The sequence below is a fragment of the Gossypium arboreum genome, chromosome 5 (assembly GCF_025698485.1).
Source record: "Gossypium arboreum isolate Shixiya-1 chromosome 5, ASM2569848v2, whole genome shotgun sequence".
In the NCBI taxonomy this organism is placed as follows: domain Eukaryota; kingdom Viridiplantae; phylum Streptophyta; class Magnoliopsida; order Malvales; family Malvaceae; genus Gossypium; species Gossypium arboreum.
The window spans coordinates 1,224,419-1,504,069 of record NC_069074.1 but is presented as its reverse complement, the minus strand read 5'-3'; the positions used below and the strand labels follow the sequence as shown (position 1 = coordinate 1,504,069).

Sequence of the window (279,651 nt, the reverse complement as noted above, 5' to 3'; positions counted from 1 at the left end):
TCAAATCACTCATAGTGTTTAAGGTTCAAGATTAAGCACTCGATTATCTAACATGAAAAGTTATTACCATAGGCTTGCATGAAAATCAAATCTCCACCACTTGTAAATGATATGATACACTAATCAAAAGGTCTTTGCATGGTTGTAACAGGGTTTAGGTTACAGGTATGGATACAACCTGAAGAGACAAAGGTTAAAATCGAGATAATTTTAATATATTACCCCACTATCAAAAACTTAATTACTGAACCACAAACAAATATCTAGAACTATTTTACATGAGTTCATGACAACTTTAGCTTGCTGAGAAATATAATACTGAGTTTTTTTTTTTAATTAAGAACAAATCAAGCCGACACAATATAGAAATCATACTTTATGATTCAGTAAAAAAAATGGTGAACATAGCGATGTAACAATATTAAATTCAATCTCGATAAAAAGGGTCAAATTAAATAGGAGGATTTCAACAATAATGGGTTAATGGGTTAATGATGAGGGTTAATCAATGAAGAAGGGTTGTAGGCTCAAGGGGTTTCACTAAGGGTTTAATTATGTGGGAAGGCTTTTTATGGAGTAAATGGGTTAAATCCTAAGTGTCTTTATCATCTCAGTATATCAAATCATACGTGTGATCTTGACATGTATAATCGAAGCAAGTTCTAGAATAACAATTCAATGTTGACACACTCAAACCACAAAAGAAGTGAGCAAGAAAGAAAGCTATATGCTCAAAAGGCTCAAAAATCTCACCAAAAATTTGGGTTTTTGATGTCATTCCTGTATACTTAAGATTTCAAGATAATACCTCAATTTAGGAAAATAATCTAAAAAATTTTAGTTCTCAAAATATCAACTTGTCATGCTCGATTCTTTAAGGTCCTATAATAAAATAATCATGCATAATTCCCTTGGTCTAATTCACAACATATCAACAATAATTATAGATCAATTAGAATTTATTCTATTAATATTATGAGAAAATCACTTAAGCATAAGACCAAATTCAGGGATTTGAGAATAATGCGAAAAGTTAGGTTTCATGTTCACCCCCTGCACTTAAGATGTACATTACCCTCAATGTACAAAGATAGATTATTCAGAATAAAGAAAATCATAAGAGGAAGGGAGGTGAAACTCCCTGTTATATAGATGTGGAGCTTGATTCTGAGGATGGAGTGTTCGGGGAAAGTGGTAGTTGCCATTGTTCTTGGCTAGACAAAAAAATTGGGTCATTGAACATGATACTCGTGAGGTATTGTTTCTCGTTTGTTTTCTTATTCCGTAAAATATTCCTAGTAGCTTTGCTTGGAAGTCTGTAGAATCATGAAGAGCTTATTAAGAGTTGGTGTGGAAGAGAGCGTAGTGGAATTACTTGTTAGAAATACCAGAAAATGGAAAAAGTAAAATTTACTAATATAGATATGTCTTTCAAAATAAAATAATAAAATTGAAATGAAAATAAAAATCAAAATCAAAAGAAAATAAAATAAATAAAATAAAAATAAGAATAAATAAAAAAATAGGAAGATTCAATGATCATTGTCGGTGGGGCCCTCAGGTGGTGGTGCTGGAGTGGCGATGTGAAAGTGTTGGCACAACAACTGCATCATGGCCTACATATCGTCCATCTGTCGGTCCCGTCGTCGATCTCGCTCGTGAATCATCTCAAACTGCGTAGTGCAATACTGCTCGAAATGGGCGAGTCGGTCGGAAAGATGTGCCAATGAAACAGCCGCATGAACTGGTCGTTCCTAGGTGGCGCAGTGGAAGGCTTTTCATGCTGTGGGGGAACATCATCAGGGATGTCCTCAAGATCCTCCTCGTCAATGGCATGAGAGAGACGGTACTGAGGAGGATCAGTCCCACGTTGACGCTCGATCATCCTCATGTGTAACATAGTCGTGATGCCCTATGGTGACATCTGACCTATCAGGGTAAGCGCTGATGACTGGGCCGCGATGTTGAGGAGGCTGAAGTGTCTGGCAAAGCACGTCACGTAAGGGCCGATAGAGATCACTCCCTTCCTATGTCGCTCGATCTGATGGTGAATGGTGAAAGCAATAAAGTATACTAAGTCGGTCACGTGTGCATTCGCCATGCACCATAAATAGTAAGCGTCGTGGGTAGTGACGACGCCGGTGCTCTCTCCTCCTGGTTAAGGTGTGTGCCAATATGGCATGGAGATATCGTAGGGAAGGGGGGAGAGTTGAGGCCTTCGAGTGGTTGGGGTCGTAGGTGGGAGAGAGTGGTACCAAAGCCTTCCAGCACAAGGAGGGAGAGATGTAGATATTGCGTGGTAGTGCATTCATGTCCTCCTCTTCCATAAACTCATCGGTGTAAAGTCCTAGAGCAACTCCAAACTCTGGGGCACTCATCACACGAACTAGACCGCCTAATCAGAAGTGAATGGTGCCTGGGTCGTCATTGTTCGTCATCACCACCATTCCTATAGGTCTGTGGATAGGAGGGCGCGGATGGCATCAGCGAGCTGGGCTTACTCTACGGCAGCCCAGTTGATGCAGCGACCTGTGTTAATAGGTCGTGCGCGTAGTATTTAAAATAGCTCATCCGGCGAAGCTTGCGAAAATTCAAGGAACGGGTGCTGAACTTCGGCTGTAGCACGCACCGAAGAAGAACTCGGTCCCCTACGTCTCTTTGAGGGTGGGACTGCGGCCTTCTTTCCTCTTGATGATGACATAATGTACCTGAAAATATATGAGAATTGATAGAATCCAAGATACATCAGTAGTTAAGCAAGAGGCCTAAAACTAGTATATGCTATTTAGTGGCTTAAATAATTCAAATATAGAAAATTCTAAAGCAAATTCCTAACTTGTCTAAAGAAAAATAGTACAATATCTATGTAAAACATGTAGAATACTAATGTAGCAACATAAATTGAAAAAAAAATAAAGTTGAGAAAGTGAACCAAAGGCTGCTGTATGGCGGCGCACGGGCGTGTGACGCGGAGAGAAAGTCGTGTGGTGGGAAAAATAGAGGGTATAGAGAGGGGGAAGTGGGGATTAATGCAAGGGGAATGGATTTCAGGATGGTTTGAGGGTTGGGGAAGTGAGAATCTTGGGAATAGTAGCCGGAATAAGGATTAGAGAGTGGGGAAGAGGAGTTTTCGACTAGGGTTTTTAAAGGGGAGAGAAGATGAACAGTGGTTTGTTTATATAGAGAAAGTGCACACGGCCTAGGGCCACGCCCGGGTACTTTGAGGGTGGGTCCGTGTTTTTCAAATTTTTTTCAATTTAGGTCGTGCTCGACTACTGTCCCACGTCCGTGTGTCTTGGGCGTGTGTCAAACACGGTCATATCGTACGGCCGTGCCTAGCTTTGTTCACTTCTCCCACGCCCGTGTTTAATGGTAGCACACCCGTGTATTGTTGTACACGGCTGAATGGCACGGGCATGTCGGACGCTCGTATCGAAGAAACAGAATCGAGCCTTGTTCCTGGTACGCCCGTGGGTTTTCATTCCCATGCCTGTGGTCTCCTATCAAGTTCACCCACGGCCATGTCGCACGGCCGTGGGGATTTATCGCACCCCGTATTTTGGGGAAATCATGTCTTGCTTCAACACAGCCGTATAGACGGTCGTATAGCACGGCCGTGTTTCTTCCCCTGTTTGGCCACGGCTTTAGGCACGCCCGTGTTCCTGGCCGTATGTGCTGAAAAATTTACAATTCAAATACTAAGTTAATTGATTCAAAGTGTAAGAAGTTAAAAATAAAGAAATCAAAATATGTTAGTGCTCGGGTTGCCTCCCGAGAAGCGTTTATTTATAGTTTAAGCTCGACTTAACTCTCCGTTGAATGATCATGGTGGTTCGAGGAGTTCATACTCCTCATTTCTGTTGTCAATTTTAAAATAAGATTTTAAACAGGTGTTGTTTATCTTAAAAGTGCAGAACTTGGGATGACTCACCTCAACTGTACCGAATGGAAAAACACTGAGTACCGTAAGAGGGATTTCCTCATTTGGTGTTGTAGTGACAATGTGAGGATCAACGGCATCTAGTAAGACTGTATCGCCAACCTTAAGTTGATTAGGAGAGGTATCGGGCTTATTTTTACGTAGTTTCAGTTTATCATGTGTTATCAGTTTGTGTTCTCGCCATTCATCTAGCTTCTCTATCCATAGTCTTCATTCTTCATGGACGTCTTTGTTCGCTTTGTGATAGTAGTGCATTGTCTCTATTGTCTTGGTTCGAAGAAGTTCCTGCAAGGACGATTGAATATTAATGTTATCATTGACAGGTTTTATAGCATTAGCTTGAGTCTTAGAGGTTTTGACTGAGTCGCGTGCTTAGAGTGTTACTGCATCGTCACCTGCACGAAGTGTTAGCTCTCCTGTGCCTACATTAATAATGGTTCTGGCAGTTGCTAAAAATGGTCGTCCTAAAATTAAAGGTACCTCGTTATCCTTATCCATATCCAAGACAACGAAGTCTACTGGGTAAATAAATTTATCAATTTTAACGAGAATGTCTTCAATAATACCCTTAGGAAATCTAATTGTTTTGTCAGCCAATTTTATGCTCATCCTAGTCTGTTTGGGTTTACCGAGACCTAGTCGTTTAAACATTTTATACGGCATAACATTTATACTTGCTCCTAGATCAGCTAAAGCATTATTCACAGATAGACTACTAATTAAATAAAGAATTGTAAAACTCCCTAGATCTTTTAATTTGTTAGGTAGCTCATTCTTTAGAATAGCTGAGCTGACTGCATTGAGTTCCACATGCGATATAGCATCTAATTTCCTTTTATTGCTTAGAAGTTCCTTTAAGAATTTTGCTAAGTTGGGCATCTGCGAAAGAACTTCAATAAATGGTAAGTTAATATGTAATTTCTTTAAGAGTTTGACAAACTTACCGAATTGTTCTTCTGTTCTGTCTTTCGTCATCGCTTTAGGATATGGTACACGAGGTTCATGATTTGTACTTACCTGTTTGGGATCATTATTGTTTACCTCTTCTCGTCCTTTGTTCATCTCATTGTCTTGCTGTAATTCTGGCTCAGATGTAATGAATCATTCCTTATCTTAGGCACTAATTGCATTGAGGTGTTCCCTCAGATTAGATTCAGTATTACTTGGTAGGCTACCTTGTGGTCGTTCGGAGATTAGTTTGGACAGCTGGCCTATCTGAGTTTCGAGTCCTTGAATCGATGCTTGTTGATTCTTAAGTGCTGTCTCGGTATTTTAGAAATGGGTTTCTAACACCGAGATGAATTTAGAAAGCATCTCTTCAAGGTTTGGTTTTTTCTCCTGTTGATAAGGTGGCTGTTGAAAACCCTGAGGATTTTGTGGCTTTGGATTTTCTTGACTTCCCCAGGAAAAATTGAGATGGTTCCTCCAACTTGCATTATAAGTATTACTGTTGTAATGGGCCAAATCTGCCCGGGCCCGTGTAAACACAAAACAAACAAAAACAAAACAAAAAAAAACAAAAAATATATAAAGCCCAATACATGACCCAAAAACCAAACTTAATATCCTAGCCCAATAAGCCCAATCCTGAAAAGCCCAAAAAGCCCAAAAATTTGAACCAAATCAGAAACCCTAGGTCACCCCCATTTGTTTATTGCGCCGCAACAACAACCACTAAGGCCTCTCCAGACCTCAGACGCAAAGACCAAGACGCCACCGGCCTTCACTGCACTGCAAAATGGACATCAAAAGCAACAGAAATGGACAAATATTGTATTTTTTTTTCTTTTCTTTTGTTTTCCCTTATTAGGCTATAAGAGAGCCAAAAGGAATCATCTTGTTGTACACACGCACAATACGCAATACACAAATATATTATGCACACTGACTATCAAAAGAAATCAAGTCGAAAGTTATTGGAAGGTGATTTCCAAATCTGTTTTTTTTCTTTCTTTTTTTGTTTCTTGCGATTGGCTTGCAACTTAGGCATGGATACATGAATTGGATACCCGAATCGACGCCGATGAGAGCCCAAACATCTCAAAATATATAGATGTGGGCGAGGGTCGAATGGTACCAGGATACTGTTTAAATCTTCCAAGATTGTTTCATTTTTCGAAGAATACCATAGGATTCGAATTTTTTTTTAAAAAAAGAAAAAAAGGAAGCAAAGTTACCAGATCTCCGTGGTCACGGCCTCGGTTGGCGAAATCTGGTCGTTGTTCACGCCGTCAGCCATCGAATGGATGTTGGTTCGGCGGTTGCATGCTAAACTGACTTTAACAGAGCAGATTAAGGGTTCTTCTTTTTTAAAATAAAAAAAAAAAGGGGGAGAACTGTAACAGTCCGATTTTGGGCCTAGTCGGAACAGTGGTTTAGGGACCACTATTTCGAGGCCAGAGAAAATTATTTTAGTATTATTTTATGTGTTATAATATAATTTTATAAGTGCATGTAAATTTTGGTAAGTTAATTTTAGCAATTTCTAGTCCAATTTCGAAAAATGACTAAATCGTGTAAAAGGTAAAAGTTGTGTTTTAATACCTAAAGGTGTTAAATTGCCTTGTATCTTAAATTGGGGGTATTTAAAGTGAAATTAGGCCATTGAAAGTGTGATGGCCAGCCATGGGAGACAAAATTGTTGAAAAGTCAAAATTAGGTGAAATTTGGTCACCAATTTTGACTAGTTTTATTATTAACAAATCAAAAAGAAAAAGCTATCATTTTTCGCTTCTCCTTCACCGAAATATGCAGCAAAGAAAGGGCTTTGAAGCTGGAAAATTTCAGCAACATATTTCCCTTGCTTGTAAGTGATTTTAATGTCTTTGCTCGATGATTTTTACATTTTTGGAACCCCTAAAGCATGAGCTTTCATATGAGGGGTCTATTTTGCAAAATGATGAAAAGTCTAGGGTTTTTCCATGAGAGTAAATGTGTTGTTTTCTGTGTTTTTATGGAAGATTATGAGTCCTAGTTGTCTAATAAACAACTTTTGTGAAAGAAATTGCATGAAAACACCTTAAAAAGGGCTAGATTGCTAAGTTGTAAAATGAGTTGTAAATGTGTGAAATAGTTGAAATTATGAGTTGCTATAGTTATGAAAATGGTTCATCTAGACTCAAGGAGTAAATAAATGTGATAAAAATTATTTTACGAGCCTAGGGGTAATTTGGTAATTTTGGCAAAATATAGGGGCAAAATTGTAAAAATTTCCCAAGTGTGTCAATGGACTAATTTGATCAGTACATTGTTTTAATAAGTTGAATATGATATTTTAGATGATGAAAATCGAGATTTAGATCTAGAACGGAAAGAAATCGATTAAGGGATAATTACGTCTCTTTTTTTTCACCTTTGTGGTATCGAGGTAAGTTCATGTGTAAATAAAGTAGCATAATTGTTATTTTTAAGTTATTGATGTTAAATATATGATATGCTGGTTTCTATCATGAAATATATGCTTTGTGGTTATTTTCGAATAAAATGCAAGTTATGTGTATTATCTGTTAAATATAAAGTGCTACCGAGTATTGGTTTCGGTATTTTACGTAAGATGGCAATGAGATGTGTTCGAGGAAAATCCCGTTTGAACCTTAGGAATAGATTAGGATACAAGTGACATGTCACTAGGATGGTTGAGCATCCGAACTCGTTAAGTTGAGTCCGAGTTCACTTATGGATGCGAATGTTCGAACTCGTTGAGTTGAGTCCGAGTTCGTGAGATGTAACTAGGCATCCGAGCTCGTTGAGTTGAGTCCGAGTTCACTTATGGATGCGAATGCCTGAGCTCGTTGAGTTGAGTCCGAGTTCACTTATGGGCGGGTTACATAGTAGCTTGGCTACATATGTGGCACTTATGTGCAAACTTTCCATGTATCCAAATTATATTCTGATGTGTTCAACGGGTAAAATTCTACTCAAATGGAGGAATACTCGAGATGAAAGGGACGTATTGGTAAATGTTGTGAAATGGATACTTTGAACAGGTATGTACTTAACCCTCGGGTTGAAAACTCGACATAACAACAATATGGTAAGATGATAAATGAAAACGTGATATGAATGTCTCGGTGATGATTATACAAACGATGTTGTATTAATTTTGTGAACAATGATCATGAATGAGTAATTTAGCCTTGACAGATTTGAGTTACTGCAGTAGTGTAACTTTAAAAATACACTAAAAACAGTGGAAAATGAGTTAGAGGCAGAATAAAATATGGGATTAAAGCTTAATGAGTCTATTTTCACATGAAAGAAACAGGGGAAGAAAAAGAATTCCATATTGTGTGATATTTGAATTCTTGTGAAACAGGGTCTGAATGAATTAGAGATCCCCTGTTCTGACTTTAGAAATTCACCAAAAATTGTACAAATATTATTAAAAGTCATACCTTATATACAAAAATTATTAAGAGTCATACCTGACATGCATGGATTCCTTATTGAGTCTATTTTTAGGGGAAATAAACTCCATGGTCGTTGGAATTTTGTACAGGGAGAAATTCAGTTTGTAGTGCACAAGGGTAAGAGTGGTCATACCCTGAAACAGGGGAGACTTTAACTAATAAACTGTACTAATTGGCCCAACCAAAAATTCTAGAAAAAAATTAGTAAGTAGAAATATGAGTCTAGTTTCAATAGAAATATACAAGAACATTATTCGAGTCTTGTACTATGAGATAATTGAACTTTAGTACGTAAGGGTCGGAAGTGTCGAAGTGAATCGGGGTAACTTTGAGGAATAAATTGTACTATTTGGCTTAACCAAAATTCTGAAAATTTTATGGAAGAAATGAAAATAAGTCTAGTTTTGAGGAAAATTAACGGAACTTAATTCGAGTTTCAGAGCTCAGATATAAATAATTTAGTGACCGTTGCTCGTAAAGACAACTTGTAGTGAACTTGAGAATATGTTGTAAACATTGATAAAACAAGTTAATGGGTGCTTATTGTTTTCATATGAACTTACTAAGCGAAAGCTTACCCCCCTCTTCTTTCCCATGTTTTCTAGAGTTTCCAGGTTAGCTCGGGTTGGAGGCCGTCAGAGATATTATCACACTGTCAAGCTAACGATATTGGTGTAGTGATTTCAAGTACTTTGAGCCTATGGCATGTATAGGAGTTTAAATATTAAAGTATGTGATATGGCTTTAACCATATGTGTTGGCCTATTTTGATTATGGGGTTGTAAATCTATTTTAATTATGCATGCATGTGCTATGGTATTATGTGATGAGTTTATAATGATTATAGTATGAATGTGGTAAAGATGTGAGTAAAATCTATGATATCTATTGCATGTGAAATTGCCATAATCATGACATGTTAGGAATGTTTAAGTACCTAATTTTGCCACGTTGTATGTTATTGTATAAGTATGCGTGTATCTATTGTGAGTGTGACAAAATGGCTTGGAAAATAGCCTTGTATTTGTCCAGGTTTTTGGACACGGGCATGTCCCTAGCACACGGGCGTGTGCTCTATACCCACACGGGCATATGAAGTCTTGATGCAAGAGATTTTCTAAGTTTTTCATGAGTTCTCGGTTGGGTCCCGAACCACTCCGGATGTATGTTTTGGGCCTCGTAAGCCCGTATATGGGACAGATTGTATGTGAAAATAAAGTTTTTAATTATTTGAGATTTCATGGCCCTGTTTAGTATGAAAGTGTTAGTAAAAGTCAGGTACCACCTCGAACCCCGTCCCGGCGTCGGATTCGGGCGAGGGGTGTTACAAGAACAGAGCAGATTAAGAGTTCTTCTTTTTTAAAAAGAAAAAAAGAAAAAAAAAGGGAGCTTAAAGGTTATTGGCGTTTTGAAAGGCAAATAAATGAAAATGGGGGTTTTTAATATCAAGTTTAGAGAATTGTGCCATTCCAAAGGGTAAAGGCCTGCATGTTGACCGTTTAGCAGGCCAAATTCATGTGTGTTTGCTTAAATTGGGAGATTTGCACGCTGACCCCTCTCATTCACTCTGATGTTGGATTAGGCCCTATTTGTACTTTAGTTGTTTTTTTTAAATGGCATTTGGATTAAGAAATCATATCAATTTAGCCCACGCTTCTATGCAGTATTTTAGGATTTGGAATATTTCCAAATTTGGTCCCTGAGCATTCGCGTTAGTGGCGTGTTAGTCTTTTTTTTTATTTTAATGCTCTATTTTATTTACAAATTATCCCTTTAAATTTTATTCAGTTATAATTGAGTTTTTATTGATATAAATTACTACTTTAAATCTGTTTAATATTTTTAGGTGTTAATTTATTTTAATAATTTTGCTTTGTTTCTAATTGGATAATTATTTTGGAGTTCTTTTATTATATTATTTATGCATTTAGTATAACATCTCATTTAAATATTTTATGTATATTTGTACATGCACCATTTTAATAGCTAAGTCATTATTTTAGAAACTTCATTTTTTTGTAATTATAAAATTATTATTTTTTGAGTATATCTATATATATTATATTGTTTTGGTGTTTGTATAGTTTATTATTTTAAATGTTTTGATATAAGGATATGTATGATTTTAGACCAACTTAAAATTTATATATTATTATTAACCTCATTCTTTTTATAAATCTATATGTACATATTTTTTTATAAATCTATTTTGGGCCTCATGTTTTTGTCGTGTATTTTTGTATCATATATTTTTACTATCATATATTTTGTTAACTTTTAAATAAATTCATGTTTAAAACATTTTACATGCAATTTGATTCAAATTTTCATTCTATAATATATGTTCCAAAAATCATATAGCTATCTATGGCTTTCATGCAAATTTGTCAACATAAATATAGGTCCATTTATTCGTTATTATTTTAGAATCATTTTATAGCGCATTGGTTTCTAATTGCTATATTATTTTTATATCTTGTATTGGTTATTCTATATCATATGTTGTATATTATTGTGGCATGTTATCGTATGTATTGTTTTGCTTGAATGGTTGTTATATTATCATCTTTGTCCTGGTATGATAATTATTCTCCACACATTATTGCAATCGGATTACGCTTTAGGTTAGCTATTTTTAATTATTAGTTTGTTAGTTGATCGTATCTCACATATGTCAATTATCCCATCTCATCGTTTTCATTTGATTTTCGAAATGTGGTTTTATAAAATCCAAATTTTATGATTAATTTCATCTTATTTCAAATCGAATTAATACGTCTTAAGCTAGCTCCATAATCATTCATTCAAAAATTCTTTAAAAACGAAGACGCGATTCGATGTTTGGCAATTCGTGGAATCGTGCCCTAACGTGTTGGGTTGCAATTTCGCGTTTGCTCAAAATAATCGAATATCACTTCGAAATTTCACTCACGCCTTTTAAAATTCTTCAAAACGAAGACGAGGTTCGATATTTAACAATTCGCGGAATCGTGCCCTAACGTGTTGGGTTACAATTTTGCGTTTGCTCAAAATAATTGGGCTTCCCTTCAAAATTCCATTCATATCTTTTAATTTTTTTAAACGAAGGCAATATTCGGCATTTGACAATTCGAGAATCATGCTCTATCGTGCTGGGTTATGGTTCCTGGTTTGCTCAAAATGATCGAACATCCCTTTACATTCTCACTCATGTATATAAAAAATATACCTAAAAACGAATACGATGTTCAATATTTCGTGATTTGAGAATCGTGCCCTATCGTGCTGGGTTGTGTTTTTTCATTGGTTCGAAACAATTGAACATCCCTTCGGAATTTCACTCACATTTCCTAAAATCCTTCAAAATGAAGGCGATGTTTGATGTTTGGCAATTTAAGAATCGAGCCCTATCGTGTTGGGTTGTGCTTTCTTATTTGTCCAAAATAATCGAATATCTCCTTGGAATTTCACTTATATTCTCTAAGGTGAGGCAATGTTCGATGTTTGGAAATTCGAGGGATCGTGCCCCTCTTGTCTTTGGGTTTCAGTTTTCGTTGGACCAAATAGTTGAGCATCCTCTTGTTAATTTCAAATTATAAATTTTTTGGACGTCGAAACAAAAAGATTTTTGACAATCAACTCGGGTTATTCAACTTTTATTAAAAGGAGCCACATTCAAAAACATTTTTAGACATAAGGACAGATTTAATTGATTTGGTACCAATTTTGGGCGATCGAGGGTGCTAATCCTTCCTCATGCGTAATCGACTCCGAGCCCATTTTTCTAAAATTTTTGTAGACCAGAGTCATTGTTTTAGTAAATCGCAAATCTTTTATTAAAATAACCAAATTTTTAGGTGATCCGATCACACCCAAAACAAAAAGATCGATGGCGACTCCATATGTTTTGTTTTTCAAAAGTCGATTTCCCCCCTTTTTTTTTAAAAAAAATATAAAATTTTTAATTCGAAGGATGGTTTCGATAGCTTGGCGACTCCACTAAGGACTTGAGAGTCGAGCCATGAAAATCAATTATTTACTGTCCTTTTGTCAAAAACCGAAAATGAATTTTAAAAATCATGTATCTTTCGATTGCATTCGATTGTATGATTGTTTTGGTGCGGGTCTTGTATAATAGTACTGCATTTCATTACATGACCACCGTGGTCACACCTTCTAAGTGGGAGTAAGAAACTACACTTTCGTGAGGTTTTCACCTCCGCATGGGCTAGTGGATTGCTTCCGGGGTACATCCGTACCTATGATTCCGTGAGATTTTCATCTCCGCATAGTCATAGGGAAATGTATCCCCCCGAACCGAACTCGATCTACATGAGCCTATAATGGGTGAGGATCGAGAATCTGCTGGTTCGGGTACCCTTACTCTAGAACCAAGCAACTATAGAGAGACCTAGGAGTTTACCCTAGGTAGAGCCACTCTGAACCCCTAGTGATCACCCGATTAGGTACTTTGTTGGTTGTTTATTTCTGTACTAACGTGTTTTGTTTGTTCATGATTGCATTGCATTACATCATCATAGAAATGAGGTGTTGATTCATATTCAATTGCTAAATAGAACAATTTGTCATAAGAAAACAAATTTCTTAATAACGCGGATTACAATACGGTTGTCCGAATTTGGTCCAAGTGAACACGACAGAAGAAGGCTAACAGTTCGTGGAGGAAAACAAAACTTTACCTAAGGATTCAAGCTGATAAAGATTATCCAAAAGCCATCGCATCCCGACTTTCTTAAAGGAGCTAATTAACATTGCGATGATAGTAATTCGTGGCCTGGATCAAGCAAAATGAGCCAGTAGAGGCATGCATTGGAAGCTTGCGAGATTTGACTTTCACGAAGAAAGGGGATCAGTGCCTTCGCCTCGAATATGAAAGCAAGGCCGTATACGTATGTAACACCCCGTACCCGAGACCGTTTCCGGAGTCGAACACGAGGTGTTAACGGACTTAATTCATTAATTAAACAGCTCATACAATTCATTTTAAAAATTTCCAGACAAGCTGGCTAACTGCATCATAGTCGCTTCAAAAATTATATCTCGAGTTACGAAGCTCGAAATCCAATTCCGTAAATTTTTCCTGAAACTAGACTCATATATATATCTACTAATTTTTTTCTAGAATTTTTGGTTGGGCCAATTAGTACAGTTTATTAGTTAAAGTCTCCCCTGTTTCAGGGTTCAACTACTCTGACCTCTGTGTATTACGAATCAGATATCTCCCTGTACAGAGCTTCAATGACTATGCCGTTTATCTCTAATAAAACTAGACTCAATAAGGAATCTGTACATATAAAGAATGACTTCTAATTATCTTTGTAAAATTTATAGTGAATTTCCAAATTCAGAACAGGGGATCCAGAAATCGCTCTGGCCCTGTTTCACAAAAATTTAAACATCTCATAAAATATAGCTCATATACCTGTTTCTCTTATTCCATATGAAAATAGACTCATCAAACTTCGATTCCATAACTTATTCATTATTTAATTCCATTTCTACTATTTTTAGTGATTTTTTAAACTCACGTCACTGCTGCTGTCTGAATCTATTTTATGGTAAATTTTACCTATTTCATGGTTTCCATGGATTAGCTAGCAATTTGACATACATAATACCAAATATGATCATGATTAGCCATTCCAATGGCTAATCATTACCAAGCATTTCTATTTCCATACCACTCAATAACCATATCATAAGACCATATATACAAAATGATTATAATGCTATACATGCCATACTCAAAATATACAAGCCATTATGCCAAGATGGTATACGGATAGTGTGAGCGTGCCTCCGACCGCTTCCGATTTCCGAGCTGGCTTGTCAACACTACAAGGAATGAAAAGGAGGAGTAAGCATAAATGCTTAGTAAGCTCACATGCAAATAGCAAGTAACATAACCATATAAGCAAACATAAAACATCATTTGCATAATCATCACCAAGACATTCATATCAACTTTTCATTTATCATCTTACCATATTGTTGTTATATCGAGTTTTCAACCCGAGGGTTAAGTACATACCTGTTCAAAGTATCCATTTCACAACACTTACCAATACGTCCCTTTCATCTTGAGTATTCCTCCATTTGAGTAGAACTTTACCCGTTGAACACATCGGAATATAATTCGGATACATGGATAACTTGCACATAAGTGCCACATATTCAATCAAGCAATCATGTAACCCGCCCATAAGCGAACTCGGACTCAACTCAACGAGCTCGGGCGTTCACATCCATAAGTGAACTCGGACTCAACTCAACGAGTTTGGACATTCGCATCCATAAGTGAACTCGGACTCAACTCAACGAGTTCGGATGCCCAAATATTCCAGTGACATGTCACTTGTATCCTAATCCATTCCCGAGGTTCAACGGACCTTTTTCCCAATCATGTGTCTCAACCATCTTCTACGGAATGCCGATACCGATACTCGATAGTATTTCACATTTTCCAAGTATATCACATAATTTGACATATTATCAAACAATTATCACAAGTATAATATTTCATAATAATTATCATATCATTTAAAAACATTAAAACATTTAAAATAATAACTATGTTACCAACATTTACATATGAACTTACCTCGTATATGAAAATGGCTATTTTTACCATTTCGTCCACAACTTGGTATTTTCCCATTTTAGCCCGAATTTCGGTTTTCCTTGCTAATCGAGCTTGGAAGCTTGAAAACCCTAGCCATGGTTTCTCCTTGCTATATTCGCCATGGGGTTGAAGATGAGCAAAATTGGCTTTTAATTTTGTATTTTAATTCATTTTACCCTAAATGACCAAAATGCCCTTACTACTAAACTTTCCAAAATTCCATCCATGTCCAATTTTTGTCCATAGACTTAGAAATTGGTAAAATTACTCTTTAAGGACCTCTAATTAATAATATAATTCAATTTTATGCAAAATACTTCTAGAACACAAGTTTTGCAATTTATTCAATTTAGTCCCAAATTTCAAATTAAGCACTTTATGCATAAAATTTCTTCATGAAATTTTCACACAATCATGCAATCATATCATAGACCTTAAAATAATCATAAAATAATTATTTATATCTCGGATTTTGTGGTCACGAAACCACTATTCCGACTAGGCCCAAAATCAGGATATTACAACGTAATTCGTTTTATGAAAAAGAATTTGTTTTATAGAAAAGTTGTTCTAGGGGAATTGAATTCAAAATCAACATCTTCCTTTCCTTTGCATTCATCCCATGCATTTATATTGCATTGCATCATTTGCATTGCATTGTATTGCATCATTTGCATTAAATTTCCCAAAAGGACCCTAATTAGGTAAAGTTATTTTAGAACCGACAAAAGATATGGACCAAAGGTTGGAGAGAATGGAGCAAAGGCAAATACAGATGCAAGAGCAATTGATCGAAATTCAACAAGATATGCGAGAAATGCTAGAACTCCAAAGAAATATGATGGGCCAGGTAACCCATTTACTGGCCGGAGAATTCAAAAAAGGAGTGGCCCAGTGGTCAATGGTGGGGATGATGTTGAAGAGATCATTTACTCCCCAGGCTTTACTCCAATAAGCGTCCCGACCCAGCCAGACATGCAAGGGGTACCCGCTGTTATCGGACACCAATATCAGATGGATACATCAACACTGATGAGTTTCTCGATGGGTTCAGGTTTTAACTCGAAAGATGATCAAGCCAAGCCAGTTGCTCTGGCAGAAACAAAAGCAAGGGGAGAGCGGACTTTAACGGCCCCGAAAAAGAAAGAAAAGAAGGCAAATAGTACAAGTAGGTATAACAAGGGTCGTTCGGAGCCAATTATAGCAGGCCGGCCAAGGTTAGTAGCTACCAGCCATCAGGCCTCCTCAAGGCAAGAACTCAATCGAAAATCGAACTCAGAAAAACCCCAATACACGCCCATTCCAATCACATACGGAGAGTTGTACCGCGTTCTGTTCGACACACGTATTGTATCCCTTTTTTACATAAAACCAATACAACCTCCGTACCCTAAATGGTATGACGCAAGCAGCCGATGTGAATACCATGCGGGAATCACGGGGTATTCTATCGAAAACTGTATCGCTTTTAAGAAGCTAATCGAAAGATTTATTAAATTGGGTATTGTGGAATTTGATGGTCCCTCTGGAGCGGGAAATCAGTTATCTAACCTTTCTGTTAAAGAGGCGAATGTTATGAGTTCCATGCTGGATTGGGGCACGAGATTTAAGGGTGCATTGAGCTCGGGACTCTAATGCAAGACCTGGTATTGGGGAACCCGACCATCAACGATGTATCAGAAGAGGGAACCCTGAAGTAGACTTTTCCAAGCTTCTGTCTTTACGTACTTAGGGTGTTTTGAACAGTAGGACTGTGAAAAGGATCTTTGTATTTTTTAGAGCTAATCTAGAGTAATATTCAAAACACACTTGTTGTTTTAAGCCTAGAAGCAACAAGAATCCTTTTGTGAAATAGGCTTATATCCAAAATCTTTATTTCAATGAAATACATGTTTGAGTAAATATTCTTTTATTCTTTCTATTTTATATGTCTATTCTTAGATTCTTTCATTCATGATCATACCATACAAATAATCATTTATAGAATCATTTATTCTTTGAAATATGCCTTCGTACCTCTAACAGGTCTCCAGATATCAATGACGTGAGCGACGCTGTCATTAATTCCGAGTCTTTTTTTAGTAAGATATGTGTCTAGAGGGATCTCAGGACCTTGAAGATGACAGAGATTGTGACTTATTTCCTGATTTGTTAAGGACGGTAGAACAAGATGAAAAAACTGATCCTACTTTACAAAGGGTTAATGGACATTGTGAACAAAGGGCAAAGATTCAAACCAGAGTCACCACAGGGACAAAATGAATTGTCTTTGAGTTACTTCAAGAAATTCAAAGATGTTTTCACATGATCATGTCGAGATATATTTGAGATATTAAGATCCGTGGATGATACAAAATGTCTATACAGTGCCAAAAGGACACATGTTAAAGGTTTCATGGTAGCTACGCTAATTATAAGGTTTAGATATTGTTGATCCACCATGGAAGAGGATTACATTGGTTAAAGCCACATTCATTTCTTCACAAATTTTCCCTATACGAGGCAAGGATGTTATCAGCCCATTCTCATCAATTCATCTTGGCAGTCACGAAGGGGGTGAGGGTCACTTCATGTGTCAATAATTACAAGATTAATAGTCGTCAAATTTCAAATTTCAAAAAAAAAAAAGAAAAAGAAAAAAGAGAAGAAAGAAAAAGAGAAGCGGTTGCTGACAAGTAATGTCAAAAAGGATTATCTTCAAATACATTTGCACAATGTCAAAAGTTTGCAATTTGTTCAAGGATCAGGCACCATATTATAGAGCAGTAAAGGCATCCAAAAAGAAAGACAAAAAGTTCAAAAATATATAAAAAAAAAGAAAAGAAAAGGGAAAAGCAAACAATAGAACAAAAAGCCATAGTGAAAAATGACCGAGTCTTGTAAATATTGGCATAAAAAAGTTATCATTTACCCTCTATATTTGTCAAACGTCGGCCAGAACCTTCGCCGGGGCAATACATTGTTCGATGGATTTTGAAAGAAAGATTTTTTTTGGTCAAGTCTTAGCTGAAGTTGGATTAGGCAGAATAGATTTAACCCCGATATGATCAGTTGAATTTGAAGAAAGGAGATTGAAAGCCATATGACATGGCCTAATGTACCAGAAATGAATGATGCAAGCTTACATCGGAAAGGTTCTTCCTAGAGGATTCCATAAGGGAGACCTGGCATTGAAAAGTTCCTCCAAGGAAAGTGAAAGGCCACAGCGAAAACCCTCAAATGATACTCTGAGATCTTCAAAAAATAATAAAATAAAAAATAAAAAAAAGAGAAAGAAAGAAAGAAAGAAAAGGAAAGGCCACAGCGAAAACCCTCAAATGATACTCTGAGATCTTCAAAAAATAATAAAATAAAAAATAAAAAAAAAGAGAAAGAAAGAAAGAAAGAAAAGGAGAGGCCAAAGTGAAAACCCGCAAAGGGCGCCTTGAGACCAAGGGGGATTTGAGTTGAAAACCCGAAAAGGCGGCTCAAATTTGGATCAAAGTGAGGCATACAATAGTCCTGCTATATCTGAATTAACAATAAAGAAGTATGCTACATCTTGGGGCATCGACAAAGTGCCGCGGATCCCCTAAACACATATTGAGATCAGAAAGGTCCTCAAGAAGTTAGTACAGAGAAGCTCAAGCTGCGATATCTGGGGCACCTAGTTTCTATTTTGCTCATTTTGAATTTGTTATCTTTGATTGCCTTATTCTTTTCAAGATACATCCCAATAAATTTCCTTCTTATTGCATCGTTATCTTTGATTAACCCATTCATGTTGAGTTAATTGCCTTCTTGTTGCATTTGCAATCTTTGATTAACTTATTTGCTTCGAGCTGTGCTCTTACCCAATTTCCTTCTTGTCCATTGTTTTGATATTTTTCGAGCATGTTGCATTGAAGTAAAGATTAATGGACCAATAATACTTTCATAAAAGAAGTCTTGTATATTACTCGAGAGGCTTCTAAATAGTACAAGAACCTGAAACAAGACTGTTGTTGAGAACCCACCAAGCCTAAGGGTTGGAAATGTTTGAGAATGAGGAGTCTAAATTATGGCTATCTCTTCGGATTTTTTATCAAAGGTATCGGTTGAATGAAGAGGCAAGATATTTCATCGGTGATACAACCTTGACAAATGACGAGCAATGTCAACCCAAGTGTAAAAGGGGGATCGTTATCAGGAAAAGAAAAATGATATTCCGCATTCACATGAATATCAGACATGCACACAGGGTCATTACACCCGAAGGATGATCAAATTGATCCTATACCCTGAGTTGTAGTGGGTTGGATAAGCAAAAATTCAATAAAATTTCAGTACGGCAAGCTTGCTGAGCAAATTGAGAGTGTTTCTTTGGGTTTTCTATCAAGAATACCAGCTGAACAAGGTGGCCGCGTAATACGTCAGTGATAATGTCCTGATGAACGAGCAATAATACCTAGGTCTTTTTTATTTCCATATCATTCATAACACATCTAGTTAGAAGCATTCGATTCATTTCAATCATAGCATTCCAATTATTTGACACAAACATCACATCTAGTTAGGAACAACTGATTCATGTTGATCATAGCATCCTAATTATTCGGCATAAGCATGGGCCTATGAGGCTAAAATTTTAGATCTTGTTTCCCTGAAATTGAAGTGAAGCAGATCGAAGACGGCGAATCTGAGCTTCCTAAAGTTGCAGTGAAACAGATTTAAGCCACCAACCTAGCTCCCTAAAGTTGTAGTGGAGTAGGCTAAAATTTCAGATCTTGTTTTCCTGAAGTTGCAGTGAAACAGATCGAAGACGGCGAATCTGAGCTTCCTGAAGTTGCAGTGAAGCAAATTTAAGCCACCATCCTAGCTTCCTAAGGTTGTAGTGGAGTAGGCTAAAATTTCAGATCTTGTTTTCCTGAAGTTGCAGTGAAAAAGATCGAAGACGGCGAATCTGAGCTTCCTGAAGTTGCAGTGAAGCAAATTTAAGCCACCATCCTAGCTTCCTAAGGTTGTAGTGGAGTAAGCTAAAATTTTAGATCTTGTTTTCCTGAAGTTGCAGTGAAACAAATCGAAGACGGCAAATCTGAGCTTCCTGAAGTTGCAGTGAAGCAGATTTAAGCCACCATCCTAGCTTCCTAAGGTTGTAGTGGAGTAGGCTGAAAATTATAGATCTTGTTTCCCTGAGATTGCAGTGGGGCAGATCGAAGACGGCGAATCTAGGCTTCCTGATGATGCAGCGAAGCAAATTTAAGCATCCTAGCTCCCTAAGGTTGTAGTAGAGTAGGCTGAAGATTATAGATCTTGTTTCCCTGAGATTGCAGTGGGGCAGATCGAAGACGGCGAATCTAGGCTTCCTGATGTTGCAGTGAAGCAGATTTAAGCAAGTCCTAGCTCTCTAAAGTTGTAGTGGAGTAGGCTGAGGATTGTAGACCTCGTCTTCCTGAAGTTGCAGTGAGGCAAATCAAAGACGATAAATCTTGGCTTCCTGAAGATGCAGTGAAGCATATTTAAGCAAGTCCTAGCTCTATAAAGTTGTAGTGAAGTGGGCTGAAGATTGTAGGTCTTATCTTCTCGAAGTCACGATAGAACAGATCAAGCTAATTACAGAAGAATAGATTAAAGTAACTAGCCTCAAGTAGCCGCAGTGGAGTAGATCAAAGCAACAGTTCTTACACCTTTAGAAATGCAATGAGGCCACTTGAAGAAGAGAAGCACTAAAGAGGTAAAGATCCTGGAAGACCAGACAGATTTGGCGTCTCTGTAGTAGCGGAGAGCAAATCGAAGTTAGCAGATTTGGCGTATCTGTAGTGGCGGAGAGCAAATCGAAGATAGCAGATTTGGCGTCTCTGTATTGGCGGAGAGTAGATCGAAGATAGCAGATTTGGCATCTCTGTATCGTCGGAGGGCAGATCGAAGATAGCAGATTTGGCGTCTCTGTATTGTCAGAGGGCAGATCGAAGATAACAGATTTGGCATATCTGTAGTGGCGGAGAGCAGATCGAATATAATAGATTTGGCGTCTCTGTATTGGCGGAGAGCAGATCAAAGATAGCAGATTTGGCGTCTCTGTATTGGCGGAGAGCAGATCGAAGATAGTAGATTTGGCGTCTCTGTAGTGGCAGAGAGCAGATCGAATATAATAGATTTGGCGTCTCTGTATCATCGGAGGGCAGATCGAAGATAGCAGATTTGGCGCGTCTCAGACATGGAGAGTAGATCAAGATAGCGATTTGGCGTCATTGTGTTGGCGGAGAGCAGATCGAAGATAGCAGATTTGGCGTCTCTGTGTTGGCGGAGAGCAGATCGAAGATAGCAGATTTGGCGTCTCTGTGTTGGCGGAGAGCAGATCGAAGATAGCAGATTTGGCCTCTCTATATTGGCGGAGAGCAGATAGAAGATAGTAGATTTGGCATCTCTCAGATCGTCCGAGGCGATCAAGATAGCAGATTGGCATCTCAGATTATCGAGGCGGATCGAAGATAGCAGATTTGGCGTCTCTGTATTGGCGGAGAGCAGATCGAAGATAGTAGATTTGGCGTCTCTGTATCGTCAGAGAGCAGATCGAAGATAATAGATTTGGTGTCTCTGTATTGTCGGAGAGCAGATCGAAGATGACAGATATTGCGTCTCTGTATTGGCAGCCGGCAGATCGAAGATGGCAAATTTGGCGTCTCTGTGTTGACAGAGAGCAGATTGAAGATGACAGATTTGGCATCTCTGTATTGGCAGAGAACAGATCGAAAATAACAGATTGGTGTTCCTGAGTTTTCATGAAGCAAGTTGAAGATAGCCAATTTGACCCTCCTGAAGACATCAGAATACTTTTGGAGAAGATGAGGATCAAGATTTTGAGACTTAGCCAGACCGGGCAAATTTGGTCCTTTTTATAGTCTTTGCTCCATTCTCGTTACACGACAATGAGCAAAGAGGGGCAGCTGTAATGGCCCAAATCTGCCCGGGCCCGTGTAAACACAAAACAAACAAAAACAAAACAAAAAATACAAAAAATATATAAAGCCCAATACATGACCCAAAAGCCAAACTTAATATCCTAGCCCAATAAGCCCAATCCCGAACAGCCCAAAAAGCCCAAAAATTTGAACCAAATCAGAAACCCTAGGTCACCCCCATTTGTTTTTTGCGCCGCAACAACAACCACTAAGGCCTCTCCGTACCTCTGTACGCAGCACCGCACGCCAACTGGCCTTCACCGTACCTGCAAAAATGGACATCAAAAGTAACAGAAATGGACAAATATTGTATTTTTTTTTTTGTTTTCCCTTATTCGGCTATAAGAGAGCCAAAAGGAATCATCTTGTTGTACACACGCACAATACGCAATACACAAACATGTTATGCACACTGACTATCAAAAGAAATCAAGTCGAAAGTTATTGGAAGGTGATTTCCAAATCTGTTTTTTTTCTTTCTTTTTTTGTTTCTTGCGATTGGCTTGCAACTTAGGCATGGATACATGAAGTGGATACCCGAATCGACGCCGATGAGAGCCCAAACATCTTAAAATATATAGATGTGGCGAGGGTCGAATGGTACCAGGATACTATTTAAATCTTCCAAGATTGTTTCATTTTTCGAAGAATACCATAGGATTCAAAATTTTTTTTAAAAAAGAAAAAAAAGGAAGCAAAGTTACCAGATCTCTGTGGTCACGGCCTCGGTTGGCGAAATCTGGTCGTTGTTTATGTCGTCGGCCATCGAATAGATGTTGGTTCGGCGGTTGCATGCTGAACTGACCCTAACAGAGCAGATTAAGGGTTCTTCTTTTTTAAAATAAAAAAAAAGAAAAGAAAAAGGGGGAGAACAGAGCAGATTAAGGGTTCTTCTTTTTTTTTTAAAAAAAAAAAGAAAAAAAATGGAGCTTAAAGGTTATTGGCATTTTGAAAGGCAAATAAATGAAAATGGGGGGTTTTAATATCAAGTTTAGAAAATTGTGCCATTCCAAAGGGTAAAGGCCTGCATGTTGACCGTTTAGCAGGCCAAATTCATGTGTGTTTGTTTAAATTGGGAGATTTGCACGCTGACCCCTCTCATTCACTCTAATGTTGGATTAGGCCCTATTTATACTTTAGTTGTTTTTTTTAAATGGCATCTGGATTAAGAAATCATATCAATTTAGCCCACGCTTCTATGCAGTATTTTGGGATTTGGAATATTTCCAGATTTGGTCCCTGAGCATTCGCTTTAGTGGCGTGTTAGTCTTTTTTTTTATTTTAATGCTCTATTTTATTTACAAATTATCCCTTTAAATTTTATTCAGTTATAATTGAGTTTTATTGATATAAATTACTACTTTAAATCTGTTTAATATTTTTAGGTGTTAATTTATTTTAATAATTTTGCTTTGTTTCTAATTGGATAATTATTTTGGAGTTCTTTTATTATATTATTTATGCATTTAGTATAACATCTCATTTAAATATTTTGCATATATTTGTACATGCACCATTTTAATAGCTAAACTGTTATTTTAGAAACTTCATTTTTTTGTAATTATAAAATTATTATTTTTTGAGTATATCTATATATATTATATTGTTTTGGTGTTTGTATAGTTTATTATTTTAAATGTTTTGATATAAGGATATGTATGATTTTTAGACCAACTTAAAATTTATATATTATTATTAACCTCATTCTTTTTATAAATCTATATGTACATATTTTTTTATAAATCTATTTTGGGCCTCATGTTTTTGTCGTATTTTTGTATCATATATTTTTACTATCATATATTTTGTTAACTTTTAAATAAATTCATGTTTAAAACATTTTACATGCAATTTGATTCAAATTTTCATTCTATAATATATGTTCCAAAAATCATATAGCTATCTATGGCTTTCATGCAAATTTGTCAACATAAATATAGGTCCATTTATTCGTTATTATTTTAGAATCATTTTATAGCGCATTGGTTTCTAATTGCTATATTATTTTTATATCTTGTATTGGTTATTCTATATCATATGTTGTATATTATTGTGGCATGTTATCGTATGTATTGTTTTGCTTGAATGGTTGTTATATTATCATCTTTGTCCTGGTATGATTATTATTCTCCACACATTATTGCAATCGGATTACGCTTTAGGTTAGCTATTTTTAATTATTAGTTTGTTAGTTGATCGTATCTCAAATATGTCAATTATCCCATCTCATCGTTTTCATTTGATTTTCGAAATGTGGTTTTATAAAACCCAAATTTTATGATTAATTTCGTCTTATTTCAAATCGAATTAATACATCTTAAGCTAGCTCCATAATCATTCATTCAAAAATTCTTTAAAAACGAAGACGAGATTCGATATTTGGCAATTCATGGAATCGTGCCCTAATGTGTTGGGTTGCAATTTCGCGTTTGCTCAAAATAATCGAATATCATTTCGAAATTTCACTCACGCCTTTTAAAATTCTTCAAAACAAAGACGAGGTTCGATATTTAGCAATTCGCAGAATCGTGCCCTAACGTGTTGGGTTACAATTTTGCGTTTGCTCAAAATAATTGGGCTTCCCTTCAAAATTCCATTCATATCTTCTAATTTTTTTTAAACGAAGGCAATATTCGGCGTTTGACAATTCGAGAATCATGCTCTATCGTGCTGGGTTATGGTTCCTGGTTTGCTCAAAATGATTGAACATCTCTTTACATTCTCACTCATGTATATAAAAAATATACCTAAAAACGAATACGATGTTCAATATTTCACGATTTGAGAATCGTGCCCTATCGTGCTGGGTTGTGTCTTTTTCATTGGTTCGAAACAATTGAACATCCCTTCGGAATTTCACTCACATTTCCTAAAATCCTTCAAAATGAAGGCGATGTTTGATGTTTGGCAATTTAAGAATCGAGCCCTATCGTGTTGGGTTGTGCTTTCTTATTTGTCCAAAATAATCGAATATCTTCTTGGAATTTCACTTATATTCTCTAAGGTGAGGCAATGTTCGATGTTTGGAAATTCGAGGGATCGTGCCCTACTGTGCTGGGTTTCAATTTTTCGTTGGACCAAATAGTTGAGCATCCTCTTGTTAATTTCAAATTATAAATTTTTCGGACGTCGAAACAAAAAGATTTTTGACAATCAACTCGGGTTATTCAACTTTTATTAAAAGGAGCCACATTTTGAAAAACATTTTTTTAGACATAAGGACAATATTTAATTGATTTGGTACCAATTTTGGGCGTAGTGAGGGTGCTAATCCTTCCTCATGCGTAACCGACTCCCGAGCCCATTTTTCTAAAATTTTCGTAGACCAGAGTCATTGTTTTAGTAAATCGCAAATCTTTTATTAAAATAACCAAATTTTTAGGTGATCCGATCACACCCAAAACAAAAAGATCGGTGGCGACTCCATATGTTTTGTTTTTCAAAAGTCGATTTCCCCCTTTTTTTAAAAAAAAATATAAAATTTTTAATTCGAAGGATGGTTTCGACAACTGTATGGGTTATTTTGAGATCTAAAGTTATTATTACCCATATAGTTGACTTGTTCTTCTTCAGTTGTAGGATTGAAGGATTGGTATTCTGTATGCACACCTCCTCCGCTTGAGTCATACTCATTACTGGATGTACCTGCGTAGAACTAAATAAACTGTCAATCTTTTTATTGAGAAGTTCTACATGATTAGAGAGCATGATGACTGAATCGATGTTATAAACACCGGCTGTTTATTTGTTGGCTTTGTCCTCATAACTTGCCGTTGATAGTTATTCAGTGACATCTCATCTATAAATTCATAGGCATCTTCCGGTGTTTTATTGTTGATGGTTCCGCCAGTAGTTGCGTCAATCATTTGTCTTGTCGAGGGATTCACACCATTGTAGAACGTTTGAACTTGCAGCCAAAGCGGTAACCCATGGTGAGGGCACCTTCTCAGTAAGTCCTTGTATCTCTCCCATGCATCGTAAAGTGTTTCTAAATCCATCTACACAAAAGAAGAGATATCATTACGTAATTTAACCGTTTTGTTGGTGGAAAATATTTTAGTAAAAATTTCTCGGTCATTTGTTCTCAAGTAGTGATAGACCCTCGTGGTAACGAGTTTAACCACTGTTTAGCTTTGTTTCTCAGTGAAAAGGGAAATAACCGAAGACGAATGGCATAATCAGAAACGCCATTAATTTTGAATGTATCGCAAAATTTAAGAAATTCGCCAAGTGCGTGTTGGGATTCTCATCCTACAAACCATCAAACTGAACAAACTGCTGTATCATCTGAATTGTGTTAGGTTTTAGTTCAAAATTATTCACAGCAATAGCAGGTCTAACTATACTAGACTCAGTTCCTGTTAAAGAAGGTTTAGCATAGTCATACATAGTACGTGGAGCAGGATTTTGATTAGCTGCAATTGCAAGAGGTAGCTGATCGCCTGGATTTTTGGCCATCTCTTTGGTTGAGGTTTGAGTATCGTCTTCTCGCTCGTTCTCTGTGTAGTGTAAACTACGCCTTATTTCTCTTACATTTCTACGAACTGTGCGATCGATTTCTTCGTCAAAAAGTAATGGTCTTGATGGGTTTCTTCTAGTTATAAACTATAAAAACCTGCCAAGAGAGAGAAAAAGTAAATTAATAAATAATAAGCTAAAATAAAATTGTAAGAAAAATAAATGGCTAAAGTAATAAAAATTTAGTGTTCCTAATATTTCAGTTCCCAGACAACGGCACCAAAAACTTGATCGCGTGATTCATAACAAGTAATAAATATTTATAATGAAGATAAAACCTAGACTAACTATTATCACGATGAAAAAGCAAGCGCACCTATCGAACAATAGTATAGTAACGACAAGACCGGGTGTAACGCCCCCACGCCCGAAACCATCACCGGAGTCAAGCTTGAGGTGTTACTAAACTTATCTTACCTTTTAAACAACTCTAAATCACTTATTTTAATTTTCAGAATAAATTGTTTTTCTGCATCATGGTTACTTAAAAATTCATTTCTTGAGTTTCAAAACTCGAAATTAAGATCCGTAAATTTTTCATGAAACTAGACTCATATATATATCTACTAATTTTTTCTAGAATTTTGACTTAGCCAATTAGTACAGTTTATTAGTTAAAGTTTCCCTGTTTCAAAACTCGATCGCACTAACCTCTTGTTACTACGAACCATGTTTCTTCTGTACAAAATTCATATCACTAAGCCGTTTGTTTCTCTTAAAACTAGACTCAACAAGGATTATAACCATATAAAGTATACCTTCTAATTAGTTTTGTAAAATATGGTGAATTTTCAAAGTTGAAACAGGGTTCTAGAAATCGCTTCGACCTTGTTTCACTAAAACTCAGATATATCATGAAATATAATACCTTTACCTATTTTTCTTATTCCATAAGAAAATAGACATAATAATCTTTAATTTCATATATTATTCATCTTCAAACTATATTTATACAATTTTTAGTGATTTTTCAAAGTTATGTCATTCTTTGTTACTTGAATCTGTTTTTAGGTTACTTTCACATTTTTCATAATTTTCATGTGATAATCACCATTCAATCATACATATTAATAAACATGCATATCATCGGCCATTTTATTAGCTAATCACTAGCAAGTATTTACACATCATTCATTGTTCATATTATACCAAAAGTGGCTAAGTTTCTATACATGCCATACACAAAACAAAACGCCTAATTATACCGAGTTATTTCTTTGATAGTGTGATCGGCCTCCGACATTTCCTTCGATCCCCGAGTGACTAGATAAGTACTATAAGAAGAAGAAAATAAAGATATTAAGCACTAGGCTTAGTAAGCTTACAAGCAAATAAATCACAACATTCAACATAATGGATAATTTTGCATAATATCATCTAACATCATAAATTTCTTTACTTCTCAATTTCTATCTTCTTCTTTATTCCCTTACCTTCTTTCTTACCGACCTTTCCTTTTCATAAGTATAATCTACTTTTCCTTTGCTGTTAATTCACTGTAATTTAACTCGTATCCTGACCCGTTGAACCACTCGGAATACTAAGGATACTAGGGTCGCTCTCGCTCTATCAATATCTCGCCAATGCCATGTCTTTGACATGGACTTACATGAATTATTCCTCGCTCCAATGCCATATATAATATGGACTTACATGGCTCAATCCTGTCTCCAAAGCCATATTTCTAATATGGACTTACATGGCTCATTTCATTACGTCTGTCAACCCTAATATCCTAACATTCCTAGGGTTCAACCGGGGCTTTCTAACACTTTTCCTCTGTCACTTCACCTTAAATTCGACTTTAAATATTTTCATAACATAATATATAAATGCTGGAAATTGACAATAATAATGTAAAATAAAAGAATATTGCATTTATTTACTGTAAACTTACCTCGATACAAAATGTGACTAAACTTTACAATTTAGTCCTTTACTTTTTCTTTTCCCCGATCTACTCTCGAATTTCGCTCTTCTTGATCTATAATAGCAAATTTAGCTTATTTAATATCAACATTTATCAAAACAACCCTTTACTCAAACTTTGGAAAAATTACATTTTTGCCCCTAAACTTTCACATATTTGCACTTTTGCCCCAAGGCTCGTAAATTAAACTTCATCCTATTTTCTTATGTTTTATGACATGCTGATCATTTTTCCCTTCTATGGAAACATCAAATTCACACACTAACATGTACTTATGACTATTAGGTATTTTTACCGATTAAGCCTTTTACTGCTTTCACTTAAAACCAAGTAGCACAAGTTGTCTAACATAATTTAAAACCTCATATTCCATCATAAAAATCAAAATACACAAATTTCACCTATGGGTATTTTTCCAAATTTGATTCCTAACTTAAATTATTGCTAGCATAAGCTTTATCGAGCTAGGGACTTCAAAACGTAAAAATCATTAAAAGCGGGCTTGGAATCACTTACTATGAAGCTTGAAAGTTGAAGAAACCCCAGCTATGGAGAGAGGTAAGGTTCTGCTGGTAACTTGAAGAAGATGATACAATTTTATCATCTTTTTACCTTTTATTAATGTTAATAACCAAATGACCAAAATGCCCTCCTTACTAAACTTTCAAAAATTCCTTCCATGTCCTAATTTTGTCCATGAACTTAAAATTGGTCAAATTACCATTTAAGATCTCCTAATTAATATTCCAAAATAATTTCATACTAAAACTTCTAGAATGCAAGTTTTACAAATTATTCGATTTAGTCCCTAACCTCAATTTAAGCACTTTATGCATAGAATTTTATCACGAAATTTTCACACAATCATGTAATCATACCATGAACCTCAAAATAATAATAAAATATATTTTTTTTTTACCCTGAATTTGTGGTTTCGCAACCACTGTTCCGTTTAGGCCCTATTTGGGGATGTTACACCGGGATATCGTACCTAAGGGAACCAAAAGTACTAGCAATAACTATCTTTTTATTATCTAACCTAGAAATAAAAGGGTTTGTTTATTAAACTAATTATCTAAACTAATTAACTAATTTAATTAAAGCAAAGAGAAAATTTGGAAAAAGACTTGAAGAGAAGCAATTGAGAAAGACGACACCTAAAGGAGGAATCCTCTTAGATTTCACTTGTTATCTGACTCTGAACCGGACGATTTATTCACTTGACTTGATCTGTGAGACTCCCTAACCTATGTTATTTTCCCTTTCGAGACTAATAACGTCTAACCCTCAGTTGAATTAATCGAAATCTCTTTCTTAATTAAAACCCCTAGGGAAGCAGTAAATCACTCTATGGACTCCCATATTAGGTTTCACCCTAATCCGGCAAAATCTCGTAACCCTATTTCTAGGCGTTCGATTAACTCCGCTTAATTATGCCAAATCTACTCTTAGGCAAAGTCTATTCCTCCTCTGCATAAGCACATCAAATCATGAATTAATACCCGGAATATTAACTCAAGCATTAAGAACACATAATTAAAAACAAATCAAGTATTTATCATACGTTAGAGATAATAATAACAAGATCCATCATAGTTTTATCCCCTTAGGTATCTAAGGGGTTTAGTTCATAATAAAATAAGAGTACATCTCAAAAGTATGAAAATAACAAATCATAAAGAAAACTCTAAAACCCCTGAAGGAATTCTGAGAGAGATCTTCAGTCTTGGTGTAGCTCCGGCTTTTGAGATGGATCATCTGACTTCCTTCAAGTAATTCCCGGCGTGTGGTTCTGTATTCCAGAAAAGTTCTGGAAAGAGCGGCCTCCTTCTAGGTCACACTTAGGGTGTTTATATAGGCTTTGGGTTGGCTTTCTTCCTCCCTAAGTACCCTTTTCCGTGTAAAATACAACTCTTTGAAAAAGGGACACGCCCGTGTGCCACGGCCGTGTGACGTATTTACTAGGCCGTGTTCGATCTGTTAAATTGCACACGGCCATGTGGGCTCAATGGCCAGGCCGTGTGAATCGTGAAAACCTTGGTCGACACCCCCGAAGGCCACGGGCGTGTGAGATGCCCGTGTGTCATCTTCTCGATTTGGTCCGTTTTGTCCCTTTTTAGCTCGTTTTACTCTTGGTGCTCTCCTGAGTACAAAACATGAAATAACTGGATTAAGAGTACCAAAATCCACAAATCTAGTAATAAACATCCATAAATATGCTACGTATTTGGGGTATAGATATGTATAATTTGGCGTTTATCAGCATCTTTTAATAGAAAGGAAGAAAAAAAAAATTACAAGGATGCAAAAAGGAGGGTACACTCTGAATTAGTTGTTAAAATGAACAGAGTAAACGGGCCAACCTTGACAATTTTAATCTTTTGGCTTTGCAACTTGATCCTTCTACCATAACATGCTGGATTAATTTCAAGAATCTGAATAAAATTCATTAAAGTTTGCGATCAAATCAAAGTTCTCAACAAGTAAATCAAAGAAGTGTACCTCAGAATCATCTGGCCCTTACTGAAGTAACCATGCAAACCATTTGCAAATTGCAAGTCACGAGTTTCAGCCAAATCCTGCGATTTTTAAACATGATAATTGAGGATGCCAATACATAAATAACATATAGCACCGTGAGACAGTCTAAGTAATTAAACATACACCAAGAAGACAAACCCGAGATTTTGACATGAAGTGAAGCAGACATTTGAAATATTATAATGCATGGAAAATGACTAAAATTAGGATATTGGTCTTGGGTTCCAAGCTGAAGGCCTTGGGTAGGACCATTTGTAACAGTGTGTTCAAGCCTAAAATCTACAGTTATAGAGAAGAAATTATAGGGAAGTTAATTCTCAACATGGATGAGACAAAATTCTCGGACTTTTTATATCACGCAAGTTGAGAATGATAAATACCATATCAAATGTAAGCTTCAAACTGCAGTGGATGAACATTACAGAACATGAGCCTTTACAGCTAAGCTTTCAACACTGTCCTCGCGATCATGCCTTGCCTTTCAAATAAAGAAAAAAGATAAAGAAATGCAGATATTTGCTCTTGGAAAAATAATTCTAAACGACAATGTAAATGCATGGTGATGTTTACAGCCAAGATAAGAACGGGGTGTTCTGGATTTACTTCCCTGGTAATGCCAGGTTTATCAGAATGTGGCCGATGGCATTCTAGCATACAATCTCAGATGCTAGTATCCAAGAGAACAATTTCACCTGCAAACATTTTAGACTTCTGTACTTAGAGAGAGAGCAAGAGGTTGGAGGGAAAGAATGAAATGCAAAATTAATTACAAATAGTGAATTAAAGCATAACCTCCTAGTATCACAAATCAGTAAAAACCCAGTACCTTAGAAACACAGTAAAAGGAAGCTTAAATTTGACGCCACAACCTTTTTAGTATGAGGTTAATAAGTAGATAAAGATCTAACCATAGTTCCTGGGATATTTAAGTGAAACTCTGCTACTTCAAGTAATAAAACAAGAAAAGTACAGAGCTAAGAGTCCCATTCAGTACCAAAAGCATTTATTCCTGATTGAAGAAACGCATTCAATTATTGAATTAAGATCTGGATTAAACCTCTCTAATTCATGAATAAACCTGGGGAAAACTGATACATATGATATAGCAACTTGTAACTGCGGTTGCAGTTGGCAAAGTGAAATAAAGATCCATAAACCAAATATATGATTATGTTTGCATGGTATAATTAAACTGGACAAAAAGCTAATTTTATTAGGAATATAAATGTATGTACAAGAAGAGCATTGCTCTCTGGTTTGTAAAAGCTACAGCCAGGATACAGGGTTTGCTACTATGTAATTGCTAAGACATAACTAACTGGTAGGAACAAAAGATCTTTACACTCAAAATCACCAACTTGAGAAAAATTCAAGACATCCAAATGGTTCGCTCAAAAATAAACTGTGGAGAAGTCTACAAAGAATCTATGTAACCTAACTGTGGACCAGAGAGTCAAACATCTATCCATGTAATGGTCATTTCTTGATGACAGTGACTATGAATTTGCTTGTCAACAGTATAATGAAACAAGAATATACAAAGAAAGCAACTCAAACCATCATATTCAAGTCAGAAAGATCATCCATGGGAATTTCAAGGCCCATGAAGTCATGATCCTGTAACCCGTCATCATCAATGTTCAACCATGAACCCAGATCTTGTCCTGGTAGCTGCAAGTCATCCAATACATCCAGGCTAAACTCATCTTTTTCTCCGGCATTATTGTTGGCAGTTATCTCAGTTAACTTTGATACAGAAGTTGATGTTTTGGGTTGCTCAGGCATCTTCTCAAGAAGGCCATTTACAGAAACAGATAGTTGAGTAGTTTTCTGCTTAGGCTTTGCTTTTGATTTCCTTCCCCCCTTAACATTGGACACTGGTCGGCCAATCTTATTAGTCCCATTTCTAGATGAAACCTCTCTACCATGTCCCTTTCCTTCTCTGTCTCTCTCACTCCTCTTACCTTTTGCATTGCCTGACAAAGAAGTACCACCAACTACATCCTCCAACAATAACTCTCTCTTTTTCACCCTGTTAGACCATGAGTCATCTTTAACAGCAGTTTGACCAGATAACCGATTTGTGGGTGGAAGCAGATCAGGCGAATTAACAGCATAGCTATCCCCATTTTGACCTGCCAGATAAGTAGTTGAGTGTGAGAAACAACAGAAGCTGCATAAAAGACCAAAGTACCAATATGCAGCTGAAATATCTCATAGGACAAAAAATGGAGAAAGAAGAAAGAGAAGACAGCTCTGCAGACTGCAAAAGTACCATAAGGTCCATCTTGCAGATGATTATATATACATAGAATGAAGAGCAAATACGAAGACACAATAAAGTGTGTATTCTTTCCATATAAATCAAGCAAATACCTGAAACTCTAGAACGGATAGAGCTATTTGAACAGGGCTTCCCAGATTCACCATCATTCAGGAAAAACCCAGAAAGAAACATGTCTCTAAGCATGGGCTCATCGAAGCAGCTCTTGCCTGTATCTTCAAATTTATGATATCGATCTAATGTCCGTTTAACAAATGCCAAGGCAGCTAGCTTGATCGTTTTGTTACTGGAACTCTTCCCACCAGCATTACGACCCCAACAACTCTATTACAAGATTATTGATAAGTTATCAAAAGCTGAATACCAACATCATTTCATTATATGTCAGCATCTAGCATAATAACTAATGGGTAAATAAACAGTCCCAACTTTTAGATAATAATTCTCAATGGAAATAGAATGCAATAACACAGAGAATCAAGCAGATCTATCCACCTTGTTAGGAAAACACTTGAGAGGAGAAAAATTAGAAGCAAATTCAAATTTTGAGAAAATATCCTATCTATAATATAATTTTTAAACAAAAATCTCTAACTGCTATCCAGTTCTTAGTATTTTAATTATCTTCACCATGTATGCAGCTAAATAGAAGGAAAAGAATGTAAGAGTTAATAGATAAACTTCTGCTGGCCAACATCTTCATAAAACTTCAAAAAAAATTTCCATTATCTAAACCTCAGAGACACAAAAGATGAGAAAACAGTTGATTCCTGAGAAAGACAAATAGAACACCCAAGCATAAATACGAGGAAGTGGAAGGACAGAGTACCCAGCCTCAAAGGACAAAGCACTCAACCACACTATAGTCATGGTTAAAACATGTTCAAAATATCTACTTGGAACTTAGAAACCAAAAGATTTTTCAGGAACTATGTTGTCTCTTCAGTATCTGAATACCATGAGAAGTTTGAATACCTAATTGGAGGTAGTTGTTTCCTGTGACATAGAATATCTTCACCAAATTTATTTATAAATATGTATTTTATATTTGGTTCAATTGGTTAAATAAAGTCAACAATATTTCCATTCTACCCATTTGCATCAATTTTTTCTACTTATTCTCTTTCTTTGTTAGTTTTAGCCACCCACACAACTATTTCCTTGAAATCTTGGCTTTTCTTATTACCAAGCTTAGTTTCCATATTCTCAAGTTAAAGGACTAAATAATTTTGGAACAACAGACTTGATTCTGGCAGCCAAGACATTAAGCATTATGTCTGACCTATCCTACTAGGACTCATCATGGGTATGTATCCGACATAGGTATGGTCAGATTTTCAAAGTTTTTCCATGTATTTGGAGGATTCTCAGAGGTCATATCCACATACCATGTGTCGGGCATAGGTACTTCAAGAGAAACAAAGAGTAAAAGCAATATAGTACATGGCTGTGTGTAAATAAGAACCAAAATAAGTGGGAGACAGAACATTAAGATAATTACCATGTACTTCCCATAAGCCATCATGACAAGTTTGTCAAGAGCAAACTGTTCGAGTCCCCTGAAAAAAAAGATATGTTAAAGAATACACTAGATAAATAGGCAAATGCACAAACTATATGAAGAGAAGGGATAAAACAATACTTCTCCTGAGTTCTTCTTGTTTCTGTGGCAGTTTCCAACAGCTTTTCAAGCAGGCCTTTCTTCTTTGAAACCTATTGCATTCACAATGAAATTACAAAATGAACTTGGAACAAGTTTTGAACTTTATGACAGAAAATCCAATAATAAGTAGCAGGGCATAGCAGAAAGAACCTGTTCTATATCTAATGGCAGCTATCATAAAAGGAAGGGTGAAGACAGTAATGTAAATAAAAAGAAATTATATGATTCCATAAAAGAGCTTCAATAATTCAATTGAGAAACTACCTGTTCATTGAGCTTCTCCTCTAGCTTACTAATGTCTGCACAAATTTCATCATCCTCCATCTGTGCTACATCAGGCTGAAAAACAATGAAATACATCAAAGTTAAATACATTAACAAACATCTAGAGTAAATGAAAAGAAAAAGACAAAAACATCCAGTGTAAACCATCACAGTGTCCAAAATATCACCCTTGAAGATGATGAGAAGCTGCAGTGTGCATACGTCCACCATTTAACAAACAACCATTATTCAGATAACGATAGAAAAACACAGACTACATTGCTAGATCATGATATTTATTGATTTGGAAACAACAAAAAAGAGAAAGGGTAAGAGCTGGATGAAACAATATTATGCAACAAAAGGCTAATGCAGCATTTAAAGTAAATATTCAAGTAGAAGCAGACCAACCAGTGGTTCTAAGAAAATTCCAACACTTTGGGCCTCCAAAAGGAGTTTCTCATTTATATTCATACTCTCATACTGGAATTCTGAACAAACCGAGCCAAGCATCGGTTGGTTTCCAAAAGTGCCATTCAAGGATGGGCTAAAATTTGAGTGAATTTCTGCGTTTCTCAACATATCAATTTCAGAATCATCATGTTCTGGCTTCCCAGTTATCCTATAACCATTAAACGAAGTATGCCCAGTAGACTGGAAGTTAACAATATGACTCAAACCATTGGATCCCAATTCTCCATCCATCTCAAATCCAGTTCCATAAGCATCGCATGGAAGGTCTTCATTTCCACAGTCACTTACTTCTTCTGGAATTAGAGCTGCTATAAATCTCTGACAGAGAGAAATCACATTTTTGTCTCCAGTATCCAGTACCAATTGTGGTGAAACGACTTCACCATCTGGTATTACAGCAGCAATTCTGCCATCTCTTTCTTGTTCAAGCAACCCACATCCATTGGGGATGGTATGACAACCGTTTGTAATAGAAGGAACTGGTGTTGATCCCAATTTGGCGAGTTCGTAATTTCCCTATAAGAAGTCTTAAACTTCAATCACAGTGAAACCATAAACATTTTATGCAATTCAATAAGAACACGAAGTTGTAAGTAAATCTGTGACTATGCTACTCCTACCCATTTCACTGGAAATAGTGTATGCAGAAAAGGTTTAGGCATTCTATTTTCATCCCCCCCCCCCCCCTTTTGTAGCAATATTTCAAAGATATGTGGCTGCAGAGAAATCTCATAACTTTATGAGGTAAATAAATAAATTTCACATGGTAAACTTTAAGATTACATGCTATTCTTACCAAAATCAAATAAGAACTCTTGAAAAGTAGCCACCAATACCTAATATATATCAGCAGGTCAATAGAAATATATTTATTTATTTATTTATCTCATGGCTTTCTTCAAAATTTGATGAAGACATTAATAATGGCAATGTCTGTACTAGAGGCAATGGAGGGACAAGGTCTAGGTTCAATTCCTCCTTTCCCCTATAAAAAAGAAATCACCCCACCCTGGCCGAAAAGGGACATAAACTGCAGCCAGTAATTCATATGTAAATCACTTCAGTAAAAGATATAATCCAAATGGTTTTCCTAATGAGCCTTTTTTTTTTTTCTTTTGATAAAAAGGGTAATATATTAAATGAGATCCAAACAAGATATTTTAAGGAAAAATATGCTTTCTAAGGTGTTATAATAGCAGTAAAAACCAATCTTAATTGGGGGGACAAGGAACAATACCTGCTGCTGCAAATAGGCAATATCTGCATCAGATATGAAACCAAAAAAAGGCTCCATCTGCCTCCAAAAGGAGTTTGGAAAGGCATGGGCTGCAATGGAAGTAAAATCAATCAATGAATTTTGCACCACAGAAATTAACAAAAAATTGACACAAAAGAAACTACCAGAATTAATAAGATTGTTTACAGCAGCTACCAACTCTTCATGTCCATCCTCCAAACCAACTAAGGAAATTGCACCAAGAGTGATTAGAAGCCACAAACATGTGGTAGAAGACTTAGAATTCAAAAATTTTTGTAAGCATCGTATATTTAAGAATTCAAGGAAGTTTCTTAGTTAGTTTGAAGCATAACTACCAAGGAAATCTGCAGCTGCACTGATAGCTACATGCCTCTGGCGTGCATAGGCCTTGCGGTCAGTTAGCTTCCTAGTTGGAGGACGACCAGCCTTGCTGAAGAAAAAATTCATCAAACTGAGATTTCAATCTGAAAAAATGATGGCTCTAGACCGCAATAAAAGAAATATTATTGGAGAAAAAGGAAGGTGGATGGGTAGGAAGAAATATTTAACCTTTCAGCCTTATCCAAGCCAAGCCTGGCACTTCTGAGCTGTTTTGCTGTTCCCACATTGCCAAACTTCTCAACCATCATTGGCATAAGAGATCTTGAAGAAGTAATACCCCGTCCAGTCCTCCCTTGTTGACGTACAGCATCTCCCTTATCTTCTCCAGTCATCAGCTTATTCTTTCTTGATGGCAAGACCAAAGGGGATACCTTTTGAACATTCCGTCCAGCTTTCTCATCTATTTCATCCGAAATTTTCACCTTTTCTTTAGATTTAATTTCTGCAGCCCCGGACTCCTCACTCTCAGAAAGAGTAGCTGAAGATAAGGCATCACCTTTTAGTTTAACTTGTCGGGGAGAATTGCTTGACAAGCGTCTAGCAAATCCTGACCCAGTTTCATCACTTGCCATATCAGACATAGCATCCAGCGACGGTGTTTCATCATTACTTGAAACAATAGGAACAATATTTGTTCGTCTTGCACTACGAGAGCTCTTCAGTGGTCTCTGGCTGGCCCAGTGGGTGACAGGTAGTGATGAAGACCTAGCTGATGTCGTGCGTTTTCGGTTATTAGCTCCACCAGCAGTAGGTGGTTTATTTGTACAGTGAGAAAGCTCCCAGTCATTTGATGCCACCCTATGAACAATTGGCGACAACTTTGGACTAACCCCAGACCCTGATCGAGGACCACGAACAGATGCATTCATTTTTGAGCTTGAAGTAGGACTACCTGAACTAAATTCATCACGGACATTCATCCTGCATTTTAGCAGAAAAAAGGGCATAGAAATAAGTATGCATATTGCAGTAAGGCCAGAAAAGGAAAAGTACTCCACGAGCCAGAAATAGAGTTGCACCAAATGACAAAAACAAAGGCTTTATAAAATAGAAATGGACCAGAAAAATCTATGCAAATGTGGAAAACGAATTATGTATGACGAAGGCTATGCATACTTGTTAACAGCTCTGATATTCACTCTCTCTTTATCAGAAGCAACAGGACGATCTCTCCGATCACTGAGAGGGGAGCTGTTGTCTGGATCAGACCTAGGGTTAGACGAGCGTGGACCCAAGCCAGTCGGCAGCGAGATACCTTCCAATTTTCCTACTCCAACAGATCCATTAGCAATTCCCGACCTGCAAGGTATACATTTATTAATATAAAGGAATAAGATTCATCAAAAGCTTAGAAAATTAAAATAAAAGGAAGGCTCAATTCACTGAATGCTCCAAATAGAAGATTTGAAGAAATAGCACACAAGAAAGCCACGTTATGATAATCTATTAAGGAAATTGCATCCCTCTATAGTGTGAGGCGGCGGACCCAATAAAAGTTCTTGCTCTATCTGTCTGAAAATTATGCGCTTAGATCTTAATGAGAAGGTTAGGTCAAATCATGACAAAAGTAATCTACCTCTCAAAACATTATATGCAAGATAGATTACAACAAAGGGTTTGGATGTTTTATATTGAGAAAACACAGATAGTAAAAATTAGTAAATCTACCATCTTATACTTCTCTGGCAAATCTTTCAAGTGTAAACGTACCTTTAGGGCATTTGTTGGATGTCCTACACACTAAAGCCATAAGTAACCTCACCTAATATAGAACTCTATATCATGGACTGAGATTTTAAATCTCAACAGACCAGCATGCCAAATAAGGAAAAGACAGCGCAGTGATAAAACGTGGCAAAAGCAAATTAATGAATATGAAATAATAAACAAAGAGTTACCATTATTATATTGTTACTCACCCTGACATTATCATTAACAGCACGCTCAATAGGATAAGAAACTTGAAAAACAAATATGCAAATGGAATCAGATTAAAAAAGAACCTTAGAAGCATAAAATATAAGCTCAATATCTGTCATTCAGTACATCTTCCCCGAAGATAAGCAATTAAAAAGTAAGAGGATGAAAGAAAGCAATTCCAGCATGATAAATTAGGTTAGAAGAGAATATTGACAAAAGCTACTACTGCCATCATTATTATGATTGAAGCCCTCCCAACAAATCTCTTGGCAGTTGGCAGAAGATTTCGATCATAATATATTGGGTATTAAACCAATGTTTTTAAAACAGGACTGGACGTTGACCTGGTGGCGTTCCCAGTCCTACCCGTTCAACTGGCAGATTTAATTAAATAGGGTTGTTATTGTTAGAAACATGATCTTGACGTTAAACAAGTATCAAGTATAGTGAATAATTAAGAAAAACAGGCATTTGGCTTAATGGTTTAGGCATTAATGAAAAGGTAAGTTGTCAAGGGTTCAAACCACATAATTTATAAGAAAAGATTAAATAATAAAACAAATACCTAAAACCAGTTCAATACTGACTCCGGTCCAGTTTAACTGAGTGATTCTTGACCAGTCTGACAGGCCAGTCCAACATGGCTATGGCAACACTGAATTGCATTGATAATTCTTATGTTATTAAGATTGTAATGATAAAAGCTTACAATGATAATAGGGGTTACTAGTATTCAAGGGTGGTTGTCCTGCTACTCCTATGCATGCCCTTAATAGATATTATCAAGGCAAGCATTCAATAAAGGCCATGGCATATGCACAACAGAAGCACTTTCAGCAGCCCTACCTGAAGCCATGGGATTCATTATTTAACCTTGATCGAGCATCAGAAACAGCCCTTTGCTGTATTCCCTGTTTAGATTCCCGGTACCCTTCCACAGGTTTAGCTGATACCATACTAGGAGATACATCAATTTTTATCCCAGAACGCTTTTTCTTCATCTTTGCCTTTTCCCATCCATCGATGCCACCTGATACAGTTCGATCCTCACCCTGAACTGCACCGCTATTTGACACCCTGAGCAGTTCCCTTTCCCTATCTGCATTACCAGGCTGCTTAACTAAAGCATTGTTCCGCATATCCATCTAGATTCATTGAACAAATGTTAAGTTGTCTCTTCAAGAAACAATGATGCAAAAATGGCATACCAAATGCACATTGGGCACCAAGCCACCGAGATGAGACCAAAGATTGCAACTATGCAGAAGAGTAAGAAAAGAAATGTAAAACCATATTCATATTAGTGCGTGTAAAACAGAATATCATGTGGATTCTTGTACAGGAAAAGGGTTTCATATCACTCACATACATAAGTACTAACACAATGATCAAAGTAAACAAGGAAATCTAATAACAAGGAAGACTAAACAGAACAAATCACCCACCACCACCTAGTAACATAGAAACGCGAATGGTACACCAGACAGAAGGAATAAAATAAGTAATATTGATACTGAAAACTACATTGGGACATGGCAATCTTTGATCCCAACCATACTTGGCACATGTAAAGCAACCACCGTACAAGCTTAGTGAATAAGCTATATATGGCTCAATAACAGCATGGAATTATGAGACTACCATGATAGAAAATGCATAGAGATGGAAGGTATAAAAAATACAAACCCTGAGATCCACCAGAGAAGTTCGAGTTCGTTTACTTGGAACAACATTTTTTGGCCTTTCTTCTGACTGCTGCTGATCAAATTCAAAATCTCCAGCAACAGAAAGATTATGCATTCCCATCTTGCCAATGGTAGGCCCCAAGATGGACCGATCACTAGATAACAAGGCATTAGATCGGTCACCAGAAAAGCTATCTGATCGAGATCTCTTCTTAGATGGTATGCTTGGAAAAAACTTGTTGAATACTGATAAGGCTTCATTGAAAGTTTTCATACGCTCCCTGTTAACTAATTCATATTAACAACTAATGAAAACTTCAATACAAAATACAAAATCTACAAAGAACTACCTCGCTTTGACAGAAGAATCACGTAGACCAGCCTTAAGTCGTTTGATTTCCTCAGGTATGGGAGAAGTCAGCAACTTGCCTTTTGACAACACAGTAGGAGATTCATCAGCAGAAATGCCAAGAGCAACATTAATGTGCCGTTTAAAGTCTCCTTGGCGACTAGACTTATGATCAGCAACAACCACCTTTGGATCGAAACGCAGGCATTGGAAGAAGTTGGATACATCTTCTTGGGCTACTACAGAACTGCTCCTTGACATACCAGAAAGAGAAGGTAGAATTTGGTTCTCCATGGTCTCGTGAAAGCTACCTGATCTGTCAAGCTGAGCAGCTAAGTAGGCTCCACGCTGCCCACTGGTGTACAGTGGCCTATCCGGGCTACCAGAAGACAGATCAAACTTGCTAGACATTGTCATTGCATCAGATTTTGCAAACCCACAATTTTAGAAAGCCAATAAATACAGCAGTGCATGACAAAATTGTAGTACAACAGCACATGAAGTTGATTTAAACTCTTAAGGACAATGACAACTTATCTGCAAAAGAGGAAAAACCAATTATATAAAAGTAGTATTAGATTCCAAATCCACTCAGTAGTTCCTCAAACTTCTGTTTTATGCAGAATGCACATATAGCAAAGTACAACTAGTAGTAGATTAAAATTAAGCCATAAAATAATCACTAGTAGTTATAAAGAAAAATCAAATGCCAATGAAATAAGATGAGATTAATCACCTTGCACTATGTGTGCCATAAATTTTTTACCCTCTTCACCCCAAATAAATACAACAAATGAAATCAGTGAATAAATGTAACAGCAACAACAAAAAGGAAACCTTCAGAAAATAAAGTTGCCAACGAATCTGGTAGAAATGGCTGTCATAATTCATAGAAAAGACAACAATCAATTAAACAATGAGACTCAACAGACAACAAACAGGTCATCCAAAAATATATTTCCCATCTAGATTCATATACTATACGGCATTTTAGGCAATCATTCATCAAACTCAACCTCTACCACTGCCATTGTTTTATTTTTTTCTTGTCCCATAAATGGCCACATGTAGAATCAAATAATTCCAATTCTATCATTGAGCTCAAAGATGCTCATGGGGCATGGTTAGATTCTATTTAAAACATAGAATTGTCAATATTTAGATTGTCGAACCTCTAAATTTCAACAAATATCCTTGTTCACAGATATTTTATTAAAGCAACTTTTTGCTCCTTAACTACAGAATTACTGTATGCAACAATTTGGATTTGAATTTCATTCTTCTCTTCCTTCCATATATGAGGGTTAAATGATACCATTTCTCATCAAATGCAGCTTAAATGACTTTCAATCCTCACTTTAAGGTGACCCTAACCTCATAAAAACAGTCAGCAAAGTGCCACAGATGCACAATCAGCTTCAAATTCTAAGTAACACTCAATGCTCTAATTCACACAATAATCTCAATATCCAGAAGCTACCAAGAACTGAGCTCAAATAAATATTTAGGGTATTCCATAAGCCTCATAATTGGTAAATAATTAAACAAAAAGGAATTGCCTTGAATAATATGGTTTTGCTAACAAGTGCCTAAAGAGCACTCTTTTAAGGTTATCATATCAAGTAATGTTTTCTACCAATGCAATGGAATTTCTTGCATTAAAAGTCCAGTACTGCATTTAATACAAAGAATTTTACTATAAATAGTATCTTAACAAACCTTAAAAAGTTCCCTTAGAGCACTCACCAGCAAAACCCACATAAGTATAAAATTACAAATGAACAACCCAAGAAACTGTGAATATTTTTTATGTGATTAAACTTCTAAACTGCTTAACTCCACCTAGATCACCCTCAATTGCATTAAATGACCTATTAGAAGATTGATGTTAAGGCTGTCTGCCCATCTTTGTAGCGTACATGTAGCAAAACAAGAATATTGTTGGGTTCAGTAATGTGTATCCAGACCCATAATTACATCCACATAGGCATTATCTAACCCCTAATATGAGGTGAGTTAGAATGCTATTTTTAATAGAGTTTAACATAAGTGCTATAAAAGGCCTATTCCTAATAGGATTGAGATATATGCTATATAGATACAAACATATACTTGTGGAAATTAACAAGAAATGTTTAGAAGGTTCTCTTTTGAACTCCTCAGATAATCCTTGGGTATCCACCAAGAACCTACGATTTGAAGTGTGAAAATTGATGAACGACTTTAGCAGTTGCTCCATAGTCGAGAAATATGAAGAAGCTGTATGAGAAGTAGATCCTAGGCGGTTCATAAAGGAAGATTCAGAAATTGTTCTTAGGAATCCAAAATAGCATTGGAGTCAGTAATTCTAAAACGATTAATTTTCCTACACATATCATTACCTGTATACTTATAGCTAAATTATATAGGCATTTGCTATTTCTCTCTCTCTTTAGGAAATCTCTCTTCCTTCTCTCTTAAGTCTTAGGATTCCAAAATAGCATTGGAGTCGGTAATTCTAAACGTACTAGTTTTCCTACACATACATTACCAGTATCATGAATCATAGATGGATAAAAAGACAATCAGGGTATATGTGCAGCAATGCCTTTTACAAACATACCATTAACACATTACAACTTATCAAAGAAATGTGAAATGGAAAATAAATGAATGCAAACATGACAAGCCAGCATCTTGACTCATAAGATAGTGCCGTTGAGAGTACCCCTAGAACCGTTAACTATCTTACCGAAGAGGGTGGATGCCTACAATCTTAGGAAAAAGAATATTAAATCGTTAATCTAAGTTTATATGATAGGGTCAAAGTTCAAAAGATTAGCCCAATAAATCTATTGCTGCACATTAATTACACTCAAACAGAACAATACTGTCTTTATTTAACTAACTGCTACAGCTAACAATATTCTATACTTTATATTGTATCAACAGAATATATGTTTATATTTAAAATGTACGAGGACCAACACTTTTACTCATAAAACTAACCGGAATTTCAACCAGCAAAGACTTCTAGAACATCGCAACAGTAAGAGATTCATTTCCATTTTAAGTATTGCCTAATCAAGATTGCTCGTCAGTTGAAATTACAAATAATTGGCTCAACTAAACTTTCCGCACTTCAAATCAATCAAGCTAGAATTGAATCACAGGATAGGAACAAAACATTATCAAAGTCAAATTCCTCCATATTTCTTCTTTTTTGACTAATCACAGTAAAGTGAGTCTAAATTCAAACTTTACCATTTTATCCTCTAATTCCTCGATTGTACATCTTAATCATGCTTCATTCATCAAAAGAAAAAAAATGAATAATACTCAAAATTTGCAGGAAAAAAACCTAAAGATTAAATTAAAAAATTATTAGAAAACAAAACTGAAATAAAAACTCAATCAAAGAAGTAAAACAAAAAATTTTAAGATTTTATCAAAAATAAAACCCTAGAGTTCGCATTCAAGAATGTGAGTAGAAATCTACCTCCGATAAATCGCAAGAAGAGGTGACGGCGGAGGCTGCAAAATCAAGCAAGGTAATTAAATTCCTTAAATTACGGATACGAATTCGGCTTACGTAATTGATTGGAAGCTCAAAATCGAAATTGGAAAGTTTGTAGACGGCCATGGAGGTCGAAAAGCGCCCGTGTTTTGATCGGCAATGGAATTGGGTTAAATTAAATGGCGATTATGCCCATGAACCGTAGTACCTCGGATGCGAGGGCGTGGGGTTTCTGAACGGGGTTTTTTGGTAATTAAAAATATATATTGAGCCGGCTCCTAAGACAGCTCGTGGGTTGTATGCAATGCAATGCGAGGAGTTGGGGATATGTTTCTCCTAGTGAAAATTTAACGGTAAAATGTATCATTTCGGTTAAACCAAAAAAAAAAAAAAAAAAAGACTTCGATTTGTTTTTTCTTTTAGTTGGCAAATGGAAATACGAGAATTTCTAAATTTAGATCAAATAAAATGAAATGAAAACATTTGGAGTGAACTTGTAAGAATTTAATTATGTAAAATTGATTAAGTTAAATATGAAATAAAGATGATTAATTAATAGTTTTTTTATGAATCATATTTGATCATAAATATTAAAAATCATCTTAATTTTGAAAAAGAGTTAATAAATAATTTTTATACAAGTTTATTATATCCCTATCTCAATTTAAAGTCTTCTATCAGATTCTCATCCTCCTATAAATATTTAAAGATATCAATATTATAGGGGATTACTTTCAATAGATTATAATTTTTAAAGGTATATTTTTGATAAATACATCCAATCTTAGTAGATCATAATGTCTTTTTTCTCAAGTGCCTTAGCTTAATGGAGGTTAAAATAAAATTGTTGGTCTGTGATTCTTTTCTATATACATAATGTAGCTATTAATAGTGTTAGGTTATTATTAATTAGCGAAACTAATTTTAATCGAGTTTCTACATTGTTATTATTTGCATCATCAATTTTTTCTAATCTTACATTAATGTGTGAGTATTTTTTTCTAAAGCTTTTCTATGAATTAATTTGAATTGTGATACCATCTTTAAAGTTGCCAAAACCATGGGATTAACATTGGCATTTCTACTCATGGTCAATGATTTTTTTTCTTTGGATGAGTAGGTCATTGTTAATGAGTTATGTTTTATTATCATACTAATATTGGTCGTATTGGTTAATTTTATTTTTTGGTATGCTAACATTTGAGGGGAGCATTAATATAGTTGGATTGATTAACTCTAAGTTATGCCATCAATGGCATTGTTTCTATTTAGGGTTTTGGTATTAGAAAAAGGTGTGTTTTTGTAACAAATACATCCAATCTTCTTAAAATTTTACTTATGCTTGGAGGGCCATAGGCAAGCAAAAAATCTTTGAGGTTCCCAGCATAGGCGGGCTAAGAAAAAGAAAAGTTATAACTTTACTTGCATAGTTAAGGGTTAATATTACACATTTATATTATTGCATCATCTCAATTCTAAAAATTAGATTATTTATCTGTTAATTAATATGGCTCTATAACCAATTTGTGCAAACGAATACAACACGATTGTACAATAGGATTTGCTATATTTTTAATGTAGCTATAATATATATGTATACATATGGTACTACAAAATTCCAATAGTTCCCAAGCCTAATTGAATTATTATTATTTTATATTTTAATTAATTTGTGCTTGAACTCGAATAATTATATTTGGAATTAAACATAATTATTATTATGTGACATGACTTCTTAATCTTTTCGAATACATGAAAACTTAATTATATATGTTGTATGCTTAACGTTATGCTCACATAAATTTCTCTGTAGTTATAGGAGTTTGGGATTATAGTGTTCTCACCTCTAAGGAATTTTACTTGTATCAAGTGGAATTAGCAGTCTAGTTTGCCTATTCATATTTACTGATATTAATGGTCTATACTTCTTTCAAACAATAAAAGTACCATCTGTGTGTATATATATATATATATTTATAAACTTGAAAAGGTGTCCTTACGGGGACATTTATATTGAAAAAATAATGAACATTTGATGAGGGAACCACAAAGGGTTCTTAATGAAGGTGTAACCCCCTCTCGAATATATATGTACAAAAAAAAATAACAAATTGAAGGAGGACCCCTGCAAGGTTCCACATAAATAACTTCAAGGAGGGTGTGTACATATATATAAATGAAATAGCAGTTGTTTTCTTTTTAGCTCTCAATCAACTTTACTGCATTTTCAAAGGTTGTCAGATTTACGCCTCACGAGCGGCTACCATCTGACGTCTCAGTTCTCGCATCCCTGGATGGTTACACTTCACGGATGGTTAACACTCCCTTGCATATATGTATGTTCATATAACAATATTGTTAGAAAGGGAAATGTTCATATAACAATATTGTTAGAAAGGGAACTCGCGAGGGACTCTTGTGAACAGTTACATCTACTACTTATATTTTACGCCGTATTTATAAATTCTACATGTTATATGTCGAAACTATTTTTTAAAAAAACGGGAATCGACTTGATTTTGAAAACGAAAAATGGGAGTCGCCACCGATCTTTATTAGGTGTGATCGGATTACCTTTGTTTTAATAAAATATTTTAGTTTACTAAAACAATGTTTATGGTCTATGAAACTCGAAAGAATGGGTTCGGGAGTCGGTGTCATGCGAGGAAGGATTAGCACCCTTGTCACGCCCAAAATTGGTACCAAATTGATTAGTTAATTCCTGAAGTCGAAAGTTAAAAATCGAGAACGAATTTAAAATGTGATCCTTTTTTATTAATGTCGATTTTAAAAAATGCTTGAGTTAGCTCAAAACGATTATTAAAGATTTCCTCGTTTCGAGATATCAGAGTATCACATCCCGTAAGTTAGGACACAATACCATGAACTCCCGAGCGCAAGTTTATCTTTAATTTTAATTGGAATTCCTTGTATTTTAAAACTCAAAAGGATATTTGGCTATTTAGAACGAACGAGAGAATCGAAACTCCGTAAGTTAGGGCACAACTCCTCAATGTTCCAAAACGCGAAACATTGTCTTATTTTGAAATCTCGTTTTTGAATAGTAGCAAATACGACATTTAAACGACGTATGTTATTTTGTTTGAAATAAAATAAAACGATCTAAGTTGGGTAAATTTGTTGGGGTTTAATTCACGAGTCAATAATATGAGATACAATATAATAATGAGTGTAGACAATAATACATGACCAACATCACACAAATATACAACAATAATGTGAAAATACAAATGAACAATTTATGATACATACAATGACAATAATGGCTCACATACATTATTTACATGCTAACATTAGCACTCAATGAACAATAAAACGAATATAACAATCTAAAAAAATAATATAAGGCAAGTTAAAATGAATAAAATGTAAAAAAACAATTTAAAAGATAATAAACAAGTTTAAAGAAATAAAGTAACAAATGAATTTTTAAAATCAGTAATTATAAAATAATTTAAAAAGATGATATATATATATTTTAGAACAAATAACATGCATATATGTACATAAAAGTATAAAATGAGTAATACAAAGACTTATAATAAATAATAAATAGAATATTTAAAATAAATAGATAGAATTTTGAAACGTATGTAAAACAATTTAAATCATTGAAATAGTTTTAAATAAATAATACATAAAACAATTTTAAAATAGAAGATGGAGCTTTAAAGCAAGAATGTAACAATTTATAATGATCAATATGAATGACGTTTTAACCATAAGATAAACTAGTATAAAGTATTCAAAATAGACTTATAAAAAAAAATTGAACATCATGTGAAAGACTTAAAATAAGCATCGAAATGAAGAAATATGAATGGAACAAACAATTTACAAAGGAGAAAATAAAATAAATGATATGTATATACTTAAAATAATTAATATCTAAAAAATCTTGGGATAAGCAAAAACAAAATAATTTAAAATAAACAAATTTACAAATGACATATAAAGATTAAAACTAAATAAAATATAACATTTAAATAGATAGTAAATAAACATATAATAAAATATGATAAAACAATTTGAAATAAAAAGGCAATGATCAAATTTAAATCAAAGTAAACAAAAGGGTAAAAATCGCAAATAACAGAAAGCTGCTAAGGACCAAGATGAAACACGTGCGGAGAAGCGGGGGCTAACTGGGCAATTACCCCGACCCCCTATACGCAGCGTTTCAGTGCAGGACCTAAATGCAACAAGGGACAAATTATGCGGGAAAAATTAAAAGAAAAGGAACAGGGCTGAATTAAAGGGCATGAGGACGTGAGGGACCAAAACAGAAAATATCCCATTTGGGATAAAACACGCGAATCCCCCCATCAATTGGGTCGGGTCGCGGGTAATCCCCCCCTAAACGACGCCGTTTTGAGACGTGTAAGGGGGTGCAAAACGATGACGTTTTGCTGGGCCATTTAAACCAAAAATTTTTATTTTTCTTTCCATTTCAGCTTCATTTTCTTCAAAAAAAAAAGGCAGAGAGCCTTTCTCGCTCTCTCTCCCTCTTCTAATTTCCCCATTTGGCTAGGGTAATATACCCATCATCGCCTCATCGCTGGATCGCCATTCTTCCACCATAGGCGGTGGTCAGGGAGATGCAAAACGGTCCCTTAGCCTTGTTTTGACCAGATCTAGAGGTCTAGCCTCTTATTTGCGACAAAAGAACGAATAAAAGAGGACTTTTGGTCTTTTTACCTAGCCGACGCAGTCGTCAAAGCCAAGGCCAAACCTTGAAAGGTTTTGAGACCCTCAGCGCCGGTGAAACACCCACGATGACGGAGGATGTGAGGCTACTCAAGTAAGTTATGAAAGATTTTAGTTATGAAGTAAAATAAAAATAAAAGAAGCAAAAAAAAAAGGAAAATAGATAGTAAAAAAAATCCACCTTTCGAAACTTCTGTTCTATTTTTTGATTAATGGTGTGCATAAAAAAACATTACAGAGAGATCCCAATGGCTCTTATAGCCGAAATCAAAACCCATTTGTTTCTGTGTTTTGTTTTTTGCTATTTATTTCTCTGTTTCTCGCATGCTTTCTTTGCTGCTATTTTTGATTTGGTTGCAGGTGTTGCGACACGTGGAAGAGGCGATGGTCAGGGGCGTGGTGCTGCACGAGGTGGCCCATGGTGAGGAGCGGCGGCTGAAGAGGGGGTTAGGGTTTACTTGTTAAAAATTTTGATAGCTGGTGGGCTAGGATTTGGGCTGGTTTGGTTTGTATTTTGGGTCTGAAATGGGTTTTAAATTGTTGGGTCACACATATATTGTAAATGGACTAAAAAATTGGACTTTTAGTTTAGTTTTTTTTTGTTTGTTTTTTCATTTGCCTGGGCCAAAATTGACTATTACATTATACTTATGATTATGCATTAATCACATAAATCTAAGCCGAGTGTGTAACAGCCAAATTTTTTAGTGGTGTCGGAAACAGTGATTCGAGATCACTAAATCTAACGATTAAGTTTAGAAATTTTAACAAATAATAATTATAGGCCAAGTGCGAACTTAAAAGAATTATTTTTAATTAGTGAATTTTACGATTTTAAAAGAATTAATCAGGTAAATTGGGTTGAAAACGAGGTATCGAGACCTCAGATTCATAAACCGAGCCATAAATATTTTTATAAATATTTATGGAGTGTTATTAAGTTAGTATTAAAGTTTCGTTAGAAAATTTTAACGTTTGGTTAGTCAATTAATTAAAAAGGACTAAATTGAAAATAGTGCAAAATTTATTAAATTGTGATTAAATAGTTAAGTGATTAAAAAGGAGGGATTTAAAAGGCAATCAGACCCAAATTGTATGGGCTGGACGGTTGGGCAAGAAAATAAGCAAAAAAGACAAGGAGAAACAAGGACAAAATGGGAAATTTTGCAAATTAAACATATAAAACAAGACAAAATTGAAAAATCTAGAGATATCATCATTTTTCTTCAGCAAAAACGCCATGGGAGGTCTGAAAGCTGCTGGTTTTTCATACTTTGACATATGTGAGTTCAATTCTTACCCTTTTCTTTGAGATTTTCATGTTTTTGTGACTTTTACAATTAGGTCCAAGTGTTTAATTCATTAGTTTTTGAATTTATGGACAAAATTAAAAGCTATCATTGATAAGTGTTGGCTTTTTATGATGAAATAAAATGAATTTTAAGCTTTGATTTTGTTGTTTGATGATTTTATCAAGTAAATTCAATAGAAATTGATTTTAGGACCTAATTATGAAAAAGTTGTGAATTAAGGTTTAGTGTTAAAATTATGATTTTCAAAGGTTGTGTAATAGTTTACAATGATGGAATAAATTTTTAATTGAGAAAAATTAGCTTAATAGATGGGCTAATTGAGCAAGGACTGAATTGTATGACCTGTGAAATTTAGAGGAAAAATGGTAATAAACATCTTGAACTAAAACAGCTTTGGACAGCAGCAGTAGGTTAACTTTGAAAAATCACCATAAATTATAAAAATTGAATTAGAGGATGAATAATATATGAAATTAAAGCTTATTAAGTCTAGTTTCTCATAGAAGAAATGGTGTAAGCAATTGAATTGTAAATTATGAGATATAATGAATTTTGTGAAACAAGATTAGAATAAATTTGGGTTCCCATGTTTTGACTTTGGAAAATCACCTAAAATTGGATAATTATAGACTCAAATTTATATGCTTAGAATCCTTAATGAGTCTATTTTCAATAGAAATCAACGAGAACATTATCCGAGTTTGGTACTGTGATATAATTAATTTTTAGTGAAGAGAGGTTAGAACTTTCTGATAGTGAAACAGGGGAAACTTAAATGAATAAACTGTACTAATTGGCTAAACCAAAAAATTTGAAAATTTTATGGTGGAATGATATGTGAGTCTAGTTTCAGGAAAAAAATTACGGATCTTAATTTGGAGCTCTGTAGCTCGAATTATAAATAATTGAGTGACTATGACTCGTGTGAATAGCTTGATGTGAGCATTAATAAGTAAATTGTGAAATCGTACTTACAAGAATGTTATATACATTAAGGATGTAGAATGGAGAGGAGGAGGAGGAAAATAAATGATATATGTTTATAAGAAAACAGTATTGGAACGATACATATCATGACATGTATATATATGACTAGTTTCAATATGATGCTTGTTGGGTATGAAGTTGGATTGAAATGTCTAAGGCAAGTATTTTATTCTGCGCATCTGAAATATGGTATTTTATAAAGATAAGATCTAACTTTAAATATGAATGCTTGATGATTAAGCTGAAAATATTTGGTAAAATGATAATCATGGTATAAAAGTATAAGTGGTACCATAATCGACAAGGTAAAATGAGTATGAGAGACACATGTATGATGACATATACAAATGCTATATTTGTAGTTTAATTGAGAATGTTTAATCATTAAATGAATACTATGTTATATGCTTTTGATTTTGTATAAGTGTGTAAGAGATTAAGGTTGACCAAGGCTTGGAAAATAGCTTAGATATTGACCACAGAGGTAGAGACACGGCCGTGTGTCTCAGCCGTATATGGAACACGACTTTAGGACATAGGCATGCGATGTGGCCGTGTGCCCCTAAATTGATGATGATGTCATAAACAAAAAGCTCCACGACAAGGGACACGGGCATGTGGAATCCACACGGCCTAATCACACGGGCGTGTGGGTACTGTTCACAAGTAAAATTAAAAAAAAAATTTAAGTGAAAAATTTTATGAGAAATCAGTTGAGTTCTGACTTGATTTTAATGTTCATGTTGGGCTTCTCGAGGGCCCAAATAAAAGTTGTTATATATATATATATGATCTCAGAAAGTGAATAGTAATATTTTGATAAATCTGTAAATGTTCTGTATGTACTGGTGACTTGTAACACTCTGTAACCCTGTTTCGATGACGGATACGGGTTAGGAGTGTTACATTTAGTGGTATCAGAGCCAGGTTTAGTCGGTTCTCGGATCAAACGTAGTATATGTGAAGTCTAAAAACACATGTCATTAAAATATGTGATAGTGTGATATCCCTCAACTCTAATGAAATTTGTTTTACTTATAGAAAGAGATGTTTTTCAACCAAGCTAATTCTGATAATGCTAAAAGCGATACTCAAGTATACAAGTAGAAAGTTGATTATGATGAATCGGTAAGAAAAAAAAGCATAAATAAATGTTTTATAATACATGTCGATGATGAATATTATGTTATATGTATTATTAAAAGCAAATTATATTACTACATGAAATATAGTCTTGATGACTAAATTATAAAATATATAAATGTAATATATGAAGTACATGATAAGGATTATTAGAGAATTATGAATGAATAGTGAATTTTGTAATATATTACATGTATTGAAGATACAGAAGATATAAGTATATGAATTATTGGTACAAGGATTAAATTGTAAAGCATGTAAAAATATTATGCGAAAGGTGCAAAAGTGATATGCATATATGAAATAATTTGCCCAAGTAGACAAGATTAGAACTACTAGGATGTTAAGGGACCTCAGCATGTTCTCTGATTATTAGCACGCTAGTGTTCTCTGAATATTAGCACGCCAGTGATCTCTGATTATTAGCACGCCAGTGCTCTCTGATATTTAGTACGTCAGTGCTCTCTGATTAGCACATTTATGTTCTCTGTATAGCACTGAAGTGCTCTCTGTTCATTAGTGCATAACAATGCACCTCTGTATAAGTCCTGTATATCCGAAGTGTTCTAACTAGTCTACTGGGCCTCTGCTAAGTAAAAAGTAAACAATTTTTGTTACGAGGTAAATAATTATCTCTGAGTAAAAATGTTAGTTATGATGAAGCAGAACTAGTAAAAGTACGGATAAATTTTTTATAATACTTGAGAATAATAAATGTTATATGAGAAAATATATGAAAATTAAATTATGAGACTTTACGATCTATACCCCTTTACTAGTACAGTTATATACAATGGAATTCATGAGATTTATATTGATTTCAAAAGTGGAAAGTGAAAAAGTTCAATGATTGAACAATTGATAATACAGTCGGAACTAAGAATGAGTTAATAGGTAAAGATGGGTTCTGAATAGAAACATCAAATTTTTCTAAAAACTAGCTGGGATATACAGTACCACTGTTAAATAAAGAAGTTATTCATAGGAAAATCGATTTGTTCAAATATGAAATTTATAGAACGATTAACTGAAAATTTCTTCCGAATTAATTTCTTGAGTGAACTGAATGATGTGAAATTATTGATGACTATACCTGTCAATGAGTTGGTAAATAAATTGCAAAAATATTTAAATATAGTTATTATAAATAGGTATATTACAGTAAAAATTTGTGTTGGGGATTTTATATGGGTGTCTTATATGTACTGATATTTTCAGAAGTATATGCAACTGTTCATGTTTGGATGCTATAATCATTATATGGAAAAGGTTAGATAAATATGCTAACATACAGAAATTGTCGCAAGTCTGATTGATTCACAAGTGGTATTACTCTATCTTTCTTTGGTTATCCAAGTTAATATATGTGATAGAATATTTTATACTAAGATTCACATGATATTATCTTTTGTTACTGTTGGTGGAAACTCTGAATGGTGAATGTGCAATGTTATTCTTCTGGACTCTCTCTGAGATGTTATCAATTTTTATATTATTCAATATAGACCATATCTGGGATATGGCATCAGTGTGATATGTGATCTATGTAAGACCATGGCTGGGCTATGGCTTCAGTGTGTGATATATGACTATGTGCAAGACCATAGTTTTACTATGGCATGGTGAAAACGAAGTACTCAATTCCGAAATTGTTCCCTAAATTGATTAAGAAAGGTAAGTGATAAATGGACTTAAGAGATTGAAATTTATTAAATGTTGATATTAAGCTGAACTAAGTGAATTCATCGTTTGAAATTGTAGATGCCAGAAAATATTGATAGACTATATAAGTGTATTAATTTTGCTTGAAGTGAATTATGTGAAAACGATGATGTTATGTTAATGATGAATGTCAAGTCATATGTGTGTAATTATGAGAGTTAAGTTAGAGGCTTTACGACCTCACCCCCTTACCAGAGTTGTAATTATGACAAAATTTCATGAGAATTATGTTAATAAAGTCACATGTGTAGAATTGGAGAGTATAGTGGTGAAGTGATTAATAAGACATACAGAGACGATAATAGTTTGAAAAGTAAATACAGTTCTGGAAAAAGGTATTAGAATGTTTTAAAAATCATTCGAGATATGCAATGTCATGGTTAGAGAAGAAGCTAATTTCGGTAAATTGACCTATTCAGATATGATGTCTAAAGAGTGTACTTACCGAAAAAAAATTTTGAATTGATTTTTGTTAATGAATGAAATATTATGGGATTAAGGATGACAGAATTAGTCAGATGAATATGTGGCTGTTCATTTTCTGATGAAATTTTTATTGTATAAGAATGTTAGTTAACTAAAATGTTTGATAAGAGCAACGTTGGTCTGATTAAATTATGATTGGGACTTCTTCATTTTTCTTTGTTATACTATTTTGTTATGTTTGAGATAAAAGTAAATGGTGAGATTCATGTGAAGCTATTATTCTGTTTTTACGGGTTGTTACTCTGCATTATATACGTATTGGAAAATCTTGATTTTTTTGTGAATGTTGATTACATGATTGGCTTTATTTGATGATGATTTTATTCCAACCCAATTAAATGCCAAAGTAGGGTTTTCTTTGTGAAACTGAGAAGCTCAGAAATGTGATAATGGGTGGTAATCTAAATAAGTTTAGAGCGAATTTATTTCTGATGTTGAATTTCAGGTCGAACATGATTTTTGTTATTATTGTTATCTCGAGGTAGAATGTATGTATAGATGAATCCGAAGTTTATATAGAAGTTTTTGCACAACGCTCAATAGTAGTTAGTCTGCTCATCCAAGAGAGATAAGATGTGCAGTTATGTGAGTTAGTTGTGCTAGTGATTGTATGTGTTTAATGATATTTTGGATTCGTATTCAGACATTGATTTGTTAACAGGTAAAAGACGAGAAACCAAGTGTATTTAGTACTAATACAGTCAGTGATGAGACGAGTAAGTTGTGAGATAGAATTGCCATAGATTTTGTATCGGGATTGTCATTTTCTCTGAAAAATAAGATGTTATTTGATGGTGGTTGATCATTTGACAAAGAAATATTCGTATGATCATTTCAGTATGTACAAAATTTTTATTGAACAAATCAATTGAGTATAAGTAATTATGAGAGAATAAGTGAGATCTTGATGATATGCTCCGACATTGTATGTGTAACGACCCAAAATCCGTGGGCACCAGAAAAGTGTGTTATCGGGCCTCCGTCTTAGTGAAATAAGTTCGAAAATAATTATTAAAAATATTTATGAGTCTAGTAGTGTGTTTAATTAGGTTTTAATTAAGTAAATTTAGCTTAATTTAGAGTAATTAGTAAAAAGGATTAAATTGAATAAGGGTAAAAGTTTAATTATAGATTAAAGAAAAATTAGAAGGACTTAAGAGGAAATTAAACCATTTCCTATAGTGAGGCGGTTTAACGTGGAAAATATCAAAGATTTTATTGATTAAAAAATATATATTTATTTAATAATTAAGTATATTATATTATATTATATTATATTATTATTATATATAAAAGAGACAAATAAGTTAAAAGAAAAGGAAATGAAAACGAAAACAGAGAAGAAACAGGGGAGAAAGAAGAAAGAAAATGGGAAATAGGGTTTATGAAGCTTGGAGTTAATTGGTAAGCTCAATCAAGTCCTTTTCTCATAATTTTGATATTTTAGAAGTCTTAAAACAAGTTTTTGATAAAATTAAGTTGTTAGTTTGGAAGTTCTTAGGTTTTTAGACAAAGTTCATGTTGAATAAAATGATGAAATAGGGGTTTAATTGAATGAAATTCAAGTTAGAATAGATATAAGGATTGAATTGCAAAGTAAGCTATAAGTTTTGTGTTTTAAGGACTAAATTGAGGAAAATTCGGAATTAAGAAAATATGTTGAAAATTTAATAGTTAAATTTGAGTTTAAATGAAATTTGAATAGGAATAAGGTGTGAATTGGTGTTATAAATTTGGTTATTAACATTTTACATCAAAACAGTTTTGGGAAGTAGCAATGGTCTGACTTTGAAAATTCACTAAAAATTTTATAAATTGAACTAGAGGATGAACAAAATATGGAATTAAAGCTTATTGAGTCTAGTTTCTTATAGTAGAAACAGTGTAAGCAATTAATTGATGAATCAAGAGATATTTGAAATTTTGTAATACTGGTTCGGGGTGATTTCGAGATGCCCTGTTTTAACTTTGGAAAATCATTAAAAATTGTAAAAAATTATTATGGAGTGTAATTTATATATGTGAACTCCTTAATGAATTTAGTTTCAAAATAAATAAACAAGAACCTTATTCGAGTCCTATACAATGAGATAATTTATTTTTAGTAGAGAGAGGTCAGAACTGTCAAATGAAATAACAGGGGAGTATTTAACGAATAAACTGTACTAAATGGCTAGACCAAAAATTCTGAAAATTTTATGGTTAGAAGATATATGAGTCTAGTTTTAAGGAAAATTTACGGATATTAATTTGGAGTTTCGTAGCTTAAGATATAAATAATTTAGTAACAATGACTCAAGTAGACAGCTTAATGGTGAAATTATATATATACATTAAAAATGGTTAAATTTGCATGTTTAGGCTCATGAATTAAATTGAATCATGTTGTATTGATGATTATAAATTATTATTTTCGTAGCCAACAAAGAACCTGAAGCATCAGCATCGAAAGGAAAGGAGAAAGTCATCGAGGACTAAAACGGGAGAATTACGGTGTGTATTACTATAATTCGAATTTTAATTATTATTGATTGCTGAAATTTTAATTGTTATGTATGGTAAATAAGACTTGAGGTAAGTATGTGAAATTGAAATTAGAAAAAGTAAAATAATACCCTATCAACTCGTCGGACTAGATTCGATACAAATGGCATGCCATTGGATTTGTGATGTGATGAAGAGATTGTAGTTGGTAGAAGATGTTTCATTATTATATACTTGGTTTATCCGAATAGGCATTTAATGCCTTATTGGTGTGTTTGGGAGGATATATTATACCGGTGTGTTATGGAGGACTTACAATATTCCGGGTGTGTTTGGGTTGGATATTCTGGTGTGTTTGGGTGGAAATCCGCGTATCTGTCATAGTCCGAGCTTTGTTAATAGGGTAAATAATTGAAATGAAATTTTGAAAATGAGATTATTTGTTAATAGGGTAAATAATTGATGTTTGTAATTTATTAATGTTAAATAGTCTTGGATTATAGTAATACCACTGAGTATATCCATACTCGTGTCTGAGTTGTTTTCGTCTTGAGTTAGTAGAAGTCAAGTGTCCCAGCTCAGCATCCAGAACAATCCCGACTCCAACACAAACTTGGTGATGTATATTTTTCTTTTGGGTAAAGGTGGCATGTACATAGGTGTTATTTAGTCACTTGAATATGTATATTACTTTGGGTAGTGAAGGATGAATTATAAAATTTAGATGGTTAAATGAAATGGTAAGGAAAGTACATGATATTTTGATACATGAACATCAAGTTGTTAAATGAATGAAGTTTTTAATCAATTTTGAATGATGCTATAATAGTTATTAAATTAAAATTTTGTTAATAATATAAATATTAGTATATGAATGTGAAATATTGGTGTTGGTTGTTTTGGTTTGAATTTGCGGGAGGTTTAGGTAAAAATAAGCGAAATCTTTAAAATTTTATAAAAAATTTGGAATACTCGAACAAGTCCGTTCTACTTTTAATACGTGTTTGAACTTCGAGAGTTTAAGATAGGGACTTAATTATTATATTATACTATGAAAGTTACATTAATTGTAAATTATTTGTAAGTTGTCTGATATGTCCGGTAATGCCTCATAACCTCGTTCCGGTAACGGTTTGGGGTTAGGGGGTGTTACAGTATGCTACAGTCTAAAGGTTATTGGGAAGAGATGTTTGAGATTAATTCGGTTGTGATTCTGAGAAATTCTGTGGAAGTTTTTCATGAGAGTTGAAAGTAACTTTTTCCGGTAAGATTTTCGGGGAGTGGACTTAGCCCATGGGAGGTCTGAAAGCTACTGGTTTTTCATACTTTGATTGAGTAGACTTAGCCCATGGTTATGATTCGATGCGACAAGACTTCATTCTTTTATCCACGTAATTTCGTGTTGCGAGGGCTTACGATAGTTCGATTGAACAATGATTTTTTACCGTAAGCCTTCACCCACAAGTCTGAGATCAGGATCTATCATAAGCCTTCTTCCACCTGCAGACGTAACATCACCATCTTTCCTTAAGCCTCCTCTATGAATTTGGGAGCAGGGTCACTTTATTACCTTCTATAAGCCTTCTTACATGTATGGGAGCATGGCCTTTATTATCACTTTTCATAAGTCTCGCCTCATGCATCTAGGAGTAGGGTCATTATTACCACTTTTCGTAAGCCTCCCCCCATGCGTTTGAGTGTAGGATCATTGTTACCATATTTTGTAACCTTCCTCTGATGCGTCTGGGAACATGGCCTTTTTTACCTTCCGTAAGCCTCCCCCCCCATACATTTCGGAGCAAGGCCATTATTACCATTTTCTGTTAGTCTCTGCCCATGTGTGGGAACAAGACCTTTATTACCTTCTATAAGCCTTCCCCCATATGTTTGGGAGTAGGGTCATTATTATCACTTCTCATAAGCCTTCCCCCATGTATAGGAGTAGGACCTCCCATAAGCCTCCTCCCATGTATGGGAGCAGGACCTCACGTAAGCCTTTCCCCATATATAGGACCAAAATCTCTTGGAAGCCTCTCCACATGTGTGAGAGTAAGACATTTGTTATTCTCTATATAATTCCAATTTGTGAGAGCCAACGATAGTGTGACTGATATATGATACCTCCTGTAAGCCTCCCCATGTGTAAGAGTAGAACTTCCGTAAGTCTCCCTTCATGTGCGGGAACAGGGCCTCTTATAAGCCTTCCCCATGCATGGGAGTAGCTATCGACCTCCAAATTGAGTTAACGAATAAAATTTATAACTATGAGTACCGCACTCAACACTTATTCAATTTTTACTTGTAAAAAACTATAGCCAAAGGCTACATTTTCTGTCATTATTAATAAAAATAAATAATCTTCTTGCTCACATTTTAACAAGCATTACACATTTCTTACACCAACGGATAGTATGCGTTACTAGCAATTGGGTTATACTTCTTACATCTTATATTGTCAATGGATGGCTCGAGCCTCTTCTATTTTATATGTCGAAATTCACATCCATGATATACATATGGCATGTCTCAATTGTATAAATCCATATATTCTTATTGATAAATTGAACCACTCGAACATTTTCGATTGTCGAGCCAATAGCTATACCACCTACTAAGTCATAAATTAAAATTTATACAAGTCAACTACGAACAAGAATACCATTCACAAACACATTGTTAAAAGGGGTAGGCATGAATCGCAAGGTATCTTAGAGTCCCGGGTCATTCGGATAGTAAATTGTACCCTTTACCCTCCGCTACTTTATCTGCAAACAGCTACCACTCGTAAGGGAAACACACTTTAGATAGTCTGGAGACAAGGTCACTTTATAACCTACTCTCAATTGGGGGGATTATTGTTATACCTTTATCCTAATTATGGCACGCAATAACACGAGAATCGACTGGAGAGACAGCTGCAAGTGACCATCCGCTTTTTACTGTTCAAATGGTCACTCAATGACTGACTATGCACATACCTTTTATTACCCACTAGGACCCTCTATTAAGCCATTCGCTATTAACAGAAACACTTTCCTTGAGAAAGAGACCACCCAAGAATCACTATGCCTCCTATTGAACAACAAATCGAAGTTTTTGGGAATTTCAAAATGGAAGCACTTCCTAATACTTTCCCAGGGATCAATCTTTTCCTTATAAAGGTGAATTGTTCCAAATGACCACCCCTTGTTTTATTTGTAACAAGCTACTAGACAAGAAACACTTTACAGATGGTCTCAAGGCACAATCTATTTATAACCTACCTCTTGACTAGGGGACTATTGTAAACCCGATTGGGGCCCTCTATTGGGCCCTCATCCCTCCTATAAATACCTAAATGTATCAACATTGTAGAGGGACTCCTTTCTACACACACAAAACCTTAAATACACTAGACATTCATCTTAAGTCCCTCTACCTATCCCACTCTTGGCCTTAGAATGGGTGAATCGGTCTTCCTCTCAACTTCCGCTCTCGTCTTTCATCATCTCCATTGATACCGTGTATCATCAAAGTTAATCATATAAATAATTAATGATTTGGTTTGGTTAGTAACATACATGACATGTTGTATGATTGATTGGTTGTTTTGGACGTTAACTATTTTAGTAAGAGGGGGAGTCAACGAGAATCGAAAAAAATTTGTAAATTTATTAGCGAATTTTTTGTATAGAAAGCATGAATTATCGATTTATTATATGGTTATTTTTTACACTGCAATTTCATAGTGAATGTAATTTTCTAAAATATATTTACTATAACAAAACATTTCATTAAGTTGGTGATTCAATTTAATCCAATATCAATGTGATTGGAAAAAATAAAAAATTCAAAATTTTAAAAGTTAACATAGTAGTATACGGTACCTTAAAAAATACATAGTAGTATAAGGTCTTTTGTTGTCCAAATGAATATATTCATTAATTAGAAAATGCCAGCACAAGTATCACAGCCAAAAACCCAGAGAATACAACAGATCAGGCCCAAGGTTTGGGCCCAAAGGTTGAGCCCAAAATACATAACACAACACAACCCTTTGTTACTAACAGCACCGCCATCATACACAGAGGAAATCGGGAGGGAGCACTGGGAAACAGCCGGGAGGATGCCGCACTAATCGTAGACAACAAACTCACCGCCAGTGGAGGCCGAGTGAATGTGAAGCCCAAGATGAAAAAGACGTCGAAATCACTATTAGCGCCAATAAGGACCGGATGGTGGGGGAGCTTAGGTCGAAAAGACCTAATAATCAATCATAACAGTCACCAGGGTAAACCTTGGTGCGATGACACCATCAACCGTCAGGAAATAGAACCGATGGAGACCTCGCGGAGACGCCGACATTGCAACAATCAAGGCACGAACTTCACAAAGCGCAGGGAAGCATAAAGGAAAGTGAAACAACTTAGAGAGGAGTCTCACCAGACGTCGCATTGACGGATTGTAGTGAAATGGGTGAATCCATGTCCCAAGGCTCGGTCTCTCACCGGCGAACTGGTCAACAACGGAAGAAAACAGTTGGGCTTAGAGTTATTATGTCACAAAAAAACTGGCATAGAAAACAACCTACAAAGTAGATGTGAGCAGTGCTGCCTGACGGTCGAGATTAATACTAATACATAAAAAGATTTTGTAGTATTAGCATGTGTAAGTACTTAAACTGAAAAGCCAACTATTAACAAAAAGCTTTATTTTTTTTAAGATTTAATCTCGTATTATGTAATATGTGCTATCATTATATCCCATTGTAATGAATTGTTTTATTTTTTTACAAAATTATAGCAAATTAAATTTTAATTCAAATCAAGTAAAAGGTTTAAAAGTTTTGGAACCATACTTTACTCCTGCTTTAATCTATCAAATAACTTCAATTTTATTTTATTTTTTCATTTTTACTCACATCTTTTACCCTTTCACTTGTTGATCAAATCAAGCACACCATTAAAATCATTGTTAAAAAAACACATATTAACCAATATTTAAAAAAGAACAAATATTTATATTACTGAGACTGTACTGTATTTTTTTATATTTTCTATGAAAAAAAATTTAACTCATAAAATAAAACTCATCCATAGGTGGCTTTAATTTGTCACCAAGATGCCCAAAACCAATTTCTTGCATATTTTTTACACCGTTTTTTCCAATCTAGTATTGTTATAAATTTGCTGTTCAACATTATTTAAACTAATTCAAAGCACCTGGTTCTCTGATAAAACTAAAGAAAGATGATTTCATATAATTTGCAATTCATTACCGAAGAACAATGCTTTCATATAACACCAACCAGTATCTTGACTGCTGAGCCTTTGACTTTGAATTAAGACATTTTAACTCAAAGACTAAATGGACATAAAGACTTCCCTTATGGCTACTACCAACCAACCCCATCAAAAATCTCTACTCCTTTCTAACTCATAAATACTGTACACTTATTAGTTTGGCGAAATAAGAAGCTCATGGTAGAACCTGACTGAAATAAGCAGGCAGACCCATCAATCAGAATATAACAAGAGTTTGTTTATCCATTGTGCATGGTGTTTGTACATGTAAAAGATTGAGCCACTCCACAAAGTGACATGTATGCCATCTCTTCTGATAGTCAGAGCATCCTTGTTTCCTTATCACTATTAGAGTAGTCCACACCAGAATCACCTAAAACCGAAACCCCCATTTGTGAGAAAAGTTTTGACCCTATCAGATAAAAACCAGACCTGAAAATGCTAGTTTAGGAATGGTATCTTACTGTGGAACGAGTCGGTTGATGCCTGCCTTACGGGTCCAAACTCCTTTACATCCGCTGGAGTTGAATGAACGATAAGAAAATTATTTGTTTGGCAACAAAATGAATTTAAACACAATTTGAAACAACACATGCATGTGCACTTGAGATGCTACACAACATTTGAGTTGAACGGTGGTGTTCTTTCCTTCTCTTGTTAAGCTAAAAAGACCTATCATCTAACAGTCAACACTATGCAGCATGAAATGAGCACTACATTACTTAGATGTGGTATGAATCATATTGATCCATACTATTGTAGCAGCTCAGATTAATGCAATATTTAGAAAAAGCAGTTAAAGGAAGACTAACAATTCTAGACAAGAATGAGTTTAGTATTAGTCGGTTTGACAGCGGAAGGGCAACCGTAATTTGACTCCAAAACCATGCATGGGACTGGCTCAACGATAAATAAATATGTGACCTTATTGATGGAGGTTCAGCAAATAAGAAGAAATATACGACGGTGTCTTCCCATATGAACGTTTATAATTAGTTACTGAGGTCACTGCTTTAAGGAAATTCTAAGTTTTGATCAAAGGAATCAAGAAAGGAAAAAAAATCAAATAAATATGATTTTAAATCATGAAATCAAAGATTTGACAAAAAAGAACTAGTCGAAATATAAGCAAAAGGTAACACTAGAGGAACAAAGAATCTCATACCAAAAGAATGGCGCAACCCTTTGACAGCCTCAAAATTCTTGTATGTATAGCCCACAAAATTAAGATCTTTAGGAGCTAAAAACTTCTGGCATGAAGGTAAGAACACAATGGTAAGTTATGCAAGACATGTTAAGTTTGAATAACTTGACATACAAATGCTCAATGTAAGTTTAACAATAGTGGAGGTGACTCTGAAGCCAGAGATGAAACTTTCATCATTATATTGGTCTAAAATATAGAATGGTCACAGGAGAAGAATAGTTAGTATTCAAAGAATGGTAATAATCCTTGCAAAAAGGTAAGTACCTTCTTTAATGGCCCAGATCCTGTTCTTGGACAGTCCACCTGTGAAACAGTCAGAATTTATCACCAATAGGCTCCATAGAGATGAAGGCAGAAAATGCCTTTTATAGAGCATAAAAAAAACACCTCAAAATGAAAATGTAAAATATTGAGAAAGCATAAATGTACTCATAATAACAAACCTCATCAAATTTCATAAAATTTTGAGTATCAAACTCTCCCTCAACGTGCGGTTTAAATGCTGCTTCCATTTCATAGAGTTTGTCCCAACGAGTATCTTTGAACCAAGGATGGGCCTAATTATGCTCATCGTTAGTATGTGGAAAACACAATGTAAGGGAAAATGGGAAACAACTATTTTGATATTCTCATAAATTACTTTAATTTGGTCCGCTCCTTGTGTACCAAGCCTATGGTCAACATCACAAAGCAATTTACAAATCAAATCCTTTGCTTCTGGTGTCAACCTTGCTTCTTCTGGAAATTTCAAATGATTTCTCCAGTGCACAATCTGGAAATTTCAATGGAAGTATTTAATCTTTTATAAGAGGTCAGAGAGCTAAAGATCTAATATCGCACGTAACATCACACCACATCATTGTATAAATCTACAAAATGAATTGAATTAGCCAAATACTAATTTTTCCTTAAATTTATCGTTAAGATCGTAAAAGAACAGAAAGAAGATGACAATAAGGCAGACTATACATAATGAGGATATGAAGAAGGGCACGTGAAAGTTTAAAATAGGATAATGAAAGTTAAAAGTTAATTCTCCATGGATCAACTTAAAACTGCTGAAAGTTTTGAAAGAGAGAAAAACCTTTCTGCATGTAGTCACTGGATCATCAGAGTAGAATGGAGGATAACCAACAAGCATTTCATACATGATAGCACCAAGTGACCACCTGCAACAGGTAAACTGATGAGAATTTATTAAAGAAAATAGCAGATGAAGAATGACTAAATGACAGAAACAGGATCCAAATTTTACAAATCTTATCACTAAGTATCATTCATCCTAAGTCATACCAGTCACACTCCATGCCATATCCTTTCTTGAGCAATACTTCAGGGGCAATATAATCTGGCGTTCCAACTGTTGAGAATGCCTGCCATTGAAACCAGAGGAAAACAACCCAAGAATAATTGACAGAACAAATGATTCGATGTATTACTTGATTCCCTCCCAAAATTCACTAACAAGAATGCAGACTCAAACAAGACGTACAAGCAACAAAAGAAAAGGAAAATGAATAATAAAACAGTTTAATCCTAAAGTTCAGTTCATTCAATATCTTAAATATCAAGCAAATGGAGAAGGGATTGTATAAAACTGTGATTCCTTATCATTCCTATCCCTTTCTAATAGGGGAATGACAAATTGGATTTTTTCTCCTGCTTTTTAGCATTTTTAGTTGGATTTGATTTTTTTCAGGAGGAAAAATCCGATTTGTCATTCCCCTATTAGAAAGGGATAGGAATGACATGGAATCACAGTTTCATACAATCCTTTCTCCAAGCAAATGGGACTAGAATTCGTAAAAATGCTTCCTGTGACTGTACATATGCATGCACACGTTAGAATTATAACATGCAACTTAACAAGAAGAAAGTATCGTAATACCAATTTCCTCCTATTATGTTGCCAGTGCTTCAACTGTTCAAGGGGATTTTTCCAGCGCCTTCCTCTACCAGATTCAGGGAAGTGTCCATCAACATCCATTGATTCATTCAAATTCTCATCATCAAGGGTTTCATTTTCGTTTATAGAAGATAAATTTCTACAGTCTAGAGGCTTGCAAAGACCAAAGTCTGAAAGCTTCAAATGACCATTTTTGTCCAACAGAAGATTATCAGGTTTAATGTCTCTGGTAGAAGGAAAAAGAAACAAACACAAGTTTGTCAGATATTGATAATAATTCACAAGAGCTACAGAAGGAAAGAAGTTACACAGCCTTGAACAAGATTCCACGTTTACACTACCCGATATTCTGTTGGTACCAACAAAAGGCTACTAACCTGTGAATGTAATTATGCCTATGAATAGATTCAATGGCCAGAACACTTTGAGCAATGTAAAATCTAGCCACAGTCTCAGTTAGAGTGTCTTCTCTCATTAGCAAAGTCATCATGTCACCACCAGGCAGATACTCCATGATTAGATATAGATACTCAGCATCTTGAAAAGAATAATAGAGTTTCACAATGAAGTGACTGGCAACTTCTGCCAGCAAATTCCTCTCAGCTCTTACATGTTCAACCTATATTATATGCACAATCTGTGAGTGTAAAGAAATGAAACAAGTAGCAATATAACACAAGAGATAGAGAGAGAGAGAGGTTTTCCAGCATCATGGAAATAGTAGAAAGAAAAATGGAGATGGAATTTCTAAAACATGCTATGAACGAGAAAATTGAGCTTTAGCGACTAATGATTTCAGATCTCACCTGTCCTCTGCTAAGCATTTCTGACTTCTTCAACTTTTTCATGGCAAAAATATCACCTGATTTTTTCTCTTGACACAATCTTACCTGTAAACTAACAACACCATATGAACAAGACCTCCAACATCATAACAGAACAGTTAAAAGAAAACATAACAATGAATTATGCTAGTCGTAGGAGTTGCACTCAAGCTGGAAAATAAATGCACAGCCCACAATACACATGCAATAGTTATAAGTGTAGGAAACAATGTGTAAAACAAGAAGATTGTTTCAAAAGATTTCTTATCTCAGAAATGCCTAGCAGTTAAAATTGAACTCTATTGAAAAATTTATACTGTAATAGCATACAGAGTCCTATTCTACTTTAAAATGGAGGACTTTTACTTCTCCGAAAATTCAAGGCCTACCACCTAATACCTCAGTGCATAAAAGACTTCAAATTTTCAAGTAATCTCTTTAAAAAATGGATTGTATGTCTCAATCAATACTACAAAGCTGAAGCATCCAAATTATGTTTGTTTGGAACATCTTTACTCAGTTCTTCTAGCTGACAGTGATCCTACCGCAAGACTAGCACTGTTGCAACATGTTAAAAAATTCACATAAAGCACCAAAAACTCTACCATCGCCAATCTTGTAATCACTATCTCTAACTTTATATGCACCTCAGTTGATGAATGCTATTGCTAGCTGTTAATTGCTTAACATTTACAAATCTGATTTCAAGTGGCATAGGTTTTGTAATAATTATCTTTCTTTCCATTTTAATAGAATGTTTCATGCTGTAATTATGGCAATCATTTTGCAAATGTCAGGCAAGTTTCTACAACAGCATGATGGTTCCTTGCAGTAAATGAAGGAAAAAGAAAGAAGGGGACATGATAATTGTCAAAAAGATGTCCTATGAATACTCTCAAAAGTGTTTGTAGTTCTAACCTCTCCAAAAGCTCCTCTTCCAATAATTGTCAAAAGATGAAAATCATCGACGAAGATCTTGTGCCTTTTAAGCCTCATATAATCTGACTCTTTGCGCTCCAACTCCTTGAGCAGATTGATTTGTTCTTCTTCTGGAAAATCAGAAGATGCCAACTGCTTTTCCAAAACCAAACGCCTGCATTTTGCCAAGACACACCAAAATCAAACTATTAGATTTATTCTCTTCTCAATAACTGTATCCTTCTATAAAACTACAATCATCGAAGATAAATATACAAATAGTTACAAGGATACAAAAATGAATAACTGCAACCCACATATGAGAGTCTCTTCTTGTGTACACAGAGGCTATAACAAAAATGCTTCTTCCAACATAGGTTCCAGACTCCAGAGTCTTGGAAGACTGAAAGAGATGGAAAAAACAATAGATGCAAAAGGTAATGCAGCTTTCTCTGACATAGCTAACTCAAACAAAAGGGGTTGGCAGATATAAAAACTTTGGACCATGGCCTTAGTTGGTCCTTTGAACGATGGATAAGCCCTTGTTGGCAGTTTCACTCCTTTAGAGCTCCTTTTCCTGCTGTGATGTTCATAGAACAATGGACTTGCGTAGCAATATAAATATGTAATTTTCATCGAGAAAAAATTGAAATTTCTATCCATTTCTTCACCAACAAGTTCATTGGGGGAAAAAGTAAACATATATATACTCATCATATGAAAGCACTTTTGTATGTGTACGTTCCGAGAACTCTAGAGCATTGTTGCCATGTACATAGAGGATAGAAAAGGTTATGGGAAAAAAAAAAAAAAAGAACCTCGAAATTTGTTTATTTGATCTAGATTCACTTTTCTCTTTATTTCATTGCAAAGCTCCCACTGCCATCCAAATCCTACAATAACTTGCTATCAGCTTGATGTTCCTATAATCTTTTGAACACTTTTTAATTCGTGTTGGACGAAATGATAAAAGAATACCCGGAAACACATCAATCTATTGGATGTCTGTATAACAGCACCCGGTTACCCCAGGACGGAAAAAGACACTGATTCATTAATTAAGCATAGCTTTTAAAACACATTTCCCTTCATCAACAACCCCCAAGTTTATAACTTTTCAGTTGATTTTCAATTCAAAGTGCAAAAACAAAAGAATAAAAATTTCCCAATACCAATACCAAATCCAATGCCATGCAATATTAAAAGCCAAACACGTTATACATTCAAGCTTGAAAAATCAAATGACTCTGAAAATACCCAAAACAAGATCTTCTCGAAAGAAACATCCAAGGCCATGCAAAAAAAAAAATCAAAAAATGAATAATATAGATATAATCAACATGCAATATACATATATTATTATATACATAAAAAACTCCGATATACCTTTCTTTACGATCTTGGATATGTTTCATATGAGCTTTATAGTGGCTTTCAATGAACTGCTTAGCCGCAGCCACCCTTTCAAGCGTCAAGCTGGTCACATCATCCCCTTCCTCCTGCTCTTCCTCCGCCCCCTCCTCCTCCGTCATCTCTCTTTCTTTCACTTCCTCCTCATGATTCTCCATTACTATACCTCACGATCCCTTTCTATCGCTCTCTTCTTTCCCCCTTGTAAACGAAATAAGGTATTTTCTTGTTCTCTCCTTTTATGGTTTTTGGTGATTCTGACAACGAAGCAGGGGCCAAGAGGGGGGGCTCAGGTTATTACATGTAGAGACAATAAAACCTGGGGAAAAAGTAATTAAAATATAAAAAATTAAATAAAATAAACAAGGCTTTTCCTCTGCCTCCCTTCATTTCAATTCAACAACCCGGATTCATTCGTGACACGTGGTGAAATGCTGTTTGTTGTGGTCCCATAATCTCATAGGTTCTGACACGTAGGATTCTATTAACGTGGACCATTGTTTAGTGGTCAGACTTGAGAAATTAACGGTCTTCAATTGTGGATGCTTCCAATAGATATTGAGAGTTAGATGGAATCCGGGCTAAATTTGATAAGTAAGTCAGTTTTTTAAAAAATTAAAGTTTTTTTTTTTTGTAGATTTTTTTGAATATTTAGATAAATAGGTTTATTTTTAGAATATTTAGAAAAAAAAAGAAATTATTTCCTGCTAAACGCATTTTTCTACTAACTTAGTTAAAAACAAATTCTATTTCGTCTGACTAGGCAGGAAAATATGTCCTGCTAGACACATTTTCAGGCAATGACTAAAAACGGCTAGTTTATTTGCCATACAAACTCAAGTCATTTTTTTTTTATTTTCCATTCAAATATCATTTTCTCAATTCTCTCAATTGATCTATTCTCTCAAGTTTTTATCAATTTTTCATTAAATTTCTCTCAATTTCTTGTTGTTTTAATTTTCTATTTTGTAATTTATTCGTTTTAATTGATTTTTATAATAACAATTCCTCTTATTTGTTTCGATGAAAACCACATTTTCAGCGTCCAATTGCAAATGATAAAGAAAACATTTTAAAATTTTTTTATTTTCAATTAAGTTCATTATTAAGTTTTAACATTGTTAAATTTATAATTTTTTTATGTTTATATAATCATGTCGAAGATTAGATTTTGAAGACATACATGCACGATCTATCTGCATGGCAATCGTGTGTAATTGAACAACACTTGTAAGAGGCGAGATTTTTGCACGTGTCTCATATGCTCGGGGGTGTAAATTGGATCCCACACTTATCAACGCCTTGGTGGAAACACACACATTCCATATTTCATGCGGTGAATGTACAGTCACACTCAAGAATGTAGCTTTACAACTTAGTTTACCGATAAATAGGTTAATTGTTACGGGATCAATGATTGTTAGCAATTGGAACGGCATTTACGAGTAACTATTAATCAAAGTACCGAACAACTATTAATCATTGTTTCAATTAGATTCGAGTGACATATATATATCCCACTTTATTATTTTTAACTTACTAATTAATTTTGTATCTCATTCGATGTTTAAACTAAATTCAAGTTAGATCATCTATACAAACTGTAAGAGTATGCCCAAAGATCAATCATGAGATGGTTGTAATAACATACTTGATTTACCATGTTTATTAATATAAGGCGTTGCCATTATTATTTCAGTTTCTTTTCTGTGTGTATAAATAAACTGTTTTATAATAATGTCCTGAGAATAATATGATTATTCTTAAAAAGTCCTTAGTCAAGTATTACTGTTGACTAGGACAACAATAATGCATTAAGACTAACATGTAGTTGATTGATGATAAAGAGTTGCCATTGATATGGAGTGTAGAATCAATGCATGAATATGTGTGTTAGAGAACAACATATTGGACTGACCCGCTATGAGTATGTTTCTTGGATTATTATGTAATTGTCACAACATTACTCATAGTGATTAATATGTATATGATCCTTAGACTTGAGATCATCATTATCCGAACATCGTGAGTTGTATATTTTGATACAGTCAAACGTACACCATAACTGGTTGATTTATAAAGGCTGATGTTGGTTATACCACAATCTATGTAGAGGGATATGGTTGATCAATATAGGATAAGTCCATCCTACATAATAGGAGTAATATCTTAGGCCACTTGATTGAGTGAGACTAGAAATGCATGGCCATGCTCAAATAAGTTGATATGAGATGTCATACTTATTTGTGTATCATAGTCTACTCAAGGTATCAAGAAACATGGGATGGACTATGCAAGTGTGACTATTCCATGACTTGTGTCCATTCCAGAGATAAAGGACTTAAGGATTAATGCATAAAAGATTAATCACAAAAGGTTATGTCGAATCATGACTTCTTGTAACTTAGGTAGTAACGATGCATTGCTAGATGCCATTCATTGTTTGTAACATTAGAATCGTTCTAGTATTACTACTAACGTTACAAGAACCTACAGGGTCACACCTTATGGTTGAAATGAATGGAATAAACATAGTTGGTATTGTGTTTGGTTGTCACATGAATTAAATTAATTATAGAATTAATTTAATTGGGCAATCAAATATCGAACATATTATATGTACAAGGATGTTGAACACATAAGGAGAACATAATTCTATTAATATATGAATTTGGTTCGTATATAAATTTAAATAAATATAGTTTACCGAAATCTTTATTATATAATTAATGTAATTATAATTTTCAGTTAAAACATTATTATATTTATTTATTTTAATTATGATTATTATGTTCAGATTAAAATTTAATTCGATATATACATACCAATTATAAAGGGAGTTATATTTAGAAAGGGAGAAAAACCCTAAAAAGTGAATATATATATATATATAAAAACCCGAAGCTTTGCTATTAGGTCTAGTTGCCGTCAAGCAAAATATCTCAGAAAATAGTTTTTGGGGATTTCTTCCATTCTTTGTCAACTGGGTGGATTGCGTAAAGGTCAGGATCATAAGGATTGCAGCTTGAATTCGAAATCAAAATAGTATTCTCATTGCCAAGGCTTCACTGTCTACTCAGATCGAAATTTTGGTAATTTCGAAACTTTTTCACCCCGATTCGTTCCTCGCACATGGATCCATGGTTTGGATCGCCGGAATGTATATATATATATATATTTTTTCTATTGTGCCATAGGGGTACCGGCGTTTCAACACAAACAAGTATGGTTTACACTGTATTCCTTCTTTTAACATAATAGATAAATAATTTTCACTTTTAATCTGCATTTTAACTAATCTACTTTCGTAGGAAGTTCTGATTAATCACCACCAATGGTGACTACATATATAAGTGATTACAAAGAACATGGATGTTTTTTTTTTTTTTTAATTCCAATCTTTTTGCAAGGCTACGAATTTCCCAAAATATTTTTGACAAAATGAAAATGAGAATCTCAAATGTTGTAATCCACAATTGGTTTTGGTGCTATAAGACTAATATAGACAATGGAAAGGCAAACTTCAGAAATGTTAAAGAACCACAATTAAGAGAATGATTTGATTGGAACATACTTTGTTTTCAACATCATATCATCCTTGTCTTGTCTGAAAAGTAACAAGCTGTAACATTCAAACCCTGCATCTTGCATCACACTTCTTTTGACTTCTTTATGACGTCCATTGTCCAATGATTGAATCGTGTCGCTATGTGAACCAAAGTCCATTGCATGATCCAATATTAAAGTATGTTTGGGCAATGTAATTATATAAAATATAATCTAACCATTATTAGATTAATAAGTACAATTTTAATTATTTAAAAATGTTTGATTGATAAAATCTAAATTGTCTTGTTTAATTCTTTTTCATTCAAGAATAGTAATAAAAGAATTGGAAATGACTTAAAAATTAAATATTATATTTGATAGACTTGATTATATTTAAGTTGTGTTTGTTTTACTGAATATAACTTTCAAAAATTATTTTTAAAAATATATTGATTTTTTAAAAGTTGATTTTTTTTGTGTTTGAAGACTTCGCTGTAAAATAGTTTTCATTCTTTGACAAATTTTCTTGAAATCATTTTATAAAAGTTGTTTTTAGAGAAATAAACTCAACATAAATATATTTATTACAAGAAAAATTATAGTATCATTTCAAATTATAGTATCATTTCTTTTTCATAATCATAAATTATTTTATAATAAGATAATATTTTATAATTATTAATATCATATATAAACTTAATAATAAAATACCTAATTAAAACTTTATTTAAATTACAATATTTGTTTAAGCTGATTTAAACAAATACTCATATTTATATAATTAATTTATTTATATTTTACTATAAAATAATTAAAATTTTAATAAATATATTTTCCATTAAAATATTGATATAAATATTTTCAATAATATATTAAGAATATTATTCAAAATATAAGATTATTATTGTTAAAATTTATTATTATTTTTATTGCTTAGTATTGGAAAAAAAGAAAGAGAGAGAAAAACGCAAGTAAGATAAAACCATATTTTAGTAAGTAAATATAATAATTATCTCGTTTGACATAAATTTCTTAAATTTTAATATTCTAATGTCATTAACTATTATTTTATTATTATATTCAAATTTATTATTTAATGTAATAGCTCCTTTTTAGTGAAATCGGAATAGTGGTTTGGGACCACAAATCTGAAAAAGAAAAAAATTATTTTATTATTTTATGGTCTACAGTATGATAAAAATACCATATAAAAATTTAGTTAAGAAATTTTACCGTTTATACTTAATTTGATAAAAGGAATTAAATTGCGTAAAGTGCAAAAGTTGAGTTCTAATAGCTAAATGTATTAAATAGCTATAGGATTTTAAGTTGGAAGTCCTTATATAGGCCATTAAAGTGGTTAGTGAATAAGTATGAATAGTCATAATTGGAAATTGAATGAAATATTAAGGTTAATTTTAAAATTAGTGATTAAAGTTATAATAAATAAAATAAAATAAACTATTATCATCTATTCTCATTATCTTCTACCAAAATTAAAAAAGAAAAAGAAACCTAACTATGGAAGCTTGAAAATTTAGGTAAAGTTATTTTGCTCAATTAGGTATGAATTTTTGTCCCATTTTTTATGATTTCTATATTTCTGATATCGTAGTAACTTAATCTAGCTAGTTCAAGGATTAATTTGCAAAATCGTTAAAGTATTAGGGTTTTTCCATTAATGAAAATGCTTGAAGTTTGAAGTTTGATAATAGAAAATGAATGGTTGTTGTTAGATAAACAACTTTTATAAAGAGAATTTTGATAGAATTATCAATTAGGGATTAAATTGAAAAAGATGATAAATTTATGTTAAAATTTGTGAATTTTGTGAAATATATGGACTGCTATTAATATGTATAAAATCGACTAGGCTTGAGTAAGGATTAAATTATATAAATTTTATTTTTGAGCCTAGAGACTAAACTACAAAGAAATTAAAAGTGTAGGGGCAAAATGATAATTTTACCAAAATTTAATAAGTAAATATAATAATTATCTTGTTAGACATAAATTTCTTAAAATTTACTATTTTAATGTCATTAGCTATTATTTTTATTATTATATTCAACAAATGCTGAATTTATTATTTAATGTAAAACCTGGAGCCAAATTAAAATCTAAAAACAGAAAGAATATTTTAGGTATGCTTCCAATTTAGTTTTTCCAGCAATAATATGTTAAATTAGGTATTGAAATAAATGAGGCTAGCTAAGCCACATGAGAAACTTCCATATAAAGCTATTTGGTTATGGGTCTGTTCTGTAAGATGGTTAATTTAATGAGACCTCTTAACACAGCTGTCTAATTTCATTGAATTGTCCCCACTGTGGGATGATAATCAAAATTAAAACCTTATTATTATGTTTCCTTCTCTGGCTTTTCTTTTAAGTTATGTCACCTATATTTATTAGCTTCGAAACTACTTAAAATGCCTTACCATTTATTAGTTTCTCAACCTCCAACTTATATTTGCAAAAATATAACATAACCTCGACTAAATAGATTTTTCAAAATATATAATTTTTAAATTCGTTTTACAGTATATAATGATCAATTTTAAAAAATCATGATTATTCCTCTTCAAAACAGGAGTAATTATTAGGGCATTGCCCTAAAATGAGATTAATAAATTTTAGATCTCAAAATCTATAAACTTACAAGTTAATACATAGTAAAATTATAGTTTGAAATTGAAATTACATTTTCTTTAAGTAGAGCTTAATTTCATTTGGGATGCATGGGGATGAAATAAGCATATTCTTTGTAACATGTAGCTTGAAACTCATAATCACATTTTCTTTGAATGTGCTTACTCAAAGAAAATATGAAGAGAAATTTCGAAGTTATGCTAGGTGTAGAGATCTGTTATGACATGGGAAAATGAACTACAGTGAACAATGGTACGCTTACAAGGAAAATCCTTACTTTGATTCTAAAATTTACTTGGAACTCCTTTATCTATACGTTATGGAAGGAAAGGACTAGAAGATTGTTTCATGGAAGGAAAAGCAATGAGGAAGCCATATTAAGGAGCATCATAGAGGTATTTAAGTTGAGATTATTAGGAAGAAATATTAATAGTAGCAGCAATGTAAATAAAATAGTTATGTACAAGATGGGGTTTGAGGTTGGTTACATAAACATGATGCATGGACTAACGTACTAGAGGGAGAATGCAATTGTAATTGTAACAGTTTAATGCTTTTTCTGGATAACACAGGCACAAATTATCTAAAAAAAAAATTATAGTTTGATCCTCTCAAAAATAATAAAAAATTGATTTAGTTCTTCTAAAAATTATAAAGGTGTAAGTCAATACAATAATGAAATCATATTTTAACTTCTAAACAAGCATACCACTCAATTCCGGTCCCTCTAAAAAATTCTCACATTTCCTTTGTCGCTTTCAAATTTTTTTAGTATTCTATATAATCATTTTACGGTATATGTTTGAGGTTCGTAGCTACACTTTCCAATGATGTCGTATTCAAGGTTTAAACCTATAATCTTCTTTAAGAGTGTAATATACTTTACCACTTTAACCAATTTGATAGTACTTACACCTTATATACCCATTTATTAATCGATAAGTAACAGCTGGTATTTAATATAAAAATTTCTTCCTTCACTCTACAAATGGAATTTCAAGATTAATACATATTTTATTCAAGGTGTAATATAAAATAAAAATTCGACAAGAAAAAGAAAACATGACCTCATATTTAAACGAAATTAAAATAATCACAAAATACTAATATTGTTATTTATAAAAAAATTGATGATTTGTGTATATGTATTATGTTTGGAGTTAATTTTATTTGTGATGTCAACATTTTTTAACTATAAAATACATAATACATTGTATTATTTTACGTTTAAAGGTCGCGGGTCATAAGTTTTTGTGTGAATCCTTGTGTTCTTTTTTGTAAGTACAAGTTTAAATTCATAGTTTCGTATATGCGTCAAGCTGTAAATTTAATCTTAATATAAAGTATGTATGAACTATGGGACAACTGTTGGAGTTGTTGTTATGGGTTTAAAGTTATAAAGTTGCGTTTTCTATCACCTCCTTTGTCTTTTATTGCAAGCTGTACGGAAGCCAAAATTCAACTCCTGTTTGTCTTTGGCCGTATAGAGAAAAATTAACTCAGTAAAAGCCAAATTCTACAATTAATGGTAGAAATATAAAAGTCAACAAATTCGTCAAAAATCAGAAGCCACTTATTTCGGACTCCAGCGGTAGAATTTAGCTGATGTGGCATTTCCCACATCTGCGGAGACAAGTCAATAAATTTGCAGTGGAACGTAAAAATGAGCAACCGAAGACTTTGGCTTTGATCTGCCGCTAATTTTGTTAGTTAGTCATCAATGAAGTTTGCTTTTTCTTCAAAGGGAAAAAAATTAATGCCCTCGTTTGGTTTTCTAAAGCGTTCTTGATTTATTCTTTTATATTATTTCTGTTAGGTTAAGGTATAAATGCAGAATATTTAGGTCTGATATAGACCATTTAACGTGCAACAATAACATATGAGTAAATTTATTTGCCCTAAACTATTGTTCCATTTCCAGACAGCAAGAAAAACAGTGGAAAGAGAGTGAAAGAAACAGAGAAAAGCAGCGCTTCTTATTTTATTGAATAATCTGAGATAACTCTTCAGTACACATTTAACACATGCTATATTATAACTCTAATCACAACTAACAACACTTTATATTAGTACTGCTTTATGGAATACAGTACTTTAATTATTTGAGCAATCCACTTGGCAAGCAGAATGATTATGAAGAAGTATCGATAACTTAAACCTGACTATGGCAAGCTGAAGGTGCAAATTCTTCGATGATCCAAGTGAATCCATCCAAGCAGTTCTTACTCAACTCTTCATTGTCGAAAATCTCTCTCATTGCCCACGCATTTGCCCTAATCGCCTCTCCTTTTGGTTCCATCATCACTTGTCTAATCGTCTCGGCCACCAAGTCGCTTGTAAATGAACCGTCCGTTTCATTTCTCTCTATTTCTAACCCAACCTTCCTCCCATGCAGCAACCTAGCGTTCAACCCCTGATCCGCACTTGCCCCAGAAAACACTATCAAAGCCCGGCCGAACTTGAGTGCCTCGATTACTGAACTCCAACCACCGTGAGACAAGAAACACCCTATAGAAGAATATCCGTAACTGAGGTTCCCAATCCCTCAACACCAGGCCGCTGTTAGAAACTCGTTCTTCAAACTCTGGAGGGATTATGTCATCCATCTGTCCTTCACCCGCTGGGAGTTTCCTTACTACCCAAATATAGGGTAAGTTGGATTTCTCTATTCCAAATGCCAACTGGTGCATGGAATCTTCACTCAGATTCACTTCACTGCCAAGGGCGATTTGGAAAACTGACTTCTCTCCTTTGCTATCAAGCCAACTTTTTATGGCTTACCATTTATCATCTCTTTTATCCTCGTTTAATGGCACTGCAGTGATGGAGGCAACAACCCCACTGGAACAGCAGGCTTCTGGAACAGCACTGCAGTAATTACTCGAAGCAGGTGCGCATAGTTACAACTTGGCAACCTTCAATCAATAGTCCCACCCGCTGGGAATCAGATACATCGTCCATGCACTGTTGGTAGTTCACTGTCTCGTGGAGCTTCATATATAGCTATATTACAAGGGTCCTCGGGAACGGCTTTGAAGTCTTCTGGCCGCTGCTGGAGATCACCGAGCAAAGCTGATGGTGGACCCATGGAAACAAACGAAGTGGCATTGAATGTGCTGAAGAAAATTAAGTTGATGCCGAGTAGAGTTGCAACTCTAGGTAACCAGTAAGGAGCAAAGTCATGGATTATCCAGTTGACGTTTGAGTTTTTGAGGAACTCAGTTAAAGGGTCTGGGAGATTGTCATATGCCTTTTTAAGGGAGGGGATTTGGTCGATTGGTAGCTCAGATATGGATTCAACTTCTGCAGGTAAGTCTTGAACCTGGGGAAGGGAAAACTCGACAATACTTATGTTAGATGACAGATGTGGGGGAAGTTTAGGGAGGCGGATAATGTTCTTAGGGGTGGAAATATAGGATATTCAGTCAATTAAATATTTAAGATAAATATATTATAGATTGATGTAAAAGATATAAATTTTATAAAGATTAATTCTTTTCTATTATCACTTTTAATTCTAATAATGTTATAATCAAGATTTAAAAGGAATTCTTTTTTAAAAGTATAATATATCTTATCATTATACTTGATTTTTGTTGATATTTTATTGTATAAACTATAGATATTTTTATGCATTTTATGGTTTGAGTATAGTTATATTTGAGTTAAAATGATATTCAAGTAAAATCCTCTTAATAATCTCACCTCTAAAATTCAAAATTAATTCAAATGCTCAGGAAAGAAGTTCAGTACTGATTTAATTAATATATGTATATATACATTAATGTATTTGTATTTGTACTATATTATTTTTTAGGCTGCGTTAATTATTTTCCCACATTAGACCTGTGACAAAATTTAAATTATTTCATATTTTTAATGATTTGTCTGATTAAATATAGATAAAATATTGGGTGGGGTCGTAATTTATTTTCCTAAAACATCAAACAACACTTGATTAATACTCCTTAATTTATAGAATACAATAATTATTTAATGAAATTAAGCAGAATGTTTAGATGCTATGCGTGAAGAAACATCGATATATAACTTAACTAATCTGGGTACGGCAAGCTGAAGGTGCAAACTCTTCAATGAACCGAGTGAATCCATCCAAGTAGTTATTACTTAACTCTTCATTGTCAAAAATCTCTTTCATTGCCCACGCATTTGCCCTAATCGCCTCTCCTTCTGGTTCCACCAGCACTTGCCTAATCGTCTTAGCCACCAAGTCGCTTGTAAACGAACCGTCCATTACATTTCTCTCTATTTCTATTCCAACCTTTCTCCCATGCAGCAACCTAGCGTTCAACCCCTGATCCGCACTTGCCCCAGAAAACACTATCAAAGCTCGGCCAAACTTGAGTGCCTCGATTATTGAGCTCCAACCACAGTGAGTTAAGAAACCCCCGACAGAGGAGTGGGCTAATATCCGTAACTGAGGTGCCCAATCCCTCAAAACCAGGCCCCTGTTTGAAACTCGTTCTTCGAACCCTGGAGGGATTATGTTATCGATTAGCCCTTCATCCATTGGGCGTTTCCTTACTGCCCAAATAAAGGGCAAATTGGATTTCTCTATCCCGAATGCCAACTGCCGCATGGACTCTTCACTCAGATTCACTTCACTGCCAAGGGCGATATAGAAAACTGACTTCTCTCCTTTGCTATCAAGCCAGCTTTTTGTAGCGTCCCATTTATCATCTCTTTTGTCCTCGTTTGATGGCAGTGATGGAGGCAGCAACCCTACAGGAACAACAGGCTTTTGGTAAAGTTTAATAAGCAATTTAATCTCGTCTGGTTCGAACTCGAAGCACGCGCGAGTAGTTACAAATTGGGAGCCTTGAATCAATTGTCCCATCCGTTGGAAATCAGATACATCGTCCATGCATTTTATGTGGTTCACTATCTCGTGGTGCTTCAAAGCTATGTTGCAAGGATAATCTATCCACTCAGGGACCACTGTGAATTCTTCTGGCCGTTTCCGGAACTCACCAAGCAAAGCTGATGGTGGACCCAAGAAAGCTAGGGCAGTGGCATTGAATAAGCAGAATAAAACCAAATTGATGCCGAGTGGAGCAGCAACTCCAGGTAACCAGTAAGGCTCAAAGTCATGGATTATCCAATTGACGTTTGAGTTTTTGAGGAATTCAGTTAAAGGGCCTTGGAGCTTGTCATATGCGTTTTTAAGGTAAGGGACATTTTCGATAGGTACCTCAGCAGTGGACTCAACTCCCGGTGGTAAGCCATCAACCTGGGGAAGAGAAAACTCGACAAAAGTTATGTTAGATGACAGATGTGGGGGAAGTTTAGGGAGGCGACTAATGTTTTTAGGGGTGGAAATATAGGATATACGATGACCGTTTTGAGCTAAGAATTTGGAAACCTTGAGAAATGGCATTGTATGACCATAAGCTAGCCAAGGGAACATCGCTATGTGAAGCTTTTTTATTCTGTCCATGGTGTTTTGTTGATGCAGATGTTTCAGACTCGATATGTTTTGTTCATAATCGAATGGAAGCCTTAGTTCTTGTTGGCGGTTGTCTCTATCAAATAGTTCTCTTTCTTTTTCTTTTTTATTATGCCCATGAGTAGAGTTAAAATTGAATGAATGGGCGGCTAAGAGATGTTGGAAACCGACGTGCACATATCTATACTATTATATATAAAAGGAAGGACTTAGGGCCTTCCTTCTCTGACACTGTCGTTGCTCTTTTTTTTTTCCTTTTTTTCTTTTTACATTATTAACAAAAATGGTTAAGTTTCAATCCTGGTCCTCTACTTTTTATACATATAAAGGGTCAAATTTCAATTACAGTCCTTATATATACTCAAATTTGAAATTTATTTTTATATTTTAATTTTGACATAATTTGATACCTCGACATTTATAATACTATTATCTAGTCTAAATATTTTTTCTAATTAAACTATGGATGTAACTTTAAAGAATTATTAACATCATTAAAATTTTATTAAATTTAAGTCCATTACAATGTTATTTTTAGACATGAATATTAAGTGAGTAGTTTATTTTTAAAAAAATAAAATGTTACACCAACAAATTTAACAGAAAAATTTTAACGTTGCTAATAACTAGAGCTGAATTTTAAATTCAAAAAAAAGAGACAAAATTCTAAATATATAAAAAGTAAAAAACTTAAAATATAGTAACATTTAAATTTTAAATATTTAATCTAAAATTATTAACCCAACATAATACGTTAGTTAAAACCATACTAATAATATAATAAATTAACTTAATCAAGTTAAGTGATATTATTTCAATTTATGTTAAACTTCACTTATAAAAACAAAGAATGAATACATTATTTCAATTAATAGAAAAAATAAATATAGATTAAAATAAAGATGTTATTACCTCAAATTTTAAATAATAATTTAATATTATTTAATTCGAGATTAAATTAATTCGGTTTAATAGTAATAGAGAGGCTGTCAAATACTTTTAGTCCCTATACTAGAGCCTTTGTAGTAACTGAAAATTAAATCCAGATACAAATTTTCTCAAGCTGAATTTTATTTGCTGTCTACATAACTATACTGTTTTTTCATGTTGATATTATTTGATGCGGTAGTTTAGTTGGTTGTTTGGATAAATAAAAATTTTAATTTTCTAAAACATTTAAAATTGAATTAATACGAGAAATCATTTATGTAAAATATCTCAATAACGTGATGATAGGTTTTAAAGTAAAATAATAAGAATAAATAAATTTATTTTATTATATATGAGAAAGGGTTGTATGAAATATTGATATTATTCATTTCTAATAATTTAATCTCACATTAGTAATTTTATTTTAAATTTTAGGATTTTATTTAAATTTAATTTTTTTCATTGTGAAAATATTGAAATTCATGATTAAAAATTAATTTGACATTAAATTATTGAAAAAAATAGAGCTAATGTGACTTCACTGTTTCATAAAATTATTTCCAAAAAAAATAAATTAACAACTCTAACATTTTATAAAAAAATCACAAAATAATAACTTAAATTTACTTATAACATGAAAATAACTCTTATCATAAAAGAAAACAAAATACACAAAACTTGTCACCAATATTCTATAGAAGAAGAAAGTTGCCCTCTAAAGCTACTTTGGTTTTCATAATTGCCCTCAATTATTTGATCAACTGAGAATTTATTTAATTATTACTGATTGTAACTTTAATCATTACTTTTCTTCTTACTACTATTCGTTGTAACTTTTGATCCATACAATTTTTATATCATATTTTAATTATATTTATATAATTTTAAAAATATTAAATAGTTATATAAATTTCGATACATTCGTATATTTATATTATATTTGATAAATTTGATTTATTATTTATTCGATACATTGAATCTTTCATCAATGTCTAGTCATCAGCTCCTATAAAACAACACTTAAATTAAGGATGGGAAAGATACTTTGCTCTTGTCCTGTATTTGTATTTGTATCACTAATTAAATTTAGCCAAACTTAAATAATAAAAAAAGTTGCGAATCCATACTTAAAATATAAATCTGTCTCAAAGCAGTTGGATTAATGCTTAACTTAAAATTATAAGAGGTTGCTTATGCGACCTATAAACCAATGAATAATAGATGATTTCGAGGGTAATATGAAATTTGAGATTTTTAATTTTTTCCCCCTTTTCGATGGAGTTAGCCGTCTAAGAGGAGTAGGAGCTGGAAAGGATCCAAAAAGAACAAGAAAGAGGAGAGAAAAATGAGAAAAAAAAAATGGTAGGAGATTTTTTTAAAAAATTATGGCGTTTATTTTTTGTTTTGTTTGGTACATTTTATATGTTTATCAATATTTTATTGCTACCATAGTGTTATTTTTTATACATGTTTTAATATATATGTTAGTAATAAATTATTTTAATTGGTAATATTTAATCACTTTTATTATTCATTTTTAGTAAAGAGGAGGAAAAGAGTTTGCTTTTTAAGAGCTTTTATTTTTTTACAAGAGTTATTATTTATTTTCTAATTTTATATTTAATTTTTACTAATTTTTTTTACTTTATGTTCAACTATTGTAATATATATGTATAATAAATAATTTTTTTCTCATGTTATTATACAAGTAACCAAACAAGTCATATATGTTTTTATTATTTAACAAGTTGGGGCTTGGGGCGTATGGCCATTGAAACTATTGCTTTAATTGGAAGATGGAAGATTTGGGTTGATTTATTTTGCACTTGCTTTTCAATTTAAAGGTTTGTTTGAATTTGAATGTTTTGGACAAAAAATATTATTCCCGAAAATAAGTTAGGACAATATATTAGATTCGTTTAAAATATGAGCTAAGCTCAAACTCAATTATTTAATGTTGGAGTTCAATCTAACTCATTCGCTCCTAAGTAAGTAATATATAATATTATATTATTTTTATGTATTATATAATTTATAACACATAAAAGTTAAATTGTAATAATATAGTGAAAATATATTAAAAAATGTTAAGTTGTCAAAAGAAAATATATAAATAATTAAATATTAAATTAAAAATAATATAAATATTTTTAAAATTATTTTAAAATTTAATATTGATAAGATTAAAATAGGTTTGGGTAAAATTTTAAGCTTATATTATGAATTATATTGGGCTTAATCGAACATAAAATTTATTAATATTATGCTTAAGTCTTGCTCAATTCGACCCATAAACATCATCATAAGTGGTTTGAATTTTTTTTTTAAATATTTTGGGGGTGTATCACAAACAAGAGGAGAAATTTGAAAAATAGAGAGTATGATTGAGTATGCAGATTGCAATTATCGATAATGTGTACATTTCGTTAATTGGGTGTCTTTTTTCACGAAATTGGTAGGGAAATAAAGATATGTTAGTTAGGTGTCTCTTTTCACAAAATTAGTAGGGAAATAAAAATATGTTGAGTTGGTGATGTATCGATTGAAATGTATATAGAATAGGATGCAATACTTTCATGCTAACACAGGTTCTTATGCCAATTATGACACTGTTGTTCGAATCACGTCACCAGTTAGCAACATTATCACCATTAAGTAAAGCATACCAAGCTAGAAAATGAGAGAGTTGAATACCTACTCCAATAGCTTGAAACTTTCTGGCAAAAGGAATTTGATATCATTAAGTAAATACAAGTTTAACAATATACAATTTTTTTTGGTATTTTTTATCCTCGTTGTATGATTTATGTTCAGATTAATTATTGTTCTTTTCAATAATACTATTTACTAAGTTTAAACTTGCATTCTCTATTTAAGAGTCTAATATACGTTATTATTACACTCAACATTTATAAGTAATATTATTTAATTTTAAATATAAATTTTAACATTAAAAATGATATTATTAAGAGAGATAGAGAACAATCTCTATTCATCAAATTTCCACGTCTTTGCCCGCTTAAAAATTACCCTCATCTTCTCGCAAGATTACCTCAAAGGCATTCTATTAAGTGTCGAGCATGGGAATGTATGGGCAGTAGTAATCCAATGGTTTAAGAAGTCGTTGCACCAACGCTGTACATAGGTAAAATCTAGAAGCCATATTTACATGATAAAATCTATTCTCAATTTACCAAAATTTTCCAGCATATCACAGCCACCAGCTAGACCCATATATGACGAATTAACTTACAACAAGAGTAACACTGCAAACTAGAAATAGCAGTAATTAACGATTATCCCTTGAAGTTTCTTGACTAATACCTGAACAAGTGCACATCATCCTCCATAATAGTTTATTGTCTTCGGTTTCCCTATACAAGTTGAGAAGGTATCGAGCCATCACCCTAGCTTGCAACCTCGACTATATATGTAATTATATATTAATAAGTTTAAGGTTAAACAATTAAAATAGTCACTTTTATTTAAAATGTTATGTTTTAGTCACTTATATTTAAAATGTTATATTTTAGTCACTTACGTTTTTGCATTGTAACATTTTAGTCACTGAGCTGTTAATTGCTGTTAACAGTATAACGATAACACGTTAAATCATTATTTCAAACAAAAATTTTAAGTTATTTTATACAATCGATCCCCATATTTAGTTATTTTGAGTAATTTAAACTTTTTTTTATGTTCTTTTAACTTTCTTTTTATTTTTCTTTATTTTTATTCTCTTCGCTTCTCCCCTATTTTCCTCCTTCTCTATTTCTTTTAACATAGTTTTCTATATTTTCCATTTATTAAAACTAGTCCCTATCTTGTAGACATGTTTTAACAAATGAAAATATAAATAATAAAAACTAGATTAAAAGAAATGAAAATTAAAGAAAAACAAAGTGAGAAGTAAAGAGAATGAACAAAATGTTAAAAGAAAATAAAAGAAAAAATTAAATTACTTAAAATATAAATATAAAAATAAAGGATAAATTATAAAATTTAACTTAAAATTTTCGTTCCTACAGCAAGTCGCTCTTAAATGATCCATCATTTCTTTCTATTTCGAATCCAACATTTTTCCAATGCATCAACCTAACAATCAATCCAAGACCTTTGTAGCACCCCAAACCCGGCCCAGACGTTAAGGCCGAATCCGACATGCCACTTTGAAGTCAAAAACCCGTGTTCCCTTTTTAGTGTTTTAAAAAAAAAAAGCCAAATTTTGTCAAACTAACCAAGTGAATGGAAGCTGGGCACCAGGTAGGTATCCATAACAGAGGAGGTGAGCCATAAAGGCTGCTTAAGTACCAAGCTCTCCGATTGGATCCAATCCTAGACATGTCCACATCCATTGCCACACTTGGTTATAACAAGTTGAAATTTCTTTGAGTGGTTATCTTTGGTAAATTGAATATTTGTGTCATCGTGTTATTTAAAAAAAATATCGTTTTGAAATCGTGCCCTAAGTCTAGCCCATTTGAATTATTATTATCCATCAATATAAAGTTGTTTAAAATAATATAATCTCAGAAAATCAAAGAAGAAAATAAAGTTAAAATGGCCTTATTACAACCCAAAACTTAAATAGTAATTAAAAATAACTTAAGAAAACCAGTCTCTTTTTCAAACCCAAAAGTGTTCACAATGGCCACTCTGAATCCCTCCGGCTCCAAGTCACCCACATCAAGACTCACCGCAAGGTTAAAGAAGGGTGAGTTTGGGAAACTCATGTGTAAGGAAAACCCATTCAAAGCCCAAGTCAGCTCAAGCCCATTGGGCCTAAGCCCATTCAAGTAACAGTGGTCTTGGCAAGAGCCCTTTCAGACATAATAAACTGGGCCTTAGCCCTTATTCAGATAACAGATGGCCCATAGGCCCATTTCAAAATACATGCAACATCAAGAAACATATGCAAGCCCATTTGGGAGACTACTCAACCCACCAACCACTACACTCCACCGTACCAGCCATACACTCCATGTGGGAATAGCTCAACCCACCTGTGCCAACACTCCACGATTGCACCTTTGTTGCTCGATTATCGAGAATTGAGGCAAAGCCTCCAGTACGTGGACAAGCCACTTTCAGTACTTCCTCCGTCAATATCCCAGTCCCATGCATCAGATAATAACAATATGGCATGCAGTAAATAACAACAGTCAAACATGCATTTAAGTCAATTTAACCCTAGGGGTATTTCGGTAATTTATCTACTAGGGGTAAAACTGTAAATTTTTCACTTTTAAAGGTATTTCAGTAATTTATCTATTTTAGGGTTTTTCATGCATATTCTTACTTTTCACGTACTAACAGAATCACGTACCGAGGGTTCTTACCGAGTTGGGCTCGTTGGCCCATCATTCCAATTTTGGCCCATTAAGCCCAAAAATATCGAGGGCACAGAAATCATGCACTTTGCAGTCCAAACATTGCAGGTTACCAAAAACATTAATCGATTTACCTCACGAGCATTACTTTTCATAAATCTACAAAATACCGGTTTTCGGCATTTTGGCTTTTCGACTTTTGCCGATCTAGACTAAGAAAGAGGGTGTTAGTTACACACTGCTTTGCGACGATATCTCGACGATATCCATACGAACTGCCTACAATTGGATTACTAACACGTTAATCTAACTATTCAAATACGAACTACGATTAACCCCTTACAATATTCGGCCAACCACACCTACAGATCATAGTAAGCTTATAAGAAATCAATAAGCAACTCATTAACAAATTTTTGTCAATGTTTACCACATAATCATAATTTCACTGCCAGCTGTCTTCCTGAGCAACAGTCACTAAATAATTTATAACTGGAGCTACGAAACTCCAAATCAAGTGCCGTTAATTTTCCTTGAAAATAGACTCATATATCTTTTATCCATAAAATTTTCAGAATTTTTGGTTTAGCCAATCAATACCAGATTTTTCTCAAAGTTTCCCATGTTTCACTGTTTGACTAATCTGACCACTCTTCATTACGAATCAAATTTCTCATTGTACAGAATTCAAAATATGTTCTTGTTTATTTCATTAGAAACTAGACTCAATAAGCTTTAATTACATAATTTATTCAGCTTCTAATTCATCTCCCACAATTTATGGTGATTTTCCAAAGTCACATTACTGCTGCTGTCCCAAGCAGATTTATTACCAAATCACTCTTTCATACACCTATCTTGCATGCATGTTATTTAAACATGTATATCACCAATCAATCATCACATATCTATGATTTTACTTAAGTATAATCTCCATTTCATCATTTTAAAGCACAACATGTTAGCCGATTTTTCCCTTTAGCATCTAAGGCACATGCATGCTCATTTGTTTGGCTCAACTTCACCTATCTTCCATTTTTCATCAAAAGAACATGAAACAACAACCATTTCCTTCATTTTAATTCATGACTAAATGCTCACAACACAACTAAAAATCAAAATATACTTCAAGAGTTAAGGTAGAATCAAGAAGAACTCATGAACCTCAAAATAAGAAGCAAGGTACCAAGACCTTACCTTCAATTTTCCTCCTCCTAATGACCGAATACTCAAGAGCTTTCTCCTCTCCTTTCTCTTTTCTAACTTTCAGCTATGATGAACAAAGATGGACAAAACTTTGTTCTTTTCACCCCTTTTTCTTTTAATAAAACTTCATATTTCATCCATTTAATTCTTTAATACAAAAGACATGAAACATTTACCTAACCCATTATCATGGAACATTTACCTAACCTATTATCATGAAACATTTACCTAACCCATTATCATGAAACATTTACCTAACCTATTATCAATTTGTATCAATTTGTACCATAAATTATGGATATCAAGTGTACATTTTGTCTACAACAACATGATGGCTAGCCACTTCATGTAAAATGGGAGGTTTGTCATGCAAATCCTCCTATTTTTGCACTCCTATTTATTTGGTCACTTCAATTTAGCCTATAGCATTTTCAAACATTTTCACATAGGTCCTATTTCATAATTTCACTCACAAATGACAAAATTAAAGCATGAAATTTTGCCAACATTCACAGAATTCCCGAAAATTGGGGCGTTACAACCTTCATGGTATTATTACGCTTTTAGTCCTCTCCCTATTTTCCATCCATTTAATCTAGTCATTTCTTATTCTTATTTTTCACACTTTTGCCCCATCACTTTTCACTCTTATATGATTTAGTCCATTTTTTAAATTTCCTATACTATCCACTATCCTCTCCACTAATAATAATTATTATTATTTTACCTGCATCGAAATTTTTACCACATTTCAACTTGAATTGACATTATTTACATCTCAAAGGTAACAAGAATATTACAAAGAAAGTCTTATAGTTTTCTTTGATTTTCAAGATAGCCAGGATGAATAGTATAAATACTTCAATCTTTTAAACGAAATAATACTAATTCCAAACAAAAACATACATGGTTACTATTACAAGATCCTTCAACCAAAGGTTTTTCCCCCAAAACATATGACACATGGAACCTCATACAAATCAAAATTTAAATATTTTCAATTAACTGAGTAAACTCGTCCAAGCACTTGTTACTTAACTCTACATTGCCAAAAATCTCCTTCATTGCAAGTGCGTTAGCTCTGAGTTGCTCACCTTCGGGATCCACCATGACTCGCTTAATACACGCGGCCACCAAGTCGCTCTTAAATGATCCATCAACATCGTTTCTTTCTATTTCGAATCCAACCTTTTTCCAATGCATCAACCTAGCAATCAACCCAAGATCTGCACTTCCACCGGGAAACAATATCAGAGGTTTACCTAATCCAAGAGACTCAATTACGGAACTCCACCCGCAGTGAGTCAAGAAACCACCAACTGATGAGTGAGCCAAGATCCTAAGTTGAGGTGCCCAGCCTCGTAAAACCATACCCCGTTTTGAAACTCGTTCTTCAAACTCGGGGGGGATCATGACCTCTGCAAACTGTTCTTCAACTAAAGGGGGTTTCCTCACAACCCAAATAAATGGTAACCCGGACTTCTCTATCCCAAATGCCAACTCGTGCATGGACTGTTGAATTAGACTCACCTCGCTACCGAGTGCAACGTAGAAAACCGACTTTTCTTGCTTACTATCAAGCCATTTCTTCAATGCTTTCCAATTCTCATCTCCTTTATCTTCTATGTTCGACAGTGATGGTGGCAACAACCCAAGTGGAACAATTGGTTTCTGGTGAATCTTACTAAGCACACGAAGCGCCTCAGGTTCGAATTCATAGCAAGTTCTCAAGGTCAGAATTTTGCAATTTAAAAGCACTGTCGCATAACGCTCAACATCTGATACAATATCCTCGCACTCTTTGTGACTCAACGTTTCATGGAGCTTAAAAGCTATGTTATTAGGATAATCCATCCACGTCGGAACCACCGTGAAATCTTCAGGTGATTTTCTACATCCACCGAGCATTTCTGATGTAGAGCCTAAGAAAGCGTTCGATGAAGCATTAAAAATGGAGAAGCAAACTAAGTTGATGCGGAGTTGACTCGCCATAGGCGGTAACCAATACGGAGCAAAATCGTGAATAATCAATTTAATTTGCGGCGACCTTTCAAGGAACTCAGTCAACTGTGTTTCAAGTTTATCAAATGATTTTTTGAGGTAAGGAACTTTGTGAATGGGCAACTCGGAGGTGGACTCAACTCCAGGTGGCAGGCCATCAACATGAGGCAAAGAAAGAGGTATAAAGGTAATGTTGGAGCAGAGAGTTGGAGGAAGTTGAGGGAGGCGGCTAATGTTTTTAGGGGTGGAGACATAGTAGATATGGTGATTCTTTTGAGCTAAGAACTTGGCGACTTGGAGATATGGGGCGATGTGACCGTAAGCTAGCCATGGGAACATTGCTATATGAAGCTGTTTTCTGCTGCTGGAGTAATCCATGAGTAGGAGAAATTCAAACTATTTTGCCAGAGATCTTGTTTTGCTTTTTTGTTTAGGGCGGAGATTGGAGTGGTGGAGTCGTTGGCTTCATTTATTAGGAAATGGCTGTCCAATCCAATGCATAGAACTTGAGTGGGCGAAACGAGAAATATTTTTTAGGGCGGAAATTAAATTATAATTTTTATTCCTTGCAGTGCTGTCTTGATTTTAAAAGTTTCTTTTTGTTTTTATTGTTTATAGTTGTTCGTCAGCTATGGCGGTCGTTGGCTTTATTACCGATATGGACCATGACTGAAGATACTGTTCAGAGATACTTGAGTTAGAAGCTGATGAAACAATTAAGCTTCAATATTGCCCTACTCCTTGTATTCTTCAAAATCTTGTTACTTGTTATTCCTAGCAATTTAGTTCTTCTGAATATTAAATTTAATGCATAGTAATATTTTATTAGAAATTTCTACTCTATTTTTAAAATGACTGTTCAATTTTATTTAGATTTGATTGAATGGGAATATTGCAATATTGCTGTTGGAGTAATCCATGTCTAGAAGAAATCCAGACTATTTTGCCAGAGACCTTGTTTTGCTTTTTGGTTAGGGGAGTCGTTGGTTCTTCAATAATTGGGGTTTTGTGAAAATAATTGATGTTTAATGCATATAAAAGATGCCATGTGAAATGGTTTTATTAAAATAATTGCTTTTTAAATAATTTATCTGCTTAATTGAGGTATATAATTTATATATACGTGTGTAGTGTGGTATTTTGTTTATACTTTATAATGGAATGGTTGGTGAAATAATTTTTCAAGCTGAGCTAAGATATGGCTTTATAACCCAAGTGGGAGACGGGTAGAGGCGTGCATGAGCAAGATTAGGTTTAACTAAAAATTTAGACATGTTTATTAGGTTTGATTTAAAAATGTGGTTAAAATTTTATTTAAGCTTGACTCGAATAAAAATATTAAAATTCAAGTCTGACTCAACCCGATCATATTAATTTTTATATTATTTTATATAATTTTAAAATATATATAATACATAAAAATACTAAAAATATATATCACAATAAATATTTCCCAACAAATTAAAATAAATTTTAAAAATATGTATACTTAAATAATACTAAGATAGATGCAACTTAACAAGCAAATGCTTCTAAAATAATAACAAAATTAACAAATGTCTTTAAAATAATAACAAAATTAACAATAAAATAAGTTTTATACAATATTCAAACAATAACAACAAAATATTAGTAACATAATAGTACAATGGTAGCAAAATAAGGAGAAAACAACAAGAAAATAATATTAAAAAAATAATATTTTTTTGTCCTTTAGTGAATTCGGACCAGGCTTGGACCAAAAATACCTTATTCGAGGCCAGACTCATTTTTTAAACAGGCCTTATTTTTTTGTCCAAATCTATTTTTTGGGCTTATATTTTAATTCAAACCCTTCCACATTTTGGGCAGACCTTCAGACCGGGCTGGCTGGCGAGACTCTGTTCTAGCCACAGGTGAGGTCCTCCACAAGATCTTGTTTACAACATGGGAGAATTAAGGTTTAATATTCCCTACTCCCCCAAGTCTTCAATTTTTGTTATTTGCTTATTTTAAGCAATTTACTTACTTTACGAAAATTAAATTTTAAATTTTAAGAATTAAGATTATTATTTTAATTGTCTTTGATTTAATTAGAAAATATTTACTAATATTTTTTCAAAAAATGAAAAATACATGTGCCTGATATTAAAAAAATCATTAAATAGCAAATGACAATTAAAAAAATGCATCCAAATTTATCATTTATAAAATATATGATCGATACATAAGAAATAATGGACATATCATGCCACTAAATAGCAACATTATCACTCCTAAGTAAAGCATATCAAGCTAAAAAAAAAATGAGAGGATTGGTTACCTACTTTCAATAGCTTGAATCTTTGGGCAGAAAGATTTGATATAATCAATCAAATACCCCAAGTTTAATATTATACGACTTTTAACTGGTAAAATATCTAATTAAAAGAAGGTAATCACTCTCCATTTTTACTTACAAGAATTGTTGCTCATGTACCCAGTGGTTAAGTCGGGGTGACAGGGCCTGGCACTCGAAACGAAAAATATTTTATTTAGATTTTTTATAATTTATAAATTTTAAAATTATTAATAATAAAATTATATTTTAATTCTTTTAAAAAATAAAATTTAATTTAATCACTTAAAAATATAAAAATATAAATTAATAAAATGATAAATTATAAAATATAAACTATTAAAATTATGAAATTATATTTTACTATTATAAAAAGTACAATTTAATTCTGACCTAAAAAATAAAATTCCAACCTAACCCAAAAATTACTGCTTCAGCTTCCTTGGAAGATCACGTCCTCTACCCCATTAAAGAATGTAGCAGCCAAAGGCATCCTATTCAGTGCCGAGCATAGTAATGTATTGGCAACAATCCAATGGTTTAAGAAGTCCCTGCACCGGCACTGTATATAGATAAAATTTGGAAGACATAAAATCTATTCTCAATGTACAAAAATTTTCCAGCAAATCGTAACATACGTCCACAGTGTATCATAGTCACTAGCTACAGCCATATGATGAATTTGCTCACGGCAAGGTAAACGCTACAAATTAGAAAAAGCAGTAACTGGCAATAATCATTTAGCTAAACTATAATTATTAGTATTTTCTTTTTATCATTCAATTTTAAAAAATTATAAAATAAAATAATTATTTAACTTTTTTTTTGTCACCAAACTATTTGAATTTCTTTTTCATGGTCACCACCCATTAAATTAGTAACGAAAAAATAAATTGACAGTTTTTAAAATTGGCATAATAGTAACTTTAACATTCACTATTTATACATTGTGTCAATTTAATTTTGATTCTAAGAAAATTAACCCTCAATATTTACACATTGTGTATTTTACTTTTAGTTGTGATATTGAGAGTTAATTTTAAAAGAATGAGAAAATATAAAATTATTATCTTTGATTTTTTAGCTTTTTAGGTGAAAAGTAAAAAAAAGTCAAATTACACAATTTGTAAATATTGAGGGTTAAATTTTTTAGAATCAAGACTAAATTTACATAATATATAAATGTTGAGGATTGAGAATTAAAATTTACTATTATGCCAATTTAAAACTATCACGTCATTTTCCATTAGTCATTTAATTTCTAATGAAAAAAATTAAATAATTAATTAATAAATTTATAACTTTTTAATAATTGAGTGAGAAAAATATACCTAGTAACTAGGTGGAGTTTAGCTTATCAATTAAAGGTTTTTAAACAATACCAGAACGAGTGCACACTTTTCATCTTGGTTTTCCTCTAGAGAAATTTGAGAAGGTACCGATCCGTCACACTGTTCGTTGTTAGCTATCTTGACTCTACATATAACTACATATTAGGTTAAATTTTAAAGATAGTCCCTTTACTTATTGATCTATATAGATTTAGTATTTCTACTTTTATTTGTTCAAAATTTATTCCTTTATTTTTTGATTTTTCATTTCCAATCCCTTCGTTAACTTTTCAGTTAACTCCGTTAAAAGTTAGGTATAATCACAAATTTAACCCCTTAACCTTTACAACTTTTGTCAATTTGACCCTAATTTTTTCTTTTCTTTTATTATTAAATTTTAAAAAAATTATAGAAAAATTTTAAAAATTGAAACTTAATATTAATTACCAATAGATTAGAAGCTCATTATCCAATTAATTTTGAATTTATTCTTATGCAATTGAAAAGCAAATCATCTTAATAATAAATTTTGAAAAAAAATCCTCTTTCAACTCTTCCTACTTTCTTTTTTCATATTCCCTCGATTCCCATGGCTTCCCCTAGTAATTGAAACTAATACACAAAACCTTCCCTCTCCTTTATCTAAAAAATAGAAACCCCAAAAGAAGAATGGAAAGAATGTAATGCCCCTTGCTCGACTCGATTGTCGAGTCAAGATACCGGGATGTCACATTTGTTGACGAAGCAACTACGATCACTCCAAATCAATTTAATTATTTTTAAAGTTGTTAAGCTTAAAATATGATTCAAGCACTTATCCAAGCTCAAAATGAGCTTATAAAAGCTCCCAAGATGATAGAATGTCACTTAGGGACCAAATTGTAAAGTTAAAACTTTTAAATGCTCGTCAAGACTTCATAGATTCCACTCGCGACCTTACGATGGTACAAAGTCATGACCTCAATCCTGCCACCTTAAAACTTAAGCAAATTGATTCACCCTATCGCTTAGAACAGCATCTATATCAACCAACAAACCATTTGAACATGTCAATTTTCAACCTTAAATATCACCTAATTCAACTCAATTCCAAAGCATACAAATCCAAATTTCAAGATTTATAAAGTGGACCAAAAGCACCAAAGCTTTCATTGAGTTCATCCATGAACATTTCTATCATATTCCTATGTACATGCCAAAAACTAATGCCCAAAATTTTAGATTCATACTGTCTTCCAAGTTTGATTTGTGATGAGATGAGTTGGAGATGATCTTCATTCTAAAACTTCAAAATGATCTTCACCTACGTGTTTGGAAAAAACGCATTAAACTCACAAGAGCTTCGTAAGCAAATTAAAAATAAAACTTTGCATTTAAAATCAATTCATTACAAATACACATATATAAACATATATATAACTTTCATGAATCACTATCATCATAAACAAAATTGTTTCAATAATAACTATAGTAAGGTACTAATTCAACAAGTTACAAGCTACTTACCAATGACATTTTTTAAGTTCACTTGCCTTGTAATTTTATTGCCCAAATGTAAACTTAATAGAACATGTAGACTATGCGCAAAAATGTCAATAATTTGCACCCAAGTGTCACTATTATTTGCATGGATGGGCAAATGTCATTTTGCACTGAAGTGCCACAACACTTGCACCGTAGTACCGCTATCACTTGTACCATAATGCCACTATCACTTACACGCATGAAAATTTTCCTAATGACATACCATTTATATCCTACTAGTTCTTATTTTGTCTACTTGGACATTTAAACTATACAATTTATTTACATTTTCTCAACAAAGAAAATAATTAAAATTTTATATAGAATCAACCATTCATCAAATTTCACTTGACATCTATTTTGTCAACATTCAACATTTCACTTAATTACTCCTAATATCTATTTCACCTATCAAAATTTTATACTATTTGCAATTTAGTCATTTTCTCTAATTTCACTACACATACACTTTTCAATTTATTATAGGAATACCCTTTTACTTTCAAATAATTTCCAAAATACATATCATCATTTTCAACTACAAACATATCTCATGAATGTTACTAAACCAATTTATCATATTTTCATTTAGGGTTTAAATTAAGTAAAGTAAAATTCTTGATACGCTTACAACAAAATTGATTGAAATAAAATTCTTCATTCTTCCTTCACTCATTTGCTATTTCTCTGCCTTTATAAACTTGATGTTCACTCCTCTTAACATTCTCTTCATTAACACAACATATATACGACATTTAGTATTTAAACAAAAATCACATAATATTTCCATGCATTTTGATGAGATAAATATGAAAATCTACAAGAAAACTTTATCATTCTTACTTTAACCTTACTCAAAATCCCTAACTCTTCTTTACTCTTTCCTTAACTATGAACTTTAGCTAACTTCACATGAAACTTAGCTGGTGATGAAGTTGTTCTCTTGATTTCACCAAAAATTTATGAAGAAAATTTGAAGTTTAAAACTTGAAAGGGTTGAAAATGGAGGAAAATGGACCAAAATGAAAGAAAAGAAAATTTGGTGGAAATGGAGAGTGGAAGACGTGAGAGAGAAGATAGAAAATATGATGGTGTTGACTTTTCTTCCTTTTTCTACATCTTTCTATTAGAAATATCTTTTCACTTTCTTCTCTCTCTTTTTTATATATATTTAATTAAACAAAAATATCTAATTATCATCACTCCGAACAAATGGTAGTTATTCCTATCAATCTCATCACTCATTTTGTACTTCTATGGTATTATCACTTTTAGTCCTCCTGTAACAGCCTAATTTTCAGTAGTATCGGAACAGTGATTCGAGATCACTAAATCTGAAAAATGAGTAGGAAATATTATTAATTTAGTGAGTATAAGTTAAATGTGAAGTTAGGAAAAATTTTGAAATAGTGAAATGTACAAAAAATATATATATTAAAATAATTAGAATTGAAAACGAGGTATCCAGACCTCGAAAATTTTAAATCGAGCCATAAATATTTTTATAAATATTTATGGAGTGTTAATAAGTTAGTATTAAAGTTTCGCCAAGAAATTTTAAAGTACTGATAGCTAATTGAACAAAAAGGACTAAATTGTATCAAATACAAAATTATGGGAAATGATTAAATAGCTTAAATGATAAAAGAAAGAGGGTTTAAAAGGAAAATAGGCCCAAGGTATATTTGGGCTGGACGGCAAGAGCATGAGATCACCAAGAAAATAAGGGCAAAATTAGAAAATTGTAAAATTTACTTAATAAAGCTAGGACTAAAGTGGAATTATCTAGATTTCTCTTTATTTTTCTGCATTCTCATCAGAAAAAACACCATGGAAGAGTTCCCTTGAGCTGGTTTTTCATATTTTTACTTCAAGTAAGTGCAATTCTTGATTATTTCTTGAAATTTTTGTGTTTTTGTGACTTTTACAACTAAGTCCATTTGTTGAATTCATTAGTTCTTGATTCTATGAAAGAAATTGAAAGTTTCTATGAATATGTGCTGGAAGTATATGATGATTTGACATAGAATTAGAGCTTTAAATTGTTTATATGCTGATTTTATTGAAAGAATTGAATAGAAAGTGAATGTTTGGGACCTTAATTATAAAAGAGTTTAAAGTTAGAGTTTTATGTGGAAATTCTGAATTTCAATAGTTATGAAATAACTTATAATGTCTAGGAAAATTATTAATTGAGAAAATTATTTTAATTGAGGGGTTAATTAAGTAAGGACTGAATTGTATGAACTGTGAAATTTGGGGCAAAATGAAAATCAACATTTTGCACTAAAACAGTTTTGGACAGCAGCAATAGTCTAACTTTGAAAAATATCCAAAAATTGTAGAAATCTAATTAGAGAATGAATAAAATATGGAATTAAATCTTATTGAGTCTAGTTTCTTATAGAAGAAACGGTGTAAGCAATGAAATTGTAAATCATAAGATATAATAAGTTTTGTGAGACAATGTCAGAATGATTTCGGGTTCCCCTTTTCTGACTTTGGAAAATCATAAAAAATTGGAGAAAAATAATTAAGGGATTAAATTTATATTTTTAAAATCCTTAAAGAGTCTATTTTCAATATAAATAAGCGGGAACATCATTCGAATATCGTACAATGAGATAATTAATTCTTAGTGAAGAATGGTCGGAACTGTCAGACAGCAGAATAGGGGCAACTTTAAAGAATAAACTGTACTTATTGGCTAAACCAAAAATACTGAAAATTTTATGGTAATAATATAAGTAAGTCTAGTTTTAGGGAAAATTAGTGGATCTTAATTTTGAGTTCTGTAGCTTAAGATATAAATAATTTAGTGGCTATGACGCAAATGGACAGTTTTGAATATACATAAGTAAATAGTGAAATTATTGATAATGTTACTTGTTGCATGTTATATAAATTAAGGATATGGAATGGAGAGGAGGAGGAGGAAAATATGTATGAATATTCAGCTAGCATGGCTAATTTGTATGTTTTAGGCTCATGGACTAAATTGAATAAAAGTAAAATTTTATGGGAAATTTTGTAAAAAATGTTAGAAATGACCAATTTGCATGAAATGGATTATTTTACTATTTAAATTACAAAATTGAATGAAATTATTAATTTAGCTCAAGATCAAGGAAAAACATGTTTTAAGGATTAAATTGAAAAGTGTTGAAATTATGAAAATTTCTGACATTTTATAGAATTCATAGGTTGTTATCAATTTTTGTGAGAATAACGGCTAGAAATAAGGATTAAATTGCAATAATTTTATTTTATTTTAACGAAAGGATGAAATCGTTATTAATTAAAAGTTTAGGGGTAAAATGATAATTTTGTTTAGAGCATTAGTTGAATGTATTATAACATGAAATAAATGAAAACAACGATCAAATTTCTTTATAAAGATCCGGATGACTTGAATACGAGACTTGAACGTGGAAAAGAAAAGATATCGGATTAATGAAATATCTGATAAATGAATCGGTAACTCCGGTAATGCTCCGTAACTCTATTCCGGTTACGGATTCGGGTTAGGGGCGTTACATCTCCATTATTTCCCATCCATTTAATCTAGTCATTTCTTATTCTTATTCACAATTTTGCTCCATCACTTTTCAATCATATACGATTTAATCCATCTTTTTAATTTCCTATAATATCCACTATCTTCTCCACAAATAATAATAATAATTACTATTTTATCTACTTCAAAATTTTTAACAAATACCAACTTAAATTTACATTATTTACATCTCGATAGTATCAAGAACATTAAAGAAAGTCTTCCTTTTTTTTCATAGTTTTCTTTTATTTTCAAGATACCCACAATGCATAGTATAAATACTTCATTTTTTTTAAACGAAATAATACTAATTCCAAACAAAAACATACATGGTTACTATTACAAGATACTTCAACCAAAGGTTTTCCCCCAAAAATATATGACACATGACCCTAATACAAATTAAAATTTAAATATTTTCAATTGCTTGAGTAAACTCGCACAAGCACTTGTTACTTAACTCTTCATTGCCAAAAATCTCCTTCATTGCAAGTGCATTAGCTCTGAGTTGCTCACCTTCGGGATCCACCATGACTCGCTTAATACACGCGGCCACCAAGTCGCTCTTAAATGATCCATCAACATCGTTTCTTTCTATTTCGAATCTAACCTTTTTCCAATGCATCAACCTAGCAATCAACCCAAGATTTGAACTTCCAATGGGAAACAATATCAGAGGTTTACCTAATCCAAGAGACTCTATTAGGGAACTCCACCCGCAGTGAGTCAAGAAACCACTAACTGATGACTGAGCCAAGATCCTAAGTTGAGGTGCCCAGCCACGTAAAACCATACCCTGTTTTGAAAACTCGTTCTTCAAACTCGGGGGGATCATGTCCTCTATAAACAGGGGCAAAGCTGGAAAAAAAATTTAGGGGCTGAATGAAATTTTAATTTTTTATAGTTTATATCTTTATAATTTGTAAAGGATTAAATTAAATTTTTATAATTTTAGGAGGTCCAAGGTGGAATTTTACCTTTACTAATTTAAAATTTTTAAAAAATTTTAAGGGACTAAAATGTAATTTTACATTTTAGGGGGGCCGGGCATGTCAGCCCCCCACCCCCTCGCTTCGCCCCTGTCTGCAAAACTGTTCTTCAACTAAATGGGGTTTCCTCACAACCCAAATAAATGGTAACCCGGACTTCTCTATCCCAAATGTCAACTCGTGCATGGACTCTTGACTGAGACTCACCTCACTACCGAGTGCAACGTAGAAAACCGACTTCTCTTGCTTACTATCAAGCCATTTCTTCAATGCTTCCAAATTCTCATCTCCTTTATCATCTACACTCGTTAGTGGTGGCGGCAACAACCCAAGTGGAACAATTGGTTTCTAATGAATCTTACTAAGCACACGAAACGCTCAGGTTCGAATTCATAACAAGTTCACAAGGCCAAAATTTTGCAATTTAAAAGCACTGTCGCGTACCGTTCTAAATCGGATAGAGTATCCTCGCACTCTTTGTGACTCACCGTTTTATAGAGCTTAAAAGCTATGTTATTAGGATAATCCATCCACGTCGGGACCACCGTGAAATCTTCAGGTGATTTTCTACTTCCACCGAGCATTTCTGATATAGGGCCTAAAAAAGCGTTTGTTGAATCATTAAAAATGGAAAAGTAAACTAAGTTGATGCGGAGTTGATTCACCATAGGCGGTAACCAATGCTGAGCAAAATCGTGAATAATCAATTTAATTTGCGGCGACCTTTTAAGGAACTCAGTCAACTGTGTTTCAAGTTTATCAAATGATTTTTTGAGGTAAGGAACTTTGTGAATGGGCAACTCGGAGGTGGACTCAACTCCAGGTGGCAGGCCATCAACATAAGGCAAAGAAAGAGGTATAAAGGTAATGTTGGAGCAGAGAGTTGGAGGAAGCTGAGGGAGGCGGCTAATGTTAGTAAATTTTAATAAAAATTATTATTAAATATAATTTAATAAAATAATATATAATTTAACCATATTTCAATATATTTACTTATATAAATATTCATTTTTATCAAGCTTTATAGTTACAAACGTATTAAATTATATTAAAACATGATTATTTGTGATAGATTTTCTCTCCATTCCTTTCCCATTTTCTTCTCTCTCAACCTCTACCTCACAAGTCCCCTCCTTCTACAATTTTCTAGAAGCTTGCAACTTGTCACAATTAGGCATTATTTACCACAGTCACAAGCTCACTAATGGTCAAATGTTGGCCCCCAATTCATCATCATTTTTCATTTTTTTGTATATGTTAATTTTCTTTATATTATATTCCTTTCCCCCATTTTTTCAACTCTAAAAGTCCACTAAAAATCCTCAAATTTAGAATCATAATTTTTGGCCAAACAAACATGAACCATTAAGAAAAAAAAATGAACTTCGTAGGAAAAGGAATATCAGAGATAGAGGCGAGATCGCAAACTTTGTTGGTCATCAATTTCAATTCAAGGTCTTATATCCTCTCTTTTCTTAAACTATTTTCTTTTATTATTTTTTCTTTTGAATTTGCGGACTATGTTGTTGCAAGATGTGCTGAGTTGGGTAAAACGGAAATCTTTTTTTTTGTTGCATTCCTAGAAGTATCGAATAGTCATTCGAAGGGTGATGCCCTGAATGGCTATTTAATTTTTTTTTTTTTAATTGGGTTGTAATCACCTATTCGTGTGAATGATATTACCAACAATCAAACTACTAAATGGAGGGACTGTGTCAAATATGTTTTAAATGACATTACCATTCATATGAACCAAACATATTGTTAGAGTTGGAAGCCGATGAAACAATTAAGCTCTAATATTGCCCTACTCTTTGTATTCTTCAAAATTTTGTTACTTGTTATTTCTAATAATTTAGTTCTTATGAATATTAAATTTAATGCATAATAATATTTTATTAGAAATTTCTACTCTATTTTTAAAATGACTTTACAATTTTATTTAGATTTGGTTAAAAGTTAATTATTTATTCTATTCGTTAGTTGTTTGTTTGAGTTAATGTCATTTACCAATTGAACCTTAGGCTTAGTTTGGATGGGCGGTGTGTTTACCTCCGGTGAGATTAAAAACAACGGTGGCGGTGAGATTGGATACTATAGCGGTGAGATTAGAAACAATGGTGGAGTGTGTGTTTGGATTCAAACGCAGCTGTAGCGGTGAGGTGAAAATAAAAAAAATGACTATTAAGGACATCAGATTAGAATTAATATATAATAGAAGTTTTTAAATTATTTTACTTATATAAAATTATTAAAATATGTGAATTTATAAATTCATTTAATAAAATATTAAAATTTATCTTCTAATATTTTATTATAAATATTTTAATGAATTATATAATTAATTTAAATTATTTATTAGATAAAATGATAATTATTTTTAATCACAGGCTTATCGGTCGTCAATTGAGGAGGAATTGACACAGCTTGCAGCAGAGGTATTTCTTCCCTGTTATCAGCAGAATTTGGCTGCCAAATCTGAAAAAAAATAAGATTGATAAAGAAACTTTCAAGGATAAAATGGTAAATTAATAAATAAAAGTAATGCCTCTGCTCCACCAGTGAACTTACTGCTGCTTTTAGCTCCAGTTGGTTTTTGGGATGTCAGTGTGGTGAAAATTGATTTTGGTTGCACTGAAATGCTCAACCAAACAGATTGTCAGTGAGGTTGGTAGCCCAACTGCACCTCACTGGCGTTAAACGGTGAACCAAAGGCAGCCTTAATTTAGTTAAGAAATTATTATAAATCAGTTTTTTTATAAAGGCGTAATGTCAAATATAGCTTTTAACGTTTACATATTTTATAAATTTAACCCTTATTATTATTTTTAAACAAAATTTATCGATCACCCTTTAAAAAGAATCATTTTTTTGTTTTTTAATGGAAATATTTACTATAATTTTTTAATGATGTTGGCATGACAAAATACATGACAATTCATTTATATTTCATCTTGACATGATAATATTTATCTTATATATTATATCAACAAATAATTTAAAATTTATAAAAATATTAAAAATTTAAAAATATTCACAATTAAAAAATAAAGTTCATAAAATTCAAAAGATAACATGAATTATACGTGAATTTCAATGATTAAAAATTTAATAATTTAGTCAATATTTTAATTTGAAAACAATAATTCAACTTTTTTTTTTTTTTTTGAGTTCTCTTGAATCTGTCCCCCGCTCTACCATTTGTTTAATTTTATGGATTATAACATAGGCCCATGTATTTCCTGTGGGCTTCTAGAGTGTTTAAACTTTTTTTTTGGGGGGTCAAAGTCCCAAGCAGAATATCCACCTTGTTAGGAAGAGACTATATCAGTTTGATCAGATTTGGGAAATTCTCTAATAAAAATTTACTCAAAGCTGTAGTAAATATGCTGTAAATTAAATTCAATAACTAAACCTAGCTTAGCACCTTAAGCATTTAAACTTTTAACTTTCCTTTTCCTATATTACTTTCAAGTCTAAACCAATCTATTAGGTCTGTTTCATTTGAGCATTGGTGCTGATTATTTTGCAAGACAGAGAACTTAAACTATGTTATGAATCCTAATACTTGGTCCCTGGTTCTTGAGAAGATTTGCGGCCATACATTTAAAATTGAGAGTCTACAATTCGGCCAACGTTTGTACAAGACAAAAGTGTAGGAACATGAAGAACTGGTTATACAATGAAGTTCCATATAAACAGTTAAGCAGGACGTACCGAATAATATGACAAAAAGTACATGCTGATGCTACATCAATTTGATGTGAAGTTGGTAAGAAAAGCATTTTTGGTGTTGAGTTCTTCCCATTCTAGACCTTCCCACCAATCCTTACTACAGTGCACTGTTGGAAGGGTTGTAGAATTATAAGCTGTTCTGATTGATAGTTTCTTCAGCTGTGGGCAATCAATCACTGCAATGTTCTTCAAGCAGGAGAAAGTTAATGCCAATGGTGTAATGATCCTCAATGCAGGGAGGTCGCGGATGGATATAGTTTTGAGCCTTGAAAATGACTTTGAATCGGGCTCTAGTTTCCCGTCTTCACTTACCAGTGCTTCCAGCGCTTTGCAGTAGAACAAGTAAATTGCTTCTAACCTTGGAAGTAATGATATCCATGAAACATTCTTCAGTCTATGACAATACCAGATATTCAACAAGCGCAGATTTTGCAGGCTTGCTTCTCTCGGTGGGATTTTCCACACCGAAATTAGGTTAGGCAGGCCATACAAGGCTAGAACCTCCAGATTAGGTAGCCAATTTTCTCCGGCCTCACCATCCACTACCAAGTAATTTAATTCATTACAGTCATTGATGCTAAGTCTTCTCAATAGTTTACCATAACCCAAAGTTGATAATTCTAATTGATGCAAACCTTCACATTCCTTTATAAATAAATACTGTATACATTTGACTAAACTTCTAATGCCAGAGAGTCTATGCAGTGAGGTTACCGTGGAAATGGTTAAACCGAGGAAGCGAAGTTGTGTCAAGGTCTCCAATACCTCGAATCCAACTTCATCTTCACAGTTAGAATTCTGAATTTTCCAACGCTCATAACTGTAGTACAAGTTCAAGACCACCAACTTTGAAAGTCCAGTTATAGCCTCAGGTGGAATCGTTCGAAGAGAGTATGTGCGCAAGAGATTCAAGTGGACCAGCTTTGCTAAACTTCCAAGCTCCTTAGGCAACGTGGTTATCTTTGTAGCTGTTAAATTAAGATGACGCAACTCTAGTAATTGACCGATACTCACCGGGATCCTTCTGATGCTTGTAAAGGACAAATCCAGGAGTCTAAGAGCAGACATTGATTGGCAAAAGTCATCTGGTATACGATTCAGACAATTATTCCACTGAAGCAGCAGTGTCAACAGATTTGGGCACATCGGTACTTCTTCTAGTCTTGTGATTGCATTGTCTAACAAAGAAACTCTTTGTGCTCCTTCCCAGTTTTTAACACCAGGTGCTTCAGTAAGGCCCAAGCTTGCCTCCACAAAAAAATTTCCCTTGTTTACCCCACATCCAGATGCTATCCATAAGGCAAAACTTCGGATAACGTCATTCATCTTTACTTGGGTTTCTTCTTCGCCTGTTTCCAAAAAGAAGGCAACTTTCAGGGACCCAATGGCAGCATACCCTTTATTATAGGCATTGCTGTCATAGGAACTGTTCAAAAATCCTTCTGCAATCCAGTACTCCACTAGCTGTTCTTTCTCAATAGAATAGCTTTGAGGGAATAGAGAACAATACAAAAAGCACATTTTTGCAGTTTCATTCTCTAAATTGTCATAGCTAAACTTTAGGAGGATAAATACATCTTCCATACCTCGAAGTTCTGATGGAGATTTGTTGAGTAATTCAATTGCATACTTCCATTCCTCTTCAGTCTCCTTATTGGCCATGGCTCTACCAACCGTGATCAAGGCAAGTGGTAAACCTCCACATTTTCGGACGATTGTCTTGGCATAAGTTCTAATAGGTGGTGACTCTAAAACATCCATTCTTCCAACCTTCTCACAGAACAATTGCCATGATTTCTCATCGTTCAAAAGTTCCACTTTGAGCTTCCTATGAGCATCCATGTCGCTACACACATCCATGGATCGCGTTGTAAATATCAGCTTGCATTTATTTTCATCATCAGGAAGAGGAATCCCAATATCCCCCAGATCAATTCCCTCCCAAACATCATCAAGCAATAGAAGGAACCTCTTCTTTTTCAAAACATTGTAAATCTTTGAAGTTAGAAGTTCATGGGCTTCACTATCTGCCCATGGCAACCCTAGCCTGGCCACAATGGACTGTTGGATCTTACTAACAACAAATTCCTTAGAGACCAAGACCCATATTACCACATCAAAATTGTGATCGCTGGAAAGAAATGCATTATTGATGGTCTTCAGAAGGGTAGTTTTCCCAACTCCACCCATTCCATATAATGCAATAATTCCCACTTTTTCCTCCTCAAGAAACTCCCACACCTTGTCTAACATCACGCCAATGCCAATTGCAGGCTTACACGGTTTCTCTTCTACAGGAGCAGGACGTGGCTCAGTCACCAGTCTCTCAAAGTTTCCTTTTCCCTTCAGTTCACTTATATCCTTCAGCTTCTCTATCATTTCCGTGCTCATATTGTATTTCGAACAACAACTTGGATTGAAGCACCCCAACCCTTGCCTACTCTGTCCGAAATTCTCCATAATGGAGGCAGCTTCAGCTTCGATAACTTCTACTCTTGCCAGCCACCTCTGCACTTCATTTGTTCGTCTTGATCCATCCAGCTCAGCTCGCTCGAGACGAGTCGTTAAATCATCTCTCTTGTCCATCAGTTCATTTAGTTCTGCAGTCAAGGAGTGCATGCTTCTGTCCAAATTGATAACACGGCTTGCCCGAGAGGCCGTAGCTGTGCATAATCTGTCAATTATACCGATCAGAGGGGTAATGAAATCCATTGATAAAAAGCTAAACGTGCTTGGTATAGAAGAGCAGAGACTCAAGGTTTATCATAAAATGGTTAATAGATTCTTTCTGTACTGCCACCTGGTTCAGAGTAGAACAGATACATCCAAATTAATTCAAGAGCCTAACTTTCGATCTATAGAATATTCAATTTCAATGCAACTTCCAAATCCGGCAGTTGTGTTGAGATAATTGATCACCTGCAAGTGGCTTCAATCTATTAGTAAAAGCCTCCATAGTTGAAACCTTCAAACTGAAATGGCTGTAGTTATTGGTCAACGTCAATGGTCTAGTTTGTAAGTAATCCCTGCCACAAGTTCTTTGTCATTTCATCTCTACATGTTCAGTTGACTTTTGAACCTTTCATTATGAACACGTCTCTAGCATGTGGTATGGGGCATGTTGGACCAATCCCCTCAAAAACATAATTCCTCAAAAATCCTGAATATCTTCCAATGTATATTCTACTAATTTCTTTCAATCATGGAATATCTTCCAATGTATATTCTACTAATTTCTTTCAATCATGGAATGCAAGCATGCAACAGATGCCAAAGCAGGAATCCCAATAACCTTATTCTCTCCAGAAAATCAATGTTCTCATCAAAGCCATGTAACAGATTGATAGAGTCTAGTGTAATTAGGGTACAGAGGCAGCAGTTGACCTTTTATGATGCCAGACATTAATTATCTAACTAAAGATTCCATAACCTGAAAAAGCCCTTTCCGAAAATAAACAAATATTGTTAACTTGTATCCAACCTGGCACCTGGGGCATATTCTGACTAACAAAGTTTTAATTAAAGAGATTATTTCATTAGGTCGTTGATTCTAAGTTATCAGCTTCCACTGGCTGCAAATGGAGCCGCCAGGCTCCTTTCATGTTAAGTGATTTATTTTTTTGATAAAATGGTGGCAGCATAACATCATGTCTGGAAAAAAACGTATGGAAATATTGGACTGAATGAAATTAATACTGTTATGGCCATCAAAGGTAAGGCCTAATAGCAATGCAGCATTGAAGCATAAACTCCCACATCATCCTTCTTGCATCTGTCAGTGGTTGCCACTAATGACAAAGAAGCAGTGAACAAGACACCAGAATTTGAAGAGCGATTGGTTGCTGAAGGGCAATACAGTAGAAAGTTAAACGCAACTCGTGTTTATTTGGTCAAAAAAATATGTACATAATCATAGGCTCAAAATTTGGAAGAAAAATACGCACCATATTTAACTAAAGAAGATGTACATGCAAACATTTGAATATACAATGCCTACTTATTTTCATGGTAGATAGGCTCCTCATAATATTGCTTGAAAAGCAATTGAAAAATACAACCAAACAAGGGAAGAAATACAAAGATACCATCTATATTGTGAGATATGTTCTTATCATAGTTGCTCCAGTTGGATCTGAGATTAAGTGCCTGACAAGGGACATTCTCATATCGTTTGGTGCTATGACAAACATATAAAAGGCAAACAGAATGAGATCGGCAGAGGAAAGAGTAGAACCAAGAAATCCTTGCCACATCCTGCAATAAATATATTCCTTAGTTATTACAAAGTAAAATTTTAAGTATGCAACTCATGCTAGTCGAGCATTATTTCTTTTATAATGATGAATTCTAAAAAAAATTAATGATAGGTTTGTTTATTCATGGAGTTATGTTTTCTGTCTCAAGTTTAAAAGCTGAATATTTGGGTGATGTTGTGGAAAGGGAAAGGTTAGTTATCTTGGCTTTCTTTATAAAAACACACCAAAAGATGGTAAATATGAAGTCATACCAACTTGGCAAACGGAAGAATGTATGGAAGAATGTTCGAATGCCTTCAATATCTAGTTGCAGTATGAGTGCTAGCCCAAAGAGAAAGAATGACCTCTGGCGTTTCCTTTCTTGTGGCCAAAGAGTATTCCAAGCTGAATTAAATTATAATAACACAGCTTAAGAGGGTGATACCATGCGTTGAGTTTTAAGTTGTTAATACATTATACAAAACGCCACAGCATTACAGCACACAATTAACATCACGTTTACGAAGAGAAATTAATCATACAAGCCAAGCAAAAGAAAAATGACAAATCATAAAGACAACAACTACCAAGGATGACAATTGACATCACGATTACTAAGAGAAATTAATCATGTTACTAAACCCAAATAATGCATATGCAGTATAAGCAAACAAAGTGACTGATTTTATGGCAAAGATTGAGTCTGTTCAAGATGGAGCTGTTCATTGTTTTGAGCATCTGATTCCAAGCTGTTGCTCCTTGCTCAAAAATGATGTCCAGAATACGTTAAGAGCTTCAGTTTAGTTTGTTTTGATTTGTTAATCACTCTTTTATTACCAAAAAAAAAAAAAATTAGATTTCCATTACTGTGGCTTGCTTAAGATGAAAGAACTTGTTTACAAACCCTTAAAACGGGTGAAGTTGAGAGGAAAAGAAGATAAATCACACAGCATACCTTGCATTGAGATATTCCAATTATTTCTTTCACTGGTAAGCAAGCCATTAGAATTATCCTTCTTTAGGATATTTGCAATTACAGAAGCATAATTTGGAGCCTCTGACAATGATCTGACAACCGAATAACCTGTTTAAGAAGGTTTAGATTGGCAGTATTAAGTCTTAATTATTGAAGGAAATATCTATTAACCCAATTCCTACCAGTAGCTGGATGCACCATGCTTGCTGCAGCACCAAATGCAAGGTTCTTCTGCTCTGTGTTTGGCAAGGAACCACCAACTGGGATGTAAGACCACTCCTGCAAAAGATTGAAACATGGCATCTTGCTAATAAAAATTGGCATTTAACACAAGTTACTTCATGATGCGGTTGGAACATGGAAATGTGAGGAATGAAATGAGATAGACTACTAATTGAGAAGTGCAAAGATAGATGGGCATTAATTCTAAGTAAGACAGGATTAAGAGCATTGGGCTCTGCACTCCATCATTGACCAGAATAATGAATAAAAACCAACTCGATAGCAAATTATGTGCTACTATGATAGAAAGGTGAATCCTGAATTTGATGGGGCATTGTTTGTGACAAGCTGTTTTCTCTGATTTTCTACTAACAAATTTGAGGGGCTGTCCCTTAAATAATCGTGAATGAGGAATAGAAAAGAAAAATGACTTGTGGAGAAAGTTATCTTTTGACCATCAACACCAATTTATAAAATGGCAAGGAGATGACTGACATGAAGCCCTATTTTGGTGCTGAGTAATGATAATAAGTAATCCATACATTATAGCGGAATGAATCTGGTATCTTAATTAGACCATGCAGTTTACCTCTTCATAAACTTTTAAAATCCGGATTCCCATGGTCTCTAACCTTGACATGAGCTTCTTCTTTAATAAATCAAAAGGCATGGCATCTTTTGAGGCCAAACAAGTTTCCTGCAATGCAACTTTCTAAATCATTTTGCATTGAATCATGGCATACAACATAAACAATAAACAAATTAATTGCATGGTGCAAACCTCAAAGAAAACTCTTGTTGAAGACATGGGCATGGCATAAAGAAATGTTGGATATTGTGCTTCTAAAGATTGAACTTCTTGTTTAGCATAGTCTCTGTAATCCATGAAAACCATCAGGCTTGGATCATAAGGATTGTTCTCCACCTGATATAATAAGAAAAAAGTATCCTGTTAAATAAGTTCAGAAATTTTGCCCTCTTAAAGAGTAATCTTCTGTTCATGCTGCAGTGAGGTTAAAATAACAAATGCAAAGATTTGTACAACTGTTAACAATCACAGTTAGTGTATCATTCGTACCTCAACCTCGACGCCGTAAGCTGTTTGAACAGATACCCTTGGACCCCCTACCTCATATTGCAAGAGTTTACCTGAAGCTGCTCCTGAAGCAACAGTAGCAAGCCTATAATAGCACATTAGGGGCTTGAAAGGAGTTGTGATACTAAAAGGTTAAAAGTTTAGGATTAGCAGTACGAGAAAAATAAATTATAGTACCAGCAAGGAATGACACGATTGTGTTCACAAACTACAAGATTACGACCATCGGTAGCTTCAACAATCGTCTCTACCTTCGAGTTAAGATACATTACACCTGACTCGATACACCTAGGGAAAATCAATACAAATTAAGATCGGGAACATAGAAGAAGCAATAACCAAGAGAAAAATGACCATAAATATCATTGACAAGGAGCTGTTGTTACCTCCTCAACAACTCCTCATGGAGCAAGTATCGACTAACACGTCCATAAGCACGACCAATCATAATAGGCTTATCATCATCAAGGTATACTATGGTGTCCCGCCAAACATGCTCAATACATCTTTCAAGGCCAAGATCTGAAAACGAACATTAGATTAACTTGGTGTTTATTTGATTGCTTCGAAATAAATCTTACATAAATTGCTTAGAAAATGAAGTGAATACCTTTAAACTCATCTTCCCATACTCCATAATTATTGGTAAAAGGAAGATCAGGGCCAATTAGTCCAACATTTAAACCCAACTTAGCAGACTCTGCAGCAAGAGCAAGACCAGCCGGACCACAACCAATAACCACCAGGTCCAATACGTTTTCCCCAGTTGATATGGGCGGTAACTGTGAAAAACATACATGCTATCACGAAGGCTCAAAATGGATATTTCAACGAAACAGTAAAACCCACTAATAAAATGCAAACTTTCTTCAATTTTTTAAAAAATAAAATCACATTTAGAAAATACCAATAGAACATCAAATAACAAAGCTAACTAGTTAGTGGTACCGCAAAAATTAAGGGCAAAGAAGGCGGCCATATACTATTGACCAGATGCACGTGACCATCATATGTCATAACTTTCATGAGTATTTAACTTTTTTTTTTCCAATCTTCGTGTCGCCACTTTAAAAACGCAATCCAGAAAAGGATGTAAATTCTTGTGGCTCAAAAGCCACCAGTAGGGCCCCCATATTTACACGCAGAAATAACCAAAAAAAAAAAAGGGAAAAGATCCATTTATCTCCCGATATTAGTTCCAACAAATGAAAATCGAACTAAAGTGAGCAAAGTGAAAACCTTATCCGCTAATTTCGACTGTTTATCCATTTCTTTATTTTGTTGCATTTGAACAAAGAGAATCTCAGAGCCACCGGCCTTTATGAAATCTTCTTCGTCGGCGAAATCTTCTTTAACCGCAACGCAACTATCGCTCCTTGCTCCACTAGCTCTCACCTTTAAGGAAATAAGCCGATTATGACTTGGAATCGTTGTTTTAGTCCTCATCAGGTTTGCTTTCCAAAAGGCACGTGTAGGAACCGCCATTGCCGCGAAGTTCCGAGCTCCGACATACTCCATTATTATCACCTTCGAAACTAATAAACACATAGAATAAAAGGCATGTATATTGTTTCTTTAAATGCAACCGAGTTTGGATTTTGAAACTAAAAATTTGGCTTTTTGTTATGTTTGCTTTGTTGCTTCTTCTGAAGAAATTTTTTTACCATTTTTCTTACATCTGGCCATATATAAGGAAGGAAAGGTCAGGGGATAGATAGGGAAGGAGCTTGTCTGGTGTCATTTAATTTGATGAGGTGTTTAACTGTCATCACTTGCTTTCCACGTGGGCGCTAGGGATTGGACGATATCTGGAAAAGCCAACCCCTATCTAAGTTTCTAAACCAGCTAAGACTTTAAACGGCGTCGTTTTAAGCTTTAGTTTTTTTCTCTCTCTTTTGTGGTCAATAATTTACCTTCTTTCTATTTGGTCCTTATTTTATCTGCTAATCTTGTACTTTAGTCATAATAGTCATAAATATTATTGGACTTAAGTAGTCCATAATTATTTCATTAATTTTATATAAATTTGAAGAAGAAAAATACATGAAAAATTTACCTTATTTTATTCTTTATATAAATGAACTTATTGAAATTTTATAGAGATGGAGAATCTCCTTAGAAATAGAAACACCGTGAAAGCAACCAAGGCCGTAGGAAAATAAATGGAGTTGAAATATCTCCTCTTTTCTTTTTAATTTTACTTAAAAACAGATAAAATATTTTTTAATATATCAAGTACAATACAATAAAAAATTAAATATGAATAAAAGATAAATATATTATCAAATTTACATAATATAAATTATTATAATAACAAATTTATGTAATTATAACTCCTAAAGTAAAATACAATTACGATGGATAAAAAAATATCATGAACGACTCTGCAACGAGAGTTAGATTGCATTTTATCCTTTCTATTCAAAAAAATAAGCAAATTAGTCCCTATATATTAGATCAAAGAGTAAATTGATCTTTTTGTTAAAAATTTCACATATTTCTCCTATTAAGTAAAGATGTGTTATTGTCTAGTTGCTTAAATCGATCATTTCACAATTAGTTAAAAATTCTATCTATTTTACTCACCTCAGCATGAGATATATGTGTCACTTGAAATGGATAAATTTTTAATAAAATGATTAATTTATCTTTTGGTTTAATATACAAAGAATAATTTACTATTTTATTTTTTTATTTTTTAGTAGAGAGTCAACACAACTCTAATACGATGCATGCTTATCACGTTAACGGGTTTCATTTATGCTGTTGGCACCAAATCTGGTATATTGAAAATGGCTAAGGCCAGTTTGAAAAAGGCTGAATTATGATACTGAGCCATGTCTGATGCAATACATAAATATGTTTTATTTTTTTCTAAAGACTTAACCAATTAGATTGTTTTTATTAAACAAACCCAAAATTTTTTATTTGGAACTTACGAATTAGTACTTAAAAGGGCCTTCAAAGAACATCTATATCCAACATCGACTATTCAATATCCAAATAGGCATCAAATACAAATGCATCAAAGTACAAATATCAGGTATAGACGCACTTCCACGAAAAATCGGGAGAATCATGCCAGTTATTTGGGCAAGTAAGCTTCATTCCCCCCTCAAAGGTTGCTTTGAACATTCAAAAGAGTTCATCACTATAAAAACTACTGAAACAACAGCGGTTGAAGCACCTTTGTTTGATCTTTAAGGAAATTAATGAAGCGACAAGGACAATAAGAGGGGGAAAAAAAAAGCAATGAAAAACTGCAAGAGCAATGACAAACTAAGAAATAAACCACAATTAAAAGCTCAACATATTGATGTCCATTGAACAATGTGCATTGTCAACAGCAATATTGTAATTTGCCTAGGCAATTCAAGCTCAGAAACACAACAAAGGCTACTCATGTTGCACTGCATACCGAATCCTTGGCTGTGGATGGCAGCGGAACAATTAATATGATGCAACAAATTGGAAACAAAACTGCACTAACAAAGCTGGAACATATTGAACTATAAGAGTACAAGACCAAGTTCTGATGGTCTCAAAGCATTTCGTATCCGATAATTATAGAGGTAGTAGTGAAGTTGCCCATCACCTGGTCCGAATTTCAATTCTTTGAGGAATGACTCATTATGCATGACATCAAGCGCATTGAAAACGTCAAAATCCTTCTGCTTAGCAACGATTAAAGCATCATTCATCAGCTGAAGCAATGGAGTCTTAGTGGACACATTGTAGTATGAGTAGGCTGCTTTCAAAATCGAATAGTTCTGGTTGCCAAGAATAGACGAGGGAAGCGTGTAGAAGCTGCAGAAGTCAGTTACGTCATGCGTCTCTGGGCTCTCAACCAAGTAACTATCCACGACGCCATCGGTGGGAAGCAGCCAGTGCTCCACATCGTTCTCATCAAAATCTGGAGAAACGACAAACTGGCTCAAGTAGCTTCTAAGCAACCTTGTAACAGCAGGGACATCATGAAGCTCCATCTTTCTGAACCCAGGGGTGGCTGGAGAATCAGGTAACTTGTAGAGTTTGATGGTTCGACTCATTGTCATCCTAGGCCCAAGCCTAGAAAACCCAACATCAATAAGCTTCTTAGGGTTCAGCGACCGATGCCAGTACTGGCAAGTAGTAATTGGTGTTGGAATAACAACACCGGCAGTGTAAGCAGCCTGCCAAATATTCTCCAAATGAACTCTCCTAGTAACCTCCTTAATCATTACAGGTGCAAGTCTTTTTGATCTCAGCTTCTTATGAACACACAAGAAATTGATCTCGGCCATCTTCACAACTTCATCTCGCACCCTTATTCTTGCGGGGACACCAGTAATGAAAGCAACAAGCTTCTTTGAAGCCTTAGCACGAACCCCAATGTGCCAGCTCTTATAATAACCAGGAGGACGCAAAGCCCAGCTAAGAAACTCCTTGGAATAATTGAACCTAAACATATTCTCATCATCCTCAACATAATTGTTCTTCAAAAGATTATAAACCTCGGTACAAGTATCTTCTGAATCCATATCACAGGTGGTCCATTCATATGGATTTGGAAGGTTATAAGGTTCCTGTTTTACTTCAGACAAGGGAGTGGGGGGCTCGATCGGTCCCTCGGGTAAACTCGTGTCCCCAACATCCTTAAATTGACCAACAGGTTGGGTTTCCCAGAACTTGTGTCTCTTTGCTAAGGACATGGAATCCTGAATCTTTCTAACTATGGTTTCCAGAGAGCTATCATCTTTAGGTAATAAGTTAGTCTCAGAATTCTGAGCTGGGTTTTGTTTGGGTGAACCAGGTGGTGAATTGTTATCACTCATTTCCGTCAATCAATTAAATTCAGCTACGATAACACACCTACGAAATTATATGAATAGCTGAATCAATAGAAATATATATGTCCAAATTAAAATAAATAAATCAAATAGAAAAATAAAGGAATAGAAATATCAGAACATATCCTTAAAAACCTATAGAATTTATTACGTTACCAAATAAATCGATTGAAACGACACCAAACAAAAAAAAAATTGCAGGACAATATAATGGAATAACAGATCTGTAGATCAATATGGGAAGAAAATGAGGAATACGTAACTTACTCAATTTCAAAGAGCAGATTAAGAATCTGGGGAATGTTGAGAGATTTAGGGCAGATATGGGGATGAGAAAATATAGAAACAAATCAATTAGATCTTAAAAATCGAAGCAATAGAAAGATTAGGTTTTGTTGGTTTTAATTAAGGCAAAAGGAGAATCTTTAGGGTTTTCTTCAAGACAGCGGCATTGAAGATTCCGAAAGAACTCAAATTGGCCAGTGATACCTGAAAAAGGTGATAGTAGAAAAATAAATAAAAATTCTTTTTATTTTTGTTAAACCACAAGCTATAGCAAACAACGGTCAAGCCCAAAAGGTCCAAATGAATGTTGGACTCTTGGCCCGTTTCCGCGCCTACGAAACGACCTCGCTCGGCTTAAACCCCGTTCCAAAGTTTTTTCTCTGCTCAAACTTTATCGGCATTTCATTTGCCACCACTTTTCAGCTTTTAGAGACATTCACACAAAAAGTGAGGTTCCTACTACCACCAGCGAGAGAAAGCCCTTCACTTCCCCAAATTACCTCTGAGAGCTTAACAATTTCATGGAAGACTTGGGATCCAAAGCGTATGGAGATGTGAAAATGCAGCATATAGAAAGCTACAAGGGACCCAATTCGTCGTATGGGAATGGCATCCACAGCAGGCAAGATCTCAGTTGTTACAGTGCTTCCCACGCTTCAACAGTGCGACAACGGCAGACCCAGGTGCAGAATACCGACGCCAAGTTCAGAAAAGGAAAGTCCGGGTGTTGTTCGAAAAGCTGGAGTTTAAATGATCCGGAATTGCAGAGGAAGAAGAGGGTAGCAAGCTATAAGGTTTACGATGTTGAGGGAAGAGTAAAAGGGTCTTTGAAGAAGAGTTTTAGGTGGCTCAAGGATAGGTACACCAGGATTGTTTATGGGTCTTACTTTGAATAGATGTATCACTCTCTAACGAAACGCTCCTCTTCTCGTCTTAACATTAATCTTCATTTGGTGTTCTGCAAGTAATTTAATCGCCATTTGGTGTTCTGCAAGTAATTGAGGCTTATTTCGTCTTCTTAAAAATGCAAGCAATCTCAGTTCTAAATCACAGTTCGTGACCTCAAATGGTAGAAATTCAGGAAATGGTTGTCTTCAATTTTGTTATGATTTTCAAATTGGGTGGATAGGTTTTTTCCGGAGTTCGTGCCCTGGTCTTTATATTAATGTCAACTTTTTAATGAATAAAATATTCAGCCTAAGACACAAGTGTCGAAACGAAAAGAAAATCAATTGCATTGAACTGAAAAGTGAAAAGAACGAGACAATGACCAAGCAATGCTTACGAGTATGATATACCCAGCCCTTAATAGGAAAATCAAATCTTGATTATCATGATCTCCTCAATCGTAACTTCCCTTATTATCATAACTCTAGAGGGAGAAAAGAATAGATAGAATTGCCTTTGGAACACTGATACAAAACGAAACAAAAATAAACTAATATCTAAATGAAAACGTGAGAAACAGGAGTAACATGAATGCGGCAAATTTACAGTGCCGTAAGTTTCACACCTCAACAAGTCCCAGACGAGTAAAGCAATGATCTTAAGATGAAAGGGGCACCGTAAAAACAGCAAGTTAAAAAGTGTTGGGAAAATAACCACACCACAGTTCTTGCCCTTCACAGGCAACCACCTTTTTCGATAGCAGTGTCAGTCAATTTTCACTTCACAAGCTCTTCCATCAGTGCAGAAATTTATGCTTTGGGTGCACAACACGAGAGTCCCAACTCCAGAGCTCCAACTTTTTACAAATTCCTTCAACTCAACCCACCAACAAGGACAAACACAAATCATTTCATGCTTTACAACAATTCATATAGCTCACAATTTTAATACTGATTTCTCTCATCGCTCTCAAATTGAAGGCCCTCAATCCCCTTGAGGGCAACTTCGTAGTTCTTGGTGTTTCTTCCAGTGCGCTTAGGGTCAGAAGAAGATTCAACAGGACCTCGCTGTTGATTTAAATGTTTGTGCCCAGGGCTAGCTTCGGTTGTACGAGACCGTTGTGGGTCAAACTCACTTCCAGAAACTGCTTCACGACCACTAGCTCGTTTTGAAGATCCACCTGACTGCCCCGTATACTTCATCCAAGTAAAACCCAAGTTTCAATAATATACAATTCCATTGTAGAAAATTTAAATTATTTACAGGAATGCATAGGAGCAGTTCAAAACTACTCAATGTGGTAAGAGAATACATGCACTAATGCTAAAAAGATGCCTTGCGGATGACAAAGGACTAATGCAAAACTATTAGCATTTATAAGTCATCCTATGTATCACAAACAATGAAACCTAGAAATATATCCTAAGAATTAAGATGAAAAGGAAGCAAAACAGTAATGTAAGACTAATGACAAATCTAAGAATACAATATAGATGTTCAAAAGCATAAGTGTAAGAAAATAATAATTACTGCAGAGTCTTTTATTGCAGGATCATTTGCAATTGGATTCTTCTGCTTTGCAAAACTTCCAGAATACATCAAGGGTCCTGATGTTGTTCTCCGCCGAGAGTTATCCATCGGTGACATACCAGCAGCTTGTACATCCTGCCCAGCTGCAACCAAGAGATACAAATGCTATTATTCCAAGCAAAAATTGACTTTCCAACTTCAAAGAAATGGATCGCCCAATTGTGATATTATTTTTCCAAAAACAGAAAAATGGCAAAGAAATAATAATGCAAGTGTGCTCAAATGTGTTTGTAGGTTAGAGATACACACACCCAAGTAAAAAATTCAATACCTAGGTAGCATTGCCAGCAAAGACCAAATATATGGAAGAAGCACTAATTACCTGCGTGTCTGTCGGCATTGCCAATAGCAGGAGGCATGCCAGAACTTGTTCCAACACCAGATCCCTAATAGAGACAAGCATTACAAAAGATATATTCCAAACTGATTACTAGCCAAAGAAAAATAATCCTACTAAGCACTCACAAGGGCTCGAGCAGGAGTGGTCAGCTGTGACTGTTGATACTTCAAAATGGTCCAATCAAATACATAATCAAACTGGAAGCCTGTTCAGTAAGGACCAACAAGAACAAAGAAAGATGTGAAATTACTATGAGCCATGGAGAATATACAAGTTGACAGCATCCAAAGATGGAAATCTAAATGACCAAACCTTCACGAATAAAGAGGTCACGAAAGATTCTTTTGAGATAAGCATAATCTGGCTTATCATTAAATCTTAGAGAACGGCAATAATGGAAGTATGACGCAAATTCTGTTGGATAACCTCGACATAAGGCCTGAAACAGCATCATCTTTCGTTACAATTTTGCATAGAAAACCAGAACTCTAAGCCATACATCTACATCTTTCCATTAACTAAAAATTACCTTTACAGAAAGCTAAAGCAACTTCAAGATTCAAATGCATCCTTACCTCAATTGAAGTAGAAACCTTCTTCTCACTAATTTTCTCATATTTTTGTTTCTTATTCCCAGCTTTCAAACCTTGCCAAGGAAGACTGTCAAGAGAAGAGGCATCAATAATGAAAGCTATCAAGGAAATGAAGATGACACAAATGCAAGTAGCATAAGTATCAGGAACCACCTTCCTCTTAGGAAATACATAAGCACATATCCAAGAGATTCTAAATCATCCCTGCGGCTTTGCTCTACATGGAATCAAAGCACAGAATCAGAACTCAGAAGACTAAAACAAAGGTCTGTGCATCAAAGAAAAGACACCACCAATAAAATGAACCATACATACCAATGCCTAAGTGAGTATTCATGCTTGCATATCTAGCAGTTCCAGTCAGATTCTTATTTTCCCTGAGAACATCATGACCAGGCAAAGCATAAAAACGTGGCTTTGAATATCCACCGCAAATTACGAATGGAGTAAATTAGTAAAAAGAACATTGAAATAGGCATGCCAACACAAGGCAAAGAAGTTGGATAATTCATCACTGCCTTCACTACAGCAACCATTTTGGTAGATTTTCACGAGACCTTATCTTGCAAATTTAAAAAACACATGCCATACTAAAAGATCACGACTATAAGTTAAAATGGTGTAACCAACCTTGTTGGAAAATCCCATAACTTTAAGGCAAAACAAACCAGGGAACTAGACATGCATGAATTAATCTTCAGGCAGACTACCGTACATAAAGAAAAAAAACAGAAACATGTGTCCTCAGGTAATAGAGCCTACAATAAAAGCTTGATGAAGACGAAATTATCTAAAAAACCATAGCTTAAAATCCAACTGACTGCATTTTCTTTTCTGAATGATATTAGTTCATTCATACACTGTCATGTGTTACATCAGTACAGGATCATTCCACCACGTGAATTTTCATGCCTCTTCTAAAAGATGGTGCACCAACTCTACCAATAATTATTAGCCCATAGTGAACAATTTTGGTGCAACCAAGAGAATCTCATAGAGAATCATTTCAGGTGGCTCTAGTAGTACAAGTAAACCAGTGAAGAAGATGTGAAACTGCATGTAAATGCAAATAAGTTACATGCATGCAAAGTTATATCACCTGTAGGGAATGTGCTGATGTGTTGAACTGTCTCTATATTTCTTAGCCAAGCCAAAATCAATGATGTAGACCTAAATGAAAGTGAAAAGCAGCAATACATTAAACTCTGCACAAATATAACAAATCAATAACGCAAGAAGAAAGCACAAACCTGATTCGCACGCCTTCCCAAGCCCATAAGAAAATTGTCTGGCTTAAGATCTCTATGTAGGAAAGATTTTGAATGAAAAAATTCGACACGATTGATCTGGGGGGAGAAAAAAAAATAGCATTAAGTTGCAATACATTAAAGGAAAAGGAACAGACGTATCAAATGTATGAAACTCTATGAAACTACCATTTGATCTGCAAGCATGAGAACCGACTTCAAGGAAAGTTTCCGACTGCAGAAGTTAAATAGATCTTCAAGACTAGGTCCAAGCAAATCCATAACCAGAACATTATAGTCTCCCTCAACTCCAAACCATCTCACATTTGGGATCCCAGCTGCACGAAAAAGATAGACATGGGGAAGAGTCAAAAGTTGCAATCACATGAAACAGTATGATAAAAAAGGTAAGACAAAATAGCCTCATTACTTCCTCCCTGCAGGATCCTGTATAACTTTGATTCATATAACAACTGAGGATGCTTTGTCTTCACACTTTCCTGATCATTTAGAAAAAACATAAAAATCATCAGTTTCCTAATGTATCAAGAAGAATTTACCATGGTTAAAACTTAAAACAACTGCAACATAGAGAAAACCACTACCATTGAACAAAAAGAAAGAGAGAGAAAACCAACATCAATACTAAATATTAGAAAGCAATTCTTATACAGAACAGCAAAATTTAATTGATATGGTACATTGTTAAAAAAAAACTATAAAGGATTATCACCCCATTCAATATACTTGTTGTCCACCATGATGCCATCAAAAACCAGAGAGTAGGAAGTAATAACTTAATTAATAGTTTAAGTCTCTGTTTTTCACTTTTGCCCCGTACAAACCATAAAAAAAAAAACTGAAAAAAGAAAACAGAGGTCAAATAAAAACTGAAAAGCAAAAACCAAGGTGCCAATAGTCAATTGTAAATTTATAATTTTATCCAGGAAAATACTTTTGAACCCCTCTTGTAAATTGGCTAGAATCCAACTAACCAAACAGTAGCAGATTTCTAGACTTTCTTACTTCAATGTGTGCTATGACTCAAATGCATCACTAAGTTATAAATGGAAGTGTTAAAACAGGAAATCCAACAAACACGGCTCCGTTTAAAACCTAGCAAGAAAAGCAACTACATCACTATATTACAGAACTTTAGAATGCAGCAAAATACAGTTATAAACAAGCAAACAAACAAAAGCCATTGTTATATACAAAATTTAACAACAAAAAAGTGAGTTTCAAGCAAGGAGTACTTACAAGCTTGATGGCAACCTCTTCATTTGTCTGAATATTTGTACCTACGAACAGAAAAATAAAATCACCAATTTATATTCAAATCAGGCCAAAAAAATGAGAGGAGGAGAGAAAAAGAAAAAATTGTAACTAACCCAGATAGATCTCTCCAAAAGAACCGCTACCGATCTTACGACCAAGCCGAAACTTATTGCCGACACGAGGCTCCATTAATTCAAGTTAAAATAAGTAAATATATATATATATATCGAAACTCTAACTACACAATATGAAACCCTAACTTAGAAAAATCCCCCAAATAAAAAAAACGAGGAAATTATACGGCGACACGAAACACCGAATCAACCACAACGATAATTCATACACATCAAATCTTCGATCACGTCAAAAAAGATCAAAAAGATCTAGAGTTTCATGTTAATTTTAAACGGAGAAAAAAAAAGAATAAAAATTAACAAACAAAAAAAAAACTAGGGTTAGGTTAGGTTAATCGAAAAAGGAAAAAAATTGTGGAAAGGGGTAGCTAAGAAATCATAATTCTATATTTATCTCTATTAAAACAGATATATCAGCATATCTTCTCTCTTTAAGAACTTTGCTTTCTCGCATTGTGGTGGATTTGATCCAATCGAAGCAGGGAAAGAGAAGAGGGAGAAAATAAAAAGAGCAAAGTTTTGAACGACGGAGGGATATGTGTGTTTTAGTTATGTGTGGGCATTTTCTTTCAAAAGTTCTTTTTCTTTTTTCCGCTTTTTTGGTTTCATTTTTTTATTATAATTAATTCTGGATGCGAGAGATAGAGATGGAAATGGTAGGCCATGCGTGCTTACTACGCGTGCAAAGGATGCGAAAGTTCCTTCGGAGACGGAAATTTTTAAAATAAACAGTAATCTATCGGAGATTTGCGCCACTGTCAAGGAGGGGTCCTCTTGTCACGTGACTTTTATCCGACTGTAATCTATCGGAGATTTGGAGAAGAGTATTTTTCACGTGAACTTGCTTTGTTGGGATTAAGCTTAAAATGGATTGAATTTTATCATTATCCAATAGGTATATATTAGTTATGTTCATAGTTTCAAACTTGTTCTATTCTATTTTAATGTCAACAATTTTCTAAACTACATTTTTAAAAGATATATAAAACCGAAATACTAAATGAATTTTTTAGGGAAATAGATCATTTTTAGGATAAAATGCATCTAAACTAGTTGCGCTTCCTGTACAAATGGCATTGTAACGGTAAAAAGAAATAAGGGGGGCAACGGACACTTTCTTTTTAGTCTATAAATACTCTTAAATTTCATTTCTTTCATTCACGTCATTTTTTCAACTCTATCAATTTTTTTATCTTAAATTTATCAATATTCTCATTTAAAAATAATTTTTTTTATTTTCTCGTATTTTATTCGTTCAGATTAATTTCTCACTAATGGTCGCCTCTCTAATTATTTTTGACGACAAACATATTTTTGCTGCCCGAGTAGTAATGGTAAGACGAAATTTTAAATTTCATTATTTTCAATTATGTTAGATTTAATTTTTTTTATAATTTGAAATAATTTTTTTTATGTTATAAATAGGCAATAGGCAGATTATCGTGTATTGGAGGGGTTCATACATAATATGGGAAAGCCTCTATTCCCTCAAATTCATGGCTACTTACAAAAGGTTGGATTCTTGCATATGTCTCGCATGCTTAGGAGTTGCAAACTCGATCCTACACTACTTAGCGCATTGGTGGAAACATGAAGGCCAGAACACACACTTTCTACTTTCCATGTGACGAGTGTACAATCACACTCGAGAACGTAGTGGTACAACTCGACCTGTTGGTGGATAAGTCAATTGTCACGGGATCAACGATCATTCTCGGTAAAGTGGACCTCTGCAAAGCAATGTCGGGGAAGGTCTCAAACAGGTTTGATGGTAGTCGGATATTGATCAATTGTTTGAAGGATAATTCCGAAAAGCTTCATGAATGCCCAACGGAGGAGGTCATAGAACAATACGCCCAAGCACCTCCGGTCCCCTGTAGAAATCCTCCATGCAACCGTCGTCCACCGTCTTGCGGCACACATTTTCCTTGACAACACGATTGATGTATCTTTTTCCTAAATAGTGTGATATAAATATATATGACATAAATAAATAAATTGAGGTTTTTCATTTGAATATTATATTATCTTCATTACTGTCTAATGCAAGTTATGCGTAAGTTAACAATAAATAACAAATCTGGAGCACCTAAATAATGGAAGCATTGTAATGAATATATTATTTGAAAGAAAATAATGCTATCAACACTAAGGCCCGATGTACCCCTATACAGAGAACATGTTGCCTTTATATGCATTGGGTTTCTACAATTCCCGTATAATCTCTATTGTTTGTCCCTCTTTCGAATATCCACATTGTTCATTATTTGGGAGGAATTTGGGTGACCTTTCAGGATGCGACGCAAGTCCTTATTTAGCGCAAACTTGTATGACACGCTAGACACCGACGACTACATACTCTCATATGGGATGGGTGGGAATTCAGGACTCTACACACTGTAAATGCATTATAGTCGACAGATGTCTTTAATGTAAGGCACGTACTCAATTCGTATGTTCCCACATACAGCACTTGCATGTGCGTATCGGAACCAATGTGTTTGGAATCTCCTACAATTGCAAGTCTCTACTATTAGGCACGTACTCATTTCAATATCGGTCACAAATTAAATTAACAAAGGAAAAAAAATAAGTAGAAGATTATCCAAAAAAGTACACACAACTCTCGCAACACAACTATTCAATGTTTGATATTAATTTCATGCGTGTCTAAGTTATGAATATTACATCCCTTTTATAGGAAAATAATATAGGGAGAAAGGGAATACATGTTTTGAAATTCGTTTATAGATGCACATATTCGTTGAATTTTGTATGATGCAAGTGCATCAGAGTATTCAAAACGCATAAGGAAATATGTGCTTCGAAATTCATTTATGAATGCACGCATTCCTTAAATTTTATATGATACAAGTGCATCGAAGTATTCAAAACGGCGCTCAAAAGTCATATAATTTAATCCCAACTGTGCTTCCCAAGTATTTTGCGTCTCATAACGTACTCCACAAGTATTCTGCAAAGTTATTTTAACGTTCAACAGGAAATAAAAATGTTAAAAAAAGCAGCCCCAATTAAGAAAGCTTTCCTGCATATAACTTCTACACATATAATACCATAATATTGTTATATATATTAAAAACGTATAACTTCTGCACATAAATAAAAATAACAAATAAAAAAGTTACAAAGATAAACACTAACCTATCTCGTTTATAAGTTGCCCTCAAAACTCAAACACTAACCTTTTTAATTTTTAATTTTTTCAGTTTGCAAATGTGGAAGAGTAGGTAGGAGACCATTGTTTTCATTTATAAGAAGGGGACAAAAAAAAAAAAATGAGTGAGACCCGTACTGATTGGTCAAGAATGATGTAGACATCCTATCAAGCGGCAACTCTATTGTCATGTGGCTAGTCAATCACGACACACACCCCTACACACATGTTAGGTTTTTAAAAAAAATATATCAGAACTACCAATGTAGACACCAATATATTTAGTAGAAAAATACATATTTTCTCAATATTTCTTTAGTAATTTATGATGATATAAAAAATACATTGGAAAATTTTGGTGTCGTCAATTAGAGTGGTAATACCAACTAAATTTTTTTTCTCCTGAAATCATTTGCTAATGATGGCAGACTTTTGGGGATAATGTCATATGCTTATAAAATGAAAAATCGACAGCAAAAGGACGAGAGAGATAAAGAAAGAAAACTGATTTATATTCTTATGATTCCGAATCCTGAGGGAGCTGGAAAACTCAAACAAAGGTCTAAAATAATGTCTACAATCGAATTCAACAATGGTCCATGGGCTCAAATTCGTCCATTGTCCATGAAAATGTGAAAATGAAGAATCTCTGTCCAACTCAAAATTCAACTTGCACCACATGGCTAGCTATAGCTAAGTCGTCTACTCCTTCCATTCACTTTCACAACAAAAACGGACCGTAATTTTTAAACTTTTTTTTAAGGTGTCGCAGTCAGTACCGTAAAAGATCAACACCGCACCCAATCCCTTCCAATTTAAGGAGGATAAAACACAAAATGAGACTATACATCCATGTAGAGAGAGAAAGAAAGAGAGTGCTATATGGAAACGGTGGTTTAAATACTTAAATGGTAGCATTTATGGATTGAAGAAAGTGGACCCACATTTGCATTTCCATCCTTCAGGCTCATAATTGGTGTACTGAATCCCCAGTTTATCCGTCGTTGCTGGGATTTGAGTGGCAACACATGGCCTGCACCCTCCGCACTTGCGTTCGCAATTCGGTGGCCTCGATCCAAGTCTTCCCATCATTCTACTACTATACGATTCTTCTCGCTCATTACCTACTCCACCATTGCCGATTTCAACACCGCCCTGAAAAATTTATATAAATAGTACTTAAGTAACCCCAAGACACCATGGATTCCAGACTCGAAAATAACATAAAAAGAGATGAAACTTTTAATGATTAACCTGTTTAGACTCAAAGTTATGTGCCCCCGAGAACTCTGGAACAGTACCTGTTTGATCCAAAACAAGGAACTGACAAGTTAAGGTTAAAGAGAAGCTTTGGAAAAAAGGACCAAAGATTAGCAACCAAGGAACTCTGGAACAGTAGCTCTTTGATCCAAAACAAGGAACTTTTAAAGCTTCTTTTTTTTTTTATCCAGAAGATGTAAATCAGACAACTAAATGACAAACCTTGTTGATGAGGAACAAAATCATGAGATTCTAAAGACGTGGTTGATGATGCATGAATCCAGCTTGTAGTCTGCAGAATAGCAATGAGAAGACAGCACATTCTTTGCTTCATTTTCTCAAGAGATCCCCCAAAATGATGAGGAGATGATGATAGTCTCTATTCCAGACACTTGAGAGAGATGGGGGTATTTGAGGCAGTGCTCAGTTTTCAAGATGGCAAACTATTCAAAAATAAATTCAAAAAAAAAAAACTCACAAACAACAACATAGAAGTTATTAAATCTATCACTCCCAGATGTCTTGCTGAAGTGATCTTCCTTTACAGACAAGTTATATATTTCTCCTTCTTATAAATCAGATTGGCAGCTCCCTACACACCCTCTTAGCCTTTTTCTGATTTTTTTGTCCTTTCGAGGAAAAGAAAAGGTCAGTGCAAAATTCTTATTGCAGGTACATCTATTTAACCTTTTAATATATAGATTTGGTGTATATTATAGTAGACCAAAACAAACGAAATGGTACAATTACATTTTGACTTGCAGAATTTCGAAGTTTTAAGTTGGGTTAAATAAGCTATCCTCAAGTTTAAGTTTTAACAATTTTTTAATCTAATTTAGTGTCGAAATTTAGTGATTGCTCCCAATTTTAAGATATAATTTTTATCTAAATTAATTCTTAGTATTTTATTTAAAACCTTAAAATTTAGATCTTAATGTGAGAATAATTCTAAATTTAGGTTTTGATATAGGAACAAATGTTAAGTTCAATAATAAACTTAGACAAAAAACTTAAATCCAAATGTGAGAGTTATTATTGAGGTTAAACCCTAAATAGCGATTTAACTTCTTTTAAATTTAAATCTAAGTTAAATTATAATGTTAACAAAATTTTAAATAAAGTCTGATATTTTTAATTTTAAAATTTTTGTTAAATTACTAAAATCGAAAATATTTTTATTAAAATTTATGCACGAGAGTATAAATTCAAAACCTATTTAAAAATCCATTGTTTTCTATTTAATCTAATTATTGAAAATAAATAAGTTGTGATAAACCTAAAAGCAAAAAGCAATTATGGCTCCATTTGATTTTTTAAAAAATAGGTCACTTTTTGTTTTCTTGAAAGATAAAAATAAAATCGTTTGAAATTCAAAAACAATAGAGAATTGTTTAATTGTTTTCATAAAAAAATATTTCTATAATTGGAAGTCTTCATGTTTCTTTGTATTTTATCATTAAAAATAAATTACTACTGCTTTAATTTATCAAATTTAAAATAAAATAAAATACTTGAAAAATCAAATCGAGCCTAGTCATTTTCCTTTCAATTGGAGGATTTTTTTGTTCATTTCCATAATCAGAAGAGGGAAGGATCCAGAAGGAGACAAACAACCTCGAATATATAGAGGATGATTAACGCTATACCTGTCATAAACCAAAGCAACAGCCATACCCAAAAGGAAAAAAGCAAAGAAGGGCTATGAACAGATCAAGAAGCATTAAACAAAACATGGCAACAGGGGCGCAGAGTTCAAACACGATACCCAATGAAGCCAGCCTTACTCAAGCCGCGTAGACAACTATCACCTCTGATTGAATAGATTAGTCTTACATCATAAATCGGATTAAATGAACTATCATTTGAAATAAATTAAATAAGATAAAAATAATAGCTTGAGTATCAAATAGTAAAAACCGACGAGCGGAGAACCCACCGGCAACGGTGGACGTGATCCAATTCCCTTGCGTTGCCATCACTATGAAAACTTGGGCATAAGTAGGTTAAAAATAGAAATCCTTAGACTGCATGCCTACCGCCTAGACCGCAGAGTCTCGTATCTTTGAGACTGTTGTCCATTACTTCGATCGCTGATTCAACTACAGCAAAAACTTCAAATAAATAAAGAATAAAAAAGGTCTATTTGGAATGTAGACCGTAAAAATATTGCACAAAAATAAGGATAAGGATAAGCAGATGAAAAAATTTGGTTAAAAATTAAAACCTTAATAATTTATTCAAAGTAAACAATGGATAAAGTTTTAGAGTTAGAGACCACTAAAATAAACAGATGGAGTCGTCAATTTCAAATCAAGTTCCGTATACTGATCAAGGCATCAGGCGATTAAGTACTGCTAAAAGTTTTTAATTTGAATGATGGGATTGTCAATTTTTGCTTGCATTTTAGTGTTTATTGCTCTGCCGCCCGGACAGTAGAGCAAATGTCCCTAAACGTGTTTTAGTTCTAAATACCTCATCCCAACCTTTTAAAATTTAGAGATAAATATCAAAATTATATATATAAAATTTTAATTTAATTTAGTTTTATAATTTATTAACATAATTATTAATATAATAGTATTTTATATTTATATATTATATACATAAATAATTATATTTATATAATATAAAAAATGATATATATTTTAAATGTGTATGATTTAATTACAACTAAAATTAAAGTTTTAAGTATAAATTTGAACCATAATTAGAATTTCACATATATAGTTATACTGAATTAAATTTTATATATATAATTACATATTAAATAAAATTAATGTATAATTTTAAGATTTACCCTAAATTTTATTATTAAATGTTACAAAATTATTCTTAAATTAATTACTCTTTTAATAAAAATTTAGCAGTTCAAAACTTGAAATTTACTTTGAAATGATATGTGGTGATTAACGTGAAAATGATAACGTAGAAGAAGATGAATGTGGATTTTGATTAATGACTTAATTTTTTTAATTATTTCACAATGATTTTCTATCACTCAAGCCAACAATTCTCAATATAACAAATATAACAAAATATTAAAAAATACTGAAAATTTATGAAACTTATAGAAAAATAATGAAGATTTAAAAAATAAGAAAATAATAAAACACTAATTTTGAAAATATAAAAATAGAAAATTTTAGAATCAATTAGAAATTTTAATTAAAAATTAGTTTAAGTAAATGATTTGTCTTATTGATTGGTAAATTTGTAAAAGATTAAAAACTTAACACAAATATTGTTTATTTATTGTTCCACAAAGGACAGAGGCAACGAGCAATCGTACACTGATGTTTATTTATTTAAACAAGTAAATAAGGGTAAAAGTATGAGAATGGTGGATTTTCTATTGAAAAATAAGCAAATTAATTTTTATATATTTTAAAATGTATAAATTAATTTTTTGTTAAAATTTATTTATTAAATGATATGAAATATTAATTTAAATGATTAATTATTAATATGGTCTCTAAATTACATTTAACTTATTATTTTAATTTTTGTTAACTTTTGTTAACAATAATTGTAATTTTTAGAAAAATTTTAAAATAAATATAAATTATTTAAAAATATGTTAAGATATTTTTAAAAATACAATTCATAAGTAAAAATTCTAAAAATACAAAATATTTATGTAAATATTACAAAAAAATTCCAAATTTTATGAAAATTTCAAGTTGAAACCATAAACTATTGTGTTTTTACAAGACTATTTTTCTCCTATTTTATAAAACTTAGAAAAATAACAAAAATTTCAACTAAAAGTTTTGTTTACTCACTTTCAAGTTTCTCATAAATCTTTAATGTTCAACTTCATTTCACCATTCATGCTTTTAACTAAAAGGTACATAAAAAATCATTTAATTTTTACTTTCTTCTAGTTTAGTCAATACTCATTTCCACGTTCCTATGCTTTCGTATCTCTTGATGGTGTGCAATCACCGGTATAAATTTTTGATTACTCATTTTTGTATCTTGTTAGTTATTACAAACTTTCTCAATCGAATATTTTATTGTTTAATACCTAAGAAGCTTTGATCTTTAAGTTTTTGGGTTTAACAATTATTGGGTTTTGAGTAGGGACCTCATGGGTTTTGCAAAAAGACGATAGTTTTGGGGTTTCAACTCGAAATTTTGATAAAAGTTTTTAAATTTTTTGGTATAATTTTTACATGTATATTTTGATTTTTAGATTTTTTATTTTTAAAAATATTTTCATATATTTTTAACAATTTATATTTATTTTAATATTTAAAAAATTTTGAACAAAATATTTTTAAAAATATAGAATTACTGTTAAAGAAAATTTTTAAAAATAAAAAAATATTTTAGCTATAGTTTAAGGACCAAATTAATAATTAACCATTTCAATTAACGTTGCACATAATTATTTAATAGAAAAATTTGAAGAATGACTAATTTATCCATTTTTTCAGTAGAAGGGCCAAAATGTAATCTGCCTCAAGTACAAGGTTTTATTTTGTACTTTTACCTTAAATAAGTTATGCATTTAAATTTTAAAAATTAATTGTCAGTAAGTAGGTTGTAATTCATTTTAGCAGAGTCACGTAAGAGTTTTCCTTAAACATTAACTCTGTAATATGTACATAAAATTTAATTTCATTTGTTGAACAAAGGGGAGAGACAAAAGAGCAAGGATTAGCGATGATTGGTGGCTGACAGTTAAATCTGAAGCAAAGCCCTCCGGGAACGCCATCTCTTCATTTATTACTTTAGATCTGCAGTATTCAGCTGAGACCATCTTCACATTTCCAATAAATAAAGTGAAAGAAAATATATACCCTCTTTATCTGCAGATTCTACAGGCATGAGTTGAGAAGAGAACGTTGCACCAATGTGAGACATCACAAACAGAACATAAAAGGTTTATCAATAAAAAAATACGTAGTAACTTGATTCTAATGATTCAGTAAGCAGCAGAGAGGAAAAAAAACATGAAACAAAGGGGGCCATTCCTGCATGAAACTATACTGAAGAAAAACAATGGGATGACAAGTCACAGTAAAAAGGATACAAAGGCAAGAAACTGCATATGCATCATCATCTTTTTGATTGAAATGATCGTGGGCTAGAAGCATTCAAGCAAACAGTGTCGTACTCATACTAGTCACTGCCTGCTTTTCCACTGGTCCCTACGGCACATCGTAATGGCCTCCTCCACCCACCTGTATCTCTATCACTAACTTTGTCTAGCCCTACCAGCTAGAGAGAGATGGGAATTGAGAAAGTTTTTTACTGTCTGCCTAACGTTTTAGGGTTTACTCAATATATTAATGCACTTTCTTTATGTGTTTATCTTTTTTATTTTATATATATATATATATTGGAACTGGAATTCTTAGTTTTGATCTGATCAGTGATTTAGATTATTCACTGTGATCGTACCTTGCTTCCACGATCTTCTGCTTTTCTTTTTCTGCAAAAGGTAAGTTATGCATGTTGTAGCTGCTGTCTGTCCAGTGTCCACACACATCTATTTTTGTATGCAATAATATTTTATTTTACGTTGGCTTTGATATTTTTCCTCAAATCATATATATAGTTGGCAATTGGCATTAATAATAATAATAATGATTATACCTTCATATTTCAAAATGATTTATTAGCTTTCCATTAATTATTATAGTGAAAAAAATGAAGTAGGATTAAAATTTTCCTGGCTCGATTACACTGTTGGACAAAGAAAAAAAAAGTAAAGAATGAAAAAACATATTCTTTTTCCAGTCAACTTGTTTGTTCTCCTCGTTGATTTTCCAACTCTCCCGTCGGCACAAGTAGTGCCGTAGAGGAGGTGGCAAGTTATCATCGAGTCGTTGACCCAACTTATGGTCACCCGACCCAAGTCATGCAACCTAGTAGCCCATCTCCTTCAAGTGAACTGGCTTAGTTAGTTGTTGCAATGGGCCTTGGACTTGGCAGTCCCATGCCTGCTATCCTTGGGGAAAGATGGATCCTTGGACTGGGCCTTGGTGAAGGAATTGGGCCAAACTTCACGAACCCAGGAGTAACCCTTGGTGATAGGTTAACTTGTTCAAGTGCTTTTGACTGTAGATCAGTGGGGTAGTCGCGCACGCACCCGATGCGGGGTCCGAACCCTGTGGTCCACTTGCATGATAATCTCTTAGCGAACACTGGTGGTGTTGGCGCCTTGGTGCTGCTTCTCTTTTCATCACGGTGATGCTCATCAGTGCTTGTTTCCGCCCCCCTGATGCTGTCACCTTCATCACCAACATCAATTTTCTTGGTTTCATTAGAACCGACCACTGGTTCTGGTTTTGGTTCCTTAGCTGGGGCTTGCCCGTAAGAGTTATCATCATCAATAGCACACCTCTGTAATCAACAAAACATTGCAAATCCCATCAGCTAATGAATATTCACGTGATCTAATCTTAACTCGTAATTATGAAAATTAATTTACCTTAACATTAGTGAGATTCACATGATTTTCCTCAAGGAAGCTAATGAATTCCAAGAAATTCTCTTCCGTAGGTAGATAATGACCACTGTATGGCCATATGGCCTGAAAAAACAAGAAGAAGAAACACAAAAGTAAGTCTCAAAACACATTAAACCATAAACGAGCAAACGAAATCGCATTGTGTGAATGAATATGGTTTTGTACCTCAAGAACGCCATCACTAGCGACCAATCTTCCAGCTGCGGTAGTGGCACCACCGGCTAGAAAACTAGAATGTTGAAATTTACCCTTTTCCTTTCGACCCACATACAAGGACCTAGTTGTGCTAAGGACAAATATCCATTTGCATTCAGCAGTTGTATTTACTGGTAACCCACTTCCCCTAAAAACAAGCTTCCCATGGTCAACTATTACCTCATATCCTTCCCTTTCTTTCTGCAAATAATGAATGATAATCATGTAAGCAAACATTAAATTATTGAAACTGAAAATTCATTACATAACAGGCTGACAAATGAAAAAACGTACTGGTCCAAGATATGTGATGCATTGCTGTTGTAATTTTTTCCTTGGACATTTGTCAAGATTTACTTCTTTCCCATCTCCAACATCCAACCTTTTGAGAAAATAAATTACAATAGTCATCAGAAAACGTTAACAGGTTCCTCTTCTTTTTTTCTTTTTGACTTAGAGAGATGTGATGATGAATTCTCAAAGGCTGCTAAAGAATAAAATATAATAATTACCAGTAGAAGAAAGGCTGCGAGCTTTCACTTGAGAACCAAACGTCATAATACAGGTGTAAGTTATGCCCATACCGGTGTCTTGGATCAATCTGCCAAAAATGCATTGAATGGTCCGGTCATATATTCTGCAATATATTTATGTCGAGATAATTAACTGAAGGAACCAGCAAGGCAAAACTTACAGCTTCAAGCCAGTGCCGAAGGGCTAATTTCTGAGCTTTTTCATCCTTGGACAAACCCTTTCCCACCTGCAATTCAAAAGGAAGAAATATCATAAATATTGGTTAAACAAAGACATTAATTAAGCATTTACAACATGAACACGACTATGTTGTAAAAAAGACAGTACCTTAGCAGCTCTTGTCTTGGCTCTTGCCCATCGTGAAACAGCAGATTCAGGTTTTTCAACATCGAAGAACGAAACAGAACTTTGCTTAAGCTCTGCAAGGTCTAATACCTTCCACCATAGCTCCTCAATCACCACTGCACAATCCGCAAGGTTTCTTCGAGTCCGATAGCTTTTATACACTTTTTGAAGCTTAACAGCAGCCGCATCAAGCTCACTAACGGGTCTGGGTGAAAACAAAATCGTTGGTTCTGGCAGTGAAAGTGTAGGCATTGGTTTATGCATTAATCCATTCGAACCACTTGAAACTAATGGTTTCCTTTGGTCTTGAACCAGGTCCTTGAACGACAACGATTTCTCAAGCACTACGTTATTACGATCAGGTTTGCTTGTTTTCAATGTTGTTGAATTTTTCCTTGGAATCTTATTATCCAACCCAACAGCTGAGTTGGTGGTGGTGACGGTGTCCGAATCCGTTCTCTTGAAGCTATTTACTCTCACCGTCATCTCTCCATCTTTAGAACTCAGACCGACATTGTAAGTCAAATAGAAGAACCTGTGACTTAGAATTTGTTGCCAGGCTGAGAGTAACAAGGAAAGCGATAATCCCATAAGCCTTTTTTTTTTCCTTACAAGACAATATAATCCTCTACCTGCACAACATGATTTGTGAAACTAATTAAATTACAAGATAATACATGCACCCAAAAAAAATTATTAGCAACAAGTTTCACTTTGAAGAATTGATATGACCTTTCTTGTTTATGATTAAAAGAAAAAGATATGTTGAGGACCCAAAAACAAAGGATAAAGACATAAAGTTAAAAGCAAAGCACTCACGAGTTGCAACTGATTAACTCCAATAATTGAAGGGGAAAAAAACATAAACTGAGCATTTAAAACTCCATTAAATCATGAACCTCAGCTCACACAAATAAAAAAAAGAAGATCAGAATAATTACATGATAAATATAGTCTACCTGAATCCTTAATAAGACTTGAGATGTGTTCCTTTCGCTCTCTTTCTCAGAGAAATGAAATATCTAAAGAAAATATAAAACCCCTTGGAGTTGATAAAAATATTTGATTCCCAGAATCTGACTGCCTTCTCTCTTATATATGAGTAAAAGAGGAATGAAGTCAAACAAAACCTTCAAATACGTACCAATCCTACCAAATAAAATGGGCACGTCAGCCCTTGAAATCTCGAAACTCTAAACTGAGATGGGATTTAGAAAATAGATGGGTCTATTCAACGGTTTTTAAAAGTCTCGTGGGTTTGATGAATTCAAAGCTTTGAAACGTTGGATTTTTTTATGGAAAAAATTTGCAAAGGAGTACGATTTTAAAGGTCACTCCCTTTCCTTCCTGGAACCTAGAGATTGGAAAAACTTGAATTTGGAAATATTTATATTTTATAACAGATATAGGAATTACTAAGAGAGGAGAAATTGGTCAAGAAAAGTAAGCCGGGTAAAAAAAGAAAGTTCCCATGAAAAATACATGAAAACCATTTCAGGAAAATCTGAACACACTGGGATTTCTTTGTTGTCTGTGTGTGTGTTTAATGTCAGTCAACGAGTGTTTGGTCATACACGCGCCTTCCTTTTGCCTTGTGCTTCAAACTTTTTTTCTTTTTCCATTTTCTATCTCCACTGTACTCGTTGTTTGCCCATTGCTGCGGTCACCCATCACCTACGCATTCATTTTTCCCCACCACTTTTCTTGACTTCATTTTCTTGCCAGTCCCAAAGTTTTCCTCTGAAAGATGGCGTTTAAATTTACCAACTTTTTTTCATGTTTATTGAATTTGGGGAAAAATCATATTTTATATATTGTTACTTTTAAATTAAATATTGTTTGATTTTGGTTAATTATTAATTTTCATTAAAAATAAATATAATAAGTTATTTAACCTTTCAATTTTATAAAATAAATCATTTTAACTTTCCATTTAATTTTTACTTTTTTTTATTGTCAAACTTGTAATATTTATTAAATCATTCCAAAATATATAAAAATTTAGCTTTTATTTATCTACTAATATTGCATGCAGGCATATTATCACATCAATAATTAATTAATTTTTAAAAAAATTAAAAATTAAAAATTATTAAAAAGAATATTTTAATAATAAATTTCTTATTAAAGTTGGAGACTTGGAGTGCGAAATAAATTATAAAGGCTCAAAAATAATAATATTTTTATATCTTAACTAACATTAATGGGGCGATAATGTGATGTGATCATAGTTTTGGTGGGATTTAAACAAAATATATTTGAAATTTGGTATGTTAGAAAAATATGAAAATGAAATCATTTTTAAAATTACAATTGACAGTCCGACGAGCAAACAGATTATTCTCGTTGACTAAAGCAAGATTAATTAAAGCCTAAACAATAGGATAACAACTATCATGGCTGCTACGCAGTTTGCTTGTTAGAATGGATGATGTTCTTCCTTTTGCCGAAAATTTATGCGCATATCAATCATCTTTGAATACAAATATAAAATGCAAGTAAATGTAAAAATAAATTAAAATGATTACAAAGCTTTTTATTTAAAACGTAATAAATATTATTATAAGTTTATTTTATATTTTAGGTTAAATTATTAAAATAGTCATTTTTATTTACTTCAGGTTATATTTTAGTCATTTACTTTTGAAATGATACGTTTTAGTCACTTATGTTATATATTATAACATTTTAGTCACTGAGCTATTAATTGTTGTTAACGGTGTAACGGTAAATTGATGTGGCACGTTAAATCATCATTTCAAATAAAAATTCTAGTTTCATTTATACAATTGGTCCTTATATTTTTTTTCCTTTTATGTTCTTTTAACTTTCTTTTTTTTTGTTTATTTATTTTCCATTCTCTTCTGCTTCTCCCTCTATTTTCCTCTCTTCTCCATTTCTTTTAACGTAGTTTTTTCTATGTTTTTCATTTGTTAAAACTAGTCCTTATGCTTTTATTTTTTTAAAACAATTTAATTTTTTCGAGTGAGGCGAGCTTGTGGACTAGTTTTAACAAATGGAAAATATAGAAAAACGATGTTAATAGGAATGAAGAATGAAGGAAAACAAAGGGAGAAGCAGTAGAGAATGAAAAATAAAGAGAGAACAAAAAGAAAGTTAAAAAAACATAAAAGAAAAAAATTGCTCAAAATGAAAAAATATAAGGACCAATTGTAGAATTTAACCTAAAATTTTTGTTTGAAATGATTATTTAACGTGCCACGTCAGTATACTGTTACACCATTAACAACTCGGTGAGTAAAATGTTACAACATGATAACATAAGTGACTAAAATGTAACTTGAGGCATACAAACTATTTTAGTAGTTTACTCTATATTTTATGTAAAATTCATAAAAAAATAATTTTCAAATGTTGATTCAGTGTATAATAAGGGAAAAGGCAATGAAGAAAAGGTATGGCGTTAAGAAGACCGATTCACCTAAATAGACGGAGAGTCGAAAATGAATAAGAGGACAAGTTGATTGCTAGAAGAGAGAAATTACTCAGAGTAAGTTTAGGCCTCAAAAAGTTTTATCATTTATTCATTGTTGGGAAGATATTTATAGGAAAAGTCATCTTATCATGTAGTGGTTTAGTGTACGCGAGGTGCAGACATAGTGATCATATGCAATACAATGTTGTTGTTATTCTTTGGTGAGGCCCACTCATCGTTAGAGGCATGTTCACACTTAGAGAAGTGCTCGTATCTAAAAAACAAGTGCTTGATGAGGTATCTTATTGAGTGGGTAGTCAAGATTAGACCTCATCATGGGCTAGGTGGGCTACTCGCAGGCCAACTCGAAAAGTGTGAGTATTTGGGTAAAAATATAGGCCCAGATAAATGGGCTTGGACAGAAAATAAGGCATGCTTTCTAAATTGGTCGAGTTTCGGATAAGATTTTTTGGCACGAGCTCGACCAGAATTTGCTTCTTTTTTTTTTTATGTTGTTTTGTTACCATTTTGCTATTATATTGTTACTATTTTGTTGTTATTGTTTAGATATTATATAACTCTTATTTTATTGTTAATTTTGTTACTATCTTAGTGTTATTTAAGTAAATATTTTTTAATGTATTTTCAAATGGTTAGAAAATGTTTATTTTAATATTTTTAGTGTATTTGATGTATTATATTTTAAAATTATTTTTATAAAAACAATAATATAAAAATTAGTAGGTTCAATTTTATTATTTATGAATTTATTTCATGTTATATACTGAGAATTTAGACATGTGTTAGTATAGTAAACTATTAGAATTGATTTTTGAGATCCTTTTTACTCGTATATACTTTTAAGCTAGATCACTCACTCTTCTTTTTAAATGAGGTATTGACTAAACTTCATCATAAGTTAAAATCGAGTCAAGTTTAAGTCAGATCAATATAAAATTTTAGAGATTAAATAAAAAACGAACTTAAATTTTTACCTAAATCTAATCCATATAAAAAATATTAAACATGAGCTCAAAACCTCAGCCTCATCCCTGCACAACCTATTTTATTAATATATTTTTACATAATTATTTTTCCTTATCCGTAAACAAAATTAATTTTATAAGGCTAGAAAAACTCTTAAAAGCCAGTCAAAATCAAACTAAATGTAGTGGTCCAAAGTCAAGATCGCCTTTTAGTCTTTGAATTGATTGGGATTTGAACTCCACACTTTACCAATCACCGCATTGGGTATTAAACCATCCTTTTAAACTACCTTTTCTTTGCTTTTTTTCCTCTCGTCCTACTGTTCTTCTCCTTTTAGTATATATATTAGTTTTATTACATTTCAATTACTAATATATATTTACATGCAAATAAAATTATACTTACAATCCAAATTTTGTATAATATATAGCATAAAAAAAACATAAGGATTAATTAGAGTCAACAACATGATCTAATATATTTTAAATGAAATTTTACAAAATAAAAAAGAAGAAGTATTGAAATATTGGTACTATGATTTGATGTCAATAAGATTAAAATATTATTAGAAATTGTTGTAGCATCAATGAATTAAAATTAGGGATGTCAAAATTTTGACTATCATTTCTAACGCTGGCTTCATAGCTTATAGACTTTGACGCGTGTTAAATACAGCAAACTTGCAACACGTGTGCTTTTTTCACATTTACATGTGATTTTCATTTTAACCTTTGTAAACTAAATATATTATTTTGCTTTTTTTTTATCTTAATATTTAAAAATTTTCTTTTTTAAATAAAATATAAATTTTAACGATATTTGGAAAAATGACAGTTTCAATCAAAAAATTATTATAGCTTAGTGTTACCAAATCAATAGTCATCATTGAAGATCAATGTAAAGAGAGAAAACGTTACAGCTTAGTGTTATAAATGTAGTGAACAAGTGGCTATTAATTTGGGGCCATGGTAGAAGAATCTTCTGAAATATTTTTTAGTTTCGTATTATTTAATTTGAGAAACTGGTTCAATTACAATAATTGTGATTTTGAAGTATTATTTGTCTATTTTTCTTAGACATTATTCTCTCTTTATTATCAAACAAAATGTTACTTTCAGCTGAGGGTTTTTTCTACGTATGTAATAAAAAGAATAATTATGAAAATGAAGTATACTGTAGATTGTTTTGTAAATAATATTTTCGTCACCAATATATCTAGTGACATTAGTCTTGAAATTTGCCTAAATATGAAACATTCATTTCTTATAAAAAAATTATTTTTAAATCATGTCATTAGATTGTTAAACAACACAAAAAAAATTCTTTTAAATACTAAACAAATATAGTAAAAATATTTTTAAAAATTAAAGTGGTGCCGTAACATCGGTGGCAGCTAGTGTAATTAAAATCTTTAAATCAAGTTGTTGATTAGATTCCCACTTAATTTTTATATCCTTGTATTATTTATATAATAATCTACAGTATGTTTCCTTTTATAATTATTATTTTATTATTAAAGTAAAAAAAAAACCTTTCAGCTGAGTGAGAGAGGGGGGGCTTTAAGAAGCAGCCACGAAATTATTCTCGAGAAAAATGTAGCATCAAAAGACTAGACCAAAAATTGTGCGTCATCGATTAGGCCTTTTGCATTTTCTAAAGAAAAAAAAGAAAAAGAAAAAACAATACTGGGCCTTTTGCATAGACTAGGCGATGTTGAAATAACATGATTACATATTATAAAAAAACAGTAAAGTAATATAAAATGAGTTAATATTTGGTATTTATTTTATAAATAGTGTTAAAATTATTATTTTTTAATATTTTATTATATTCTTATAGTTTACTTTTCAATCTTTCGGATTGATTAATTTGCTATAAACAAATTTTCAGTTTGGAATTATTTATTATAAGATTCTTTGTGGATTTTTTAGTTTAATTATTTATAATAAATAAAAATTTTATTATTTTAATTTAGATATATATTTTATTGCAATAAAAAGCCTATTTCACAATCAAGTAAGTGGAAGAAATAGAAGTCCAACTTTGTCTCAAACATTTAGATTAAGTTTGAATTTTGAAGTTAGTATTATTGAGAGAATTTTATCTAAATACTATCTCAATTGAATAAAATTATATTGAAATTGTAAAATAGAAGAACACACGTGGATATTTAAAAGAAATCTAACTAAAATTTCAAGATATTTCAACTTAAATTTATAATGTACACTTCTCGTTAATTTATTTAAAAATTAAAATATATCAACAATTATAATGAGAATAATTAAAATTAAATTAAAACTACAAAAGTTTCATAACCTCAACCATTAAGTGAATATCTTATTCACATAACATTATCCATGGTCTTAAACATATTTGATTGGAATCTAATTACTCAATTCAAAATGATACACGTATTTAAATATTTATTATGTCAAATAATCCTATATATATATATTCTTTAGTGGATGCTAAGTACTAGTTGTATACATATAAATAATACTTGAAATTCTTAGTTTAAAATAGATAATTTATGCAATGGCTTAAAATTAAAATGTTCACTATTTCAGATATGACTGAATTTAAGTTGTATTAATCATATTTGTTATTTGAAATTTGTCTTGTTATTGTAGTTTAAAAAATTGAAATTAAACAAAAATTCTATTATGATTTTTTTTATCAGTGCTGTTTTAATACTGTGTTTTTATCGATAAATATTATAGTTTAGAATTATTGGTACAGTGATTACGAAACTGCACCTAGTACGAATAATTTTGTGATTTGTTGTTATTTAATTTAGTATTAAATGTGTTTTCTTCTGAATTTATTGTTATAAACCTAAAATGCTTTTTATTTGTTAGGTGAGTTTTGGGGCCGGGACTTTAATAACAACGGGAAGGGGACACGAAATTATGATTGGGGTTTTTAAATTTTGATTAAAATTAAATTAATCGATGGAATTAATTTAATTTAGTTAATTAATTTAGTTTGATTAGAAGTTAATTAAAAATATTTTAAAATTTTAATTAACAGTTAATTTAATTCAAATCAGATAATTAATTAAATTTAATAAATAATATTATATATTATATGTATTAGATTATTACTAGTTTTAGCGTACCTAAGTTATGGTACAATTTTTTGTAACATCAAGACTACACCAAGACTTTGTGTAAACCCTACTCTGACTGCTAAACAAATAGCCCACCAGCATAAACTATGATATGTTTAAGTATAATACAAAACAATATAAATATACAAGAGAATAATATTTAATATACTGTTATTAGAGTTTTAAGATTTTGCAAAATTAATATATTAATAGATGTTTTATAAAAGTACAGTAAATATTTTTAAAAATGAAACATCATAATTTTTAAAGATATTTGTAGAATAAAAAATTCATTGTCAAGTATCCCAAATATAATCCATATATGAACATATTAAGATTGAGTAATTATTTAACGATAGTCATAAATATCTTTAAACTACATAAGTAAATTCAAGCAGTGACAAATGTTCCGTTTAAATTTATTATTATACTCTATGAACCTGTTTATAAAATATATAAAAATCTCTATAAACAATGTATGAGATAATTCTTATTAGAATCATTTTCGAATTAGGGAAAGAGGGTTAACAAAGGGATAATGGGAGAGAGGGAAAAATCAAAGTAGGAGGAAGGATGGATGAAGAGAGAATCACAGTAGGGGGAAGGATGGTGGGGAAGCGGGAGAGGGATGGGAGAGTAGTGATAGGAGGATGGAAAATGATAGCTCCGTTAAGTCTGTAATGGAAAAAGGTTAGTGGAGACTGTTTTGTTATTTTTTAAAAGTTAAGTGACTGTTTTATCAATAACCTCAAAATTGAGTAACTATTAGTACAATTTACCCTAAAATATTTTAGTAGTTGGAATGTTCCAGATAGCCGCCTCCGCGGGAGTGTTAGCTGATAAACAAAAGCTGCTTTAAGATTTTGTTTTAATAAAAAAAAGAGAAACATTGAATAGTTGCCACTATCTCAAACATAACATTCAAATCATGAGGCAATAAAAATGAAAAGACGAAATTTGAGTTCCTTTTTTGGTTATTATTTAATGTTGACCCAATCAATATGAATAGTGAACTTATTGATTTAACAATGTAAGCCAGGGTTTCATACCAAACTAAAAATTATACATTCATGATTTTATTTCACTCATTGAAAGATTATTCATCCAACTCCTATAGAGTAAGATTTCGTTACTACTAGAAATGCAGTTTAATAAATAAAGAACAAAGTAGAAAATATTTAAACATTATTATAAAACTCTGTAAATGTTTTCACAAGTAATTCTCCTTTCATATCCAGACATTTGGAAACCATAAAAGTAGTAATTTAAGCATCGGAAAATAAATCTATGACTATACCCATATCCCCGATGATTACAAGTTGCTGAAGTCAAACAATCCCCAAAGCCCAGAATTAAAAAGGGCCTTACAGTAATGATTGAAAACATCCTCACTCACACCATCCACCGGTCCAATGCTCTCTTTCAATTCAAAGTTAATCAATTTTAACACAGACAATGATTTACGAGAAACATGTACCATTTGAAAAATGAATTTAGTGAATTAGGCCGGTTTAGAGAGAAACTGAAAACACCTCTTTTAGAAAGTGTTTCTATCCCATTTTACCTGAAAATACTTTCTGCAGAGGGAGTTTTCAACTTCTCTCTCCTGCCACATCAACATAACCATTTTATTTTATTTTCTTTTTAATTTAATTTAAATTTTTTAATAGTTGGATTCCAACTGAAGCATGAGACTTAATAATTTAAAATTTGTTCAAAAACATATATTTGATTGCTTATATCACCCTAGTTCAACCCTTTATTTTTATTATTTTAGTTTTATAAAATATTTTTAGTGAAAATAATGACAATATTTTTTATTTTCTAAATTTTACATATTTTATTTTTTATAAATTATTTTAAAATTTTCAATCAAACACGTCTTCTTTTATATTTTTCATTTTCTAAAGAGATGAATTTTTTTTTGGTTGAAAACTTGAAATATCTCTAATTTTTTCAAAATTGTTCTATTACTTTGAATTAAACTTCATAAGCTTAAGTATTTTTTTCCCAAAATCAACTTAAATATTTTGAACTTATTTTTTAAAAATATCTCTTTTCTTATAATAATAAAAAAGAATATATCTTACATCATGAAATATAATAATTAAAAAATAACATCTAATTTAGAATTCAAATCCTAATAACTTTAGTCAAATTTTATGCTAAAAGTATCCATAAACCTATTTAGATTGCAGGTTAATTTTTCTAAATAAAAATTATATCAACCTTGAATCTAATCTATTCAAATGATTTGATTAAAAATGGGATAAATGATAAATTTATACATCAACTTCATATCAATGTGCAATTTGATAATGAACTTTAATTTGGAACAGTTATACTTGTTAAACTTGATTTGGGGTTTATATACATATATGAAACATTAATTTTGATTCAATTGTGCACGTCTAAAGAAAAAAATAACTACGTTTATTTTCATATTGGATTAATATATTATTTGTGTATACAATATATCAACTAAAATGATGCTAATTCAAAAACGGTGTTAGTGATTTGTGAAAACTGAGTCAAATCATAGTTTATTTATAATTTTGACATTTATCCCTTTAAAAATTAATAAAAATTTTAAATTAAAAAATAAGCTAAAATGATTATGTGGCAAAAGAGAGAAGTCGAAAATAAGCCTCTTGCAGGGAGTGTTTTCAGTTGATATAGGAAGGAGAGTGGATTATAGGGTCGCGAGATATTTGGGTAATTGTTCAGTTTTGAAGGTAGAGCACTGGGGGATTGGCTGAATCTTACGACAGATAGGTGTTTTCAAAAGGTCCTTATTCAAACTGATAGTATTGAAGCTATTAAAGCTATCATGAAAGATGATACGAGAATCTCCAATTCTATCATTATTAGAAGAATTCATGTAATACCCTGAAATTTTCTATAGAAAGATATTATCCTTGATATAAAAAAATAAGGAAATAAGTGATAAAAAGGAAAGTTTTGAGTTATGAAAACATTGGGAAGTAAATTATGATATCTTGATTCAGGAAATGACTAAATTATAAAAGTGTGAAAAGTTTTATTGTACAAGAGTAAATACTCAAAACTTGAGGGGTTAAAGTGTAAATATAAAAAAAGTTTAAGGACCAATAGTGCAAATATTTTATGGGTGGAATGATCTAGAAACTAAGGAAAATGGATGAATTAGGACCAAATTGAATAAGTGAAGAATTATGAGGGACTAAATTGCAATTTTACCAAATTAAATGATGACTCAAAGATGGAATTTTAAAAAATCATCAAGGGTAATATGGTCAATTAGAAGGAGAGAGAAATCTAGAGACAATGATGATATTGGAGATATTTTAGATAAATTAAATAAATATTAGTTTATTAATACTTTAAATTGATTTTTTTAAATGATATTTTATTATTTTATTATTATTTTATTTAATATATATATATATGTGTAAGGAAAGAAAGAGGAGGATGAACATTTTTCCCATGCACTAACGTGAGAGAAAGAGAGAAAGAAAGAAAGTTTTGCTTTCTTTACAATTTGGTCCTTCTATAAAAAATTCACTATTTTCACCCAAAAATCAAAAGAATTTGTAATACCCCTACCCGTATTCATTGCCGGATTAGGGTACGAGGCATTACCGGAGTTTACGAATTAATTTTTTTTTTATATTCAATATAGCCCTTTTATAAATATCTAACATTTCCTGCAATATTAAATCGAGACCAATCCACATTAACCAAATCAATTCAACATATTTTCAAGATAAATTCATGCATATTTATAAGATAACGTCATCACATATCTAAAACCAGGTTTGTTAACCATACTAATGGCTAACTTTACATTCATTTCACGTTAACATTTACTTTGTTAGCTTATACATGCCATTGATTTCCAAAATAAAGTTTCTTTATATACCGAAATCCTAAGGTTGACAGTGTGATGTGTCTTCGACCAAATCCGACCTCCGAGCTCATAACACTACAAAACAGGGAAAAAGGAAACGGGGTAAGCACTTTGTGCTTAGTAAGCTCAAGTAACAAGAATTATACTTACCTAATATTTTCAATACAACATAATAAACATTCATATATCCATTCAATGCATTATTACCCTAACATGCACAAACTAAACATTCAAGTTAGTACAATAATTTCCATGTATCAATAATATATATACCATGATTGATGAGCTCGTCAATACCATGATTTCCATTTCCTTGTTATTTTTCCATATTTATCCCGTTGAATTTATCGGAATTTCGATGGATTTTCAGAGGTACACATTTATTGTACAATTCCGGGTCCGTCAATTCATATTCATGTGCACACATATCCATTTCAGAGAGCACACTCCCGCGAACCTCAACTTTGTAGCGGGATTACCAGTCCAAACTAAATCCCTTGCAATATAAACTCATAGAGTATTGTCGGGATTACCAGTCCAGGCTAAATTCAAACCCTAATTCGGATTACCCGTCCGGGCTAAATCCATTTTACACATATTCTTCTTGGAGGGCTATATCAGATAGGATCACCCGTCCTGCTAGATCCTTTTACCGTCAATTCCTTTTCGAGATCCATCGAATTTTCCTTTCATTCAAACGGATTTCTTCCAATTTTATCAAATATATCAATGTTTGATAAATTTTCATACAATGAACATTCAAATCATTTTCACATAAATAACATACAATCTCAAGCATTTAAGAATATAATTCAAGTTACATGAACTTACCTTGATGCTTGTTTGTAAACAATAAAAATCTACTAATCCAGAACTTTTTCCTTTCCTCGACCTAGCTTCGTATTTGAATCTTCCGAATCTAAATAAATAAATTTAATTACCAATTTAATACATTTCATGTTCATATGCAACATTCTCTATAATTCAACTATTATTTATAGTTCATTCAAAGCTGTCTACTTGAGTCATAGCCACTAAATTATTTATAACTTGAGCTACGAAACTCCAAATTAAGATCCGTTAATTTTCCCTGAAACTAGACTCATATATCTTTTTACCACAAAATTTTCAAAATTTTTGGTTTAGCCAATAAGTACAGTTTATTCTTTAAAGTCACCCCTGTTCTGGACAGTTCTGACCCTTCTTCACTAAAAATTAATTATCTCTCCATAAAGAATTCAAATAATGTTTTCGTTTGTTTCTCTTAAATATAGACTCATTAAGGATTCTATACATATAAATTTAAGCCCATAATTGTTTTTCTTAATTTTTTTTATGATTTTTCAAAGTCAGAGCAGGGGAACCCAAATTCATTCTGACCTTGTCTCACAAAATTCATTATATCTCAAAACTTACAAATCCATTGCTTACACTATTTCTTCTATGGGAAACTAGACTTAATAAGCTTTAATTCTATATTTTTTTCATCTTCTAATTCGATTTATACAATTTATGGTGATTTTTCAAAGTTAGTCTACTGCTGCTGTCCAAACTGTTTTTGTGCAAGCTGTTTATTACCATTTTTCCCCTAAGCTTTTAATAAATGATAATTTCATCCCTACTCAATTAGCCTCTCAATTGAGCTGATTTTTCTCAATTAACATTTTATTCTATCACCTTAAACTAGTTTACAACCTTTAGGAATTATAATTTCAGCAATAGACTTTAATTCCAATCATTTTTACAATTAGGTCCTAAAAAATCAATTTCTATTGAAATTACCTAATAAAATCATCTCATAAACAAATTAAAGCTTTAATTTCATTCTATTTCATCATAATATTACAGCACTCAACCATGGTGACCTTCAATTTCATCCATGACATCAAAAACTAATGAATTTAATAGTAGGACCTAGTTGTAAAAGTCTTAGAAACACAAAAATTACAAGAAAAAGGCAAGGATTAACTCACTTGGTGCAAAAATTATGGAATACCAGCTTAGAGAACCCTCCTATGGCATTTTTAGCTGCTGGAATTGAAGAGAAATGAAGAGAAATCTAGATATTTCCTATTTAGTCCTAGCTTTATTTAGTTAATTTTGCAATATTCCAATTTTACCCTTAATTTATCAATTTTTCTGCTGATTTCATACCCTTGCCGTCCAGCCCAAATAACTTTTGGGTCTAATTCCTTTTAAATCCTTTCTCATTAGACTCTTAAGCTATTTAATCATTCTAGCAACTTTTACACCTATTACAATTTAGTCATTTTCATTTAATTGACTACCCAAACATTAAAATTTCCTAACGAAATTTTAATACCACATTAATAACATTTCATAAATATTTATAAAATTATTTTTGACTCGGTTTTACGAGATAGAGGTCTCGATACCTTATTTTTACCCAATTTCTTCAATAATTTTTTTTCTATCTAATCACTAAATTGGTAAAATTTTTCTATCAATATTTTCATACGATTTTCCTATCATATCAATTTTCAAGCAAAAACATTGAAATAAATTTCTCTTTAAATCGGACCTATGGTTACGAAACCATTGTTCCGATAACCTTGAATTTAGGCCATTACAACTCTTCCCCCCTTTAAGGATTTTCGTCCTCGAAAATCTTACCAGTAAAGAGGTTTGGGTATTGTTTCCTCATTGCCTCCTCCGGTTCCCACGTCGCTTCCTCAATCCCGTGCTTTTGCCACAATACTTTCACCAAATTTATCTTTTTATTTTTAAGCTCTTTTGTCTCCCGTGCCAATATCTTGACTGGTTATTCACTGTAAGTCATATCCGGTTGAATCTCTACTTCTGTATGAGAAATAACATTTGAAGGATCTGATCGATATCGTCGTAACATAGATACATGAAAAACATTATGAATTCTATCAAGTTCCGGTGGTAATGCCAATCGATAAGCGACCGGTCCAATTCTTTCTATGATTTCATAAGGCCCGATAAATATTGGACTCAGTTTACCCTTTTGACCGAATCAGAGGACTTTCTTCCAAAGAGACATTTTCAGAAATACCTTGTCACCGACTTGAAATTCAATCTCTTTTCGTTTAAGGTCGGCATATGATTTTTGACGATCGGAAGCTGCTTTTGGACTATCCCGAATAACCTTTACTTTTTCTTCTGTTTCCAGGATCAAATCAACCCCATGTATCTTCCTTTCACTAAGCTCATCCAATATAAATTGTTCTACATTTTCTACCATACAAAGCTTCATACGAGCCATTTTAATACTAGATCGATAATCGTTATTGTAAGCAAATTCAATCAAAGGCAGACACCTCTCCCAATTACCTTCAAACTCTAGTATACAACATAGGAGCATATCTTCCAATACTTGAATTACACGCTTAGATTGACCATCTGTCTGAGGATGAAATGTAGTGCTGAAATACAACTAAGTACCCAAGGCTTCTTGCAATTTGTCCCAGAAACGAGACGTAAATCGGGGATCTCTATCTGATATAATGGAGGCAGGCACTCCATGTAGCCTGACAATCTTAGATATGTACAGTTCAGCTAGTTTATCTAAAGAATAATCCATACGTACCGGAGTAAAGTGAGCTGACTTTGTTAATCAGTCAACAATCACCCAAATAGCATCTTTTTTCCTCGGAGACAAAGGTAGCCCCGATACAAAATCCATAATGATTCTTTCCCATTTCCATTCTGGTATAGTAATTGGCTGAAGTAACCCCGAAGGTACCTGATGTTCAGCTTTAACTTGTTGACATATTAAACACCTTGATACAAACTCAGAGATATCACGTTTCATTCCCGACCACAAGTACATCTTTTTCAGATCATTATACATTTTATTACTCCCCGGATGTACAGACATAATACCGCTGTGAGCCTCGCGTAGAATCTTCTGTATGAGCTCTGAATTCTGAGGTACACATACCCTACCTCTGAATAATAAACAACCATCAGAGCCAATCTGAAATTCGAATCATTACCTGACTCACACTGTGCCCGTTTAACTTGTAACTTCTCATCATTCTTCCGAGCTTCACATATTTGCTTTGTAAAATGTCGGTTTAGTTCTTAATTCGCTAGGATTGAACCATCATCATCAATGATAACCGGTATTCATAGTTCAGTAAAGCAAACAGAGATTTCCTACCAAAGCATCACTACAACATTAGCCTTACCGGATGGTAATCAATAATCAAATCATAGTCCTTTATCAGTTCAAGCCACCTGCGTTGTCTCAAATTCAAATCTTTCTGTGTCATCAAATATTTCAAGCTTTTATGATCAGTATAAATATGACATTTCTCACCGTACAAGTAATGCCGCCATATCTTCAGCGCAAATACAATAGCAGCTAATTCAAGATCATGTACTGGGTAATTTCTTTCATGTGGTTTAAGTTGTCTTGATGTAACACCCCTCGCCCGCATCCAACGCCGGGACGGGGTTCGAGGTGCTACCTGACTTTTACTAACACTTCCATACTAAACAGGGCCATGAAATCTCAAATAATTAAAACTTTTATTTTCACATGCAATCTGTCCCTTATGCGAGCTTACGAGGCCCAATACATGCATTCAGGCGGTTCGGGACCCAATCGAGAACTCATGAAAACTTAGAAAAATCTCTTGCGTTAAGGCTTCACACGCCCATGTGCTCAGTAGTGTGGCCAGAAATAGGCTAATTATCAAGCCTTTTGTCACTCTCACACCACATACATAGATACATACTTATCCAATAACATACAACGTGGCATAAATGAGCTCTTAAACATCTACAAACATGTTATGCTCAAGTTATTTTCTTATGCAATAAATATTATAGAATTTGCCCATATCATTACCACATACTAGACATAACTATCATTACCTCACAAACCATTCATGAAGCATTATTAACTATTTACCAATCACTTAATCCTGCATTAGTTACTAGCTCATCAATGAATCTCAATTCAATCTCTAGGCATACATGTTGTAAGCCACATCACAAGAGATAATAACATACATGCATAAGAATAATCATATGGGCCCATAATGTCATTAGCCGACATAGGCCAATTTACATGACTAATACTACCTTAATAACAAGCCAACGCCTTTGGCTAAATCATAATATTACATACTCACATTAAAACCCTATACATGCCATAGACTCAATCACTTGAGTTTACTTACTCGATAACGTTAACTCGATAGGGTGATAATATCTCTGACGGCCTCCAACCCGAGCTAACTTGGAAACTCTAGAAAACATGGGAAAGAAGGGGGGGTAAGCTTTCGCTTAGTAAGTTCATATGAAAACAGTAAGCAACTCATTAACTTGTTTTATCAATGTTTACAACATATTTTCAAGTTCACTACAAGCTGTCTTTCTGAGCAACGGTCACTAAATTATTTATATCTGAGCTACGAAACTCCGAATTAAGTTCCGTTAATTTTCCTGAAACTAGACTTATTTTCTTTTTTTCATAAAATTTCCAGAATTTTGGTTAAGCCAAATAGTACAGTTTATTAGTTAAAGTCTCCCTGTTTCAGGGTATGACCACTCTGACCCCTGTACACTACAAACCAAATTTCTCCCTGTACAAAATTCCAACGACCATGCCGTTTATTCCCATAAAATAGACTCAATAAGGAATCCATTCATATAAGGTATAACTCTTAATAATTTTTTACAATTTTGGTGAATTTCTAAATTTAGAACAGGGGATCTCGAATTCATTCAGACCCTGTTTCACAAGAATTCAAATATCAAACAATATGGAATTCTTTTTCTTCCTCTATTTCTTTCATGTGAAAATAGACTCATTAAGCTTTAATCCCATATTTTATTCTGCCTCTAACTCATTTTCCACTATTTTTAGTGTATTTTCAAAGTTACACTACTGCAGTAACTCAAATCTGTCAAGGCTAAATTACTCATTGATGATCATTGTTCATAATATTAATACAACACCATTTTATCCATCATGGTAAGAATACATATTATGCATCATAGATCATCACATATCAAGGCATTCTCATAGGATTAGTATACATACTTGCACAACTTGTAACATAACTCGAGTGCATACTCACCAATGACTTACCTCATTGAGACCATCATTAACTCTTTCCTTGGATTGCCCGTTGAACACTTGGAATACTAATTAGATACTGGAAAAGCCTTTGCACATAAGTGCTTCAATTGTAGCTAAAGCTACCTCATATCTCATGACATTTCAATGCTCACTCGAGCTAGTCATCTAGATTCATAATTCCTAGTGACATGTCACTCGATCCTATTCTATTCCTAAGGTTCAAACGGATTTTTCCTCGCCTATTAAGGCTTTGTCTTATCATATTTCTATTAATTACATACACATTAATATCTGTACAATTCATGTAATGATAACATTTAAATACATGTATAGCATGGTATTGTTTACATACTGAACTTACCTCGATACCACAAATGTGAAAAGGACATACTCGTCCATAAATCGATTTCTTTCCGTTCTAGGTCCAAGTCTCAATTTTCATCATCTATAACATCACATTTAGCCTACCAATCAGTCACAATATTCATATGGGTCTAAAAATCATATTTTTACAAATTTTCATTTTGACCCTAAACTTTTGCATATTTGCACTTTTGCCCCAATGCTCGTAAATTAATTTTTATTCAATTTCTATAAGGTTTAAGACATGCTGAACATTTTCTCTTCTATGGCAACTCCAAATTTTCACTAATTCACACACTTATGACCAATTTGTAACTTTCACAATTTAACCTGCTTTTGACATTTTTACCGAAATTCATTGAATAAAACTCATATTTAACACATCAAACATTCATTATCCACTATAAATCATCAAAGCACAACCATATCATGAATGGGTAAATTTTAAACTCTAATTTCTCTTCAATCAATTGGTAGAAATAGAAAATTTAAGCTTGGGATCTCAAAATACGAAAATCATTAAAAACGGGACAAAAACCATACCTATATAAGCCATAAAAGCTTGGCCGAATGGAGCTCATCCATGGCTGCTATTTTCTGTTCTTTCCCACGGTTGAAGAAGAAAGAATGAAAAAAAATGATAGCTTTTATCATTTGTCTTATTATGTTATTTTAATTAATTTACAAAATTACCCTTTTATTTCAACCAAATTTCAAAAATACCAAACAAATATCCATTCACTAACTTATTAAAGGAATAATTTTCACATAAGGACTTTCAATTTAAAACTCATAACAATTAGGCACTCATATATAAAGAACTCAACTTTTGCACTTTTTACAATTTAGTCCTTTTGACTAAATTGAGTGCTCAAATGTCAAAATTTTCGAATAAAATTTTTACGAAATATTTTCATAAATTTATAGACTATAAAAATATAATAAAAATAATTTTTTTTTCGTCGGGTTTGTGGTCCCGAAACCACTGTTCCGACTAGACCCAAAATCGGGCTATTACACTTAAAGCATAGGCTATTACTTTACCTTATTGCATCAAAACACAACCTAAACCATTTAATGAGGCATCACTGTAAATAAAAAATTCCTTACCCGGTTCAGGCTGCACTAATACAGGTGCTTTTGTTAATAGGTCTTTCAATCGGTTGAAACTTTGTTGACATTCATCAGTCCACTCGAACTTTACATCTTTCTGCAATAATCGAGTCATTGGAGAAGCTATCATAGAGAATCCCTGTACAAATCTCCGATAATAACCAGCTAAACCCAAGAAACTTCTAACTTCAGATACATTCTTCAGTGGATTCCAATTGACAATAGCTGATATTTTACTTGGATCTACCTCGATGCCTTGGCAGATACAATGTGTCCAAGAAAACCCACTTCTCGAAGCCAAAATTCACATTTCTTGAATTTAGCATATAATCGCTTCTTTCAGAGAATTTGCAACACAATTCTCAAATGTTCGCATTTTCTTCTTCATCCCGAGAATAAACCAAAATATCATCAATGAATACTACTACAAACTGTCTAAAAGCACGGTCCGAATATCTAGTTCATCAAATCTATGAATCTCGCAGTGCATTAGTTAGCCCAAACGGCATAACTAGAAACTCATAATGCCCATACCGGTTCTAAAGACTATTTTTGGCACATCGACTCCTTTACCAGAATCGATAATAACTCGATCAAGATCAATATTTGAAAACACAAGAGCACCTTTCAATTGATCAAATAAATCATCAATCCGGTAACGGTACTTATTCTTTATGGTTGCTTTATTAAGTGCGGTAGTCGATACACAATCTCAAAGACCCATCTTTCTTTTTCACAAATGTAACCGGAGCACCCCAAGGTGAATGACTCGGTCGAACAAAACCCCTGTCAACAAGTTCTTGCAACTGTGTCTTTAACTCCTTTAATTCTGTAGGAGCCATACGATATGGAGCTATGGAGATCGGAGTAGTTCTCGGAATCAAATCTATAGAAAATTCCACTTCTCTTTCTGGTGGCAATCCTGGTAATTCCTCTGGAAACACATCGGAAAATTCACATACCACTGGAACTGCCTGTATTTTTTACTCAGAGACTTTGGTGTCAAGTACATAAGCCAAGTAAGCATCATACCCTTTTTTGACATACCTCTGTGCTGCCATTACCGAAATCATATCAGATAACCCCTCTGTCTGATCAGATTTAACCCGGAGCAACTCACCATTCTGACATTTTAGCATAATATATTTTTGTCTACAATTTATTACTGCATCATGCTAGGTTAACCAATCCATGCCCAATATCACGTCAAATTCATCAAATGGCAGTAACATCAAATCAGCCGAAAAACAATAACCTCTTACCATTATTGTACAATTTTTACAAATTTTATCCACCAATACAGACTGGCCCAGGGGGTTCGAGACTTTAACCACAAATTCAGTAGGTTCAACAAATAAATTTTTAATAATTACAAGTTTAACACATATATATGAATGCGTAGAACCGGGATCAATCAATGCAGAATATCAAGATCAAGTAAAGAAAATGTACCAAGAATAACATCGGTCTTGAGGCATCTTCTCTGGCACGAATGGCATATGTCCTAGCAGGTGCTCGTGCCTCAGGCCTACCTGCAGTATCTTTTGTACCTCTTCGACTACCACTGGCATTACTGGATGGTCGATGTGGTCTACCTCTCGAAACTGGATTACTCAGCTTCGATATCTGTTCAGCTTCTTTTTCACCCCTTTCTAGACAATCTCTGAAGAAATGGTCAAAAGAACCACATCGGTAACAAGCCCCGCTCTTTAATCGACATTCACCAAAATGAGCTTTATTACAGTACTGGCATCTCGGTTTAGGAGTGCCAACACTGCCAACATTGCCAACACTGGTCACTGATGGAGTAGAAGGCCTTGGATTAGTGCGTTGAGAACCTCGCTCTTTGCCCAAATACCCAATGGCTGAAGTAGAACGATCCTGATACTTCTTCAATTTCTTTGAAGCAGAAAACTGGGATTTTCCCATCGGTCTTTTACTAAAAATTCGAGCTTCCCTCTCAGCCTGTTTCTTTTCTTTGCTCAATTCTTCTGCTTTATAAGCTCTCTTTGCCAATGTAGCAAACTCTCGAATTTCAAGAATTCCAATCAGTAGCTTAATGTCTTCATTTAACCCTTCTTCGAATCGTTTGCACATTTCAGCTTCTGACTGTACCCAATCACGAGCATATTTACTCAATCGAACAAATTCTCTTTCATATTCAGATACTGATCTGTTACCTTGTTTCAACTCAAGAAATTCTTTTCTTTTTTGATCGAGAAACCTCTGGCTGATATATTTTTTTCTGAACTCGGTCTGAAAGAATTCCCATGTAATTTCTTCTTTCGGAACAACTGAAGCTTTAGTATTCCACCAATGGTAAGCTGTGTCTTTTAGCAGTGAGATGGCACATTTCAGATATTCTTCTGGTGTACAAGATAATTCCTCCAGAACCCGAGTAGTGTTTTCTAACCAGAATTCAGGCCGTTCGGAATCATCATCAACTGCTGCTCGAAATTCTTCGGCCTCATATTTTCAAATTTTATCTACTAGAGCTTTCCCTTTTCTGATAGATTCAATACCTGTACCTTGTGGGATCTCGAGAATCGGTGGAGGAGCAGGAGGGGGAGCTTGAACTTGCTGCACTAGAGGGTTAGTTCTTAAGTATTGATTAAACCATTCATTCATCATTTGAAAGAAGGCGGTTTTTGTCTCCTCCCCTCGTCCCTCTGTCTCGGGCCTTCTACTACTAGTTTCTTCTTTTTGTACTGAAGCCGGAGCATGACTCCCAGCTTCCTCAGATTGAGCTCGGTCGGATGACATTACTATAAGAAAAACATAGTTTAAATGGTCAGGAGATATCACACTATCAATAACAATTTAAATGGCATGTATAGCTAATCCTGTATTTGCTACATCGGTCCTAGAACCGACTAAACCGTAGCTCGATATTAATAAATGTAATACCCTACCCGTATTCATTGCGGAATAGGTACGAGGCATTACCGGAGTTTATTTAATTAATTTTTTTTATATTCAATATAGCCCTTTTATAAATATCTAACCTTTCCTGCAATATTAAATCGAGACCAATCCACATCAACCAAATCAATTCAACATATTTTCAAGATAAATTCATGCATATTTATAAGATAACGTCATCACATATCTAAAACCAGGTTTGTTAACCATACTAATGGCTAACTTTACATTCATTTCACGTTAACATTTACTTTGTTAGCTTATACATGCCATTGATTTCCAAAATAAAGTTTCTTTATATACCGAAATCTCGAGGTTGATAAAGGTGATGTGTCTCCACCAAATCGACCTCCGAGCTCATAACACTACAAAACAGGAAAAAGGAACGGGTAAGCACTTTGTGCTTAGTAAGCTCAAGTAACAAGAATTATACTTACCTAATATTTTCAATACAACATAATAAACATTCATATATCCATTCAATGCATTATTACCCTAACATGCACAAACTCAACATTCAAGTTAGTACAATAATTTCCATGTATCAATAATATATATACCATGATTGATGAGCTCGTCAATACCATGATTTCCATTTCCTTGTTATTTTTCCATATTTATCCCGTTGAATTTATCGAAATTTCGATGGATTTTCAGAGGTACACATTTATTGTACAATTCCGGGTCCGTCAATTCATATTCATGTGCACACATATCCATTTCAGAGAGCACACTCCCGCGAACCTCAACCTTGTAGCGGGATTACTAGTCCAGACTAAATCCCTTGCAATATAAACTCATAGAGTATTGTCGGGATTACCAGTCCAGGCTAAATTCAAACCCTAATTCAGATTACCCGTCCGGGCTAAATCCATTTTACACATATTCTTCGGGAGGGCTATATCAGGATAGGATCACCCGTCCGGGCTAGATCCTTTTTACCGTCAATTCCTTTTCAGAGATCCATCGAATTTTCCTTTCATTCAAACGGGATTTCTTCCCATTTTATCAAATATATCAATGTTTGATAAATTTTCATACAATGAACATTCAAATCATTTTCACATAAATAACATACAATCTCAAGCATTTAAGAATATAATTCAAGTTACATGAACTTACCTTGATACTTGTTTGTAAACAATAAAAACCTACTAATCCCGAACTTTTTCCTTTCCTCGATCTAGCTTCGTATTTGAATCTTCCGGATCTAAATAAATAAATTTAATTATCAATTTAAAACATTTCATGTTCATATGCAACATTCTCTATAATTCAACTATTATTTATAGTTCATTCAAAGCTGTCTACTTGAGTCATAGTCACTAAATTATTTATAACTTGAGATACGGAACTCCAAATTAAGATCCGTTAATTTTCCCTGAAACTAGACTCATATATCTTTTTATGACAAAAGTTTCAAAATTTTTGGTTTAGCCAATAAGTACAGTTTATTCTTTAAAGTCACCCATGTTCTGCTGTCGACAGTTCTGACCCTTCTTCACTAAAAATTAATTATCTCTCCATAAAGAATTCAAATAATGTTCTCGTTTGTTTCTCTTAAAAATAGACTTATTAAGGATTCTATACATATAAATTTAAGCCCATAATTGTTTTTCTTAATTTTTTTATGATTTTTCAAAGTCAGAACAGGGGAACCCAAATTCATTCTGACATTGTCTCACAAAATTCATTATATCTCAAAATTTACAAATCCATTGCTTACACTATTTCTTCTATGGGAAACTAGACTCAATAAGCTTTAATTATAGATTTTTTTCATCTTCTAATTCGATTTATACAATTTATGGTGATTTTTCAAAGCTAGTCTACTGCTGCTGTCCAAACTATTTTTGTGCAAGCTGTTTATTACCATTTTTCCCCTAAGCTTTTAATAAATGATAATTTCATCCCTACTCAATTAGCCTCTCAATTGAGCTGATTTTTCTCAATTAACATTTTATTCTATCACCTTAAACTAGTTTACAACCTTTAGGAATTATAATTTCAGCAATAGACTTTAATTCCAATCATTTTTACAATTAGGTCCTAAAAAATCAATTTCTATTGAAATTACCTAATAAAATCATCTCATAAACAAATTAAAGCTTTAATTTCATTCTATTTCATCATAATATTACAGCACTCAACCATGGTGACCTTCAATTTCATCCATGACATCAAAAACTAATGAATTTAATAGTAGGACCTAGTTGTAAAAGTCTTAGAAACACAAAAATTACAAGAAAAAGGCAAGTATTAACTCACTTGGTGCAAAAAGTATGGAATACCAGCTTAGAGAACCCTCCTATGGCGTTTTTAGCTGCTGGAATTGAAGAGAAATGAAGAGAAATCTAGATATTTCCTATTTAGTCCTAGCTTTATTTAGTTAATTTTGCAATATTCCAATTTTACCCTTAATTTATCAATTTTTCTGCTGATTTCATACCCTTGCCGTCCAGCCCAAATAAATTTTGGGTCTAATTCCTTTTAAATCCTTTCTCATTAGACTCTTAAGCTATTTAATCATTCTAGCAACTTCTACACCTATTACAATTTAGTCCATTTCAATTAATTGATTACCCAAACATTAAAATTTCCTAACGAAATTTTAATACCACATTAATAACATTTCATAAATATTTATAAAATTATTTTTGACTCGGTTTTTCGAGATAAAGGTCTCGATACCTTGTTTTTACCCAATTTTTCAATAATTTCTTTTTCTATCTAATCACTAAATTGGTAAAATTTTTCTATCAATATTTTCATACGATTTTCCTATCATATCAATTTTCAAGCAAAAATATTGAAATAAATTTCTCTTTAAATCGGATCTATGGTTACGAAACCATTGTTCCAATAACCTTGAATTTAGGCCATTACAGAATTTCCATAGCTACCAAGAGATAAAAATGTTAAGGAGACTATTGGAAGTTAGAATATCAAGTTGGATTCAAGAAATGGAAGCTAAAGGAGAGAGAAAATCAAGATGAAGATTGAAATCAATAGAAAAAGGTAAGAACATCATGATTTCAATATATTTTTAAGTTTGATATTATTGAAAAAGCATGGGATTAATGTTAATGTAGAGTTTCCTTACATATGTTCCTATGTTCTTGATATGTTAGTGAAGAGAAAATAAGATAAAGTGATGAGAAATAGTGTAGAAAAAGAAAATAAGGGTGTTATAAACATGGTAATTAATATCTTGCACTAAAACAGTTTTGGACAGCACCAGTAGTCTAACTTTGAAAAATCACAAAAAATCGTAGAAATCGAATTATAGGATGAATAAAATATGAAATTAAATATTATTGAGTCTAGTTTCTTATAGAAGAAATTATGTAAGCAATGGAATTTTAAATCATGAGATATAATAAATTTTGTGAGATAAGGTCAGAATGATTTCGGGTTCTCCTGTTCTGACTTTGGAAAATCATAAAAAAATTGGAGAAAAATAATTAGGGGCTTAAATTTATATGTTTAGAATCTTTAATGAGTATATTTTCAAAAGAAATAAAATGAAACATCATTCGAATTCTGTACGAGGAGATAATTAATTTTTACTGAAGAAGGGTCAAAACTGTCAGACAGCAGAATAGAGGTAACTTTAAAGAATAAACTGTACTTATTGCCTGAACCAAAAATTCTGAAAATTTTATGGTAAGAAGATATATGAATCTATTTTCAGGGAAAATTATAGGATCTTAATTTTGAGTTCTATAGCTTCAGATATAAATAATTTAGTGACTATGACACAGATGGACAGTTTGAATATTCATAAAAGTAAATAATAAAAATTTTAGATGATGTTACTTACAAGGGTGTTATATACATTAAGGATGTGGAATGGAGAGGAGGGGGCGGAAAATATATTATGGTTAATTTGCATGTTTTAGGCTCAAGGACTAAATTCAATAAAAGTAAAACTTTAGGGGGTAATTTTGTAAAAATGTCAAAATGACCAAATTGAAGGGAATGAATTATTTTATTATCTAAATTAATAAATTTAATGAAATTATTAATTTAAGATAGGGTGAAAATTGGGAAAATGATAAATTACCAAAATGCCCCTAAATCTTAGTATTTCTGCAATTTAGTCAGGTTGGTTCGTATAACTTGAATGAGCATATAAATATGTCAATTTAAATATTATATTGTATTTTATATGATGTTTGAATTAAATATATGAAATGTATGGATGTTAAAATGAAAGAAATAATACATGTTCTGAAACTATTGAAATGGATAAAATCTGTTTGAATATTGGGTTCCGGATGGATATAGGTGATTTCCCAAATGAAAGAGTTCCTGCATGTGTTGCAGAAATAGATAACCCGGACGGTTAATCTGACAAAAGCCTTCTCGAGAATATAAAGTGGATAGGATTTGTTCCTGATTCACTATAATACCTCAAAGTGGATAGGATTTGTTCCTGATTCACTATGGTAATTTAAAGTGAATAGGATTTATTCCTGATTCACTATGGTAACTTAAGGTGGATAGGATTTGACCTGAAAAGGTAATCCTGATTCGCTACAGTTACATGATATATGATTCATTATGGTAACCTAAGGTGGATAGGATTTGACTTGAAAATGTAATCCTGATTCACTACAGTTACCTGAGATGTGACTCGAGAGAGTGCTTGATGATTAAATGTCCTAAAGGTTATTTCTGAATATGAATTGATGGAATATGGAAATGTACGCTTTTAGTGTACTGTTGAAAAATCCATCGGAACTCCAATGATTCAATGGATAGAATATTTGATATGATACGAGAATTATAATATAAAAAGGATGTTAAATGAAACATGAAAATGAATGTTAAACGATATAAATTAATTGAAATTATCTTGAAAATTTCAGTAATGCCTCATATCCTATATTGGTCTCGAGTACAGGTATGGGGTGTTACAATTCATCAGACGCTTAAAAAGCTGGAACAGTGACCCAGGGGAAATAATCTAATTGGGAATAGCCTAGCCAAGATTGTTCGCATTAGAAGTCTAGGCTTAAGATTGTTTGTGGATGCTCCTTTGAGAATTTAGCTTGTATTGTTTCCTTTTCTTTCACCCCCGAAAACAGGTGTTTTCAATTTCTCTTACAAAAATTAAATTATTTCTCTAATTTTGAAAAAAACTTGACCTAATTTACTAAATTTGTTTTAAAAATGGCATATACACCTAATTTCTTCGATGATTACAACCACTGAATTAAATAATTTATTCAATAACTAATTGGATTCAAATTAATTAAGAATCAAATAAAATATAAAAACAACTTACAGATTTACTTAAATTGAAACTTAGACTTTAACCGATACCCAAGCTTTTAAATATATAAAAGAAAGGTTAGGGTGAATTACACCTAATGTGACTAAATGTATTACGTTTTGGTTATTCAATTTCAAAAGTTTTAATTTAAGTCATTAAATTGTTAATTTTTCTCTTTGAAAGCTAAGTTAGCGAGTTCCAAGTGATAATTTAATAATTAGTACGATGAATCAGCATCCTTCTACGAGTAAAGTAACATACATGAGATCCAAATTAATCTAGCGACTAATGTTGAAGATTGTAGAAGAAAACTATTTGAATTTTAATTTATAGATTCGCGACGTTTAAAATTATTTAATAAAAAAAATTAAACTATAAAAGAGAAAAAAAACAAGAACTTTTGAAAAAAAAAAAATCATACATTAACTATTTAAAAAATTGAGTAACTTAATTAAAAGCTTTAGAATAAATCAATCATATTTTATAATTTTTCACAAAATTATAATTACTTATTGAAGAGGAAGAATGGCCCGTATGGTGGAGGCTCCGTACTTGATCCACTTGGGGGAGGCTGAAGTAGATAAAATCCGGTGCTTCTGTTGGTGGGGTCTATTTATGATTATTTAATAATATTGGATATCAAATTTGCTTCTTTAGGAAACAAATTACGTCATCTGTTGAACCACTTTCTTTCCCTTCCCAATGAGGCAAATCTTACCTAAAATTGCTATTAATCACAATCAGTGGCGTGGCATTACTTTTACCTCATAGCATTGTCCTTTGAACCTTCTAGCCAAGCATCAAATCAAATCATGAACATACACTACCCCATTTATATCATGAATCAAATTAATAAAATTCAACTTGCATCCTACTTTTGATGATTATTCCAGTATCCAAATATAGAAAGAACCACCACCACAAACGCCCGAATCCCATAATCACGATTAAAAAAGCTTTTAGGTTCAAACTACATATAGTCAAGTAATATGAATTTTGCTTTTTTCAATTAAAAAAATGGAATCAAGATACGATTTCCTGCATTCACATACGTAAACACCATGATTTTAACCTAAACTGAAGTAGGAGAATATGGTAAAATTTCAAGTGTAGATGATAAAAAGAGTAGATGTTTGTATTTACAGAGTATAGTGTAGAAACTTTTACAACCTTAAAAAGGAAAAAAAAAGAAAAGGACAATACAGAAAGCTATATATGAACATTCTATGACACTGTCACTGGTTTATAATGAAACATTCGTTGCCATCAGCTCCAAATTGCCTTCAACAAATAATCATGGAAGAGCCTTGTTCATGTATATCGATGAAGATGAAGAAAGAAAGGCAGCAACCAAAGCAACCATTCACCTTCCTGCAATCAATAGCAGCCTAATAAGACATCGTATAAATAATATTATAACCATGAAAACACACACACACACACACACACACACACACACATACACACACACACACATATAAAATAAGGTATACTTTTGTTTTGGTAAGGAGTGGATCTCTAGGTTAGACACAGCCAGTTTGCTCCACCAATTCACTTGCAAAACCACCCCAGTTACATTGCTTCCAGCTGATTAAATCCTCCAACTCAAGATAGATCTTGGAATCATTCACTGATGATAGCTCTTCATTTGTTGCATTCTCAACACCTGAGCTTTCCCCTAGCAGATTTTCGGACATAACATCATAAACAGAAGACATTGCTGGTTCACTGCTCTTTTCATCGTGAAGGGTTTGGTTGTTGTTCTTCTCCTTATAATCAGGCAAAAGCTTTGAGATCTCAGCAGCTTGTATTGATTTCAATCCCTCTTCATCAACTTGGTTCCTGCACTTGACACTTAGGTCAGTCATCCCCATAGCCCCAGGCAAGCACTTTGTGACTTGCGTCTCAAGAAACTTCCTTTTCTTGCTAAAGCTAAACTCCCCTTCATCAATCTCTATATTTTGCTGCTTCCTTTTCTTAGTCAATCGATTAATAAAACTGGGATACTTTGCTATTTTAGCAATGAAATTGCACATTTGTTGTTGCCTACACTCAGCAAAACGAATCCGCTCATGAACAGCACTCAGCTGATGATTTGATTCTTCTTGTTGTTGTCTCAGTTTCAAGACTTCCAGTTGCAGTATACTCCGATCTTTCTTCAATATCTCAACTTCAGCTTCCAAACCAATATTACTAGTTGAATTATTAGCACAATTCACTCCACCTTGTTGTTGCCTATTATATCTACTTCTTCTCTTAATGTTTTTCAGCAAATGTCTCTTTCCTCTTTGAAACTCCTCATTTGCAAATTCCCATCTATCTGAGTCAATCTTTCTAAACCCCTAAAACATCCCAGAAAAGAATATACTCAATGTTAAAAAAAAAAAAACAAAAAACAAAAATTTTAAAGGCCCAGTGAAAATTTGATATATAAAGACAGGGTTAAAAGTGCTTACATAAGTGTTGAGTTGGCGGATGAAACTGGAGAAGTTCTTGTGCTTGAAATATTTAGGAAGGAGATCTTCTGAGAACTTATAAGAATCCCAAACGATGAAGCTATTGCGGTTAATGCTCCAGGAAACAATCGGGTCGGTTACCGGATCCTCCACCATCTCATATGTTTTCTTCAAAAACGGAGGAGGACCCGACTCGTTCAATCCTTCCATAGGTTTCGGCAAATCAACAGATGAACTGCAAGAAGACGACCCATAATTGCTGACGTTGTTACAATCCCCGCAGTTCATCATATCATCAATGACACCGGTTTCATCATCATTATCATCTTCTTCTTCCTCTTTAACTGCTTTGATCAACAAAGCCTCTTGATAATCTTCTTCTCCGCTACTTTCAGCTACTGGCTCTTCCTTCACTAGGATATTATTTGACTCCATTTGATTAATCTCGTCTCCCATTTTCTTCGAAAACGCCGTCGTGTAACTCAAACATAACCCTTCTCCGCCTCCATTGTCAGGCACCACCATGTTCACCGTTTTGTTTTGTTTTTGAAGAAGTACAATTTATTTTTTTTAGAGGGGTTTTTAAGGTGGATGCGGCAGCGACAAATGAAATTAACGACACTGATATCGGCTGTCTAACTCTAAACTCCAAAGCATAAGGATAAGTCGCCACGTTTCATTTGCTTTTCTCACTTTTTTGCCATTTGTAGCTATCCTTTCATTGTCTCCACCTAATCTAAACCCTTTTATTTTGGTTTATTTACAATTATTCCCCTTCAATGAGACGGTGCCACGTGGGTGCACAGGGAAAGCAAACGGTGAGCTCCTTGTTCTTTTCTTTTTCTGTGATGAAAATCTTTAACCGTGCAATCGCATCTGCTAGCCGTTGGATGGACAGGATCTTGCGGTTACAATACGACAAGCATTCGGTTATCCCCCTGCATGGTCGCCACTTGTCGGTCCAATTATGTCGTTTTGGGAAAAAAGGAGTCATTGTGTTGGGACAATGGGTGAGATTCAACCGATAGAATGGTGCCACGTCATAGAGTGATGCGGTGTGGAGGCAAAAGCCGAAAACCTTAGCAACATCACATTCAGATTTAAGCACTACCAATTACGATGGTAGCCGTATAAGTGGCACCGAAGACCGAGTGTCAGATTTGCTAGGCATTTCATTTATTGTTTGGACCCTTTTTAGCTTAAAAAAGGAAAATAAAGAGTAAGATCGTGGCTTAATCTGCTCCTCTTATTTACTTGCAACATACTTTATTAACTAACTTTCTATATATCCATAAGATAAACTAAATAATTACTATAATCTAAAAGAATTCTACCTACAAGATAAACTTGTAGCCTTGTTTACTTCAATTGATTAACATGCTTTTGTTGTTTTAAAAACTGGTTCATTTATCCATCCAACCGATGCCGGATGGATAGGCATCACTTTAATTTGTTTTCATGTCTAATAGCCAAAGGGATTGGTCTTTAATCGATATTGATGGAAGATGAGTGTTTTTGTTGTTTTGTTCCACATTTCAGGTCAGTCAAAAACAAAGTTGTAACTATATCAACAAATACAATGAATGGTAGTCTAAGTCCAAACAAATCACGTTGTTTGATAGTTAAAAACACATTAGCAATTTGGCAGGAAGGATAGTATACGCCAAACAGTGGAGGGCGGAGCCCTCATATTATCCAAACTCAAACATCTTCCATATCTCTCTTACACGTTGGGCACTCTTCTTTTTTTAAGAAATGGAATGCACAAATCAAATATTAATTTTAATGATCAATAAATTAGATGAATTAATCTAATCCCATAAATAAACTCGATTATAATTGAATTATGCAACAATGACCGAATATCACAACCTAATTAAAATATGCCTGGGTCGCATAGAATTTTACCTAAAACAATAATGTGACCATATTTTTTTTAGGGTACTGTCACCATATTTAATATGATAGACAAGGGGATAAATTCCTTTTTAAGGTAATGGAATACAAAAATTAAAGGTGGAAGAAGAAGAGCACTTGGGTTTCGTTTCCTTCCTGCTGTGTGCAACTGTAATTAATCCAGTTTGAAACCTAGTCCAAAGTTGTGCAAGCATTCATACCAAGGCTATGCTGACATATATTGGTGCCTATTTGCTGATACAGCTTTCCAGCTTAAAGGTAAGCGACATTCTGGGGCATCATCATTGAAACAATACACGATCAACTTTTGGCTTTCAATACTAATCAACAAGAACAAAAATTGATGTGATGTGCTTATTTGATCATCTAACAATTAATTACATAACAGAGTTTAATTAAATTATAAAGTTAATTTGTTCATTTTCCTTCAAATGCTTTTTTTCATCTAATTACGGTCAAGATGTAAGGTGAGTTTGGATGAACAGTGCATTTAACTGCGGTTAGTGTAAAAATAGAAGTGACAATGAGATTAAATACTGTAGCGATACTGTAACGTAAGACAAAAAGTAAGTTAACTGTACCGCACCGCACCACACCACACGACACCGCCGCCCCAAACCCACCCGTGAAGACATTGAATTGAAACAGTGACAGTGGATTCATGATTGATGCTTTCAAAGTCAAGTGTGTCATCCAGCATCATTTTTGGGTCTACCTCTGCGCCTGCCTTTACCCTATCTGTAAATCACCTCCCAATACCATTGCCATGTCACTCGAGAATCATGGTGTCCGAGTTTGAGGAACCATTCACCTATTATTATAAATATTTGTTGACCGTAAATGATTCTGATGTCACTTTCCACCGATCTAATTCACGGATAGTTTAAACAAATTAAGCTTATAAAACGAATGCAGACTTTGTTCCAAAATTAAAGGCAACGGGCTGCACAACACCTGATTATAAGCCGGATTTAGACCAGACAGTATAATTAACAAAAAAATTTACGCATCCAAAACCCAGCATTAAAAACTCAAAAGACCCAAATTAATTATTGATAAAAAATATTTGTATTCATTAAACAATAGTCCAAACTGGACTCAAATCTATTCCAAGCTCGGCCCGGCCGAGTCTAGATTTCACCTTTTCTGACCCATGGGTTACCCCATGGTAGATTCCTGTATACACCAATATTTAGAATCATTTCAAAACTAAGTAATTACGAAGTGGCAGAGACCAACTTTAAATTTCGGTTCCTGAACCAGAGACAACAACAACATGCTAACGTTTCCATTTTCATCGAATCCAAAACTAAATTTAGCCGGAAAAATTTGTAAAGAGATCTGCACTCACAAGCTCATCAACTATGCTTCTTTTGGTTGAAGCCAGTAGTCGGAAAATGTAAAGGTCTTGAGGGCTGCACACCACTAGCTTAAAGCCAAACATAAAAATCACACTAAAAAGGAGAATATCACTCCTTCTCATGAAAAAGTAATGGCGGGGAGATTTAAAATGAATGATCACTGATAAGAGAAACCCTACTGCAAGTCTGCAGCCGCAGATATTTTGCTCAAAACTTGAGATTCTTGAAGGCTGCTCCATGCTGGATTTAAACTCGTTGGATAACTGGATATGACAACATTACTACTAGCCTGATTTTATAATATGGAGTGAGAAGATGTCGACTCATGAATTTCTTGGGAAAATAAAGGATTTCACCTCCGTCAATTGGTAAAGCCAGGGCGATGACAACCTGCCTATGCCATGAATTATGTATGCTCAACAGTTGGCCTCAACCCTGTCAATTAAAAACTGAAATGAATGTCTATAATAACAGATATACAGATGGCACTAACCCTAAATGCCTCTTTACAGCTTTAATCAATTCTCATTCACTTGTGCAATATCCTGCCCACCCCAAACCCCAAAATCAAAACCCGTTTTCAAATCAAATGCTTCTGCGATATTAACCATTATAAAGTTGGTATTCATTTCTACTTTATTTTGCTGCCAACACTAGACAAAATGTCCAAAAGCTTCGAAGTTTTTGCTGTCAGTTTTTGTTCCTTCACCTGTTCTGCTATCCCCTGTTTCACTATTAACTGCAGTTCTAATAGCAGACTGATTTTTCTTCATTCCAAACTCAAACATTGTTGCAAATGCTAGAGTAGACATCAGTGCCTTCTGAGATGAATTTGGTGTGCTTTTAGGTGTTATATTCTCTGATGATTGACCTGTAGTGAGCAGGGAAGCTGGCATCTTCCATGGGTTTGCATTGGAGTCATATTGTTTGTCAGACAACTGTTGACTTCCATGAACAGATTTACCCTTGACATCATCAAACTTTTTTGCCACTGCCAGAGTAGAAATGAGTGCTTCCCGAGCAGAATTCGGCGTGCTTTTATGTGCTAACCACTCTGAGGATTGACCTGAAGTTTGTGGAGAAACCGGCAACTTATATGACATTGCACTTGAGTTGCGCTGTTCACCAGCAGTATAATTAATCTTTGGAAGAGATCCATTGTTAACATTATCTGAACAGTAAGGCAAGCTAGATGATGTACTACTTTCAGAGCTAACCAGTTTTCCCAGAGTGAGATTTATTCCCGGTGGCACCACTGCTGGATGAGTTTTCTTTTTATCTGTACTCGATGTATTTGGGGTAAGCTGACTGCTGAATTTACCTCCACCACCTTCAATATCACTGGGTTGTTGCTTATATCCATCTGCCCCATTCGCCAAACTAACTTTCCTAGTGGAATCTTCTAAAGATGATTTTCCAAACGATAGAAAATTTATACCCCTTGGTACCATTTCTGGCTTTTTCTTTGGACCATCATTCCCATTCTGAATTGTGTGTGATTCACTTTGGTGGCCCTGAATCCCAAGTCTGCCACTTCCATTCATATTCAGAGATGAGCTACCTTGGATAAATTTACTTGATTCTGCCACAGATGGCTTTGTAGCAGGACCACGTACGCCTAACATCCTTTGATTACTTTGACTTCCAACTCTTCCACTTTCATTCATCTTTTGAGATAAGCTGCCTTGATTAAGTTGAATTGATTCAGCGATGGATGATTTTGAAACAAAAAGAGAGTTTACAACTTTGCAAGCAAGATTAGGTGTTTTAGATAGAGAATCTGCCACAATTTGTTTTTTGCTTTTGTCAGAAAAACCTCCTAGAGAATAGGACAAGGCATTAGCATTCTTAGGTGGAGCTCTGCTGATATTCAGTCCTATATCAGAATCACTCTGCAATGATGACTTCAGTGGAAGATCAGGAGCAATGGACAGAGATGCAACATCTCCCTCCAGTGGCTTCTGAAACGAACACAACGTCATTATTACCCACCCAAAATCAAATAATTGAAAATCTAGTGCTGTTTCTTTTGAGAAATAAGGTTACCTTGTGTGAAAACAAACAATCATCACCTCTGCTGCAGGAACCTTTAGTCGTATAATTGATACAGGGATACTTGGAGAGCTGGTGATCAAATGGACAATCGTTTCCCTTCATGCATGACTGACGTGCAAAATGACTGCAAGGCTGCAACAATGGAATCAAAAACATTGTAAGACAAGCAAAGCTAGAGAGAGAGAGAGAGAATTAAAATTCAATTATTCAAACTAAGGACATAAAAATCTATGCAACTTGTGTTTCTATCAGCTAGTAGGAAATATTCATGTTTTTTCCAGATTCTTAACTAGAAAGATGCAAAATGAATAGAACTACAAAAGTTGTTGCCAATAGTAATTAGCAATAGCAACAATCTATAAGTCAATCTATAACAAAAAAAATCTAACAAACAGGTACCAAGAAAACAATGAATTATAACAGAATGCAGCTACTTGCATAATATAAACAAGGAAACCAAGCCAAATGAGTAATGACTATACCTGAGATTTTGTCAAAGGTACTGTATCATGTGAGAATTTGCACTTCTCACCCTGTGTGGAAAAATGATATTTAGGCCACTTAATACCATACCAACATAGAAAACATGTTTGAGAAAATTAGTTAAAGAAATAGAAGTATAACCTCATGACACCTTCCTTTCAGATAATGGCGACAATATGTTACAGTTTTTGGTTTCAGAACTGTCTGCACTTTCAACCTTTTAACACCAAGCTGCCGGTTTTTCTCTGCTCTTTTCTTTCGTTTATTCTTCTGCAGAACAGAACATAATAAGTGAATCATTTATACCTTTGAAGAGCATTGAGAGAATGTATGGAAAACATGAAAGCTAATTCGTATATGACTAAAAAGTGCAGATTTGATCTTCGGAGAAATTACCTTGAACCATGAGCTGTAAAGTTAGCTAATAAGAGTCTGTTTAAAAGTTCAAAAATACAAAATAGCAAACTGAAGTACCTTTTTCTTTTCTTTCTTCTGTGCAGGAGTCAGAATTTGACTTTTCTTATTGCTGAGACCAACATCCTTCTGAAAAAATAGGAGAAATCGTACTTGTCACATGTCAGAACTCTCAGACCAATACTATTATGACAACATAATTGTAAATAACCTAGTTCATAAGCCCTCATATACCTTCCAGACAAAGATTTCTGGCAGACTCTTGAACTCATTTCATGTCTTTTGGTGCACGAAAATGCAGTTGCTCATATGTGCATTCGTGAGAGCATGTGTGTGAAAAGAAGAGAGAAAGACAAAGAGGTGAACAAAGTTTACTGTTTTACTTTTGTTAAACTATTTATCAGTTGGAACTGTTCTAGATCTTTAAAATTTGGCATTGGTCATTGGTCAAGAATGGTGAGAAAGCAATACAAAGGAGGAAGCTATGAAAAGCATTGTCATGTTGTAGCAAAAAATAGCTGTAAAATCATGACCTAACATCCTGTATGTCAAATTCTTAAGTTGATGATTGGAGCCATTCTTGATTTATTCAAATAAACAAAAGGTAAAATGTTGAAGATCTTTGAAATTCATTTCAAAGAAAATAAAATGGCACCATCTTCATATCATAGAGAAACCTCACATGAAAAGGCAAGCTCAGAAAGAGGATGGCAATGACAGATGTTACCAAACGTAACTAAACAAGTTCATAATTGCAGATGGTCCCTAAACGGAAAAAAAATTGCAGGTTAGAGCCATACCTTCGATTTAGTTTCAATGACTTTATTTTTGTGTCCAATTTGCTTCTGAATCTTTCCACTACATTCCTTTCTTTGCATCATTCCTAGTTCATACACCATCTGACCTGTCTCACTTCCTTTAAATTCCCCAGTTGTAACTTTGTTTGCAATTGGAGCAACATTTGTATTAACGAAAGTAAACTCAGAAGTTCCATCATTAACAGTGCTTTCTTCATTGCAATAAGGGTGTTTGTCATCAAAGGTGCCTCCAGAAATTAGCGTCTCTTCCACCTTTTTTCCTGATACCACAGCATCATCTACCTTTTTTTCTGATACTACTGCATCATCTAAGAGTATATCAATTGACTCATTCACAAGCAGACTCTCACCAAAAATTTCTCCCTCTTCAGGTTCTCCTTTTTCAACCACTGGACCAGGAGAACACATTCCCTCATTGGAGGGGATTATGTTCTCCAATTCCATCTCTTTTTGCTGAATTTCATTTTTCTCATGCATCAAGTTAGTCTTCAACGATGAACTTTGGTCTTTGACTTTCCCACTCAATTTTGATACTTCAACTGCCAAACTCTTATTTGAAGAGATTCCAAAGGGGTCGATATTCTTTTGATTACCACCTTCCATGTCTACTTGTGTCTGACCAACTGTTCCAGATTCCATAACAACAGGTGGACAATCATTATGTTTATCTTGATTATTCAACAATATGCCCGAACAATTATCACCCTGATTCTCGCCCAATGTTGCGGCTGAGCAGTTACTAATCTGATGACAATCTTCATTGCCTTTCATGATATTTTCTAAATCAGCAATTAGCATTTGTTCCCGACCAATCTCTCCATCCTGAAAACCGTTGCCTTTCATGCTACTATTAACCATCATATCATTTTGATCAAATAAATCCTGACCATCGTCCATTCCCATTATCTGCTCAATTTCATCTATTACCATTTGTGTGTCATTCAAGCCCTTGTCCCGGAAAACAGCACCTTCAGAACCTCCATTAGCCACCATATTTACAGGCTCCCTACTATCTGAGACAATCGACTCGCCAGGCTCCCTGACATCATCTCCACCTTGTTCACCTCGGTTACCACCATTATCTTCAACAAAAACAAAGAACATAAAAAATAAGAACAACAAAGTCACTGAACCTAAATATTGAAGGAAGTTAGTGTAGTTACTTAAGAAAGCAGGATTGTATTTATCTAAAAGAAGAACGGAGTGAATGATCAATTCCCAAAAATCAAATGAAAACAAATTCTAATTGCTTTATCAGCGTGGTAACAAAAACAGATTTACTTTAAATTCAACTCAGCCTCTTTTATTATTATTTTCTTAAAAAGAAGTAAAAGAAAATCTGAAGAATTCAAATAAATACATTACCAGGTGTTTGTGGAAGAGGAATAATGGGAGGGGCAGTGGCTAGTGGAGAATCGCCGTAACAAAGGGACATGAGTCGAACAAGATTACGGTAAGTTACACTCCTGAGATGCGATCGGCGATGAGGAGGGAACGAAAAGGGAACTCCTACGCCTGCCTCTTGCGGTTCCTCCATCTTTTCCGCCAAAAATTAACTTCTAAATTCCCTCTCTCACAGTTATTTTAGCGGACTTAAAACCCTACTAAAGGGTTCTTTTTTTTTTTTTTCCCTTTTTTAAATTTAAACATATTTTCTGTTTTTGTCCTTCGAAGTTAATGCGGGACCGCCATTTCAAGGCTTTTTCTCCAAGGTTCACGAAGCGGTAGCGTTGATAAGCTGTCATTGAAACGACGCCGTTGGGTGCGTTAGAGTTAGACGCTTCGAACCGTTTTACTTTGGGAAGTAAATAATTTTTTTTTTTAAAACGAACAACAAAACCCAAAACCCTAGCAAAGCAGCAGTGTGTGTTTAACTGGTTATCGAATCATATCGGTAAGAAGCTAAGAGACTATGTGAAAGAAGAAAAATGGTAGTGAGGATTCGATTGTCTAGGTTCGGATGTAAGAACAAGCCTTTTTATAGGGTGATGGCTGCCAATAGCAGATCCCCAAGAGATGGGAAGCATCTCGAGGTCCTTGGTTACTACAATCCTTTGCCAGGTCTTCTTCCTCTTTCTCCGCTTATTAATTTTTGATCACCATTATTTTTTTACCCTTGAAATCAAAGTACAGCTGATTGAATTAGCGTAACTGCTAATAATAAATTTCTGTTTCATCTGTTTCTTTTGTACAGGCCAAGACGGAGGTAAACGAATGGGTCTTACCTTTGAAAGAGTCAAGTAAGCTTCATTCTTTCACTCTATTCTCCACTTCTCATCATATATATATATATATATATATATATATATATATATATATTCCCATTTGGAGATATTACCTTTTGGATTTATCACATTGTCGAGAATTAGAAGTATCTTTCATTGTGAATTTCTAAATTTGTGAGGTATTGTGGTGGATTACAAACGCCATGGATTCAGTTTCAAGATTGCTATAGTGAGTACTGTTTTTCAAATTTTTGTTGAGTAGAAACAACGTAGGGTTTATTTCTTTGGTTGTCTGGCTCTGACGTTGATAGTTAAAGGATAAGAGGGAGCTTACTGATGTGATTTATAAAGAAATTCTTCTGAATGTATACATTATTGTTATAAGGTTAAAGAGTGAAAGGATTAACGAGCTGTGAAGAAGAAATGCTTTCTGGTTGGAAGTTGGCAGGCAATCAAGGTTGACAGAATATGGGAATCAAATAATTATATTTAAAAAAAATGATATGAACACTTGAAGAGGATGTGCTACGTAAGTACTAATTAGTGTGAATGGAAGCTTGCAGCTCTTATATTTGCTTCATTATTAAAGCATTTTTATACCAAAGGAGAGTCCTAGAAGCTGTAAGAACTATCTTGAGGGGTTGCTCAAAGGAGGATGCAATTCAGTTCAGCCAGAGTTAACTCGATTTAACATAAAATTAGTTCATGGAATATTCAGATTTTGGGAAGCAGAACAAGTTACAAGTCCACAATTTTGTTTATATTAGTTGAGACATTAGGTGCTTCCTGTAGGTCCTTGGATTCCTGTAATTGAATGTCGTATCCCTTGGTTGCTCGATATGTTAAGTTTTGTAGAAAGGAGAGGGGGAATCCCACAGTAGTACTAACTTTTTGTATTGTTCCGGAGAATGCGATGAATTACTTTTAGTGCATAAGCTTAGCAACTTCTGTAGTCTCATTCTACTAATTGGTAGTGAAACCACCCAATATAATAGAACTTTTTTTGTGCTCTGCAATCAATAAAAATTTATAATGTCATTGTTTTTTTACAGGTATTGGTTATCGGTTGGGGCACAGCCTTCAGAGCCGGTGCAACGCATCCTTTTCAGAGCTGGAGTATTGCCTCCGCCACCCATGGTGGCAATGGGACGCAAGGGTGGACCACGCGACATGCGTCCCGTTGATCCTATGACTGGTCGTGTTTTAAACGAAGAGAAACCAATTGCTGGCAACCAAGAAAAAAGTGGCAAAGATGAGGCTGTTGATGAGTCAAACTCTGCATGAAAAGTTTATATTATCCCTAAGACTCCTCACTCTGCAATATCTAAAAGTTGGGAAAATGAAAAGGTGGATTATATTGGATGATTGTAAATTTTTGTCTGAAAAATGACATTTGCCATTTGCAGAAACTGCCAGCTTATTTCCAGTGGCCTGGCCCTGCGTACAAGATTAGTTCAATTAAATGTGATCCAATGACAACTATTTTGGATCTTGAATTCCCTTTACAATACTGAACTAAACATGTTGAAATTATTGCTAGGTTTCTTGTTTTCTCTGTAGTAGTCGTTTATCTCATGTGGATCTTCCTGCATGATTTTTGCAGAATAAGGTGCTTGCTGCTCGAGTAGTATAATTGCTAATTACTTATTGGGTCTATCAGCATGCTTCATATCAAATAATGATAAGATAATTACCGCCCAAATGTTTTGTTTTTAACACTTGAACCTCTTTTAAGTTTTGAAAATTACTTGATATCCCCGTTTACAGATAAATATGTAAATTACAGGTTTAACCCTTGCAAATTGGTTAAATTTATGTTTGATATGAAATACATACACTAGAAGAAAAATGAAATTTTTTATTCGTACTCATTCATTGTTTACTATTTTGTGTGAATGCAAAGCTTAATTGAGCTTTTAAAAGTCTTGTACCAAGTATATGAAAAAGGGTAAGATTAGCAAACTCACAGCATACGAATCAAGTGTACTTTAGGTAGCATATCTTTTTATGAAAACTTAATACCATTATTCCTTTTGAGGAAGGAATAAGATATTATTCAAATTACGAGATATGTGGATTTTTATCAATTTTTTTTGATAATCTTCATATGAGTTTACATACGTGTCTAATTTTTCTTAATTGATTTAACAATTCACTAATAATGTCAGTATTAGGTACTACAATAAAACACATTGATATTTTATTTTATTGGAGATTTTTAAAGTATAACTATCGAATTAACATTTTACGAAAATAAAGGAACCATACTAAATACATTGATAATTTAAATGTCATATCGAACATTTTCAAAAGTATAAATATTACATTAAATAATTTATAAAATATAGATATCAAATATTTGATTATCCTTTTATTTTTATATCACTTAGTTAACAATATACAGCAAAATGATAAAATAATAATAACGATGTGATATTTTTGATGGCATGAGAGGGAGTATATTTTACAAGTAAGGTAATTTTGAATTATTCTCATTCCTCGATTTTCTTCCGAATATGCACGTATAATGCAATATTCTTTTTAGTCTTATTGATGGTCAAATTCTAATATTAGTATCTATATATTGTCTAAATTGTGGATTCAATCTTTATACTTTAAATTAGTTAAATTTTATCGTTTAACTTCTTAAATTAGTTAATTTTAACCTTTGTACTTTTTTAATTTTAAGATTTCAATCCCAGTCTAAAACCAGCATTGATTAAATTGTGTTATTAATCTTACACAACGTGTTAAGTTATATATTTAGTTTATGTTATTCAATTGGACCATTCTTACTATTTATACTTTTTCAAAAATTGATATTTCACTCTTGACGCAAAACAAAATATGTTAAATCTATTAACCAATATTTTTTAAATCGGATTGATGCTCAAATTAATTAGGCCACCGGTTTGTTGATCTGACCAGTTCAACTGATTTAATTAAAAAATTAATAAAAATTAAAAACCCGATTCAACTGCAAATTCATCCCATTTTTTAGCCGGTTCAACTAGTTTGTAACAATTCCCAATCTAATTAATTCAAAACCACTCTCCAAACCGGTACCCCGATTAGTTCCTAATCCGGTCCAATTCAAATAACACTGCTATTAACTGACTTTTTATGTAAGTAATATGTGAAAATAGTAAGCTAACATGATATTACAAATTATAATATGTTTGTAGCATCAGATTTTAGAAAACAGAATTTAACTGTTACTGTCTCGTCAAGATTAAAATTTAAAATTTGAAAAAAATTAAAAATACTAAATTAGAATTTAGAGACTAAATATACAACTTATATATAGTCTAAGGACTAATAATAGAATTTAACCTTTATAGATTTTCCAGATAAAAAGAATATACTTGTTAATAAATTTTTAAAATCTAAAAACAATAAAATAAACCGCGGGCTCAACAATAAAAAGGAGGGGAGTTTAGGTTTTAATTACGGGGAAAGGATTTGAAGTGAGGCAACAGCTTTATTGTAAGCCTCCCACTCAAACCCTTTCAAAACACCCTTCCGCCCCTCACCCCTTTCAATCTAGGGTTTTATCTAAGGTTTTAGCTTGCTCTTCACCTTTCAATTTCTGGAAAATCATCCATGAGTGCTAATGTTAACATGTCCGATCTCAGCGGTGGTAATTTATTTCTCTTCTAAAGTTCTACTTCTACTACTTCGCTCTTTTTTCTCTTCACTTACTTGTTATCTATATTCTTCTTCTTCTTTTTTGCAGTTATTAACGAGTTAGCTCGAGCTGATCTCCTGAACGATCTCAAGGTCGGTACCTGCCGACATTTTTATTTTCTTTTTTAAGAAAGATTTTATATTTTTTAGTGTTCTTGACTTTTGATGTTGTGATTTGTAGAATAAACTTCAGAATCTCTCTCGACACCACACCGAGATGCTGGAAAGACTGTCTCCGGATGTCAAGAAGCGTGTGGAAGTCCTCAGAGAGATCCAGGCATGTTCTCACTTGCTCAACTTATTATTATTGTAACTGTGACCTGAACTATTAACAATATTATTACACATGGTTCAATTTGTCTTTCCGCACCAATGGGACTTGCGGCCGGATTTGCTTCCGTACTTCAGAAACTTGAGTGTCATCTGATGTTTATGGTTATGTGCAAGTTTTAATTCAATATTTTGATAGAGCAGAAAGTTGTATGTTCTTGATGTATAGCTACTATTCTTATCTTTCTTGTATTGATTGTTGTAATCTAATTTTAATTTATTTGAGTTACCATTTTGATGGTTTAGGTTCTTTTAATTTCTTTAACAGGGCCAGCATGATGAGTTAGAGGCTAAGTTTTTTGAGGAGAGAGCAGCACTTGAAGCTAAATACCAGAAACTATATCAGCCCTTATATGCCAAGGTTGGCCTTTTCAATTTTGTTTCTGTATGTCTTTTTTCTTTATCAGTTACTGTTATTTATTTCCTGACTGGTTGATCATCTTATATTTGTAGCGATATGATATTGTGAATGGTGTTGGTGAAGCCAATGGAACTACTGATGAAGCTGCCATGGACCAAGGAGAGGATAAAGCTGCCGAAGGTATGATCTTATTTTATAATTGTGCCCTACCTTTTCTCTCGTTTGGATCCTTCCTTTCCATGTGTATGAATGTTTATGCAATTATGATTTATGCAGAGAAAGGAGTACCTGATTTTTGGCTTAATGCAATGAAAAATAATGAAGTGCTTTCTGAAGAGGTTGGTGTTATCCATTTGTAATTGCCATCTTGATACATTTTTCTTGTTGGAATCTCATTTTACTTCTCTTGTGTTTGGAATTAGATCACCGAGCGGGATGAAGGGGCTCTCAAATACCTCAGGGATATTAAGTGGTATAGGATAGAGGAACCCAAAGGATTCAAGCTTGAGTTTTACTTTGATACTAATCCGTATTTCAAAAATACCGTGTTGACAAAGACATATCACATGATTGATGAAGATGAACCTATACTAGAGAAAGCTATTGGGTAAATATATACACTCTTATTTTGGAATTTTCTTTTTGAATTTCTGCTTACATGCTTCTTACTTTGTTTAATTGAATATTGACTTAATTTGTAGGACGGAGATTGAATGGTATCCAGGAAAATGCTTAACACAGAAGCTCCTTAAAAAGAAGCCTAAGAAGGGTTCAAAGAATGCCAAGCAAATCACTAAAACTGAAGATTGTGAAAGTTTCTTCAACTTCTTCAATCCTCCTCAAGTTCCTGATGATGATGAAGACGTCGATGAAGATGCTGTAGGGCTAACTTCACCATATCTGTTTAGACTTTGATGATTAATTAGTTGTGCTCTCATTTTTTTTTAAACTTTATTGTGCAGGCTGAGGAGCTACAAAATCAAATGGAACAGGATTATGACATTGGGTGCATTCTTTTTTCATCTTACTCTTAGCCTTGTTTTTCAGTTTGAACTGCTCCGCATGCTTTATATGAGCTTTTATTCATAAGTCAAATTCTAATTGTAGATTATATTACTTGAAATACTATTTTCGTTATATCATCTGCTAATTTGTGTAGGTCAACAATTCGAGACAAGATTATTCCACACGCTGTGTCATGGTTTACGGGAGAGGCTATTCAGGGAGATGAGCTTGAGTTGGATGATGAGGATGAAGATGAAATTGATGAAGATGATGAGGATGACGATGAAGATGAGGAGGAGGAGGAGGACGACGATGATGACGATGACAATGAAGAAGAAGAAGAAACTAAGACTAAAAAGAAGGTATGGTCGTGAGATAAATTTTTGTTGCATCTTATATGTATATGCACATTTATTCATTCAGAAATTGAATAATAGTTTTCATTCGTTCCATGTTAAATTGCTTGAAAATGTTGCTGCAGTCATCATCTGCACATATGGTATAACCAGATAACACATAATTTAGGTCCCTATACTTTAGCCCTCGTATTGAAACTATACCTAATAATTTGTGTCTTCTACTTGTGTAGAGGAATGGAAGAGCACAAGGAGATGGGCAGCAAGGTGAGAGGCCTCCAGAATGCAAGCAGCAGTAGATTGTAATGGCTGCACACTATATAGAGATGTTTGATTGGAAGACAAGGTGGGGGGAGTGTGGGGTTTGCAGTTTTGGTGGGTTATATTTATTTTTACAATTTTTTTACGTCATTCCATGCATGATTGGTTTGGAGAAAATCCTTTTTCCCTTTTTTATTGGGTCTGGTCTGTTGGTTTGATAGGAACCCTGGTCTGTTAGTTGAGATGTGTTAAAGAATTTTCTTTTACGTGAATTTTCCCTTAAAACTCTCGAGTATGTCTATTTTAGTATTTATTCTCCGTCTGATTATAATTATTATTTTTTTGATCTCTTGCCATGTTCCAGCCTTAATTGATTTTTTGTTTCATAGTTTCCGTTTGATTATGCATTGGCTATTTGCTTTTTTTAATACCAATAGCAAGAAGCAAAAGCATTCTATATTGCTGTGCTAGCACAATGCTCAACTGATTTTATTATTTGAATAAGATGACTAAAGAACTTGTCAGATTCTTGGTCTTCTGTTAAGCTTGGCCTGGTTTGTAGCTTCTTCAATATCCTACGAATATGACTTGTGTGTAAAATCAAGAAAGAAGAAAAATTAGGGTAACTGATTTTGAAGGGTATTGAATGAAATCAAAATCTATAATAATATCCTAATGTATTTTATTTTAGATATTTGAGATCCATTTACATTTTTCTTTTGATATTTCGTCAATTCATTATTATTATTGATTTGCATTATGCTTTTATTGTTTATTTTTATTCGTATTTTAAAGCTAGAAAAGGTTTATATTTTCTTTTGTTGGAAATAATTTACCAAACAAAATATTCATAAAAATGGCTAGCCATCGTAATTGTTGAATCAGGAGAAATTAGGTACTAAGATTCATCGAACTTCATTTTAAGTTCATATGTTTTTCTCCAAGGGGTGTGCTAAATTGTCTTGGAATTTCTTTTCTATTTAGCGAATAGTTTTTTTTTTAATAGCTAATAGTTTAAATATGAATTTTAGTACAATAAATAAAATTATTATAAGATAATTAATACCTTTATTATGAATATGAATGAGTCCAATATTTTGAAGAAGAGTTTTTTAAATAAATTTCTTCTTAAACCTTTTCAGTTTTTATTGGAAGTTAAAATCAATTTAATTAATATTAATCAACATGATAATTTCAAACATTTCAGTTATGTATAAATTAAACTAACATTTCATAATTTATCACCTAATGAATGCTATTAAATATTTTATAACCCTAAATACATATACTTTTATGATGTTTTAAATTTATTTTAGATTTTATAATTTTATTTAAACTTAAATGTCATATTCATTGAAAATTTGAATTAATAATTTTTATATTCGAATTTTTATATAAATTATTATTAAAATATTAATAAAAAATATTGGAAACTTTTATATATAATATTCCAATATTAGAAAATTATTTTTGTAAAATTATTTAATTTTTAAATTTTAAATAATTATTAATATTTTTATAATTTTTATTCTTAATTTTAGTTTTGAACTCATCTAAAATAAATTTGGACAAATGGTTATCCAAATTCAATTGAACTTGGACAACCATATATTTAAAAAAATGTTTTTAAAATTTTCCCAACGGGTCATGCAAAAATATTTTTTTGAAAACTAATAAAAATATTATTTATTATATTGTATTTTTGTGACTATGGTATTATAAAAACATTTTTAGTTTTTGGGGATAAATATAAAAATTTTAAGTTATTATTTCATTTTGGGGCATTTGGGCTTCACTAACGTACTGCAATTTGGTTTTTTAATTTTTGGTGATTATGATTCTGAAAAAATATTTTTAAAATTTTCCGAGATAACAATAAAAGATATTATTTATCATATTTCATTTTAGGGTACTTGAATTTGTGTATGATATTGCCAAAATATTTTTAACTTTTGGAATGACTATAAAATTATTATTTATTATATTTTATTTTGGGGCAATTGGGCTTGGATATGAGGCTACAAATTTTTAAAATTTTCAGAGATGATTATAAAATTTATATTTTATTTGTCTCGTAATCTTTGTTGATTCTGACTGGGGTAGCTCTATTAATGATCGAAGATCTACTTCAGGGTTTTGCATTTATTTAGGAGGAAACTTTGTTGGTTGGTCCTCCAAGAAGTAGCATGTGGTTGCTCGCTCACTGCAGAAGCTCAGGCTTGGTTTGGGGCAGCGGTGCGGTGCGATACGTTGCGTTTAGCTTATTTTTTGTCTCACGCTACAGTATTGTTACAGTATCTAATCTCACCACCACCGTTATTTTTACACTAACCGCAGGTAAACGTACTGCTCATCTAAACTCACCTTTAGTATCATAGCATTGCAAATGTTGTTGCTGGCATTACGTGGCTGTTTCCTTATTGTCTGAGCTTAGAGAACCAGTAATTGGAACACCAACCATCTGGTATGATACTATGGGGGCAGTCTAGATCTTTGCTAATCGAGTTCTTCATGCTAGGATGAAGCACGTTGGATTGGATATGCATTTCATACAAGAAAAGGTGGCTCGTGGAGAATTGCAAATCAATCATGTGTCTGCTCAACATCAGGTTGCAAGTCTCTTTATTAAGCCATCGTTTGAGGATCAGTTTACCAGCGTCAAGTCAAAACATGGAGTATGCACTTTTCTGAATGATTTAGTTGCTTGTCTTTCAACTGAGTTGAAAAAAGGGACATAACAAATAATGAAGAATGTGATACATGCTAAATGTGGTTTGTAAGTTGCTGCTAATAGTGATCTATTGATAGCTTGTTAGTGTGGTTATAAGTTACTTAAGTGTTGTTATTGTGCGTGCTGCTATGGCCTACTATAAATGCCTAGAGCTGTAAATTCCTTATTATGATCACGCACGCACAATAACAATACTTATTATGGCCTACTATAAACTATATAAATACTTTAGCTTTTGTTAATTTTAGCTCATTATTTTTGAGCTGATATGGGTTAATAATTTTTTAATTATTATATGAAATGAAATTGATGTATATTAAAATTAAAATGTTGAAACAATAAATCATTAATTTAATAGTCACGTCAATCAATTGTTAAGTATTTAACGGTTTTGAATTTTAGAAAATAAAAAATAAACTGGATACTCATTTTGTAACTTTTTAAAGTCGGGTGACTTAACAAAAAAGTTTTTTATAATCGGGTGATCATTTATATAGTTTACCCATTTATTAATTGCTTAAAAAGTACTTAAAATTTATATTTCTTATTATAGATTAGTACAAAATAGAAGTCTGCCTAAAAGCCAACCGGTAAGGATGGTGATTTCTTGGAAAGAATCATGGGTCCAACTAAATACAGATGGTGCCGTTAAGATGGAAACTAATAATGCTACTTCTGGAGGAGTCTTGCGAGATCATGAAGGTAAACCGATTTTAGGCTTCAACATATGTTTGGGGAAGTGCTCAGTCTTTGATGCAAAATTATGGGGAATCTAAGATGGCTTGTTCATTTTGTAAAGTTGAAATTATTAGATAGTGTTGATCCAGATAGACATGCATAAAGATTGTGATAGCTATTCAAAACCCGCTCAGGAATTCCTCAAATGCTGCTTTGATCATGTGCATTCATCAACTGTTGACAAATATTGGACAATGGTTTCTAAATTATGTTCATAGAGAAGAGAAAAAGGATATTAACTCTATTAACAAAATGAATTTTGATAGAGATGAAGGCTTGATTTTATTTGAAGAAATGTCACCAGAGATTTCATTTGCTTTAAACTAATGTAATATTTATTTTAATTTTTTTAAACAAAAAAAAGTTTCTTATTTCATCTATAATTATTTAAATATTCCTAAATTAATTTAATTTTAATATTTAACATAATATCTAAAATAAACATTTTAATTTTCAACAATAATTATTTATAACAATACCATAAACTCGAAATTAACCAATCAATCCTTTTCATAACAATTTTCAAAAACCAAAATTTTCAGATTAATTTTTTTTAAAATGTGGCAAACACCAGTAAATTAGATGGAACGCACTCCAGCAAATACTAGCGTCACTCGGCGTAGCTGTCTAAACACAGTGTGGGTTCGGCTCCGGCAATAGGAGGTTAAAAGACAAGTCAAAGAGAAAAGAGGAAAAAAAAGACAAGACAGCATAAGCATGTTCCAAGCCGAAATTACACAGCTAGTTCAATTTCCATTCCAAAGAAAATGTAAGTCGGAACCGCCGTCTCTAAAGTCTTAATAAATGAAGTTCTTGATTCTGAATTTGTCGGCGTAACAAACGTTCAATTATTGCCCCAAACAAAACATACTACTTTTCATATATCTCATCTTAATTGGTCTTGAAAATTGCAATTACAAAAATAACACCAAAATTTCTACACCTAATCCCGTATTTCACCAAATCAGCCGCCAATAACATATTTTTTCCAACACCCATAAAGAACAAAAATGTGTTGCTTTCGTGGATTCTGCCCCAACATGAATAAAATTGCAGTCAAATTTGGACGTCACGATTATATATAAAGTAAATATCAAAGTTGTCTTCGTCACAATTACATCACCACTAATTATTTTGTGGCTCAAATTAACAACTGATGACGGACCAGGCTATCAACTAAAATTGCTAGCTCTCCTCAAAATATATATATTTTTTTTTAAAAATCATACACTTTAAAATAGTCTACATTAAATAGTTAAGATTTTAAAATTATAGGAAGGGCTTAATTTGCCATAAAATTTATGTAGTATGATTAAAAAAAGTGTAATTAATTGGATTTGATTAATTAGATCACTGTGCCAGGTCAGCTAATATCCTTCTCACTGCTTCCTGGAAGGTGGACTCATCCCAGTCATCGCCCTAAAAAGCATCATTTAGAAAAACAGTATTAATTAAAATTTTAATAAACATCAATTGATTTACAATTGCAAAAGCTTCATTACCTCAATTCTAAATCTCAAGTTAACATGATTAATTGAGCCTAATTCTGCTGTTCGTGTGTTAGCCTCAGTAGACATTAAGCTTATATTTCGATCGAGCTTCAAGAATTGCAGCAACTGGATTAAGATATCCACTATGGACACTTCTCCTCCAACACTGACTCTCAGCTCAATGATTCTTTGTTCTGATGTTGATTCCGGTACGGGTATAATCCGAATATTTAATCTCTCGTTTGATGAACCATTAGCTTCGTCGGCAGAAGTCGCAGAAGCCTGAGCTGCTTCTAATAACTGGTTTTGCCTATTGAGCTCCATAATTTGAGATTTCAATGACGTCAAGTACTCCCTCGTACTTGCCAGCACTGATACTCTGTCCTTCTACAATTCCACCGACAAATTTGTTACAGCTTTTATATAATTAAACCATTGATATGGTTTTTAATATGAAGATTTGATATGGTTTACCTTGGTACCAGGAGGAAGAAGGGATCGCAATGCATCGAAACTTTCATTGAGCTTTTCTCTCCTTTTACGTTCCGATAACATATGGTGCAATTGGTGGACGGTGGGGGCGCGGCGTCGTGGCTGTTGTTCACTCCTCACTAAATTGAATCTTCTGTAGAACAAAATGGCTCGTTTCAACATGCTTTGGGCTCTTAAACTTGCCCTCACCGCTGCTGTTGTCGGGGTCCCTAACGGAGATCCGTAACGTTTAAACGCAGTAGCTTTGGAGTTTGGCTGGTAACTGGGAGGTAAGTTATGGCTTTGTTGGGAATGATATTGGGATGTTGAAGAGGAAGACGAAGAGGGAGAGGTTAAAACAGCTAGAATGGCTCTAGTCATGGCTGCATTTTCGCTCTCTAATGACGGTAAATTTATATTGCTTCGCATCTCAGATAAGGCTTGCTGCATGGCTTGTTGGTGTGGATCATACATTGAGGAAGAAGCCGGTTTGGCTTGCAGTAAAGAGGGTGTTGTTTCACTGCCGGTAGGAACTTGGGGCCGAGAAGCATTTGGGACAGTGAAAATAAGATAAGAATCTGGACTATCGGTGGCTAGTGACCTCAACGAAGATGAAGAAGAAGAAGGGTTGTTGGGATCAGTGGGTTCGCTTACAGCCACCAAAGATTGCCTTGAAAAGTCTTCGGGGAAAAAAGTTCTCATCTCCATCTCCATGTTAAGCTATTAAACAAATGATGAATAAGTTGAGTGACAAACTATATTATATATTGAATCACAGATTAATTTATGTTATTTGGATAGTATATTAGTATTAGTTTATCTTACATTAACTGCATTGGGTGAACCTAACTCAATCTCGCCACTCTTGCATCCCATGAAAACAGCTGTCTGTACAAAACAGACGAAAATAAGCCGACGTCAGGAGGATTTTTATTAACTATTATTAGATTATGAAGATCGACGGCGCCATAAGCTTTGACTGCAAACTGAACCTACCTTAATTCTTGCTTCCTGTAATAAAGACAAAAAGGTGAGTTAGATTACCATTATATATACACATGTTTGTTTCCGTTCAAAGAAAATGCAGTATTTTTGTTTTTTTTCTTTTTTCTTTTTAATGTTAAATTGCGGGTTGATCTAATTTTACCCGATAAAATTGTCGCTGTGTCTGATGGGATGCTCGGCTTTGAAGCTCCAGTTCTCCGAGCTCAATGTATGGCCTATAATTCCTGAAAGCAAATCCTGGAACGAGGCCTCTGCAGCGCGCGAAACCCACATATTAATGGCGAAAGTTAATATACAATAGCAAAAAGAAAATGGGTAGCAATACTTTTGGCCTACTGGTTATTTTCAAGAGGGAATGTTAATCGTCGATATTCGAGGAACAGCACCAAAGCTCCGGGTTGGGTACTGTTTTGTTCGTTATACCATCCATCCGAACCAATTAAACAGCTGTTAAAAACCAAAATATATCTGTTACCCAAATCATAAATCATGTTTTCATGGTGCTATAATGAAAGAAATTTTAGAGAGAGGTGGAGAAAGATACTTTGGTTGATGCAAGGAGGAAGAGTAGGACCAGAGGCAAATGTATGTGCAGCCAGTCGACTGCATGAGAAATTGAAGAAAACCAGAACGAGCTGCTCCATCGAGGAGGAAGACAGCATCCATGTGGGAGGTTTAAAAAAAGTTTATAAAGGTTTTTTTTTCTTTCCGCCTAACAAAATGCTAGTAAGAGATCCGTTTTGGATCTCATGTCATCTTGAATGCTTGTTTGAGTCATTTCTGAGAAACTGGGCTGGTGAGATGGTGAACAACAGTGGAGGAGGAATCATGATATTTTAAGAGGAAAAAGAGTTGTCTCAGCCCCTCATACAATGAACGGTGACAGAGGGGATTCACACATGGCATGGGAAAAATTAAACAAATGGGGATCGAAAGACTTGTCTCGTGAAGTGAGAACTTGGAAAAGTATTTAGGATAGAGAATTGATTCAGATTGATCCATACTTATACATTCAATCATGCTAATAAAATGACACACAGACTCAGCAGCCAACCAAGAGCAATTTTTTAAAAAATAGAGAAGAAAAGTAAATGGGTCAATCTTCAAAGTCTTCCCTCGCTTTGAAATAAGTCAAGGAGGGAGGGAAGGATTTATTTATTATTCTGTAATAATTCTAGTAGTTTTGCTTTTTATAATTAATTTTAGGAATAATTTTATTATTAGTTTCTCTAGTTCCGTAGATATTTGATTTTTTTATCGATTTTACCTGCCGCTTTGAATCATTTAATGTTAATTTTTTTATCATGTTAAATACTTTCAATCAGTTCAGATATGTCGTGCTTAAATTGTAACATAACTAATTTTTAGTGTGTCATGATATCCTACTAAAATTAAGGTTTCACCTTTTATCGTGTTGACTAAGCTTGTTTTTTACCACCAATTTATTTTCCTTAAATAATATGATCTCATTTATGAAATAAATTAATAAATTTTACTTTAAAAAATTGTATTCTTTTTGAAATATCTTTAATTATTATATATATTTAATGCAATATGAATAGAACGTACAGATATATGGTCCTTTAAATAAAATTGTTTAAATATAATAATGACATATGAAAGGGCAAAATTTTTGGCATCTAAGAAGATTGTAAGTTGGAACCAAACATGTTGAAAAAGTCTGGTGATCGTCCTCTTCTTCTAACATCTATTTTGATGGCCGATTCTTAACAACTACACAAAAAAGGACACATAATTGTTATAAAATAGTAAATATGGTTAATATATAGGGGCAAATCAGTATGATGTTAAGGTGCGTAACAAATGGTCAAGCGCATGCTCAGTCCTAAGCTTCAGATCCACTTCCTGCCATATTTGGTGTTTATCTTTACTATATTTTAGATTTTTGACGAAACTTGCTCCCTAAAAGATGTTCATAGACCACAAACTTTACTTGGTCTGCCTTGTTTCCATTGGGTTTAGGTAAAATATATAAAAAAAAAAATCATATTTTTTATTTATATAAAATTAAATAGTGAAATGGGCCATTTAATTAGGTTGAGGCTTGAGACTTATTTTCTTGAAATCGAGCTTTAACTTAGTTTACACATAAATATTTTTATTAGAGTCTAATTTTATTCGAAATCAATCGAACCATTTTTTATTTTATAAAATTTTAATATATTAAATTAGTATTAATATTCATAATTAAATTTAAATATTTTTATTAATAAAATAGTTTCGAATTAAATCAAATGATGTTAAGTTAAAAAAGGAAAAATCCAAGCCTAAAAAGGAAAAATAAAAGGTTTATTAATAGGGGTAGGGATATTGTTTGAGAATTGATCTCAATTAATTTAAAGTTTAAACACAAATCCTTCGTTACTTTATAGATAAAAGAAATATATACATTCCACATCTTTCAGGCCAAAAAAACACAAAAACAACAACTTGCACATCTGGTCTCTGTGGAATAATTATTTGGTCGAAAATGGCCTTTTTATAAATTTAGCATTGGATGAATATAATTAACATGATATAAAGTGTTTAGATCTTTCATTCCCATCGCAGCAATCTTTTAGGTAATCGTAAATATATGACCAATCAAGAAGAAGAGTATTATGTTTAATTTAGATATAAATATTTATAGTTTTTTTAATTAGACGTTATTAATTTTAGTTAAATTTTAAAAAAGTAAATTATTTTAAATGAAAATGTTAATTAAAATATTAATTTTTTAACAATTTTTGTGTAGTAATTTATGTGGTAATCCATATATCTTGGCATGACACTACTTATTTTATATGTCATGTTAATAAATAATTTAATATTTTTATAAATATTAAAACTTAAAAAAAATATGAAATTCATATGGTCACAACATTTGGTGGAGTTGAATTCGTCCCAACGACTTCATACCCGAAACCTTGAGCTTCGATTATAACCCTAAACGAATAGCAAAAAGAAAATTCAAAAACTGTTGGTGGTAAGTCTCTGTCAACAGACTCGATTCAGTATGAGACTCTCTCCCATTTTCTTTATTTCAATAATAATTAATGCTGCAAATAGTGAACCGAAGATAGCGATCATTATACCAAAAAAATCCATTTCCTATTTATGAAAATGAGTAATTTTAAATTTTATTTATTGGAATAGATAAAAAAAACTTAAAACTAACGTACATGGATCAAAAAACTTAAAACGCGTCTACATAAAAATATTTTAAGGAAAAGTTTCATAAAAGCATATTGATGGGACCGCGTTTTCCTCGTATCAACAAAAACGCACTGACATAGACGCACTTTTGTCTGTTTTCATACTAAATTTTCAAAAAATATCTTTTTTATATATTATAAAAATAGACCAATTTTTTTGAAAATTTATGAAAATAAATCTTTATAAATACTCAAAGTGGCAACACCTTTTTTTTTAAGGTGTCATTAATTAACATAAAAATAAAACTTACAAAGCAAATCTTTATATAGATCTAAAGTCTCATTTCACTTATTTTCTTAAACAATGTGGGATATGAGATATGTGCATATATATATATAAAGCCATGAATAGGTCTGCAACTTGTTCGTAGACAATGTAAAATTTCTTCCTTTTTTAACTAACAACATGAGATTAAATGTTATAATATATTTTATAATTTTTTACAAAACAATTTCTATTTCTTTTTATATTTTGTTAACATTTTCTCATATTATAAAATTATCTTTTGAGATCTTTAATCTTGTTACATTTTAGAATTGTTAGTATATACAAAAGAACTATTAAAAAAAAAGAACAAATTGCATATATGAAACATGTAATAATCTTCTATTTAATTTTAAATGTTTGAAGTTAATATCAATACAATTCTAATTTTTAAAATAATTTTCCATTATTTAAATTTAGAAGTTATAGTTTTAATTTTTTATATTATGAATGTTTGATTAATAAATAAATGGTTAGTATTTGGTACTCAAATAGTATATTTTTTTGTAATTTTAAAAACTGATATATCTTTTTAAATATTTATTTATTTTAATATTTTACAATACTTATTAATTTTTTAATTCTAATTTTAATTTAATTTTCATCACATAATGAATCTTGATAAATTTATTTCAGATGTATTTTGTCTAGATAAATAATCTATTTAAACATAGTATATAATCATGTTAAATAAGGTTTTTTATAGCAATATATAATATACATAAAATATAATAATTATTTTCATATTTTTATATCTAAATTAAATTACATTGGTAGTCACTTAACTATGGCTTTTAGCTATCGAAATATAAAATTTATAAAATGATCACTCAACTATTAGTAATTTTTAAATATTTATTTTTAATATTTTACCATACTGTTTTGTATTTTATAATTTTTTTACTTATAGAGTTTAAAAGTTTTATTTATAGTGTAACAAATGTTAACTTTTGTAAAAAATTTAAATTCTATAAGTAAAAAATATAAAATATAGTGTAGCTTTTAATCTCATGTTGTTAGTTATTAAAGCAAGAAATCCTACATTATTTAGGAATAAGCTACAAACCTATTCATGAGTCTATATATACACATATCTCATATTCTACATTACTTAAGAAGACAAGTGAGATGAGACTTTGGGTCTATATAAAGATTTGTTTTGTAAGTTTTATTTTCATATTAATTGATGACACCTTAAAAAAAAATGGCGTTGCCATTTTTAGCCTTTATAAAGATTTATTCTCGTAAATTTTAAAAAAAAATAGTCTATTTTTATAATATTTTAAAAAATGACATTTTTTTAAAAGTTTAGTATGAGAACGATCAAAAATGCGTCCACATCAACGCGTTTTTATTGACATGCAGAGAGCGCGCCTCCATCAGCGTGCTTTTATGGAATTCTCCCTTTAAACACTTCTATATAGGTGCATTTTAGGATTTTTGGCCCATTACGTAAATAAAATTTAAAGCGATTTATTTCCATAAATAAAATAGGAAATAGGCTTCTTTTTTTTTAAGTAAAATGTTGGAAGATAGCATCACAACTTAGATTCTGCTTTGAGAATTACAGCCAGAATTAATTATTTATTTACAAACATTGGTCAATAGGTGTAACACCCCCTTAACCCCAAACCGTCACCAGAATAGGGTTACGAGGCATTACCAGATATATCAGACAACTTACAAAATAATTCACAAATAAATAATAATATTCATAGTATAATATAATAGTTAAGTCCTAATAATAGACGCTCAAAGCCAAAACGTAAATTTAAAAGTGAAACGGAACTTGTTCAAATTATCCGGAAATTTTTTTTTCGTAAGTTCGACAACATTTCTGCTTATTTTTACATAAAACCCCCTGCAAACTTTAAACTCAAAAACAAACCAATATCAATACTTCAACCAATGATTAAGTATACTCAATTACATCCAATTTATATTAAAATAATAATTTAATACCTTTGTTTAAACAATATAACATGTTAGTATATATGTATAATTAATAATATTTATTTCATTTCAATTATTTAATACCAAACCTACCATTTCACAACTTTATATCATATTCATAATCCAAAACATTATAATCATTTATATACAACAAAAATCATTTAACTTAATGTATACACATAATTTATATGCAACTACCTAGTACATGCCACTTAACAAAAGGAAGAAATATATCACCAAAATCTTTTTGTTGGAGTCAGGCTTGTTTTGGATGCTAGACCGGATCCGAAACTCTAATGACCTGCGCATTGAAACAATCAGTATCTTTGAGTATTTCATACTCAGTAGTATTACTATAAATCAAGATTATTTAACATTAATAAATTACAAACATCAACCATAAATTTATTATTATTATTATTTTAAACTAATTATATATATAATTATATTACTTCATAAATCTTAAATTCATAATTCATTTTTTTTTTCTCATACCAACTCAATTCATAATTTAGTTCATACATTCTTTCTCATACTTTTCAATAGTGCCAAAACAAATACTCATTTTCAAAATTTCATTTCAATTATTTACCCTATTAACAAGGCTCGGACTTTGACAGATACACGGATTCCACCCAAACACACTAGAATATCCAACCCAAACACACCCGGAATATTATAAATTCTCCATAACACACCAGTAAGGCATTAATTGCCTATTCGGATAAACCGAAGTATATAATAACAGAAACATCTTCTCGGCCAAACTACAATCTCCTCATCACATCACAAATCCAATGGCATGCCATTTGTATCAAATCTAGTCCGACAAGTTAATAGGGTATTATTTTACTTTTCTAATTTCAATTTCATTTACACAAAAATATTCAATACTCAATCAATTCTAATATCTATTATCTTAATTCATATACAAATTAATTTTCACACATACTTATATTTAAATTTAAATATAATAGTTACCTTATCTTAACTATTCCATATCTATAAATTCAATATACATTTAATAAATAGTTTGAGTTATAGTAATACAAACCCGGAATACGAGTTTACTCCTCAACGATCTTTTCTTTTCCTTTGGATGCCGATGTCTCGTTTTTCTTGTTAGCTACGAAAAAAAATAATAACAATTTACATTATTAATTACAACATTAATTTAATAATTAATTGAATTTTTATTCAATTTATTGCCTAATTCTCATTTAATCCTAATTAACTCTTTTATTTGTTTAACTTAATTTATACTTCATTTCTACTCAATTTCCTTCCATGTTCACCCTAACAATCTAATGTTCATTATAAAACCCTAATTTAAAATTTCTTTCAGTTTAATTTCCTAAAACACAAAACTTATAGCTTCTTTTACAATTTAATCCCTTTTTCAATTTCTAACTTAAAATTCATTCAATTAAATCCCTAATTCTTCTTTTTCTTCAACATGAACTTTGTTTAAAAGCTTTTAAACTTTCAAACTATCAAATTAATTTCATCAAAACCTTGTTTTAAGACTTCTAAAACATCAAAATTAAATAGAAAGGACTTAAATAACTTACCAATTAAAGCTTTAAACCTTAAACTCTTAGTTTTTCCTTTTTCTTTTCTTTCCCCATTTCTTCCTGCTCTGTTTCGAATGTCTCTGTTCTTTCTTTTCTTTGTTTCTTTTTATTTCATTCTTTTATTATTTTATTTACTTAATTAACATATATTATAATATATTTATTTTAAATATCTATTAAGCATTTAATTATATACACACAAGTGTACACCATCAGTACCATACATTTGTCACTATTTATTTTATTTTATTTTTTCACACAAGTATTTAATAATTTAATTATTTAATTAACAAATATCTTTTACTTTAATATTAAGTAACTTAATTATTTTATTACAAATGTACATATATCTATTTATTACAAATGTACCAATATTTTTATTACAATTGTCATTATTCAATTTGTTTGTCAAACAAAAATCTCATAAATTAATTATTTAATTAATAAATATCTTTAACTTAATATAAAATAATAATAATAATAATAATAATAATAATAATAATAATATAAAACCATACTAATAATTAATAATAATAATAAAATCTTAGATTTTTTTAATGCATATGGCCCCTGATCTTTTGTAAATGGTTTAATTACCATTTTAATCCTTTTATTTTCTATTACTTTAGAATTAAACTTTTACCCTTATTCAATTTAGTTCTTTTACTAATTTCTCTAAATTAAGCTAAATACACTTAATTAAAATCTAAATAGACACGCTACTAAACTCATAAATATTTCTAATAAGTATTTTCGAACTTATTTCACTAAGGCGGAAGTCCTATAACTCACTTTTCCGGTACCCGTGAATTTTGGGTCATTACAATAGGCATGCATGATAGCGGACATTTATATTTCATGAATGTGAATGCGTTGATTTCGGGTTTTTTGCCCTAATAATATAAAAATAAAATAAAATATTAAAATAGGTTGTTTTTCTAACACCTTGGAAATTTCTATAGTAAGATATTATCCTTAATATAGTAAAATAAGAAAATAAAGTGACAAGAAGTGGAAAATTGAGTTATGTCATTGGGAAGTATATTATGACATATTGATTCAAGAAAGGAATAAATTGTAAAAGTGAGAAAAGTTTTGTGGCCCAAGAGTAAATACTCAAAATTTGAGAGATTAAAGTGTAAATATGAAAAGTTGAAGGACTAATAGTGAAAATATTTTAAGAGTAGAATGATCTAGAAACCAAAGAAAATTTATGAATTAGGACCAAATTGAATAGGTGAAGAATTATGAGGGACTAAATTACAATTTTACCAAATTAAGTGATAACTCAATAATTGAATTTTAAAAGATCACAAAGGGCAAAATGGTCAATTGGAAGAGAGAGAAATCTAGAAAGTAATGATGATGTTGGTGATATTTTATTAGATAATTATTATTTATTTAATATTTTAATAAGATATTTTATTATTTTATTATTTTATTTAGTCTATATATATGTGTGTGTGTGTGTGTGTGTGTGGAAAAAAAACAACACACCATCCATCAGTGTCCATGCATCCCACGTTAGAAAGAAGAGAAGAGAATAAAGAAACTTTTCATTCTTTATAATTTAGTTTTTTAACCAAAAATTCACCATTTTCACCTACAAATCAAAAGAATTTTCATGGTTACTAAGAGAGAAAAATAATAAGGAGACTATGGGAAGCTAGAATATCAAGTTAGATTCAAGAAATATAAACTGGAGGAGAAAGAAAATTAAGTTAAAAGATTGGAAACAATAAGACAAGGAAAGAACATTAAGATTCCCATGTATTTTTAAGTTTGATATTATTGAAAAAGTATGGAAATTAAGCTAAAGTAGAGTTTTCTTATATATGGTTTTATGTTCTTGATATATTAGTGAAGTGAAATAAGAGAAAGTGGTGGAAAATATTGTAGAGAAAGGAAATAAGGGTGTTATAAACTTAATAATTAACATTTTGCACTAAAACAATTTTAGACAGCAGCAGTAATTTAAATTTCAAAAATCACCAAAAATTGTAAAAATTGAATCAGAGAATGAATAAAATATTAAATTAAATATTATTAAGTCTAGTTTCTTATAGAGGAAACCGTGTAAGCAATGGAATTGTGAATCGTGAGATATAATAAATTTTGTGAGACAAGGTCAGAATGATTTCGGGTTCCCCTGTTCTGACTTTGAAAAATCATTAAAAATTGGAGAATAGGTTCTTAAAGTTATATGTTTAAAATCCTGGATGATTATAACATCGTCTGAATCCTGTACAATGAGATAATTAATTTTTAGTAAAGAAGGGTCGGAACTGTTAGACAGCAGAATAAACTATACTTATTGGTTAAACCAAAAATTCTGAAAATTTTATGGTAAGAATATACGTAAGTCTAGTTTCATGGAAAATTAGCGGATCTTAATTTCGAGTTCTTTAGCTGAAGATATAAATAATTTAGTTACTATGACGCAAATGGACAGTTTTGAATATACATATAAGTAAATAGTGAAATTATTGATAATGTTACTTGTAGCATGTTATATAAATTAAGGATGTGGAATGGAGAGGAGGATGAGGAAAATATGTATGAATATTCAGCTAGCATGGCTAATTTGCATGTTTTAGGCTCAGGGACTAAATTGAATAAACGTAAAACTTTATGGGTAATTTTGTAAAAATGTTAGAAATGACCAATTTGCATAAAATGGATTATTTTATTATTTAAAATTGCAAAATTGAATGAAATTATTAATTTAGTTCAAGATCGGGGAAAAACATGTTTTAAGGATTAAATTGAAAAGTGTTGAAATTATGAAAAATTCTGATATTTTATAGAATTCATGGGTTGTTATCAATTCGTATGAGAATAGCGGCTGGAAATCAGGATTAAATTGCAAGAATTTTATTTATTTTTAGCCTAAGAATGAAATCGTCATTAATTAAAAGTTTAGAGGTAAAATGGTAATTTTGTTTAGAGTATTAATTGAATGTATTAGAACATGAAATAAATGAAAACGAAAATCAAAATTATTTATAAAGATCCGGATGACTCAAATACGAGACTTGAACGTGAAAAAAGAAAAGATATTGGATTAGTGAAATTATAAACATGAACAAGCAACGAGGTAAGTTAGTGTAACTTGAATTGTATTTTTAAATGCCTAAAATATCGATATAATGAATTACCTGATTTATGTTTATGAATAAATGACAAGAGAATGATATTTATCATAACATGTAAATATGTGATTATCTTTGATACGTTGATACAAGGAAATTAAGTATATTGAGACGAGTGATAAATTCAAGTAAAACATGTTGAGAAAAATGTAACACCCCCTAACCCCAAACCGTTACCGGAATGAGGTTATGAGGCATTACCGGATATATCAGACAACTTACGAATAATTTACAATTAATATAACTTTCATAGTATAATATAATAATTAAGTCCCTATCTTGAACTCTCGAAGTTCAAACACGTATTAAAAGTAGAACGGGACTTGTTCGAGTATTCCAATTTTATTTTTATTTTTATAAAAATTTCGGCAGCATTTCTGCTTATTTTTACCTAAACCTCCTGCAAATTTAAACCAAAACAACCAACACCAATATTTCACATTCATATAACTAATATTTATATCATTAACATAATTTTAACTTAATAACTATCATAGCATCATTCAAAATTGATTATAAACTTCATTCATTTAACAACTTAATGTTCATGTATCAAAATATCATGTACTTTCCTTACCATTTCATTTAACCATCTAAATCTTATAATTCATCCTTCACTACTCAAAACAATATACATATTCAAGTGACTAAATAACACCTATGTACATGCCACCTTTACCCAAAAGAAAAATATACATCACCAAGTTTGTGTTGGAGTCGGGATTGTTCGGATCTTTGAGAGACACTTGACTTTTACTAACTCATGACGGAAACAACCGTCATTTGAGTATGGATATACTCAGTGGTATTACTATAAATCAAGACTATTTAACATTAATAAATTACAAATATCAACCATAAATTTTATAACTATTTAAACTACTTTTATATACAATAATTTTACTTCATAAATCTTAAATTCATAATTCATTTTTTCATACTAACTCAATTCATAATTTAGTTCATACATTATTTCTCGTACTTTTCAATAGTGCTAAAACAAATAATCTCATTTTAAAATTTCATTTCAATTATTTACCCTATTAACAAAGCTCGGACTATGATGAGATCTGCTGGATTCCATCCAAACACACCAAAATATCCAACCCAAACACACCCGGAATATTATAAATCCTCCATAACACACCGGTATTATATATCCTCCCGAACACACCAATAAGGCATTAAATGCCTATTCGGATAAACCGAAGTATATAATAACAGAAACATCCTCTCGGCCGAACTACAATCTCTTCATCACATCACAAATCCAATGGCATGCCATTTGTATCGAATCTAGTCCGACAAGTTAATAGGGTATTATTTTACTTTTTCTAATTTCAATTTCATTTACACAAAATTTTTCAATACTCATTCAATTGAAATATCTATTATCTTAATTCATATACAAATTAATTTTCACACAAGTGTATACCATCAACACCATACATTTGTCACAATTTATTTATTTTCAATCAATACACTTTTCAAATAATCACATATTCCATAATTCACTTATTCAATTCAATTTGATTCAAATTTACATCACTTTCATTTTCACTCAATATTCATATCAATTTCACTTACTTACCTCAAGTCTTATTTACCATACATAACAATTAAAATTTCAGCAATCAATAATAATTAAAATTTGAATTATAGTAATACACACCGTAATTCTCTCGTTTTAGTCCTCGATGACTTTCTCCTTTCTTTTCGATGCTGATGCTTCCGGTTCTTTGTTGGCTACGAAAATAATAGTAATTTACATTATTATTTACAGCATTAATTATAATAAATAATTAAATTTCTAAACAACTCCTACCTTATTCCCAATTTAATTCTAACTAAACTTAATTATTTTCTTAATCCAATTCACTCTCTTTTTCTATTCAAATTTTTCTAAACTTATATTTAACTATAAAATTTCCAGCATATTTCCCTAATTTCGAAATTTCTTTAATTTAGTCCTACAATATAAAACTTATAGCCTAGTTTACAATTTAATCCCTTAATCAATTCTAACTTAGAATTCATTCAATTAAATCCCTAATTCCATAATTATTCCAACATGAACCCTACTTGGAAACATATGAACTCTTGAACTATCAACTTAATTTCATCAAAATCTTGTTTCAAAGCTCCTAAAACATCAAAATTAACTAAAAAGGACTTAATTGACTTACCAAATTAACTCCAAACTTCAAATCCTTAGTTTTCTCTTTTATTTTTCTTTCCCTTTTTATTTCTCTTTTTCTGCCCTGCTTCCCGTTTTCAATTCTGTTTCTATTTGCTTTTGTTTCTTTATATCTTTAATTCTTTTATACTTTATTATTTTATTAACATAATATAATATTAATATAATATATTAAAATATCTTTTACTTTAATATTAAGTAAATTAATAATTATATAACAAGTGTACATATTTATATTATTACAAATGTCATTATCTAATTTGCTTATTAAATAAAAATCTCATAATTTAATTAATACAATTAATAATTATAAAATATCCTTATCCTTAAATTATAAGTAATTAAATATTTAAATTACAAATGTACCCATACAATTCTTACACATGTATATTTTATTACCATACAATTGTCTTCTATTTAATTTATTTATAATATATTATCAATTAAATAATCATAACAATTTAATATAAAACCATAATAATAATCATTATAATATATAAAACCTAAAAAAATCTTTGATTTTATTTCACCAATATGCCACCTCATTTGTAGTCAATGGCTTAATTGCCATTTTAATCCTTTTATTTTCTATTGCTTTATAATTAAACTTTTATCCTTTATTCAATTTAATCCTTTTTATTACTTACACTAAATTAAGCTAAATTCACTTAATTAGATCCTAATTAGACACACCACTAGGCTCATAAATATTTTTAATAATTATTTTCGAACTTATTTCACTAAGACGGAGGCCCTATAACTCACTTTTCCGGTGCCCGTGAATTTCAGGTCATTACAAAAAATAAGTACGTTTAAGGGACAATATGTTTGATTTTAATTAGTTCCAAATATGAACGTTAGATGAAATAAAATATCTGATAAATAAATCGGTAACTCCGGTAATACTCCGTAACTCTATTTCGGTGATGGATTCGGGTTAGGGGCGTTACAGTTTTAAAGATTAAGTACCAAAATGATACATTTGACTTGGTGGAGGGTGGTGCTTAGGCGGAACAAACCCTCAATTTCTGACCCAAAACAGTAAAAAAAAACAATTTAAAAGATTTAGGGACCTGTTTTCAATTTTTCCATTTTTGAATGGTTGCTGAAAAGGAAGGGTAAGGGTGTCGCCGCGCAGTGTGGCGGCACTAAACTTTAAATTTGGATAATTGACTTGTAAGTACTCTTTATTTATTATTTTCTTTTATTCCTTTTCATCTCACTATATTATGTTTAAATAAACTATAATCTATTTTTGTAGTTAAATAAGCCATTGACTTATGGTTTTTACTCATAAAAGTCTATTTTAATATTAAAGTAAATATATATATTTTGAATTTCAAGCTCTTATCTTAATTTTTGTTGATGCAATAAAAATTATACACTTTAACATCAACATAAAATCTAAAAGGTAATCAAAATTTCAAAAGAGTAGTTAAGAATATCATGTATACAAGCACTCTCAAGAAATTTAAAATTTATTATTCTCATCAAATTTACATCAACATAAGATGTGAATTAGTTTATATATTTTAAATAGCTTTACTTTGGGTAAAATATATTTACTTTAATATTAAAATATAGGGCTTTTTATGAGTAAAACCATAAGTAAAGGGCTTATTTAACTGCAAAAATAGGTTAATGGTTTGTTTAAACACAATATTGTGAGTTGAAGGGAATAAAATAAAATAATAAATAAGGAGGGGTTACAAGGAAATTATCCAAATTTAAAGTTTGGTGTCGCCACACTGCCAGGCGGCACCTTTTCCCTTCCTTTTCCGCAGCCATTCATAAATAGACAAATTACATAACAGGTCACTAAATCTTTTAAATTATTTTTTTTGGGTCAGAAATTGATTGTGGTGCTGCTTATGCACCACCCTCCACCAAGTCAAATGTATCATTTTGATACTTAATATTTTAAACAACCTATTTTAGCATTTTATTTTATTTTTTATATTATTAGGGTAAAAAATTCGTTGATTTCCTTTTAAGTCCTCTATGGATGTTAACAAAATATTTTTTTTGAGAAGCTGCCCATTTTAAAAATACTCCTATTGTGTCCTTTTAAGCTTCTCAAAAAAAAAAAACTTTTGGGTTAATTTTTTATTTGAGAAAATACATTTTCTTTTAAAAAATAGTTTATTTAAGAATATTTTTATTTCAAATATATTTTTATCCTAAAAGTATTTCTTAAAAGTAATATTAAGCATATCCTTAATATATAAACATCAACTATTCGAATTTAGACCATAACAAGAAAAAAAAAGAAAAGTTTGGAGACTATTTTTCTCTTTAGAGCAATTTGTTTAATAGAGACAAATAGAAGAGACATACTGAAACAATTTGACTAGTTGAAATTGAAGGTGCGATTTAGAAAGAAAAGGAAGATGACGAAGTTTAAATAAATGAATTTTGGTGCATGACTGATGCGGTCGTTGAGAGCACCAAAAATATCCTATTCCCTGTAAAATAATAAAAAGAAATAGTAAAGGGAAGTAGGGTGAATCCTCGGGACCGGATTATCTGAATGCTTGTCTCTCGAAATCTCAGGCGAATTGTGCTCAAGAAAACTGCGTTCTGGAAAAAATAAAAAAACAGAATTTAAGAATTGATTTTGGAAGCGAAAATAAAATAAAAACAGAATTTAAAGTTTATTGAAATTATGATTACGAAAATAATAAAAATAATAAAGAGAGTTTTAAGAGAAAAGAAATTCTTATGGGAAAGTTCCAGCCTCCGGTTGTCTCATTCCGCCTTGGGCTCAATCCTTGGCTTTTGGATGATCCTTCTCGACTCGAGTAAGCCAGTTATAGTGGAAGAGGACGCCTACGACCACCAGCTCCAAAGATTAGACTTACAATTTTAGGAAACGACTCTAGCCAGTAATCTATGCTAGATCAACGCTTCTCAATGGCGAATCCCACGCCATTTTGTCTCTTTGGCTCGCCAACCTCTGACGCAGTAAGTTAACGAACCGACTATGCAATCCTTCCAATACATACAAAGCGGCCGCCTTTGCATATCTGAAAAGCTTACTTCTTAAGGGCCATGGAGAGAAGCGTCGGCCAGTAAGTGGAGAAACGATGAATACTTGGCGAGAAGGCTAAGTCACGGATTCTAGGCCTCAAGAACCTTTTTGGGGAAATATTGACAACTTTTGGCTAGAAGGGTTTTAGTGGCTCATGATAATTGTGGGAAAGAAAATAAATAAAAATATGGAAAAGAAATTTTATTGAAAAGAAATATGAAAGAACAAAAGACTTTTGGGGAGAGTGTTTGCGAAAAAGATCCTCCAAATAGAGTCATTTCACCCCTATTTATAGTGCTAGGAGATAGTCTAATTGAACTTAAATTCTAAAAGATAAATACATTTAATTAAAGATAAACAAAGATAATTAAAATAAAATCCTAAATTTGAATAATCTTAATAATTATCTTAATATTAATTATCCTAATAGAATAAAAGAAAATAGAGTCTTCCAAAATAAAATCTCTTCTATTTGCTTTTAAGTCCTTGTGCCTTCCATGTTCGCACTTTTGGCACCATATTTGTCCCACGTTGCATATTGGCCCATTTAATCTCCAAATTGACACTTTTTCCCTTGAATTTACTTTTCGCCTCCAATTTAGTCCCTAAAAGATAAAAAGACATAAATAGCTCAAATTAGTAGGCTCAAGCTCAAAATAAACACATGATTAATATATAAAAATACGTCATTTTAGAGTATTATCAAATTCTCCCTACTTAGCCCATGCTTGCCCTCAAGTATGGTTCCTATCAACTGTGAAAGCTAGATTCTGCCATAAAAGAAATACCACTCCAAAGTTTCATAAATATTAGTTAAAAACGCATATGAAAAATAAAGAGACCTCTAAGCTTGCTTTAAGTAAAACAGAAAAAGTATTCCAATTATTTCACACAAAAATTAAGATCGACTTGAGTTATGCCATTTAGGTAAATTACCAAACCTACTAAGACACCTTAATTATTTCCTCCTTTAGTCCCCGAAGTGCAACTTTATTAGTACTTATTTTTTTCTTCTTTTTTTTTCTTTTTTTCTTTTTTTGATTTTTTTTTAAATTTTATTATTATTTATTTACTTAGGAATATATTAAACCTTTTGACGCAAAGAGAGATGACAACCCAAGCACCCCACCCGGTTACTCATTAACATACTCCTAAAATTATTTATTTCGGTTAGCGAGTTTTACCCAACACGTCACACAACCTTTTGACGCAAGTAGAATGACAACCCAAGCACCCTACCCGGTTACTCGATCATCCACGATTTGAGCCATACTCATAACCTCGGCTAGTGGAGTTTTACTTGTCACGTCACACAACCTTTTGACGCGAAGTAGAATGACAACCCAAGCACCCTACCTCGGTTACTCGATCGATCCACGATTTAAGCTGTACTCATAACCATGGAAAACATTTATTAAAAATTAAACGATATTTAAAATTCTTGAGAACTCAGGAAAGAAAAAAATTTAAGTGTCAAAAATAAGTTTTAATAATCACCTAATAGCCATGAACATTAATTAAGCATGTAATCATTTTAAGTGTTCACTTGATATTAAACTTGATCAATTTTACGAAAAGCAAGATAGAATTAACCCTATTAATCACAATTATTTTTAGCCTAATAAAAATAAAACAGTGGAGATGGCATCAATTATTGAAAAAATCATAACTTCCTTAGAAGGTAAGAATCATGCATGAAAGTCAAACAGTAGGCAATTCCTGGTAAAAACAGCAGGATATTCTTAAAATAAATAGGCAGAAACGAGCACAAAACAACAGCAACAACAATATGACAGCAAAAATAGCAGATAGTAACAACGAAGAATGCCTCCCCCCCACTTAAAACACATAGTCCTCGATGTGAAAGTAAAAGGAAAACAAATAGGTGGAAAAAAAAAAGTTTAGAAAAACTCCCCATGTAGTTACCGTCGGTTGGCGCACACGGTGGAGAAGAAGATGGCGAAGCGGTAAGAGGTGAAGACGGGATGGGTGACGTGGCAACGACGGTTCAGCTTCGGGTTCTCACTATGGTGGCTAAGAAATCGGCGGTGGGTGGTGGAGGAGAAAGGAGTCGGCGGTTATGGAGAAATTTGGGGAAAAAATATAAGGTTTGGGAGTTTTATTTGCTGAAAAAGGGTGTTTGGCTGCAGGTTTTGGGGGTTCTAAGGCTGAAATAGGACTGTTTGGCTGCAGAGATATGACATTCTGGGTTGGAATAGAACTGTTTGGTACCATGGATAGGGTTGTTTTGGTGCACACTTTCTGTCTTTTTTTTTTTCTTCGTATTTTCGCTCCATTTCACCTAGATGGAAGAAGAGAAATTTATTAATATTTAACTAAAATAAAATAAAAGAAAATAATAAATAATAAAAGAAAATAAAGGAAAATAATAAATAAAAATAAAAATAAAGATTGGGTTGCCTCCCAACAAGCGCTTGTTTAACGTCGCTAGCTTGACGCCTCAACTAGTATTGGGGCTGTTCCAGCTGAATTCTTTTGTTCTCATGAGCTTGGAAATTCTCATTTTTTAACACGTCCACCATATTTGGTTTAATCGTCCTTGCGCCTCTTTCTTTGGTTCCGTATTTTCTTCCAAGGGGTTGATCCCTTTTAAGTAAGCAATGGTCTCATCATTCTCCAAAAATGTGAATTTGAAACGCTCGAGAAGTGGTTTTAATTTCGGATCTGGTGCCTGCACAACAGAAGGTAGAAGTTTAGTTTCTGATGGTGATAATAATATCTTAAGAAATTCATAATCATCATATCTATATTCAGATTCGTCTTTATAAGTTGACTCAAAAGTCTCGTCCACTAATGAGTCAATCAGGTCGACGCGGTTTACGCTCAAGATTTCGCTTGGATGGCTAATGGTATCGTAAACATTGAATTTCACGATCTCCCCATCAAATTCCATCGTAAGAGTGCCGCTTCAAACATCGATCTTGGTGCTAGCAGTACTAAGGAAGGGTCGGCCCAACAGGAGGTCTGAAAATCCAACAGTGTTGTCCTCCTCCATCTTAATTACGTAGAAATCTGCAGGGAAAATAAGTTCATTAACTTTTACTAAGACGTCCTCGAGGACTCCTTCAGGATGCACAATAGACCTGTCTGCCAACTGAATGGTAACACCTGTCTTTGTCAAAAAACCCGCATTAAGTGATTCATAAATAGAATAAGGCATTACATTTATGGAGGCCCCTAGATCACACATAGCCTTCTTAATTCCCAAATGACCAATTTTACATGAAATAGCAAACATACCCCTATCTTTGCATTTAACCGGCATTTTTCGCTGTAGAACTGCGGAAACATTCTCACCAATACTTACCTTTTCATTACCTGTTAGTTTTCGTTTGTTGGTGCAAAGTTCTTTGAGGAACTTGGCATATCGCGGAATCTGTCTAATGGCATCTAACAGTGGTAAGTTGATCTCAGCATTCCTGAATGTTTCGAGGATCTCCTTGTCTTCTTTACTTTTTCGACACTGATTTAATCGTCCTGGGAATGGAGGTTGGATTTTCGGCAGTGGGGGTTTCGCTCGGATCTGTTCGTCATTTCCTGGAGTTTCTTGGGCGATTTCTTAACCAAGATTCTTGCCAGAAACTGGTTCCAGGATCTTTCTGCTTCGTAACGTTACTGCATTCGCATTCTGCCTCGGGTTTGGTTCTGTTTGTGATTACAGTTTCCCTTGAGAGTTTAATTTCTCAATTGATGTGGTCAACTCCTTATGGATGCTTCGTTTCTGCTGAAAACCCTTCATTTCTCTTTGGAAATTGAGAGCTTCTTTGTTGAAAATCAAGGACATTAGTTGCTAATTTATTGACCAAAGTTTCTAAAGAATTACCTGAATCTTGCGACTGTTGTGGGGCTCGATTTTGGTATGGCTGGTTATATCGTGGATTAGCCCCATAACTAAAATTAGGGTGGTCCCTCCATCCTGGGTTGTAGGTATTGGCGTAAGGGTCGTATCGTCTTTGTGGTGGCCCAGGAAAATTTCTCACAGCATCTAAATGGGCCATAGAATCGTCACACAGACTAGGGCACGCATCAGTCGTATGTTCAGGTGTAGCACATATTCCACATACTCGGGCTGGTTTCGATTTTTTACGTAACAAGGAATTCACAATATTAGTAAGTCTATCAAGTCTATCTTCAATGGTAGAATTACTTAGCTGGTGAACCCTTCTAGGGGGTTCAGGATTGGCTCGAAATTGCTGGGAATTCGCAGCCATTGTGGAGATTAAGTCTCTTGCTTGTTGTGGAGTCATGTTGACTAACGCTCCTCCACTCGCGGCATCTACCATATTCATCTCCATGGGTTTCAAGCCTTCATAAAAGTACTGGAGCAAAGGCATTTCGTATATACCGTGTTGTGGGCAACTTGCACACAACTTCTTAAATCGTTCCCAATAGTCGATAGAGTCTCTACGTCTTTTTGCCTTATGCCCACGATTTCTCTTCTTAACTCACCGCTTCGTGATGCAGGAAAAACACATTAAGAAATAAACGAGATAGATCATTGTTGTAATGGATCCGGGGTAAATAAAATAACCATTCCCGGTGAATCGCTTGGGAAAAAGGAAAGCGCAATTTAATTTGATCCTCGATTACCCCCGAGGTTTCATACTCAAACAAACCATATGAAATTCTTTTAAGCGCTTGTGGGGTTTTCATTTTGTAACCCACGGAAAGTTGGCGATGAGTGAATCAAGCGACTTTAATTCAAAATCGTATCCATAGTAGGATACGCGATGCATAGTGGCGGTTGTTCTGTCGGGCGCTTGCCGATTCGAATTGTACGAGCCATAAGTTGAGGTGTTAAATTAGGGTTTTCGTCAACCCTAGTGTTCAGACTTCTTCTTGGGAATCGACTTCTTCTTCTTTACTTTCTAACGTTTGAGTAGGGTTTTCGTTAACCTAGACTCTACTTCGTCGTCGATTCTAATTTCGGCGGTGGATTGCTTTGAGTTCCAACCACCACGATCGCTTTTCCTTAGTTTTGTTTCCTTTCGATTAGCTTTGCAGATCTTTTCAATTTAAAGTCGAACGAAGAGTACCGGAGCAGATCTGCTCATAGAAAACAAAGAAAAACAAGATTAGTATGTTGTTGGTCCCGAACGGCGCCAAAATTTGATGCGGTCGTTGAGAGCACCAAAAATATCCTATTCCCTGTAAAATAATAAAAAAGAAATAGTAAAGGGAAGTAGGGTCGAATCCTCGGGGACCGGATTATACGAATGCTTGTCTCTCGAAATCTCAGGCGAGAATCGTGCTCAAGAAAACTGCGTTCTGGAAAAAATAAAAAAGAATTTAAGAATTGATTTTGGGCGAAAATAAAATAAAAACAGAATTTGAAGTTTATTGAAATTATGATTACGAAAATAATAAAAATAATAAAGAGAGTTTTAAGAGAAAAGAAATTCTTATGGGAAAGTTCCACCTCGGTTGTCTCATTCGCCTTGGGCTCAATCCTTGGCTTTTGGATGATCCTTCTCGACTCGAGTAAGCCGATTATAGTGGAAGAGGACGCCTCGACCACCAGCTCCAAAGATTAGACTTACGATTTTTAGGGAACGACTTTAGTGATAATCTATGCTAGATCAACGCTTCTCAATGGCGAATCCCACGCCATTTTGTCTCTTTGGCTCGCCAACCTCGACGCGATAAGTTAACGAACCGACTATGCAATCCTTCCAATACATACAAAGCGCCGCCTTTGCATATCTGAAAAGCTTACTTCTTAAGGGCCATGGATGAAGCGTCGGCCCGTAGTCGGAGAAACGATGAATACTTGGCGAGAATACTAAAACGGATTCTAGGCCTCAAGAACCTTTTTTGGGGAAATATTGACAACTTTTGGCTAGAAGGGTTTTAGTGGCTCATGATAATTGTGGGAAAGAAAATAAATAAAAATATGGAAAAAGAAATTTTATTAAAAAGAAATATAAAAGAACAAAAGACTTTTGGGGGAGAGTGTTTGCAGAAAAAGATCCTCCAAATAGAGTCACTTCACCCCCTATTTATAGTGCTAGGGAGATAGTCTAATTGAACTTAAATTCTAAAAAGATAAATACATTTAATTAAAGATAAACAAAGATAATTAAAATAAAATCCTAAATTTGAATAATCCTAATAATTATCTTAATATTAATTATCCTAATAGAATAAAAGAAAATAGAGTCTTCCAAAATAAAATCTCTTCTATTTGCTTTTAAGTCCTTGTGCCTTCCATGTTCGCACTTTTGGCACCATATTTGTCCCACGTTGCATATTGGCCCATTTAATCTCCAAATTGACGCTTTTTCCCTTGAATTTACTTTTCGCCTCCAATTTAGTCCCTAAAAGATAAAAAGATATAAATAGCTCAAATTAGTAGGCTCAAGCTCAAAATAAACACATGATTAATATATAAAAATACGTCATTTTAGAGTATTATCAATGACGATTGACGGTACGTGGGGGTCCCTAGAAATTGGTAGTTTAAAATTTTAAATATTAACAAATGTATCATCGTTACATTATTAATTTTAATTCTATTCAACCAAATAATGTAATATGATTATCTTTTTATTTTATTTTATCCAATCAATTTAATGTTATACTTATTTTATATTATTATAATTTTATTTCATTTTTATTAAATATTTATTTTCAGTTTTATTTCATTATAATAAATTCAATTTAATAGTTTATTAATTTTTTGGCTATTAATTAGTATATAATTTTATAAATTATCACTGTCAATTGATACTAAAACAACCAAGATGATTTGATTTTTATTGATTATAGCATATGTTTTAAATCATTGTTTTTCTTAAATATTTGTGTTTCATATATATATATATATAAATATAAAACACTCAAAATGACCTTACTATTTTTTTAATAATCAAAGTGACATTATTGACAATATAATAATTTAATCAAAGAAAAAAATTTCTTTTATCAAATGAACAATTTATTAAATAAGAAATTAGTATTCAATAAAAATTATAAGGTATGAACTAGTATTGATGAATATAAATTAGACTCTTATATTACCATATTCATATCTAATGGTCAACTAAGTTGTTTTATATAAGAGATGATTACAACTTCAAAGCTTGTTTATGTAATAAAAAACAAGAGAGTAACATACTTTAATGGGCATCTTTCAAAAGATAAATCTATTCTAAAATAATTTAAAATATCACTTTATTCTATGTTACAACTTACAATCGAACAAGCTGAATTATGGACAATTTAGTAATTTAATATGGATTGTGTTTTTTTCTTTTGAAATTACTATGGATTATCATTTGCTTGTAATACGGGCCGATCTTATTTAATACATCACCCAGGGCCAGGGCCCAGGGGGCTTTATAGTAGAATGTGTGTTTTGTAATTATTTGCAGCCTTTTTTGACTGACCTCCTTTATTTACCCCACTAGCAAACTACCTATTTGAACGTGATTCGATCGTATACTACCAAATATCAAAGGTTTCAGACCCAAGCTTATGGGGCCTCTATTTACCTTAACCCACAGCCAGTCTAAGGCTAAGTTTAGGGTCTAGTTTTTGTAAGGTTTTAATGGAGTTTAGAACCCAAGTTCATCACATCCACAATAATAGCATAGGAGGGATCTTTCAATGCCTTGTCCTGGCTTGTTACCACTACAGTGAACGAGTAAAACATATGGAAACTCTTGCTTATAATTTTCTCTCATTTACCTTCAATTTGTCAAATTCTCAAACTCTCTCTTTTAAATTCCCTCTTCACCAGGTCCGTTACTCTATCACACCAGCAACAACCTTAAGCTTGAGGATGACTCACTCCCACTCTTCTCAAAATCCAGGTCACCTTGAACTCTTTTTTTTTTTTAAAGTTAATCGATTATTGGGGATTGACCCTTTTCGTTATATTTTCAGTGATTGAGCAGCAGAGAGTCATAATTCCAAACAAGCATGGAGAAAAGCTTGTTGGATTGTTACACGAAACTGGGTCTAAAGAAATTGTGATCTTATGCCATGGTTTCAGATCCACCAAGGTTGGTATATTCTTGCTCAAACTTTTTCATATTTCTGTGTTTTGACTTTAATCAAGTGTTGGGAAGATCATATCAATTAAGAACAAATAAGCTTTATATGTTTAATTATTGTTGAAATTTTGATATCTCTGTATGTAGCAGCACTCATATTTTGGGGTTCAAAGTCCCATTCATAAAACCTGCTTGTGCTACAGGCTGATCGTACTATGGTCAACCTTGCTGTTGCTTTAGAGAAAGAAGGAATCAGTGCCTTTCGTTTTGACTTTGCTGGAAACGGGTAAGTTGGATAAATACATGAAAAAACTTGGAAAAATCGAATATACCCGTGTCCTATACACTCACACTCTAATCCGAATCACTTAGATAGGGTACCATAACTTATATAATGGAAGGGATGATTTTCTTGGACTTTAGTTTACCATTTTGTTGATGAGTCAGTTGCACATTTATTTACTGTACTTGCAGAACTAGAATTACTGGATATGTACATACTTTTGAGAATATGATTTCCAAGTATGCTTCGAGTCGATTGTCCAGTGGCCTAACTTTTTCCTATGTCAGTCTTCGGAGTCCTGACTATTTACATAATTTTGCTGTTTTTCACATAATTACTTGTGACTTTCCCCATTTCAGAGAAAGTGAAGGGTCATTTGAGTTTGGTAACTACTCGAAAGAAGCCGATGATTTGCATTCCATTATCCAGCACTTTTGCGAGGCAAACCGCATAGTATGTGCGATTCTTGGGCATAGCAAAGGTGAGTGGATTGCCTAGGTGTTTTGCTCATTGATTGTTGAACTCACACCCGGATAGAGAAAAAGAATGCCGAGTCTTGGAGGAGCTGTCTTATATATGATGAAGTGCGTGTTCTTTCCGTGTTAGATTAATGAGGCTTAAGATTTAATTAGCAACCTATTTACAATGTTCGAGTCAATACTTGACTAACGAATTTTCATATATACACTCTTGCAAGTTCCGTATAACTAAAATAAGATGAATGCAGGAGGCGATGTTGTGCTTCTCTATGCCTCTAAGTATCATGATATCCACACTGTCGTCAACGTCTCTGGCCGCTATGATCTGAAGAAAGGCATTGAAGAACGCTTTGGGAAAGACTTTATGGACAGAATTCAGGATGGATTTGTTGATATTAAGAATAAGAAAGGTAACAGTTTTTTTGCTCGAAGAGTTCCCCATTCCTCACTGTTGTTTTCCAACGGAAATCTTTTCTTCCTTTGCTCGAGTGAATTCCACCTTTCTAACATATAGTGCACTTATATTGCCTCATCAACGACTAATAGAGTGGCTTCCACCCTTTTGCTTTGATTAGTCAATTACAGATTCGTTTCACATTGATCGAGTATTTGAGATTTTATGTCTGCAGGTGTTGAGTATCGTGTGACTAAGGAAAGTTTGATGGAGCGCTTAAGTTTAGACATGCACGAAGTATGTCTTAAAATCCCCAGAGAATGCAGGTCAGACTGAATCATATTCATCTGTATTAGACTTTCTTGAAAAAAAAATAAAAATCATCAAGTGATTATATGCAGGGTGTTGACGGTCCATGGATCTGCCGATGAAATAATCCCTGTCGGAGATGCCTTGGAGTTTGCCAAGATCATACCGAACCACAAGTTACACATCGTAGAAGGTGCCAATCATAATTATACTTCATATCAAACTGAATTAGCATCAGTGGTTTTGAATTATTTAAAGGAAACTTTACGGCAAGACTAGTGTTCCCAGCTACTGTTCATGCCGAGTAAAATTTCAAGCTAATTTTAGCCATGTTCTTAATAAGAATGTAATAGAAGGGACCTTAAAAAAAACAAAAAAGAAAAAAAAAAAAAAAGGAGATTGTAATAGAAGAGGTAATGGAAACTGCATACACTGGCCATTGCTGTTTTGAATGTTTGGAAACATGTTTTTTTGTGTAAGTTACATTTCAGGTTTTTTTATTACCAAAGTTGGCTTGAGGATCATAACCAATAATATCTAACTTAATTTCTTTGGGGTGAGGGTTATCAAACTATGATATTGACATATGTAGGTATGTATTAGTAAATATTAATAATTTATTTTTATTTAATATTAACAGATGGTTAGCATAATAACTTTATAGTATCTTTCTAAAACTAGTGAAATCCTTGATTCCAGAGCTGGACAGTCAGAGCTAAATGTCAAAAAGTTTTATGCTAAGTGTTAAATCATGATTTTATTTGTTGGAAGTCGAGTTTCTTCATCTATTTTAGCATTAAATTGCGAGAACATTGACATCCTTTGCCACCAACGGACTACCTCCTCCAAATAGACATGTCATCTCCGTCACAAACACTGTTTCGGCAGAACTTGGTAAATCACTTCGATGGGATAATTATTGTTTGTCACCTATATATCTTACAACTTCAGTCCCCTACTTGATAAGAAGCTTATAAATAATAAACTAGTCAGTCTAGTGTTGCTACATAGATCAACTTATTTAAGCCTTCTCTTACCTCAAAACGCGCATACTCGCTCATTTTCTCACCTGGGTTACTCAACTCTCACCCCTTTGTCTTGCTCACTCTTTCCTTAACCTCACTGCCACCATTGTACGACCTTTTGTCCGACAATGTGAATTTCCTTCAATCTCCACTACAATGGGCCAAGTTTATGCAAGGTATTTATATTTATTTTCAAGTTTGGCCCGACTTGAAAAATTAATTTATTTTTTTTTCAAGTTTGACCCAAATTAAGAAATGTAAATTTGAGTTTAACTCGACTTGTCCATATTTAATTTTTAAATTAATTTTTATTTAAAAATATAATGCACTAAATAATAATTTATTGTCAACAATATTTTAATTTTATATATTATTTATTTTCACCAATATTTTTTCTATTTTTAAATATTTGAAAATATTTTTGTTTTTTATATATTTTGTTTTAGAATTAGGATCAAATTGAGATTATTTGTAAATTTTAAGAGTTAATTTTAAAATTATGATTAAATTGATATAATATGTAAAAATTGTAAGCTAAATTTGTTATTATCTTGATTTTTTAACTGTCATATTAGCTTGTTATTTGTGATTTTAACAGTAATGGCTAAAGTGACTTAACTATATAACGTGGTTGCTTAAATTATAAACTTTTTTATTTTAGGTGCCTAAAATAATTTTTTATAGTTGGGTGACTATTTTTATAATTTACCCTTTTTTATTATTATAAAACTTAAAAAAATATATATCATCAGATCAACGACGCAAAACACGCCAGGAACGAGAACATAACATTTGATGCGCCGCGATGTAGGGAATTCTAAGTTTCAATACAAGCGAAGACTTGCAGGCTTCATAGTCTAATAAAACTCAGAAACCTCTTAGTCGCTCATTATTTTTACTCTTATTCGATTAAATTCCAGAACTCGAAGCGAAGAGACAAAGATCGCCATGGTAAACCCCTCTTAAATAAAATCAAAGCACTTCTAGGGTTTTCAATTGTTTCTTTGAGTTTGATTTATGTTTTTTTTTCTCAGGCACCTCCTGCAAAAGCAATAACTAGTCCCGTGCCTGATGCGTGGTATCCAACCCTAGCCGTCTTCATGCTCGCCATTGGTCTTGTCCTCACTGCTTCCTTCTTCATGTAAAAACCTTCATCTGTTCTCTGTCGCAACATTTATTCGCTCTTTTACTATAACAAATTTCATTTTTGTTTTCCTTATTAGATTAATTTTGGGACTTAATTTTCGGGTTTTCCCTATATGTTTTGAAAATTTTATGACTAGATCTGGATTTTTATGTATAAATTATAATTGATATGTTCATAGATTGATGAGACCTCTGGAAGTTTTTTCAATTTTTTGATACAATGCTTAGAACCCCTCCCCAACCCTTAAATAGGAGGATAGAATACAATTGTCATTTCCCGTCGGGTGGAGTACTACATTTCACTTTTATTTACATTTGATTTGTAGAATTAATGAATTATCAATTCGAGCCTAGCATTCCATGTTTGCTTTGGGTCCTTTTGGGTTTCTGAAATACTTGTCTCAATGAGTATCTGGTTTCCCTGATTTGATTGTGGTATTTTCAAGTTTGAATTTTTATACTCCAAGGCCTAGAATTTTACACCAACTTTTTGCATGACTAAAACTATATCTGAGCTGATCTAGTTTGTTATAGTAAAGCTTTCATTGTTCACCATGCTTTTGTTGATTTTACTATTTTAGTTTCTTTATTTTCTTGGTTTTAGAGGATGTTGGCATTTTGTGACTGCGCAATTTCATTTGGGTTGGATCTTATAGTTAGTACTTAGAGTCCTCATTTCATTGAATCGTACTGATTAAATCTGCTTGCGCTTGGTTTTGCTTTAGAATTGCTTCGTGTGTGTTGTATCCTTTTAACTACACAATTTCATTTGGGTTGGATGTTACGGTTAGTAATTAGAGTCCTCATTTCACTGTACTAATGTTACCTTAAAACTTACTCGAGTCAAAATTTTATTTTTCGCTAGAGAGTAAAGAATTTGAAATCATTGGATCGAGTTAGATCTTAGAGCTCTATCTTCACTAAATTGTAGGAATGGTACATTTCAATTATCATTAGCTTCCTTGCATTTTATTTGTTTTCTCGAAAAAGCCTTAAATTTGTTTATACTGCTGCTTAATGATTGTAAAAACTTTTAAGTTAAATTCTCATTGAAATTTTCTTTTTGCTCAAAATATGCAGCTACGAAGCAACTTCTTCCAAACGAAATCGCAGTCTTGCAAAGGAGCTCACAACTGGGGGAGTGGCATCTGTCTTCCTGGTAATATCTTTTTCTATCTATTGTGGTTGGATTTCTCATTAATTCATCTAGTTTTTTTTTGTGCATGGCTGATGCTTGATTTTGGATGTCCTTGCAGGGATTCGGGTCACTGTTTTTGCTACTATCAGCCGGCGTTTATGTCTGATTTTCATATATTTTTTCAACCATTTTAAAAATTTGCTGAGCAGAATGGTGTTGAATGGAGGATCATGGCTTCGATCTTGTTACCTATAGACTTTTTCTTTTTTGTTATTAATCAGATAAAGAGTGCTTCTATGAGAATATTTTGATATCTCTTGGGTTTTCTTGGTGCATGCCCAAATTTATAGGAGTCGTGGTTGCATCACATTGTTTAAGTTGCACACTGGTTCAACTTGCAGTAACCTCATTCCAGATCGACTCAAACAATAGTTTGATCCGAAGATCGTGCACAAATCCTTGGATTTTTGTGCTTCATGGTATCAGATATCAACCAATAGGTGCCGAAATGGTTTCAATATTAAACCTTAATAAGAAAACAAAATAAAACAAAAAAATAACACAGTACAAACTACAAAGGTGCCTAAAGCTAATCGGAGGAAGATTGACAAAACTATTTACGTTATGTTTGGTTCATATGAATCAGGGCTTATTTAGTTTTGAACAGTGGTGCATTTGTTTGGTTGAAATTTGACTTTGGAATAAATTATTCCATGCGGGCTCTGCATAGCCATTCAGAGGATCGGGTTTTGAATTGCTTATTCAATGCATTTCGTAATTACTTTCTCATTTTTTTTAATCCAAAATCTACTCCCACCTTTGTTCATCATTTCCTCCAATCTCTTGAAGAATGATAAGAATCAAGGAAGAAGATAGGGATTTGAAGAGATAGAAGAAAGAGCAGTAGAATTTCAGGAGTGAAAGATGAGTGAAGGATTAGAAATTCATGTCGGTCATTTCATAACCATCATTTGAGGCCTGATTGGTGCTCAAATAGGGACGAGTAATGGACCAAATAACAGAATGGCAGCTGTCAAAATTGCTACCAATAATCTGCATCGTTTCACTTAACAGACTTGACTCAAAACGACGCGTTTAAACTTCTTCCTACGCACCATTTAACTAAAGGCAAAACACATCGTTTTTACCAACAGAAATTTAAAGCCTGAACTGCTGCCATGATGCAGCATTTTTGTTCCACATCAATTATGGGTTGTTCTTATTACAGAGAAACAAAATCGAAGAAGAAAGCTCCCTCCATTATTGGGTACTTATATCTTGATTTGTCTCTAGCATTTTATCTCTTCGCTGAAGTCGTTTAACCATTGTTTATGTTCCACCAGCATCTTGGTTTCTGTTTGTAAACATTGTCCAAACGAAATCCTTCATACTAATTTCCTTTCCGTTGTCATTTCTTATTTCTTAATTGGCTATTATGTTTGAATTTTTTTTAATTGTTTCCTATTTAGTTGAAGAATCGGTTTTTCATTTTGAAGGCCAAAGAAGTGAACAACCAAGCTTTGTCATTGTTAACCAATGACTAAAGGTCTCATCTTTTTTCCTTTCTTTGCTTCTTGGGTCACCAGTTTTCCTATTTCGTTCTCATAATCTGTAATATATTGAATTCATGAAAATTTTGTCATTTGATTATTTTTACATTTTTATATTTTACAAAAATAAAAGTAAAAATTAAAAAACAATGTATGTCAAGATATGGGAGATTTGAGAAATTTTCATTTAAAAAATATTGAAGGTTATATTTGTTATTTGAACATTTTCCTCATATTTTTATCACATTAATTCTTTTGAATCAAACACAAATTACACAACAATACTATTATAATTTTATCATATTCATCTAATTAAATTATTATTATATTTATTCAATTTTATTACAACTTTATTTTGTAAAATAATAATATTTTATTACAGCGAACGAAATTTCAGGCAAGCTGACGAGCACCCATCATTTACCAAATGTAAAGCCACTTCGAGACATTGGCCGGTCTTACATACTGTTGAGTTCCCGATATCTCAGCTAAAACGTTGGAAAGCCAATCTGACCAGTGCTAAATATAAATGGCAGTGAATTTCACGTCCATAAGATGCTCAGCATCACAGTAACGTCTCTTGGCGCGTGATGCTCACTCCATTTCTAAAGAGCGTAGGCGTGGTTCAACGAAACCCTCATGCCTCACTCAACCAGTTCTACCTATATTTTGTTTTTGTCACTCTTCCGATCCCCATTACAGTACCAGTGGCGGGTCCCTGGAAAACAATTGCTGTAATTTTTTTCTCTTCTTCCTTTTTCTTTTTTAAAAGTATCAGCAGAACTCCCAATCTAAAAAAATGGAGTCTCCTCAACCCCAACAACAGCAGCAACAAGGTCCTAAGAAGAGAGGTCGAAAACCAAAGCCAAAGGAAGAGAAAGAACAGCAGCAACAACAAAGTGCTAGTAAAATGAAAGAAGGAAAGAAAGCTCACCAACCTAGCGTTGATGAGAAGTACACTCAGTGGAAGTCTTTGGTTCCTGTTCTTTATGACTGGCTTGCTAATCACAATCTCGTTTGGCCTTCTCTTTCTTGCCGGTACACCCAGGACCATTTTAGGGTTTTAGGGTTTCTTTGGTATTTTCGTTACAAAATACTGGGTTTAGGGTTCTGTAGCTAAAATAATATTTCCTTTTTCATTTTAGGTTTAATTGAGTTATTATGATTGATTCTAAAGATCTTCATTTTCTTATGCTGAACCCTAGTGTGCTTCTGCTGAGCTGATGATCTGCTTTCATTTTTTGAATTCCGTATTTATTTTATTTATCGTTTTTTTTAATTGTTAGATGGCTGGCATTAATTGTTTCTTGTTGTTGAGGAACGAGCACCGAACCTTATTATTATTATTATTTTTTGCTTCAATTTATGTTAGATTGTTGCAAGTTCATCCTTTTTTTTCCTTTCGTTTTCCTTGATGATAGCTTAATTTGGTCTTGAACAGCTGGGGACCACAGCTTGAGCAAGCTACTTACAAGAATCGGCAGCGTCTCTACCTCTCTGAACAGGCAAGTATTTTCCTTCTCAGAATATATATATATATATATATATATATATTTATATGCATCTTTTTTGAGTGCTTTAACAAGCTTGGATAGAAATTATGAACTGAATGAAAGGAGTCTCTATTTTTCTGTTGCTGGTTAAAGCAAAGAGATGCAACATGTAAGAACTCTTTGAGCAAATGGAATTTGAAAGAAAGCTTGGTAGAACAATGATGAAGCATATGATGAGTTTGTGGTTGAATTATTTTATTAATATCAATTTTTCATGGGACATATTTTTATTGTCATCTTTTTTGACATGTTATCTTTTGGTTATTGTTTTATGTTATAATGACAGACTGATGGTAGTGTTCCGAATACTCTTGTGATTGCTAATTGTGAAGTTGTCAAGCCTAGGGTTGCTGCTGCTGAGCACATATCTCAGGTACCTCATCTTCAAGGGATTCTTTTCCTTGTTATGCACTTAAAATACTGGTGCAAGTAGCTTTCTTCTCATTATTTACATGTTCATGTTTTTTCAGTTTAATGAAGAAGCACGCTCACCATTTGTGAAGAAGTACAAAACCATCATACATCCTGGAGAAGTATGAATCTTGTCGTTCCAGAAAAGACATGTTTATGACTTCATTTATAGTTGTGTGATGACATATCCATCCACTGACCATTTTGTTGGAACTCAGCTATCTTTCTGTAAAGTGATATAGTATTAGATTTCACAATTTAACTCTTCTTTTTGAGTAGGTGCATTAAAATATAAGTTATGCTTCTGATGAATGACATCTGTGAGAAAAAGATTTTCTGCTTGATTAAATTCCCTGTTTTGCATGTATAACATCAAATTCTTATAATACTCATTTTACCTGTTTTCTTTGTTTTTCTTGTTGATATAGTTTATTTTTTTGAGATGGCCAAATATTATCTTGCAGGTCAACAGAATCAGGGAACTTCCACAGAGCTCTAGGATTGTGGCAACTCACACTGATAGTCCTGATGTAACACTCTTTTTATTTCTGTTTTATTAAATTATTTGGAGTCCATATTTCTTTCTGGTTTTCTTTTGAGGATAGATGTTAAAAGTCTGGTTGACACGCGACTTCATTAATTTTAGGTTCTTATCTGGGATGTTGAGGCTCAACCCAACCGCCATGCAGTTCTTGGAGCAACCCATTCTCGCCCAGATCTGGTAAGTTTGTTTCAAGAATACAGTTCTACTAAACGTTATCTGTGTTCTACTTGTGTGTACTTATGTATGGGGCAGAACAGAGGGATGGAGGTGAATAAACCCTTTTCACTGCTGACTTGTTTTTTCTTTTCGGCAGATTTTGACTGGGCATCAAGATAATGCTGAATTTGCTCTTGCAATGTGTCCAACTGAGCCTTATGTGCTCTCTGGAGGTTGTGAAGTTTCATCTTTCAATTAACTTGCTTGCCTAGGATTAATGCTATTATTAATGTGTTTAGTACTGAACTCTCATGGAAATCATGATCTATATGTCCATATAAGATGATGTGACTTCATCATTACTCAAGTTATTTAGTTTGAGAGCTAAATATGCCCTTTCTCCTCATTATTTTGAGTCCTGAAACGGATGATTTGGGTTTTTTAAAACTGGCTCAAAAAAAGTGAATTTCGTTTTATGTGATTGGCATTTCTTCATAGTGACGGGAAATTTTATGACAGGGAAGGACAAATCAGTGGTTTTGTGGAGCATCCAGGACCACATAACAACAACGGCTACAGACCCTACTAAATCTCCTGGATCTGGCGGATCAATCATCAAACAAAACAAGCCTGGGGAAGGTAATGACAAAGCTGCTGATGGGCCTTCTTTAGGTCCTCGTGGTGTCTTCTGTGGGCATGAGGATACAGTTGAAGATGTCACATTCTGTCCATCAAGGTAGCTTCTTTCTCTATTATAAAATCTAAGTCATGTAATTCTTTATTGTATATGCTTATCAAGTTCATAATTTTTTCTTGTAAAAGTAAGTTTATTTAAATGGATTTTTTCAGTGGTTTGGTTTCCACTGTAGTCTTGCCTTTTGAGTTGATACTTTTGATGATCTATGGCCCAAAAATCTGAGACGTCTCTTATATGTTCTGTAGTGCACAAGAGTTCTGTAGTGTAGGTGATGATTCCTGCCTCATACTATGGGATGCACGAGTTGGCACTGGCCCCACTGTCAAGGTAATTTTCCTATTAATATTTGCATCTCTAATAGTAGTAATAATAACTGCTTGATTCTCCCTTTTCCCCTGTAGTTGTCTTTTTCATACCTGCTTTTCACCCCTTTTATATATGGGTTCAGCTGGAATACAATGCCACTCCTTCAAATCCTTTGCAGAAACTTGTTGAAAGTTCTGTTCGCTGTTTTCTGATTCTAGTTATACGTTGCTGTCCCTCCTGTCTGGGACTTGATTGTTGACCATTGTCTGCTCTATATCATTTAAAGTGGTTTCATTTGATATATCAAAGCCAGCCCTTTAGCTTCTTTCTCCACTTATGAATTCCTCTAGGTGTAATAACTAAAGCTTTATGTTTCTCATGCTTTTTATTATCATCTTGTTAATGTTGTCTTGTTTGTAATTTTTAATTTTTAATTTTTAATATAGTGATGCTTCTGATGATAAGCTAAATTGTTGGTTTATTCTTCCCAGGTTGAAAAGGCACATAATGCTGATCTCCATTGTGTTGATTGGAACCCCCATGATGACAATCTTATCCTGACTGGGTATATCTCCATCCCAAGTTCCTTTCAGTTTTGCACTTTATTTTTAGCATCAAACTCTGATGCACTAGGAGTGTGGTGGTGCTTCATGTTTTGTACTACATGTTATTTATTTTCTTTTGTTGATCTCTCAGGTCTGCAGATCATACTGTACGTATGTTTGATCGAAGAAATCTGACTTCTAATGGAATTGGATCACCCATTTACAAGTTTGAAGGTCATAAAGCTGCTGTTCTATGCGTGCAGGTGTCAAACCTGATCGTTTAACATTCTTAATTCCTATTTTTTCCAAATGTGATTCTAACGTTATGATGTATTTGTTCTTACCAAATTTATAAATCTCATGGTCCAGTGGTCTCCAGACAAGTCATCTGTATTTGGCAGTTCTGCTGAGGATGGGCTCTTGAACATTTGGGACTATGACAAGGTGTGATTACTTGATCTTCTCCTGTTAATTGCCTTTGCATGATGTAACAAATGTGACACAAGGCCAGGCATATATGTTGAACATGGGGCATTTGTTAGCTGGCTACGTTTTTAAGTTTGCATGACAGTTTTCAGTTTGGGAATATTTTTAGATTTTCACTGTTAACTTAGGAAATTGAACTCTCATCAAATAAAGGATGACGTGGTTTGTAAGTTGACAACTGTGCTTCATATCTTTGTAGGAGTAGATATATCTGTAAAATGATGGCAGTGAAAACATGCTTGCTTATTTAGCTTGTTCTAGCTGTACTTTCTACTGTGTAATATAGTGGTTGGTTTCAATTGCTCATCATGTTCTAGGTTGGCAAGAAGGTGGAACGTGCTTCAAGATCTCCTAGTGCTCCTGCGGGACTGTTTTTCCAGCACGCTGGACACAGGTTTGTAACTGTTTTTCAGTTTGTGATATATCATATGTTTGGACTATTCTTTTGAACCATGCCATCTATGTCTTAGTCTCATCCTCAATATACATTTTATATTTTTCTTTATTCTTTTTATTTGCTTATAGTGTTATCTCTATCCTTTTAAATTTGCACACCATTAAACCGGTTTTTGTAATGATCTTGCATGCATTTAGCTGATTCAACATGTATTTTTTACTATTAAAAAAAACAAACATGTATTTCTTACAGTTGTGTATGCATTAAAGCTTTTAACACCTTATGTTTTGATGCTCTTAAGAGTCCTTAATGAGAAATTTTAATGTTCCACCTGATAGGAGGTTTATACTCCAACATCCTGGGTACGGTGATGTGTTTTTTAGCTAATTTGAGGAGTCATGAAACTTAGTCTTGATGCATGGCTAAGTTCTGGTTTCTAAGAAGTTGGTATTGCATGTCAAAGACGATATACCTGATTGTTTTTCCACAGAATTTGGCCTTACCTAATATATGTTTCCAAGTTGAAAATGATGCAACCTTCGGATTTTGTTTGATTTGATGTCATAACCTCTTCAAACTTTTGATTTTGATATAGGGACAAAGTTGTTGACTTCCATTGGAATGCATCTGATCCATGGACTGTTGTTAGTGTGTCTGATGACTGTGATACAACTGGTGGAGGAGGGACATTGCAGGTATATTTACTAGTTTCCCATGTAAAATGTTCTTCGTCAGTAATGCAATGCTTTTCCTTCCCTTGAAAGTCAAAACAGTTCAAGTAAGCAGTGTGATTGTGAAGATTGATATAAGCATAGGACACAGGTAAGTCAAAAGCAATGCATCCGTTGCAAGAAAGTTTTATAAAAATGTTCTGGAGATTTCATGGCCTGCCAATACTGCAAAACATGTTCGCTTATGGTGGGTGTAAGTGTTGAATGTGGGTATATGTTTGACATGGGTATGTTTTAGATTTTTTGTGTGTTTGGAGGGCCATCTCCCATACCCTATACCTGAATTATATTGAACATTGGTGTTAGATACTGATATTTCAAGAAAAAGGAAGTCATAGCACGGTAGCCATGGGATTAGAATCATCGTCGGGGTTGATTTATGGTTAAAATGTGTCACAACTCCCTGTACTTTTCAAAAATTAGGAATTTAGTCCCTGTACTTCTATTTCATGGAATTTAGATTTCAAAATTCAGGTCTAATTGGTAACACTATTAAAATTTTGTTGTTAAATTCAAGTTAATGACAAAGTCATTTTTTTAATTATATGGTTATCAAGTGTATTTTTTTTATTTAAAAAATGTCACAGTAACAAATTTAATAGTGTTGCTAGTTGGACATGAATTTTGAAATCTGAAAAGTAGAGGGGCTAAATTTCGCGAAATAGAAGTATAGGGACTAAATTCCTAATTTTCAAAAAGTAGAGGGACTTGTGGCACATTTTAACATTGATTTTTTGAAAGCCAAACCGCCCCATTTAGTGATTTCCTTCAAAGTGTTTTGTTTTATTTGAAGAAAGAATAAAAATGTGAATGAAATGATGCAGATATGGCGCATGAGTGATCTGATCTATAGGCCGGAAGAGGAGGTTTTAGCTGAGCTGGAGAAATTCAAGTCCCATGTCATTTCGTGCGCGACAAAGGCATGAGAGAGGTTGAGTAGCCCTAATGTTATGCCTTTTGAGGCTCCTTTGTAGTGATTGTAGATTTAGAGACCCTTTGCTTTACCTAATCAACGAACACTGTCAAACAACCTTACTATTAAATCCAAGGATTCATCCAGCGTTTGGGAATGGAAAAAGAACATGGATTTTATAGATAATTGAATTTCAAATATATTAGATGTTACATTTTGAAAATGATTACATCAATCGATTTGAAGCCCGGTTTTAGTTGAACTATTTCTGAACTTTGAAAGTGTTTTCCTTCAGGGGAATGAAATACTTCAAATATATAATTTCTTAAACTGTCATGATCACGACTGAATAAGCAAAATATAAAAGCATATATGATTAACTTAATTGGAAAAAACTATTAACCAAGTGTCTTTTCATTTTACTTAATTTTTTTTTATTATATAAAATTAATTTAGATCTAGAATAATACCCCAGAAGTATGGAAATGGGGATTTGGTAGGATGATAACTCAATTTCATATAATATGGACCTTACAACTCTATGGTGAGGGCATAGCAAGAGGATTGAAAACGGTTCATCTTTCATAATCTTCTCCTATCTCACATCTTCAAATATCTGTTGGAGAGAGTTGTAAAACCTCAACTCAAAATAATAGGAAAAAAAATGGTGATGGTGATGGTGATGGTGATGGTGATGGTGATGGTTGAAAATTGAATGAAGAGTGATGGAAAATTGGAAATACACTTCATTTGGTAATTAAAATGAAGAAAATTATTTAGTATTTCATCCATCACATTACAGTTTGTTTGTATATACATATCTTTTCTCTTTGAAAAGCTAATTTTTATGTAAACTTCCTCCCTCTTCCAAAATAAATCCAAACAATTTGATTCCTATTCATTTTAAAAGACAATATTAATATTTTTCATCAAATTGACATTATTTATATTGATATAATAATAAATTTTAATTCTCAAAACTTCACATTCTATCTATTTATATACATTTGAAGCTAAAATTTATATATATATATATATATATATATTGAAATTTTATACAAGTGATTTTTTAGAATCATGACCAATTTGATAAAATATGAAAACATTGAAAGTTAAATTTGTTATTTTATCAATTAAACTTATGTATCATTGACCAATTTTTAGAATTTTTATTTTGATTTTATTAAAAGAACTAAATTATTCAATATCAAATAAAAGAGATATTTTTACTACAACTCCAAATATATGATATTCGGACACAGGGAGTAATCTCATCTTAAGAAGCTGAAATGAAGTATGGATTAGCAGTTAAGAAAGACTAGGGACAGTTGGTGGCTCAAGATAACTCTCAAGCTTCAACTTACAAGACTTTTAACCCTAATCACATTTCTTAATTAAAAGAAAGAAATAATGACCCAATTTAATGATTGGTCGGACAAACAAATTGATAAAAATTGTCAAATCTAAACTTAATTTACATTTGATAAAAAAAGGAAAAAGAAAAGTGAAGAGATGATGTAAATGAGACGCACAAAGAAAAAGCAAAACCCATTTGGAAATAATAATTTTGTAATGCTTTTTACCCATCAAATCAAAAAAAGAAGACTCTCTTTGCAAAAGTAAATTACATTTATTTTTCTATGGTTTTTTAAAGTTTTAACTTCCTTATTAAGCACTGGGTTTTTTTGGGGATTTCACCTTCAAATGCACGTGAAGCTATGCCCACCATACGATTTTGGGTCCATTTTTTTAAAAATAGTTTTGGTCACCAGAGACGATGTGGATGTATTGGAGAACTCATACAATTTTGACTTGTCTTTGTTTTAAGCCTTGACAGCGATGCATGTTCTTTCCAACAACTAAGATGCATGCCCTCCTGTAATTATCGTTTTTATATAACCTTATAAGTTTTTGAGTTTTGATCCTCATGCATCCTCATTTCATACAATTTGGTATGTTAACAATAATTATAACTGCTTTTTAATCATCATTTTTATTTTATTTGCATTTTAGAATAGATTTGATACTTAAGATATCCATCCGCACCACCTTTAATCAAAGTTTGAGCCACACCTCCACACACTTTCATGTTTAACATCAATTTAATTTTGTTCTTTTTTTTTTTAAATTAAGGTATGAGAGATTAGGAGAATGAACGTATCATTTCTTTTATTAGGTTATTTAGGTAACAAATTTATTTTTTAAAATAATATGATTTTGGTTAAAATGATAATTATGTATTTTTTAAAATTATCAAAATATAATTAAAATAAAATAAAGTTGAGATTTGATTAATAAATAATATTAACTTAGTCAAATACTCAAATACTTAAATAATAATATAGATATTTATTATGGCAATTAAACTGTCTTCAAAGTGTTTTATCTTCACTGCCTCTTAAAAGATTTCATGGTTCCTTTATCTCACATCATTAGACTATGCCAAATTCCATCTCTTGGGCCAAATTCAAAACAAAAAATAATATATCAAACCCTCAAAAGATTTCAAGTTTTTTACATATTTGGTACATCTTGGATTTTTTATTTATTTTATATAGATACGATCCTAATTTAATGGAATCTCAATTCAAAATTTATTTTGATTTAAACCTCACCATGTATAGCTCATATCTAGATTTATTCTAATCCAAATAAGGATATACTTTGATTATTGTTCCATTCATGTGTACGTTGAAATTTTGTAATTTCTTCAGGTTCGTTTTATATATTCATGAAGATTAATCTTTTCAAATTTCATATTTTTTTTCTTTTGAGTAAAATATCAAGGCTTCTTGTTATAACTCTTAAAAGACAAGAAAATTAAATGAAGAGCCTTGATCAAAACAGAAAGGCGATTCAAAACACAATAGAGAAAACCTATTCAGTTTTTCCTGATAACAAAATTTAGCACCAATTGCCTTTCTACAAAATTTCGTTCTTTTGATAGATTAATACGTCGCTGCAAACGAACTAGAATCAAACATCCACCGTCGGTCTCGTTCTACCAGATCCGTCGCTTCTCCAGGTACGTTCTCTACCCAAAATTGAGGGCTTTCAATGTTGAAACCTATTTGTACAAGCTTATGAGCAACTGCATTTGATTCTTGATTTGTGTGCTAAAAAAAATAGAATTGAAATTTAGGGCCTTCATTTTAATTTCCTCAATATAGGTCCCAATCTCAGATCTATCTCAGGTCCCTTTTTGGATCTTTACTACGATTGTTCTTGAATCCCCCTCCATTATCACCTTCCGGAAAACTCATTTCTATCGAAAAATTCAATGCTTGGAGACATGCTAAGGCTTCCGCCAAGAAAGCATCCGCCGCATGGTTGTTTACCACCACTCCACTGCCCATGACTAACCCTTGATTATCCTGAATTACAAACCCCAAACATGATTCACAATTTCTAGGTTCGTAGTTGTTTTTCTTTACAATGTTATCTCTAAAGTATAAATCTGAACTCTCTTTCTTAAATTACAATGTTGCATCTAAAAGCTAGCTTATAATACAATTAAACCTTATAATGTAATTAAAATGGTAATTAAGTTAAAAGAAAATACTGATTAGTGGAATAAAAGGAAGTAAAGTGATGGGGGATGAAGACGTCAAAGTCAAGTGATCTTAATAAAAAGCATTTTAAAATTATATTAGTACTTTGTTTTAAATAAGGTAAGTTTGGATCGAGCTAGAAATGACAAGATAAGAGAAGAGAGCTCAAATTCTATCTAAATCGAAAAATCTTTAATTTTTCCATGAAAGATTTATTTACTGTTTTCTTTTAAGAAATGGATTATTAGTAGATAAAAGTTGAAAAGGCTAGGGCTTCAAATCAGTGGATAACTCCAAGGCAAGGCATGTCACATTTTTTGCCTTTGGCACCACTTCGAACATCTATCTGTTCATAATAATCCTCTTCACTGTTTTAAGTGATCTCTGATGTTTTCTTGTTATAAATCCGCCGTATGATTCCAAACATTAATCGATGTCCCACTTGTCCATTCTATGTATACTTGTATTCAAAGACAACAACATAAAAATTAAATTATGATTGAGATTCGAATCTTAAATTCACTCAATTTTATTTATTAATATTAAAAATAAATATATTTTCTTTACATTAAAGATTTATGGCTAAACTAATTAAATTATTGATTTTAATTAATCAATTCAATAATCATGATTAAAACAAAGGTTGAATGACCAACAATATTATCAAATAAGCAATGCTTTTCTTCCTATTATACCTTCATTTAAGTTAGTTTTTGTGAAAATCTTTACCTAAATCTTACAATAAAGAATCATTCTCCAATGATATATAACTTTTGGGATGCAGACAGAAATGAAGGGCAGAAGAAGCTCATGTAAGAATCGAATATTTCACGATCAATTATGTAATAAATATTTGTACTACCAAAATCTTTTTATATATCGTATTAAGAAACGAATATGAGGAGAAAAAAAGGTAAGGAAAGGGTGATTATAAATTGTTATTTCATGTGTATGATTACTAAATTATGGCCTTAAGAACTAGGCTCAGTTGGTGGGCCGTTCTCAACCCTAGTTTACATGTGAGGTTGGTGAAAGGCACTGTCAACCTTTTATTGTCCTTTCCAACAACTCCCATAATATCTCCTCTCTCTCTCTCTCTTCCATATATCATTCATTTTATAATGTAGAGTAATTAATGCTACTGCTAATATTCTTGAAATTATGGCAGAGTCAAGGGGTGAAAAATAGTGAGATATAAACAGTAGTGTGATTGAGGAAGACTAGGAGAGGATTTGAAGAGTGAGTGGTCATTTAAGGTATAATCTATATTTGTAGCATGTAGAGTTCAATAAAAAGTAGAGCCCTGTCTTTATTAGACAAATTAAATAATGTGAGAAAATTTAAAAGAAAAAGTCACTGACTTTAATACATTATACAGTATACAGTATAAGCTCCCTTATAAATTCCTCATCAGTAACTCAATATAACCTCACAGTTCTTCTTCACTCTTTCACTCCTCACACTCTGTGCTCTTTCTTTTGTCCAAATCTTGTTCAAATTGTTGTTTCCTTTTGTATCTTTTCTGCTGCTAGTTGAGGTGGAAACTACAATGGCAAAGAAGCCAAGAATTGTGATAATTGGAGCTGGGATGGCTGGTCTTACTGCAGCTAACAAGCTCTATACTTCCACTGGCTCCGACCATTTGTTTGAGCTTGTTGTTGTTGAAGGTGGTGATAGAATTGGTGGCAGAATCAACACTTCGGAGTTTTGTGGTGACAGAATTGAGATGGGTGCTACTTGGATCCATGGTATAGGAGGCAGCCCGGTACATCAAATTGCTCGGGAAATCCATGCGCTTGAGTCTGATAAGCCATGGGAGTGTATGGATGGGTTCTCGGGTGAGCCAAAGACTATTGCTGAAGGTGGGTTCGAGCTAAATGCCTCCATCGTTGACCCCATATCCACCCTTTTCAAAAACCTGATGGATTTCGCTCAAGGGAAGCTGACTGAAGACAGTGCAGGCAGCGGAGGAGATGCTTGTTACTACAATTTTGCAGCTAAAGCAGCCTTGAAAGATTGTACGAGCAATGGTGGCTTTGGTAACCAGAGTGTCGGTGCGTTTCTTAGACGAGGCCTTGGTGCTTACTGGGATTCTTGCAAGGACCGTGAGGAGCTGAACGGATATGGTAAATGGAGCAGAAAATTGCTTGAAGAAGCCGTTTTTGCTATGCATGAAAACACCCAGAGAACTTATACTTCTGCCGGTGATCTGTTCAATCTAGATTACGAGGCAGAAAGCGAGTACCGTATGTTTCCTGGTGAAGAAATCACCATTTCTAAAGGCTATTTGAGCATAATTGAACATCTTGCATCTGTTCTTCCTCCTGGCGTAATCCAATTAGGCCGCAAAGTCACAAGAATCGAATGGCAACCTGAGGGTCATAAATCAATACAAGTTCCAAATGGCTATGATTCCAGACCAGTGAAGATTGAGTTTTGTGATGGATCTTCTATGTTAGCAGATCATGTGATAGTCACAGTTTCATTAGGGGTCTTAAAATCTGGAACTGGTCAAGATTCGGGTATGTTCAATCCTCCCCTTCCTACTTTCAAGACAGAGGCTATATCAAGACTTGGATATGGAGTTGTTAACAAGCTGTTCCTTCAATGGAGTCCAAATGGTAATCGACCCGCCAATGATAAAGAGAAGTTCCCTTCCTTGCAAATCGTTTTCCATCCCCCAGAATCCGAGTTAAGGCATGAAAAGATCCCAGGGTGGATGAGGAGGACAGCTTCACTGTCTCCTATTTATAACAATTCAAGCGTCCTCCTATCCTGGTTTGCAGGTAAAGAAGCACTTGAGCTTGAAACACTTAGCGATGAAGAGATTATAAATGGAGTTTCAGCAACAGTATCTGGTTTATTACCAGTATCAAAACACCACAAGGAAGACAAGTATAATTCCCCTGAATTCTGCAATGGGAATGTGGAGAGCTGTGATGACAATGGAGTGAGATTTGGTAAGGTTTTGAAGAGCAAATGGGGCAGTGATCCATTATTCTTGGGATCTTACAGCTACGTGGCTGTTGGATCAAGCGGTGCTGATTTAGACACAATGGCTGAACCCTTACCAAAGCTTGGGAGCACTGACTCAGACCACCATCCACTTCAAATATTGTTTGCTGGGGAGGCTACACACAGAACCCACTATTCTACAACCCATGGAGCTTATTTCAGTGGTCTTAGGGAAGCCAATAGGCTTCTCAAACATTATCGTTGTGTTGGGGTTTAGACTTAGCAATTTAATTTATTTTTGAAATACTCTATTTTCCTAAATCCTTCTCATATTCTATCTATATAAAACCATCTTTGTTTTCTCTTTCTTTTAAGTAAAGCGAAGAGTGAATGAGAGCAAAAGAGAAAAGAAAAAAAAGGGAGGGGGGGTTAATGGGAAGATATAGATGGGGACATTTTTAGATGTATGGCATGAATTAAAGAAGCTTCTTTTCAATTTTCTATAGGTTTTCTCTTTGTTTTTGTGAGTGCCCCAGGGATTTCCTTTTCGTGTGTGTATATATATATATATATATATAATCTTGCTTTGATACTCAAAGCAAAACGATTTTAAGATTGGCATTGTTGTTGTGTGATAGTTGGGAGTTAAAAAGAACAAAAGAGAGAAAAAAAGCTTTGGATCCCCACCTCTCAGCTGATTGCTTTGGCTTTTGGTCACTGGACAGGATCCGCCAAACCCGGCTCTTTTCAGCTAGGAATCTCTCTTAAATAAGGCTTCTTTTCTGCCTTTCTCTCTATGTTATTAATATCCAAACAAAGGTTAATGCCATCAAATAAAGCTGTATTCAGGATTTAAATTATGACCACTATATGAGCGATTTTATGGCGATCAGAAAGGAACAATGAATGACCTGGCTAATAATAGGGCAGCTTCATTCATGCATCAAAACAGCGCAGTTCTGAATCTGAGTTAAAGTCCATCACCATTTTCTTACCAAAAAAAATATCCTAAAAAATCAGACAGAATCAAGAGATGCTTATTGCCATCTCATAGGTTTGGGGGTATTGGTGGGGGAGGGGAACCTATTCCATTCGGGTTTCATCTCATGGTACCAACTCCAGGCACACGTGACAGTGCAGACATACACAAAGGCAGTTAGCTCAGCCTCACTAACTAGACAGCACCAGTGGCCTACGGCCTACGGCCTACGGCCTACACCCTCTTTGTATCATAGACATAGAAAATGACAGTCCATGGACATACAATATCAGCTTAAAAAACACCACAGATTTTTCTGTCTGGGGCTATTTCTCTTCTCTTCTCCATCCCGTTGATGCCCCTTGGGTCCACCACTCCCAAATTATTTGACCTCCATCTTGTGATGCACTTCACCTATATCTATATTTATACGGAGAATTGAATTGAAGAAGCCAAATCTGTAAACAAACAACAACAACAAAAGCAAATCTAGTGATGGCTTCTTTAGCTTTGGGGTTGATTGATATTTTAAGTTGAGTGAGAGCACCCAGAAAAACAGCAAGCACTGTATAGTCAAATCAGTAAAACTATTCATTGAGACTCCATTATTGTGGGTTATGAGAGATTTTGCCAGGCTCTCTCTCTCTCTCTCTCGCCCAAAGAAATAAAAAAACTTGGGAATATGGCCCACTTGCTGTCTCTTTTTGCCTCTTGTGGCTTCAATCACCCTTTGATCATTGTGCATATCACAGACCCCTCCTCTGTCAGCAAGTCCTTGTCTGGTTCATAAACAAACAAATGAGAATCTCCATTTCCCAACCCACCCACCAAACCCACTGCCCCATTTTAACCCATCTATCTCCCTACTAATATACTAATTACTTTAATAGGACCCCCTCTTCTTTTGCTTCCTACTCATCATTATCATCCCCCCTTTCTTCTTCATAATTCTCATGATCACCCCTCCCCCAGTTTCACAATTCTTTGCAATTATCAATTACTAAAGTTTCATATTTCTCTCACTTTGAATCCAATGCTTTCAACTTTTTTTTTCACTGTTAGATTGCGGCCCTCTCATGGAGAAAAAAAACCCATTATTTAAAGATTAATTAATTAATTTAACTTGTTGCTTCTTCTTTTTTGAGGTTGTCTTTTCGGATTTTCATGTTTCGTACTCGAGATTTTAGAATATATAAAAATTAGTTTTCCTTCATTTGAAAAGTCGGAAAAGGATAATATAAAACAGTAATATTATGTTATTTGTATTACTTTTAAATAACTTTATGTGATATCAATTTTTTATTTAAAAAATTAAATTTAAATAAAAAATTAAAATTTAAGATAAAATGACTGATGTAATATTATACTATTAAAAAGTAATGATATTTATATTTTATTCTATTTCTTTTAAATCTAATTAAAATAAAAATATTCAAATTTAGAATATAATGATTGACATAAAATCATTAAAAATAGACAATATCCGTTTCTCTTGAAAAGCTACTAAAGATATTATTGATCATAGCAATCATTTCAATGAAAACTGTCAAAATGAAACGTGGAGCCTAAAGATTGAACCGTGGTTGAACAAAAAAGCAATCATTTTTAACTAACCAGTGACCAATCCCAGCTTTGTAAGTTTTAACATAGCTAAACAACAACTCAATTCAATTTTAACTTCCTTTCTTGTTCCTTTTGTCGTTCTAACAAGTAATCTTCAGACATGACAGACCATAATATCCTCAAATAAGTTCAAAGTAAAAAAAAAAAAAAAAAAAAGTTTCCTTTTTTCTTGTGGTTTTAACATACCCAGGCTGATAAAAAATTTCAGAAAAATTTCAAGTCAGAATAAGCTTGGGAAAACCGTACGTACGATTCATTCCAGACATTGTCTCAATACTTTCTGGTTATTCCGTTTGAATGATGAATTGAATCACTTTGATGTTTGAAATTCCAGGACTCATCATTGTCCACTTCAAGACAATATAACTTTTTTTTTTTTCTTTCTTGTGGATTAAGAGTCGCCAAATTTTTTATTTCTTTTTTTTAATCAAATGGAATCCTGTTTATTACTTGGAAAATCTTATATTATAATGACACAAAAAAGGAGGGAGCTGTGTACTTTATTCCTTCTCAAATGATAAACTTTTCTATCCTTAAGAGACCCAATGATCCTCCAAGTTGGATATTTGTCTGAATTAAGTAAGTTATCATGTTGGCATCTCAAACACAATTTTCACTTTATAAAGGTCTCCTTGTGATGATAACATAGCACAAAGCTTTTAACTTAAAAAACACAACAAATGACAACATGTCAAGAAATTTATGGGAAGAAGGAATCTAGAGAGCTACTTATAGGGATTATAGGCTTCTTTGGAGGGCTGTCCTTCGTTGCCATGCTCACAGAAAAAAAGAAAAGAATTCATTAGGGTTAGCTGATAATCAACTCGTTTTAGAGTGTGTGAAATGTTCCATTTTTAAGTTATGTTTTCACTGATCTTAACAAGTGTTCCAATACCCCCCACTGGATTGATTGTTGGGTTTTGTCTTTATAATGAGTGTATAGGGTCCAGCAATATTTTAAAACAGTGAGGTAACAACCGGTAGAAAACAAAATGTCCATGATTTTGAAGAGCCATTTTTTGCCGGTGTGGGACATTGCTGGTAATAATTTTCAGAACGAAACACCCTCTGTGATAACAAGCATTGATCACGGTTGCTTTTATTTATTTATTTATTTTTTACTTGCTCAAAGTCAATGACACTACCATTGGACTTAAAATTCCCCCCCCCCCCCATGGTGAGAATGTGAGATTGACAGTGCATTTTTCTCTCTCTCTACTATATATATTGTGACTTTGCACGTAACATTTCAGATGAATGCGCACTAATTAACAGAAAGAACACAATTTATTTACCATCACCATTCCCTACATCTTAGAGACTATGTTTGGACAAGGGTGAATTAAAAGAAATCTTTCCTATGCTCTCAAATTTGAAATTAAGAAAATTGGTCTTTTAAAAAAATCAAAGCAATTAATCACTACATTAATATTTTTATTGATATAGTGATAAATTTAGTCTTAAAAGTTTATACATTTTGTCAATTTAATTCTAATTTATTGAATTTTTAGAATTAAGGCCAAAAGGACAAAATATGTAGATATTGAAGGCTAAATTTATTACTATATCAATCAAAATTATTTACAATTGACGGAATACATTAACGTTATAATTAATTATTCTATTGAAATTAACAAAATTAAATTATACTAAACTTTTAAATAACTAATTTATTTAATTTCGAAATTTATATATATATATATATATATATATATATATATATATATACACGATTCGTTTTGATGTGTATAGATTTGTGTGAATAGTAGCAAGATCTCCTTGCCTAAACAGTAAAGTCCTATATATATTGAAGAGCAAACTAATATTCATAGTGCATAAATGAAAATTAATTTGTTTTTATGAAAAGATTTGATGCTCAATATTCACACCAATCATGAAGTATAACAGTCGGTTTTAAATAGGCGGAATATGAGCTTGTCAACTTTTGTAGATCAATTTAATAAATAAATAAATCTTGTATTTGTAACAAATAAAATCTATATGTATTGAAAAAAAAAAAAACACATGCAATGTGTCCATATGTCACACAAAGACGTAAATTTATTAAAACCATATCCTAAAGTGATGTAATTCAAATCAAACTTGTCTATCTTCAGATTTAAGTTTTAATCCAAAATAGAAATTTATTAAATCTTAATTTGTCCAGTACTTTCCCAAGTACAGCATGATCAGATTTGATGTCCCTTAACGACAAGAAAGCATTAACATGAAGTGGAAAACCATGCCAAGTTTTATCTACATTAAGGTTTTAATTTTAGGCCAATTACATTCTTTTCTTCTAATTCTGTCATTATAGTATCAACTAATTAAAATTTTAGAATATTAACTGAAAACTTTAAAATTAATTTTCTTTAATCTTTTTCTTAAGTAGGGTTTACCAATTAAAATTTTAAAAATTATTTAGAAAAAGTAATATTTCTTAATACCAATACACTTGTTAGTAATGAATATGAAATTCATTTTCATATATATTAAAACCCAAACTTGTTAAATTTTCGAAATATCTATAAGTATCCTTCAAATATCTCCCATAACCCCTCATCCATAACCTATGCATTTTTGAAACACCAAACATCAAACCCGTCGCATGCCTTCATAAATTTCATATTTTGAGTTTTCATTTATTTATTTATTTCTTGTCACTTATACTGGTTGGGAAGCAAACAATCTTAGCCTCTATCCAAGGTTATTTCTCGTTTTCCATCATACAAACCAAAGTAATTATATAAGTATCAGTATCAATATTAATCTGTTTCAGTCTATACTTGTTTAGACTTATCGATTTTTTAAAAATATTAATATACATAAATAGGGAAAATAATTTTAATTTTAATATTATTTATGTACTAATTCATGCATAATGTTGGACTGGTTTAAAATTTTAATTGATGCGAGAAAAGAAATTGATTGTATGTGGAGGGATAAACTAATTATATTAGTTTAGACAATTCTTAATTGTTGATGAGATGCAGATGTGGATGAAGATTTGACAAGGATGAGATGAAGATAATGATGAGTTGTTTTTCTTTGATATTAAAAAAGAAAAAAAGGGTTTTGTAGTTAAAAGTTGAGTTTTTACTCTTTTTTTTAAAAAAATATATAATGGTGAGGTGAAGATAATGATGAGTTGATTTTAATTTATTTTCTGTAAAAATAGAAAATTTTTATTTTTGTGTTTTAGTTTTAAATAAATTTAAATCTTATTTTCATAATTTTCAAATAATGATATAAGACACATGTGGTAATCTCTTACTTGCTATATATCTTCAACATATCAATGACACATAAAATCATCAAAATGTTATTTAGGAAAAAAAATTAAGTAGTAATTTAAAAGAGATCCCAAATTTAAGGGCTAATTACGTAGTTAAGGCAAGTAACAATAATAGCATAGGTTATCTTATCAATCACCAGCGACGAGCTTTTCTTTCCATTTTTTAATCTGTACCCATCAAATCAACAAGATTTATTTGATTAGTTTACCCCTCTTTACACTTACTCAATGTGACCCACCACGCTAATTTTCTATCAAAAATAGACATAAGTACCTCAAGATATTTCCCCACTGATGTGACTACTGGCGGAGTTTACTCACACTAACACTCAAGTTTTTTATGGATTTATCCCAATCTCTTCAATGGCTTCCGACTAATTATAGATAAATTAAACTGTTCTTCTTGCCCCTATTGTAACAGAAATATTATCATCATATGCATGCATATATTCCACCATGCTATTTATGGCACAGTAGTTCCATTTAATTCTTTTAAACAGAAGAGATTTATCTTATATTAAATATTGAAAATTTTATCAGCAAATTCCACACTAAAAAAATTAAGGTAATTTTAAACTTGAAAGAAAACGTTGAAATATAAAAGAGAATAAACTTTAATGAATGTTGCCCAATAGCTAGCTTGGATAATGTGAAATCAAATGGGCCAATTCTAGTAACCCAATGCCCCTAACCCCAAGTTAAAGAAAATATTTATTTTGGATACGTCAATAGATAAGCTTACAGTGTACCAATAATATGAAAATTTAAAAATAATATTAACCGAAAATAAAAACAAAGAACGGTTACATATAGAGATAAAAAATGGTATTAAAATTGGCGATGAAAAAAATAGCAGGCGGTGGCACCATTACTTATCTAGAGAAATGAGAGGGGATGGGGATGAGGACGCTGGGACCTAAATTTGGCATTAAGGAACAGTGACATGAAGGCCTTTAAGGGGCAATGGCCCCTTTGCCGATCATTGACAACAACCCATGGTTGGACATACCTTCCCTTAAACTGACACCAATTCATCCCCATCTTATATAATTTTTCATCGAGTCTCCATCCTTCACCTCCAACCAAATCTTATGAGATTGATTATCCCACCCGCCTACGTAGCCTCCTTCCTCATCATAGAAAAACACTGTCTACTAGTAATTAATAACGCAACAACGGAATAATTAATAATATTATCAAAGCAAGAAAAAATTAAATTGGTTTACCTTGAGAGCAATGCTATCATTTCTCCCAGACACCCCAGGACTTGGTTTACCTCTGCTCCAATCCTCAACATAAAAATGAACTATCCCACCACGCGGATCCAATTACAACAAGGCTCCAAGTTGAAGAGCAAAATTTATTCATCAACTTTTCTTTTTTGCTGCACTTCAAAACATAAAAAAGAAAGGTCTTATTTGCTAATGAAAAATAAACAAAATGTTATTATCCACACGAGAGAGACTAATAAATGCCTTTATTACAGGCTTGTTATTATATTATGATTGAGTTAAGTATTTTAATTTAATTAATTTTAATTATAAATATATTATTATGTTTTAATATAAAATTTAAAATTACATATCATTCCAATTAATTTTTATATATAATTTAAAATTTTATTGCACAGTCATTATTTTTATATATGTGATTTGCTTAGATTGATTTGACAACTATTAAGGATGAGATAGATCACCGAAAAAAATCATTGTCAACTTTATTCATGGACCGTCATTTAATTCATGGAAAGTCAGTAAATCTTAAAATTGTAAATAAATTTTAATCTAAGGTAAGATTTAATATATAAAATTTAATTTAGAGTAATTATATATAAAATTATTTTACTGTGGTTTACATGTATAAATGAAATGTTAATTTTAATTCAGTCATATATATTTAAAAATAACAAATATATCAATTTATTTTTATATTAGATAAATTTAATTATTTGTATATACAATATATAAACATAATATGATGCTACACCGATAATTATGTTAATATTTTGTAAGAATTGGAGTAAATCCAAATTTCTTGTATAAAATTACACATTAAACAAAAATTCATTTATAGTTTTAAGACTTATTCCAATCAAACAACACTCTGAAACATTACTATTGAATTGTTGGATTGAATCTACAAATGGTTGGAATAAATAGCAATGAACTTCCTTCCTTAAGTATTTCGATGTTGTTTGAATTTTAGAGTTATCATTGATAAGAGGGCTTTACCTGAATACCACCCCTCCCGGTTATACCAAAAAAAAATTGTTGACTTGAAGTTGTTCAACAATTTATATACAAAAAATTAGCAAAAACCAACATTTAATTCATTTACCTCAAAAACAATTGGACAAACTTCTTAATTATCATAACATGCATACGGTGGTTAAATTTTGATAAATTAAAGTAAAAAGATTAAAATTTCAATTTTCGTAAAAGGGTTAATTTCATATACCAATTAAAAAGCAGTTGAAGTACTTGAGAGGTCTCTGTATTATAGAGATTGGATCAAATTAGTCTGTCTATCATTAAATGGAACAATTTAGTCCCTATACTATTAAAAAGAATCAAATAAGTTCAAACTATAACATGGTTAACATTTATTACATAAAAAATATCTTGAAAATTATTTTTTTCCAATTGCAATTCAATTCTAAACAAAAGATTTTATTTACACAATCATTAAAATTTTAAAAATATTTATTCTGTAAATTTTTTTGAATTTAATTCTTAGAAAAATTAAATTAATCCTATCCATATAATAGAGTAACCTACATTTACATTAAAAAGAACTCAAAATCTTGAATAATGGAGAGTAAGGATAGCTAATCCGTGTCTCGTGCATGTAGCTTTTTAGCAGCCATCTTTTTCGTTTGTGTTGTTCCTTTCCTGGCTCAGCCTTTTCAATTATTTTTTCACCTCCTCCTTTTTCATGGCCAATGGTATACGTTCAGAATTTTTTATTATCAGCCTACCCACACAGTGAATAGTAGCATTTTGTTAGTGTAAATTCAGCGATGTGAAAGCACTTCCAAACAGAGTTGTTAAAATTTTCAAACATGAAAAATCTAATTTATTAAAGGAATAAAAATTAAAACGTTGTTTAAAGTCAATTAATATATAATTTACAGAAATTAAAATATTGTATTAAATATAGTTGAAGAATGTGGAGAAGTAAATACTAGAACATGTCTCTAGAAAAGAAAACAAAACCAAAATGACTTTTGACAGGGAAGAAGGATTGCAATTGTTTGCAGAAATTTCTTATAATTTGATTTAGTTAAAATTAAAACGTTAAAACATATTTTTAGAGAAGAAAACAGAAAAATGGACCGAATAACCAAAATAAAATTTGATAGGGAATAAAAATTGCAGTTGTTTGCAGAAATTCATTTTAATTTAATTTAGTTGGTTGTAATCGTTTTGTTTGTTTTTCTATATATATACATTCTAGCTGACATCTGTATTCTTTAGTTATCATTTTTAATTAGGTGAGACTTAACTCACAGTTGTATAGTTACAGACAAATGTCAACCGTCAGATTATTATAATAATTGTAATTATTATTTTAAATTTAAGATATTTAATAAATAATTTAATACGCTTATAACGTTCTAAAACTCTAAAGTATTAAAATTTTAAACTCTAAAGTCATAAATGATAATCACAAGAACTCTAAACCCATGGTTGAGGACAGTCCATAAGTTTACGGACTATGACCTTAAAAATTTCCTTTTTAATTCACCAGATAAAATATTACTATATATATATTTTGGCGAAATATTACTGTATATAAAAAATCTTAAAATTTACTTATATTATATATATGCTTTTTCTCTTTTTTGTCCTCTAAAATAATATCTACCCAACTACGGATATCTTAACGGTTCTTTGCTATATGCAACGATAAAAACATGAGGCAGCCAGTAAGTATAGTAAAAGAAATATATATATATATATATATATATATATATATGTGTGTGTGTGTGAATGCATGTAGCATGATGGTAAAGATGTGGGGTGCTGCATTTGTCTCTTGCCTGGTGAAAGCATTCAATGTTTTTTGGCAAGACTAAGGAGGTGACATACATATATGTACGAGAACGAGATATACTTTGTATATTACCCTAATTAGAAATATATACATTCTGTATATATTTATATGTATGAGGATACATGCTGATTGACTATCTGTCTTCTTCTTATTATGAACAGAGAAGAAAAAAAAATTTATCTGTCTTCTTATTAGCTAGCTCTTGATGCTGTTTTCTTTCTTTTCTTGTAAGAAACTATATATAAATGGTAAAGTGAAGCAAATCAGTCTATAAATCTGCGGTTTGATAATTTCATCAAGTTGACATGTTGAAGCTAATAAAATTTGGTGCTTAAATCACCAGATTAATTTCAATCATAAATTATAAGTGGTACTTAACTTTGAAAAAAAAGACAAGTGTGTGGAGATGAGAAATTTCGATAAGTGTATGATTAATATGTGTGGCTACAATGAAATCAAGTCTATCTTTTGGTTTTGGAATTATTACAAGTGGGGTTAAATCTGCAGATAGGGTTTCTTTTCTTTTTGAATAAGATGGAGCAGTACAATTGCATAGCATTCAAGATCAAGACTTCACATTTTGCTTTGTACCCTTTTTAACTTGTTCATTTGGGTATCATATTGTATATGAAGGCACGTGAACCTCTTATTTCCCCTTTATAAGTGAATTACCACTCGATGGTGTAGGCCCTATTTTGCCTCTTTTTATTTTTTTTAATGATTAATAATATTATTATTAATCTCTATCATTCATCACCGATCCGATCTCTTCCTTCCTTATTATCTAAAACATAGATCCTCCACCTTTAGTGGACGAAGCCAACACCGTCACTTCGATTGCTCCATCTTTCCCCATGACTTCTAGTAATTGTTATTCATCTATTTATCCTTTTCCTATTGACCTAAACGAAGATGATCAACACCAACACCACCAGCTTTTCAACTTAATATCTCAACCTTCTTCTTCTTCTTCTTCATCATCTTCTTCTTCGTCGCCTTCTACTTCACTTACTTGTCCTTTTTCCTTCAGCCCAACTGTTCAACACCAGCAAGCAGCTTTCTATCAGAGCTTACCCCAGCAGTTCCATGATGATCAACAAGATCAGGTATATTTATAATCACCACTTCATGTTATCTTTCTTTTATAACCTAGGGTTTTCTTTGAGTGACTTTTTAGGGGAAATAATTATTGATTACTTGCATATATATATATATATATATATATATGTATATGATATACAGGAAAAAATACATGTTCCACAAGATGGACCATTGAGGAGTGACTGTGAGCTCAGGTTATCTATATGGAAAAAGGAAGAAAGGGTTGAAACTCATCATCAAAGTCATGATTCTGCTAAGTGGATGCCTTCAAAGATGAGGATGATGAGGAAGATGATGAACTCCGATCACACCGATTTATCAAATAGCCCTACACCGAAATCCGAAGATCACCAGGAGCAGAAACAACCATCATCTTCTCCAGACAACAACAACAGCACAATTAGGGTTTGTGCTGATTGCAACACTACTAAGACTCCTCTCTGGAGGAGTGGACCCCGGGGCCCCAAGGTACTTAAATTTCCAGTCTTCTTCTTCTTTTTAATCCAAACCCTTGCCCTAAAGTCAAACGTAAAGAGCATAAAGGCAATTGCCACTCAATTTCTTTTAAAGATATTTCATTGATCTTTTTTACTTTGGTCTATCTGGCTGCAGTCCCTTTGCAACGCCTGTGGAATTCGTCAAAGAAAAGCAAGAAGGGCTGCAGCGGTGGCGGCGGCGGCGGCAAGCAGCGTTGTTGCAGCTGAGACACCGCCAAGTATGAGAAGTGAGGTTCAACTTAAGGCGAAGAGATCAAGCAACAATGGTGTTCCACATTTGAAGAACAAAAAATGCAAACATAATTCTCAATCTCAAAGTAGAAAGAAGCTGTGTTTCGAAGATTTAAGGATAATATTGAGCAAGAATTCAGCTTTTCATGGAGTTTTTCCTCAGGACGAGAAAGAAGCCGCGATCCTACTCATGGCCTTATCGTATGGTCTTGTTCATGGTTGAAAATTCTCCCCACCACCTTAGCCTTATATATTGTTGTTTTCTAGGTTTAAATAATTAGTGTTGGGAGTGTAGTAGCTAACTAAGGTCATAAACGTTTGAAACTAGAATTGTCATTGAGTGTGAAGAAAAAGTAATTTGTTAAAATAAAGAAAAAGAGATTTGAAATGCAAAATGCATGTAGAACTTTAGAGCTTTGATTATCAGGTGAATTTGAACAGGTTGGTAACCATAATTATGGAGCTCTTGATCTTCTACGTCTTATTCTATATATATTATGTCGTGAACTTAATAAAATTCTATGCTTTGATTTGTCTCTTGTTCATTTTCTCATATATGGATTAGGGTTTATTAATATTATTAATGGTATTTTGTTTGAAAACGCCGCCTATTGGAGTCACGTGAACAACAGTGTTTCACCGCTGACATTTTCTTTTCTTTGTATTTGAATCTATCATGTTTTATACGTCATAACATATGAAATTACTTTTTCTTTTTCAGTGGGTATTTCAGCATTTTAAAATCCTAGGGTTTTCAGTAAAAGTAATTAGCAACTGTTGGTTTTTAAATTTTATGATGGTGATGAATCAAAAGGTAGCTAGGGTTTACAGCTTTCTCTTTCTTTTTCCTTTTTTTTTTTTCTGAAAGTCGCCTAGAAGAATGTATTTTTGTCTTTGACAGTGTCTTTTATTCATGTCTGATTACAAATAGTATCATTTCATAGATAGCTTGTAAGTGTAGTACCACGACAACAATAATAAATGACTGCATTTGTCCCCAAGATGGTAGATTTTGATTGTTGATATGCTTTTATATGAAATATATTTGATAAATATTCCACAACTGCTATAACTTTAGTTGTGATATTAAAAAACTTATGGGATATATATAACAGTAGCAAAGGACAAAGATTTTATTACAAGATTTAAAAAATATTAATTTGTAGGACACTCTTGTAAGTAGTAGCTACTTAAGTTGTTTCAATGTCCATCACCTAAGATTTGTTTTTTTTTGGTAATAGGAAGCGAATGTAATGACAACAAATTTGTTAGAAAGTAAAAATCATGAAATTAAGATTAGTCTCCTATAATAAGATTAAAGTTTTTTATATATTTGTATCTTATCATAATTTCTGCTTACAAGTTACAAGTTTAGTCATCTAATTAATTAATATTCAACATTATTTAGCTAATAACCAAAAGTAGATTATTCAACATTATTCAGCTAATTCCTAAAAACAATTATTCAGTTAATAAGGTTTTGATTTTGTTATTAAAATTGAAATTTTAAGTGTGAGTATTTAGGTTTAAATTTCACTATTCAGTCAATCATAAATAAACTTAAATTTCGCAACATGTGTTTTTATTTAGAATTATTTAAAATAAATTTTATATATAATTATATTTGCATTCATCTTATAAAAGAAGACATTGTATAATTTATTTGTTTTATATGTTTGAATTTGAGGTTTATTATACACAATAAATTTCAGGGTGAATTTAGATTTTAACTCTCTTTATACAATATTTAATTCTACTCATAATTCCTTCTCAATTTTTAAAATGAAAAAAAGATGTTTATACGTATTCAAACTCATGTCTTTCTGGTTGTTGCAATTATAATGGTGTAAATTAAGTTAAGGTTCAAGTAACTATATTTAAACTTTTTTTTAGCAGTGACTAGTTCTGTAACATCCCGAAATAAGGCCTAAATCGAATAATGGTTGCGAAACCACGAATCCGAGGTCAAAAAAATTTATTCCGATTAAGTTTTAAGGTTTATTCATTGATTGAATAATTGTGTGAAAATTTCGTGAAGAAATTTTATGTATAAGTGCCTAATTTGATAATTAGAACTAAATTGTAAAATTAGCAAAATGTGTGTTCTAGATAATAAATGAGATTTAATTAAAATGGGTTCTTAAAGTGGAGGTCATTATTTAGTAATTAGACCATTATATTTAAGTTTGGACAAAAATGGGAAAGAATAGGACAAATTTGAAAGAAAAGCCTTTAAGGGCATTTTGGTCATTTAGTAATTAAAAGAATTAAAAAGGGAAAATAAAGCCAAAATTGGTCCATCTTCTTCATGGAGGCTGAATATAGCATGGGGGAAGCCATGGTTAGGGTTTCCAAGCTTTCCAAGCTTAATACTAAGTCCGTTCTAGCCTTATTTTTAATGTTCTTTATGTTTTTGGAGTCCCGGTAACTTGATTTAGTTTATTCTAGCAATAATTCTTGCTAGGGGTTCATATTTGGAAAAATACCCATAGGTTAAATGTGTTTATTTTGATGTTTTATGGTAGAATATGAAGCTTGAAATTATGTAAAACAACTTTTGCTAAGCGATTTTAAGTGAAAACGAGTAAAATGACATAATCGATAAAAATACCTGATGTTCATAAGTACATGATAGAGTGGAAATTTGATGTTTCTATAAAAGGAAAAAATGTTCAGCGTGTCATAAAACATAATAAAAATGGATAAATTTTAATTTCGGAGCCTAGGGGCAAAATCGTAATTCTGTAAAGGTTTAGGGGCAAAATTGTAATTTTTCCAAAGTTTGAGTTAGGGAATGTTTTGAATAGTACATTAATTAAATAAGTGAAATATGATTTAGATCCCGAAAAGTGAGATTTGGACCTAGAACGAGAGAAAAATCGAAAATCGAAAATCGAAAATCGGGAAAGTTGGTAAAATGGTTGTTATGGTATCGAGGTAAGTTCATATGTTTAATAAGCATTTAGTTATGCATATTTGAATGATAAATTGATATTTTGGCCATAAATACTTTAGTATTGAGTTTCAGAAATAATGATTAATGTTCGATAATAATTCGATATTGGAAAGAGAACTTGTATAATTTATATGTAAGACCATATTTTGTATTATGGCTCTGTATGATAAAAAGAAAGTATTGACTAGCATAGTTTGATGAGAATAAGTTAAGTTGATGATATGATGAGATTGAGAATGTAAGTATGTAAGTTGAGTAGCATTTTATTATTATGCAATTATTGTTATTAGTATTGTTATTATTGAGTTATGCGACTAACCTTGAGAATTTGAGCAAGTATGTTTCAGCTATGACTTGACAAGGCATTGATATCTCAAAGTCCATGGTTGTACCATGGCAATTAAGGAAGAATTGACGGAAAAGTCCATGTTCATAACATGGCATTTAAGGAGGAATTGACGGTTAAAGATACCATATAAGACCATGTCAAGACATGGCATTGGTAAGGCAAGGATCCCGTGTAAGACCATGTCAAGACATGGCATCAGCATTGATTAAGGACTCCATATAAGACCACATCAAGATGTGGCATTGGCACTAAGACAAGGATACCATGTAAGACCATGTTTGGAACATGGCATTTGGTAAGATAAGGATATCATGTAAGACCATGCCAAGGCATGGCATTGATAAATTCTATAAGGCAAGGAAATCATGTAAGACCATGTCAAGACATGGCATTGAGGAGTTACTATAAGGCGAAGGTCCCATGTAAGACCATGCCAAAGCATGGCATTGGTGAGTTCATAAGGCAAGGATACCACGTAAGACCATGTCAAGACATGACATTGGAAAGTTCAAAAAGGAAAAGGTTCCTGAGTAATCCAAAGAGTAAGTCGAAGAAACGACAAGGTGAGAACATGAAGAAAGAGTACAGGTATGCATTTAAGGCTTATTTAATATTGATATTGTAAGTAATTGAGATTATCAAGTATTAAGTAAGTGATGAGTTTTTAGTTATGCTTGTGACACTTTATGACACGATTGGCAATATGCCTATATTATGAAAGAGTACTCATGTGTTAAGTGAGATGTTGCAGGTATGTAAATAAGCTATTAAGTAAGGTGCCTTTTGTATTCTGAGCCTTTGGTAAGGTTACTGATGAGTAAGATTGTAATATCCTGATTTTGGGCCTAGTCGGAATAGTGGTTTCGTGACCATAAAATCCGAGATAGAAATAATTATTTTATGATTATTTTAAAGTCTATGATATGATTGCATGATTGTGTGAAAATTTCGTGAAGAAATTTTATGCATAAAGTGCTTAATTTGAAATTTGGGACTAAATTGAATAAATTGCAAAACTTGTGTTCTAGAAGTATTTTGCATAAAATTGAATTAGATTATTAATTAGATGTCCTTAAAGAGTAATTTTACCAATTTCTAAGTCTATGGACAAAATTGGACATGGATGGAATTTTGGAAAGTTTAGTAGTAAGGGCATTTTGGTCATTTAGGGTAAAATGAATTAAAATACAAAATTAAAAGCCAATTTTGCTCATCTTCAACCCCATGGCCGAATATAGCAAGGAGAAACCATGGCTAGGGTTTTTCAAGCTTCCAAGCTCGATTAGCAAGGAAAACTCGAAATTGGGCTAAAATGGGAAAATACCAAGTTGTGGACGAAATGGTAAAATAGCCATTTTCGCACACGAGGTAAGTTCATATGTAAATGTTGGTAACATAGTTATTATTTTAAATGTTTTAATGTTTTTAAATGATATGATAATTATTATGAAATATTATACTTGTGATAATTGTTTGATAATATGTCAAATTATGTTATATACTTGGAAAATGTGAAATACTACCGAGTATCGGTATCGGCATTCCGTAGAAGATGGTTGAGACACATGATTGGGAAAAGGTCCGTTGAACCTCAGGAATGGATTAGGATACAAGTGACATGTCACTGGGATATTTGGGCATCCGAACTCGTTGAGTTGAGTCCGAGTTCACTTATGGATGCGAGCGTCCAACTCGTTGAGTTGAGTCCGAGTTCGTGAGATGTAACTAGGCATCCGAACTCGTTGAGTTGAGTCCGAGTTCACTTATGGATGCGAACGCCGAGCTCGTTGAGTTGAGTCCGAGTTCACTTATGGGCGGGTTACATGGTAGCTTGGCTACATATGTGGCACTTATGTGCAAGTTATCCATGTATCCAATTATATTCGATGTGTTCAACGGGTAAAGTTCTACTCAAATGGAGGAATACTCAAGATGAAAGGGACGTATTGGTAAGTGTTGTGCAATGGATACTTTGAACAGGTATGTACTTAACCCTCGGGTTGAAAACTCGATATAACAACAATATGGTAAGATGATAAATGAAAAGGTGATATGAATGTCTTGGTGATGATTATGCAAATGATGTTTTATGTTTGCTTATATGGTTATGTTACTTGCTATTTGCATGTGAGCTTACTAAGCATTTATGCTTACTCCTCCTTTTCATTCCTTGTAGTGTTGACAAGCCAGCTCGGAAATCGGAAGCGGTCGGAGGCACGCCACACTATCCGTATACCATCTTGGCATAATGGCTTGTATATTTTGAGTATGGCATGTATAGCATTATAATCATTTTATATGTATGGTCTTATGATATGGTTATTGAGTGGTATGGAAATAGAAATGCTTGGTAATGATTAGCCATTGGAATGGCTAATCATGATCATATTTGGTATTATGTATGTCAAATTGCTAGCTAATCCATGGAAACCATGAAATAGGTAAAATTTACCATAAAATAGATTCAGACAACAGCAGTGACGTGAGTTTAAAAAATCACTAAAAATAGTAGAAATGGAATTAAATAATGAATAAGTTATGGAATCGAATCTTGATGAGTCTATTTTCATATGGAATAAGCGAAATAGGTATATGAGCTATATTTTATGAGATGTTTAAATTTTTGTGAAACAGGGCCAGAGCGATTTCTAGATCCCCTGTTCTGACTTTGGAAATTCACCATAAATTTTACAAAGATAATTAGAAGTCACGCTTTATATGTACAGATTCCTTATTGAGTCTAGTTTTATTAGAGACAAACGGCATAGTCATTGAAGGTCTGTATAGGGAGATATCTGATTCGTAATACACAGAGGTCAGAGTAGTTGAACCCTGAAACAGGGAGAATTTAACTAATAAACTGTACTAATTGGCCCAACAAAAATTCTAGAAAAAATTAGTAGATATATATATGAGTCTAGTTTCAGGAAAAATTTACGGAATTGGATTTCGAGTTTCGTAACTCGAGATATGATTTTTAAAGCGACTGTGATGCAGTTAGCCAGCTTGTCTGGAAATTTTAAAATGAATTGTATGAGCTGTTTAATTAATGAATTAAGTCCGTTAACACCTCGTGTTCAACTCCGGAAACGGTATCGGGTATGGGGTGTTACAAAGATGGGAAAGTAAGAACTAAACATTATTTAAGCAAATTATGACAGCATAGTAGTAAGCTAAATTGATTGCTAATGCTTATTATTTTACATGTGAACTTACTAAGTGTGACAGCCCGATTTTTACCCTAGTCGGAACGGTGGTTTAGGGACCACGAATTCGAGTAAAAAAAAGTTATTATTTATTTATTATTTATCTATGTTTTGAATGCATGAATTTGTTTGGCGTGAAATTTTATTTTAAATTTGCATCATTTGAATGCCGATTTATTGAATAGGGTCTAAATGCATAATATTAAAACTTAATGAGTTATTTGGTGATAACCAAATTATGAGGACTATTATTAGTGGAGGGATTTCATAGGAAATTTTGCCATTTCCAAGTGTAGTGGACGGCACTTGTTATTGTTATTAGTTTTATATAATGAATATATGCATTTTACCCTATTAGTATTATTATATTATATGAAATGAAAGTAATAAAAATAAAAGAAAAGGAATAAAATAAAACCACTTGCCTTATTCTTGTCGAAATAAAAAGAAGAAGAAAATAGAAAAGAAACAAGACATTCGGCCTTCCTTGATTCAAAATTTAGGTATGTGTTTAGCTTTAATTTGAAATTGGTTGCATTTTTGAGATGTTAGTTGTCTTTTGATCATAACCCATGAATTTATTTTCCTAATTGTTGAACATTGAATGTTCGGTCATGAGGTTGATATGAAGAAATACTTTAGTTCTTTGTTGAATGTGTTAGAAAATAAGAGTTGGTGTTTGATTATTGAGGTTTAAATTTAGATGTTAGGTGATTTTGTGTTTATGGTATGAAAATGAAATAAATTGTTAAATGGGAAGTTAATTGCGAAATGAAGATATGTAAGGATTCATATAGGCATATGGAGCATTCGATTATGGTACATTGAAATAAAGAATTGATGTATTTTAATTATTAAATACTTTGGACTATTTAGCAAATGTTGAATACCATGAGGAGCGAATAAGTAAACTTATTAATTATGCATTAAGAATTGATTTGTTTATAAATTAAATTGAATGAGTTGAAATTGAAATTTTAATTAGATCAAGAAACGAAGAGATCGGAAGTGGATAAGAGAAAAGCAAAATTAATTGAATAGCCGAGAAACTTAATCCGTCGATAATCGAGGTAAGTTTTAAGCAATTGAGTTGATTGAATTTAATTATAATGTAATTCATGAATTCAATGGAAGTACATAATTATATATGTATAGTTTGGTATAATCAAAAGTGAATACATATGTATGGTTTGATATCACCGAAGGTGATATATATATATATATATATATATATATATACATTTATTTGATCTAGCCGATTGTGGTAGAAGTATGTGTATATATATTCAAAATGGTAGTAAGCTTGAGATGAGCACTAAGTGTGCGAAGTGAAATTGGTAATGAGTACTAAGTGTAAAAAAATTGTAATACCCCCCCTAACCCCAAACCGTTACCGGAACGAGGTTATGAGGCATTACCGGACATATCAGACAACTTACTAATAATTTACAATTATTAAAAATTTTCATAGTATAATATAATAATTGAGTCCCTATCTTGAACTCTCGAAGTTCAAACACGTATTAAAAGTAGAACGGGAATTGTTCGAGTATTCTAATTTTTTTTTTTTTATAAAAATTTCGGCAGCATTTCTGCTTATTTTTACTTAACCCTCCTGCAAATTCAAACCAAAACAACCAACACCAATATTTCACAATCATATAACTAATATTTATATCATTAACAAAATTTTAACTTAATTACTATCATAGCATCATTCAAAATTGGTTAAAAACTTCATTCATTTAACAACTTAATGTTCATGTATCAAAATATCATGTACTTTTCTTTCCATTTCATTTAACCATCTAAATTTTATAATTCATCCTTCACTACCCAAAGTAATATACATATTCAAGTGACTAAACAACACCTATGTACATGCCACCTTTACCCAAAAGAAAAATATACATCACCAAGTTTGTGTTGGAGTCGGGATTGTTCCGGATGCTGAGTCGGGACACTTGACTTCTACTAACCTGCGCACGGAAACAACCGTACGCTGAGTATGGATATACTCAGTGGTATTACTATAAATCAAGACTATTTAATACTAATAAATTACAAAAATCAACCATAAATTTTATAATTATTTAAACTACTTTTCTCATAAAATCTTAAATTCATAATTCATTTTTCTCATACTAACTCAATTCATAATTTAACTCATACATTCTTTCTCGTACTTTTCAATAGTGCTAAAACAAATAATCTCATTTTCAAAATTTCATTTCAATTATTTACCCTATTAACAAAGCTCGGACTATGACAGATACACGGATTTCCACCCAAACGCACCAGAATATCCAACCCAAACACACCCGGAATATTGTAAATCCTCCATAACACACCGGTATAATATATCCTCCCAACACACCAATAAGGCATTAAATGTCTATTCGGATAAACCAAAGTATATAATAACAGAAACATCTTCTCAGCCGAACTACAATCTCTTCATCACATCACAAATCTAATGCATGCCATTTGTATCGAATCTAGTCCGACGAGTTAATAGGGTATTATTTTACTTTTTCTAATTTCAATTTCACATACTTACCTCAAGTCTTATTTACCATACATAACAATTAAAATTTCAGCAATCAATAATAATTAAAATTCGAATTATAGTAATACACACCGTAATTCTCCCGTTTTAGTCCTCGATGACTTTCTCCTTTCCTTTCGATGCTGATGCTTCAGGTTCTTTGTTGGCTACGAAAATAATAATTTATAATCATCAATACAACCTAAACATGCAAATTTAACCATTTTTAATGTATATATATATAATTTCACCATTAAGCTGTCTACTTGAGTCATTGTTACTAAATTATTTATATCTTGAGCTACGAAACTCCAAATTAATATCCGTAAATTTTTCTTAAAACTAGACTCATATATCTTCTAACCATAAAATTTCCAGAATTTTTGGTCTAGCCATTTAGTACAGTTTATTCGTTAAATACTCCCCTGTTATTTCATTTGACAGTTCTGACCTCTCTCTACTAAAAATAAATTATCTCATTGTACAGGACTCGAATAAGGTTCTTGTTTATTTATTTTGAAACTAGATTCATTAAGGAGTTCACATATATAAATTACACTCCATAATAATTTTTTTACAATTTTTAATGATTTTTCAAAGTTAAAACAGGGCATCTCGAAATCACCCCAAACCAGTATTACAAAATTTCAAATATCTCTTGATTCATCAATTAATTGCTTACACTGTTTCTACTATAAGAAACTAGACTCAATAAGCTTTAATTTCATATTTTGTTCATCCTCTAGTTCAATTTATAAAATTTTTAGTGAATTTTCAAAGTCAGACCATTGCTACTTCCCAAAACTGTTTTGATGTAAAATGTTAATAACCAAATTTATAACACCAATTCACACCTTATTCCTATTCAAATTTCATTTAAACTCAAATTTAACTATTAAATTTTCAACATATTTTCTTAATTCCAAATTTTCCTCAATTTAGTCCCTAAAACACAAAACTTATAGCTTACTTTGCAATTCAATCCTTATATCTATTCTAACTTGAATTTCATTCAATTAAACCCCTATTTCATCATTTTATTCAACATGAACTTTGTCTAAAAACCTAAGAACTTCCAAACTAACAACTTAATTTCATCAAAAACTTGTTTTAAGACTTCTAAAATATCAAAATTATGATAAAAGGACTTGATTGAGCTTACCAATTAACTCCAAGCTTCATAAACCCTATTTTCCATTTTCTTTCTTCTTTCTCCCCTGTTTCTTCTCTGTTTTCGTTTTCATTTCCTTTTCTTTTAACTTATTTGTCTCTTTTATATATAATAATAATATAATATAATATAATATAATATACTTAATTATTAAATAAATATATATTTTTTTAATCAATAAAATCTTTGATATTTTCCACGTTAAACCGCCTCAGCTATAGGAAATGGTTAATTTCCTCTTAAGTCCTTCTAATTTTTCTTTAATCTATAATTAAACTTTTACCCTTATTCAATTTAATCCTTTTTACTAATTACTCTAAATTAAGCTAAATTTACTTAATTAAAACCTAATTAAACACACTACTAGACTCATAAATATTTTTAATAATTATTTTCGAACTTATTTCACTAAGACGGAGGCCCGATAACACACTTTTCTGGTGCCCACGGATTTTGGGTCGTTACAAAAATTGATCATTTGGCACTAAGTGTGCAAACTGAATTTATACTGAGTACTAAGTGTACGAGATCGGTTAATGAGCACTAAGTGTGCGAGTTTATCTTTACGTATCAAAGATGGATTAAGGTGAATAAATGTTTATTTGTTTGTTTGAATTAAGCTCAAGAGAAAAAGGAGCTAAATTCGGAAAGGGGGAAAGCAAAAGTAGTTGATTAATCAATCCGTAATTGTGCAATGACATTCAAGGTAAGTCCTTAAGTAATTAAATTTGATTTGCTGCGCGCTTAAGATTATATAATATGATAAGAAATTATTTGACCTTTACAAGTTCGATTTGCAATAAGTATATTGAATTTAGGCTATAAAGCCGAATATGAAATGGACGATTTATGTATATAATGTGGCCGAATGACTATTAAGTAATGATGTGAAAGTGTGTAATATGTGTGTACAATTTTACTGTACTTGTTTGTATAAAGTCGAATGTGAATTGAATGGTATATATGTGGTGACCGAATAGCTATTATGAAACAAAGTCAAAGAATAGGATATTTGTATAATTGTGAATTGTGACTATTGTTCCTACTTGATCGAAGTTGTGTGTGAAATAATTTGTGAATATGGCATATAGTCGAATGGTTATTAAAAGTGAAACTGGGATAGTGAAAAGATTATGTGTTCTTTATGTATGATTATTGAACCAAAAGTTAAAGGGTAGGTGTACATTTTGTGTTTATATTCGAACAAAGCAATTGAATTACTAATGTGATATGTTATGTGAAATGTGTTAACATGTGAAAAAAATATGCAAGATACTGGAAATGCATCCCGGCTAAAGTCCCGCAGGCTTCGTGCTGGAAATGTATCCGGGCTAAAGTCCCGTAGGCTTCGTGCAGTAAATGTATCCGGGCTAAAGTCCCGCAGGCTTTGTGCTGGTAATATAATTTCCGGTTTTATACCTAGCAGGCCAAGTGCTGATGAATTTGATAAAAGTATACAATTACAAGATCCTACACTAAGATGACAAATTGAAAGTGTATTACATATTAAGTTGGCCAGGTATGTATCATGTACTCGTATGCGATTTTGATTTGAATTAAATTATAAATGTATAAAGTGATGCATCTGTGAATAAGTGTTATGACTATAAATGTGATCGTGATACATTCGGTAAATGTGTGAAGTTATGTGAAGTGATTTTATGTTTATATTCAAATATAAACACTTGGTCCTTGTGGAAAGGTTTGTGGAAGTATATGATTTTATTTTTAGGTGATTACGATCATTGAAAACTAAATATGAATATGATATTGTATTTTATTCGTTTCAATTGAACTAAAGTTGATAGTGAAACATTTTAATGCCTATGTTATATGAGTTCGATCTTGAATGACATGATATACATGTTTAAATAATTTGAATGCAAGGAATGTGTGAAAGAGCAAATTTGTAATAAATTTGCTTGGGACAGCAACAGTAGCTTGATTTTGGAAAATAACCATAAATTGTGGAAATTAAATTAGAAGCTGAATAAATTATGTAATTAAATCTTAATGAGTCTAGTTTCTTATAAAAGAAACCGTGTAAGCAAAAGAATTGTAGATAATGAGATATTTGAAGTGGCGTGACATAGAGTCAAAATGACTTCGAAATCCCCTGTTCTGTTTTTAGAAAATCATTGTAAATTGTACAATTATTATTATAAGATAAAATTTATATTCTTAGACTCCTTAATGAGTCTAGTTTCAAATCAAATAAACGAGAACATATTTTGAATTCTGTACAATGAGAAATCCGATTTATAGTGAAGAATGGTCAGAATAGTCAAACAGTGAAACAGGGGAAAATTTAAGAAAAATCTGGTATTGATTGGTCAAACCAAAAATTCTGAAAATTTTATAGATATAAGATATATGAGTCTATTTTCAGGGAAAATTAACAGCATATGATTTGGAGTTTTGTATCTCCAGTTATAAAAAATTTAGTGACTGCTGCTCAGCAAGACAGCTTGTAGTGATTATGTGATTATGTTGTGAACATTGAATAAACTTGGTCAGATGTATGTAGTCCATGTGAAAATGAGACGTGATAAATAACAGATAAATATATGCTATATGTGCTTGACATGTGACCTTGTGGTTCCATGAATCAAACATGGAAAAATATGACATGTTTTGGTTGGTATGTATTGGATATGTGCAAGTTTTGTTCATACGAATGAATTGACAGTTATCACACGAATTTAAAATCATAGTCATAAGTTATTTGTAAATATAAATAAGTGAAGCTATTTAATAAGGTTATATGAACTTAAGATACTATGAATGCATATACAATTGAGATTATTTTTCAATTCGGATTAGTGATATGGAATTTTCATAATTATTGAAATGATTTATTTGCTTAAGGCTTACTAAGCTTTCAAAGCTTATTCTGTGTGTTTTTTCTATGTCTATAGGGCTTCAGAGAAATTGCTTGGGTTGGAAGTCGAGGAGATTTCATCACACTATCGAGTTATCATGTGAGTAGATAAAGTTTGTATATCATTAAGGTTTAAGGCATGTATTGAATAGACTAATAGTGGAAGGATATTTTGGTTAACGTATTTAAGCCATGCGAATATGGCATCTTTTGGATGTTTAATTTTATAAGTTAGAAATTCGACCACTGGTTGTGTCTAGCATTTATATAAAAAAAAATCTTTATTTCAAGAGAATGTTCAAAATTTTACTGTTAAGATCTGTTTTCTGATTTCCGGTAACGCCTTGTCATATTCCGGTGATGGTTACGGGATAGGGGTGTTACACTAAGCTTTATAAGCTTACTTCTTTCACTTTCCCATGTTTCAGAGTACTTAAAAGCAAGCTCAGGTTGGAGGTCGTCGGAGATCACTTCACACTATCGACTATCAAGTTACCAAATGTGTATCTTCGTTTATAAACGTTCTAGTTTATGGCATGAATAGGGACTTAGCCATTTTGTGTGTATGTCCTTATGATATGGCTAAAGAATGGTATGTAAATATTTGATAATGATTAGCTATTGAAATGGCTAATGAAGAACATGTTTCAGTGTTGTGTATGCCTAAATGGTAGTTAATACAAAGAAATCATGAAAAAGTGAAATTGGCATTAAAACAGTATTGAACAACAGCAGTGATGTGATCTTGAAAAATAGCCAAGAATAGTAGAAATGGAATTAGGTGATGAATGAGATATAGAATTAAAGCTTATTGAGACTATTTTCACATGAAAGAAACAGAGTAAGCAAAAGAAGTGTATATTAAGAGATATTTGAATTTTAGTGAGACACGGTCAGAGTGATTTCTGAATCCTCTGTTCTGACTTTATAAATTCACTAAAAATTGTACAAAAAGAATTAGGAGTTATAGTTTATATTTCTAGATTCCAGACGGCATGGTTATTTGAATTCTGTACAGAGAGAAAATTGATTCGTAGTGAGGAGAGGTCAGAGTAGGCGAACAGTGCAACAGGAGAAACTTTAACTAATAAATTGTACTAATTGGCTAGACCAATATTTCTGGAAAAAAAATTAGTAAGAAGATACATGAGTCTAGTTTCAGGGAAAATTCACGAATTTAAATTTTGAGTTTTGTGACTCGAGTTATGATTTATTTAGTGACTATGACGTAGGTGGGCAGTTTTATAATGAATAATGAAATAAATTGTTTTGATTTGTCTAAGTATTCGGAAAATTTTTAATGTTCTCGGTTTGGTCCCGAACCATTTCAATTGCATGTCTTAGGGTCTCGAGGGCCCTTTTTAGGGACATATTGAATGAATGTAAATAAATTAATTTTAAAAACAAATTTTATGTCTCGAATTAGTAAGTTAAGTCAGGTAACGCCTTGTGCTCGACTCCGGCGACAATCTCGGGTAAGGGTGTTACAAGTTCCCTCACCGTAAGTGCTCTCCAAAAAGGTAGATGGTTGGTTATGAAATATAGACATGAGCAAAACTCAATTCGATTCAAAAAATTGGAAAAAAATTTCAAATTTTAAGTTATTCGAGTTTCGAGTTCCTAGTTCGAGTCGAGTTGAATTTTACAATTCAAATAACATATTGATGTAAATACCTATTTGTCCTTGTCAATTTTGAAAATAAGCAAATTGGTCTCTCTCTAACAAAAATTATAAAAAAATCAAAATTATTTTTAAAAATTCAAAATATTTATAATTTTTTTGTATTTTAAATATATATATATAAATTAAAAAAATCTAAAACATACAACGAAAGTTAGAATTTTAAATTTTCTAAAAGAATAATTTTAGGACCTAAATAAGTTAATTAATGATTCAATTTTATCATACTAAAATATCTTCTTCTTTTTTAAATTATTTTACTTTGATTTTTTCAAATATATATGGTTTTTCAAATTTATTTGTTCTAACATGGATTAGTTATGCTATAACAAAATTTTAATTTGACATGTTTAATTTTTTAATTTAACTCGAATAATTGTACTTGATTCGACCCAACTCAAATTTCATTTCATTCGACTCAAATTGAAAAAATTTCAAATCAAATTAGGATGATAAAATATGATTCGTTAACTCGATTATCTCGAAATTGTTTCACTCAATTTGATTGAACACTTACCCCTAACAAGATGTGCTCCATTCTCGTGAGTGAGGACTGAAATCCTGATCACTTGGTTAAGGGATGAGGTAAGCAACCACCACATCACACCTCGTGGTTTAGATTTAAACTATTTTGATCATTTGAATTTGTTTTGTTTATATGAATAGTGGAGATATGATCTTATATAATTTATTTTTTTATATTTCAAAAATGTAAATTAATTTTTCTCTTGGAGATAATATTATTGGGAAGAGTAGCTCCTCCTAATATAGACGGTAAGATGAACATGGACAACCAAAAAAATATAATTTAATAATTTTGATTATGCAAACGACTTTATTTTATAAATTAAATATGGCTCGTTATATATCTGTATCAACACAAAAGAAAAGGCTTAATTATTATGTAAGTATTAAAATAGTTTTTCCTAACAAATAGAACAATTAATTTAAACTTAATGTCATTTGCTTTTAACATAATATTAAAATGAGGAGTAAAACTCTAGTAAAAAAACCTTACAACTTAAGTAAAAAAATCCTTCATTTTGTTGAGCTAAAAATAACCAAGTAAAATTAATCTGTTACTAATTCATGTATTAAGATGTAAGATAAACTATTATCAATGCCATTAAATTATTAGTAAGTTTAGTTTGGTCACTCTACTTTATTTAAGTCATCGGGCAGTTCAAATTGTTGTTGTATGGCTTTTTCTATTCGCATCATTGCATTAATCGAAAGCTCTTATTCCTCATCTATTTTACAATTGAGTTTTTTTTTACGAAACAGTTTTGAGCACACGAATCTGTGAATAAAAATCCAAACAACTTTCTTTTACGATCTTCAACACTGTCTGTTAGATTGACTTAGATCTAAGGTATATACTCTTCTACTCATCGATAGGTACTGACACATCATACCGATTCTCAAATCATTACTTATAGCTTGCTAGCTTAACTAAAAAAAAAAAGACCTTAATAACTTGGTGACTTAAAATTTTTTTTAAATAATTCAATGTCTATTTTATAACTTTGTAAATTTAAATGGATAAAACATAAATTTATTAATAATTTAATAAACTTGGGTTTAGTTTACCTAAAAATGCATAGAAAAAAATAATACTCCCATCTAATAAAAAATAACTAAATTAAAAAGGAAAATGTGAGACAAAATAGAACTGACATTGGTGGGCCTTTAAATTAATGAACGGCAGGCTCATCTATCAACCCATATTAATGGCTACGAGAGGGGCCATTTGGAGTAAAAAAAAATTGTCAAGTAAATTTCAAATTTTAAGAGCTTGAAAAAAACTTATAAAATTAAACTAATATTCCAATGAATAAAATAGGTTATTTAATTAAAAAGTTTTAATATCTCAGTCCATGATCTGCTATATTTCCCTAATAAAAATAAATATTTTATTCACTCCAATCATTTTGATGCTTGCATTCAAATTTACCTATTTGAGTAATAGTACGTATAGCTCAAGAAAATAAAATTAAAAGAAACGAATTATACAAAATCTAATCATTAATTTACAAAAATATGTTTATATTTTTAAATCTAAAAAATCTCTTATTTTTATTCATATATGAATACAAACCTTTAACCGTATAAAATAATTAAGTTATTTTTAAGTATTACATAATGTTTAAATTCATAATTATCCCTTTTAATAATATTTATTTTAAAATTTAAATTTATATTCTCCCTTTAAAATTACAATATATCTTACCCTTACATTTAATCATTTCATAATACTTTTTGCTGCTCCCAAATGTACCTTTTAGGTTTGAAAACAACAAGCCCACCTTTTTTCCTTTGAGCTACTAGGATATTGGAAATTGACATGATAAACGACAGCGTATTACTGAAATACCGACGATAATAGAATTGTTAGACCCACGCTGCGTTACAGCCGCACAGCTGAACTTAAAGTAATGGTGACCGTCCGATCCTTCATCGATTTATTGGAATATTCCCAATAAAGAAACGCGGCAGTGGCTCGTTTGTAAAAGACTGAAGTAGAATTAAAGCCTCTTTGATTTTATCTTCAGGTAGACTCCATTGGCGATTGGTCCAACTCACCTTCCCAACGAAGGCTTCTTTGGGCGACTTGCCAACCAACTATCGGTGAAACACCCCCACTTTATCATTATACTTTCTCAAATTTCTTGATTTCTCTCGTTCCTTTATGAGGCCTTGATTGTGGAGAAGGAAAAAAAGGAAGAGATCATGGGTTCCGATTCATTGGCTCAAACAAAGCCGATTCCAATACCGACCCAAGAAGAAGATCCCTCAAGTCAATCTACGGCTCTACTTGCTTTCGACACTGATTCTTCTTTAGACTCGGAGGTAAAATCATCCCCTTCAGACCGCCACGCTTCCATCATCTTCATCGCTTTGATACTCATCACTTGCATTGCTCTTTCGGCGGCCTTCGCTTTTGCTTTCCTCTTTATTCTTCTTCTTCTTCTTCTTCTTCTTCTTCTTCTTCTGCAGAGAACAAATTCTCTCGTCCTTTGAAGAAACTGGAAAAACCGGTGGTTCTTTTGGTTTCATCCGATGGGTTTCGATTTGGGTACCAATTCAAGACCCCAACACCAAACATCCACCGTTTGATTCAAAACGGGACTGAAGCTGAGATGGGTTTGATTCCTGTTTTCCCTTCTCTCACTTTTCCTAATCATTACTCCATTGTTACTGGTCTTTATCCTGCACATCATGGTATTATAAATAACCATTTTTTGGATCCCAAAACTGGTGAGTTTTTCCATATGGCTAGTCATGAACCCAAGTGGTGGTTAGGTGAGCCACTTTGGGAGACTGTGGTCAATCATGGATTAAAGGCTGCTACCTATTTTTGGCCTGGAAGCGAGGTGAAAAAGGGCACTTGGGGTTGTCCTGAAAAGTTGTGTATGAAATATAATGCTTCTGTTGCTTTTGAGGATAGAGTGGATACTGTTTTAAGTTATTTTGATTTGCCTAGTAGTGAGATCCCTGTGTTCATGACATTGTATTTTGAGGATCCTGATCATCAAGGTCACCATGTTGGACCTGATGATCCCGAGATCACTGAGGCTGTTGCTAGAATCGATAGAATGATTGGGAGGTTGATTGATGGTTTGGAGAAAAGAGGGATTTTTGAGGATGTTACTATAATTATGGTTGGAGACCATGGAATGGTTGGTACATGTGATAAAAAGCTGATTTTCCTTGATGATTTGGCACCTTGGATCGAAATTCCGGCTGAATGGGTTTGGTCTTATAGTCCGTTGCTCGCTATTCATCCACCTCCGGGTCAAGCAGCATCGGATGTTGTAGCAAAGATGAATGAAGGACTGGAATCTGGGAAGGTTGAGAATGGCAAGTATTTGAAGGTTTACCTTAAGGAAGAGCTACCTAGTCGGCTACATTATGCCGCAAGTGACCGAATTCCTCCCATAATCGGGCTGATCGAGGAGAGCTTTAAGGTGGAACAGAAAAGGAGTAAGCGAAAAGAGTGTGGAGGATCACATGGATATGACAACGCAATTTTCTCCATGAGGAGCATTTTTATTGGTCATGGTCCTCAATTTGGCAGGGGGAAGAAAGTGCCATCTTTTGAGAATGTTGAGATATATAACTTGGTAACTTCAATTCTCAGTCTACATGGTGCTCCCAACAATGGATCTTCAGCATTTCCTGTATCTATTCTTTTACCCAGACAGTAAATATTATGTCCTATACATGTTTTGAGTGATCTTAGCTGCTGAAGTATGCAGTACAATTTAGCAAGATGATTACTGCGAAAGCCAAATGATTATTCGTTTATCGGCGAGTTCATACATAACGAGACGGTGCAGAAGAAGGATGTTTAGTGAAATAGGATCCATTCAGATGTTTGTACTTACATTTGTTCCTTGACTCCAACTTTTCCTTGTATCTGAGCTGTACCATGTCATCTGAAACTCATCTTACCATTTTGGTTCTATTATGATGTTTTAAAATTATAGAAAAATACAGTACATTGGCCAAGAGCAAGTTATTCTAGCTTTTATCTATGCTTCTGTCCCCCACCTTAGATATTAAAACATAGATGTTTTTATTAAATACATGCTTTGTCTTATCTGCAGTGAAAATGTTAATGGGCTAATTTGCACCATAAGATTTAGCTTTTTTTTTAAATAAAATGGTAAATTAACAAAATAGTCACATAAATTTTATTTCAGTCACTTAACTTTTGAAAAATAATAAAACAGTTGCTAACGTTATAAAAAAGTGACAAAATAGTTACTGACTAACAGTTTCTGTTTGTATTTTAACAGAACTGCTGATGTGGCAAGTTAACTAGCTGATGTGGCCAGTTAACTTGCCACGTTGGATGAAGAAATTGAAAAAAAACACTAAAAAAACCCCTTTAATAGACAAGAAGAAGAGACTGTAGAAAGAAAAGTCTTATTTACCTAAATTGGCGGGGTTTGATTTTTTACCATTGAAACTCCATGTCTTTGCTCTTCTTTTACGTTTGCAGTTGAATAGCAGCATCAATTACCAAATCCTCTAAAATGCTGTCAATTAACTCTGTGAAAACTTCCTCCATATCGAGTCGGTTATCCATCCATATTCCAAATTTCTGCCAATCCTTTTCTACAAGTTGTTGTGATGTCTGTTGGGGCAACTCCAAAAGGAGTTGCCAATCGACATGTCTCAACACTTCATGAACCAGATTTTTTGATAACATAGCCGGTTGAAGTCGTGGATAGAGAAGCGAAATCCATGGGGAGCATCCAAAATAACATTGATATATCTCCAAAATGACTTCACTGATATAGCCAAAAAGTAGCCTACGATCGGTATAGGACTTCTCAAGCCATACTTCAACATTATTGAACAAGGATGCATCAGGCATTTGGTCTAACAAAAGCCATCTCCTAGAGAGCTAACCCCAATTGAGACCAGAAACTTGGAGAACTGCTCTTATGCTTTCAGACAAAGATCCTTACTTATCCTTGGAAGTACCTGCAGTACTCTTCAGATCCAACTGGGATTCCAATAGCGAAGTTGCATTGTGTTCTTTGATATCTATACAAAATGGTTCGACCGGTGGTTCAGCTGCACAAGATTCAGATGTTAATTCACCATAAAAAACAAAACATATGCCCTATATATAATAAGCAATTTCTACCGAAGGAATTCATTCACCTGCTAGAGATACAGTGCTAGGAGAGTTAACGCTCTCTTCGACAAAGAACTGTTCAAGAACCGATACAGGACTTGGCGGTCCGTCTTCGACTGTATGATCGTCAGCTCGATGATAGGGCTGTTAAATTGGTGGATGAAAACAGAGTAAGATTTGGGGTAAGTCACAGTTTATGAAAAGGAAAATTGAAATTGATTTCCACCATGAAAACCCAAAGATTTATGAAAGGGGAAATTGAAGTCTAATAGGATTTACAGAGGAGGGAACATGTTTTTCATCTGTTTTATCTCCAAGCATCTCCATTTTTTCTCTTCTTTTTTCATCTGTTTTATCTCCAAGCATCTCTATTTTTTCTCTTCTTCTTCTTTTTCTTCTTATTATACTATTATATAAACCCTAAATTGTTGCTAACCGATCTGTCACGTTACTTTACCGTTACGTGTGTAATGAAAAACGGTAAAAAAGATTATTTTATCATTTTTTAAAATTTGAGTGACTGAAATAAAATTAAAGTGATTGTTTTATTAACTACTTCAAAATTAAGTGACTGTTAGTGTAATTTACTCTAAATAAAAAATCAACTATTTATTATAACAATAATAGTTGGATTTAAAGCAAGGTTGGGATCTGCTGGTGCCTAACTTTTTAATTTCCCAGCAAACGCTGTTGACAACATTGCACAAACTGGCAACTCCCGACCGGAGGCGTAGCTAGGGGTGACGGGCCCCACCCCTAAATAAAAGTTTTTTAAAAAAGATAAAAATTACAATTTAATTTTAATTTTTCTTAAAAAATTTTTGACTTCGGTGCCTTGTTCAGGACGTACGCGTGTACCTTGGAGAACAAAAACCCGGATTTTTTTTTTTGCACGTTTAAAAGCATAAAAGATACTTGTGCAATTAATTCTGGCCTCACAAAGTGTTGAATCTTTCCTGAATCTTCCAAAGAAATGTAGTGTTCCACGCGTTCCAATAACTGGTTTCGTCGAAGCTTTGCAAATTATGTGTTCAAAGATGTCCATTTCAGGTTTAAAAGACTCTAAATTGGTTTGTTTTTTTATAGTTTTTACAAATGTGTAACTTTGAATGTTCATGGGATGGAGGAGAAAGAAACAATTTTTGGTTGATCAAATTTGGTAGGTCGGATGATAAATAAATGACAAGCCTTTGCTGGTCTTGCTTTTGGCAGTTTCTGTTTATCAGAGGGGAATTTCCATTCTACTATTCCGCTTTTACACTTCAGAATCTTCTCCCTTCAGTTCTCAAATGGAAAAGTTGATAAATTTAGAATTTTTTTTGGAAAAACAATTTCGTTGCCATAACATTTTTAATCCCAATAATAAATCTGTAAAAGAATTGTAAATTAGCCTAATTCCTTAATTTGTCTTATAATTGGGTAACAAACAAAATTTTAGAAGATGTTTTTCTCTTTGCCTTTTCGTATATGTGTTTCAAAGTTTGACCTTCCACTTTTTCCAACTCCAATCCTTTTTTACTTTCGCCTATATAAATCAATGCTTAAATCCCACCAAAAGTATACCAATATCTTTCGAATCTCTAGACACTAGAGTAGATGGCAGATGCTATTAGATTGTCGGCGTCGTCGTTTCATTGTTCAACGTTTCTCACTTCCTCCTATGCATCCACCACCTTGAACTCTCCACAAGCGGCTTTTTCTCTTTCACCCAAATTTAATTTTGATAGGAAAATCTGTAATCTTTCTTCTTCTTTTGCCGGCGTTGCTCCTCTTCCTTTGAATTCCACTAAGCATTTGCTGTCTTTCAAGGTAATGGAGTTTGCATTTTCTATTCTTGGTTTTTAAATTTTATTAGTTATATTATGAAATTATGATTACCCATTTGTTTATGCTGTTTTGTGTGAAAACTGATGCTCTGTTTCATTTGAACTTTGTATTTGTAGTATGAAAACCCCATTGGTTTTATATCTTTTGGTCACTTGTTTTATATGTAGAAACCATTGAGATTGACAAGTTGTTGTTTTGCAGGTGCATGCAACTATGACTGAAACAAGCAAACCCAAATGGTGGGAGAAAAATGCAGGGCCGAATATGATTGACATTCACTCTACTCAAGAATTTACGACTGCCTTAAATGAAGCTGGAGATAGATTAGTTATTGTTGAGTTTTATGGAACTTGGTGTGCTTCTTGCAGAGCTTTATTTCCCAAGGTAAATTCATGCCTTTTTCTTTACAATATTTCATATTTTCTCTAATATCTCAAGTATTTATGTTTTGCCCCTTTTGAAGTTGCCTATGTTGTTTCTGAATGAGTGAGTTCTTATGATGTTGCCTTGTTATGAATATGGCAGCTCTGCAAAACTGCCCAAGAACACCCTGAAATTTTGTTCCTCAAAGTCGATTTTGATGAGAATAAGGCTATGTGTAACAGTTTGAATGTTAAGGTGCTTCCTTATTTCCATTTCTACCGTGGGGCGCATGGACAACTCGAATCATTTTCGTGTTCGCTTGTCAAGGTATGCCTTTTAACCCCTCTGTGCCTATCGACTATCGGTTCACTACTAGAATCTTAACTTGCTTGAAACACATTAGAAGTAAAATGGTCCAGAACTGGCATGGATAGATGATCGACTTTCTTACGCAACTACATCAATTATCAGAGAACATCCTAGATAAACTTATTACCTGCTCAATCTTCATCGTCTTAACTATATCTGCTTCGTTTCCATATCATCTGCAGTTTAAAAAACTTAAGGATGCTATTGAAATGCACAGACAACCGTGAGAAAACGCTAGTCCATTTAAGGGAGTTGGAGACTTGAATGCTGAATCTGTATCAGCTCCGTTCGAAAAGCCTGCAGCATCAAACTAAACACGTACGTGTTTCGTTACATAGTATGCTGATTGCCATGATATTTGCCTCTGCAGTATCAACATATTTCTGTATTTTCCCATTTTTATAAGTAGAAAAGAATATACTAGGTAGAAATTCTTAGCTAGCTGCATTCTTTTTCAGTCTTATTCTACCCCTTGTAATGTAACCTCGAAATTCAATTGTAAATCAGATTCACATGTCTCTGTTGGATTAGTATTTGTTTTTGGTACAGGGGTGTAGGCTACCCAACTTGTTTTATTTATATATACACAGCAAAAACAGACGCCTGGATCTGATCTTTCACGAATTTGGAGTTATTAAATCTACTTAAAATCTGAAAATTTATCGTGCTGGCTGGCACTTGCCTGACAGCAATGAAACCTAGCAAGGAGCTCAAATATAATAAATTATATAAAAAAAAAAGGGAAGAATTGCTGTGAAGATATGTGGCTAACTTTGAAGGCAAACTACAATGTTTTTTGTTCTCTTCTAGTTGGCTTTGCCTTTCTTGTGTGAACCCTCAATTTATTGTTGGAAGAGTTTGTACTTTCTCTACTTTTTTTTTGCTCCTCTCCCTTCATTAAAAGCAACAATATTCAGACAAAGCCAAACATAAGAATCGGCACTTTTGGTGGTTAAGAACTATCAACTTTGTTTCTGATCCATCATTGTATTCACAATTTCAACATTGCCATTTAATTCAACCACACTCTGCGGTATCTTGTACGAATATCCCACTTTCTGATTACAAAATTCTAGACCATGGATGTTTGATAGGCCATTAACAACAGTTTCCAACTACATGCATGTCGTCACAGATTGAAAAACTGTCTCAAAAGAAGATGAAAATGGTGAATTTCATCCACCACCCACAAACACAAAATTAAACTACAGCTGGAAAATGGACCCCTTTCCACTTTCCATACAATGATATCAAGTCCACTCCAAAAGAACAGAGGAATCTTTGCCCCATCCTTGAACTTTTAAAAGGATCATCAATCATATCAGCTTAGCTGCCTCTCATTTTCGTTTTTCATTTATTAAAAGCTCAAGCATCTCATCCAAATCCATGAACACGACAAAAGATAAAACAGAGACAATAATTTAAAGTTGCAGCAGATATTACAATGCATCTTCACAAAAGATTAAAACTTTTTATTAAATGGCTGATTCCGTTTTCATGGTTGGACTTGGTTTCCTAAACCGATTCCGTTTCTTCTTCGTCAATAATCCATATCATGCTTAGATATAGCTTATATTATTAAGAACTGAAATCTTTTAACAAGTTTTTGTACAATGGAACACTTTGAACTCACACTTTGGCGAAATGCACTGCAAAAGCAGCCTTGAAGTATGTTCTTGTTTAATAACAGCATCCGCTTTCTCCACAAGAACTGCCCCAACAATCCTCTTGTACCCGCCTCCGCCACCGCCAGCCACGTAAGCGACGAGCGCCGCCTGAGCCGGTGGCAAACTCGGATTATAAGCTGCCGATTCCATGTAAGACCCTTTGTATATATTGCCTTCAACATCCAGCAACGCCATCCCAGATGGACAGCCGCTGTAAGGCGCGTGCGACATATTGGCCGCATCAAGAGCCGCATGTTTTAAATCATCGACACCGTTGATTTTGCCGTTGCACAAATCGTTGCAAAAGGACAAGCCGTTTCGATGAGGCTCGAGGAGAAGAGGAACGTCTTTTTCTAGCAAATCGTCTGGGCCGAACCTATGAGGTAAGAAATGGGACAACGGAGTAAATTCTTGGTCTTTATCATTACAATTATTGTTTATTTTGTTTTCTTTTTCGTCTTCGGAAGAAGTTATGAGGATCTTGACATCGGAGGCGCCACGGAGCTCTTGGAGGAATTGGCGGCAATGGCCACAAGGGGCGGCGGAAACAGCCAGGTATCTAAGACGTGGTTCCGCATTGAGGGAAAGGTTGGTGATGAGGAATTGCTCGGCGTGGACGGACTGGTTGAGGGGAAGACCCGGGAATTCAAGGTTGACCCCGAAAAAGATCCGACCAGACGGTCCCATTCCGACTGCTCCGACGTGGTAGTTCGAGATTGGCGGGCGAGCCAAGGTCTGGGCGGATTTGACCAACGACGGGAGGAGTTGGAGCACGGTTTGGCCCGATTGTTTGGCCATTTGTTCAGCTTCGGCGGACTCGATCACGAATCTGGGTCGATCCATTTTGAGAGACACGTTAACGGGTTAACCCGTTTACAGAGAGGGCGGACCGGTTTGGGTGATTTATGGATGAGAACGATGAGAGGTCGTTAAAATGAGGAAGAAGGGGAGGGAAGGGAAGCTGTGAGTGGAGGTTATTTATAGTTGAATTGGCTTATGGTTGTCATGAAAACAGTAATTAATTGTTTACTACAGTACTTTTAAAAAAAATTTATTACTATAACTCCTTCAAAAGTTAACCCCATTCATTATTAGAAAAATAAATAAATTGCACTACTCCTTCTAATGTTGCTTATTTTGTTTGCATGTGTTTTGTTACATTTTTTTTAACTTTAGCCTTATCGTGCCTGGATGAAAAAACACAAGTATGCTTGAGCAATATTTTTTAAAAATAATAATAGAAAATATAAGCAATTTTCTTTTTCATAATTAAATTATTCATCATTAACAGTAGTAATTAACTCTTTCGTTATTGGTATTTTTTAAAAAATAAACTTTTAATTATGAAATATATTGCATTCTTATGAGTATACTAGTTTTGATTAAAAATTATATAGTAATATTTTTAAATTAAATGACTTGTTTAATCTTATTAATATATCATTTACCTAACTAATATTAAAAAAATTAAATGTTTTGGATTAATATAAAATAAATCCTTGCAATTGGCTATTTTACGAAAAGCATTTGACTAATGAAAATTGAAGCAATTGTGTTAGGTCATATATTAAGCGATATAGTTCCGGTTGGTATAATTAATCTATAATATTAGTTGTGAGAGTGACGTGAACAGTCAATATTTATTTATCACTTGGATCCCTCTTTTAGTTTAAAACTAATTCAATTATTTATCAACGTTATGTTTTGTAGTAGAAAAACCCAAAGCAAGAATCAAACAAAACAATTTGGGTTTGTTATTATATTGAAAATTCTTATATTTGTCAATTAGTCACCAAAAGGCATTAAAAATCCAACACAAGGTATTTGATTTTAGTTCTAGTTTTTGATGGTGTCGTTTCGTAGTTTTTCGAAGTTTATTACAATATACCTACCATTTCACTGTTTAGCAACGTCAAAAATATTTAACAAATAATTCTCACCAAGTAACTTTTACCTACCTTAGAACACACTAATCAATTGAAGTTACTAGTAATGTTGTTGATCATATTGTACATGTGCAAAATGCTAACGTCCCATGTTTTATTAGCACTTGCGGAAGGGTCGAGGAAGGAACAAATCTCTGTTGGTTATAATTTTATAAAGCTAAACTATGGAAAAAGTCAATAAACCAAAAAGAAGGAAGGGAAAGTATATATATATATATATATATATTTGTCAGACACAAAATTATTTGTTTGAGTGAAAGCAAGAAATTCAGTCAATCAAACCCATGCCTTGGTTTTTTTGTTTTTTTTTTATGTTAGTTCTTATTATTTGGTAAAAGAGAAACCGCAGTTGCTGGGGTCATATTTTCCATTATGCTGGTGGATTTCAATCTATATAACAGGTTATTCAACTTCACCTTGAAGCATTTTTCATTTTGCAGAATAGAATCATATTCCTAATCCTCTGTGTTGGTTCTGTATGTAAATATGTCATCTGATACAACCGGAATATTCCTATCGTCAACAAGCCTCAAAGGCTGTAAATATGAGAGTAGCCTTTATGCTGTATTGATTTGAACCCATGTGCCTTCATATGGACATATCATCCATTTTAAAATACACCCTAATTTGAGCTTTTTAGCTTTTACAAGAAACAAATAATATGAGTCCTATCTCCAGGCTGTCCTAGACGCTAGATCCTATGTATTGTTTACTCAGGCTGAAGATTATGAGAAAGTTCCTCAAATCAATGAGTTGCTAAATTTTTAATATATATTTTTTGCAATTTTTGGAAGGAAAGCAAAAGTATAAAATTAGTAAAATAATTGTGAAATTAGGAATTAGATTACAAATTGATATATGTTAAAATTTTCATCTATTTCAACTATTAAAATTTATTCTTATACATTAACATAAGGTACATATAGTACGTCATATATTATTATCCGATTATTTTATCACCACGTTAGTTTTAACATTACAAATAAATAAATTTTAATAGACTAAGTAAATTTTCTCTTTAATTTAATGTATGATGACTACTTTTCTCATTTTTTGACTAAAGAGAGCAAAATATATTTTAACTTTTAATATAAGGAGCTCTACGATACTTTTCATATAACATCCCTTTATTTACATTTTCCAGATTTTTTTTTAAAAAAAACCCATGAGAATTGGAATATATACAAGACATTATTGACTAACAGATGCATTGAACAAAAAAGATGAAAGTAAAAGCAAGCAACTTGCAATGGAAAAATTACAAAGTGGGAGGGTTTTGAAAGATTCATTAAATCCAGCCCTGTTTGTAGCGACGGAAAAGGTCCTCCGTTTGAGCATTCTTCAAAGCACTGCAGGCAATTACATAGACGCATATCAGTACCACCACTGCCACCATGAGAATTATGTTCACTTTCCTCCATTCACTCCTCAAGTTCCCCAACAGACCAGCTCTGCACGATTTGCAGTTATAGCAGAGTTGGGTCTGGTCATTGCTCCACAGATAGCAGTCAGGGTCCCCAGTTGGGTTCGTCGGGTTCGTCCACACAGTTGGGTTCACAAAATTGTAGCCACAGGCTGTAGGAGGCTTACAACATCCTGACTGCCAAACAGAACTTTAAACTAATCAGAAAATAAATATACACTGGATCGCAAACATGATCAGTCAGTGTGTATCCATATATTGCCAAAACTAGCTACTATAAATTTCATACAGATTCTAGAGACAAAGATATTACATTTTTTTTTAAAAAAAAAAAAGGTGAACTTTTAATAGCGTCAAAATCCCATGATTTCATATTAATAATTCGTCTGTTAGGCACTTATTACTCCATTGACACTACCTTCTCCGACCCAATAAATGAAAACTTTTTCATCTAACAATTTGTTTTCCCCAGCTGCTCCCACAGTTCAGAAAAAAGAAAGCATTATCACAAGCTATGAATTGATCTATGATGAAGATAGCAAAACATGTGTATAGATAATCTTGTGGGCATAACTTTGATTCTAAGTTTAATTACAGAGTTCAGTGTTCATTGTTTGGAAACTGTTCAATCAACAGTTAAAAGTGGACATTATTTATGGGATACTTATCCTATGTTCTTACGGTGAGGGAATGAAGATCTAAAGACCAGTTTGGTTGTCTGGAAAACAAGAGTCCTCGTATTAATTCTCTAGAAGGGTACTTATATTTCCATAAAAAGATCACGATAATTGAGATAAATATGGGCATAACCCACAATTGAAAGAAAAAGATCAAAAAAAAAAAGAAGAAGAAGCAGAAAGTGGACTTGCCTGAAGAGGAGAAAGATGAGCGGCAAAGAATTGATCAACGGTGATGTATTGTTGATTTAACTTGGGACAAACATCGGTGTCAGCTAGACAAGCCCTGATCTTATACCAGCTCTTGGAGTCAACTATGCGGTTTCTAAGCCAGCTGGAGTAGCCATCAACCCTATACTCCTTGTAACCCTTTCCAGGCACATCGTAGCTGCCATCAGGCCTAGTAACTACGAAAGCAAATACCAACAAGATGAGGAGGAGAGCAATGAGAATGGCCATACAGCAAAGATAGAAGGCCAAGAGAGTCTTCTTGTAGAAGCAGGCGCCGACAAAACCAGCAAGGGAGACAAGGAGGATGAGGAAGCCAAGGACAATGACAGGCCATCGAAAAAGGTGGATGCAAACGTTGTCAGGCTTTTGGGCGAACCAGATGCCGGCTGCAATGATAGGGATGGAGCAAAGGAAGGCTGCGAAATTGAGAATCGCTGTTATGTAATTAGCTAATCCCATAATTGTTTAGGGATGAGAGCAACGAATAGGAGTTTGGAGAAAGGAGAGCAGAATATCTGAATAAGCCTGAATCTTAGAAGATTGGGTTTTTTGGGCTGTTTTGGACCTTTTTTTTTTTTTATCGGTTCACTGGTTTAGTCAATATTACTTACTAAAAAGTAGCAAGGTCTGCTCTCACTCCCAGTTCTACTCCCACACTCCAAATTTTTTCTCAATCTTTTTAATTATTAAAATTTGATGATTGAAGTTCAATTCATAAATTACCAAAGGAATTTTGTTAAATTAAATTATTAGTATTTTTATATAAAAGATATTTACTTGTTTGACCAATTTAGAACAATGCAAAATTCATGCAAACAATATATATTTCAAATTTTAATTTGCTTCTCTAAAATCAAGCTCATATTGAGAGTTGAAAATCATACAACTCCAAATTCAATAATTCTATTTGCTTATTTAGCTTTTTATGCGTGTAATATTAGCCATATAAGTAATTTTCTTTTATTTTGAAATTTTTTATGGTATTATCAATTAAATTTTTAATCATTATGTCAAAAAAGGAGAGATCAAGTTCCTATAATTAAAATAGGGTGATTAAATTTAAAACGTGCAGAAAGCATATTAACTGAAAATAGGAATAACAAAACTCGAATGATCTAATTTATTTCGAATTAATCCTTACTTGATAGATTGAGTTTTTTTCTTTTTGAAAAGTGGATGTTGGGTGGGATAAGATAAGGTGAGGTGAGGCAGGATGAATTTTTTTTTCTTTTGAAGTATGGGCGTAGAACGGTTATAGTAATTGTTTATCCTGTCCCACTATATGAAATTACCATTTTACACTTACACATATATAATTATTAGAAGGTAAATTATAAAAATGCATCATATATAACTATTAAAAAAATAAAAATATTTTATATTTAAATAAAGACAAGGGAACAGGCTGGCTAAAGCATGCAAAAATGGATATTTCTAATATTCATGGAGTTGATAGTAGTTTTTAAGATCACAAGGGTAAAATTATAAAAATGCATATAACTATTGAAAGGGTAAAATATTTTGTGTTTGACTCTTTTTTTTAATTATGTTTAAATTAAAATAAGATAGTGCTAGGTGAGGCAGAGATGATTGTATTCAATATTCATGAAAATAGTAGGGGTTTTGAAGATCAAACATTCACTATAGAATGTATAGATTAAAATAAGGATGGGTGGTACGTTTACATATAGTTAGTGTAAAAATAATGGTGACGATTAAATTAAATATTGTAACGATACTGTAACATAAGGTAAAAAATAAACTAAATGCATCGTCTATCCAAATTCAGGCTAAGATTAGAAGTTATCCTACATATTACTTAAACTTGGGTTGTTACACAAAGTTGAATCTTGCAATTATTTCATCCATAAGTGCATTTGATAATTTCGAGTATTTCAGAACATTATTGACAATAAAATTTCGCATATAAATTATTATTTAATCACTTTCCAAAGAAAACTTATTTAATCAAATTTATTGCGTTACTATCACCGATATTCGCATAGAGAATTAAAATATTGCATTATTTATTTTTGAAAATATGACGTTATTAGTTCAATTTTTGTATTTTCATATAAGGGTTAGCGAAATTAAAAGATAGTTTTTTTAGAGAGAAATTCATCTCACAATATCTTACAATTTAGAGAAAAAGAAAACACTCGATCGTTATAACTTATAAGTGGTAAAAGATAATATTCATCAATACAAACATGACATATTTAAAGTGATTGCAAGCACTTAATATAATAAGAAAATCAACTTCGAATGGTCCAAAGTGACGAGTAAAAATTGGCAAAAAAATCGAGCATCCACCAAATTAGAAAGGAGAATGACAAAATCATCCTAAAATCACTTGCAAAAAGCAAGATTACATGTATAAGTAATGTAAAGTCCCCTAACCCTATACCGTCAGGGTTACGAGACATTACCAGTCAGTACAGTCCAATTCCGGTCATTAATTAAAATAAATATTCACACTCATTCTAGTTTTAAGATGTCGTCCCATTAATGGGCCCTTGCGATCCAATATGAATAGTAAATTCAATTTGGAACTAATTTAGAATCACTACAAATTTTTAATAAATTTCAAAATTCATACTATATACAGTTGCCAACCATAATTTACTTATTTCATCAATACTTTTACAACCTAAATGACTCTCATTAAACATCCTAGGTACATGTCATTATCAATACTCAACATACTTTACCTCATTGAATTCAGGATCGGCCTGGGATGCTGATTCAACAGTCTAGCCTTAACTTAACTCACAGCGACGAAACAAACCGTCACTGAGTATACACTCAATGGTATTTCTATAATCTGAACACTTAAACAATTATAAAACTTACTAATTTATATATATTGAACTATTCAAACTCAATGAGTATTCTAACATTCACTTTCCAACCATTGTTTTGGTCTACTTTCAATTTCAAATCATTTATTAATTTCAATAGCAATTAATCAATCAGTAATGTTCATTAACAATCAGAACAATTATTTATTCAGTAACAGCCACTTATTCGGTAACAATCAATTATTCAATAATAACCAGTTATTCAGTATCAATCAATTGATCGGTTATCTAGTATATTCGGTAACAGTCAATTATTCAGTAATAATCAGTTATTTTATACCTTTATTTATCCCTATTAACACGACTTGGACTCAGACGGATACACAGATCCAACCAACACACCAGTACGACACATAGTGCCTCATCGGCCGAAGTAAAAAAGAATAAAGATAAGATTGCAATACGCTATACGAGTACCTCATCGAACAAATTGAGCGATAATAAGAATAAAGATTCAACACACAAAGTCTTTGAATCGATAACGGTAATAAGATAAAGATTCGACACACAAAGTGCCGAATCGGTAACAGTAATAGTGTAACGCCCCCACGCCCGAAACCATCACCGGAGTCAAGCTTGAGGTGTTACTAAACTTATCTTACCTTTTAAACAACTCTAAATCACTTATTTTAATTTTCAGAATAAACTGTTTTTCTGCGTCATGGTTACTTAAAAATTAATTTCTCGAGTTTCAAAACTCGAAATTAAGATCCTTAAATTTTTCATGAAACTAGACTCACATATATATCTACTAATTTTTTTCTAGAATTTTTGACTTAGCCAATTAGTACAGTTTATTAGTTAAAGTTTCCCCTGTTTCAAAACTCGACTGCACTAACCTCTTGTTACTACGAACCATGTTTCTTCCTGTAAAAAATTCATATCACTAAGCCGTTTGTTTCTCTTAAAACTAGAATCAACAAGGATTATAACCATATAAAGTATACCTTCTAATTAGTTTTGTACAATTTATGGTGAATTTCCAAAGTTGAAACAGGGGTTCTAGAAATCGCTCTGACCTTGTTTCACTAAAACTCAGATATATCATGAAATATAATACCTTTACCTATTTTTCTTTTTCCATAAGAAAATAGACATAATAAGATTTAATTTCATATATTATTCATCTTCAAACTATGTTTATACAATTTTAGTGATTTTTCAAAGTTACGTCATTGCTGTTACTTGAATCTGTTTTAGGTTACTTTCACATTTTCATAATTTTCATGTGATAATCACCATTCAATCATACATATTAATAAACATGCATATCATCGGCCATTTTATTAGCTAATCACTAGCAAGTATTTACACATCATTCATTGTTCATATTATACCAAAAGTGGCTAAGTTTCTATACATGCCATACACAAAACAAAACGCCTAATTATACCGAGTTATTTCTTTGATAGTGTGATCGGCCTCCGACATTTCCTTCGATCCCGAGTGACTAGATAAGTACTATAAGAAGAAGAAAATAAAGAGATTAAGCACTAGGCTTAGTAAGCTTACAAGCAAATAAATCACAACATTCAACATAATGGATAATTATGCATAATATCATCTAACATCATAAATTTCTTTACTTCTCAATTTCTATCTTCTTCTTTATTCCCTTACCTTCTTTCTTACGACCTTTCCTTTTCATAAGTATAATCTACTTTTCCTTTGCTGTTAATTCACTATAATTTAACTCGTATCCTGACCCGTTGAACCACTCGGAATACTAAGGATACTAGGGTCGTTCCTGTCTATCAATATCCTGCCAATGCCATGTCTTTGACATGGACTTACATGAATTATTCCTGTCTCCAATGCCATATATAATATGGACTTACATGGCTCAATCCTGTCTCCAAAGCCATATTTCTAATATGGACTTACATGGTTCATTTCGTTCTGTCCTGTCAACCCTAATATCCTAACATTCCTAGGGTTCAACCGGGGCTTTCTAACACTTTTCCTCTGTCACTTCACCTTAAATTCGACTTTAAATATTTTCATAACATAATATATAAATGCTGGAAATTGACAATAATAATGTAAAATAAAAGAATATTGCATTTATTTACTGTAAACTTACCTCGATACAAAATGTGACTAAACTTTACAATTTAGTCCTTTACTTTTTCTTTTCCCCGATCTACTCTCGAATTTCGCTCTTCTTGATCTATAATAGCAAATTTAGCTTATTTAATATCAACATTTATCAAAACAACCCTTTACTCAAACTTTAGAAAAATTACATTTTTGCCCCTAAACTTTCACATATTTGCACTTTTTCCCCAAGGCTCGTAAATTAAACTTCATCCTATTTTCTTATGTTTTATGACATGCTGATCATTTTTCCCTTCTATGGCAACATCAAATTCACACACTAACATGTACTTATGACTATTAGGTATTTTTACCGATTAAGCCTTTTTACTGCTTTCACTTAAAACCAAGTAGCACAAGTTGTCTAACATAATTTAAAACCTCATATTCCATCATAAAACATCAAAATACACAAATTTCACCTATGGGTATTTTTCCAAATTTGATTCCTAACTTAAATTATTGCTAGCATAAGCTTTATCGAGCTACCGTGACTTCAAAAACGTAAAGATCATTAAAAACGGGGCTTGGAATCACTTACTATGAAGCTTGAAAGTTGAAGAAACCCCAGCTATGGAGAGAGGTAAGGTTCTGCTGGTAACTTGAAGAAGATGATACAATTTTATCATCTTTTTTACCTTTTTATTAATGTTAATAACCAAATGACCAAAATGCCCCTCCTTACTAAACTTTCAAAAATTCCTTCCATGTCCTAATTTTGTCCATGAACTTAAAATTGGTCAAATTACCATTTAAGATCTCCTAATTAATATTCCAAAATAATTTCATACTAAAAACTTCTAGAATGCAAGTTTTGCAAATTATTCGATTTAGTCCCTAACCTCAATTTAAGCACTTTATGCATAGAATTTTATCACGAAATTTTCACACAATCATGTAATCATACCATGAACCTCAAAATAATAATAAAATATTTTTTATTTTATTTTTTTACCCTGAATTTGTGGTTTCGCAACCACTGTTCCGTTTAGGCCCTATTTCGGAATGTTACAAATAGTAACAGTAACAGTAGCCGGCACATAAGTGCCTGATCAGTAAGCCAACAAAACCCGTACTCTTCCATATCCTATGGCATGCCAACTATATCCGACTAGCCCGACTAGTTAATAGGATATTTAATTCACTTTTCAGTATAATTTCTATCTTAGTTCAGTATCAATTATAATTCACTTTCTCAATTCAATAATTCTTTCCTTAATATACCATTCCAATAATTACATATATTCACACATTTTCACAATCTAATACATTTTCATTCAATTCAATATATATATATCTCAATTATTCACATTAATTTATAATTTAATACAATTCAATTCACTTTTCATTTTCATATAATTAAATTCCACAAGAAACACATGTTCATAATTATTTCACCACATTTTCAAATCAAATCATTTCAATAAAAACACAGTACCAATAATTCATACTTTAATTATTTACCATAACATTCAATTAAAATACAACAATTATTAATTAAATTCACCCTTCAATTTCAATCAAGATTCATTTTATTTCAAATAATCTAATCAATGCACCTACCATACATAATAAATAATAAATTCAATAATTAAATATTAAGTTCGGATTATAGAAATACAAACCGTAGTTTTCGAGCTAACTCCCGTTGACTTTGTCTTGTCCTTTCTTACCCGAGATTTCTAGTACCACATTGACTACGAAATTAATACAATTCATAATCATTAATACATTACTAATTTATATCTTGAGTTACAGAATTCTAAATTAAGATTCGCTAATTTTTCCTGAAACTAGACTCACAAATCTTCTTACCATAAAATTTTCAGAATTTTTGGTTTAGCCATTAAGTACAGTTTATTCTTTAAATTCACCCCTATTCTGCTGTCTGACAGTTTCGACCCTTCTTCACTAAAAATTAATTATCTCACAGTACAGAACTCGGATAATATTTCCGTTGATTTCTCCTGAAAATAGACTCATTAGGGATTCTAAACATATAACTTTAAGCCTCTAATTATTTTTATCCAATTTTTGGTGATTTTCCAAAGTCAGAACAAGGGAACCCAAATTCATTCTGAAATTGTCTCACAAAATTCATTATATCTCATAATTTACAAAATTGCTTACACCGTTTCTTCTATAAGAAACTAGACTCAATAAGCTTTAATTCGATCTTTTATTCATCCTCTAATTCAATTTCTATAATTTTTGGTGATTTTTCAAACTTAGACTACTGCTGCTGTCCAAAATAGTCTTAGTGCAAAATGTTGATTTTCTACTTTTAATTTCAATTTAATCCTAACTAAATTCACTTCCTTTTCTATTTTAATTCATACTTTATTTCTACTCAATTTTTAACTAAACTCATACTTAACTATTAAATTTCCAACATATTTTCCTAATTTTGAAATTTCATCAATTTAGTCCCTACAACATAAAACTTATGAATTACTTTACAATTCAATCCTCATTTCATTTCTAACTTGAATTCCTATCAATCTAACCCCTAATTCAACTTTTTATTCAACATGAACAATATTTAGAAATCTAATAACTTTCAAAATATTCACTTAATTTCATCAAAACCTTGTCCCAAAGCTTCCAAAACATCAAAATTAAGTAAAAAGGGCTAAATTAACTTACCTAATTAACTTTCAAGCCTTGAAATCTAATTTTTCCCCTTTTTCCTTCTTTCTTTTTTCCCTTCCTTCTTTCTTTCCCCTGCTCTCTGTTTCGTTTCATTCGTTTCATCCTTTCTTTCTTTTCTATTCTTTTCTTTTATTCCTTTACTTTATATATATATATATATATATATATATATATATATATATTATAATAACTTAATAATAGCTATAATAAAATATCTATTTAATATCCAATATCTATTTTACATTTGTATACACATATATTATTACATTTGTCTTTCTTTAATCTATTCATTATATAAATATATTTTACTTAATACTAATATATAATTTAATAATATACTTATATAATAAGTAAATATACATGTATTTTACAATTGTATATATATTAGTATTACACATGTCACCATATGCACCATACATTTGTCAACTTTTTATTTATTTTTCATATAAAATCTTAAAATATAATTATTTAATTAATAAATACCTTTTATAAATAATAAATATCTATTAATACTAAAATACAAGCATTACAAGTGTATGTATTTTTATTAATACACTTGTACCCAATCATTACCGCACATTTGTCTTACTTTTATTTATTTTTGCCATTCACTTGGCACTCTTTTTGGCTTATTTACTTATTTAGCCCTTTCAATTTTCTTTATTCTGTAATTAAACTTTCACACTTCATTCAATTTAATTATTTTATCCAATTATCCTTAATTTAAGCTAATTCACTTAATTAAACTCTAATTAACCACTCAATTGTCTTCGTAAATATTTTTAATAAATATTTACAAATCCATTTTTTCAGAAACGGATACCCGAAAATTCACTTTTTCGATAACCGTAAAATTTGGGTCATTACAAGTAAGAGTAAAAACCATGCTAGAAGTGTAAACAAAAACTTCCAAAAGTAGAGATTTATTAAACAGTGACAAACAAATAACAGAGTCTAAATTGACTCGTGAAATCATTTATTATTCTGAAAAACTCTCAAAAATAAAAATAGATTTAGAAGCCAATATAAAGAGTCACCCACTTTTCAAAAGAAACTGTTAGTGGCTGGTGGAGTTTTAACAATGACAGACACCATCATTTGTCCATAAAAATTTATGAATAAAATAGATTTACAAATTGAAAAAATAGAAGACACGTTGAGTGAATAAGGAGAAGAAAAGAAATGAAGAGTTGGTGGAGGAAAAAAAAGGCGGGTAGTAACCAGCTTGGAGATTAAAACCGTCACTAAAGAAAATAACTTGAAGAAAAAAAATGAAAAGTTGTTAGTACTTTTCCAAGTAAATTGTTGTTCTTTATATAAAAAAAATTTGTTTTTTCTTTTATCCGAAATCTTAAGGTGTTAGTTGATAAAACAAAATATTTATTTTAATAATTTAAAATTATTCAACAATGGTTAATAAGACGTATTAATATGATTAGTTGATCCTATATAAATTCATACATTTTCATTGCATTAAATTCAAAAAGAACGGGTAGAGTCACTAAGAGACTCAGGGGCCATGCCCCTTAAAATGGCGGATTTTCAATTTAAGTTTTTTATAATTTATAAAATTTTAAATTAGTAACGATAAAATTATATTTTATTCTTGAAAATGGTAAAATTTTAATTTAATCTTTTAAAATTATAAAAATTATAAAATATAAAATATTAAAATAATAAAATTATATTTTTACTATTATAAAAATATAAAATTTAATTTTAGCTTCTGAAAAGAATTTTCTAACTCCATCACCACTATTAACTTTATGTAAAATATGCAAAGACCCATATGTATTAATCTTAGGACAGGATAAAACCAATTTCGGGCTTTAATAGAAACCCATGTTTAGCCCAAACTTGAAATTTAGATGAATAATTGGACTTGGACTAACGGCGGGCTTCTCTTAACTATTACAGCACACTGTAATCTACACAATACTAATTTTTTTTATTAAATTAATTGAACAGAAACTATTAAAAATATTTCTCACATAGTGAAATGTAGCATAATCTAATATATATTCCCAATAAAATCACTTTAGTAGTGCAATCCCCTTTTTAAATTGCTTTTCACAACCCTCTAACAACGAGAGTATTTCATTCCCATAAGAAAAATAATGGCAGTATCGTCGGGTTTTATAAAAAACAAAACTGAGTTATTGGAATGCCCTTCAATATGATGTGATGGAAAAAGTAAGAGAATATTCCAAAAGAAGTGCGGTAATAATGGTGGAGATGACTCTTATGCTAGGTATTGAGGTTGCGTTGAGGGTTGCCTCTTACCTGTAGGTGAAAGGGATTAGTTAAACCTATTGTATTGGCAATACAGTGCAAGAGCCATTTTTTTGGCTCTGTAGTCCCACAATATTTACTTATCTAGTTGAAGCCGATGTCGAGTGCACTCAACTAGGATATCAAAGAAACGGGTGGTCACGTCATCTCCCATGCCCATTTTCGCCAATGAATCTGCAACATGCAACACTTGTATTTGCCAATCTCGCTCCAGCAGCCTCCAAACATTCCTAACTACTACAACAGAACAGACTCTGAGAATTCCTGTTGTTCACCACCTGGACGGCCAGTAAACAGTCACTCTCCAACAGCACTTTTCTATGCCCTTTATTTCAGGCCAGGTCCAGGCCAATGTAAATCCCCCAAATCTGCATAACAAGGACATCGCAAGAATAACAAGTTCTTATTCTTCCATATCTGCCAGCAACCACTCCAAACAGCACGTTCCACTCAACCCTTTCAAGCATATGATCCTGTCCTACCCGTACGTTAGACAATAACGAGTCCGATAGCATGTTGTTTCTGTTGTTCCAATAGGGTCGAAAGCGTGTAAATTATTGTACTAAAAAATCACACAAAGTTCAATTCCCAGAGAAGAGAGGTGGATCACAAGGATCTCTTAAATACCAAGTCTTTCCTTAGTCAGAATATTCCTTCTAACGTAATTTAATAGCACAATTAAATACTACTATTATACCCTCAAATATTGAAAGAAAAATAGGACAAAAGGAACACAAGAGTTTTAACGAGGTTCGGTAAATTATACCTACGTCCTCGGGCACTAACACCAGATGATAACTTTACTATCTTCAAAATATTACAAACAAATAGAATTCCTTAAGAATTCTCAAATGGGCCAGACCGAAGGTTAATCGTAGTATGCTCTGTGGTTGTAGTTTAAACTGATCTTCCACATCAGAAAAGATTTCCTTAGGTATATTGAAAGATTATGGAGAAAACGGTCGGTGTAGGAGCTTCAACATCGTCCATATGGACAAGACCGACAATTGCAAATGCAAGATTGGCCGTGGAGATCTTTGATGGCACGGGCCATTTGGGTATGTGGCAAAGTGAGGTTCTAGATGCCCTTTTTCAGCAGGGTCTAGACATTGCCATTGATGAAGAGAAACCAGATGATGTACAGGAGAAAGATTGGAAGGCGATCAATCGGTTGGCATGTGGCACAATTCGATCATGCCTTTCTCGAGAGCAGAGGTATGCTTTTTAAAGGAGACTTCGCAAATAAGTTGTGGGTGGCACTTGAAGAAAAATTTTGAAAAAAACAGTCAAAATAAGCTCCACTTGAAGAAAAGATGCTTTCGCTTCACATACGTCCCAAGTACCAT

At 32.8% G+C, this 279,651-nt stretch overlaps 28 protein-coding genes, 5 long non-coding RNA genes and 1 other non-coding gene across 44 annotated transcripts; 12 read left to right on the top strand and 22 right to left on the bottom strand.

The window, feature by feature from the left end:
* The first annotated feature begins 7,261 nt into the window (after nucleotides 1-7,261).
* LOC128292774 (uncharacterized) lies at nucleotides 7,262-9,211 on the top strand. Its single transcript, XR_008282686.1, has 2 exons — nucleotides 7,262-7,307; nucleotides 8,955-9,211. It is a non-coding gene; the product is annotated as an uncharacterized LOC128292774 (long non-coding RNA).
* A 16,604-nt stretch (nucleotides 9,212-25,815) lies between these two features.
* On the top strand, nucleotides 25,816-25,922 carry LOC128293484 (small nucleolar RNA R71). The gene has a single exon (XR_008283665.1). It is a non-coding gene; the product is annotated as a small nucleolar RNA R71 (small nucleolar RNA).
* Nucleotides 25,923-27,520: 1,598 nt separating this feature from the next.
* Nucleotides 27,521-28,935, bottom strand: LOC128292881 (uncharacterized). The gene is made up of 3 exons (XR_008282850.1): nucleotides 28,856-28,935; nucleotides 28,307-28,393; nucleotides 27,521-27,683 (listed from the first exon to the last, which is right to left on the bottom strand). It is a non-coding gene; the product is annotated as an uncharacterized LOC128292881 (long non-coding RNA).
* A 1,222-nt stretch (nucleotides 28,936-30,157) lies between these two features.
* Nucleotides 30,158-31,858, bottom strand: LOC128293026 (uncharacterized). Of its 2 annotated transcripts, XM_053028073.1 has the most exons (5): nucleotides 31,707-31,858; nucleotides 31,261-31,572; nucleotides 30,842-30,918; nucleotides 30,703-30,774; nucleotides 30,158-30,482 (listed from the first exon to the last, which is right to left on the bottom strand). In XM_053028073.1, exons 2-5 carry the CDS (start codon nucleotides 31,297-31,299, stop codon nucleotides 30,320-30,322), a joined length of 351 nt encoding a protein of 116 aa, XP_052884033.1. In that variant the 5' UTR covers nucleotides 31,300-31,572; nucleotides 31,707-31,858; the 3' UTR covers nucleotides 30,158-30,319. The 2 variants fall into 2 exon arrangements, with proteins under 2 accessions (XP_052884033.1, XP_052884034.1); XM_053028074.1 differs by lacking the exon at nucleotides 31,707-31,858 and having other exon boundaries at nucleotides 31,261-31,663.
* Nucleotides 31,859-32,067: 209 nt separating this feature from the next.
* Nucleotides 32,068-45,003, bottom strand: LOC108486364 (uncharacterized). Of its 2 annotated transcripts, XM_017790390.2 has the most exons (15): nucleotides 44,637-45,003; nucleotides 41,160-41,695; nucleotides 40,811-41,090; nucleotides 39,971-40,269; nucleotides 38,321-38,503; nucleotides 37,373-38,125; nucleotides 37,159-37,253; nucleotides 36,967-37,026; nucleotides 36,803-36,891; nucleotides 35,503-36,081; nucleotides 35,092-35,166; nucleotides 34,807-34,877; nucleotides 34,666-34,723; nucleotides 33,257-33,488; nucleotides 32,068-33,015 (listed from the first exon to the last, which is right to left on the bottom strand). In XM_017790390.2, exons 2-15 carry the CDS (start codon nucleotides 41,573-41,575, stop codon nucleotides 32,432-32,434), a joined length of 3,774 nt encoding a protein of 1,257 aa, XP_017645879.1. In that variant the 5' UTR covers nucleotides 41,576-41,695; nucleotides 44,637-45,003; the 3' UTR covers nucleotides 32,068-32,431. The 2 variants fall into 2 exon arrangements, with proteins under 2 accessions (XP_017645879.1, XP_017645878.1); XM_017790389.2 differs by having other exon boundaries at nucleotides 36,803-37,026.
* A 17,746-nt stretch (nucleotides 45,004-62,749) lies between these two features.
* LOC108484624 (uncharacterized) lies at nucleotides 62,750-69,441 on the bottom strand. The gene is made up of 13 exons (XM_017788478.2): nucleotides 69,041-69,441; nucleotides 67,655-67,829; nucleotides 66,719-66,802; nucleotides 66,290-66,531; nucleotides 65,895-66,138; nucleotides 65,300-65,379; nucleotides 65,091-65,175; nucleotides 64,647-64,778; nucleotides 64,450-64,563; nucleotides 64,271-64,309; nucleotides 63,965-64,049; nucleotides 63,264-63,317; nucleotides 62,750-63,172 (listed from the first exon to the last, which is right to left on the bottom strand). The coding sequence occupies exons 1-13, from the start codon at nucleotides 69,220-69,222 to the stop codon at nucleotides 63,120-63,122; spliced, it is 1,569 nt and encodes a 522-aa protein (XP_017643967.1). The 5' UTR covers nucleotides 69,223-69,441; the 3' UTR covers nucleotides 62,750-63,119.
* A 7,975-nt stretch (nucleotides 69,442-77,416) lies between these two features.
* Nucleotides 77,417-78,352, bottom strand: LOC108485004 (UDP-glycosyltransferase 91D1-like). Its single transcript, XM_053028494.1, has 4 exons — nucleotides 78,217-78,352; nucleotides 78,081-78,132; nucleotides 77,794-78,030; nucleotides 77,417-77,744 (listed from the first exon to the last, which is right to left on the bottom strand). The coding sequence occupies exons 1-4, from the start codon at nucleotides 78,350-78,352 to the stop codon at nucleotides 77,417-77,419; spliced, it is 753 nt and encodes a 250-aa protein (XP_052884454.1).
* An 838-nt stretch (nucleotides 78,353-79,190) lies between these two features.
* On the bottom strand, nucleotides 79,191-80,896 carry LOC108485005 (UDP-glycosyltransferase 91C1-like). Its single transcript, XM_017788875.2, has one exon. The coding sequence runs from the start codon at nucleotides 80,720-80,722 to the stop codon at nucleotides 79,316-79,318; it is 1,407 nt and encodes a 468-aa protein (XP_017644364.1). The 5' UTR covers nucleotides 80,723-80,896; the 3' UTR covers nucleotides 79,191-79,315.
* An 8,168-nt stretch (nucleotides 80,897-89,064) lies between these two features.
* On the bottom strand, nucleotides 89,065-91,019 carry LOC108485747 (UDP-glycosyltransferase 91C1-like). Its single transcript, XM_017789591.2, has one exon. The coding sequence runs from the start codon at nucleotides 90,574-90,576 to the stop codon at nucleotides 89,185-89,187; it is 1,392 nt and encodes a 463-aa protein (XP_017645080.1). The 5' UTR covers nucleotides 90,577-91,019; the 3' UTR covers nucleotides 89,065-89,184.
* Nucleotides 91,020-103,494: 12,475 nt separating this feature from the next.
* On the bottom strand, nucleotides 103,495-107,470 carry LOC108485621 (disease resistance protein RPS2). 2 transcript variants are annotated; one of them, XM_017789478.2, is made up of 2 exons: nucleotides 105,237-107,470; nucleotides 103,495-104,999 (listed from the first exon to the last, which is right to left on the bottom strand). In XM_017789478.2, exons 1-2 carry the CDS (start codon nucleotides 106,360-106,362, stop codon nucleotides 103,669-103,671), a joined length of 2,457 nt encoding a protein of 818 aa, XP_017644967.1. In that variant the 5' UTR covers nucleotides 106,363-107,470; the 3' UTR covers nucleotides 103,495-103,668. The 2 variants fall into 2 exon arrangements, with proteins under 2 accessions (XP_017644967.1, XP_017644965.1); XM_017789476.2 differs by having other exon boundaries at nucleotides 103,495-107,470.
* A 104-nt stretch (nucleotides 107,471-107,574) lies between these two features.
* Nucleotides 107,575-111,919, bottom strand: LOC108484196 (lycopene epsilon cyclase, chloroplastic). Of its 3 annotated transcripts, none has more exons than XM_053028437.1 (11): nucleotides 111,128-111,910; nucleotides 110,790-110,961; nucleotides 110,566-110,701; nucleotides 110,357-110,467; nucleotides 110,162-110,264; nucleotides 109,865-110,008; nucleotides 109,673-109,780; nucleotides 109,044-109,140; nucleotides 108,841-108,969; nucleotides 108,158-108,290; nucleotides 107,575-107,904 (listed from the first exon to the last, which is right to left on the bottom strand). In XM_053028437.1, exons 1-11 carry the CDS (start codon nucleotides 111,203-111,205, stop codon nucleotides 107,739-107,741), a joined length of 1,377 nt encoding a protein of 458 aa, XP_052884397.1. In that variant the 5' UTR covers nucleotides 111,206-111,910; the 3' UTR covers nucleotides 107,575-107,738. The 3 variants fall into 3 exon arrangements, with proteins under 3 accessions (XP_052884397.1, XP_017643385.1, XP_052884396.1); XM_017787896.2 differs by having other exon boundaries at nucleotides 111,419-111,910; XM_053028436.1 differs by lacking the exon at nucleotides 108,158-108,290 and having other exon boundaries at nucleotides 111,419-111,919.
* Nucleotides 111,920-113,476: 1,557 nt separating this feature from the next.
* LOC108486099 (glycylpeptide N-tetradecanoyltransferase 1) lies at nucleotides 113,477-115,628 on the bottom strand. 2 transcript variants are annotated; one of them, XM_017789925.2, is made up of 2 exons: nucleotides 115,272-115,628; nucleotides 113,477-115,030 (listed from the first exon to the last, which is right to left on the bottom strand). In XM_017789925.2, exon 2 carries the CDS (start codon nucleotides 114,991-114,993, stop codon nucleotides 113,689-113,691), a length of 1,305 nt encoding a protein of 434 aa, XP_017645414.1. In that variant the 5' UTR covers nucleotides 114,994-115,030; nucleotides 115,272-115,628; the 3' UTR covers nucleotides 113,477-113,688. The 2 variants fall into 2 exon arrangements, with proteins under 2 accessions (XP_017645414.1, XP_017645413.1); XM_017789924.2 differs by having other exon boundaries at nucleotides 115,276-115,628.
* A 38-nt stretch (nucleotides 115,629-115,666) lies between these two features.
* On the top strand, nucleotides 115,667-116,318 carry LOC108486100 (uncharacterized). Its single transcript, XM_017789926.2, has one exon. It carries the CDS (start codon nucleotides 115,815-115,817, stop codon nucleotides 116,187-116,189), a length of 375 nt encoding a protein of 124 aa, XP_017645415.1. The 5' UTR covers nucleotides 115,667-115,814; the 3' UTR covers nucleotides 116,190-116,318.
* Nucleotides 116,319-116,709: 391 nt separating this feature from the next.
* On the bottom strand, nucleotides 116,710-122,236 carry LOC108486098 (casein kinase 1-like protein 12). Its single transcript, XM_017789923.2, has 14 exons — nucleotides 121,343-122,236; nucleotides 121,212-121,252; nucleotides 120,382-120,451; nucleotides 120,141-120,289; nucleotides 119,955-120,050; nucleotides 119,804-119,874; nucleotides 119,020-119,081; nucleotides 118,858-118,921; nucleotides 118,687-118,771; nucleotides 118,424-118,550; nucleotides 118,237-118,316; nucleotides 118,094-118,157; nucleotides 117,712-117,854; nucleotides 116,710-117,377 (listed from the first exon to the last, which is right to left on the bottom strand). The coding sequence occupies exons 1-14, from the start codon at nucleotides 121,416-121,418 to the stop codon at nucleotides 117,126-117,128; spliced, it is 1,380 nt and encodes a 459-aa protein (XP_017645412.1). The 5' UTR covers nucleotides 121,419-122,236; the 3' UTR covers nucleotides 116,710-117,125.
* Nucleotides 122,237-125,039: 2,803 nt separating this feature from the next.
* On the bottom strand, nucleotides 125,040-126,448 carry LOC108485966 (EPIDERMAL PATTERNING FACTOR-like protein 5). The gene is made up of 3 exons (XM_017789802.2): nucleotides 126,021-126,448; nucleotides 125,793-125,839; nucleotides 125,040-125,693 (listed from the first exon to the last, which is right to left on the bottom strand). Exons 1-3 carry the CDS (start codon nucleotides 126,130-126,132, stop codon nucleotides 125,457-125,459), a joined length of 396 nt encoding a protein of 131 aa, XP_017645291.1. The 5' UTR covers nucleotides 126,133-126,448; the 3' UTR covers nucleotides 125,040-125,456.
* Nucleotides 126,449-131,409: 4,961 nt separating this feature from the next.
* Nucleotides 131,410-135,125, bottom strand: LOC108484685 (IQ domain-containing protein IQM1). 2 transcript variants are annotated; one of them, XM_017788568.2, is made up of 8 exons: nucleotides 134,313-135,125; nucleotides 133,336-133,985; nucleotides 133,169-133,234; nucleotides 132,987-133,075; nucleotides 132,769-132,856; nucleotides 132,445-132,675; nucleotides 132,241-132,342; nucleotides 131,410-132,152 (listed from the first exon to the last, which is right to left on the bottom strand). In XM_017788568.2, exons 2-8 carry the CDS (start codon nucleotides 133,942-133,944, stop codon nucleotides 131,706-131,708), a joined length of 1,632 nt encoding a protein of 543 aa, XP_017644057.1. In that variant the 5' UTR covers nucleotides 133,945-133,985; nucleotides 134,313-135,125; the 3' UTR covers nucleotides 131,410-131,705. The 2 variants fall into 2 exon arrangements, with proteins under 2 accessions (XP_017644057.1, XP_052883656.1); XM_053027696.1 differs by lacking the exon at nucleotides 134,313-135,125 and having other exon boundaries at nucleotides 133,336-134,278.
* A 9,497-nt stretch (nucleotides 135,126-144,622) lies between these two features.
* On the bottom strand, nucleotides 144,623-151,873 carry LOC128292769 (uncharacterized). The gene is made up of 4 exons (XR_008282681.1): nucleotides 151,763-151,873; nucleotides 147,409-151,301; nucleotides 145,606-145,693; nucleotides 144,623-144,849 (listed from the first exon to the last, which is right to left on the bottom strand). It is a non-coding gene; the product is annotated as an uncharacterized LOC128292769 (long non-coding RNA).
* Nucleotides 151,874-161,649: 9,776 nt separating this feature from the next.
* LOC108485517 (heat stress transcription factor A-7a-like) lies at nucleotides 161,650-163,663 on the bottom strand. Of its 2 annotated transcripts, none has more exons than XM_053028869.1 (3): nucleotides 162,992-163,663; nucleotides 162,029-162,877; nucleotides 161,650-161,923 (listed from the first exon to the last, which is right to left on the bottom strand). In XM_053028869.1, the coding sequence occupies exons 1-2, from the start codon at nucleotides 163,514-163,516 to the stop codon at nucleotides 162,059-162,061; spliced, it is 1,344 nt and encodes a 447-aa protein (XP_052884829.1). In that variant the 5' UTR covers nucleotides 163,517-163,663; the 3' UTR covers nucleotides 161,650-161,923; nucleotides 162,029-162,058. The 2 variants fall into 2 exon arrangements, with proteins under 2 accessions (XP_052884829.1, XP_017644857.1); XM_017789368.2 differs by having other exon boundaries at nucleotides 161,650-161,906; nucleotides 162,992-163,657.
* A 2,294-nt stretch (nucleotides 163,664-165,957) lies between these two features.
* LOC108486343 (uncharacterized) lies at nucleotides 165,958-171,740 on the bottom strand. Of its 3 annotated transcripts, XM_017790352.2 has the most exons (8): nucleotides 171,405-171,739; nucleotides 170,022-171,121; nucleotides 169,282-169,350; nucleotides 168,949-169,077; nucleotides 168,807-168,857; nucleotides 168,316-168,456; nucleotides 167,487-168,230; nucleotides 165,958-167,387 (listed from the first exon to the last, which is right to left on the bottom strand). In XM_017790352.2, exons 1-8 carry the CDS (start codon nucleotides 171,574-171,576, stop codon nucleotides 166,923-166,925), a joined length of 2,871 nt encoding a protein of 956 aa, XP_017645841.1. In that variant the 5' UTR covers nucleotides 171,577-171,739; the 3' UTR covers nucleotides 165,958-166,922. The 3 variants fall into 3 exon arrangements, with proteins under 3 accessions (XP_017645841.1, XP_017645839.1, XP_017645840.1); XM_017790350.2 differs by having other exon boundaries at nucleotides 165,958-168,230; nucleotides 171,405-171,740; XM_017790351.2 differs by having other exon boundaries at nucleotides 165,958-168,227; nucleotides 171,405-171,740.
* A 127-nt stretch (nucleotides 171,741-171,867) lies between these two features.
* Nucleotides 171,868-173,872, top strand: LOC108486344 (30S ribosomal protein S16-2, chloroplastic/mitochondrial). The gene is made up of 3 exons (XM_017790353.2): nucleotides 171,868-172,100; nucleotides 172,234-172,279; nucleotides 173,317-173,872. Exons 1-3 carry the CDS (start codon nucleotides 171,968-171,970, stop codon nucleotides 173,546-173,548), a joined length of 411 nt encoding a protein of 136 aa, XP_017645842.1. The 5' UTR covers nucleotides 171,868-171,967; the 3' UTR covers nucleotides 173,549-173,872.
* A 1,792-nt stretch (nucleotides 173,873-175,664) lies between these two features.
* On the top strand, nucleotides 175,665-178,549 carry LOC108486745 (nucleosome assembly protein 1;3). The gene is made up of 11 exons (XM_017790953.2): nucleotides 175,665-175,904; nucleotides 176,001-176,044; nucleotides 176,133-176,228; nucleotides 176,550-176,642; nucleotides 176,735-176,822; nucleotides 176,919-176,980; nucleotides 177,065-177,249; nucleotides 177,344-177,521; nucleotides 177,605-177,648; nucleotides 177,802-178,009; nucleotides 178,237-178,549. The coding sequence occupies exons 1-11, from the start codon at nucleotides 175,868-175,870 to the stop codon at nucleotides 178,300-178,302; spliced, it is 1,101 nt and encodes a 366-aa protein (XP_017646442.1). The 5' UTR covers nucleotides 175,665-175,867; the 3' UTR covers nucleotides 178,303-178,549.
* A 4,245-nt stretch (nucleotides 178,550-182,794) lies between these two features.
* Nucleotides 182,795-185,670, bottom strand: LOC108485007 (putative transcription factor bHLH041). The gene is made up of 8 exons (XM_017788877.2): nucleotides 185,244-185,670; nucleotides 185,036-185,146; nucleotides 184,842-184,950; nucleotides 184,691-184,705; nucleotides 184,520-184,582; nucleotides 183,698-184,414; nucleotides 183,236-183,610; nucleotides 182,795-183,152 (listed from the first exon to the last, which is right to left on the bottom strand). Exons 1-8 carry the CDS (start codon nucleotides 185,363-185,365, stop codon nucleotides 183,084-183,086), a joined length of 1,581 nt encoding a protein of 526 aa, XP_017644366.1. The 5' UTR covers nucleotides 185,366-185,670; the 3' UTR covers nucleotides 182,795-183,083.
* A 4,557-nt stretch (nucleotides 185,671-190,227) lies between these two features.
* On the bottom strand, nucleotides 190,228-191,837 carry LOC128292593 (uncharacterized). The gene is made up of 3 exons (XR_008282578.1): nucleotides 191,704-191,837; nucleotides 191,187-191,258; nucleotides 190,228-190,433 (listed from the first exon to the last, which is right to left on the bottom strand). It is a non-coding gene; the product is annotated as an uncharacterized LOC128292593 (long non-coding RNA).
* A 15,766-nt stretch (nucleotides 191,838-207,603) lies between these two features.
* Nucleotides 207,604-210,103, top strand: LOC108485425 (uncharacterized). The gene is made up of 8 exons (XM_017789262.2): nucleotides 207,604-207,752; nucleotides 207,849-207,921; nucleotides 207,995-208,113; nucleotides 208,308-208,390; nucleotides 208,747-208,868; nucleotides 209,115-209,276; nucleotides 209,496-209,586; nucleotides 209,662-210,103. Exons 1-8 carry the CDS (start codon nucleotides 207,657-207,659, stop codon nucleotides 209,846-209,848), a joined length of 933 nt encoding a protein of 310 aa, XP_017644751.1. The 5' UTR covers nucleotides 207,604-207,656; the 3' UTR covers nucleotides 209,849-210,103.
* Nucleotides 210,104-211,347: 1,244 nt separating this feature from the next.
* LOC108485442 (uncharacterized) lies at nucleotides 211,348-213,191 on the top strand. Its single transcript, XM_017789278.2, has 4 exons — nucleotides 211,348-211,545; nucleotides 211,629-211,735; nucleotides 212,821-212,899; nucleotides 212,997-213,191. The coding sequence occupies exons 1-4, from the start codon at nucleotides 211,543-211,545 to the stop codon at nucleotides 213,042-213,044; spliced, it is 237 nt and encodes a 78-aa protein (XP_017644767.1). The 5' UTR covers nucleotides 211,348-211,542; the 3' UTR covers nucleotides 213,045-213,191.
* A 1,636-nt stretch (nucleotides 213,192-214,827) lies between these two features.
* LOC108486531 (WD-40 repeat-containing protein MSI4-like) lies at nucleotides 214,828-221,335 on the top strand. Its single transcript, XM_017790635.2, has 15 exons — nucleotides 214,828-215,466; nucleotides 215,870-215,933; nucleotides 216,268-216,354; nucleotides 216,452-216,514; nucleotides 216,857-216,922; nucleotides 217,039-217,113; nucleotides 217,250-217,325; nucleotides 217,612-217,828; nucleotides 218,035-218,116; nucleotides 218,587-218,660; nucleotides 218,792-218,903; nucleotides 219,010-219,084; nucleotides 219,444-219,520; nucleotides 220,119-220,218; nucleotides 221,079-221,335. The coding sequence occupies exons 1-15, from the start codon at nucleotides 215,228-215,230 to the stop codon at nucleotides 221,178-221,180; spliced, it is 1,509 nt and encodes a 502-aa protein (XP_017646124.1). The 5' UTR covers nucleotides 214,828-215,227; the 3' UTR covers nucleotides 221,181-221,335.
* Nucleotides 221,336-223,968: 2,633 nt separating this feature from the next.
* On the top strand, nucleotides 223,969-228,286 carry LOC108486795 (probable polyamine oxidase 5). The gene has a single exon (XM_053028535.1). It carries the CDS (start codon nucleotides 226,268-226,270, stop codon nucleotides 227,948-227,950), a length of 1,683 nt encoding a protein of 560 aa, XP_052884495.1. The 5' UTR covers nucleotides 223,969-226,267; the 3' UTR covers nucleotides 227,951-228,286.
* A 9,897-nt stretch (nucleotides 228,287-238,183) lies between these two features.
* LOC108484310 (GATA transcription factor 21) lies at nucleotides 238,184-239,972 on the top strand. Its single transcript, XM_017788049.2, has 3 exons — nucleotides 238,184-238,732; nucleotides 238,869-239,195; nucleotides 239,340-239,972. Exons 1-3 carry the CDS (start codon nucleotides 238,481-238,483, stop codon nucleotides 239,676-239,678), a joined length of 918 nt encoding a protein of 305 aa, XP_017643538.1. The 5' UTR covers nucleotides 238,184-238,480; the 3' UTR covers nucleotides 239,679-239,972.
* A 7,753-nt stretch (nucleotides 239,973-247,725) lies between these two features.
* Nucleotides 247,726-249,766, bottom strand: LOC128292908 (uncharacterized). The gene is made up of 3 exons (XR_008282893.1): nucleotides 249,677-249,766; nucleotides 248,608-248,681; nucleotides 247,726-247,945 (listed from the first exon to the last, which is right to left on the bottom strand). It is a non-coding gene; the product is annotated as an uncharacterized LOC128292908 (long non-coding RNA).
* A 6,816-nt stretch (nucleotides 249,767-256,582) lies between these two features.
* LOC108486746 (uncharacterized) lies at nucleotides 256,583-258,759 on the top strand. Its single transcript, XM_017790954.2, is given in 2 exon segments — nucleotides 256,583-257,203; nucleotides 257,206-258,759. Coding segments are annotated over 2 exon segments (1,476 nt in total). The 5' UTR covers nucleotides 256,583-256,977; the 3' UTR covers nucleotides 258,456-258,759.
* Nucleotides 258,446-260,666, bottom strand: LOC128292907 (uncharacterized). Its single transcript, XM_053027903.1, has 3 exons — nucleotides 260,180-260,666; nucleotides 259,927-260,044; nucleotides 258,446-259,836 (listed from the first exon to the last, which is right to left on the bottom strand). Exons 1-3 carry the CDS (start codon nucleotides 260,264-260,266, stop codon nucleotides 259,724-259,726), a joined length of 318 nt encoding a protein of 105 aa, XP_052883863.1. The 5' UTR covers nucleotides 260,267-260,666; the 3' UTR covers nucleotides 258,446-259,723.
* Nucleotides 260,667-261,402: 736 nt separating this feature from the next.
* Nucleotides 261,403-264,186, top strand: LOC108485945 (thioredoxin-like 2-1, chloroplastic). Its single transcript, XM_017789781.2, has 4 exons — nucleotides 261,403-261,709; nucleotides 261,929-262,111; nucleotides 262,253-262,417; nucleotides 262,642-264,186. The coding sequence occupies exons 1-4, from the start codon at nucleotides 261,497-261,499 to the stop codon at nucleotides 262,684-262,686; spliced, it is 606 nt and encodes a 201-aa protein (XP_017645270.1). The 5' UTR covers nucleotides 261,403-261,496; the 3' UTR covers nucleotides 262,687-264,186.
* On the bottom strand, nucleotides 263,911-265,110 carry LOC108484733 (cytidine deaminase 1-like). The gene has a single exon (XM_017788634.2). The coding sequence runs from the start codon at nucleotides 264,967-264,969 to the stop codon at nucleotides 264,055-264,057; it is 915 nt and encodes a 304-aa protein (XP_017644123.2). The 5' UTR covers nucleotides 264,970-265,110; the 3' UTR covers nucleotides 263,911-264,054.
* Nucleotides 265,111-267,148: 2,038 nt separating this feature from the next.
* LOC108485437 (tetraspanin-2-like) lies at nucleotides 267,149-269,076 on the bottom strand. Its single transcript, XM_053027721.1, has 2 exons — nucleotides 268,361-269,076; nucleotides 267,149-267,668 (listed from the first exon to the last, which is right to left on the bottom strand). Exons 1-2 carry the CDS (start codon nucleotides 268,860-268,862, stop codon nucleotides 267,361-267,363), a joined length of 810 nt encoding a protein of 269 aa, XP_052883681.1. The 5' UTR covers nucleotides 268,863-269,076; the 3' UTR covers nucleotides 267,149-267,360.
* Between the last annotated feature and the right edge of the window lie 10,575 nt (nucleotides 269,077-279,651).

Excerpts from the sequence above, each read along its gene's own strand:
- LOC128293026 (XM_053028073.1), bottom strand. The coding sequence starts at position 31,299 with ATGTTCATCCACTGCAGTTTGAAGCTTACATTTGATATG. Across the intron at positions 30,775-30,841 it reads AAGGGCCAGATGATTCTGAG|ATTCTTGAAATTAATCCAGC; the intron begins GTACACTTCTTT and ends AATTTTATTCAG. Across the intron at positions 30,483-30,702 it reads AAAAGATTAAAATTGTCAAG|GAGAGCACCAAGAGTAAAAC; the intron begins GTTGGCCCGTTT and ends TTTTGTACTCAG.
- LOC108486364 (XM_017790389.2), bottom strand. The coding sequence starts at position 41,575 with ATGACAATGTCTAGCAAGTTTGATCTGTCTTCTGGTAGCCCGGATAGG. Across the intron at positions 40,270-40,810 it reads CTTCTCTGGTGGATCTCAGG|ATGGATATGCGGAACAATGC; the intron begins GTTTGTATTTTT and ends CAATGAATCTAG. Across the intron at positions 34,878-35,091 it reads AGGAGAAGCTCAATGAACAG|GTTTCAAAGAAGAAAGGCCT; the intron begins GTAGTTTCTCAA and ends TGAATGCAATAG.
- LOC108484624 (XM_017788478.2), bottom strand. The coding sequence starts at position 69,222 with ATGGAGAATCATGAGGAGGAAGTGAAAGAAAGAGAGATGACGGAGGAG. Across the intron at positions 66,139-66,289 it reads AGGCATAATTACATTCACAG|AGACATTAAACCTGATAATC; the intron begins GTTAGTAGCCTT and ends TCCTTCTACCAG. Across the intron at positions 63,173-63,263 it reads ATCAACCGACTCGTTCCACA|GTGATTCTGGTGTGGACTAC; the intron begins GTAAGATACCAT and ends TTTCGGTTTTAG.
- LOC108485004 (XM_053028494.1), bottom strand. The coding sequence starts at position 78,352 with ATGGGTCCACCATCAGCTTTGCTCGGTGATCTCCAGCAGCGGCCAGAA. Across the intron at positions 78,133-78,216 it reads ACCAACAGTGCATGGACGAT|TGCTGTTCCAGAAGCCTGCT; the intron begins GTATCTGATTCC and ends TAATTACTGCAG. Across the intron at positions 77,745-77,793 it reads TTGAGGGATTGGGAACCTCA|TTCAGTAATCGAGGCACTCA; the intron begins GTTACGGATATT and ends CGGTGGTTGGAG.
- LOC108485005 (XM_017788875.2), bottom strand. The coding sequence starts at position 80,722 with ATGGACAGAATAAAAAAGCTTCACATAGCGATGTTCCCTTGGCTAGCT.
- LOC108485747 (XM_017789591.2), bottom strand. The coding sequence starts at position 90,576 with ATGGATTACTCCAGCAGCAGAAAACAGCTTCATATAGCAATGTTCCCA.
- LOC108485621 (XM_017789476.2), bottom strand. The coding sequence starts at position 106,362 with ATGGATTTCATTACCCCTCTGATCGGTATAATTGACAGATTATGCACA.
- LOC108484196 (XM_017787896.2), bottom strand. The coding sequence starts at position 111,727 with ATGTGTTTATTAGTTTCGAAGGTGATAATAATGGAGTATGTCGGAGCT. Across the intron at positions 110,468-110,565 it reads CATGAGGAGTTGTTGAGGAG|GTGTATCGAGTCAGGTGTAA; the intron begins GTAACAACAGCT and ends GATTTTCCCTAG. Across the intron at positions 109,141-109,672 it reads TTTTAAAAGTTTATGAAGAG|GAGTGGTCTTACATCCCAGT; the intron begins GTAAACTGCATG and ends AATCTTTTGCAG.
- LOC108486099 (XM_017789925.2), bottom strand. The coding sequence starts at position 114,993 with ATGAGTGATAACAATTCACCACCTGGTTCACCCAAACAAAACCCAGCT.
- LOC108486100 (XM_017789926.2), top strand. The coding sequence starts at position 115,815 with ATGGAAGACTTGGGATCCAAAGCGTATGGAGATGTGAAAATGCAGCAT.
- LOC108486098 (XM_017789923.2), bottom strand. The coding sequence starts at position 121,418 with ATGGAGCCTCGTGTCGGCAATAAGTTTCGGCTTGGTCGTAAGATCGGT. Across the intron at positions 120,051-120,140 it reads TCATGCTTGCAGATCAAATG|ATCAATCGTGTCGAATTTTT; the intron begins GTAGTTTCATAG and ends TTCTCCCCCCAG. Across the intron at positions 118,922-119,019 it reads GAATACTCACTTAGGCATTG|AGCAAAGCCGCAGGGATGAT; the intron begins GTATGTATGGTT and ends GATTCCATGTAG.
- LOC108485966 (XM_017789802.2), bottom strand. The coding sequence starts at position 126,132 with ATGAAGCAAAGAATGTGCTGTCTTCTCATTGCTATTCTGCAGACTACA. Across the intron at positions 125,840-126,020 it reads TTTTGTTCCTCATCAACAAG|GTACTGTTCCAGAGTTCTCG; the intron begins GTTTGTCATTTA and ends TGGATCAAACAG. Across the intron at positions 125,694-125,792 it reads ATAACTTTGAGTCTAAACAG|GGCGGTGTTGAAATCGGCAA; the intron begins GTTAATCATTAA and ends TAAATTTTTCAG.
- LOC108484685 (XM_017788568.2), bottom strand. The coding sequence starts at position 133,944 with ATGGGATTATCGCTTTCCTTGTTACTCTCAGCCTGGCAACAAATTCTA. Across the intron at positions 132,857-132,986 it reads TCGCAGCCTTTCTTCTACTG|GTTGGATGTTGGAGATGGGA; the intron begins GTAATTATTATA and ends TTTTCTCAAAAG. Across the intron at positions 132,676-132,768 it reads GCATCACATATCTTGGACCA|AAAGAAAGGGAAGGATATGA; the intron begins GTACGTTTTTTC and ends CATTATTTGCAG.
- LOC108485517 (XM_053028869.1), bottom strand. The coding sequence starts at position 163,516 with ATGGTGGTGCCTGACAATGGAGGCGGAGAAGGGTTATGTTTGAGTTAC. Across the intron at positions 162,878-162,991 it reads TCCGCCAACTCAACACTTAT|GGGTTTAGAAAGATTGACTC; the intron begins GTAAGCACTTTT and ends GGGATGTTTTAG.
- LOC108486343 (XM_017790350.2), bottom strand. The coding sequence starts at position 171,576 with ATGGAGGAACCGCAAGAGGCAGGCGTAGGAGTTCCCTTTTCGTTCCCT. Across the intron at positions 169,351-170,021 it reads TCATTGAAACTAAATCGAAG|AAGGATGTTGGTCTCAGCAA; the intron begins GTATGGCTCTAA and ends CTATTTTTTCAG. Across the intron at positions 168,858-168,948 it reads TGAAAGGAAGGTGTCATGAG|GGTGAGAAGTGCAAATTCTC; the intron begins GTTATACTTCTA and ends TTTTCCACACAG.
- LOC108486344 (XM_017790353.2), top strand. The coding sequence starts at position 171,968 with ATGGTAGTGAGGATTCGATTGTCTAGGTTCGGATGTAAGAACAAGCCT. Across the intron at positions 172,101-172,233 it reads TTACTACAATCCTTTGCCAG|GCCAAGACGGAGGTAAACGA; the intron begins GTCTTCTTCCTC and ends TCTTTTGTACAG. Across the intron at positions 172,280-173,316 it reads CTTACCTTTGAAAGAGTCAA|GTATTGGTTATCGGTTGGGG; the intron begins GTAAGCTTCATT and ends GTTTTTTTACAG.
- LOC108486745 (XM_017790953.2), top strand. The coding sequence starts at position 175,868 with ATGAGTGCTAATGTTAACATGTCCGATCTCAGCGGTG. Across the intron at positions 175,905-176,000 it reads CATGTCCGATCTCAGCGGTG|TTATTAACGAGTTAGCTCGA; the intron begins GTAATTTATTTC and ends TCTTTTTTGCAG. Across the intron at positions 176,045-176,132 it reads ATCTCCTGAACGATCTCAAG|AATAAACTTCAGAATCTCTC; the intron begins GTCGGTACCTGC and ends TGTGATTTGTAG.
- LOC108485007 (XM_017788877.2), bottom strand. The coding sequence starts at position 185,365 with ATGGATGCTGTCTTCCTCCTCGATGGAGCAGCTCGTTCTGGTTTTCTT. Across the intron at positions 185,147-185,243 it reads TCCTCCTTGCATCAACCAAA|CTGTTTAATTGGTTCGGATG; the intron begins GTATCTTTCTCC and ends GGTTTTTAACAG. Across the intron at positions 183,153-183,235 it reads ACTTGAGATTTAGAATTGAG|GGCGATGACTGGGATGAGTC; the intron begins GTAATGAAGCTT and ends GATGCTTTTTAG.
- LOC108485425 (XM_017789262.2), top strand. The coding sequence starts at position 207,657 with ATGGAGTTTAGAACCCAAGTTCATCACATCCACAATAATAGCATAGGA. Across the intron at positions 208,391-208,746 it reads TTTGACTTTGCTGGAAACGG|AGAAAGTGAAGGGTCATTTG; the intron begins GTAAGTTGGATA and ends TCCCCATTTCAG. Across the intron at positions 209,587-209,661 it reads AAAATCCCCAGAGAATGCAG|GGTGTTGACGGTCCATGGAT; the intron begins GTCAGACTGAAT and ends GATTATATGCAG.
- LOC108485442 (XM_017789278.2), top strand. Across the intron at positions 211,736-212,820 it reads CTCACTGCTTCCTTCTTCAT|CTACGAAGCAACTTCTTCCA; the intron begins GTAAAAACCTTC and ends CAAAATATGCAG. Across the intron at positions 212,900-212,996 it reads GAGTGGCATCTGTCTTCCTG|GGATTCGGGTCACTGTTTTT; the intron begins GTAATATCTTTT and ends ATGTCCTTGCAG.
- LOC108486531 (XM_017790635.2), top strand. The coding sequence starts at position 215,228 with ATGGAGTCTCCTCAACCCCAACAACAGCAGCAACAAGGTCCTAAGAAG. Across the intron at positions 217,326-217,611 it reads GCCTTATGTGCTCTCTGGAG|GGAAGGACAAATCAGTGGTT; the intron begins GTTGTGAAGTTT and ends ATTTTATGACAG. Across the intron at positions 219,085-219,443 it reads ACATTTGGGACTATGACAAG|GTTGGCAAGAAGGTGGAACG; the intron begins GTGTGATTACTT and ends ATCATGTTCTAG.
- LOC108486795 (XM_053028535.1), top strand. The coding sequence starts at position 226,268 with ATGGCAAAGAAGCCAAGAATTGTGATAATTGGAGCTGGGATGGCTGGT.
- LOC108484310 (XM_017788049.2), top strand. The coding sequence starts at position 238,481 with ATGACTTCTAGTAATTGTTATTCATCTATTTATCCTTTTCCTATTGAC. Across the intron at positions 238,733-238,868 it reads ATGATGATCAACAAGATCAG|GAAAAAATACATGTTCCACA; the intron begins GTATATTTATAA and ends TATGATATACAG. Across the intron at positions 239,196-239,339 it reads GTGGACCCCGGGGCCCCAAG|TCCCTTTGCAACGCCTGTGG; the intron begins GTACTTAAATTT and ends ATCTGGCTGCAG.
- LOC128292907 (XM_053027903.1), bottom strand. The coding sequence starts at position 260,266 with ATGCTTGGAGATAAAACAGATGAAAAAAGAAGAGAAAAAATGGAGATG. Across the intron at positions 260,045-260,179 it reads AAAAACATGTTCCCTCCTCT|CCCTATCATCGAGCTGACGA; the intron begins GTAAATCCTATT and ends CCAATTTAACAG. Across the intron at positions 259,837-259,926 it reads TAGCACTGTATCTCTAGCAG|CTGAACCACCGGTCGAACCA; the intron begins GTGAATGAATTC and ends AATCTTGTGCAG.
- LOC108485945 (XM_017789781.2), top strand. The coding sequence starts at position 261,497 with ATGGCAGATGCTATTAGATTGTCGGCGTCGTCGTTTCATTGTTCAACG. Across the intron at positions 262,112-262,252 it reads GCAGAGCTTTATTTCCCAAG|CTCTGCAAAACTGCCCAAGA; the intron begins GTAAATTCATGC and ends TGAATATGGCAG. Across the intron at positions 262,418-262,641 it reads TTTCGTGTTCGCTTGTCAAG|TTTAAAAAACTTAAGGATGC; the intron begins GTATGCCTTTTA and ends TATCATCTGCAG.
- LOC108484733 (XM_017788634.2), bottom strand. The coding sequence starts at position 264,969 with ATGGATCGACCCAGATTCGTGATCGAGTCCGCCGAAGCTGAACAAATG.
- LOC108485437 (XM_053027721.1), bottom strand. The coding sequence starts at position 268,862 with ATGGGATTAGCTAATTACATAACAGCGATTCTCAATTTCGCAGCCTTC. Across the intron at positions 267,669-268,360 it reads TCTTTCTCCTCTTCAGGCAA|GATGTTGTAAGCCTCCTACA; the intron begins GTCCACTTTCTG and ends TTTGGCAGTCAG.